The 239,228-nt window shown below is 37.4% G+C and overlaps 13 protein-coding genes, 3 non-coding genes and 2 pseudogenes across 19 annotated transcripts; 9 read left to right on the forward strand and 9 right to left on the reverse strand.

The window, feature by feature from the left end:
• Positions 1-1,158: 1,158 nt before the first annotated feature.
• LOC146159954 (transmembrane 9 superfamily member 3-like) lies at positions 1,159-12,754 on the forward strand. The gene is made up of 15 exons (XM_083384984.1): positions 1,159-2,004; positions 3,246-3,328; positions 4,725-4,840; positions 5,297-5,419; positions 5,916-6,076; positions 6,275-6,352; positions 6,725-6,856; positions 8,199-8,365; positions 8,989-9,083; positions 9,230-9,360; positions 10,048-10,256; positions 10,612-10,758; positions 11,471-11,554; positions 11,738-11,814; positions 12,108-12,754. Exons 1-15 carry the CDS (start codon positions 1,933-1,935, stop codon positions 12,173-12,175), a joined length of 1,743 nt encoding a protein of 580 aa, XP_083241110.1. The 5' UTR covers positions 1,159-1,932; the 3' UTR covers positions 12,176-12,754.
• A 387-nt stretch (positions 12,755-13,141) lies between these two features.
• LOC146159955 (protein phosphatase 1 regulatory subunit 12A-like) lies at positions 13,142-40,895 on the reverse strand. Of its 3 annotated transcripts, none has more exons than XM_083384983.1 (22): positions 40,590-40,895; positions 38,920-39,050; positions 36,607-36,725; positions 33,355-33,526; positions 32,779-32,923; positions 32,549-32,626; positions 32,326-32,381; positions 31,716-32,154; positions 31,494-31,608; positions 30,781-30,917; positions 30,555-30,640; positions 30,418-30,483; positions 29,883-29,966; positions 28,800-28,856; positions 28,315-28,451; positions 27,726-27,859; positions 27,189-27,405; positions 26,760-26,908; positions 23,214-23,270; positions 19,214-19,390; positions 17,764-17,958; positions 13,142-14,633 (listed from the first exon to the last, which is right to left on the reverse strand). In XM_083384983.1, the coding sequence occupies exons 1-22, from the start codon at positions 40,836-40,838 to the stop codon at positions 14,547-14,549; spliced, it is 3,087 nt and encodes a 1,028-aa protein (XP_083241109.1). In that variant the 5' UTR covers positions 40,839-40,895; the 3' UTR covers positions 13,142-14,546. The 3 variants fall into 3 exon arrangements, with proteins under 3 accessions (XP_083241109.1, XP_083241107.1, XP_083241108.1); XM_083384981.1 differs by lacking the exon at positions 13,142-14,633 and adding an exon at positions 15,717-16,866 and having other exon boundaries at positions 31,494-31,578; XM_083384982.1 differs by lacking the exons at positions 13,142-14,633; positions 29,883-29,966 and adding an exon at positions 15,717-16,866 and having other exon boundaries at positions 31,494-31,578.
• An 8,997-nt stretch (positions 40,896-49,892) lies between these two features.
• On the forward strand, positions 49,893-69,686 carry LOC146159956 (fatty acid synthase-like). Its single transcript, XM_083384307.1, is given in 35 exon segments — positions 49,893-50,074; positions 51,072-51,224; positions 51,313-51,486; positions 52,004-52,211; positions 52,758-52,891; positions 53,720-53,817; positions 54,269-54,476; positions 54,539-54,742; positions 54,807-55,013; positions 55,286-55,479; positions 55,571-55,760; positions 56,268-56,497; positions 56,565-56,768; positions 57,402-57,693; positions 60,651-60,842; positions 61,193-61,432; positions 61,513-61,684; positions 61,771-62,090; positions 62,161-62,304; positions 62,550-62,738; positions 62,796-62,962; positions 63,061-63,225; positions 63,941-64,053; positions 64,114-64,258; positions 64,347-64,524; positions 65,206-65,356; positions 65,468-65,766; positions 66,020-66,142; positions 66,264-66,420; positions 66,482-66,603; positions 66,636-66,773; positions 66,918-67,158; positions 67,223-67,484; positions 67,554-67,691; positions 68,509-69,686. Coding segments are annotated over 35 exon segments (6,516 nt in total). The 5' UTR covers positions 49,893-49,941; the 3' UTR covers positions 68,740-69,686.
• LOC146159957 (SCAN domain-containing protein 3 pseudogene) lies at positions 58,431-60,212 on the forward strand (annotated as a pseudogene).
• Positions 69,687-75,428: 5,742 nt separating the features above from the next.
• On the forward strand, positions 75,429-83,945 carry LOC146159958 (ras-like protein RAS2). Its single transcript, XM_083385729.1, has 7 exons — positions 75,429-75,698; positions 76,080-76,198; positions 76,635-76,722; positions 77,464-77,566; positions 77,916-78,027; positions 79,012-79,130; positions 79,761-83,945. Exons 2-7 carry the CDS (start codon positions 76,103-76,105, stop codon positions 79,834-79,836), a joined length of 594 nt encoding a protein of 197 aa, XP_083241855.1. The 5' UTR covers positions 75,429-75,698; positions 76,080-76,102; the 3' UTR covers positions 79,837-83,945.
• A 3,914-nt stretch (positions 83,946-87,859) lies between these two features.
• LOC146159959 (transmembrane protein 169-like) lies at positions 87,860-90,563 on the forward strand. Its single transcript, XM_083386136.1, has 4 exons — positions 87,860-88,057; positions 88,901-89,050; positions 89,419-89,653; positions 89,813-90,563. Exons 1-4 carry the CDS (start codon positions 87,874-87,876, stop codon positions 90,084-90,086), a joined length of 843 nt encoding a protein of 280 aa, XP_083242262.1. The 5' UTR covers positions 87,860-87,873; the 3' UTR covers positions 90,087-90,563.
• Positions 90,544-106,741, reverse strand: LOC146159960 (hepatocyte growth factor receptor-like). Its single transcript, XM_083386135.1, has 18 exons — positions 104,395-106,741; positions 104,117-104,265; positions 103,833-103,988; positions 101,741-101,860; positions 101,531-101,673; positions 101,139-101,263; positions 100,710-100,834; positions 100,230-100,370; positions 99,385-99,526; positions 97,660-97,792; positions 96,819-97,039; positions 95,477-95,646; positions 95,169-95,279; positions 94,550-94,672; positions 93,818-93,892; positions 93,126-93,318; positions 92,771-92,889; positions 90,544-91,568 (listed from the first exon to the last, which is right to left on the reverse strand). The coding sequence occupies exons 1-18, from the start codon at positions 106,722-106,724 to the stop codon at positions 91,396-91,398; spliced, it is 4,749 nt and encodes a 1,582-aa protein (XP_083242261.1). The 5' UTR covers positions 106,725-106,741; the 3' UTR covers positions 90,544-91,395.
• A 1,917-nt stretch (positions 106,742-108,658) lies between these two features.
• LOC146159961 (general transcription factor II-I repeat domain-containing protein 2-like) lies at positions 108,659-109,195 on the forward strand. Its single transcript, XM_083384895.1, has one exon. The coding sequence runs from the start codon at positions 108,659-108,661 to the stop codon at positions 109,193-109,195; it is 537 nt and encodes a 178-aa protein (XP_083241021.1).
• A 1,001-nt stretch (positions 109,196-110,196) lies between these two features.
• LOC146159962 (uncharacterized) lies at positions 110,197-110,958 on the forward strand. Its single transcript, XM_083384896.1, has one exon. It carries the CDS (start codon positions 110,197-110,199, stop codon positions 110,956-110,958), a length of 762 nt encoding a protein of 253 aa, XP_083241022.1.
• Positions 110,959-116,912: 5,954 nt separating this feature from the next.
• LOC146159963 (G1/S-specific cyclin-D2-like) lies at positions 116,913-140,130 on the reverse strand. The gene is made up of 6 exons (XM_083383402.1): positions 139,587-140,130; positions 138,880-139,017; positions 138,690-138,767; positions 136,484-136,646; positions 130,559-130,704; positions 116,913-120,009 (listed from the first exon to the last, which is right to left on the reverse strand). The coding sequence occupies exons 1-6, from the start codon at positions 139,788-139,790 to the stop codon at positions 119,782-119,784; spliced, it is 957 nt and encodes a 318-aa protein (XP_083239528.1). The 5' UTR covers positions 139,791-140,130; the 3' UTR covers positions 116,913-119,781.
• Positions 140,131-151,041: 10,911 nt separating this feature from the next.
• Positions 151,042-156,231, forward strand: LOC146159964 (proteasome subunit alpha type-1-like). Its single transcript, XM_083384626.1, has 7 exons — positions 151,042-151,170; positions 152,047-152,193; positions 153,191-153,383; positions 154,062-154,132; positions 154,866-154,995; positions 155,207-155,430; positions 155,993-156,231. Exons 1-7 carry the CDS (start codon positions 151,168-151,170, stop codon positions 156,074-156,076), a joined length of 852 nt encoding a protein of 283 aa, XP_083240752.1. The 5' UTR covers positions 151,042-151,167; the 3' UTR covers positions 156,077-156,231.
• Positions 156,232-156,912: 681 nt separating this feature from the next.
• Positions 156,913-161,709, reverse strand: LOC146159965 (V-type proton ATPase subunit C 2-like). Its single transcript, XM_083383998.1, has 10 exons — positions 161,400-161,709; positions 160,728-160,813; positions 160,322-160,508; positions 160,148-160,246; positions 159,650-159,718; positions 159,490-159,582; positions 159,129-159,222; positions 158,816-158,913; positions 158,301-158,427; positions 156,913-157,558 (listed from the first exon to the last, which is right to left on the reverse strand). The coding sequence occupies exons 1-10, from the start codon at positions 161,609-161,611 to the stop codon at positions 157,463-157,465; spliced, it is 1,161 nt and encodes a 386-aa protein (XP_083240124.1). The 5' UTR covers positions 161,612-161,709; the 3' UTR covers positions 156,913-157,462.
• A 2,575-nt stretch (positions 161,710-164,284) lies between these two features.
• Positions 164,285-165,082, reverse strand: LOC146159966 (uncharacterized; annotated as a pseudogene).
• A 1,170-nt stretch (positions 165,083-166,252) lies between these two features.
• Positions 166,253-181,590, reverse strand: LOC146159967 (EF-hand calcium-binding domain-containing protein 4B-like). The gene is made up of 14 exons (XM_083385427.1): positions 181,460-181,590; positions 178,232-178,343; positions 177,632-177,803; positions 176,946-177,095; positions 176,171-176,265; positions 175,284-175,447; positions 173,166-173,347; positions 172,423-172,480; positions 171,906-172,003; positions 170,508-170,938; positions 169,990-170,132; positions 168,249-168,431; positions 167,768-167,842; positions 166,253-167,246 (listed from the first exon to the last, which is right to left on the reverse strand). Exons 1-14 carry the CDS (start codon positions 181,586-181,588, stop codon positions 167,031-167,033), a joined length of 2,208 nt encoding a protein of 735 aa, XP_083241553.1. The 5' UTR covers positions 181,589-181,590; the 3' UTR covers positions 166,253-167,030.
• A 6,230-nt stretch (positions 181,591-187,820) lies between these two features.
• LOC146159968 (YTH domain-containing family protein 2-like) lies at positions 187,821-198,257 on the forward strand. Of its 2 annotated transcripts, none has more exons than XM_083383938.1 (6): positions 187,821-187,909; positions 187,984-188,091; positions 188,310-188,513; positions 188,641-189,416; positions 190,311-190,995; positions 197,354-198,257. In XM_083383938.1, exons 1-6 carry the CDS (start codon positions 187,886-187,888, stop codon positions 197,429-197,431), a joined length of 1,875 nt encoding a protein of 624 aa, XP_083240064.1. In that variant the 5' UTR covers positions 187,821-187,885; the 3' UTR covers positions 197,432-198,257. The 2 variants fall into 2 exon arrangements, with proteins under 2 accessions (XP_083240064.1, XP_083240065.1); XM_083383939.1 differs by having other exon boundaries at positions 187,890-187,909; positions 188,256-188,513.
• A 31,326-nt stretch (positions 198,258-229,583) lies between these two features.
• On the reverse strand, positions 229,584-229,655 carry Trnad-guc (transfer RNA aspartic acid (anticodon GUC)). Its single transcript has one exon. It is a non-coding gene; the product is annotated as a tRNA-Asp (tRNA).
• A 5,110-nt stretch (positions 229,656-234,765) lies between these two features.
• Positions 234,766-234,837, reverse strand: Trnad-guc (transfer RNA aspartic acid (anticodon GUC)). Its single transcript has one exon. It is a non-coding gene; the product is annotated as a tRNA-Asp (tRNA).
• A 2,201-nt stretch (positions 234,838-237,038) lies between these two features.
• Trnad-guc (transfer RNA aspartic acid (anticodon GUC)) lies at positions 237,039-237,110 on the reverse strand. The gene has a single exon. It is a non-coding gene; the product is annotated as a tRNA-Asp (tRNA).
• Positions 237,111-239,228: the final 2,118 nt, after the last annotated feature.

The raw sequence follows: 239,228 nt of genomic DNA on the forward strand, positions 1-239,228 counted from the left end.
TTGAATTGTTTATAAATAATATGTGTGTAATGCAACCTCTACTTCTAGTAACTGGCTGCAAATTTGGCAATGTATTTTTTTAATTTTAAAATGTCTTAAAAAGATTTATTATTCCCGATTTTCCGCAAACGGAGTACGACGTCTATATCTTCATACATGACTGAATCGGACAGTTTCAGCCTATCGTAGCTGGCGGCTATGAATATTGTTGCGGCTATCGGCAGAGAACGGGATGTTCGACTGTTCGTGTATTTTGTGACGTGGCGTCCTATAGTAGGCATGCAAATTAATGCGTAACCAATGCTTCAGCGCTTGTCGTGCTTCGTTTTAACGAAAAATCGTGATGCTTTTTAGCTTCGAAGTTAGTCTACTTTATATCGATGCAGGTTTATTGAAGAAATCATGTCAAGGCTAGCAAATGATTTTTTGTTATAAACTGTGATATAGTTCAAAATATTTTTTGTTACAACTTAGCGCTTAACTTTACATCTATGTTGTTTATTTATGAACTATAATTTACAAAAATCTATAAAAAAATGGTTAACGTGCCTGATATTATATTATTTAAACAAATGTGTTTGACTCATAAATGTGCTGCAACACTGAGTTCTTCTTATTAGATATTAGCATCTTTATTAGATTTTAGCATCTTACTCAACTAACATATTATGAGGAACCTCCCTAAAACTACAGTAACATTCAGTGGCGCTCTTTCACTATTGTACGTGAAAAGTTATGCAAAAAAAAAAAAAAATAATAATGCCGCATACCACAAGGCATATTGTTTGGGTTAGGGTGCAGGTTAGCGTTTGGTTGAGGGTGGGTCAAGTTATTATTAATAATAAACATAATATTACTTGACCTACCCTCACCCAAACGCTAACCCGCACCCTAACCCAAACAATATGTGTTGTGGTATGCGGCATTTGAAGAAAATTTTGTTTTTATTAATTTTTACGTACAATAGTGAAAGAGTGCCCATTCAGTTTAGTTCACATCCCTTCAAGTTTGCATCCCAATTAAGTTTGCAACAAATTATTAAAAAATCTATAGGTTCAATTTTTTTGGTTCGCCTTCAAATAACAATTTAATGCAGCAACATTGCTTTGCTACTATTCACAGTTTGTTAGCTGTGAGATTTTTAAACTTTGTCTGACATTATACAGACAATAATATATAATATGTGAATATAAGCTTTTATAGAAAAATGAAAAAGTATATTAAATTAATCTGTCCACAGTATTTATCTCAAATTGTTGCTTTATCCCTAAAGATCAGATTAACCCTAAAGGTTATTCGAGTATGTGCTGACACTCACTCGAAAAATAAAGGCAGAATGGTTATTTGCAGCCATAGCAAGATTTTTTAGTCTGGGCAAGTGTTGAAATTTTAATTCAATACCAACCTTGCAGTGTTTGCAGTTTGACTGATTTAGGCCTTAAACTTAAGTGGGATATTACTGCAAAGTATTTAAGATACTAACCTGCCCTTAAAATAAAAGAATTGCCACTGGTCTAGAAACCTACCACATTTGTGACCGGGGGTTAATGTTGCTAAATTATTTGGTTTAGGGTACTAGTTTGCGTTTTGGTTTGGATGGGTCAAGTATTAATATTTTATTTGTTCTCTCATTTTTATTTCTTACTTGTAATTTCTTTTTTGACAACTCTGCATTTAACTATAAAAAAGTGGTAGGATTGTAGACCAGCGCCAAAGATTTTTTCCTACAGACATAGGTGTTATTTAGGTGATTCAAAAAGGTATTGTTTTTTATTTATATTTTAGTTTTTAACCTGTTGGTAAGTAGGTATTTTATTTTTTTCTTTAGAAAAATTTCTAAATTGCTGATCCATGTGTGGTTTTTAGTTTGTGATGACAATTATCTGACGGATTATCCAAAAAAACGGAATTATATTCAAAAAACAATAAAACATGAAAACATCAATCGTGTTACTCTTAGCTAGCTTCATTGCTATTGTACACACAGATGAGGATAGTCATGTGGTGAGTTTATTTAGGCATGAACATGAATACTATAGTGGTGGCCAACCAATCAGAATCGGAACCGGCAATAATCCATAACTTAACCAAAGGAAATCAAAAACAAATTAGAAGTGCAACATAAATGTAAGAGCGGCATAATCTGTGTATAGAGCCGCATGCGGCTTGCAAGCAGCGTGTTGGCAACCCCTGGCATACAATTTGATCTTTTGCACAATTAGTCACATGAGAAACTGGTCATCAGTAAATATATGAAGCTACTCATGTTCACTTTGCAACTTTTAAAACCCTATCTAAAAATAATAAATGTGGCTTAGATTGGTTTGGCCTATCAGGCAGAACCCCGGTTGTAGCCACTCATAATGTGTATGTGTTCAGCTGTGAAAAGTTGATACACACCCCCAAAAATTGTAGTTATTAACAGTTTTTGACCGTGACTCATTAACTGCCATGCAAGTTTTATTTAAATAAATGCACAGGTGTAATTTAGCTTAACTTAATTTCAGTCCATCCATTTTAGGCTACATTAACATCTACCCTGCACAAATGCAAAGTTTCTGGTATTTAGCCTGAAAGATTTATAGACACATGTTTGTAGCTATGGCCAATCTAAAATTCTGTTTACAATTGACATATAACAAAACAGGATACATAACAATAGTACATTTTAATATTGGTGGTTAACCGAAACCGACATGCATTGTTTGGATTTTTGTGCAAGCCGTTTTAGAAAATACTCTACATGGCTTATAAGCGTTAACAAGTCAGGGTTGTCATTTTGCACTCGCCCTCTTACCAATGCGAGTGCAATTTGCTCCGGGCAAGTATTTTATAATTGATGCACTGAGCTTCACAGTGCAATTTCACTTAAATCATTGGAATCAACATTAATATACACTTGTATAGGAGTAACAAATTAGCACCTTTCTCCAGTTGTCAATTTGCATTAAATAGTACAACAAGGCCAACCTTCATGGTTTGCAGTTTGCTGCTGGTCTTTTGATCACTCCAATGTACTTTAATTAATCAAATAATATAAAAAATCTTTGATGCACAAGCACATTATATAGAGAAATTAAAAACTTACCTGTCTGTTTGACATCATAAAGGATACAAATTCACAATATAATAGTGCTACATTTTGTTCAACCGAAAACACTTTTTGTGTTTTGCATTGAAATGAAACCAAACATTTTGATGCAAATAGCAATTCTTTCAGTATGCCTTCATTTTTGTTTGTTTAGTATGAAGATGGTGAAGATGTAATGTTGTGGATGAACACTGTTGGGCCATATCACAACAGACAGGAGACCTATGAGTATTTTCGGTAAGGAGCCAAATATGTGTTTGATTTTTTTAAAATGTTTTAAGTTCCGTTTAAAACTGACATAATCGTGTTTCAACGTTTTAGTGTTGTATGTTTATTTTGTCCAGGCAGTGTGTTTAAAATATAGGCTTAACTGACACACTAACCATAGGCTCTTTTTTATAGTCAAACTCATGTGACAAGCTGGTGGGCTAATTGTAGTTTAAAATAATAAAAAAAACATCCTGTATCCTGGAAAAAACTATGCAGTTACTCTTGCTCCGTTTTCTACAAAAAGTCTCTTATTGCTGTTTTTCATTTAACATAATATTTTTAAGTTTATAATTGGTTAATGTTTCAAATTCATGGTTGCTACTTCAAAATATGTTTAACGTCACAACTTTCATGACATGAAATATGTAACTTATTTATTTATTTCCTATATTAGTTTACTTAAAATGTGTCATGTAGGGCGATTATTTTTTAAATGTCAAAAAAAGTCAAAGTTTCGTCAAAATTTATGCAATAGGTCCAAATTTGTCCAAATTATTTCAAGTCAAAATCGAATAAAAATGCACCTAAATCATTTACAAAAAAAACAAAAAAACTATAGTCAGCTATTGAAATTATTTTTAAAAATTCGTCATTCATTTTTTTTTTTTAATTCGTCATTCATTTTTATCAAAAAAATTTAGTTTTGATTTATATTCAACAACCTTTGAACTGTATTACATCATCGTTAGAGCAATATAAGGTATATGCAAGCTGAATTAACCACCTAGGTCCCATTAGGCTCAGCTCGAATTTATTTTTTGCATTATTGGCCTATATTTGTATATATCTGATTTGGACAAGTGTATTGAACAGTATTTGCTGTTTTTTTCACTTGTGATTTGCAGTTATCCCATTTCCAATTTCGATTACTTAGTCTTGTTAATTTTCTGCAATTCCTTTTAGGCTGTATTTAAACCATTTACGCCACATTTTTTTAATCTGTCATTTGTATATTTGTTTGTCTTTTTGAAATGAACTCAGTATTTACATAAGTTTTGCATTAACCTAAAAAAATAACTAATTATTGTGTTAGTCAGTAAAACATCTAAAATGTTTGGTTAACAACGCCAACACACTAATGCAGTACTTCAAACAACAATATGTTGTTTAAATCAGTTTATTTCTAACTGGTCAAAATTTTGTCAAAATAAATTGTTTTTAGGTCAAAAATTGTCAAAATTTCTCATTTTTTTGGTAAAAAAATAAGCGCCCTAGTCTATCCATGTATAAGTCAGTAGATAAATAATTGGACAGTGGTATCCTGTTGAGCCAATGGTCCAATTTTGTGATGTTAATGTTATTTCAGGAGGCATTGCTATGTTAGGTATTTACAATTGTCTCATAATCATCATTAAACTTACAGGTTGCCATTCTGTAAAGGAGAAAAGGTGTCAAAAATAGACAGACATCATGAAAATTTAGGAGACGCATTGCAGGGCGTTGAGCTCAAGCACAGTGGACTTGAGATTAAATTTAAAGGTTTGTAAACTTAGTTTTGTAACAATATAGCCTAGATTGAATTTAATAGTTTGTAAACTTAGTTTGTTTGTTTCGCCAGACTGTTATCAAACAAATATCACTGAATAATTGCAAAGAATTTCAATATTATTATTCTAACTTTATTTCATATATATATAAGAATAAGAGGTGGCAAACTGAATAAAAACACTAAACTGTAGGCATAAAATAATGTTATTTTTCTTTGTTTCCAGATTTTAGTTGTTGTATACTATGTATACTTTTCTTCCTTTTACACATATCTAACAAATTTTGCTAAGTGCCACCTACAGTTTCCTGCAGTAGATGTGCAATGTAAATAACTGTTAAAAACAGCAGGAAGCAGTGCACAAACTAATGAAATACTAATTTTACCTCATTATTGTTATGCACACTGTTTCAGCTTATGTCATTATTACATATTTTACTAATTTTCAGAAAATGTTGACGTAACTCAATACTGCACCATCGACTTGGGCCAAAAAGAGTTTGATTCATTTGTTTATGCAGTGAAGAACCATTATTGGTACCAAATGTACATGGATGATCTTCCTATTTGGGGTAACTAATGACATATTAACTGACAAGTTATAGATATATTACCTGACATTTTGACAAGTTATATACTTTAAATAACTCCCAGAATTTTGCTGCTACTTTTTTACGTTAGTAGTTGTTTAGGAATGTTGGTTAAAACAGGAAAATTTTATTTATAGATTTATATATATATATATATATATATATACCTTAACATGGTTTGTGTATATCTTACTATAAATTATTTTCTAAGTTTATATATATATAATATGGGCCGTAGTTTCAGTCTTTGGAATAGAATGCTGAGAGATTTTTTTAATAATGTATATGGTAAAAAAAATTGTGATTTTTGAAAATTCTTTTTACCATCTTTAATTAGGTCAAGAGATGTTGATTTAAGACGTTTTGATCTGAACTTTTGTCATATTCAGCTAATGTGGTCACATGCAATTCATTTTTAAGCTACATTACAGATTCGTGCATAATGTACCCATCTATAATTATATTTGGTATTATTTAGGTATTGTTGGTGAAGCAGATGAAAATGGCGAAGACTTCTACATTTGGACACATAAAAAGTTGGAAATTGGTTATAATGATAACCAGATTGTTGACATTAACTTAACCAGCGAATCAAAAGTTAAACTAGTGCCAAAGACCCAGATTGATCTTACATACCAGGTGCATTTTAAATTACTACATTCAGCATAATTTTGTGTCTAGGTAAGAATTTTGAAATGCCATTTTAACACAATACAAATTTGTAGGACTGAAGTAATCTGACTTTTTTCAATGAGCAATTGGCTCCAAAGTATTTCTTTAGGCTTGTCTGTATCAACTTTATATTTTTAACACCTAACTGTCAAATGTACATCACAGGTTATATGGAAAGAAACAGAAATAAAATTTGAAGATAGATATGAGAAATATCTGGATCCAAGTTTCTTTCAACATAGAGTAAGTATTTTTTTTTAATTTTAAATTTTAAATAATATATATATAATGCATTTTTATAATCATTAAGACACTCAGTGAGGTTATCGATAAGTTGTGTATAAACACTTTACAATGAAGTCTCAATGTATTAAATAGTTTAGGTCATCTTTAGTGCATTGCCTGGATACATGGGTTTAGGGCAGTGAATTATTAATTAATCATTGGATACGCTATGCCCATGTAAAGCATGCTTTAAGGTTTCCATTTGAGCCCTGCATGTTTTGTTGAATAAGATATTTGAAATTTTAGATAAAATAAATTGATTAACATGAGTGTGACAGTAACTGCTATAAATTTTTTACCTGGATAAATGAGTTTACATCCAATACATAGATTCACTGGTTTTCCATCTTCAACTCATTCATGATGGTCATCTTCCTGGTGGGTCTAGTGTCAATGATCCTCATGAGAACACTCAGGAAGGATTATGCCCGCTATAGTAAGGATGACGACCTGGATGATCTGGTGAGTGCATGCAAAACAGACTAAACTACACCATACTCATAATTCTCAACATTCACCCTGTAATGTACACCGAACTACACTAACATTAAAAAAGTGGGGATATGGTGATTATCAGTCTCTCACCAAATCAGCTTTCTAGAATGCCTAGTTTTTTTTATAGCAAATGCAGCTCGAAATCCTCAACCCCAAGTTGAGAACGACCAGGATCATCTGGTAATTGCATTCAAAACAGACTAAGTGCATGACACTTGTAATTATTGACATTCACCCTGTAAAGTACACCCAACTACGCTGACATGAAAAAAGTGGGGATTTGTTGATTGGCAGTCTCTAACTAAATCAGCTTTCTAGAATGCCTAGTTTTTGGTAGCAAATGCAGCTCGAAATCCTCAAACCCAAGTTGAGAACCACATTTTATACTTAAAAAAAAGGTGTTGGGTTCACACTTATTAACTGTTAGTTTTTTGCCTATGGCTATTGCTCCATCTTTCGTTCTTGCGCGCGCATAATGGCGCGACGCATCGCATAGGCACAATTGCTAATTAGGCGCGGTAGTGCGCGCCTTCCACGTAAAGAATGCAATTATCTTCTAGCTTTGAGGCCAATTTACTTCCTATATAAAGCTTGTGTTTTGCGGTGCATGGGGCAGTCATCACAAGCATCATTACTGAAGACACTATACACGCCAGACATCAAACTTTAAAAACCTGCACCGTTTCTATTCCGATTTTTGCTTTCTACAGTGCGAAAATTGTACGTTCGCTTTTGTCCTTGTAGACACTACTTTATGACGTTGTTATTCATCAACGGCAGACAGAAAATAGGAAATTCTCTAATTTGAAAATTCACGACCCCCGTTTTTGGATTTTTGGAACACTATCTTTTTTAAATTAAATTGGATTTGAGCTGCATATTTAGGTTCAGCCGACAACAACTTACGAGGCAGTAAGAAAAGGCAGCCACCCAGAAGTTATTCTTTCTTTATGTCTTTCTTATCCCCCTTTTTTGTATTTGTTAATGTCACAAAAAATGCGATTAGATTAATATTTTCCTTGGTTATTGCCTTTCTAAGATGACAATTGCTTTTATTGTGTTTATGGCCTAAAAAAAAAGTTTATACATTTGTTAGGTTAACACTGCATTTAACTTTTGGGGGGCAAAAAACAAAGAACTTTGCCGAATATGCTTGTCACCAGCAGACTGGCAGGACCCCTGAGTTCATTCTGCTAATCTGACCTTGCTTATCCAACATTACTAGGATTGCTTACCTGCTTAGCGCTATATAAAGAGTAGAGTTTTGTGTTTTACCATGATACATTGCTATAAATATTGTATTCTTAAGGAGCGAGATTTGGGAGATGAATATGGTTGGAAGCAAATTCACGGAGATGTCTTCAGACCCGTAGCAAATCCACTTCTCTTCTCTGCACTCATCGGATCGGGCTCTCATGTTCTGTCCACCGCCCTATCTGTTGTCTTAATCGTCATGATTGGAGATTTATATACAGTGTAAGAGTTCAGCTTACTAATTAAGTTAGGAGTCTGGAACCTATGGCTTGCAAGTCATATATGGCTCTTTTTGTGATGCCATATGGCTTTTTTAATGAAAAATTGTTTCTTGCAGAAAAATCTAAGCTATCATTTCTCAGCATGATTTTAAATATAACTGCATGCGGCTACGACCGCTTCCTTAACTTATTTCCTTTTTTGTTACACAAAGAAGCAAATTTTCGGAGCTTCGCGCGAATCCTATTTGTTGTTCAAGACTACAGGCCCGTTTAAAAGAATCTCTTAGTATCCAAATGGTTTTATTCTTTCAACGGAACTCCGTGATCAAATTTGTGCAAACTTAGCTAATTCATTTTTGGTGCATAGCATGTTCTGTCCTTTAAATGAGAACAAAAAAAATAATAACTGCTCAATTTACTATTTTGTGCCAACCTATAACTAGCTTTAAAAAAAGTATAATATGGCTCTTATCGAAAAACAACCAAGAACATTTGGCTTTTATGGCTACCTTAACGAAAAAGGTTCCCGACCCCTGAAAGCAGTAGTTAAGCAGTAAATGAAGATGGTCTTACTTTCCACTACTTTCGATGCTACAAACTTATCATACTTTATGTTTAATTTAGACGAGGAACTGTTGTTAGTACTGCAGTGTTTGCCTTTGCTGGTCTTTCGCCAGTTAACGGGTACATTGGAGGATCGTTATATGCAAGAATGGGAGGTGAGTTTCAACTTACAGAAAATTATGAATAGAAATTTATCAAATCGTATTACTAATTCAAACCTCAATAAACACATTATTGCATAGAACTAATTATGGTCAAATATCGTTTTGCAGTGTTTCTATTGTTTCTATTTTTATTGTAGGCAAATCATGGATTCGTGAAATGATTGTAAGCGCTCTACTAGTTCCTGGACTTGTATCTGGAACAGCTTTCTTTGTCAACTTTATTGCCATGTATTACCACGCCTCCAGGGCCATCCCGTTTGGAACAATGGCGAGTAGATCGTTTTATTTTGGTGTAAAGAACTGCTATTTAAATAAACAAATGTTATACTAATATTATTTCTGCGGTAAGGTTGTTGCGGGCTGTTGAATATTGCGAGACAATCGCTACAATTGCACATAAATTGAAACTCTACAAGAGTAAATCTTTGTACACATGCTGAAACTTTTTCTTGCTATGATTTATTTTTTCTTATTCCAACCATTATACTGATTAAAAAATACTATGATAAGTAAGTCTTTGGGTAGCGTCGTATCGTGCAATAATAAAACAATACAGGTGTATTACCAAGCGTAACAGCAATTATAATGACCAGGTGCAATTTTACCCAGGTTTGATTTAAACACATCGCAAAGTATGAGCAAAATTAAACTGAATTACTAGGGTAAAGGTTATTGCTTAACAAGTTAGTTTGCCTATATTCTTTCCAATTTTTGATTTGTTGTTTGGCTTACTGTCTTGTCTGGTAGTTTGGAGCATAATGGTTGGAGGTTGTAGTAAGAGATAATAATAATACCAAAGCTCATACAGAAGTAGATATCAATTTGAACGTTTCGAATAACTCTTTATTTTTAACATTTTGATGATACCTACCTCTGTATAGGCTTTGATATTCTTATTTGTCTGGCATTGCTTGTGTTAATAAACTCTAAACGTTTGTAACTTTGTCTTGTACAGATTGCCATGGTGTGCATTATACTTTTTGTCATCCTTCCCCTGACCCTCATCGGAACCATCATGGGGCGCAATATTTCCGGTACAGGGGCGCCCCCTTGTAGGGTCAATGCTGTTCCTCGACCCATTCCAAGCAAACGGTGGTTCATGGAACCGTCGATCATCGCATGTTTGGGTGGCGTCTTGCCGTTTGGCTCAATTTTCATCGAAATGTAATATGCTCTTTGAATTTAATAAAAATATTAAAGCCATTATATTCGATAAAATCGACATTTCGCTGTAACAAACGTTTCGGCAATACAATGATGATGGTATGAGGTATTGTCAAAACGTTTGTAACAGCGAAATGTGGATTTTATCGAATATAATGGCTTTAAAAGTTTTATTGAAATTACTAAAAAAAAACTCTTGTATTGTGTTCAAAAGTCTTTAAATTATCTTTGAATTGAAACTTGAAAAAAAAGAAATATCCAAGACAAGCATTTAATGAGTTAAATTAAAAAAATAACTCCCATTGATTTTCTATTTAGGATCATTGTTACTTAAGGCCGCCTATTTCTTTTTCAGGTATTTTATTTTCACCTCTTTCTGGGCCTACAAGATTTATTACGTGTATGGCTTCACGTTGTTGGTCCTTGTCATACTGGCGGTGGTCACCATCTGTGTAACAATTGTTTGCACGTACTTCCTTTTAAATGCCGAGGATTACAGATGGTAAATATAACAAGCACATTTTTACACAACAACATTATTCAAAGAATCAATACCACATTATAATTAAATATTATTAAAAATGAAAACCGTAAATAAATAAATGATCTGATAATGTAAGCTTTAAAAAGACATGATTTACATTTCCTCTTTTGCAAATTTTTTTATTTAAATTCAATAATTTAATTTGGTTTTTGACTTTGAGTAATTTACTTAAAAACAAAATCTTAATAACCTGTGATTTAACACTTGACCGGCATTTGTAAACTGTGCACTGCATCAAACTGTTTCATTTTAGTCTTCACTATCTATGAAAAAGATTAAACTAAGTACAGAACTTAGTAAACCGAAAATCAGTTTCATTCTATTTGAATAAGATACTAATGATGCTTTATAGCGAAATATATTTATCTTTTTATTACATACAAACACACTGATTTTCGGTTTACTAAGTTCTGCACTTAGTTTAATCTTTATCATTGATGTGCAACCAGAATCGTTTGTTTTCACCATTCGGATTCAGGCAGATTTTGTTATTCGAAAGAATACTTTGATTCTATCTATGAAAAGGGTTGTTTAGACCTTTTAAAGTAAACCACACCGTAAATGTTCTAATTTTTCTGCATTTTTTCCCTTAATCCTAGTTTTTGTTTGGTAATTATGTCGTGCAATAATAATAAAGCTTTATCATTGAGAACGATTTCGTACATTTCAGGCAATGGACAAGCTTCTTAGCGGCAAGTTCAACGGCGGCCTATGTCTACATTTACTCTTTCTATTATTACTTCTTTAAAACAAAGTAAGTGGTATTTTCTTTCTTGAGTTTTAAACACTTTATGCAAAAACAAAATCTTCGTAAATGGTTGGTTGTTTTAAATTGACATCTTATTGCATTTATAAAGTAAACTTGATTTTGAAATAACTGAAAATTTGCGATATCGCACGTAAAATGTCAGATGATAAGTAACACTCATTTTTTTAGGATGTATGGATTATTTCAAACAACGTATTACTTCGGCTATATGGCAGTTTTCAGTATTGGACTTGGATTAATGTGTGGTAAGTCAACACAACTTTAGAAATACACAAGAATGAATAAGAAAAGCTGATCGTGTTTTCTACTTCGTCACTTATGTCTGCTAATAACTACATTATATCCTAGGGCTACAGTATTTAAAAAATATCATTTACAAGTAAAAGTATAACACAAATCTCCTTAACTAATGTTCTTCGTTAGAGCTGTTGAGCATATTTTGTCATACGCAGGTTATTGCGCCAAAGACGTAAAAATTACTTTTAATTCCTGTGATAAATTGCAATTAAATTAATGTTGTCTTTAATGTCTTTTCAAGGCGCCCTCGGTTTTCTTGGAACAAGTGTATTCGTTCACAAAATCTACACGTACGTCAAAATTGACTGAAGGGTAGCTTTCGACAAATAATTCCTGCTCTTACAATCAACACACGACAACTAGCAGACTTTCTGAAGAAGCTACTTCCATACTGTAACAAGAAATGGATATTGTTCGATCGTTGAAAACAAATTATTATAATCCAGATGGAGATTTTATGTGCCTGTCTGTATAGCAACTGTATTCGTGCGTAGGTTTTATGACAAAAAATATTTATTTAATGCAACAATTTTCCGCTATGCGAATGAAGTCGTGTATCTACGTCTAGATGTGTCTTTTTTCCTTCTTCGTCAAACAGGAAAAGACGTCGAAGCTTTTAAATGAAACGGTGGACTAAGCGCTTATAATAGAGAAAAATTGCCAAGAGTTTCTCCTACATTATTAACCGATCACAAATTGCTTGACATTAATTTGCTTTTCTATGGCTTGGCCCATGTAGCTGATCGTTTAGTTGTATTTAGTCTGTTTTGTTTTCGCAAGGATTTCATTTCATTTTGATTTCTACAAGTCCATATTCGCTATTTTATATGTATCTTGAATAGCAGTTGACAAAGCTGTTGTCGTTCAAAATGGTTGTTGATTTGTGTTAAACATCAGATTAGCGTGATACTTAAAAAGGTCGAGCAGAACTACATCATCATGATACTCTTTAGTTAATGCAATACGATGTCTATCTCCTCGACCTTTTTGGCTTTTCCGTGCATAGTGTACCACCCAATTAGATTAGCTATTATACAAAAGTGCGTTGAAGAAGTATAAACAAGAACTGTTCTTTTCAGTTCTAACCGTAATTAGTTTTTATCTGTGGGCCATGTATAAAACTATTTTTATAATCTAGTTTTTTAATTTAAAAACTTGCAAAATTAGTAAATTGCTTGTGGGTCCATTTGTAATTTCGTCATTGTCCAACGGCATTTTTAGTAGCTCAGTCGGAACAAAAAACGTCTTGCAGGTGATTTTTGGTGCAAAAAGTATAAAAAAATTGGTATATTTAAATATAATTTTAATTCTTGTCCAAAGTCTGTCATGTTAATCAATAGAATAATGGGACTGCAGTAATATCTGAAATATTTTTCATAACAACGGCATCCATAATCAACTCGCCTACAATGCTGATGTCATCTGACCTTACTAAAACACAACAACATTTTTAAATCGATTTAAGTGTTCAGATTGATCATTATAACGACGAAGGTTGGCGAACCAAAACTTTTGAGATACAGTAAACGATTTGGGTAGAAAATATTTTCAGTGGCGAACAAAATCTTAGAGGAGGGACAGAAACACCAGGTTTTCAGCGCGAATCAAGAGAAAATCACGTGTTTTTGATCGGGTAACAGGCACAAGCCGGTGCTTTCCAAAAAACTCGTGCTGTTTTTCGCCATTGGAAACGGATAAAACGAAAAATAAACGCGAAACTTGAAATGAAAAATAATAACGCACAAGGCAAGAAAATTCGAGCATGTAAAAAGTTGTACTGCTGGACGACGTTAAAATAAACTGGACCGCGTTTTGACACCGCTTTTAAAGGATCGTTGCGCACTACAACCTTTCCTGTATCACTACATTCTTAAGTAAAACGGGAATCAAACCGTCGGGTGCTTCCGTAAAGGCCCACTTGAAAGCACCACTTATTTTGTGTAATACATGTTTATATAAGAAACACAATCATTATATATGTATACAGTACAATAGATGCTTTAAAGTGCGCTCTGAAGGGCAAACTAAAAAAAATCGTCGCTTACTCCGCATTGAATACTGTTTTATGTTTTTTTCGAAAAATAAACGCGCGTGTTCTCGCCCGTGTAAAATGCTACGGTAAAGTCATAGCGACGTCTTGATAACCGCGTGCAATTGTGCAAAAAAGGATCATTCGCTTACCGGCCATTGGTTAAGTGCAACAGGGCCGGGTTACGAGGGACAATCGTTCAACATGCATTCACATCCCAGACCACACTCGACATTGAATATTCGTTCAGACCCGAATCCCGAAAAGCAATTTCCAAGTAGGAGTTGAAAACTGAAACCTTACCAACGAAGCAAAAGGATCGAACCCTTGCACAAAATGTACTGCTTCTGCGCGTGCGATTTGCAAATTGGTCGTTGCTTTTCGGGATTCTTTAACCCGCAAGTTTCCACTTTGACACAATAAAACAAACACATGTATGTTTTGACGTCGCAACCAAACTTAATTATTTGGCGCCTTTTTCCCTTCAAAGTATCAATATCGTCCTCGAATCTTCCGAACAAACAGTCTCGAACAATCGGTGGGGCAGTATGGCGGCGGTGGCGGCGTGATGACGACATACTGTGCTAGGTGTCGGGTCAATCAACGTGTGGGCGCGATCATGATTAAAACTTGCCACAACGCTTCCAGCCATCACTTGGAGAGCTTGCTTATTACGCGGATGAGCGCACCGTTTTCGTCCTTGAGCCGCTGATTGTCGGACTTCAGATCGGAGAGCGCCTGAAAAAAGAGCGATAACAAGGTGTTAAAAGAAAGCCGTTAAAACAGTCGCCTTAGCGTTATTAATCCAAATTTGGCAGTGCGTTTTTTAGTTTCATTGATTTCTAAAGTTAGTGCTTTTCATCATTGTGCCAAGACATACTCGGACCGTATTAATTCTGTTCGAAATTAGTGGCAGCAAGTTCGCCCGCTGTTTGCAATTTCGGTCGTTGGTCGTTTCGATATTAGGGGGACGACAAACAGCAAATCACGGCAACGAAGAAGAAACGACAAGTCGTCATGCTGTTCGGCGTGTCCGGCCAAAGCAAATTATTGCCGGGGCAAATCACTGGTGCCGTTCGAACGCAAACAAATGAACGGGAAAAAACACAATTTATTCTTGTTGAAACATGCACTCAGCCTTCCCTTTAGCAGGAAAAGGCAAAAAATAAACGATTGTCATGCATAAAACATAACGCAGCGGAGGAACAAAGTAGCGACAGAAGTCTGGTTTAGAACACATAAATCACTGTGGTGCATGGGGCCAAAGCGGAGAGAGACAGGTATAGCAGGATTTAAGCCTGTTTAACGAGTCGGACGTCCACCTGGACGGTTGTTATTGGCGGGGCTTCGTGACGATCACATGTCAGAGAGCCGGTGAGGGATTCTATTATTCAGGTCACAACGAAAACATGCGGCAGATGATTGAAAAAAAAGGGCGCATGAGGCAAGGCGCGGCTGCGATCAATGTGCAAGCGGCGTTGGCGCTCTCAGCGCAAACAACTGAAAAAAAAACACAAACAACAAACAAACGAACACAAGATCGACGGCACGATAATGAAAAATGAGAAATCGCAGTTTCAAGGCAGACACGTGCCATTCCAATAACCTTGACCGCCTCGGCGGGCGTCGCTTTCACCTTTTCCTCTGATGGGAGGTAGTGGGCACCGTCGCGCAGGGTGACTGGCAATCTGGAAGCTGCTGGTTGATGGTTGGGTGGAAGAACGTGCGGAGAGTTGCTGGTGTGTGTGTGTAACAGAGCCGAGGCTACGGTGGTCGTCGGATGAGTGCAATCACAGTATGATGCTGGATTAGAGAGAGATGGCAAAACACAGGCAGAAGAAGAAGAATAACTAGTGCTGGTGTCGTTGCGACGCGGAAACAAAGAGGCGTCGGAAGTCAACGAGAAGTGGTGGTTTGGCAGAATCGACAACAGTGAGTGCTCGGGGCTAAAGCTAGCTAAATATGGTGACTAACGCCGCAATAAGAGGGTATGGTAAGAATACAAAAATTAGGAGGGATGCCAGTCACCGGACGTGCTGCGCTAAGGCTTCAGTCGGTATGTGTCCATCAGGTTGCCGACGCGCTTCGAGTTGGCAGAGGTCGGGAAGCTGACTGGCGAGCGCGAGCGGCTAATGGGCTCGTAGTTCCGGCTGCGGTAGCTGCTCAAGCCGGAAGATAAGTCCTCGCGGGTGGAGAAGCGCGACTGCTCGCCGATCTTTTTTCGCCCAAAGATCGGGCTGCTGCCGCTTTGGTGCGAGTTGGTGAGCTGGCTGCTGCGCGACCCGCCCATCGGGATCGTGTTGTATCGACTGGACAGCGAAGGCGAAGAAAGGGACGAGGAAATCTTTGAAGGACGGTCTCTCTCCTTGAGACTGCCCGCCATGCTGTAAGGTCGATCTGTGGTGTACGACGAGGTCCTGGCTTGCGACGACTGGCCGTATCGACTACCGCTGCTGGAGTAATCGCTTTTGTACGGCTTATCCTTGTAGGAGGAATATTCGCTCTTAGAAGGAATATTTCGCGTTGAGTAGTCGCTCTTTGTGGACGCGGAGCGCAGCGAGGACGAGTACTTGTCGGTGAAGGAAGAGCGCCGCTCCGACTCAGTAGCGGAAGAGACTGAAGAGGAACGCCGCTCCAGCTCAGCGGCTGAGGAGGACACTGAAGATGCTGTGTCTTCTTCTACGCTTTTCGCGGCACGAGACAACTTGCGGTCCGAGTCCGGATGCGAGTCGGAATCTTCGCTTTCTTCTGACACGGATGAGAAGAGCGGGTTGCGCCTGGACTTGATTTTGTCGGAGGATCGGCTGGAGAAGGCCTGCACCATGGTCCTGGAAGCGGAGGTAGAATCGGAACCGGAGCCGGCGCCGAGAGCGTCCGGGTACCCTAACTTATTGACCAGACGTGTGAGGGCCTGGTTCTCCTGCTTCAGTTCGAGGTTCTTCGCCTGCAAGCTCACCTCCTCGTCTTTGCTCTGATGATGGATTAGAGAGCGGCGCGTGAAACGGGGAAACAAAACACAACAACGGGAGCGGAGAGTGGGCGAGAGACGTGCAAGGGGGTACTGCTTGGAGCCCGTTAAACTGCGCTCTCTGTTTTTTTCGTTTGGCGCTTTCCGGGACCGAAATAGCTTTACGAGCCGCAGCGCCGCAGCCTTTCAACAAGCGCTTAATTAGAGTTAGCCGAGCGGAGGAACAACTTTGCAGCGATTTGTTGTTCTGTGACATGAGAGCTTTTATGTGAGCACGTCAATATTACTGAAAATTACGAATATTGGCGAAAAAAGATATTATCTATATGATATTTGAAGCGTGTACCATTTGGGTTTTAAATTAAACTTTACTCTGCTACGCTTTTCAATCGTCACAAATCTCCGACCTGGGAAAAGTTGTTAAAATGAACATTTAGAAAAGAACAACAATCTCGACTAACGGTCAAATAGGCCTGTAGTGAAATTTATAAAAAGCTTAACCGGAGATTTACGCTGCTTCCGGCTCACACGCTTGAGTGGATATTTTTTTCTGTATAGTTAATTATTGAGTATTTCTTGAAGCACATATATTAAAAAATATATACGCGCACTTTGGCGAAAAGTTACTTGTATATCGGATTTTTTACTTTTTTTTAATATTAAAATATAAAATTTACTATTTCAGTTAAAAATTAAGTTTAACCTGCCGCGGGTTTTACTTGCCAAAATCCAACAAGCTCTGCATAAAAACCGCCAAGCTTAAATTAAAAAATTCAGAACAATAAGAAAACAGCGACAATTTCAACAAAACAATTAGTTTAGATGCCCAGCGTCCCGGCGGTTTAATTCTGGCATAAAAAAGCTCGACCAAAGCTCTAAGCTGCCATCGGCGTTTCTCACCAGAAGCTCCTTCTCCATGTCGGCGAGTTTCCTCTCGAGCGCCTTCCTCTCTCTCCTCTCAGTCTCCTGCGCCTTGCGCTTGGCAACCGAGTCCTCCGCTCGCTCCAGGCGGCTCTCCAGCTCCGAGATGCGGCGTCGCGCCTCGCTCAGCTCCGTACCTAGGCTCTCGTTTTCGGCGCACTGCTCCTCGTACAACTGCGCGGCAAGGGAGAAAAAGGCTGAGTAAGGCGGTTTGTGCGAGAGAGGTTTTGGGGGTCGGTTGGAGGGCTGGAGGCGGACTTGGCTGCTAGATTTATTTTAGCTTTTTTAAATTAGATTAGAATTAAAATTAGATCACCGAAATTTTGAAAACCAGAATTTCAACAAGAGTTACATTTAATTTTTACTATCTTATTTTAAATTTTGGGTCGGTTGGAGAAGTGATAAGCTCTGGCTGGGCAATAAATAAGGCGTAACTTTATTTTTGCCAGAATGCCGGTCCGCTTATGAACTAGATTGCATTTCTAGAGTCCAGAATTTGTACTTTATTGTGATACTACTAACCACTTGTGCTCTCTTGAAAACCTACGTCCATCCGAAGCAATACCATATCGACGATGTTTTACTTAGAAAAGCTGAATTAAGGGGAAATCAGCAACGCGTTCTTAGGGAGCTTATCCACGATTCTTTTTTTTTTATTTCCAGATAAAAAACACTGCGTTAGATCGACGGCCCTGGTATATATTTCACAACATGCCACCCTAGCATCAGAAAAGTATCGATACTGCCACTTGTAATCTGACATCGGCCCCGAACCAACATTATCGGAAAACCCTATTTACAACAAAAAGCGTTTGGTTTTTTCCGAATTTAAAAAGGACCAATTTAATAATCTACAGAAGAACATTCATACAATGGCACGCATATCACAATACTTAAAGAGCCTTCCAGAGGGGCTAACTAAAATCTGTTGATCAAAGATGTCGCAATAGCAAGGCCAGGCTATATAAACTAGCATGCGTTAGGATTAAACTCACGACGTCCGGCAATACCGAGACAGTCACTTTATCAACAGAGCTCAACACTCAACAGGCTCAGAGGGAAGCGAATCAAGAAACAACCATACGCCAATGCTTGCTACATTCTGTTAAAAGTAACCTTACATTGAAAAGAATCCACAGTACCATATCAAGTTGAATGGCACTTCTATGCTTAGCTTATGTATTGATATTATACACTGGAAAATACTATTTTTATGGAGCTAACAACTAATTGCAAGTCAAACCGCTTTATTTGGCGTAATTTCTTTTTTTTTTTTTGAAGAAAACACGGGGGTATTTAACGGGAAAAAAGTTGAGGACCCAGCGCTTTTCGTGTTTAACTCCAGCGTAAAGCAATCGTCAATGGGGAGGCAGCGGTCCGTACATTAACACATGGTCGTGCGACTTTGAAAAGGGCAAATAACACCAACCTTCTTGTAGTTTTTGGCGTTTGTGGTCGGCTCCTCGGTAGAGTTGTTGACGGAGGATGAGAATCTGCCGGGCAGGTCGGAGTCGCTGCCTCTGAGGCCACCACTGCGGTGCCTGTTGTGTCGGTCGGGGAGGGACGAGGTCTCGTAGCGGGCCGAGGCAGTTCGCAGCCGATCGCTCTGCCGAAAGAAGAAAACGCGTATTGATGATGGCTAATGTGAACTTAGAAATAAGTGTGTGACCGATACGGCGTTTTTTTCGATTTGATTCAGTATATTGTTTTTAGGCGGATGGGGAATTTTTTAATACTGCAGGCAATGCTCTGATTCTGTACAATGACGATCGTTTTATTCACTAAAAATGTTTCTTACGGCTGGTGGCGATTTTTTTTTAATCGTACACATCTCTAGGACTGTACAGTGTTTGTAATTTGTAAGACATGTTTTAGAATTCTGAATATTATAAATCATTGTTTCTTAAACCTCAAGATATTTGAAATGGGCAATTGGGTATTAAATTTTCCAGTTTAAAATGTTATTGGATTAGATTGATATTTTCTTTGCATTCAATACGAATAACTGCGCCGAATCTAAAATATTGCCATTTTCCTTTGCTCTTTTCTAATGAGTCGTGTTAGACGATTAACGTTTCTTTTTTACATAAACATTGTTAACGTTTCGCTTCGTTACTAGCCTACTAGCATTATTTTCACCCTTTAGTGAAAAAAGTTTTCGGGATAATTACTTGCAAAGTTAAAAAAGGGAAACTTTTTCAAGATTAGTGGGCTGAATTTGTTTCGAAATTTCCCGGCTAACTAATTAGCTAATCCGCCCCTGTTAATAATCCTATATAAATTTTGAGTCAAGTTGAGTTTTTCGATACTTTGTTGGTACGCAACAAGATTATAGAACCTCGAGGTGGTACGCGGTGAAAAAAGGATTGAGAACCACTGCTTTAATGTCACGGAAAATGCGTTGTTTCCCATTTTCAACCCAGTAAACGGCCGCGCAATCGGTTCTACTAAACAACCGTGGACTCAAGCCTGGCAGAATTGCCGTTACAAATACGTTGAGTCACTTAGCACCAATGCGATGGGACAATCTTACAAGCGACGGTCTTGCTGGGGAAGCAGCGATGGCATCGGTATTTTGTCGAGTGCTCAACAAGCGGCTCGAGTACTTGGACGACATTTCGATCACCAGAACATTCTCACATAAGATCAAACAACATTGCCTTGTGCAAAGGCCAGCGCTGTATTTTTATACAACGCAATTCAAATTTCCTGTAAAGCGTACAGAAAAACACAGTTTTGCTCCATATCTCAAAACTCGAATTTTTATTAACCTCGAGTACAATAACGTAATATACCGGGACACCAAGCTAAACTGCTGCTACAAATACTGCAACTGCACAATTTACCGACTTACTGCAAATCAACTTAAAGTACAACTGGGATTTTGTTGAAAACTTGCAGTCTGCCACTAGCGGCACTCTCTGCTGTGCCAAACCATCGTTGACACTGTAACCAAATAAGGAAACGGCGCCGAACAAGTTGAAAAGTTTCAAATGAAACCAGCGAAGTAATCTAATAATATTTCTCAACCTACTTGCTGAACGAAATGGCCATGTGCTGCTAAAGTGATGATAAGCCTGAATTCTAAGCGCTGTCTACAATCTCTTTACCCGACGTGACTGTAAAGGAAGTGTAGGCAAAACGGCACTTGGCGTTTTACAACAGGCACTTTAGGTTCGCGCAAGGCCACTTGCTGCCACTCATAACCTGCTCAAATTAACCGGTCGCCGCATTGCGCCTCTTTAATTGCTATTCTCGAAACTGTCATAGCTCGGTGGCTGAACGGTTGCGCCGCGGCGTGTTGCCAGTTTCACACACAAACGCGACTTGGTAATTCGACGTTCAGCCCGCGGCAAGCCTGCCTTTGCTCGCTACGAGCCGATGCCGTGGAAGCCCTTGCACCGATATGCGATCTTGCACGGCAAATGACAGCTTATCGGCGGCCAGCGATGCCGACGCGCAGTCGCCTCACACGCATCCGCGGTTGCTTTCACTTTTCTCTTAAGATGTCAAGCGAAGCGCAATCCCACACATACACACACACACCACACGCTAACTTAGGCGCGCACCCCAAAGCCCTGCTTCTGTGACGAAGGGAGCGCGGAATGTTGATCAGAGACCGGCAAAGGGATGGGTTGGCATGTGTGTGCTATACTCTTCAGCACTCGTCGCTTGACATTAAGCCAACACAGCCCCCGAAATAAGGACGTAAGTTCTGTTTTGGACTAATGTACGTGGGGTGATAAGGAATAACCGTCTGTGACTGGCGCTAACTCGCTAAACCCTTTTTACCTCAAACGACAAACAGCGACTTTTTTTTTTATTTGGTCGATGGTTAGGTACTGTGATAAGGGAATAAAATAATTGGCTCAGCTTACTGGTTGTCTAGAGTCTAGACGCAATACATATTTTTTTTTTATAAAAAATGGCTGATTGCTGTATTTGGGTGTGCAAAACCAAACAGTCAAAAATAATCACAGGGAACAGCTGGCCAACTAAGCTATCATAAAAATTTGAATAAAAAAAGTTGGGTTTTGTGACCTTTCGAACAAACGTGATAAAATATTTAGAAGTTGCACGGATGGATCAACTGTTTATTCTTCTCAGTAGGTGGAGTGAATGTACTGAATTGATAAATTGCCCTCACGCTTTTTGTACATTCCTACAATTCAGGGGATATCGACCAGTTTTTTCGCGTGTCTTCCATCGTACCAGAGCTACACTGTAAAGCCAATTCCACGTTGTCAGCCAAGCGTTTCACAGGCGTTAAAAGCGTGGATGCAGCAGTGCTTTGTCTAAAAAAATAACCCTACAACTACACCTCACTGCTTGAGAAAACAAATCGCTAAAAGCAGCTAGTCTGTGCGACTGTTCAACAGCTAAACGTGTCGCTGTCACACCATAATTCGAGTTGGACGCCAGCTGAATTAACAAGTCTCGCTGACCGGCTCTGCTATTACGTGTTATGGCGCAAAGGCAGACGCTAATAGGTCACGAAGCAGCAGTCTCTCAAGTAACATACCGACAATCATCAGTCGCCTTGCTATATGGGCCTTGGCGTATATTATCAGCTCGTGACGTGAAATGACTCCCTAATAGAAGCAATAAGCTGCAAGTGGTTTTGAATATGCCTCTCTCGCGATGCCGGGATAATTGGAAGTCTATCATAGCAAACCGTATGCACTGATTAGGAAGCCTGTCTAGGCGTTTACATGTGAAGCATTAGAGGACCAATTTTCGACCTGAAGTTCGAATGACAAGCGAGACTTTGATGATATGCAAATCCATCTTCAACTGTTTGGTGTAAATAAAACTAGATCATTCCTTTTTTAAGCAAATAAAATTGTTTTATTACCAACACAATCTTTCTTGTTAGTTTATACTTTATACCAACACTTTTTTGTATGTTGAAAGCATTTTAAGTTCACTAGAGAACTACACAATGAGTTACTAGTTTCCTAAATATATAGAAAATTGTATATTTGAGGATTGAATTATCTTAAAGGGGAAATGTGATTAATGGAAACCTTGGTCATTATGGTCAACATGCAACATGTTCCCATTTTAGCAAACTACCTTGACTAAAAATAGTTTGAAAGTGAAATTCATTTTAACTTGGTCAAAGTTTGTATATTACTCGGTGAAGCACTATAAAGCAAGAATTTATTTGGCAAATTAATTTCTCGGTTTTAATTATACACAAAGATTTGCTGTTTGGATTTGAAAACATTAGCCAACAACCCAACATAAGCGTGAAAATCATTTCAAATTGCTGCTGCATGTTGTAATGGAGATATTTCACAATTTGCTTACAACCGAATGCAATTTTATAAACCATATGTTATGTATGTATATTTTTTGTCCCAAACCACTCTCAAACAACAAACTATATTTAAAACAATTTAAACACATTTCGGAAATAAACTTACATCAGCATTGGTGACTTCATTACTTATGACGTCATCTTCTTCATCACTGGGCGGATTCTAAACCAATTAACACAATGGTAAATAGGGTAACCAGGAATGCTTAAGGAAACAGTATATACAAAATACATGTATTATACATATATACAACATGACATTTTATGTATATGTAAAATAAACATTAGTCAAAATGAATAATCAACAGGTGAACCAAGTTTTCACTAAAGGGTAAAAATAATGGTAGTAAGCTAGTAAAAAGGGTACCGCACTTGGGATGAATAGACAATGAGTTTGCCCTGTTGACTGTGTCAACAAATAGAAGCACACCCTATCATACCAAGCGCCTCTGGTGAATGTAGATTGGGGAGAAGGCCTACACATGATGGCAGTGGTGCACCACACACGAAAACAAAACACTTTAAGAGTTATGTCGCTCATTTGAATAGCACAGGCACAACATGTTTTCTATTTGCAGTGAATTTCCTTCCTGTGGCTTGCGCGTTCAAATGACACCTATCACGTTTTAATGCAGTCATTATAAACAAACTGCATCCGTTACCTCACATCACAATGCAATAGCACTTGCTGGGGTAACATAAATAAAGTGAATCTGCTCTAATTGGAGGTAACTGCATAATTCTGTATAACAACAAAATAATGTTAAAAACTAACCTTTGCTGAAATACATAGGTTGCTAAAGTCGAGCTTTCGCTTTATTGTCTCAATTCTGCTAGGGCTAGCGTTGAGCGAGTCATTTTCAGATGGTTGTTCTAATGACTTTTTATAGTGGCTGTTCTGGTTTCGAGGAGAAAGGTTCAACACAAGTCTATTATCACCAAAGGCCATGCTGTCTTTAAAATAGTCAATTGTGGATGAATTAATATTCTGTATTGAGTTCTCAAGGCAGTGTTGATTAGTCAAAGCGCCCTGGAAAATTGGCATAGTCAATGTTGGGTTCAAATGAATGCTCTTAATTTCGTTATATTCAAGCTTGTCTTGCCTGCAGCTGCTAACGTTTTTGCTGTGACCAGAATTAACCAGGGATGAATAGGAGGTTACTCTGTCTATTGAGAAATCTGAGAGGACTTTTGAATTGTGAAGAACAGGAGATAATCCACAATGGCTATGTCGGCGCTTTGGGCTAACTGAAACACCGGTTGAACAAACTGGACTCTCACTTAATGACACTTTCTCTTTGGGACTATCGCCAAGGGAAGGACTAAAAATAGTGTTTCTGCCAAATAGTTGTCTTCTTAACTCAATTGGATGTAAGTCACCTTGCACAGACCTTCTTTTGTAGTATAGCGACTTTCGCCGTTTTGAATTTCTCAACATTACTCCACTCGGACTGGATTGACTTGCAATGAAACTCTTTACATTTTTAGTTACTGGACCTAGCTTTTGTAACCAAGCTAAATCATCTGTCAAAACTTCACTCGGGGCCAAATTGCTAGATTCTTCAGAATCTTCATCTATCAATTCCTTGAACGATTGGGAATCCTGCAATACAATGTTTTAAACTCATTCAGCGGTTTCATTCAATGGACAGAATTCAAAATGTAAAAGTATAACTGCTAAACTATCTAGCCAGCTTACCTCAAGTATTTCTTGCTATATTCATTTAGGGTGTTTACACCAGGGTTAGTAACAATCACATCCACTAGCCATAAAACGCAAATAAAACACATGTCCTTCTGTCATAAAACTATACTAAATCTGTGCATTGCTTAGTTGATGATTTGCTTGGCATTTTGTGAAAGATTAACAAACTACACATTCTTTTTACTGCCGAGGCTACCTTAAGTTTTGGTACCACCAAATAAAACTCATTAATGAAACATGCATTTTGAACTAGTATTATATTGGAAGTTATCTATACAATGAAAAGGCACATGTAATCAGGTAGAAACCATTTAGATGAAAAGTTTATCAGTGATCAACATGTTTATATAGGTGCAACCAGACAACATTTTTGTTATATACAAATGATTGCTTTGGCTGTAATACTTAGATAGGGGAACATACATTAAAACATGCTGAGCATCTAGGCCCAATTTAAATATAATATCCAATCTTTGCAATAAAAATTATTGAGAAGGTAAATAAGTGTTATTTGCCGTATTGACATTGTTAAACTGTGTGCAGTGTTTGGCTATTAGGTTATAAATCAAATAAACAAATATCAAGTATTTTGCGTTGGCAGTAAAAATGCTGTGTAGTTTGGTTTGAAAATCTTTCAGCACAGTTAAATAAAACACAAACGTTTACATGAAAGAAATGAATACAACACAATGGAGATTAGCTTCATTAAAACATGTTTAAAAGCTAGGAAAAGTGTCATGACACTTAACAATCACTTGAGTGAAATCAACAATTTGCTGGTGAAAATATTGTTTACAAGCAGTTATGGTGATTGGTTAGATTGTAAATATTAGGCATACTGAAAATGTGTTAATAAAACGTACAACATTACAAAGTAAAACGCAACATGCATGTTATCATTCAGCAATGCAAAACCAACAGTTAACACACAAGCAAATATGAATGATGAAAGGCCTTATAGCATCACTATTTATTAAGTAATAATATTTTAGCAGCATCAAACTGGGCTGATGGTTTGACAAACCACACAACGGGAGAGTGTTTAGAATTTCGTGGAACTCGATGGAACACTTTGAACACAAGCTTTTACGACCAACAGTTCCACAAACTATAAAGTGCAACAAAACAACCCAAACAACATGCGCATCTACAAGCTTGCTGCAGGAAAGGCCCATGGCTGTCGTCACCATTAATGCCATCATCCTTGCTGTTTTTTCGCGCCTGCTCCTTTTTCACTAGGCTGGTCTCCTCAGAAATGGGTTCACATATTTGTGAAGCGTCACTTTGATCGGTTGGCTTTCTAACATGCGACACATCTCTGTGTTTGATAGTCGACTGCGCTACAACATTTTCACTTTGCAAATTACCATAATCCAGAGCCGTTTCGGTACTGGTATGTGTTTCTAATTCCTGTAAATCGGACTCTTTAGGTTCGAGATTTTTTTCAGCAGTCGCCTGAACTGTTTTTCGTGATGAACTTTCGCCTGCTGCAAACATGGCCACCAAGCTAGGTGGCTGTTTTTTGCTGTCATTATCAGTATATATTAAATCCTTTTCACTTTCGCCAGTGTTATCTTGGATGGAACTCGGTTTAGCATCAATATGTGGATCAAGGGTTGTGGTTGCATCACGTTCCATTGGTGACCGCTTTAGTTTTTTATTAAGCCTGGCAACTAAGGCTTGGTGTTGCAGGTCGTCTTTATTATCAATAGAACGAAAAGGACTGTTTGAAGCCAAGACCGGTTTCTGTGGGATTCCAGGTTCAGAATTATCAGATGAAATGTTGAGAGATTTTTCAGCCATCGCCTTTTTTCTCTCACTTCTCAATCTAGCTAGTCTCTTTTCCAAATCCTCTCCATCGCCAGTTGCGTACCTACCCTTAGCCCTGCTACGACCTACCCCAGGATCATCGCTACCGTAACCAGGCTCTTCATTCTTTCCACTTACATCGGTTAAGGTCGAGTCGGGTTTTAGGCCAGGAAGTCCCGTCGATCTTCTTTCTTTGCGCTGTCTTCTACGTTGCTGTGCTGCCGACTTTTTGGCAGATGGAGACTGTCCGGCCGGCAATTGTTTTCCCTGTGCTTCATCGTCATTGTCTTAAATGCAAATATGAAACAGTGAACTAGACAAATATACGTTTATACTGTTAATTTAAAACTTTTTTTTTTTTTTTTAATTTTACCTCCTAACTGAATATCCCCAATCTAATATCATTATACTGTTTTGTTTTGCGTAAAATTAACAGAACACAAAGTGAAATTAAACACAAGGGCAAAAATTGAAATTGAAAATTATACAAAGTTTTAACTATCATCGTATTACTGAGTGCTGTAAAAAAATTTGCAATTAAATAATATTCAAGAAAAAAGTTATTACCCAAGTCCAAACTGTTATTTTCCAGGTCATCGTTGACTGTAATGCTGGGAACACTGGCGCTCGGAGGGTTTTTCACTCGTTGGTCGGAGGGTATATATCCCGAGGGGAGAGTGACAGCCGCGGGATGAGGCACCCCTGCCGTGGTCGAGGCTGAGTGCCCACTACCGAGATGATGCGGATCTTTATGTCGGCGATTCAGATTCAAAGGAACTGAATCCTGTAATATACGAGGCAACTTTAACATGGCTTATGCTGGGGAGGTGTTATCAGATGCTTGGCATACAACTTAAGCTTAAGTTGGTCTTTACTAAAAAATTGATTACACAAAGGTATTAATTGTAAACTATATTAAGGTTTTCCTGCAACAAACTCATCAATAGACACTGTTTATGATCATTTCTGTTTTCTACTATACAGCAGTAAACAGACTTATATATCTCCCAGATTAAACAACAGCTTATTTATACTCACTGACAATAAAAGAAGATTTGATTGGATTATCAAAAACAGATTAACATTAAAGGTAACAAAACTTACATTATGAGGTATTTTAAAGTTTTCAGTCGATCCGTCTTTTAAGTCGGCTGGTTTGTTTGCATTTACGCCACCACTAGATGACTCCCTTTCTTGCTTCATGTTTTCAATTTGACGCTTTGCCTCCTCGTATACATCTGTAAATTCACTTTATATAGTAATTTGACTTTACAAGATGCAAAAATTAGATAAAAAAACCCAAAGGTTGTGTGTTGGTTAAACAACGTAAAACTTGTTTTTTGTAAGTCGTAAACTATCAGTACTGTAAAACATATTCAATCCAATATCCAGTATTTGTGTTCTATTGAGTTTTAATCCAGACCACCAAAGCTTTATCAACACAAACAATGGCAAACAAAACTTTATGGTAAAATTTGGGAGCCTAATGGTTGGAGGTTGTAGTAAGACATAATAAAAATAAGCCGGTATCATTTTTTTGACTATGTTAAAAATGAATAAAGAGGTATTCGAAACGTTCAAAACGATACCTACTTTTGTATGGGCTTCGATATTCTTATTATGTATATGGTAAAACATTAAAAAATGACACCACATTTGCAAAAAGTGGGTCATATATGGAGAAAATCATTACCAAGAGTGACTCCCTGGGTGGACCTCCTGGACTGCCGCTCTCTGCGTGAACGAGCTTTTCTTTGTGCTTCTGCCTCTTCATCGCGCACCGGCTGCAAATGCGATCTTCTGCGATCCGGCTTGTCAGACTTTGCATCACTGAAAAACAATGCACGAATAAGTAAAAACGAAAAATCAAGGATTTAGGTAATATAAATTTCCTGTATTAGGTTAATGTTTGAAACACAATACACAGTATTTTTTAGTAATTTCAATAAAAATATTAAAGCCATGTTATTCGATAAAATCGACATTTCACAGTTTACAGGCATTTCAGCATGAGGTATTGCTGAGACGTCTGTAAACTGCCAAATGTTGATTTTATTGAATATTATGGCTTTAATATTTTTATTAAGGTTAATATTGATTCTGTAAAAGTTTTTTGGGGGCAGCTTCACTTATTGGTTACATATTTCTGAGGTTTACAGTTGTACATAATGTACATACCTGTTTGCAGCGTCGTCTGCAGTTTTTGAAGATGCCGCAGTGTTATCATTGTCATCACTGAAACCAAAATAGAAGCAAGAATTTTAGATTTTTTAGCTAACTGATTAGTACAACACTATAAATGAAAAGGTTAAATCGATCCACATCCAAAATTTGGCGTGTTTTTGCAAAGCACAGTGTTGGTATACGCTCCGTGCAGATACTGCTAAATATACATCTATTTAACATTTAGTATAAAACATAAGAACACAAAACAGAAACTAAATCCTCTATAAGTGCATTTACCTTTGAGTTTCTAAAATAATGTTATCCTTTAAATTTTTTTTGTGATTTAAATTTTGGTATACCAAGTAAAATTTGCAACTTTTTTTTTAACAAACCTTTAGTGTGTTATAAATCCTTAACAAAACCTTTAGTTTGTAATATATTAGCTAAATACTACAATGTAACAAACCAGAAACAATGCTGTTATAAACCATTGGCTGCCAATAACCATCTTCATTAAAGTATTTTATCTGGAATGTTTTAACTCAAGCAAAAACAAAAAAATTATGACTTTTTTATGTGATTTAAAATAGTATTTTCCTTACAGTGTTATCCTCATTATGTTTAAAAGGGTTATTAGATGTGTTAATTTCAAACTTCTAAACAGGAAATACATATCATATTAAATCGACATGTGCATATCAAACGACATTACCAATACCGTTAACAGCTAAATAAAAAGTTAGTACTGATATGTCCTACTCAAAGTATAGGATTGCACATTCAACTTCATATTATTGATTGTATAATACACACACACCCAACACACTCAATAAGAATAGCATTGCAACTGTATCACCTTCAGAAACATGCAGTGCAATTGTCTACAGAAAGGATGAGTCACTAACATATTTAGTCAAACAGGCTAGCCGTAAGGGTCCATGCTTTAATTGTTCATGTCGACTTTATAAACAACACTTTAACATATCATTTAAAACTAACAAAAATCATTGAGTCAACTCCAAAGGCTCAGCAAAACTGCAATCCACGGAAAAATGCTACTGGTTCAGTGGTCAATACAAAGGTTACTAAGTATACCTTGCAAAGGCACCTCTGTTAATCAAGAATGAAGTGGCAAAGTCATTGCTCGTTGTTCGACCAACCGCCTTTTTGTATGAGATGCTATTTTTTGAGGAACACAGTGAAAATCAGGATTTCAGTAATCCAATAAATCACAGAAATATGGGTAGCTTTAAATTAGTCGTGGCCAACATAACGTTGGATTGCACGCTTACAAGTGGTGCATTGTACCTCCGAGATAACACAAAAAAACATGTCTAAAAAATACAACAGAAATGAGGTAACATATTGCCAGAAGTAAGGTTTTCGGAGATTAGTTCTTATCTAAAACATATAACAATTGTTTTGTTGTACATCTGTAAAACACGTAAATAAAAACAAAAACAACGTGTGTCCGAAAAAAAATTTTCGGGCCACATAAAAAAGAAATGGCGAAAAACAAAAAAAAAATGGTGAAAACAAAAGGTTGGCCAACACTGCTTTAAAAAATTACAGTTTTAAAATGTTCTTATAGAAAATTGTAATTCAAATTTGATTAAATGATACTTGGTACCTTCTTCTGAAGGATGGAGTGACCCCAGAGTCTCCACTCCTGCTGTAGGAACTTGATCGTTGATAACTGTAAAAAAAATTGTCTTACTTACGCTAAACCTTTGCCTAAATTTGCTTTTGTAAGTTAGCCCCACTTACCCAAGATTTTCAGTGTCTTTTTCTTTGACTCGGCTGGCAGCCTTGGCATCCAAAATAGGGGCAACCCTTGCAGTTCGGATGTCAGTCTGAAATAAAAAAAAATTAACAGCTTTAAAGTTAAAATAAATTAAAATGGAAAACCTAACACCAATAGCCATCTTTTTTAAAGCTTATTTAATGGTTGGAACGTTTTTCCCTTTATATGGAATGAGGTAATTGTACAAACCTTTTTGTGAGTATAACTATCACTTGATTTTGAAGTAAGAGTGGTGGACTGCGATGTTTCACCTTGGTTTCTTGATCCTAGTCGACTACCACGATCAACTCGTTTCTTTTCATCGAAGCTACCTGTTTTTCTTAAACCTAAAAAAATCACACAAGATGCAGTCTACAAAACGCTGTACGACCATAACCAAATACTAAACAACAAACACCAAACAGAAATTGTGGAGTTTCGTATGTTAGTTCAAATGAGGTAACTTCCAAATGTCAATTACAAAAAAATTTTAACCCAATGTGATGTTAAAAATACTTTGGTTTGCGCTTTTGGCAGGTCTCAATAAAATATAAAATATTTTTAAATTGAAATTAGTTGAAAATAAAATTGTCTGCTGGTCTGCTAAGGGCATTAGGATTCAATTAAAAACTGTCCAGACAGAGTGCTCTAATTAGTAAAGGTGTCAATTGATACACCAAATCAATTATTTTCAGCTGTTGGCCGACCTTGTTTACACAACACTGTTACTTCAAGTAGAACATAACATGAGAAAAATCTTACAAAAGCTATGCCGAAAATATTGCTTTAAATTGGAATAACAATACAATAGAAATGCAAGTAGTATGCAATTTGAAACAAAAATTACCTGAAGAAAGATATATCTACATAATAATGTAATATAACGTAATATAATGTGTGAAAAACAAAAAAGGAGAACTTACCAGACCGCCATGTATCAGGAGCACCTTCTTTAATATCTGCATTTCTTTCTGTTGGTGTACTGGGAGTCTCTTGAACAGAAGATTTCTGAAACAGGTACACAAGCTGTTGGTAAGGCTCAGAACTTGGGAAACACCAGAAGTTAAAATAGTACTTCACACATATGAAATCAACATGTTGAATAGCTAGATCAAAACAGTATTAAACAGTAAAATCAAAATTACCTGTATAGGTTGGGTGGTTGCAATGGGTCTGCCAGTGACACTATTGGCACTCATAACAGATGGACGGATATCTTTCTGAGTAACAGAACTGGGAAAGTGCAGCGACGCTGGTCTCGTTTGGCGGCGGATGCCACTGTTGGAAACATTGCTTCCCGAAGCGCTGTGTGTTAACTGGTTTTCTGCAGAATGTCTTGTTTGAACGGTGTCGGAAGAAGAGGTTCTTGAGAGGTTAAGAGGTGGCCGACTGTGGTCTATATTGTTTCTGCTTTGAGTGTCCGATCTGCTCTTTGAATTTGTGACCTCGCTTGAGGATGTTGAGTCTTCTTCATCATCAGAAGAAGAGCTAATCTCTGTCGACTTAACGTTGCCCTTCAGCCGCGAGGAAGAGTCCCTGGCATCTTCAGAGTTCACTTGGTAGCTTCCTGTATCCAACTTTTTCCTAGGAAAATTAGAAGGATTATGTAACTAAATGACACACAAAAGTGCACAAAACGAAGTACAACCATAGAAAACAATAATAATAATCAGGTAACCTATATGTAGCTATGGCTTTCCAATACAATATTATTGGATATTAATCCGTGTGTGCATGATACAAATTTGGACTCACGTTTTGGTTGGAGAATGTGGAGGATCAATCAATGGAACATCTTTCGCATTTATTTTCTGTTGCAAGGCAAAACAAGGAGAGGTCATTTCAAACAGGTAATCATAAATTTTAAGTATATACCAAACAATTAGATTTTAATAACCCATATGCAAGCTAGGAATGTTGGTAAAATGAATCTTCAAAAGCAAAAAAAAAACTTCTATGAAATAATAATAAAACATACATTTTCTTCTTGTTGATGACGTAGGTCTACAAGATAATCAAGCATATCTTCGTCAGCGACATCTGAGGGTGTTTGTCCCTAAAAATAAAACAAAAAATAAGTCCAAGATCATTAAAAAATAAAACAAACAGAATTTAACATTGAGGGTATATTTTTTAATTTAACAATGATGGTACATGAAGCATATGTCAAATACATTCAAGTAGCAATAAAACAGGAAAAGAACTCACCAATTTGTTTCTGACTTTAAGATCAGCATTTTTATCTGACAGTAGTTTTGCAGCTTCTTGCTGAGCCCAATGGGATGCAGCGTGCATTGGAGTCCAACCATCATTGTCTTGCAAATTAGGGTTAACGCCAGCTTTAAGCAATATTCTATAAGAAAACATTGATCATTTAGGCAAAGTTCAAACAGTGGTGTCAGTATTTAAAAAATAACAATCTTTATGTTTCTTGCTACTACTTTCTATACAACAACATACATACGAAAAATCATACATTTGTCTATCAGCATTAACTGCTTACTCACTGGGAAATGATGCCTTTCATGAAACTATTATTCAATGGCTAAATAAACATTACGTAAGACCTTTCTATTGTAATTTGGTTAAGGTTCATAAAATGGTAAACTTGAAATTGAAAGGAAAGTTTCTAGTTAATAAACCAAAAACAAGCAAGGTTTGACTTTAAACCAATAACTGATATAATAATGAGTGCCAGTGGTAATATTTAACTAATCATTTCAGAGTAATTTTACAACATCTTCAAAACAATTTCATCACCATATATGAGTAGTTAAAACTCACCTAATGACATCGACATATCCCTTGGCAGCGGCCACATGGAGAGCCGTTGCACCAGACTTTAGGTGTCGATACAGTGGTGGTTTTTCACCGTTTAACAGGGCGTTGTAATACTGCTCGGCATCATTTGTCATCACTTCACGCTCCTGGTTGCGGGCTGCATCCAGGTCCAAACCTGAAAGATCAAAGCAAAAAAACATACTAACTGAATAGGAGTAGATAGCTGTAAAAATCTAAAACGATTAAGTCACACTATAAAATTGGTCTGAAACATACCATAGCCAACCATAGCAACCAAAAAAAGATATGTAACGAAAATAAATTTTCGGCCCATATAATTTATGAATTGGTAAATGGACGCTGACCACTGTGTTGTCAACAGAACACATAAAGATAAACTTTAGGCACTTACTATTTGTTATATAAGATGTTGGATCTAATGACATTGGGACATTGGTTTAAATGATTACACCAAAGTTAACGTTTAAGTAGTTAATAATTAATAAATACCACAAAAAAATTGTAAAATGACTGAAACAAATGGCATCAGCAAACTTCGCTAATTATATTATTAAATTCCTTCGGTCTTTAGTAACAGTGCAGTTCATTAGACGCTTATTTACTCATTTCACCTTTTGATCCATTTTTTGAGATTTATTAGCCCTAAAAGTGTTAAAAAATCAACATCCTGCCTTTAGAACTATTTGAGATTAAGGTTACTTTTTCACAGGCCACTAATCGTATGCTTGGTTTTTATCTTTGAAAGCCCACTAATTTAAAGGTTATTTCAGTTTGTTCCAGTTTATTTTCCTCTTTTCGTTTGGTCAGTTTATTAATTTGTAAAATAGTTGTTCATTTAAAAGAAACACACGGCTGGCACTGTCACGTCCCTACATTTGCTTAGCATATTTTACCAAACACCTGTTTCATGGACAAATTCTATATAAGCTATTGCCTGAAAACATGCGCAAGAGGGTAGGAGTCATAGTTTTCAAAAAAGTATATAATATACTTGGTTTCAGCAGTAACCCTAAAATACTCTCTGGTCAAAGCACTGTTGGACATTTAAAACATTTTAATCCACACAATCTGCATTTAACAAATTGTATATGTTATACATGAGACAGAAATTAATTTATTTGCATATACATCAAGGCTAAGATTCTCATATTTGCAAATTGCTAAAAAAATTAGTTTATCATCTTGTTTAACTTTATTAAGGTTAGTTTTACCGCATTTAAATCTAAATTATTTAACAATTATAATAAGAGAAAAGATAAACAAGTGCTTAGGTAGATTTTAGTAAGAGAAATAAGTTGAATACTTCCTCAAAACATTCTGTGTTATACCAAAATGCTAAACTGGTATAGTGCTAAACCAAGTGAATGATTTAGGTTGCTTTTAAATAATTGTGAAACTGCTAAATACAAACATCTAAACAAAGTTTAATTTTCAATTTCCTTTATGTGCCCGAAAGAACTTTTAAACTACACACATGTATTTTTACCAGGTTATACATAATACAATTTGGGTTATGCGGGCCAACAATTTTATTTTAGTTTATATACCTATATTAATTATTAAACTATTATTTTGCATATTAACTTGCTGTGATGCTCAATCCCAAATTTTTTTGAATAAAAAATCGGTACGTAGTTTGTTGTACAGGAAAAATCATATCCTGTTTTCATACTATCGGCCTACATTTACGAAACCGATATATCAGTAGAAGCCAAATATCGGCCGATATTATCGGTAAACCGATATATCTGTTTATCTCTAGCCAAAATGTTTAGAATAAATACGAATGGCGTTTCGAATTATGACGATGTTTGTGACACAACATGTAATTGCAAAAGTTGAAAAATAGTGTTTTTTTACTTAATAAGGCTTAGTGGGTATCAGTTGAATCTTGCAAGTATTATCTAAAAATTTGTTTGTGTAATTTATTTTGTGCATGCTAAACAAGATCAGTGATGTGGTATACTGCTGGTAAGTTATATTCATACGGGCCCTTGTCTAATGAAGTGTGTAAAAAATTGCAACCCAACAGTACAAAGCCTATTGTTGATCATATTCCGAAAAACGTATTAAAAATTTTATAACATTGAATAATACTCCAGCAACAAACAGCACAGTTTATAGTTTTGTTAGTAAAATATGCATAATATGCTAAACTAGATGAAAAACATGGCGCTGCCTAGGTAAAAAATAGAGTATTTGCCAGTTTAATTCTAACTGGTAAAGGACTAACATAGTTGGAACATTGATGTTAATTAATTGCACCTACAATAACCCCGATAATTTACAAGTTTACCTGAAATTTGTTTAGTTAAACAAAATAAAACAATCCGTCATGATGTGGGCTTTTTATCACTATCTATTGCACATTACGTTGTAACATGTTGAACTTCTAGCCTCGTCTTATAGCCCATGATTATAAAAAACGAATGTGGCAATCAACATATAACCAAAAAGTAATGTTACGGATAGCGAAAAATCTTCGTTAGAGGCATAAATAAATAACGCAAAAATATTTTGTCAAATAGCATAACATTTTACTTATGCCCAAACGTTTTCCGTAACCAAAGGTGCTGGTCGTGTTTGGCGCTAAGTATGTCGGAAATCGATAAATTTAATGCTTTCCCACAATCAGAGTAACACCTTAGAGCCTGTGTGAAAGCGGTATTTAAGGAATGGTGTGTTGAATTATTATAAGAAAAAGCAATTTTGTGTTTTGTGTCTAAAATAGTCCATTAAAAGAAAGGCTTGAACGAGCAAAAACAAATTTTATTAACTAATTTGCGTAGTACCAGACTTGTGTAAGCTTGCTGAAGCCGTAAGTTATAGCAGATAATCTAAAAAATATTGGGGTGTTTAATATCAAACTAAATTGCAATGTTGTGTTTTTGTTTAAATGGAACGACTAAACACACAATCTTGGCTAAACACGGCTAACATATTTTACGTAACGGAAACCAGTGTCATATACCGATTGGAAATCACTAAAAAACGTAAAACCTTAAGTTGTAGCAGCAATTGTTCAAATTGCGCGTAAATAAGGATAGTTGGCTTATAAATCCGTTAATTTTTTGTTATCTTTTACTTCTGACAGAATCATTGGATAAATAGCGAAACATATACTACTATTACACATTGAAACACATTTAGTTTGAACAATAATTACTTTGTTGGACACTAAATTGCTTTTTTTGCAGTTTAACATCTGTTAATATTATGTTTCTTGGTAAATACCTTGTGCTTTAATTTCTTGTTGCAAATAGTCAATCATGTCATCTTCCTCTGCAATATCCAATGGTACTTCCCCTTCACTGTTAACTGCAGCAACGTTGGCGCCATTTTTCACCAGAAAACTGAAATCATCATAATATTAGAATTAACAAACATATATCTTGTAAGTCATGTTACGAAAACAAAATCAAAACCAGTCTAAAAGATTTTATAGTTATAAGCATTCAAGTTTTATCAAGAGTCACAATGGAGGTTAATGTGTTATACTTTTATGTGTTAAAAGATAAACCGATAGTTTCCTTCCTATATATACATATATATAGGCATCGTTAAATTTGGCTGAAATTTATGGCCAAAATTTTACAATGAAAATAACAATTTTTCTTTTTTTGCAGGAAATGTTTTTGTTTCTATCATCCCAAGTTAACATTAAAAAAGAGTTTCATTAATATAGGTAGATAAATTAACATGTTATTTGAATTTAATTGTATTTTAACTCAAATTTTGACCTTATTACAGGTATATAAAAAAATGGTAACGGTATCGGTTGACAAAAAAGTAAAAAATAGGGTATGGATAACAATCTGAAAAAGTGATCACTTGTTCTCTATAGAAACACATATTATATAACCAATTTACTCAGCTGTTGATTGCAAACAATAACTAAGACTAGGATTTTTCTCATCTTGCAAGCAAAAATCAAATGTCTGTTAGCTTCTTTAAATTTTAAGTTTTTTTTTGTTCCAAAAAATCAAAAAAATTAAAAAAAAAGATTTAATAATTCCTGAGAAAAAATATTGAAGTTACCAAGTGTTTATGCATAAATGTAGGCCAAGCGTATATAAATCAGAAAAATTTAGGGACAAATAACACTTATATATTAAAGATGAACTTCAATCTTTACAAAAAGTTTAATGGTAGCAAGGTCACACAGCAGGCATCGTGTCAGCTATGACATAATTTCTAAAATGGAATGCTGTCACTTGTTGGAATGCACAGGCCTGATTCAATCTCTTGCCATATGTCAAAGTAAACATGACTGAGGCAGCTGTGGCTACTAGTACATTTGAACATTAAAAATGAAGCAAACAGAGTACACAAACAGTTTTAAAAGGCAAACAATTGTTTGTTTTATGCAAACAGTAAATATTGGTACTTAAAATTCTACTAGTATATAATATAAGTTAAGCTTACAAATCAACAAAGGCAGTCAGATAATTACTGCAGTAGCATTTAACCCATTTAAAAAAAAGGATTTCATGACTAGGAAGAACATACTTAAGTTATATACATGTGAAAAACTGAGTATATTGAACTTGGAATTAATGGAAACTAGATATATCTTTATACATTTTGCAAAACAATATAGCCCTAAAGGTAATAAACTTTACAAAAAGCAACAAGATTTTAGTGTTCGCTTTTTTCATCCAACAACTTCACTATTATTTATAGTAACAGAGCTATTATTAGCAGCTGAAAAGAAAAAAGTGACACCTACTTCATCATCAACTAACTTTGGCTTGCTAACTTTGCATGAAAGTGCTAACACCTTTAAGCGCCCTATTTTCTCGGACCGTGTAACATGGCCACGGGCCAATGCAGCATTTGCAAGACAAAATAATTTAACAACATGCCACTTGCTTTGCCAGGAAGCAACTGTTAAGCAAATATCATTTTGTGTTAAGGCTAAGCTTGTCAAACATACGTACATAAGAGAAACATTTACCCAGGAAAATGTTAACATATTTCGAATTTGATCCAACACTTCAACCAATACAGAATTAACTTTATAGTTGAATGTAACCAGTTAAGATTTTATGAATTGAGACAATTTAATCTGCTGTGACTGGCTTCTTGGTTCTTAAATGTTACTATATTTGAGTTGTTACATTATTTATTGTAAAAACACAATGACTCTTAAGTCTTGGGACTATATCAGAAATCTAATTAATTAAGACAGAAAGTTGTGAAAGGCAAATTTGATAATAAGCTTTATAGTAATATTCTAGTCATATATAATGTTACCCCACATTCCTATGGCCAAATTATGTTTCAGTGAATGGAATATATAGGTAATATTTTTTTAAAGCCTTGAAAGCAGTTCAATTGGCTATACTTAAGCCCCACATTAACAAATCTAAACAAGTGCCACAAAAATTACCTAATATTGGAATGAAACAAACAACTACAAAACATTGGACCAAACAATTATTTAGAATGACACTGAATAAGCCAGCCTAAAAAACCTATACTAACAATAGTGCTGACAGATTAGCAGAATTTACTGAGTTTACACTTAGTTGGCAGTTAACTCACCGAGCAATGTCCATGTATCCGCAAGATGCAGCAGCATGCAGTGGAGTCCAACCCTCATTGTCCTCTTGGTCAATATCAATGCGCTGCTTAACCAAGTATTCCACCACATCAATATTGCCATCAATGCAAGCCTAAAAACAACAATCAGCCTATGCTTAGTTTCAAATACAGCAATTTACAACTCTTTACAGTGTTTAAATATTTTCAAAACGATATAATTAAAAACTGGTTTTAACAGTTAAAATGAAATTTTTCTTTCATAAGAAAACACTAAAACCAAGTTTAATTGTTATTTTTCATTCCAAGTTAAATTTGCACTTTTGTTAAAATAGAATGAAAACACCCACAAATTAGCTTAGCCAAAATAATATTTATAACTAAATAAACCAAACGACATGAGAAAATAACCCGGTATTCAGATTTGAATAGATTAAGCAAACTGTACTCCATATAAAATATTGTTTATGATATATATTTTATAAAGGTATATACATTTCTACAGACTTTATTATTCGTTAAAGTGATTGGAAGGGAAGTAAAATATTGGATCTTTAGACTAAAATGTAACTCTGCCGTTTATATCAAGTACTTGAAACTAATACATTTTTGTTGTTTTATAGCAAATGGTTGCACCAAATTGTACATACGCTGCATAACGTATCACATTAGTATGGAAGTTGTATTGGCACTCCATAATGTTTTATAAAAAAATAGTAAAATTAGGCAGACTTTTATAAAAAGTATCAATGTGGAAACCACAAATTAGTCCAAAGATGGGCGCTGGTCTAGAATTCACCACGACTTACATTATATGGGTTAGGGTGGGTTATGCAATGCCAGATTGGAAACTTTTGATTTTACGCGGGGGAGACGATTTTGCAGCTTAAAATTGCGCGGCTGTAGTAACATTTTCGTCCAAATTTGCGCGGCAGTGATAACGTTATTTGTACAATTTGCACGGCTGAAAATGGAGTGCTATACTGAAAACCATTAGCGCGACGGAAGTTTTTCGCGTTTGAGCGATTTTTTCGCGGCTGATCGCGTTTAATGTTGATTTTTACATGAAATGCGCAGTTACGACCGCGGCTGAGCGGGGGATAAATCCCCTGCGCAGGCCTTACTTTCCAACCTGGATGCAATGTATATAATGAAAAAATGAATATAATAATACTCGACCCACCGACGCCCATTGCTAACTCGCACCCTTATTCAAATATTGTGCATTGATTTAATAACTGTGGTAGGATTGCAGACCAGCGCCCAAAATATGAAATTAACAAGAACAATATTTAGTGTCAACTTGGCGCTGTTTTTAAAAGTCCCAATTTTTTTACAGCAACAAAACTTATCAAATTGAAATTGCAAGGAATAAACATAAATAAAATAATAATAATAAAACTTGACAAATCCAAACTTGGACCGGAACACAAATAATGTTAGCAATATTAACGCTGCAACGAATGCAAAAATGTGGTAGTATTTAGACCAGTGATTTATGTTGGCTTTTCTACAAAAGTTTGCAAACAACAAAATAACTTTAGCATTCTTCACTGGTAATTAACTATTAAACATTGATATGCAGACTCAATTTATTCATGGATTTTTTGCAAATTTAAAATCAAAACCGTGGGATTTGCAGGAACCACAAAATGTGACACAAACATATTTACCTGATGTAATGCGGTTAATCCGTCGACATTTGCGAAATTTATATCCGCCCCTTTTTCCAATAGTTTTCCAACCTCGGACAAATCGCCGCTGGAACATGCCGCTAAAAACACCGCTCCGTCATTAAACTTGACCTTTGGCTTCCAATTGCTTAAAACAGCGGATTCTGAGTCTGTGGCCGAGTTGTCCCAACGCCTTAACTGTTCCTGCCTCTTTTCTTTGGCTGTCAAAGGACGGCCCGTATCATCCATTACGCAAAATTATGGAAAATATTAGCAGCAACAGCGAGACTCCAAACGTCATCAGAGTTGCCCACACCCTTGGTCTAAAATCAAAGGAAACTCCTACTGCCACCTACTGGCTGGAATGAAAGTTTTTCGCTATTTTTTCTCAGGTCACAAAAATTGTTTTTTTAATATTTAGGGTAAGTCATCTAAAATGAAAGTGAGGTTTAAATGTTTTCTTTTTGCATTTTCGTGCTTGTTTGCGTTATAATAGGATTTTACTTCGTTTTTTTCTTTTAAAAGCAACTTGCAATGAGATTAAATTTTCCAAGCAAGTTTTGGGAATTAACATATAGCTTTTACGATATTATTTTTGCACTAAATTTACAATATGATAGTTGGCTAACGTTTTCTCGTTTTAATTATTTAAACTGAAGAGGAAAGCTGGGGTCTGCCGTCAAAAAGTCGTTTAATAACTTTGTTTATACACCAGAAGAACGGTTTTTATCTATTGACTTGTTGTCTGAAAGAGCTATAGTTCTACATTTCTAGTTCTACAAAGAGCTAGTTCTGTAAATCGTTTACTAATCTAGATAAGCTGTAGTTAGCAAAAAAAATGAAATTTTATGGAACTTTAAATCGTTTGTATTAGAGATAAGACTAAACGAATATTGTTGTACAAAGCCTGTTTGGATTTGCGGTATAGTGGCATAATTACTAGGCTATTAAATGCTCATTTTGGGTCATAAGTTGGAAAAAAATTTACAACGGTTTTTAAGTATCAAATTACGAGGAATTTTAAGCGAGTGCCTTAAGCTTGCGGGCGCCTACAAGCGTTTGGGAATTTGTGCAATTGATTATTATCAACTTTTTAAATTAGTAAATTTATCTGATTAGGAGCTGTAACTCAATTAAAATATAACACAAAATATATATATAGCTAGTTGTATTAAGTGAAAAAATTAGGTTATATATAACCCGATTTCATAGTAAAACATTAAATGAAACCAATTAAAACCGTGCAAATGCATTGACTTAAGTCAGTGCTTCCCAACCAGTGGGTCGCGACCAATTGGTGGGTCGCGAAGCTATATAAGGTGGGTCGCGGAGCATTTCTAAAAGTTACAGTTTTCTATTAGATCAGGAAATTATTGCAATGTCATTACGTCACATTTATGTAGGCCTGACAATGTAACAAACGGGTAACAATCCAATATGCAAGCCCAAGTTTCGCATTAATAGTAATTGCATGTATGTGTAATGTATGCATTGTTGCTTTTCTCATTAATTTGTTTTTCATTCGTTTCGTCATATCTAATTGTGGGTCGTACAATAAAACTTGCATTGAATGTTGGTGGTCGCAAACTGAAGAAGGTTGGGAAGCACTGTTAATTAAGTGACTACAACATTGGTGTTGGCTATGACATTTATTTCTCTAAAGTCTAAATCGAATAATTTCCGTTTTCAAGCAGTTATAACACGAATTGCGTCATAATAAAATATAAATGCCTGCTGAATAAACTATAAATTATTACAGTCGCCGGTGACAATTTTCTTCAACGTAATAAAAACTACCAAACATGATTAACGTAAAAAGCATATATACTTGTTTCGAGAATGGCGCTTTTCTTAAAATTCGACTATACATTTTTTACCTTCTTGGAATGGAACCACATAGGCCTATAGCCAAACATATCGTGCTGGACTAAACAACCTACAAACAACTAAAAGATCATGTCTGGGGAGCCGAATCAATCCATAGGGTTGATTGCGTAGGTTCAAAACGGAACTTTTCAACAAAATAGACGTTGTCCGGTTCGACCCTAAAAGAAGAAGGAGCTTAAAATATGTATTACAGGCTGCTTAAAATATGTCACAACTGACTTATTGTAGTATAAGTTAGGAAAAAATCAACAAAAGAGAACAAAAGCACATATTTTACGGAAATTTGATAGGCCTATATCAAATAATGTTGTGACAGCTTGAACCGTTAAATGAACGAGCAACGTTTATAGTTTTGCGTAAAAACAACCTGTTTTATTCTTTATTTTGCCTCAAAGGCCACAAACGTGTTTCTTTTACCCAGATTAAGTTTCCTTTACTGATTTGGTTTCTTATAGCACATGGCTTAAGACGGGATAATTTAAACCTTTAAGGATTTTTAGCAAACAAATTGCATATCAATTCCATCGAAAATATAACATTGTTGATAAAGTTGCATATTGCAGCCTTTCCACCAGTGTTTTTGACAGTTACGGGTTAGAAACAAGCTGCTGTCCAAATACTGTGTTTGGCGAACATCATTATATAACATAACCACTGGTTGCCAAATTAACCGTATTTAAAAATAAAAACTAAAGAAATTTGATAATATTTGAATACTTGGATAAGATTCTTATGAGTGGTTTTAGTTTTATAAAAGTAAATATATACAACTACGTAGAAATGTAAACCACCTATTGCAAAGCTTTTGTTGTTCAATCTTACCCCACTGGCAAATTATTCAACAAACGAACTGGTGTTTTATGTTATGTTTTACAATCAAAATAAAATTAGGACTGCGTTGAGTAATTCCCTAGACCCGTAACGTGTGACCTGTTGCAGAACTTCTGTGAAATTAGTGTCACAGCAATCTGGAAAAGCGAAGGAATGCTTCTCGAAAATTCAATAAATTTGAATTTACCCCTGTGCCAAGTAATGACATTCCGTATCAGTTGATCAACGATGTTCATTATAATTGGATGTGCACTTCCACTGACGTTTCGAGACGAAAATAAAAATAGCAAAAAGATATAATGATGATGATTCGTACGTGACTGGACCCGAAGAGAACCCCACGCCTGTGGTAATCGCTGGTACTCCCGTGTTAGTGTTACGCAAATTCGATCACATCTGATAAGACGTGATGCAGTATATGTAAAACCGAATGAGTTCAGCGGTAACCAAGTGCGATTGCTCAAAAGCAGGAAACGTTTCTTCAAAGTATGACGTCATTACGGTGCGATATTGCAGAAGCGAATGGTGAAACAAAAAGGTTTAAGACGCTCTTTTTCAAGTGGCATTGGACCAGATTTTTTGCTACAGCAGCCCTAAGCGGCGCCTGGCAATATAAAATGCATCTAAAGTTTGTTAAAATGTGTGTTTACAAATTTGCAACCGTAGGCAATTCCAGAAAATATTTATGGCTAGTATATAGTGTGCGGTATTTGTTATTACCTTAGTGTGTGTAGATAAGGGATAAGGGTTTCGCAAAATTCATACCATTGTCTTGCCGTAAAGAATGAAAAATAGGTATAAAAATATCAAACGTTGATTTCACGCTTCACGCTAGATGCTAATACTTCTGAACCACAAAATATATCTGCAATAAAGGAACAACCTAAGCCAACCATTGCATTGAAAAAACTAAACTTCGTGAACGTAGTGGCGTAACTTGTTTACCTGCTTATATTTCTGTTTAATACGTCATCATCGACATGGTAATTCCAAGGTTGATTCACATTTTTCGGGTGCTTTTTACCTATAGCTACAAAATTTGTTGTTGATGTGAATGATTTTATAAAACAAAAACTTCTACTTATCCGAAAAGTAAGCACCGAACTGTGGAAAGACGAATAATTGAAGGAAATTCTGTGAAGTCGTAAAGATAACAAGTGTCCAGCAAAAATGACATGCGGCCACAATATAGGAAGTCGTATTTGCAGTTACCAAACGCGCGCTCACGACTTGAAAATAAAACAAGCCTTTGTAACTATCGTATTACTGCGCCGTTGAAATTTAAAGGAGGTTTGCATAGCAAGGTAGCAGCCCCAGGTGCGATCGCATTGAATTTGTGTCAAATTCCATTCAGCAGCTTGTTCGTAAAAAGTTTTTGCTACATTGTCACATCTAGAAAAGGTTTTCAATCGATTGTGAAATCAAACGAACACGTTGACAAATTATGCGAGTTGTCAAATAAGTTACCAAGTTGCAAAAGTGGTCTTACACAGTCCGACTGTGCGGAACTCAGCTAAATTTTGATAGGCCTAGAAAACCAAATATAATATTCATTCTGGCGTAAATTTAAAACGTTAAAATATGACCTGAACCATCTTTTCGAGAAGCAAATAGCTTTGGCGTCCGATTTCAGCGCTTAATTTTCAATACAGCAAGTTTGCAGCAGGCATTTTTTTTACGCTTGGCCCTTTTGTATTTTTGTTGTTATTCACAGCGGGTGACCTACTTAGCCTACTTATGAATAGGCTCAGGATATTTAGAGACAAACTTGTTTAATGCTTTTTGTCTACAGCTCAGTAGGTAGGTTAGTTCGAGGAATACAAAATGATGGATTCAGAGGGTTTTATTTATTTCGTATTTAATTCCTTAAGATTATATTTATTCAATTTAAGCAATATATGCTCGCTAGATCTTATTGTATCTGTATTGTAAAACAAAGGAGTAAACTGCTTTACGGTTTTACTACAGTCAACTAGCGAACAGCCGAACATGTGGTGTCCCGACAGGAGTAAACAATCTTTGTACACGATTAACATGGACAACCAGAAACGTAGGCCCCGTATCCTTATTTGCCTCGCAGTACAGATTTAGTCACTGCATTCAGGTTCACCAGTAGTTTGTACTAGTAAGACGGTCAACTCATCGGCAAACAAATACCCAAAGTCGCAAACAGTTAGCCCGTTTAGGTCACTTGGTCACTATTTTGTTATAGCTTACTATGGTGTTATCGAAATCCATGTTATTGCCTTCTGTTGCATGTCCCATTGTGCCTGCTGAGCGACCAGGCAGGCGTGAAATTCAACCAAGCGTCAAAAAGAAAGCCTGTAAAAAGGAATATCGAGAAATTGTAAGATGCTAGGAGTAGGACGAGTGGCGCCTTAGGACAATGAACGTCGATGTGGTGCAAGTGTTTTAGGTCATTTTTAATTACTAAAAAAATTATTTGACGAAAATTATTATAAATGAAGTCTAAGTTAAAGCAAAACGATAGTGGAAATGTTTGTTTAGTATTCAGGAAGTTAACACTGCCCGTAGCCCGTGGGTTACCTTTCCTGAATTTTAAGGTTTTAATTTATTTTAATTTGGTTAAAAAGGATACAGATATATTGTAGGCCTGACAAACGTTTGGTTAAAAGCTATTTTTAGGAGACCTATTTACGCAATAAACAGGGTCGTACACGTTCTTCCGAAATGTGAAAGGTTGTCTTTCGTTGAAGCACATTTATAAAAGAATGATCTCGTTTGCCCCTTTGTGCATTCACAAAATGTAAGTCTGGCAAACACCCGAGCACGTTTGTCCTTTCGGGAGGTTAGAGATACGTAGCAGCACGCAATCAGATCTGTCAGTTTAGGGTGACTAGGCGCTTTACTCATTTGGTCATTAAATGTGGTTAGTAAAAATAGCTTCCTTTTTTGAACCGCAATAAACCTTAATATTGGTTAGAATTGAATTGAAAGAGGCATGTTCGGTTGTCATGCGACAATGTACGGAATTTATTTATAGTTAAAATTTAATCTGAATACCTTTTGGTTAGTAGGATGAACCACCTGCGTCGTGCGTGTATATTAACACGATGCACTAGTTTAACAAGTCGCAGGGCTGCTTTAAGTATTCATTCGACGATAATCCAGGGAATAGCATGCGACGCACGCCAAAGTTATTTGAGCACGTAGAAGGACTAGAATGTAAAATCTTCGTCTTACTGGAAAAAAATAATGGATAATTAAATCTATAGCACTAGACCATTCAAAAGGTTTGTAGTAAGCTTAAAAAAATGGTTTCTTAAAAAGCTTTTAAACGATAGCGCTGTTACAATCATTGGATGTTATTGGTTTACGCCGAACTGCAGGAGCCCTACTTTACGGCCTGTCGGATGCAAGTGCTACACGAAGTGACTTTAAACTGTATTAATATAGGCTGTAAGTAAAAATATAAAATGCGTAAAACAATAAAAAGCGGCCAACGTCTAAAAAATGGCAGAAACTTAAATTGAAAAAGTCTCCAAATGTTATTCTATCTCTCCCAAAACCCGACCGCCTCATTTGCTGTTTGTATTCTTGGATCACCGTAACTTATGCCAGTGCTTCTCAACCTATGGGTCGCGACCCAAAATTGGGTCGCTGTTTGATTTGGTTGGGTCGCTGACTGCAGTAATTCACATGTTTATACTAATTGAGATTGTTTCTGAGCAAGATTTCTCAATTAGAAAAATTAAGGAACCAATACAAATAGTGTCTAATAATAGTTATTAAAATTCGAAATTCTTTATGCTAATGCCGATTTTGTTGTTCGCTTAACAAGAAGCTATTTTTTAGTTTGCTTACAAGAAAAAACAATTGGGTCGCCAAACCGTAGTCGTCATACTTACACTTATGGGTCGCCGCGAATAGAGGTTGAGAAACACTGACTTAGGGGGAAAATGGTTAAGTGCCAAATGTAACTAATTATTAGATGCCAACAGAAAACGTGATAAGATAAGAAATAAAGCGTGAAAGGTGAGCTGCAAAGGTGGAAAATCTATAAAAAAGAACACGCGTCGCGTACAAACGATAAAACAGACAAACAATAACGCTCAAACAAACAATGAAATATTCGGTGCAACAGTTATTTTATTGTTGGCATTTATGTGCTACGGCCAGACACGCAATTGCTGTTTTGCCGAATAAACCATTTAACGCTAAGCGCTGTTAATGTTCTAAAACCGCCAACGCCGTATTTATTTACGTATCAGGAGAAAAACGTGTGGCCGTTAGTCAGTTTCCACGCGGTGTTAGGCCTGCTATGTAAATATTGTTTGTTAGGACATATGTTAATTGACTTTGTTCGGGTGCGTCAATGCAACTTGTTTTCAATTTCACTCTCGTTTTCTTTCTTCTTATTGCTAATTTCAAGGTTGCGCTTATTGCTTATTTGTTATTGGGCGATTATTTTTAGGTTTATCACAACATTTGTCACTTTAAAAACGAAACTTTGCTGAAATCTAAATCTTGTCACCGGAACAAGTCCTTTGTGTGAACGGAAGTCACCTTTAAAGTTATGTAGTAAACGTAGCAAATTTCCCACGAAAAAAGCGTAAACTTTAATCTTTTCGACATCTCTAAATCGTCTAGTCTAGAGTTGTCACGCAAATGCCAAGCTTGGAATGTCAAACGAATTGACGATAGAACGCCTTTCAACCATGTAAATAAAAAATCATACAGCAGCCTGTATTTCTGCTGATACTGATCAGGAATTAAGGTCGACATTTATCTTGCGCGGATTAGCGTATGCTTTAAATCAGGGTAGCGTATACTTTCGATCAGGGGCGGATCCCAGGGGCCATAAAAAATGTATGTATGGCCTATTTTTAATAAGTAAATGCAACAAAAAAATATGTTACTATAGAATATTTTATCCCATTTTTATAAAATTGGTTTAGCCCAAAGTCGTACGTTCTACCGCAACATCGAAAATAAAAGTCCATGCAACTTGAACGATATATTTTGTATTGAAAGTGTAACACCTGACCAATAACAGACTTCAACCAATTAAACGAACTGTGTTGTTACAAGGTTATGCTTTTCATGACGCCACATCTTAAAATAACTGCTTATTTGTGAAATCCAGTTTAAAAAGTGAGACTAGCCAAATGATGAATTTATTTCACAAACGTGCCTGAAACGAGTTGAAAGTTTGCGTAAAAGTGATTTTTAGAAGTGTTGAACAACTAGAACTATTTTAGTTTTCCAAATTATAATTAGAGCTTTTAAGTTTTTCTAAATTAGATAGTTAAGAAAAAAATATGGAAAAACTTATTTTTTGAGAAAACTAGAATTCAAACTAACATCCGAACTTTGGTATAAGTCGTTTATGTTTGATTGTCACCTCAATTATAAATCCTTTATCTTGTAGGAAAACCCAATGCACGTTTATAATTAGCATGTTCCTGTAGATGTTTTTACCCTGTTTACACCGATTTGTTTAATATTTATAAAACGTTGTAGTTTTAATGAGACATTTCTCACTGGGAGATTAAGGTTATAATGGGATTAGCTTAAGGAAGGGAAATGGAAGCTATTTCCTTAAAATCTATGACGTAATTTTAAAACTAAATGTCACCAGTGACAAACAGTTCGTAAGTATGAAATCAAAACCAAAAAATATAAATTAAATCGTTTTAAAGAAAGGTAAAATCACATCACATTAACTGTACAGCAACCAGTAAATCTGCAAAATACCGAAATGTTCCATAAACTTGAGAAGCCTAGTGTCGATCAAACGTGAATGGTGCAACGCGGCATAGTTCACTAATGATTACTGCAGTACGTTTCGAAAGGCTGTTTTTTCTTACAGTGCTGTTAAATATCTACCAAAGGCGGGTACTCTATTTTTGGATGCTTTTATGCTATAAAAGTACGATAGATTCAATTTCATAAACTTTAAGAATTAAATCGTATGCTTCCAATATGGAGGAAATACAATTCTTCAAAACAACTGTTAGTTGCGAACAGCCCTCTAAACGCGGTGTATTTTTTTTTCATTCCAACACGAAAGACCTTTTGTCCGAGTACAACGCTCGTGGTTTTGTCTGCAATTTGGTTAAGGACAGGGAGCGGAGTTTTGGTACTTTTCAAATGATGTCATAAAGTTGGCACACAAATGCACAAAGGTTCGTTTAATTGCTGGTTTTAAATCAAATAACAACACACTTGTTTTCCCGGGATTTTGCTAAATTGTAAAAACACCAGACACGCCAGAAAAAGAAACACTTTGTATTTGCACCTTTCGAAACTTAAAAAGCCCCCTTTTAAAATAGTGTGATGACTAAATCGTTTTTTTCGTTTCGATCACGAGGCTATTTTTTACCCAGCGTCTTTTCTCCTTAAGTAACGCACCTGGTCGAAATATTACTCGAAATTTAAATATTCGCGACAAAACACAAGTGTGCATGTTTCGGAAAAGGTATATTTCTGAAAGGAACAGGAATAGGAAATTTTGTGTTTTTTAAGTCAGCCAACAAACTATCGCATACATATAAAATCGCTAACCAATACTTTTTAATTGGTAAAGCTTACTCGTTTTTATTGTGAACAGCATTGGTATTACTGTAATTGAAACTGAAATCAACACAAAATATAGGCTTACTAAGGAAATATGAGCCAAGACCAAATTGTTATCTCGGGAATATCGGGGAGATTCCCCGAATCGGCGAATGTGGACGAATTATGGGACAATCTAATGAAAGGTGTTGACATGGTAACTGAAGACGGACGAAGGTGGAAGCCAGGTGAATTACTATTGTTAAGCTAAAATAATAACAATTAACTTAAATTCATGTTAAATTGGCTAATTAGACCAAAAACCTTTAAATATTTTTTTTAACTTGATTTTATAGTGCCATATAAAAAACTAGAAAAAGAGCTTTTAATTTTAGAATTTAATGCAAGACTAAGGCAGGGTAAATATTTGTTAAAAAATAAAGTGTTGTGCGTCTTGGCCCATGGAAACCTTTTAATCTGTTGACGTCTGACTTGCCGCTTTAGGTTTAACTCGTCAAACAATGCCATTGCAAGGGTTAGCGGCGCCTTTTTGACACCGGGCTGTTTGGTCAGTGAGATGTAAGATTTGGGCAAACACAATCGACCACCCATTATCCTACCCGAACTGTTTACATTGTTTCCTTCTTACTTGTCAAGCCTTTTGAAAAATCTACGCTCTAAAACAGGGGTCAGTGAAAACCATCTTTCCCACGAGCTATTTTTCAAACTTGACACAAGATCATCATGCCTCATATTGGTTAACTATTTTACGCTTACGAAAAGGTCTTTCTATACCAAAAGGCCGTGTGCATGAAAACTGGTGGAACCTCTTCGTAGCAAGAAACTCTCAAAAATGAAAGTTTCTGCAACTTAATCTATATAATCTTTTCTCTGATCTATTCCGTCTTTTATGACAAACATATAAAAACAAGAGTAAAAGTAATATATACTTATTTTATGTTGTGTGTGCGCCATGCGCCGCGTCTTCTTGTAAATTAAACGTTTCCCCATTTAAACCAAACAAACGCATAGCGCGTTCCTACTTTTTTAGTATAAATTTCACTTGTTCAATTGCATAAAATATTTAGGTCCGATCCTGATCATGAGTGCTTAAAAGCCGCACGTTTCCATAACAAAATTGTTAGTGGAAATTTTTCACGGCCCGCTGAATGCTATGTTTGGTTTGGCCTGCGACTAGCAAAAGGTTGCCGACCCCTGCCCTAAAACGTTAATTTATATTCTAAGGTTTGTTGGAATTGCCAAAGCGTAACGGCAAACTGAAGGAGATCGACAAATTCGATGCGGATTTTTTCGAAATTCATCCCAAGCAAGCAAACAACATGGATCCAATGTTACGAATACTTCTCGAAGTTTCTTACGAAGCGATGCTTGATGCAGGTCCATGAATGACTGTTACGTTTCGCCAAACAAATTTCTAAAAACCACCGTGTATAAATTGAAATTCCATTGTACTTTTTAAACACAGGTATTAACCCTGATAAACTGCGAGGAAGTCGTACTGGTGTCTGGGTCGGGGTTAGTGGGTCGGAAACAGCTGAAACACTCGCGTCTGACGTTCAAAACATGGAAGGATATGTGATGACTGGTTGTTCACTTTCGATGTTTGCCAACAGAGTATCTTTCTTCAATGATTTTAAAGGTAGCCGCTTATCAGATGTATTGAGATGCTGCGTAACGCACAGTATACGCAACATTAGTATTTCTATTTGCACTTTTCTCTTTTGCCTGTGGATAGGCCTATATAAAAAAAAATCGTTCCACCATAATTAACACGAATTAAAAGTAAGCAAAAAAAAAAACTCTATCTACATTTAAGTTAATCCTAAACCTTTTTTCACCTGGCAGACCCCATTTGCTTTCTTCAAATAATGGCGGGCCCCAATAATATTCAAAACAAGAAATTTCTATAGACGTTTTCAATTTATTACATTGAAACTCAGTGAAAAGGATGTGCTTTATATCATGCCTTATAACATTTTATATAAAAGATGTTTCGCGGACCACTGACAATTTTTTTTGCGGATACAAGTTTAACGACTAGTGGTCTACATTTTTAAATCTCCCTTGTAATATTATATGAAAGGGCTTATCTTTAACCATTAAAAGGTGGTTATCTGCCTTGTTATGTTGTTGCAACCGTTCCATATCTGTATCAGGGCCGAGCATTGCGATTGATACGGCCTGCTCATCCAGTTTACTTGCTCTGCATCTTGCCTGTGAATCAATAAAGAGGGGAGAGTGCGATGCTGCGATTGTGGCAGGTGCTCATCTCGTGCTCAGGCCGCATACGTCGTTGCAGTTTAAAAAGCTCAAAATGCTGTCGCCGGATGGAGCTTGCAAGGCATTCGATGAAAGCGCTAACGGGTGAGTTACTTTGAGCCATTATAAAACGTTTGCTTTTTTGTTGGGAATAAATATTTGTGGGGCACATTGTGTTGATGTGTTGCCATACTTACTACAATGTTTCTTTGGATTGTACCTGCACTTATATAGTTCTAGTAATGCCATTTAAGCCATTATTAAACACCAGTTTTAAATGCCCTTGACAATGTTTAACGTTGCGAAACAGCAATGTTATGGTCTAATTTTTTGGGCAAATGAAGCAAAGTTAAATTTCTCATTTTTTGGCTTTGAAAATCGCAGTTTTAAAGAGTTTCCCACTTTTTTTTCTTTGCCTTGCATCCAAGCAATTTGTTTTTGTTTTTATATTGAGCGATTTTACTTTTGCTTTTCAAATTTGATGATTGCGATTATTTATCAAGGAAGGCGATAATACATTTGACTCTCATATTTACGAATTGTGATGGCATTCATTTAAAATTATTACAAAATATATGTTACACGAAGAAGCGTCAAGCAAAAAAAATCCTCCTTTTACTCATGTATGTTTTTTATCATAAAACATCACAGATACGTAAGGTCGGAAGCAGTGGCGGCCGTTTTTATTTGCAAATCGAAAAGTGCCAGGAGGTCCTATTGTGAAGTTGTTCATTCTAAAACTGGATCAGACGGACACAAGAAAGATGGAATAACTTTCCCGTCTGGTAGGCCAAACACTTTTTGTGCTTAGGTATAAAAAACACACTGTAATCAAGGTGAATTAAACGGCGCTGTAGGCTATAATTTATTTTAGAATAACTATTTAGATATGAATTTATTTGTTCTCAAGCTTAATTTCACGTTGATTTAACTCGAAATTGGTCATATCAATAGAAAGACTGTAGGATTAAATGCTATTCGAAATTAGCCACATACGGACTCGGTACAACCACATGATTCAATAAAACCATATAGGTAATAAATGATTATTGAAAAAGCCATAGAATGATTTGCATTTGTCATCTCAAGCTATATCGTTATAGTGAAAAATGTGGCGTCTATTTAACTTATTCTGCCCTTTGAATAAACATTCATACCGCAAATGTTTTCGTTTTAAAACGTAGATATCGCTTTAAATTTCTCTAAGACTTTAGTTTAATAGATTATCTGCCCTTTTCCTGTATGACCTAAGTGACAACTAAAAGGGGGAATGAAACCATTCAGAGATTACGCCAAAAAATTGGTCATAAACATGACGTCACAAAACAAGAAAGAAGCCTGTGTGTTCTCGGTCAAACAAGTTTAGTTATGTAACTGAAGTTTCAATGTTATGTTAATCGCCTTGAGGGTTAAACAAGTAAAAACAGATTAAAACATACAAGAACACTAAATGGGACACGCACAGATCTCTAGAAAAAATCATTTATATAGGTGAGGTTGGCGAAAAAAGTTTTTTGGTGAGTATGTGTTTCCCAAACTTCGGATCCATCCATATACATAATCCAGGCGAATTAAAAGACATATTTATTCTGAATTTTATTCTCGTATATTAGGTACTCAGCAAGCGAACTTGCTGCAAGAAACCTATGATGAATGTGGCGTCGACCCATCTAAAGTCGTATACGTGGAAGCACATGGCACTGGAACCAAGGTAGGGTTAAAATTATATTATGGTAAATATCGCAGAAAAAATACGCGATCGCGCTAATTCATAACTGTATTTAACAAACCTTCTGTTTTGAGATAATACCAAATTTGAAACTAAAATAAAGTCTCATTGAAGAAGTCGCTAAAAGCGGTTGTACAATTCAGCCATATTCCCTTTTTTCAACAATGCACTCAGTCTTTAATTTTTTGTCTTTAGCAGTCCTTCAAACTAGGCCACGTAGCCCAAGGGGTCCACAGTTTAGATTTAATAAACCCTGCTCTAGAGACTATATGGAACTTAGGCTTTTTGTTTACTCGATTCCATTTTTTTTAATTGGTCAGTTATAAAAAGCGCTTTTCCTCAATGCAGCCTATTTGTTTTTAGTTGCGTAACATTTGAAATGATCTGTATTTTATATGTTGAACTATATATAACACTAGATACATTTTTGTAGGTGGGGGATCCCCAAGAACTGGGCGCACTTGATCACGTGATGTGCGGAAATCGCACAACTCCTCTTTTGGTCGGTTCAATTAAATCTAACGTTGGCCACTGCGAACCTGCGAGTGGAATTTGTGGCGTCATCAAATGCGTCATGGCAATGAAGCTCGGAATTTTGCCAGCAAATTTGCATATCAAAAAGCTTAACAGTAAAATTGAAAGTGAGCGATAAATATACTTTTGCTCTGAATTGGTATTTTGTTAAAAAAAACGCTCTCTTCAGCTTTAATGAAAGGTCGCATAAAACCGGTGACAGCTCCGACCCCGCTCCCAAATGACCCAGTGATAGGGGTGAACTCTTTCGGATTCGGCGGAACAAATGTCCACGTGATACTGCGAGCCAATCAGAACTCAGCAGTCGAAACAAGTTACGCAGACGAGCCGACGATTTGTCTGCTTACTGCCAGAACAGAAGAAGGCATTAAACGTAGGATTGTTTAATGTACTGTTGGGACTTTAACAGGATACAATTTGTATTTTAATGTTAATAGAGAAAATCAATCAAGTTCGGATGACCACGCCGACTGTGGCAGCATTTATTAACGGCATGAGCGATATTTCAATCGATCGTCATCCTTACCGTGGTTTCGTCATTCACCCAACTGACGTGCCGGATGCTTTTTCTGATGACGTCAATAATGCTTTTGAATTCTACAATGAAGTTAAAACGAGACCACCGGTTTGGTTTGTGTGTCCAGGTAAAAAAACACTTTGATTAGGCTAAAACAAAACTTTGGGTTATCCTATAGAAACAACGCTCTTTTGCATGTCACTGTTTAATACACCCAAACATAATATACGTTGTTGTTTTTAATGTTTCTGTTACACCGAATCTGGATGTGACTAATATTTTTACGTATACCGCAGTCTGAAGATACGACATTGAATACATTCTTTGGCATACAATGTTTTATTGCCGACGATAACACGGATAAAATATAGCGGATTTAGATTTTACGTGTTCTTACAGGAATGGGATCCCAATGGATCGGAATGGGTAAAGATTTGCTGAAATTGCCGGTGTTCTCCAACGCCATTGACTCGTGTACAGAAGCCTTGCAGCAATATGGCGGGTTAGACGTAAAAAAACTATTACAAGGGGCCGATGAAAATACATTTAAAGACAATATCACTTTTGCGTTCGTCGGTATAGCTTCCATTCAGGTAGGTAAACATGACATATTCCAAAATAAAAGCTATTTTTTAAAACAAGGCTTAATATGTTGTCTTTAAAATTCCCAATGTTTTTCTTAAGATCGGCCTGATTGACTTGTTGACCTCGTTGGGGGTTACCGCCGAAGGGTTTGTTGGACATTCGGTGGGTGAGTTGGCATGCTCATACGCCGATCGCTGTCTGACACGTCATCAAACCATACAAGCCGCTTACGTCAGGGGAGAGTGCGTCAAAGCACAAACGCTTCCAGAAGGTGCCATGGCCGCCGTGGGTAAGTTTAGAGTTATTTCTAACAGACCATCAAAGGAAGGGTTTAGTACGCTTCAGACGTATAACTAATCACATGGAAAAGTGTTACGCTTTTGCAGGATTACGATATCCCGTTTTGTCGCAATCGATTTAATTTATAGTACAAAAATCAGAATCGTTGAATGTAATCTGTATAAATGTTTTAATTACTAAAAAAAATGGCCCATGTTCCAAGAACAATTTCGCCAAACTATTGCTGTTTGCACAAAGCACCTTTCAAAAGCTGTGAATAAGTAAAAAAAACACAAAAAATCCGAAAATGCCGCTAAATTGCATAAACAATTTGAGAAGCATCGTGTTTGAACCACCCAATACCTTAAATAAGGAGCGATATTGGTATTTTACCAGGATTTTCAGGATTTAAATATTTCACTTGATATATACAGTCGAGTTTAAATAATTAATTAGTAAGATATTTTTCGTTATTTTTTTGGCGATTTTTAAAAGGCGGTATCACGTGTTTCGTCAGGTCTAGGCTGGGATGAATTCTTGTTAAGGTGCCCTGCAAATGTGCAAGTGGCTTGTCACAACGCAACAGACAACGTCACCATCACTGGGCCAAGAGATGACGTCACTGATGTCGTGGCAACGTTGCGTGAGGAGGGCGTTTATGTAAGGATGGTTGACACTGGAGGAATAGCATTCCATTCGTCGCATATGGAACAAGTTTACCCGTCGTTCTTGGAAAAATTGAAAGTGGTGCGTTTGGTTTTTCAATGTTACACTTTATAGCAAACGGGTCTTATACAAATACAAATTATAACAGATCATACCTGAAGCCAAGCCGAGATCAAAAAAGTGGATTTCAACTTCGGCACCCCGGAAATGTTTCGACATGGCACATGTTCTCGAATGTTCCGCGGAATACCATGCGAACAACTTGCGCAGCCCGGTCTACTTCTGTGACGCAATTAAGCAAATTCCAAGCGATGCCGTTACGGTTGATATATCTCCTCATTGTATCTTGCAGGTAAGTTCAAGCTTACTATACTCCCCGTTTTAGCTGAAACAGTCTCAGTTATTAAGGCTTTATCCCGGCATCCAGGTTAGCCAATCAACATGTGAAGCTTTGGTATTTAGTCAGCCAGCATAGCCTTTCACTACACGAACATTTTACATGCTGTGCTTGATGTGTTTACCCGTGAAAAATATAGTTGCTACGCCAAGGTAGTGGGTAATAAAAAGGTTGTTGTATTCATCCAATAAAGTGGATTGATTGTGAGCACATGTTATGCTTCATATTTTTTTGTGCACTTAATTTTTTCGAAACTGCAAAAAACTACAAATCTTCGTAATGAAAAACTGCCTTAATTTGGCGCAAACTAACCAAATGTATTTTGCCGTAATTTTAATTTCACATTTGCGCATGTTTGAGTTAAAAAGAGAAAAATGAGTTTTGAAGTCACGTTTAGCGTATTTTTATGCTGTCATGTCTATATATATAACCGCCACTTTATCAGCTTACTGTGACTTCCTGGTTCAAATTAGAATTATTTGCCTAGGTTTAAGTTTTTATTCTCGTTTGAAGGATAGCCAACAATATATTTTGAATAAAATATAATACGTTTCTTTACGCGTTTTATGCTCAATTTACATATTTTAGCCTATTCTGAAACGCACGCTTCACCCAACAAACGAGCGTATTGTTCTGACCAATCGGAATGAAACAAATGGAATTGAAACCCTTATGAGCGGCATTGGAAAATTGCATTGTCTGGGAATCAATGTAAACGCCAACAACATTTACGGTCGTGATACTTTCCACGATTTACCACGTGACTTTACTTCCGGTCACGTGTCATGGGATCACAGCAAAATGTGGCACGTTCCATCGCCATCGCAATTTTTTTCGTCCTCTGTGAGTGGACTTCAAACTGATGCGGTGTTTAAGATTGGTGAGTGTTGTACCACAAATCGGCATTCTGCATTTGTGTTCCTGAAAACATAGTGTGATAATCGTCTAATTCGGATATTTCGAACTAGCTTACTTGTATATGTAATGCTATTAATGATGATTTTAATATGAATTTGTACCAGTGTTGTAAACAAGTCATTTTGAAATTGAAAAGTTTGAGTCAAGTCTTTTTGAAAAAATACCAAGTTAAAAATCATTAATTGCCCAAGTCAAGTCATGTCCTTGACATCAAAATAAAACGATAACTATTTAAATTACTAAACTTGTCCGTATATGAGCAACAATTAACAAACAAAATAACAAAAGAAAAAAATATACCACCCATGCTAATTGTTTTACGCGCCAAAATCTAGAGCAGTGGTTCCCAACCTGGGGGTCGCGACCCCCTTGGGGGTCGCAGAGCATTTCATAGGGGGTCGCGAAGCTATTGCTCATGCAACAACAAAAGTGAATGTAAGTTGGGCACGGTACCGGTCCGCTAGTAGTATGTGCCTTATTGTGTGTCACTCATCCAGTATGCGTCCACTGTGATGTAATAAATATGAATGTAGGTCCTACAGTAACGTTTATTACATCACAGTGAACGCATACTGTGTAGGACTAAGCGTTCAGTCACTGTAAATTGAAACTCTATTAACAAAGTAGCCTTGTATATTAGACAACAGAGATCAGTCAAGACTCGAGATTGCTAAAAAATAGTTAAGGGAGCATCGTTCGATGGAGAAAAAACGAAAATACATTGAAGAGTACATTAACCTCGGCTTTACTTCTTTATTGACCAATGGTGTTGAGAAGCCACAGTGTGTTCTCTGCAACGTTGTTCTTAGCGCAGAATCATTGAAACCATCAAAATTGAAACGCCATTTGGAAACCAAGCACCCTCAACATGCTAAAAAGGATGCAGCATTCTTTAAGCGCCATGAAGCTGGTCTCAAGCGGAAACGGCTTGATGCTACTGGAAACTTTCATCAGGTAAATGTGGCTGTACTTCAGGCGTCCTATGAAGTCGCACTGGAAATTGCCAAAGGAAAGAAACCTCACACTATTGGGGAAACACTTGTGAAGCCATGCTTGTTAAAAACAGTAAAGCTGGTTCTCGGGGATGCAAGTGCGGCGAAAGTTAAACAAGTCTCTCTTTCTAACAATACCACCAAGAGACGCGTATCGGATATGTCCAAAGATGTAACAGTGCAAGTGATACAGGAGATCAAGGCTTCTCCGATGTTTTCAATTCAGGTAGACGAGGCAACAGATGTTAGCTCATGTGCTCAGCTTCTCGTTTTTGTCAAGTATATCAATTCCGGTGACTTCAAAGAGGAATTTCTTTTCTGCAGTGAGCTGGAAACTACTACAAAAAGTGCAGATGCTATGAAGAAGATGACAACTTTTTTTGAATCTGCCCAACTTGATTGGACAAATGTTTGTGGAGTTTGTACCGATGGCGCCCCTTCTATGTTGGGATCGCAGTCTGGCTTTCAAACACAAGTTAAGGGGCTTGCACCTGAAGCAAAGGGAACGCACTGTTTCATCCATAGATATGCGCTTGCCAGCAAAACATTACCAGCTCAACTAAAAGATGTATTGAATTCTGTGGTGAAAATCGTAAATTTTATCAAAGCAGGAGGTCTCAGCTCACGTCAGTTCAACGAACTTTGCAAGGATATGAACTCAACACACGAAACGTTGCTTTTCCACACAGCTGTTCGTTGGCTCTCCAAAGAGAACGTTCTTAATCGCGTTTATGAGATGAAGGTTGAGATTCAGGCATTTTTAGAATTTAAAAATGAAAGGGAATTTTTGTCATACTTCAATGATGATAAGTGGATGAACTGCCTGGCTTATTTGGCGGACATATTTGAAAAATTGAACTGCCTAAATCTGAAACTTCAAGGGAAAGACACAAATATTATACAACTCAATGATAATGTCAAGGCATTTGTCTCAAAATTGAAAAACTGGCAGCGAAAAGTGCATATTGGGAACATTGCTATGTTTGACAGATTGTCCAGTGTTTCTTGCATCGAAGAAACGGGTGAAGAGTTCGAAGATTTAAAAAAATTGATTGTGGCACACCTGCAGACCATGGAGTCCGAGTTCCAACGTTACTTTCCAGAACTCCAAGAGCAAGAAGCTACACTTGTTCAAAATCCGTTTTCCGTTTCTTTGGATGCAAGTGGCATTCCTGATGAAATCCAAGATCAATATTTTGATCTTAAGAATGACTCATCTGCTCGAATTCGCTACCATGAAAAGTCACTCTCTCAATTTTGGTGTGAAATGTATAATTCATACCCACAAATTTCTAAGCTGGCTTTTCAAGTGTTACTGCCCTTCGCTACGACGTATCTATGCGAGAGTGGTTTTTCAGCTCTTCTACATATGAAAACGAAGGAAAGAAATAGAATGAATGTGGAAGACGACATGAGACTGGCTCTGTCTAGCACCCAACCTCGAATTTCACGGTTAGCTGCAGACCTACAAGGTCAACCATCGCATTGATTTGTCAATAAATGCAAGAAAAACATTTTTAGTGCTGCCTTTCTAATTATGCATTTAGGAAAGGATATAAGTGGGGGTCGCGGTATCTAAGAAAAATTTTAAAGGGGGTCACCAAGACAAAAAAGTTGGGAACCACTGATCTAGAGGAATAAATGTCAAACCAAGTAATTTGTCCGAAAGTATTAAGTCAAGTCAAGTCAAGTCATTTAACCGAAACGACTTAAGTCAAGTCAACTGTTTTAAAGACAGTGACTTGACTGCAATTAAATCTTGACTTAAGTCATTACAGCACCGATTTGTAACATCATACCCAAATATTTCTCGTGATAATAATCGTTATTGTGATACAAAACTAGTCTTGCAACTTCATTTCTGGCTGCTGTTTGAACATTCAACTTTTTTCTAACTGTTTAAACATTCACTAATTGTTTTGCATAGATACATCAGAGTTGTCAGAGGATCGTTACTTGAGAGGTCACGTAATTGACGGAAGGCCATTGCTTCCTGCAACAGCCCTCTTGAGACTTGCTTGGCAAACCTTCGCAAATTTTCTCGAAACTTCGGTGGACATTGTTGCTGTACAGTTCGATGATGTCACCATTCACGGCGCTACATTGTTGACAGATACAGGTAAAACGGTTGTACCAAACTATTAAAGTGGTTTCCTAAAGTGGGGTCCATGGGCTCATCAGGGTCGGTAAAAATGCTTTACAGGGGTTTAAAAGTTTTAATTCTAAACCCAACCACAATAAACGGATTAATGTAAGGTCCAAGGGAACCAATCGTTACAAATACATTTGACGTCTTTTAATTTATCATCTATCTTGATAATAACGTTTTTCCCTATTTAAGATAGTTTTAAAAGTGACCAGAAATCATAAAAATAGGAACAAATCCGTCACGTAAAATGCTTTAAAAAGTTTTGGAAACTACTGAGTGATATATTATGTTTGTTCTGTTGATTTGGGCTTTCCACATAGATGTGGATATCTTTGTTCAATTTGTTCCCCACCTTCACGATTTCACCATTTCCGTCGATGGTCGCCTTGTCGCATCCGGCAAAATAAGAAAACTTGACAACTACAAGCTTAACGGTGCCAAATCAGCACAAGACAGGGAAAAGCGAATGCTGGATAAAAAGGAAATTTACAAAAAGCTAAAGCTTTGCGGTTATCAATACGATAATGAATTTCAAGTCATTCATTCAGCCGATCAATCAGGTAAGTTATCAAGCAAACATACTTGTTGTAAATTTATCTGAGGTTCTGTAAAGCTTTACCCGTAACTGTATTTCTTGCAGGTACCTACGGTAAAGTGAAATGGAATGGAAACTACGTGACGTTTATGGATTCGCTTCTTCAGTTTATATTGATTCGAGATCATGGTCACTCCTTGCGTCTGCCTACCAGAATTAGGAGATTGAAAATTGTTCCGTTTGAAGACAACAACGAAAAACTTATTGATGTTGAACGGTATGATTAATCATCCAATCAATGTGTGTAGAACGGCTCTATTTTTAATAAAATTGTTGATGTATTTTGATATTTTGATGCAATAGGTCGTTTGATCGGATATCAGCCGGGGAAAATCTTGAAATCAACGAGGTTCACGTGACTAATGCACCTGCAAGAGGTCACCACCCGCAAACACAGATAAAAGTCAAAAAGTTTATTCCAAATAACTGCGAAGTTGAAGATCGTGATGTTGCCAAAATTTGCAACGTGGCCAAAACTTTTTTGAAAGAAAACAAATGCTTGCTAAAAAACGTGACCAATGAGGGTTTTGTTGCACAGAATATGCACGAAGGCAGTAAAACAGTTGTGGAGAGTCTTACTTCGTCAACGTTACTTAAATTACTCCAGGGCGTTTTTAATACTGGTAAGTTTGTAGAAAGCAATTGTTGTCTCTTTAAAAAAAATATTTTTAAATTTATTCATTTATTTATTAGAGGACCCAGTGACTTTCTTGCGGTCACTAAATTGTCTGCACAAAGAAGGTGTATTCATGTCAACTCTTGACATCGCCATTGAAAATCTAAATTACAACATAAAATTTGGAGAAATTTTAAACTCCAGCAATGAAAGTCCGACAAGTAAGCTAGCCTATTTTAGGCACTTTTGAAACTACACTTGATATCACTGTAAACCTGATAAACGTTAAAATTTATCGCGCTATCCGATTTTTTTCTTAATTGCGCTATCTGAAAATACTCTTTATGTTATACGTAATGTGGCTTTTGTATTGCAAGTTTTATATAAAGCTAAACTAAATTGAAATACCAAATTAGGATATATCATGCGAAGTAGTACAACTCCTATATATATAAAATCTACACAGCTATGGTGAAATCTATTTCGAAACATGCTGCAACGCTTCTCAACTGTGAGTTTACACATTACATTATCACGAAAACTCCTACTATGCTTGATGCCACCAATGTCATCTGGAATGCAGAAAATGAAGCCGAGATCCCTTCAACTATTAGGGAGTTAAACGTTGTATTTTGCAACAACTTATTCCACAGAGGTAAGTGCTTTTGTGAAACTAAGTTTTTTTGTTAACTTAAATGGTAACTTCTCGCAGGAATTTCTAAAGCCGCCAAGGTTCTAAAAAACCTTCGAGAACACATCGCGCTTGAATCATGGTTTTTCATACTTCATCAAACCTTTCAAGACAATCCTATTCGAAACATCCTTCAACAAATCTCATCGAATTCTGCGGCTTCAACCGTAAATGTCACGTTGCAACAGGTAACCTATCTTGTTACTTGAAATTGAAAAAGTGCTTCCTATTTCCTACTTACAAATATTTGGATATCTATTTAAATATCGTGCTGTTTTATTTTAAGGTAAAGAAGCTCTTTCGCGACGAAAACTTCGAATTAATTTCTCACAAAAGACAATCGGAAACAGGAAGTAACTTGATGCTATTTCGACACAAAGCAAAAGATGTTGGGAAAAACATTAGTTTTGAAATAAAGGAAAACAATTTTGAGTGGGTGCCGCAACTGAAGGTAAGCAGTTTCACAAATAAATCTATATAGGTTATTAAACAAAGTGCGAATTATTATCAATTAAGTGGCTTCCCACACTTTAGAACGCCTGTTGGAACATTGGTGCTGGCGAAATTGTAAAAATGTTTTAACAGGTCAGTTGTTGCCCTTGTTTAAGGGTTTTCAACCTATTTCATCCCGTGGACCCTTTTAATCGCTTTTCAAAATTCAATTTCCCCATAAGAAAAACATCACCTGCATTGCAAATAGATAAAGAGAGTGTATAACCTCTGTAAAATCCAAAACTTTTTAGCCACTATATTAGTACCAAAATATTAGTACGAAATGATATTTTGATATAAACAATATATGCAGTCGTTGTAAATAACAGAGAAAAATAAGGACACTTCTGTCAATCTTTTGTCTTGCTTGGGAAATTTACTTGAACTGTTCAGAATGTGAAGTGGGTTATGCTCATAACTTTCATCAAAATGTTTCACCTTTTGGGCAAAATAAAAATACCCGCCTTAATAGTTCTCTAAGCAAAAATGTGTTGAGCTATGGTACTATTTATGCTACTAATTTATTAAGTATTCGAAAAAGTTTTTTATTAGACTCCAACAATGTGTGGTACCCACCTTTCACTTGTGCACCGCTGCTTAATTATTAGACTGTAATTTTTATTTTCGTGATAATGGCGCTATAAAAGTCAAAGCTAGTCATTATGCTTTTTTAGGAATGTATGTCATCATATGCTGGCGACATATGGCTAATAGCGCGGCACAATTTGAACGGAGTTGCTGAGTTCACAAATGCTCTTCGGCGAGAAATGAAAACTGATCGTATAAGGTTGGTGTACACCTACTTTTACATTTTGTATAGTTTGTATAAACTCTCAGCCTCCATTAGGTGCATTGCGAATCTCAATCTTGACCCCAAATCACACTTCCCTGTACAATTTGACGAAGTAATGAAGCATCAATTGGCAGTGAACGTATATCAAGACGGGAAATGGGGAACATTGCAACATACAAAAGCGGACGAAAGTAACAAGGTTCAAATTATGTAAAGCATTAAACAACAAACATATTCCCAACATATAAAGTAGTAGTATTTTATAAACGACTGCATGACATAAACAGATTACATCGGAAAGTACTTACCTCCGCATCGCTAGCCCAGGCGACCTTACAACTTTGCAATGGACAACCTCACCCCAGTCAATTACGAATCCGTCACGCTATGACGTCAAATATAGCGGAATAAACTTTCGTGACGTAATGCTTGCTACCGGAAAACTTCCCCCCAAAGCCATTCCAGGTAAAACAATCGTAAAATGTGACTAAAACCAACTAAAATAACTTACAAACAAAAATCATTTCAATAAAAAAAAGTTTGCACAATCCTTGTTTTCCTAAATATGGTCTTACTTCTAAATTAGTATTTTGACTGTTTGACTTTAAGTTGGTAATGTAACTTCATTTTCCGGATTTGTACGTATAAACGTGCTGCTTGGTAGCCTATATGCAAATTGGATTCTATCGTCACCCCTAAATGTCGAATACTCGATCTACCTAAATAATTGCTTGAGTCTCAATGTCAACTTTTACGTGTTCTGCCACGTGCGTGTCAGTAAGAGAATCACACGTGCTTGTTTCGCATATTTGGAAATATTTTATTTATGTTTGTAAAACTATTTATTTCTTAAGGGTATTAGTTAACTCATTACACAAGATGCTAGAAAAATTCCTATGATCTGTAAAGCTAAAATAAATAGGCTGACTTTACTATAGTTACATTACGACGAATACTATAGTTGCGTTTTAGGTCATAACATGTTAAACTGTGCTCGAAGGCTCTTCTTGGCATGAACCTATTTTTAAGCGTTACAGAGTCATTTTGGTAGCCCAAATTAATTGGTGGAGGGGACAATACTAGAGTCTTATTGGGGTTAGCACAAGCGCCTGTGTTAGTATAATCTTTAATTCCTTTTCAACACAGGGTCAACTTGGAAGTTTAAAACGCTTCTTGGTCTCGAGTTCAGCGGAGTTAACAACCGTGGAGAAAGACGAGCAGGCATTGTTCCAGCCGAGGGATTTTCAACTCACGTGACACAAGACGAAATTTACACTTGGCGTATCCCACCCACGTGGTTAGTTTATTATCCCAAGCCCTTTTGAACGTCTAAGCAGTTCGCTGAGAGGGTCCATTCTACTTTTTGTAGAAATGCTGCGAAAACGTAAGAAGATATGTTTTATTTCAGGACCTTTGAGGAGGCTTCTACGGTACCTGTGGTGTACAGCACTGCCTACTATGCTTTGGTTGTGAGAGGAAACATCCAACCTGGGGAGAGCATACTCATTCACAGCGGATCGGGTGGAGTCGGACAGGCTTCCATTTCGGTCGCTTTGTCCCGAGGTTGCCGAGTGTTCACCACCGTATCGACCGAAGAAAAGAAACGATTCTTGATGGAGAGATTCCCTGCTTTGACCGACGACTGTTTCGCGAACTCGCGACAGGATTCCTTCGAGAAGACGATAATGACACAAACAAACGGAAAGGGTAAACATTACCACGTTAATAAGCAATGAAATTTAAGATGTTTTACGACGTTCGTTTACCACTCAATGTATATCAAATGAAAACGCAAATAATATTATGCTATCTCATGGACAATTTTAAGTTTTACGTTTACAAATATAATATAAAATGCTACGTGGTGGTAACTACTGCAATGGCGCTAAGTCATTGCGGAGACCAATTTTTGGCTTCAACTTCTGAATACAGTTTATTTTTATTACATCTTTCGTTTCAGGTGTCGACCTGCTTTTAAACAGCTTGTCTGGTGACCTATTACAAGCAAGCTTGCGATGTCTTGCAGAAAACGGACGTTTTTTGGAAATTGGAAAATTTGACATGTTTCATAACAGTAATATAAGTAAGTTTTCGTAGGTTGTTACTTTACAACAAACATGTATGTAAACTGATAGTAATCGTAAACTGTCCCTCGCGTACAACTTAGGTTTGGTTAGGTATTAATAACTTGTTGAAATTTGAAGGTATGGCTGTGTTTCTGAAAAATGTTGCATTTCATGGAATTTTGCTCGATGCACTCTTTCACGAAGCCTCAGCCACCTGGTTGAAAGTCTGGAAGCTGGTACAGGACGGCATAGAAAACGGCGAAGTTAGACCGTTGCCATACCAAGTCTTTCAGAGGTTTGAAGTTTTGTTGAAAATTGTCTTAATACAAAAGGATTTAAAAAAACTTGTTTTGCAGCAACAAAGTTGAAGAAGCATTTCGGTTTATGGCTCAAGGAAAACATATTGGAAAAGTGTTAGTTAATGTTTCTGGTGCAAAACCGGCAACCCCAAGGTAAAGGGTGAAACTACTTAAACAACGTGTGTCATATTTTTAGTGCTTATTTTGACAGTTTTGTTTGTTTTAAGAGTTCAGTTTGATCCAACTCTAGATTACGTCATCACTGGTGGTTTGGGAGGTTTTGGAATTGAATTGTGTGATTGGATGATCCAAAGAGGGGCATTAAAAATTTCTCTTACATCTAGATCCGGTACCTACAAATCAGCATTTTGTACATATTTTAAACTTTATAGATTGCTTTACTTATATTGACCAAAAGATAATTCATGCAAAACCAGAATAACCAATATTGAACTTTTATACTAAAACCAAAATATATATGTGCTTTAAACAGGAAAAACCACTGCTTATCACGAAAGCTATATTTCCTATTGGAAGCAGTTTGGCGCAGTAGTAAAAGTTTGTAAACTGGATGTCAGTAAACCGGAACAAGTTGAACCATTTTTGAACGACAATATTGGAGGAATATTCCATCTTGCCGTTGAGCTTAGAGATGCTATGTTTCAAAACCAAACCAAGGAGAATTTCCAGCTTTTGTACGAAACCAAATGCTGTGGAATTTTAAATCTGGACAGGTGGGTTGTCCGAAATTATACATTATTTATTATTTTTCCTACTTGTAATAATGTGTGTTTACAGGATTTCGCGAAAGCATTGTCCAAAACTTCAACACTTTGTTGCGTTTTCGAGTGCGGCCTCGATAAATGGAACAAAGGGTCAGACCAATTACATCCTCGCCAACTCAATAATGGAGCAAGTGTGCAGAGTGCGTCACCGAGAAGGTTTACCTGCTACCGCCATCCAGTGGGGAGCAGTGGGTGACGTCGGCGTGGCCATGGAAACTCAAGGTGACGTCATCATAGCTGGGTCGATTCCGCAGCGGATGAAATCTTGCCTACAAGTAAGGAAAGAAACTTACCTCATCACGATTCAGAGAGTGTGAATCTAAACTTTTCTTTTATTGTAACAGAAACTTGAATTCATGTTAAGTCAGCGAACTCACGCCGTTGTTGCAAGTTATATAAACGTTGTCAAAGAGCAAGCGGGTGTCGCTGTTCAGAAGAAAAAGTCATTACAACGGCTTGTCGCCGACATTATTGGAATCCAGGTGCCAAAAAAGTGTATTTGTTATTTTATCACGGCACATGTTAGTTTTATACTTAAACATGGTTTAATTAGGTGCACAGTAAAGCGCTTAAACAAACATTGAAAATATTGTTTAATTTGAAATTTCTGCTGGCTTGTTGATCTTCCGCTGGGAGATCTGAGGCAATTTACAGCAATCGCAAATGTGTTCAGATATATGTAGATACTGTTTTCGCTTTATCGACATAATTATTGTCAATGCTACCATAGTCATACCTTTTATTATAGAAACAATGAAACTTAAAATGTAAAACCCCGAGTAAAACACACGATCGGGCGTTTTTCAAGGAATATATATTTCGCCTACACTGGCATCGTAATATAAATCAACCCTGACGAAGGCGGCTTCCACAGGTTGCCGAAACGTTGGTCAAGAATTAAAATTACTAGAGGAGCTGTTTTGTAAATTATATTACTATGCCTGGTAGCAACAGTTGATATAGTGCGGCATCGTAAGTTCCTATAGGTAAAATACATTTACATAGCAAATTTTCACTCGGGTTTGGGGTTTTATTGTTTATATACGCGTCTGCGGGACCGTGATCAACAAGCAGAAACCTTCTGCTAATGGTTTTGGGTCTCATAAAAATATTCTTTTTTATTTTTCAAGTTTTTTTATTTATAAGAAAGATTATAAGCTATAAAAATAACACTGTTGTTCGCCACTCGGTTATTAACTTTTCGTACCAACATTAAAGTTAGGCGTCCAACGAATGCAGCATTTGTGATAGGTTTCAATTAACAAAGCTCGAACACCCAGCTTTGTTGGTTTGTTCCAGGATGAGAAAAAAGTTAGTCGATCAGCGACGCTTCTTCGGTTGGGAGCCGACTCCCTTATGACGACCGAAATAGCTCAATTACTGAACAAGGACTACGGCGTTAACGTCTCTACATCCGACGTTGGACAGCTGACTTTCTACAAGTTGGATTCCTACAAGAGTGGAAATAAGCCTCCGCCACCTCTGCGCAAGCTTCAGCGTCTTCGATCATCTTCGTCTTCTCAGCATTAGGTTTACAAGGCCGACTTAAAGTTTAACCTAGAGCGGGCACCCACCACCAGTCTATATCTTCACATTCCGAAAAAGAAGAAAAGAAAAACTGAATCGTGTGAAGCGAGTAAAAATGCATTCGCTTTTGTTTGACTGGTAAAGCATGTTTTGTTTATTTGTCTAAGATTTCACGACAATTGTAATAAACTCAGGGGTCGTAAATAATTCGCGCAAATAGCGAACATTTTCTAATATGTTTAAGTATTCACTGGTAGGGCACGTAGGCTAATACACCACGTCATATTAAAAAAACAAGTAATGAATGCCACACTCCTGTGAGACTTGAGGTTATGTACAGGCACAGGAATGCGTCATAAAGGTCACGCAACAATCCAATACAATACAGTTTCACATATAAATAAGTCTACAATAGGGGACATTTTTTACAAAAATATATCTTTTTTGGACCAATTTTCGATTTATTTTCGTTAAAGTTCAGATACTATTTCTTGCTTACAAAGTGTCGAGCGCCGATTTAAACACAATGCTACGCCCATTTGGTATATAGCTTTATCTGAACCACTTAGCTTTATTGTACCACTTAAGAGGATATTTGCTTTGCTGTGCTGTAATACAAATTTATAGGACAAGGTTGCGGCTTCCTGCTTTTGTCAGGCAAATTCGAAACCCCAACTATCTATTCTTAAAATTGTATTTCTACACCAAGCTTTCGATGTCCTATTTAGCCAACAATCATCTGCAATCTTGCAGTGTTTTATCGTGATGTTGCGTGCGTTTTTTCTTTTTCTAATTATGTAATGTAGTACGTGCGACGTGTGTTCAGATTTATTAACCCTGATAAACTAAACCAGAATAAGACTGTTCTTGGTGAAGAAATATAAAGCCATTTTTTTTTATAAAAAGCGCTTTTAAAAGAGCGTTCGTCATGTTCATATAAGAAAGGAATCATTTATTTATACAATGTCGTATATTTTTCAAGTGATAAGATTTCAGTTTTTAATAAAATGTTATATAAAGCACTGTTTTTTTGCCACAAAAATGTTATTCTGTATAATGTTTATGTTTGGATTATTACGTTACTTTCTTTTTAATATTTTTGATATAATTATTCAAAGTTTAGTGGAAGATAAGGGTGTAGTTGCAAAATGTTTCCTGCCGGAACAGTAAAATGTTTTCTAACCAAAACACATAAAACGTTTTAGAGGTAACGTTGCAAATGTACGTTATAACGGGACGTTGCAAAACAAGAAGCCTTACTGTAGTTATAGGAAATGGGAGGTTATTCATGGATGGCGTACACGTCAAATATTAGTATAAAACTCTTTGTATATGGCCGTATTTGTCCTAATTCTAAATAGAGAAATCAGGTGGCACTGTATAAAGACAAATTGTATTTGATTTTCGACAAGCTTTCGCACAACCGCGCTTCATCAGGTCAAAGTATAAATGAAAACAATTAAAATGCACGTAAAAGCACAGGCGCAAGTAAAAGGCAGTATAAAACTCAAAGAGATGGCGACAAAGGATTTGCGCTCAGCGAAAAGTCGTTTATTTGGTCTACCTTAATCATTGATTGTTTGAGAGCGTATAATCCATTCGACATTCAAAAATGATTCTCAAATTGCTGGATATGTTAGGAAAAATCATTTTTTTCGGCTAAAAACTTGTGAAGGCGATTGACTACACAGCTGTTTAGTTGCACGGAATCGAGGATTATATTTGTTGATTTTTTCAGAGGACATTCAGCTTTCAATGCAAGAAATGTTAACAATCCTTTTTTGTTTTTTAAATGCGCGGGGCTTTATAATAACTGCGTTAAAATGAACCAAAAGGAAAATTTGTTGACATTGACGAAAGTCGAATCCTCCGTTTGTCAACCCCACATGTTGTGGCTTAAAATGAATCGTACACATTAGATTTTTACTTATGCAAGCTTGTCGAATGTTTCTAGTTTTAGGCATTCAGCAGGTCAGAATATAACTCTACCAGTTTCTTAATTGTTGTTCTTCTATAGTCTGGCGAGCAACCGGATATACTGCATTATCATGCATTTAATACAGTTTTGTGTAATTTTACAGTGGGCCACAAGATAGTGACACTTTTCTGTCCGAGTCATGTAGAAAAAAATATTGTTTTCCACTGCCCTAAAGGTTGTCCTGCGTTATGCCTACAAAAAAAAACGTCAGTTTCGCGATGAACCGCAAAACGTTATGCATGAGTTGGCACACTGTGTGCTTCGTAGAAAATCTGTGGCCTAAAGCAGGGGTCGGCAACCTTTTTAGCACTGCGGACCGGTTTAAAACTGAAATTTTGTTGCGGACCAGCCTTAAAAAAACAACGAATATCCAGTAAAGCATTTTTTAATGCGAAATTTAGACTTGTTTTACCGCAAAGAGATATTTCCATCTAGGAATTACTGAACTTGGTGAAACTCATTGGCGGCATTTGATAAAACTTTTAGGCCTTCACGATGTTCTTAAATTACAGTTGAATATCATTATTATTCCTACTCTTACCAGCTTCTCAAAATAGGGATATTTAAAACCTATTTTTTAAAAAGTCATACTTTGTATTTCATATAATAATGTATTTCAGACCTGTTTTTTGACCAGGCCCTATGGCCTACACGACACTTTCTATAGTTACGTAATACAAAAACTTAAAAAAAATAATGGCAATATGAAAAACTACGAACCACAGATCGACACCTGAAAAGTATACAATAGGCATACAAGGATCCAGATTTTTTTATCATACCAATCAACCATGGAGTATATTTAAACGAAAGTTGTGTTTTAAATATAAAAATACATCTAATTGTAATTGACTTTTTTTCAGGTTTTTATGTAGGCCTACAGTTCGGATTTAAATAATTATTTAATATGGCAACCCTGCTACGGACCGGTAACAAACTCCTCGTGGACCGGCCCAGGTCCGCGGACTAGCGGTGGTTGCCGACCACTGGCCTAAAGTGTGTTTCTCTTTTATTGCGTTAAATGCGAGAGAAATTTTACGTCACTATTTGCAATTTACAATTGGTCAAGTAGTAAGTTGATTGTTAGCGCAGTCGCTAGCAATGCTTGGACAAAGGTTTTCAACCAGGGAGAAAAACAAAAATCGTCTTTTTATGTTTTTTTATCGCCACTGTTTGTATTTGATGCAAAAACTTATTTTTTGGTGCTAATTATTTTATAGGATAAGCGTCACTCGGGGCCATAAATATTTTTTAGGGATGACATTACGACGTACGTATGATGTGACGTCATAAAACTATTCATTTTAAATCATTTGTGATTTTTGAGCGAACTCATGCACAAATTGCAGCTCAATCCAGTTTAATCACGCAAGGCGCGAAAAAAATTGAGTTTGAATAGCGATTAAAGGAGCCACGCGATGTAAAAGGTTGGGAAACAGTGTGCCAGAAGGTGCTTTACTAACAACACAAAACAAAGAACAAAGTTGTAAATGCGCGGACAAAATGATTCACCTCGCTAAATTTGTTTGTAGCCTTATTGCATTTCGGTCGCCCTATTAGGCTGTGGTCACCTAAAAAGATTGAAAAAATATTTTCTTTTTAACATCTATCTTTAGTTCCAACCTGTCGTATTTATAATTTGTAGATTAAACACTGCTGACCGTTTATAGTACCGGGTAGCCTAAAATTAAATAGATGACTTTATCAAAATTTTATCAAATTTGGCTCGGTAAAGAAATCCTAAAGTCGAAATTCAGAAATCGCGAAATACCCTACTTTATAGTCTACAGTTAAAATAGGTAAATGTACAGTTTAAATGAGCCTTTGCCTCGTCGCCCTTACCCTGGATCTGCACTGTCCATACTGGAGTAGGCCTAAACTCTTTAAATATCTCACGACTTATTTGACAAAATTATAGTAACAACTAAAGTCGTCACATGGAGCAAAATGGAAACCGTCTTGTGTGCTTAATTCGTAACATCTTGTCCTTCTATATTAAAAATGTTTTCTCATATATGAAAACAGCAGGTTTCTTTTATAAAAAATGTATTCCCTTGGAATCCTGCGTCCACTTTGTCTGTTTTTTTGTTAAAAGGTTAATTTAGAAAACTACAAAAATATTATCAAGCACATTAACTGGAAATGATACAAGCTCGTATCGGAATGTTTTAATCAAGATGTCGATCTACTCGACCTTTTTGGCTTTGCCATTTATTATAAAGCTACATTACAGATCCGTGCATAGTGTAACCAATTATTAAGCTTACCGTCTTAAAATAGCCAGATTGTCAAATTGGGTATCCAACCAGCTCATCGGAACAGCGCTCTAGAAACGTGTTTGGATAATTCCTTTATTACTATGCGGCCCTGTCGAGTGTACAATGTACATGATTCTCGTTGGTTTGAACCAGTGTGAATTCGGACAATGTGTTGATACGCCCTTTGGCACTAGTTTGTTACGGATGGCTGGCGACAGACATCTGTAAAAACTGAGTACTTTGTCAAAGGTTGTGAAAGAAATTAGTGTTCGTTACATCGCAAATTGATCTCCAACAGTTTTGATGATACACGTGTAATACTTCGCATTTGTTGCCATAATTAGATTTCGCGAGCATAATCATGATTCATTGTAACATGTCGGACACCTGGTATGATGCGACGCTAAGCCTATAAGGATCGTACGATTACACATCGATTTGCAATTTTAATCAGTTGACGTCATGATAGTGTGTTTAAGCATTTATGCAAATATCAACTATGTTTAATTTGCTAGTCTGTGTTTTCCTTTATCAGAACGGTATTAGTGTTTAACAGAAAACATAATTTGAAAAACTAAATAGTCGAAGAAAAGTAATACTATATATAATGTGATGAATCTTATCAAAGTGGATTAAATTCTTTGTTTTTTAACCTGACAAAAACGTTTTCTGTTAACTTAAACATGCCCAAAGCCCTATTATGACGCTGTTCTAGAATCCTACCACTTTTTTACAGTACCTAATTAAACAAGTTGTCCAATAAATTTGCAATGAATAAATAACTATTTGAGAATAAATATAGTAATAATACTTGACCCACCTAAACCCCAACGCTAACTAACTTCATGTTTGGGTTTTGGGTGGTCACCCTAAGAACCGAAATAATGTTAATAATATAAATGTGTCGTTAAAAATGTAGGGAATTCTAGACCAACACCTCTATTCTTTTGTGATTTTTTAAAAATAATATTGCTCAAATAGTATGATTATATGCTTATTTAGGAATATTTTTGCGTTTCTCAGGTCAACATATTGCTGTTAAAAGTCATAAAATAATTTATAAATAAATATTTAAGGATTTGTCAGTTTTAAAGCTAGTTTTGACAAAACATTACCCTAGCAAGAAAATAAAGTATAGGATTTTTAAATTTTACTTTGTTGTAATGGTTTCTCGTTTGCTGAAAAAAGCTTGTCAGAAACCCTGCCAGTAACCTCATCTGGTGTAAAATATTGCCAAGTAAAATTATGTTAACATAATGTACTTACTGTAGAATAACTTAAATTATTTTTTATTCAATCCCTTTATCTGCACAAAAATCTTGTTTTTTTTTTATAAATAAGTTACTATTGCTACTAGTTAGATATTTTGGAAAATGTGTGCATCTTCAGCTGTTAAGTTTATGCAATGTGTTATCCGAAAACTTAGCATTCTTTGAAGAATGGTCCATGTACTTTAAGTTTGTCCATGTTTTTTTATTATTGACAATTTTACCAGTGCCATCAATAATGTTTGATTTATTTATAGCTTAATATAATTCAACAAAAACCTAATAATGCATAATAATCAAATTTATTTATTGATTTAAAATCTATCCCCTTTTTGTGAGAAATGACTAAACTAGTAAAATATATGTAAAATTTATTGACTATTGTCATATAATGATTGTTGTTTTTACAATGCTATGTTTATCACTATAAATTTCTCTATTTTATACCACTTAATTTAAATAAGTTTTAAACAACATATATTAATAGAAAAGCTTTGCATTTCATTTTCTCTATTTTATTCTTGTAAAAAGTAAGTACCTTGTGGTCATCTGATGTGTCATATGATTAGTCAACATTATAAACGTCATAAAATGGTGCAACATTTTACCGGCCTTTTCACCTTTTAAAAAAGTACTGGAAATGTCTATTTTATAAAACCACAAGACAAAGGGATTTAAAAAATTTACAAAACTACTGAAAGTTCAGACATTTGTAATTAATAAAGGCCATGTTTGTAGGCTGTTAACAAGTATTGTTAAATATTTTTCCAGTGATTGTTAGCATGTGCAATATAAAAAAACTAGTGAAATGTATCCCAATTAAACTAAATGTATGTAATCATTAAAAAAAGAATTCTTTTTTAACCAATTTTAATGTTTTTTCAACTTAATTAAATACCTTAGTACATTGTGAAAGATTACAATGTGACCAATATTCCATCACTCTGGGTGTATTAATAAAAGTACACACAAAATGTAATAAGTCAACCATAAACCCAAAGGCTATTTATTAAATTTAACTAAATTAGGTATATTTTAAATCATTAGGTAGTTGCCATATTTTTGGAATTTTGCTTTCTCTATTTGTTATACATATATTTATATATAAGAGATATATATATAGTTATTTATAATTTTGAACTGTAATTTATATTCAACATTGTTTTGATGTAAAACAGGTCATGTTAATAGTTGCTGTCGATATGTTGCTAATGCTGCCCAGTGAACTATTTGTATTTCAATGTATGCCTTGCGTTTAGTCATGGCAGAAGAGTAATACCTGCATTAGCATTCACTTGATGCATAGAGCACTCTGACAAAACAGGAAGCAAGCCGCATAAGAAAAAGGAGAACAGTTTTAGTGTTGGATTGAGTCAGTTGTACAATACACCAAACTGCTGCACTCGGATTTGTCTTTCTATACGAAGTCAGCTTTGCATACTTGTCTATTTCTGCCAGGTTGGTTTCGAGGTCACTTGTTGTATGTGCATTTTATTGTAAACAAATAACTAAGGTTAATAAATGTATGACATTTTTCAGTTAGATTTTGCGGTTAGGAAATCTTGATGAAAGAGTGTATATAAAAAACTTTTTCATCAAATTAGTGAAGTTATAGTTATGTATACATTTTGTTTCTAACTGTTAAAACTTGCCGTTAGGTATTGAGAGACAGTGTTTTAGCTCGTTTTTAATGCCAATCAAAGATTATGTGATGTTTGGCCTTAATAAATAATGTAATAACTTAGTGTTCTGTTAACAACAGTTTTTTTGTGCTACCAGTTTGTTTTTACTTTTAGTAATACATTGTTTCAAAATGTGAGCAATGCTGTTGTTTTTTAGGCTGTCGGTGGTTGCAGGTTACAATGGCTGCCCCACCTGCAGAACAAACCTCCTATAAGCTTGTAGTTGTTGGTGGTGGAGGTGTTGGTAAAAGTGCTTTAACGATTCAATTTATTCAGGTAACAGTCATTTTATTTTACTAGGAAAGTTTTTGTATTGATAACATTCGCTCAAATTATTGAGTGTTGTAGGAGTCAAGGTAGACACACTTGTGTTGTTGAATAAGATGTAAATTATTGTAATGTTTATCACTTTTCCTAATTGCCTGTTACTGTATCCGTATCTTCTGTTTTTATTTTAATTATATTTCTTACTAACACTATCAATTGTCCATCTCTTCAAATCATACAATCCTAGGAGAATCAAAACGATTCATTTAAATTAAGATTATTACCAGAACTAATAATGCTGCTTCTTGCATTACTGCAGTATTTTGTGTTTGAAAAGAAAGTTGTTTTAGATATATTATTTTTTAACTTTTGTGTATTTTGATCACAATATATTGACATAATTTCTGTAGACATAACCAACTGTGACACATTATCTTCTTTGCAGTCATACTTTGTCACGGATTATGACCCGACAATAGAGGATTCTTATCGAAAGCAATGTGTCATTGATGGCAAAGTTGGAAAACTTGACAGTAAGCCTAATATCATTCATTGATGCCTGTTTAATAAAACTATTACTAAATCATAATTTGGGTAACCGAACACGGTTACAAGTCTAACCTAATTTAACATTTACTTCCTTGTTGTGATGCCAGGAAAGAGTATGAAATACAATTTACTTTCTATTGCATGCTAGTGTGAACCACTGTTATGTGTTGATTCAATTTACATTACAATAATATACCCTTTTAAATTTTAAGTAGTCTTTGCTTAAAAGTAAATTCAAACTGTTAAATAAACTGCTCAAGTTTGTTATTTACAAAACGTTATGTAACAATATAACCATTTGCTTTAGATTCGGTAATCAAAATAGCTAAATGCTAAATTATACTGAATAGCTACCGTGCTTATTATAATTTTTGAAATGTTTTAAATTTGACCAGTGTGCATGACTAAACATATTTAAGTATGATATGGTAATTAACCAATTTGTTATATATTAGATATAATAAAAGTTTTCACTAAGTTTATCAGTGCCATTGGTGCCAACTTCAAAGATATATTTTAGATACTGTTTAAAAGAAAATGTGTGAAAATGAAGTATTTTTTCATATATAATTTTCTTCTTTTCTTAAAATTTAAATTTTTGTAGTTTCATAATGTAAAGCACCAACTGTGACAAAACTGACAAACACTTGAACACAACCAGTTTTTCTATAATGGCTTTTTCATAGGTTACTAGTAAACTAAGTTTTATTTTTATTTGTACCTAGTTCTTGATACAGCTGGTCAAGAAGAATTCAGTGCAATGCGTGAGCAGTATATGAGATCTGGAGAAGGATTTTTATTAGTATTTTCTGTTGCCGATAAATTAAGGTAAGGTGTTTTGTTTTACAAGAATCCTGAATGGAATTCTTTATGTTAGGTTTGTAAAGAGAACTTTATTCATATTCAACTGTTACATTCAACGTAATTCACATGGCTAAAATGCTCACATTTCTGCTAATTTTCACTAATTTCATATCATAAAACCTTTATGGTTTAAATAGAATTATCTTTGCAATCTTCATTATTTAAAGATTAATATCTGTTTACAAATAGCTTTTTAAATGCTAAATATATATTATACATATTTATGTGTGTGTTTTAATGCAGTAAATATTTTTAAATCATACTTTTAAATTGTATAATTGTGTAAAACAAAATATCCTGTTTGTCTTTTTAGTTTTAATGAAATTCACAATTTCCATCGTCAAATCCTAAGAGTGAAAGACAGAGATGAATTTCCTATGATATTGGTTGGCAACAAATGTGATCTTGACACCCCACCTCGATGTGTAAGCTACTTTTATTTAACAGTTTTTAACAGTGTTTTGGAAACTTGAATAAAATTGTTTTAGCAACAGGTTTAATCATACAATGCAAGCAGATAAAACTCTATTTTCTTAAAATTAGATTAAAGCCGAAGTGCATCACAATTTTTGTCATTCTTCAAGTTAGTTTTTAATGGTGACAGACCTCTTTAGTATTTTAGGGTATCATATGTGCACTTAAGTCAGTAAAATGTGCAATCAAGTATTTAAATATGTATGTGGAGTCCAACTTTGCAGTATTGGGGCCAATATTTTTTTAAAACTCTTTAAAATGCATGCTAGACCTTTAGGGGTAATTATCCATAGTTTGACAACCAGTATCTTAAAATTTGTTGATTGCTTTGACATATTTTTTTTGTACACAGGGCGCTAATGTTAGACCCTTTTATACAGGATCAATTAAAAAAAAAACTTTTTTCTACAATGAAGAACAAAATATGTGTATTTTGTCATTCTGTGCAAACTATTTCTAGCTTTAACGCGTTGCTTTTACCAAAGCACTCTATGACTTACGCCAAATCCAAATGTGTTAAGTCTTGTAGTGTAATCACATTTATAAGTTAGTGGTTAGTACTGTTCTCTACTTGTTCCAAAACAAAATTAGGCCACTAAAAGCAGATTTAGGGTCTCTGGTTGGATATTGTGCAAATCATTTTGAATGACCTATACAAAAACAAAGCCGTAAATTGCTTTGTTGCGTGGGACCTGGGCACTGGGTTAGATGCCAACAATAGGTTTATGTTGACATAGGGCAAATAGTGTCTTTGAGACTAGTTCAAATCTGCCCTTTTTTTATTTTGTGCAATATAAAAATGCTTGTATTCACTACACTATTTAGTGCTAAAACTTGTGATTTCTTTGTCAGTATAAATTTACAGAATCCTGTAGCTAAGACTTAAAAGCACTCAAGCCATTGGTATTGCTTACCTTATAAAATCTCCTTCAAAGGTTACCATGAGTGAAGCCAAAGCAATGGCCAAGGAGTTTGGTGTTCCCTACATTGAAACAAGTGCCAAATTAAAGATCAACGTTGATCAAGCTTTTTACGACCTTGTTCGGAGTATAAGGTTCGTTGATTTTTTGTTCAAACCACATTTAAAGTGATGTTTTGTGTATGTCATACCTAAACTATCACAGCTTTGTTTAAATTTTACACTGCTTGAGAATATATTGAAACTACTTTGTGAATAGCCCAATTATTAAATAAAAGACAGATGGTCAAAACTGTTTTTTTTTTTCTATAGGTTTACAGTTGTACCTATTGCAACATCAATTCTATGTGTATTGACTATACCAGTGTTTTTAGGGGATTTCACAATATGAAATACTGTCGTTCACCGCATGAAAACATAAAGTACTAGTAGTATAAACCGATCAAATGTTTAATTTAATGAAACTTAAATAAAAATTATTGAATCTTTCATGGTTTTTGGTTAATTGCTTTGCTGACCACTGTTTGTTACTATTTAAAAATGCATTAAATGCGAATCCAAATTCCATTAAACTTCTTATTACGAAAATGTTCAAGAATTGCTGCGTTATACAGTTAGTGGGTAATCAATTAAACGCATACATTTTAGTGTTTTTTTTTTTACTTTTTGTCACCTGGGAACAGTGTCTACCGTTTTGTGTAAATTTGGTGCATGGACTAACTGTCCCAGCAGACACACTTATATTGTTGCTGTTTAAATTCCCAGGGAATTCCAAAAGTACTCGGAACCCGCCAACCAAGAAGAATCGGGCGACTCGGGCAGCTGCTGTGTGGTGCTGTAGCCGCCCCTTTTAACCCCTGATCCCCACACCCCCACCCGCCCCACCGGCAACGGGTGAGACTGTGAGTAGAAAGGGACTCGCCGTGGCCTGCGGGGCCCGCGGCATTCGCCACATACGGCCAAGAAAGCGGCCCGTCACTGTGCTAACGCTTCTAACTCTTGACAAAAAAGTGATAGACCAAACCCGCGTTGTTCTTGTCGTTGTTATCCTTGTTGCTCGCATCGTTTTCGTTTTAAATTCCCTATGATAGGGCGACGATTTTCCGTGTTTGCGCGTTTTTACCGTTATTAATCTTATTATTCCATATTTTATCGCCGAACGAACGCTCGGTCGGCCAACTTTGGGCTGCTATCAATTGCGTCTGCCCTTCTGACCTCCCTGTTATTTCCATTTCCGGCGCCGCCAACAGAACCTTAAGATATATTAAACACAAGGTTTGGAAAAGTTCTCCGCATATTTCTTTTGGCTGAGCTACGAAAATAACGCCACCTTAACGGGTTACCGAATGACGTAATTTGTAGTTGTTACAATGGGTAGTGTTGCACTTGAAATATTTCGTTAATTTTTGTAATATAAAGCACTTGATACAGTGTACGTATGGCAAATTTCCCTTTTAAAAAAAAATTATAATTTAACCCATGTGTGTGAAAAAACAAGTTGATTCTCAACCCTATTCAAATCTCGTATGTTTGTTACTAGGCGTATCCCAAAGCGCAAAAACTCGACTTGGTTAACGGAATACAGAATACTCGTATCGCGTACTCTGATTAGACCATTTGCAGAGGGCCACATGATAGAGTTGATACCCATCACACCTACTCAATCTTATTTGGCTTGCAAACCCAAGCGCGCAACCATAACGATATCTAGGAAGCCAGTTTCGCACGCATATTTCACAGCGCTGCATCCTGCTTTGCAGTGGTTCGCCCGACCCGCTGTGGCAGCGCTGGTAAAAACGCATTTATCGATCACCCCAAAGCGCTCGCTCTGTCAGTCCGCCCGCAGCGCAACTTCTGAAACATGCACCCTCCTGTAGTTTATGTTTCAATCCGCCAGCGCCGCCGCCTCCCCTATGTTAACTTCGGACCAAGCGCCCGTTTGGCAGCGCTTTAATTGTTGGTCTCGTTTCCGCTTCTAGCATTTAAAACGCTACCGGGTCCAGCGGCGTGCTGCGGTGCGCCTTGTGAAGCGAGTTTCACGGCGGCCACTGACTTATAATCGCAGATTCGTTTGTAAGACCCCTTTACTAGCAGTTGAAACGCGGGGCTTTGTATCCGGCCGAAAGATCACGATTCAGCGGCGGCAACCGAACCACGCACTTTGTTAATCATTAACGAGACCGGCCGTACCGTTGGGCTCTTGTAAACAATACCCGTCGAAAACAAAACGCGCTCTCGACGGAAAAGTTCTTAATGTCAACCGTCGCCCGCCTAAACAGAACAGAGCACAGCGCGCAGAGCCTCAACAGCGCGCGGCCTGTTTACACGAATGGCGGGCATCCGGAATGGCGCGCACGTGTGTGACTGATACGCCGTTTCCCTGCGTCTGCTTTTGACCAAACGTGTACACCGCGCGGCCTACAAAGTGGATTGCAGTCGGTCCCAGGGCTCGAAATGATCTGTGCAAACTGCGAAATTTCGAGGCCTGTACGCTGACATGGAATTAGTCCCCTGTACAAACGACTCACGGGTGTTCCAAGGGCAGTAAACGTTTATACGCCTTGCTGAATCTTTTGTTTTTCTTTTTTGTCAGTTTTAACTAATCGCCGAGAGCTATCTGCTTTGTTAGTCGCAAAAAACTTTTTTTTAATTAAATCATGCTACGGTTGTTATTAGACGTAAAAATATAAAAAGCTCGATTCATAAGTAGGAAACGTTAAAGGAAACCTTAATTTAAGTCCGTCTACGCACGCAGAAAACCATATCTAACACCATTGCAAAAATTTAACACGAATCTTCGGCTATGTCTGTTTTCTAAACAGTCACATTTGGGCTTGCAGTCGATTGCTTCCGCGAAACAAAAAATAACTGGTGCCCTGCTATATTTTTGCTTCCTGTGAAAACCAGACAGACCTGACGCTATGTTATGACGTCTATCGCGGGGCCAGGTTTACCCGATTGTCACCGACGCTTCTAACAAAGACCATTACTTGTTTTAGTTTTTGTTTACTATAGACGCGCGTCGATTTTTAAAGTATGATCGTTTTGCGTTTACGTACCCGGAAAAATCACCCAACCCCCACTATTTGCGCGTATCGTTGTGTTTAATCACGTAAAAACAGCCGATCAACTGATCACGCATCTGTGCAAACTAATTTTACAAAGCCGGCGGTTTACCGGAACGAATGTAGACCTGTATTTTCCTTGTGCTGCACGAAAACCTGTGACTCGCCATATTCGGTGCAATGGCGCTTAAAGCAGACAGTTACGTTGCGCCCATGAAAAAACGATCCCCTCTCTTTGCGCCGCCTACCTGTGTGCCAAATCGCAAAAAACGGCATCTAAACTGGGTGGAAATAGTATCCTGGCTCTCTGTGTATTCAGAATTGGTCGTGGCGCATATTGCGGGCAGCTAATATGCACGATATACCTGTTAGCCCGGCCCTCAACTCGCATGGCACCGTCGCGTTTCTTATTCCACGTCTTTCATTTCTTATCAAATGTAATTTCATTTCTATCCTATGCATATCGTATTGTGGGATTCGTGCCTGTGTGTTCGTGTACCGTAGACGTGTCGCATGTCGGCCTGCACGATAGCACTGGAAATGACCTTTCGAAAACGTCGTCACGTCCAAGACCTAAATCGAAAATGCGTCGCAATGTGAAATGCCCGGCAACGATTTTTCGAAGATTTGCATTCAGCCCTCTGTCCTAGTTACCTAAACAGTTTAAAAGGGACTTTTTGCTCGCTAAGTACTTTAAATTTAAGTCTATTTTCATTCGAAGATGGGTTGTATTTGTTACCAGAATAACTTTTCATTTAAATGGTCGTCGTTGTCAATTGTGGCCTAACTTTGTTAGAAAATAAGTTATAACACATGCACCAACAGTTTTATGTCAACCTTCATTTATGTTTCTTTTGAATGTATTTTATTTCTGTGCCTAATCAAGTACCTTAGAAATGCATTTATCGCACAAGTGGCCATTAAGGAATTTCGCAACGGCCAATTTGTTTCTTTGCTTGTCAGATTGGGAATGCTTTTGTGCCGAAGTTATCCTTATATTGGCGTATGCTTTTGGTTATATATATATATTTTGGTTATATATATATATTGTCTTTCTGTACTTTTATGCGAACGGCTTTTGTAATCTGCGTTGTGTTTCCTGCAGTTGGCTATATATCCTTATTATATATGTCGAAATACCAAAAACACTTTCATTTCTCGAGCTTTAAAACATCAACGGCAACAACAGTCATTTACCACGTACTGTACAAACTCGCTGTTGGACAGCTTTATACGACCGACGGTCAAGCACTTATCGTGCGCCAAAAGAGAATCTGACAAACGGAAATTTCAGGCCCTGACACGATCTGGCTGCCGCGTTTCCGCCCTGACGTTTATTTTCGGCCGTCAGGGCGGCATGACCCACTGACTGCCGGCCCAAATAGCTTTATGTGTTTCGGCTACGTGAAAGTTTCGAAACGCCCCCGCGTATGCGCTTTGACGCCGCTCTCATACAGAAAGAGCGCGGTGGAAATACCTCTGCAGTGCAACTGCAGTCAACGAAAAAGCAACGGACGTCTATCGCTCGTGACAGGGTGTTTTCCATCAGTGCACGTTCTCTGGGTTACCTGTGACGTTTCTCAATTTTTGACTGTGTGGCCCGAAAAAATACCCGGGGGTCGTGACCTGGTTGGTGTCAATTGGGCAAAGGTGCGATCGCGTGCCGGTTTGGGTAATCACCAGGTGCTTGCTGTGGTCGCCCTATACCACTGCTGCTCATGCTAAGTGGACATTCACTTTTTGCTAGTATAAACGCCCTAATCACATTTCTCTACCCCGCCCGCCCCCTCTACATATTTTCTTCGTCATTCGTATTACTTTCGCGTTGGTCGTTGTCGTTTTTCGCGAATTTTAGACATATTGTAAGTGAAAGTGATAAAAAAAATTCACCATATAGAATGACGAAGCTGTGTGCGTGGTTCTGTTCGTTTGGTGTTGCCGTAGAAACCTCAATTTAGGAAGCAGGAAGTGTGGTATAGTTGAAATGTATTTTGTTGAAATTCAGTTGTACATCTTAACAACTAAGTTATACCAAAATTTCAGAAAATAAACTCACAATTCGCATGTTTTGGCGAGATTAGAAAGTCAAGTAACTCGGAAACAGATTTGGTAATTGTTCCCTTTTACAAACAGAATAATTGTTGTGCTTCAAAAAGGTAGTGTATTAAGACATGAATTCACATTGCACATCTTAAGATCTCCCAATCAACCATACCATACTGTTCCAGCTGAACGCAGCCCAACTTAGTCGTAAAAAGTAGCAAATATTATCCCCAAAGTTGGCAAATCGTAAACATATTTTCAGTTACTTATTTACACATGTGTAATTTTAATGTAAAGCATACAATCGCATGAAAGCAGAATTAACAACAAGCGCAACATGAAACCAATAAAATCATTGTAAAAAGTTAAATATTGGAGTAGAGCTCGCCCTCTCTCTTTTTATAAGCATAAATTAAGTTTCCATTCACCAGTAGTGTTTAGTCAAGATGATAACGGAACTATATTGCAGCTAAATATATATACTGATACTATATTAACTGACACTAAAAAATGATATAGGCCTACTGATACAAAAAAATGCTGATTGAGTCGCGAGATGCTCACAAAAGTCAAATTTGGAACGCGTTTAAAATTAGGTTTGCTAACCACAACCACTGGAATGTGATCTAATCCTAAACGTTTTCTGTAAGTCAGACGCACTTATATTACAAGTGCTAAATATGGCTTTAAAAAATCTAATTTTAACTAAACTTATCGCTTAAAAATGATTTTGGTGGCCAATAAGCAAAATACACGCCTATGTATGGTTAATAAAGGAAACAAATGAATCAAAGGACGCATCAGTGTTTTTAACCTTTTCAGTTCCAGGTATAGCGCTTATGCATTAAAACAAATTTACAAAACATGGAACAAAAGTTTGCAATAAAGCATTAGAATAAACAACACAACAACATTTTTTTCGCTTTCAGTTTTTCCGAATGCTATATCTGGGCCTGTTCGGATGCGCACAAATTGATATTCGAGCTGTGGCACGGAGCTGGAGCCGGAGTCATTGGGTGTGTGTTTGATGGCTCCGTAGCTGGAGCCGGAGCCAAGGATATGAGTTTTACTACTCCGGAGCTGGAGCCGGAGCCAAAGGATTGAGTTTTACGACACCGGAGCTGAAGCCGAAGCCATTTAATAATTGCCTGATGGCTCCGGAGCTGGAGCCGGAGCTAATGCTATTTTACGGTGGCTCCCCAGCCCTGGTTTAAATACATTCAAGGATATGCCAACTGAGCGGTCGCGCGAAAAAAAATATTCTATTATTTGGGTTAAATTGACAAAACGTCCAATTAGGCAGGATAGGACATGTGATGCCTTTAGCACACAATTAATAATGGTGAACTATTCGATCATTTGCATTTATCAAGATGATTTTGTCAATTTGTGAAGAGCATTGACCCACAGCTGTATCTGCACAGAAATCACGTAAAATTCATTTCGGTTTCATGTTCCCGAATTATTGTCAAACACTCAACTGCAGATTTAATTCTACGTGAGAAAAAACATACACCACAGGATGGATGATTGTTTAAAGCTAATCATATGCTACGTTACAAGTCAATGGGGACTTGATTTGTTTGCTTGCTTTTAGCTACGAGCATCAGCGAAAAAATGGCCACAGCGAAATGCCCAAACTGTTGTGGCAAAAATGAAGATATTTTAGTTTTATTTTAGAATGATGGAAGTGTTTGCGCAGTTTCTGGATGTAAATTTATGATAGTCGGTGGTACGAGAAAAGGTGCGCTACTTATAGTTCCACTCGACGTCGCAATTTTTCCTTTATGGCTTGAGGATGAACTTGGTTAGTCTATACTCTCAGCTATCTGGTGGAGGCGGAATCTCCTTTAATTTCGCATCGACGTCGAAGATGAAACCTTTAAAAAAACATTTTTCTTCCTTTAAAAAAACATAACGGCCGAAAAAGCCAAGTATACAAGCCCAGCAGTGAAACAAAATGAAATTTTTGGGGTAGCCAAGTGCAAGATATAATCACTGAGGCAAACAATTTGTTTATGTCTGGTTTCAGGGTAGCCGAGGTTTATCATAATAACGTTTGCGCTGAAATTACTTCACATTATTTTTATCGTTCTGTATATCTCCCGGATGTCAACGGCCTGATTTGCTCTCTTCGGGAATGAATCAGTGACAACCCTTAGTTTTTCACTTTGTTGTCAATCCTCCCTCCCTCCTAATAAACCAATCAAGATAAGATGAGATAGAGTGCTTTAACTCTTTGGAATTGGATAACCTTAAAAGTGATAAGCCTGTGAATATCTTCTTCATCCTTAAGCCACAAACGTTAACAGGAGTTTATTTTGGGCGTTTAATATTACCTGCGTAGCCTATAAGCAAAGCAATGAAAATCATCATTATATTGCCTGTAGGCTGAGCGGTCTTTCTCGCTCATAAAATGATCAAAACATGGCTACGCTCAGTGATAACTTCCGATCGGCTCTCAGATTTATGTGCAGTCCATTGTCACCCTGAAAGGATAAATATGGAAAAGATAGATCAAGTTGCTATGTTACGAGCCTCGCTGGTAGCAAGCGACGAATTGTATTTAAATTTTTGTGTCAATACTGATTGTTATAAATTTGATATACCGGTAGCCTACGTTTTATGTCATGTAATGTTTGATATAAAGTGGATTGATCTGTGTAACGGCTCCAGTGTTAAGGTATTAAATTATGCTTTGCCCACTCATCTTATTTTGGCTTTTTCTGCATCTATAAGCGTTCTCTTGAACCAAATTATCATACTAGTTCAACTTTAAAATATCCCTCCCTCTCGAAAAAAAAATCCGACTGGCTACGTCAATGGCTGAAGATACTGTTCGTTTGATGTAAAAACCGCCGATAGTGGCAGTCTCATCGTTAGTAATATTAGCGCATACTTGTTATACGCAATTTATTAACAATTTTGAGAATCTGAAACGATGTGAAACTTTATTTTGGTTGATATATAGACCTAAAATGACACTTCTAATTTTTTCCAAGATTGGCCCGTTCTGCCGAGTAGGAAAATACTAACAGAGGTTTTGTAAAAATATTTTTCCTCATAACAATGACTTGACTTCATGTCTGTTCACCTTTATAACTACATAACTCGTGTGTCCTGACTGTTTTTCCCTTAAGATTTTTTAATCCCTTCGGGGAAACAAGTTTTCCAAGTAAGTACTTTATGAGTGGTTACAAAAAATTCCCATTTTTGGTGAATACGTCATACATCAGGTAGATTTTGTTTTTCACCAAGCAATAATTATGATATTAACTATAAAAACTTAAGATAGTATTGCTTATCTCTCTGCAGTATATATTTAACTTCCTGGGTGGCAAGCTGCATGAAAATATTTCTTTTACCCTGTTAAAATTACAGTTTCGTTTCATAATTTATGATTGTGTTAAAAATCAAAGCCAACTTATAAAGAACAGTAGAACACCAACATTGCATATGGGCGCTGGTCTAGAATCCTACCACAGCGTTTAAACAATTATTAAATCAAGGCTCAATATTTGGGTTAGGGTGCGGGTTAGTGTTTGGGTATAGGTGGGTTAAAATTATTATATTTATTATTTAATAATATTGAACTTTTTAAAACCTACCCTAACCCAAGGGCTGTAACTCTCGCCCTAACCCAAATGTTTGTTGTTGTGGTAGGATTCTAGACCACCGCCCAACATTGTTACTTGTTACATAGATGTTATTATGTAGACCCCTTCAACTAACATGTTTATTTGTCTTAAAGCTTTGTTTTAGTGTGTAAAATGACATCTGATGCAGACCAGACGGGAAATGGAGACGAAGAAACACAGGAATATTTAAATGGAAGTGAACTTATAACAGTAAATGACGGGCAGTGGAAAGATTGGACGAGTACATGGAGAAAAGTTGGCACTGGTCAACGTCAGCATGCAAGACAAGTTACAATGACCGGCACCATTGTCAGAGGTGATTTTAGTTTAGGAATGGTTATCCACTGTGGAAAGTATGGCAAGTGCACCCGCCAGTTTTTTAACCTTTTAAAAGTTTACCCCGAAAAAAATCTAAACTGGACCTTAAATATAAAACGTTTGTGGAGTATACATTTACAGTGCAATGTATGCAATACAGAGCGCATAGGAAAAGTACAAAGTGCACTTTTTTACCTTTGTTGCACCCTGTCACCCGGATTTTTTCAGCTGTGCACCCATGTGATCTTGTTGAAATCTGCCATACTAATTAGGTCCCCTCCGGGAAATTCTCAGGATTTCCCGCGAATTAACGATCCAGAATCTTGGGAAATTTCTGTATAATCCCGGTTATTTGGCAACATAGCAAAACTTAAAAAAAGACATGTCGTTTTTGACTGATATAAAGAATAAAAATATTAATAAACCTAATATAGTCGTTGCCTGAATTACTTTATTTGCACTTATCAGCGGAAAAAAAGGCGCCTGCATGTGCCTTTTTTTAAATAAAAACAAATGAAGGTGTATCCTTTATTACGAGAAGGTCTTCTAAGATTGCAGAAGCAATACTACAGAACATAAATGAGCTTAATTAAATGTTTGAAGCTAATATAAAATAATTTTAAACATCATGATGACGTAATTAGGTATAATTTTTTCGTTGGGATTCCCAGGAAACAAGAGGAACCATATTTCCAGACTGGGTGCACCGAAATCCATTGTTGATTATACATTGATTTGGGTAGCGTTCGGATTAGCGTTTCTTTTCAGATATTGTAATAATTTTTTTAATTAGATGATTTTGCATCCATAGTGTTAAACTACAAAGTCTGCTCTTTTATAGGTAAAAAGAGAGGTCAGTCGGTGGATGTTGAACTTGACTTGACTGACCACGAACTAACTCAGATGACACTGTCGCGAGATCGATTACACTCAAGTGCCGATAACACCAGAGACACTTCTGAAGAAAGCAATTGCTGTGGCTTAACCTCTGGTAACAACACAAAAGTTTGTTAATTTACAAATTCTGGCATCTTTATAACAAATATAATATTTTTGCTATAAAGAATTTAAGCAGAGTTTAATCGAGTAAAGTATGTATGAGTTAATTTTGCCAGGCCGGCAATTGTAATTGATTGCAAGTACAGATGTCTTATTGTTGAGAGTATGCACACTTTAAATAGTCAACATTTATTTTAAATGGTACTAATAAGCTGACAATGTTTTTACTTTGTGGTCAATACTGTTGGCTATAAGTTGTACATGCCTGGGGATTTTTGATTTAACATTTTATTAAATAATTATAAAGGCCAAACAAAAGTTCAACCTCATAAATTTTACTATTTTTACCTGTTTCTCCAGGAATTCACATCATACTCTTGGGTATCATTTGCTTTCCATTTGTTTTTATTGGAGCACTGCTGGTGAATTTCTACTTTGGCACTTTGACTTGGCACAACATCTTCACCCACTTTTATGATGAGCGGACAATTTGCCATAGGATCACTCTTTGTCCCATTCTCGTTATATTTTTTCCTTTGCTAATCATGATTTTCACGCTATCTATTGCAATATATGCTGCATTCATTCACATCAGGTAAGTGATTAACATGATAGAGCACATGTGTAGACAGACAACATTTAGAAATCAATAATATTATTATGTGAGTTATCAAAAGGCTTTCACCTTCATACCGGCTATTGAAAGTTCTAATTGCAGAACATGGAAGTAAAAGTAAAATGTTTTGCTTTTTAGTTGGTCTTTTGATGACTGGAAGGCAGAAGTTGTAAGTTTTGAAAAGGGCTTTTACGGATGGTTGTGCAGCAAACTATCCTTGGAGTTTTGCTCGCCATACACTGTGGTAACGTTAACCGAACCAGACAGTCCAGTGTTTAGCAATGATGGACATATATCGCCAAGTGATGATAGTATTCCTGCATCACCCTCTATTCAACCTAATGCTTCTGTTCACAACACCAGGCCGCTGCCATCTAACATTACTGCAAGGAACAGTGAAAGTGCCATTTAAGTACAAGACAAGTTTCTAATTTAACGAGCTGCCTGAATATTTTTTACGTTTTTATGGTTTTTAACTTTTTTATTATGTCTATATGTATGTGTGTTGATTGCCTATCATCAAGTAAAATTAATTTTGTTTTATTAATTAAAATATGGCAGTTTTTTTTGAATAGTGAGTTTGCCTGAAGGTGATCATACAAAGTCAAATGTTTACCTATTTTCTATTGAAATTGTTTTCTTAATTGTTGCGTCTCTGCAGAAGTTACTTGTATGGTATTGACTCAGTGTTAATTACATTAGCATTAAAAATGCTTGTACTAAGAAACTATTGTGTATGTTTGAGCTGTGAAGTTCAGTTTGTTAAAAAAAAAGTTTGATTGGTTGCATTTTTTTGTTCTCTCCAGCGCCGTGCTTTTCCCCTTCTGTGCCATAATTTATCGTAAATAAAATATTGATATTGCCTTAAAATGAATAGTTACTTTTTAATATAGCAAGTGATCAACAATAAAACAATTATTGCATTAAGAGGTTGTTTAAATTACAGATTATTAATTTAAATTAAAATGTCGCAACACAAATGCAATAAACAAACAAATTATGTTAAGAATGGAGTGCGCTCTAAAGTAATAATATATCATCACATCAGACAGTACACTGAAAATATAAAATTCCAAAAATTTGGCAGTAAAAACAGTTCAGCAACACAAAAGTTCTCTTTTTGCGGTAACACATAATTTCCATGCTGATAATCTCACAAAATGTTGTCTGTTTGAAGAAAATTTACAAGCAAAAAAGTGAAATAATTACATCAATACTGCAAATAACTTTCTACCTCGATTTACAAATACATATTTTTCAGCACCTTGTCACAACACATGTACTGACACTGATCAAAAAACATTTGTTACTCTAAAGATATATTACAGATTCCATGTTTTTGAAAGCAACATAAATAGCACAGCGCTAGTAGTTGACGGTGGTTAGTGCATAAATTAATGCTGATTTGCCATAGTACCAAACAGTTGATGAAATATACAGCACAATAGTTTACTAAAGTCATGAAAAAATATAAATTGATGACATTAGAAAAGTTTAAACAAAAGAAAGCAGCGATTGTATAAAAAACCTGCTGCAAAGTGGAGGGAAATTTTCACACAAAAAATTAAAATTATTTAACCACAATCGACATGAAACAAAAAAAACTTTTCACTGACTGTACACAGAATGCTGCTCCCCTGATATAAAAACAACAATATGTGTTTTGTTTAGTCAGCATGCGAGTTAATCACCCAAATACCGTTTACATTGCCTATCCGGAATTACTTCTTAGCATACGATTGTCCGGTTGTATTGGTACGCATTGGCATGTATTTAGTCTGACGATCGTCTTCGCTGTCAAGCAGACTCTCAAGACTGGCCATTGGCGTGTAGTTTGGGTCCAGGCTACTGCTAGCCGCTGTTCTCTGCGATGTGGTATAAACATTGCTGGGCACTGTTATAAGGAAAACCGTTAGCTGAAAATGCATTTTTGTCATACGTGCGAGCTCTACTCCAACATTTAGATTTTTTATAAAGATTTTATCGGTTCCATGTTGCTGTCCTATCTATTTAAATTAAAATTACGCATGTGTAGATAAGTAACGAATGAAAAATTGTTCATGATTTGGCATATGCGAGTTTTCGCGCTCCTACTTTTAAATAGTTTCTAGTTTTTTTAAGATGGCACAGGGTTTTGGAACTATGACACCCTCTCAGCGAAATTTAAAAATAAAATTGCAATTTTTTTTCTGTATTCGCGTAAACCTTTTATTTTTCCCGTTCTGTTGACATTTTGTAGCACAATGTTTCTGTGAATGCCATTGCAGGTCTTTTTACCAATAAGAATATGCATATTTTTGAAAGAATAACGCCCTTTTTCAAAATATAAAAGTTAACCCCCGTCGATAAGCAATTTTTATACGTGTTTATATATGACAACACGCCTGGGGGCTCAAGACTTTCATGCGTGAAGTTATGTTTTTTCCAATATGGTCAACACATTTATGTGCCATCACGCCTTTCAAAACACGATTACCGCAATGTTTAATTTTCGCGCTTTAGGTGACATATTTACGTGCTTTCTATACAGCATTACACCTGTGTAGTAAATGCCCTCGCAACATGTTTGTCAAACCCAATGCGTTATGTCTCATAAATTACAGGTTAGCCTTTCAAAACAAAGAATGCAAATTTGTTCGCACTTCGCGTAATTAAGAATCAACTTTAGTATTTTCATGTGGTCTCATTATTATTTAATAAATGCGGAATTGTTTTGATATAATAAATTGTTTAATATCTTTAAGGGGCGGTAGAAAAAAGGTTAAGAACCAATACCAATGGTTTATACCTATAAGAATCCAAAATATTTTGACTGTACCTACTACCTTATTAACATGACAATCTAAAATACCTTAGTCTGGTTAACTATTGGCGTGCAAAATGAAGTTGTTTTTGTTAGTGTCAACTGTCAATTTAATATAAAAATCCTAAAGGACTTAAAAGTATCACTGGAAATCGCCATTCTAAATTTAAGGGGCCTACTGCAAGCATTAAAAGAGCTTTAATTTGAACCTTTAAATTACTAGCTTATTTTATTGTTCAGATATCACACATTGGCGTATGTTGGGTTACTTAAAGGCTAGGTAAACAGCATACCAGTTGACATATCTCCAGATTCGAAATATTCTGGGTTGTGAAGATTGTTTTGATTTCGATTATAACTTGCAACAGTTGCAGAATACTTTGGTGCCTTGCTTGTAGTTTCGTTACCATTTCTGAAACAGATTTTGACAGTGATGTTTTCTTGTATTAAACTGTATTTTTTTGTTATCCCAATCGTTAAATAATCATCCTTGCAGAATCGATATACACTACTTCTACAGTTAATTGTATAATAATTGCTCTTTAATTACGTACTGAACAGTGGGTGCACAGATAAAAAAACTTCAGAGATGATATATTTATTTTGAAATTTTTTCAAAAAATGTGACATATGCCGTAGAACACAAACCTTTGCAAAAGTGGCAGTTCATCATGTTTTTCAATGGATTGCTGTGGTAGTAAATATCCATCTTCATCAAGGCTTTCGGTTTGATTTAAATGAGGATGGTTGCGAAGTTTGGCGATAGGCGGTTTGGCACTCTTAGCTTTGTTGGTTGGATCTTTTCGAATGGATTGAGATGGAAGCAGGTATCCTTCTTCATCTACGTAAACCAAACCACCATTTTATCATAAATATATAATTCAAAATATTTTATGTTTCTTGGTGTGGGTATTGATTCCCTGTTGATGAGACATACAAGGCCTGAAACCATGTTCTGGACTTATAATGTTTAGGACACTGTGTTAAATTATTTTCAGTTGACGTAGTCCGGCAAACTTCTACCATTACAAATCTACTTAAGATTACATTTTATATTTAAAAAAATATCAAAATAACAAATGAAATTGTGAGTTGCATATATTGATTTTACTACCATCTAATTATTAAGATTGCTTGGCCCAGTGAAACAACCTTATACCATATTAGGTTTATTATGAGAAAAATAGACGAAAACAACTAAATTTGGGCTGAATGCAGTATGCAACAACTATTACATTCATGTAACGCTCAATAAACCTCTTTTTTCGTTAGTAATCAAATTTTATGCACAATATGAAGAGCTTAGCCCGGGATGTAATGTATATACAAAATAGACTGACCTGTTGCACTGTCCATGGAGTTGTGAATGGATTGATTAGATGAGTTATGGGCTGAAGAACGGTCGGCAACAGATGCTGCAAATTATAAATCATTTTCATTCAAAGATGGTACTTTGATAATCTTAAAGATTAGTCAATAATTAATTGACAGTGCAATCGTGAGCATGGCCTATCCAAAACTTATATTTGTCCTATTGTAGCTGGATTTTAAGAGGGACATTTTAGATAACAACACAGAAAAGAGTGTCTAAATATGATGCCAGAGGCACATCAACCCATCGAACCATTGTTCGCCTGGAAGTTCATTTAACTGTTTATTAATTCATGATGTAATTAATGCCTGAATTAGAAACCCCTGCTTTATGTTCATTACTGTATCACAAATTACTTTGAGGGTTACCATAAATTTTACATAGAAGCAGGTTTTTATCATTGGCTAGTGTTTAAGTTTAACAATTTACACAGTTGTCAAAAACTTGTACTATATGCCTACATCTACCCAAAATTTTCTGTTTTCACATATTTATAGATATAAAATTTCAAGGTAAAAATCGTTATTATGATAATTTGTGTATCACATATATTTCTCTATGTTACTGCTTAGAATGGTAACAAAGTATGGTGTTTTCGAATATTTTCCAAAAAAATATGTATTTCAATTAAAGGGTGTCTCTTGGTAGTTGGCATCTTATTATTGAATAATACTATTAAGGAGCAATCATTCGGGTTTACGTGGATAATGCAAGATGACATCCGGTGAGTTTTGATCGAAAGACATTCCCTTGTTTCTAGGAGGCGGAACTGGTGAGCTGGACTCTCCATTGAAACTTGCTTTCTGCACTGGGGTTAAAGGCCCTGGAAACATAACAATGTATTTAGGCTGACAAAGACATGCATAACACAAATAGATGGTGGCTTGTAAAAAACATGAGAAAATAGTTTTTAATAGTGAGAAAATATGGGTGTAATATTATTTAACATTAGGTGAATGTAGTAAACATGTATTTTAGGACAAAAAACAAACCAAGGCACCAGGAGAAATCTTACTGCAATTTCTAACCTGGGTGTAATGATATTCAACATTTATTTAATGCAGTAATGCATTTTAGGACAAAAACAAATCAAAGCACCCCTTTAAAAGAAGAAATGATCATGCAAACAATCCAATATTCATCTTCCTTCAAATAAATTATCAATAGTTTTGATTCTAACATACCAAACTAAAATAAACAACACTTAACTTTACAATTTAAATTTCTTACACGTACAAAAACACGAAACCGATAAGTTTTACTAGTTTTGAATAAAAAGATAGCTAGGCAGTTCATGCTTTTATTGTAAGCCCAGTTACCTGGAGTAAAAACTGCTGCAAACGAGCCACCAGTACTTCTGCTTTCCGACGAGCGAACCAGAGAGGGGTAGGGGTGCAAATCACTCACATTGACATAACTCACATCAATTGCTGTACACAAAGATGGATACAAAAGGGACATACAAACAACTGACATATCATTACAGTTATATTTACAAAAAAGCGAACATAAAGTTAAAGTTATGAGATGCAATGCCAACTACGAAACAAGAAGATGTAACAGACAATTTAGCCACATGCTTATTATATTCAATGCTAAAGATGGCAAAACTGAAAATAAAACATACAAGGATAATGGACACCATGGATGCTGCTGTGAATGACTTCGATTTCTTCAACCAGCTGCTTAAATTCCGGTCGAGAGTCTTCGTTTGGATGCCAGCAAGACATCATGATTTTGTAGAGAGCATTCGGACAATACTGAGGCTGCCGCAATCTGCGACCCTCTAACAGGTAACTGCACAATAAAGCATTTTTTAATAGGAATTTTTTATCGAATAGAGAAATTCTCATCTTTTGTTTGCAGTCTACTTAATTCAATGGACATGTATATGTGATAGATATATATTACCTACAGGCACTGTAGGCAGTTTATGAAATGTTTGTCTTTACGCACCAAAGAACAATATACACTGTAAGCCCAAGTTTGTTTACACTGGCTTATCACACACTGTCAATTTTACTGCCACGCAAATCTGATTTGGTTGAAACATTACAACTGCATAATATAGTCTTGGGTCGTAAACTAAGATACTTGCCAATGTCCCTAGGGCCCTTTGCCTTTCAAGAAGTATATTAATAAATAATAACCTTTGTTCTTGGGCGTTTTATGGTCCCTTAAGTGTAGTCACATTATGCTACAAGCATGCAGCATAATAAAACCAAATAAGCTTCCAAAGAAAATATTATTGGATGAAGTTAACCACTAGGCTCACCTATTATTATCCATACAAAGATATTTTATTATAGATTTTAAAATATCTGGCAGTGCTTTGAACTGTTTGGTTTGCTTTCTTAAACATTTTAACCTTTCAAACTTGAAAATGAGTAACCTATAAAAGGGAAGCTTATGAGATTTGGTTCATGAAATTGATTAAATAAACCATCTACAAAATAATGACTAATTTATTTACATTTTAAAGCAAATAATATAAATCAATCTGCCAAGATCAATTGTGGTATAAAGGGTCGTAACTGACTCTATGGTTGGTAGAATGGACAAAAAATTTTTGTCCCCTAGGTTTTTAACCATCGATGATGCTATTGTGGTGGCATTTTTAGTTTCTCAGTCTAAACAAAGAATATAATACCATTTGGTCAGAACAACTTGTGAGTGATTTTTACAATCTGAGAAGCATAGGCTGTGCTAAATAATATAAAAATTAGGACAAAATTATTTGCCATTCAAATTTTTAGGAAATAAATAGCGATTTAAATAAATTGATTGTGAATAATTAAATGTAATTGTACTTTAAATTTTGGTTTCAACATAATTCGGCAATAGAAATTATAATCTAATTTTAAAAAGCTAAAATAAATCTAGTTGTCTGCTCTAATATTCTGAGACCAATCACATATGTAACAACGAAATTAATTCTTCCAAGAACAAACAAATGTTCTTGTTCTTACTTTAAAACATTGAAGGCGTCCACATCAGGGTATGGAGTAACACCTCTGGTAACCAGCTCCCACATTAGGATGGCAAAAGACCAGACATCAGTCTTGGTAGTGAACTTTTGCTGTTGTAAGCTTTCAAGGGCCATCCATTTCACAGGCATGCGGCCACCATTTTCATGAGGCCTATAGTACTCCTTCTCATAAACATCTCTCGCCAGGCCAAAGTCCGCAACCTAAAAGGTTTGAACGATAACATATAACAACTTTAACTGAAATAAAATTTCATCATAAAATGCATACTTGGGTCTTGGGTACACTATGCACAGATGTGTAAAGCAGCTTGATAATGAATTGCAATGCCAAAAAGGTTGAATATATCGACACCATCTTGATTAGGACATTTTGTTACGAGCTTGTATCATCTTCAATTAAGGTGAAACATCTTAATCAAGATAATGGCAATCTACCGGACCTTTTTGGCTTTGCAATTCATTATCAAAATGCATATAAGATCTCGCCTTGTTGGGAATAAAAAGATTAAATCAATAAAAAACTTGCCAATGGCATTATAGCTATTAAAATGTCAACAAAATTGGCACCTAGGTGGTTTTAAACGGTCCTTGATGGCTTACATTTAGGACATTTAACTGGTAGTTAAGTGACAAAATATGCCTTATCTTTGACAGAAAATCGAAAGTTAATATAATTAAAAATTAGGCCAAATGAAACAAATCTAAAGTGGTATGAAAAAAAAACACAACATAAAAAACCTTACAAAAAATGAATATGAGGTACATAACAAAACATAGCCAAAACCGTTTTTAGGTTTTAAGAAAAAATAATAGTTACACACTTTTACAGTGTTTGTTTCATCTAACATGCAGTTTCTAGCTGCCAAGTCCCTGTGGACGAATCGTTGAGATGAAAGGTATTCCATGCCTTTGCATGCTTGTAATCCGAATCCAACCAAGTCTTTTACAGTTGGTCTGTACATTTAAAATTAGGATGTCTGAAAGCTAACAAAAATTTGAACAAACAAATAAAAACACACACAACATGCAAAATTTAAACTAAAAACATTATTACATGAGTTCCTACTTGGTAAGTATAAATAAAAGTTGAACTAAAGGAAAAATATGGTAACATGTAAATGGTGTAAATCAGGGGCGTGCAACCTGCGGCCAGCGGAACCAAAATATGTGGCCCGCGGGTGCTTTAGTTTTTGGCCCGCACAACTCAAATTTCAGGTGTTAAAATATTGAAACTTCCTGACTGTTTCCTAGTCTAGGTAGCCTTATATAGCATGTAAATTTTTAGTTTATTAGAATTAGAATAGAATGTGACCTGCTAACAAAATAAAACTACAAAATGTGTTTTGGATGCCATTGCGGAAAGTGTACAACTTTGTGTGAAAGTGAATTGCACTGAGCTCTGCGTGTTTTTTGTTCTTGAAATGCTTTCGAATAGCTACTTATGGCCATGTAAAGAAAGCATATTAAAAATGTCCGTTTAACCATGTTCGCTCATTTAAAATGTAATTGTTTTATATTCAATTTCAATGTTCATGTGAGTTGTAAAAAAAAGAAACAATTTCTCTCTGCGCAGCTAAAAAATGAGTTTTTTACCGCGAACATCTTGATCTAAATAAGTTTCCACAGCTGAGGAAATTTGTCGCTTTTAAGGTGGCATTGTTCGGTTCAACGTACGTGTGTAAGCAATTTTTTTGTCGTAGTCACTAACACAGTGGTAGGCCAACTGTGGACCGCGAGTTATATTTTAATAGCTTGGTGTTATCATGACTTTATTTTAACAATTGGTATGGCATATAATGTTTGAAATTGGCTCAGCTTGGAAAGACCCACGTGCCAAATGTGGCCTTGTGAGCCTGTAAAACTATATTTTTTGCCAACTTTAACTCTATGTAAACGCAAACTTTTCATAATTTTTATATTATAGCCTGAATGCGCCACTGTTTTCGTAGTGGTTTTACGTAGTGAGCCTTTAAGTAGCTCTGAAAAGACTACTTTGGGCCGCAACAAAAAGTTGGCCGACCACTGCACTAACAGGTAGACGACGAGATATGCAAGTGGCCCGTGGTCTAATCCGAATACACATATTTGGCCAGGCAGTATGAAAGGTTGCACGCCCCTGTTGTAAATAATAAATAAAATACATTAAAACATCTTACTCACAGTAAAACAGCATATCTTTTTATTAAAAAAAAATTAAAAGACAAACATAGTAAAAACATTTCTTTTAGATTTTACAAGATAAACTTAATGAATGAAGTACCTAATTTTTAAAGTGTTTATTTCCTTTAAAAGTTATCATGAAAGTAAATAAAATATGATGTGATTAAAACCAAATTCAAAGAATTTTATTACATGTATTACAAACAAAAGATTTTTTGTTTAAAAATTATTGTTGTTGAGAAGAGAAATAAAAAAATCATAACAATGAATGGCAAGGTATATCACATGTTCATAAGTTGTGTGTCATTAAATCAACAAAGCCTTTTTGTTAGAAAGCCTGTACAATCTGCCAGTCTGCTACATTTTGTGTGTTCACTCCCACTTACTCATTGGTTGGTTCCCTCACAAAATTAAGCAAATCGCCGTGCTTCATGTAAGGTAAAACAACCATTGGAGGCTCTTGTCCATCCATACAAATCCCAATAAGGGTAAGCACATTTGTGTGTCCAAACTGGCTCATCATTAGACCTAAATTATGCATAAATACATTTAAAAGCACAGAAATCCCTTCATTATTTACCATGTCCAGCAGATTGGCCTTAGCCAAACTTGTGAAGGTATAAATTTTAATTTTAATCTAAAATAAGGTTTTGCAGGTATTTTCTTAAAGCTGTTGAACTCTAGATGTAATTTTCATAAAACAGGCAATGGATTTTTATAAAATGCAATTTTTTATGAAACGCAATAAATACAACATTTAGATATCAGATATCCTTAGTTGATAAAACTTTCATTGTTATAGTTGCAGAAAACGATTTACACACAATGCAAACATTATTAGATGTAGTAGGAATACGCTTTCAGATGCTTCAGAAAAAAATGATTCATTAACATAGTTAAATAGGAAAAAAAATGGGAATTATCTTTTGCCTTATTTTGAAAAAAAGAGACACAGGTCGGATGATATATATTGGAGTGCCAGAGTAAACCAACATTACATATTATTATTGCTGGCCTGATATAAATATTGACTACTTCTTGTGTAACCAAAGAGCCAAAGGCACCATAAGATAAAAGCGATTTTTCAGCAAAGTTTAAAAAAGGCTTTATTCAGTAAAAGATGTTACTGTAGTGCATTATATTATTCCCTGGATGTTAGTGTAGTGTGCTATATGCCATGCAAGCACTGCCAAAATGAAAATTGTAAAAGTGTGTTATTCCCATTTCACACCTTCTCTGAGGAAATGTGCCACAGAATCCCTGTTTTCAATCCTTGACAACGTTTTTACAGCAACTTTTGTCTCAATAGGTGAACTGCCCTCATTCGATGCCTTGTATATTCCATGATAAACAGTGCCAAAATGTCCCTTTCCTGATAAAGACAAAAACTGTTTTGAAAACAAGAATTTTAAATTTACATTGTTATTTGTAAGTCAATGGAAAATTAAAGTATAGATATATATAAATATTAGGGTTGTTCAAAAAAACACTTTTTTGTCAAATATCAGTGGGGACCCCCTGGAATTGTTAGGTTGCGTCTAAAAACCCCACAAACCAAATCTGAGCACGTTTGGTTCAGTATTGACCGTGCTACGTCTATTTAAAAATTCAGGTTTGGGCTAAAATTAAAAAAAATATAAGGTGCAAACCTGTAACAATTACAACTTCCTATTGTCTACTATAATAGTACAATATGTTTGGCATGGCTAACCAATTATTTGATCTTTGTCCACCAGAAGTTTATCAGGTGATATCATGACAGCCTGCACCTCAATCAGCAACTCATCTGTAACTAGTGAAGCGGGTTGAAGTAAAAGATGTTGATCTGCGCCGCCACTGGACACAAAAAACTTGAATTACTTTATATCAACAAATTATACAGATACTTTCATTCAAATATTTAGTTGAATATAACCTTTAATAGCTACCGCAAAACAAATTTTACACTGACAAAACAGTTAAGTCTATCTGTTCAGAATGTGGAGCGGTAAATGTTTAGTTCAAAGTTATAAAAATGTTAACGAAGCTAAATAATTTTGGTTTTATTTTTAAGTGACAAAGCCTATAGTTAAACATATATACATATTAAACAAATTAAATCAACTGTTTCAATTTCTGTTTAGGTATAGACACAACTTACAATGCGCTGTAACGTGATTCTTCGTTGTTAGGGTCAGCATGAAACACCACTGTTGCATCTGTGGAAGGTTTTCGCTTATTTTTTTTGATGATGCACACCAAGGCAACAATAAATACAACAAGCACCTGAAAGTAGGAATATGTTTTTGTTGTTATTGTATGTAAATTTATGCAGTATTACAGGTTAACTTTGAGATTTTCTAAATGAAGAATCGAAATTTCAGCTCAATAGTAGACATTAATGCTTTACGGATGTGGTTTTATGTGGCGAGTTTTCCTCTGCTAACAAGTATAATATAACCCAAATTGAAGTTACTTCTATATTGTTAATATTTTAACCTAATAACTTAAGCTTGTTTCAACAACCAATTAAACACAGAAATATTTTATTACCACTGCTACTATTGGTGCTACAATGGCGGCAGTTGAAGTAGGCTCAGAAATATCAATGGATCCAAGTTCTTGAACAAACACTGTACCCAAAAACACTGTCACATTAAACACGGTTCCAAGGGCTTCAAGGTCATTAAACGGAACTGAAATATAATTTACAAGATTACAAATCAGTTTATAAAAAGCAAAATGGATAAAAGGAATACTTACTGTGGCAGTAAAGAACGTCGTTCGGAAACATTTTTTTTATGTCACAATCAGTGCAGGTGTATGAATTTCCGAGACGAACAACATAATCACTTTTGATACATCCTTGAGAAAGATCTGAACCTACAAAAAGAGGGATATAGTTTACAGCTCAATCCCACTTGTACTTTAGCAAACTTGTCTAATCATCTCTACACCACTGTACAGTACTATAGATTTCCCCATTTCAAATATCTACATCTTGGTACATATGACTTTGCTATATGAGTGTGCAAATTGCGAAGTAGGTTGACTCAACACTTACTAACCAGCATCGCTGTTAAGTTGAACAATAAATTTGTCCACTAAAAAGTGATTATGTGTTCAAAATACAGTTTCTTTTGAACCGATTTGTTCAAATATAAATAGCATAAATCTAAACATATATAGTCAAGCGGGGTAAAAAAAAACAATTTTAGCTAACTTTTGTTTTTCGCAACAGAAGTGTAATTTTTCATTCTTATTGAGCTGATGGGTCTACCTTCCCAATCACATAAAGAATTTTTAATTTTATTATGAAATAAAAAAATTATTTTACAAAATCTGTTTTTTTTTTTACCCTGATGAAAGGGCAAAGAAAAACAATGCCGGGGTAAAAAAAAAACAAGTGTACATTAGGACCATTTATAATAATTTAGCAGGTTTGACTTTATTTGAAGTAAATAGACCAAAAATGCTCTTTTAAAGCCACAACAACACACAAATTTCATGAACACCTTTATTGTAAAGAGAATTTAAGTAAAAAAAATTTTTTATGATTACATTATGGTACCTGAATTTGCACCTGTTTAAAATCTTTTTAGCAACTAATTTCTCCCTGGTAAACTAAAACTGTGCCATTCCACAGTTAGCACTGGTCATCAGTGGTATTTCTTGGCCCCAGAAGAAGTAAATTACCTCAACAACATGAGTTTTTAGATTTGTGGGCCAGTTCGAGGACAACCTGGAATTATTAGATTTTTCTTCTTTTTTTGGAAAAAAATTGCTAAGTTGGCTTTATTTTATCCTAATCATTACAAAAAACGTTCATATTTTCCCCCTATGTTATGGGACAAGTCTAAATTGCTCAAGTCTACCTCTGTGATCTGCACTTGTTTAGGTTCTGGGCCACTTGTTATATTTTATAAAAATAAGTTTTCTACTTTTTCTACTAAGGTAAATTTATAGAAGTTTAACATCTCAAGGTAATTACTTCCTACTGTTAAGGCAAATTTTGATCAATTAACCTGAAGAAAATAACTCTAGAAGTTTGAATTTATTCTATTTTGCCTGTTTGAGCATAATAATACCTTCATGTGGTATTGATTTGGATCGCGATACACTTAGTTAAAAATATCGGGTATCGCATCGGTATCAGAATAATTTTTTTTCAAGTCCCTATTCGTGACTGATTAATTTCATCAAATGTTTCACTTTCTCTGGCACTTATATTATTCATTCATTTTGGTGTATAGCTTTAAATTTTTATGAAGCTTTGGTATTGGACCATTGGTACATATTTGCTAGGCATATTTAGTTTACTTTTTAAACCTAAAAATTACAAAAAAAAATTATGGGGTAAAAAAAATTACATTGCGGGAATAAAAAACACTGTTTTTTTTACCCAGTTCCCATAGAATCGATCGGGGTAAAAAACAACAACAAAATATCTAAAAAAATAAAACAGCTAGGAAAATAAGGTATTTTTTGTTTAACAGATCTATGTTATGACACAACACAGAATAAAGGCCGTTGCCACAAACTTGGTTGTATACGAATTACACAAACGTTTCTAATGGTCTTACAAACCTTTTTAAGATACGTATTTAACAACTGTTGTTTAAAGGCATAACTTTACTCAGAGAACAAAATTTAGGATGCTTGAGGGGTAATTGGTTAGGCCAAGAAACTAATTTTTACCTTAAAAAAGAAATTATATATACATTAGGTGTGATGGCATTGTTTTTTTTACCCCAACTTTAGCAAAAATTTTTTTACCTCAAGTGACTATACATGTACATAAGTTTTGTTTGATTAAAAGTCTGGCTATACATTCACACAAGAAGTATTACCAAACCTGTAATATTTAAAGTAAAGTTTCCATTTCTTTTTGTCCAGCTGCTACCTTGCTGGACTTTATCAAGTTTGGGATTTGGCACTATTTTAAAGGGGATAATTTCTTTGATTCCATCCAAGACAAAATTGAGTTCACCAGAAGACTGCCTCACTGTCTCTTTAAATAAGAATTTTGTCAGTATATAAACATGATTTAAAGAATAGGCTACTTAAAAGCAGATAAATATATTTGTTTCCCAAAACAACATATTCACTTATAATGTGAAGTTGTGATTGATTACTGACCCATTGGTGGCACACTAAAAAATAAGGTATCCCCAGATATATCAGGAGTGCATTTGATTTTAAAGGCAAGATTCCCAATTGTTAGATTAACATAGGGATTAGATACAGAATTGAAGTTTCCACCGCTGACCCTTCTAGTTACTCCTCCACTGAAACACAAGGAAAACACCATCTATTTTATCGTGGTAGGTAACTTAAAACAAACAACAAATTATGGAAAAAATTTGTCAAAGAAGTTTGGTAACCATTGTCAAATTAAAAAAAATTTTTGCTCCTACCTTTTTATACATTTCACTTGACGTCTCCCGCTAAACCAGGGGTCTTCAAGGTAGTAAAATTTTGAGGATGCATTGAGGTGTGCACCATCAACAGAAATGACAACTTGTTCTTTTTCTGGATTGAGGTGAGTTTCCAATTCCAACGGAGATGTGGTACAATGGATTTTGTCACTAGAGATGGAAAATATCTTGCAAATAGAACCTGAAACATTAACAACAGCTTCGGAGCCAACATTCAAATTTTCACCCAAAACTGTAAGATTTGTTCCACCACTTTTCGGCCCGAATGTTGGAGAAAATGACCTTATTGAAGTTTGAACAAATGTGAAATTGGATTGGGATGTGTCAGTGCCATTTATGCTGTAAAGGTCGTTGAAGTATTGGGGCAACCTGGTCGGAGTAAATGAGTGAACAGATATTTGAAGAGGGGCAGATACAGGAGGATTTTTAAAATATTTAGAACTTTGGTTCACTGAAGTTGTTAAACATTCAAGATAACTGTAGCTGCTAATACCGACAGGAATGCAAGATGCAATATTACCAATCTTGATTATTTGAATTTGCCTTGCAGAACTAATTGTGTGACCAAGAGCGTCACCTTGTATCTTAATTAGAGTATTTCCTTGAAGTGGACCTGACTTTGGTGTGAAACCTGATATCTTAATTGGGCATGTTGTGTCTGACCAAACATCCTTGCAAGCTTCTCTGGCAGAACAGATGCGTGATGAATAACAAAATCCACAGTTAAGAAAGCGAATGTGCATGCACTCAGCACATGTTTTAGCTGCCCCGCATGCAGCAACTGTAGGAATCTTGTAGAAAGAACTTTCACCGATAGCAAAAATGGAGTCGTTGTTTTGGGAAACCTTCAGATTAGTTAGTGGTTTGTTTGTGACTTCCACTGAAGCCTCCTGTACTCCAGTAGGTTGGTATGAATTAAGATTGAATAATCGCAGTTGGCCGTCAAGGGTTCCGATTGCAGCAACTGTTGTGTCTTTGTAGATAAATGTTGTCAGTGAAATGAGCGTGGAAGAATTTTTTAAGTCCGTTTCTTCATTTTGAACTAAAATGTTTTCATAACAAGCTGGAATGTTTGCTTCAATATAATGATTTTTGTTCGTAGCAGTTGAACCTGGGCAACTTACAGCAGGCTGATCTGGGTTTGGTGCATCGCAATTCCTTCCTTTAGGAAATTGACCCTTCTGAAACAAAAATTCCAAACCAGGATCAAATTGCTTCTGATTATTACAGGTCTGTATTGCCATGTCGAATCGTGCTACAATATCCTTCATTGGAAATGCACACAAAACTGTTCCCTGTGATAGATCCAGTTGATCAGGAGTGTTATCCATAGGGGTGCCTGCCAGGACAAACAGCATCGCAGCTGTGTTGGTCACAGGTTTGTTTGAGTTGCATTTGTAAGTAGTGAATCTATTATTTACAACATATGAAAAGTGTGCGTCAATAGTAAGGTTGTATTTCTTTTTTGCCTTGCTCCGACATTGCAGAATTAGCTCAGTATAACTGTAAAATGCCTGATCGTTGTTGCAAACCCGTGCAAGTTTAATGTTGAGTTTCGAACTTGTCTTTACAGTTCTTCGTTGTCTAGTCAAAAAATATGTAAAACCACTGTACGTAAAAGCATAGATATAATCAATTTTGTAGGATTTCAAATAACTTTTGTGCACAGAAATTTCTGAAAAAATTTCCAAATCTGTACGATTAGTTACTAACTGGAAACCACCATTAAGCAACTTTTTTCTTGATAGCGATTGTTGCATGTTCACCGGTATGGTAGAATCCAAAGTGCGTGCAAAATAGAACACATTGTCTTCTGTTGGATCCGTTGACAAAATTCCAACTGTACTACCAGTCTGACTTACTATATAATCAGAGTTAATAGAGTTTTGGTTAAGTGTAGTAAATGATGTTATGTTTGAAGTTGAATGCATTCGACATATTCCGTTATTTAATGTACCACAAGCAATGAAATGTTGTCTGTTAGTATCAAACAGCAACAACTTAACTTGATTGTCCAAAGTAGTTTCTGTTGGCAATGTGTTGCTATTAGAAATGTTGCAGACACACTGAAGTCTGCTTTTATCATAACAAGATGTGCTAAGAAGTTTTAAGTCTTTAGTAAGGCTATACACTTTGTTATTTCCTCCAATAAAGATTTTTTCATTGGTGGGATCAATCACATAGGAAAAAATTGAAGATCTGCTACAATCAGAAAAAGTCTGTATTTGACTGTTGACTTGTGATAAACAGGGTGGAACGTACATCAGTATGACTGAAAACAAGATCCATACCAGAACATAAACAGACATTATGTAATACCAGTTTAACAAACATCTAAAAAAATATAAACATACATTTTTGTACTTCAACCGATAATGGATTTTTTGCTAGTACACCATAATCGGTTAATTCAACCTTTTAGCAAAAATATATTCATGGATGTGTAGGATTCGCACAGGTCAAAATAAACAAGATGACTAAAGTGTCAAGATTAATAGCGACACAATAAACTATAACTCACAACTGTACAGTACTTACTTTGCCAGTTAACAAAACAACATCAGACGTTACTTTACAGAAGTTAAGGGCAAATTAGGTTGCCTAACAACCATCCCAGGTTGGAAACTATAGCCTGCGCAGTTTCTTGCTCAGCCGCGGTCATAGCCACGCATTTCATGTAAAATTCGGTGAGTCGTGTGAAGTCACTCAAACGCACATAACTTATGTCGCGCTAACAGTTTTCAGTATAGTACTCCATTTTTAGCCATATAAATTTCACAAATAACATTATGACAGCCGCACAAATTTGGGCGGAAATGTTATTACAGCCGCGCAATTTCAAGCTGCAAAAATGCGTCCCTACGCAAAATTAAAGTTTCCAATATTCCAGAAGTAGTACACGGATACAGCCTTTACATAGGACACAGCCCGACGGGATCCACCCAGTCTGAATTCTGTTGCTGGTGAACTACCTATATATATTCCAAATTGGACACTTTGGCACAGAGGGGATTTTTATGCAACTTAAAATTGGGCGGCTGTAATACATTTATAAATAATATTGTGTGCACACCTGAATTAGCAAAATTTAAATTTCATATTAGATTTTTGGCCGTTCGGGTTTGGTCTGTTGAAAAACAATCGGGGGTGCACTTGTCACACAGGTAGAAGTTATAAGGCTTGCAAGATATAGGGGCACTGCTTTTTGGGTGCACATACCAATATTTGCAAATTTGTGTGCACACTTGAACTGGTAAAACTGGCACACCTAAATAAAACTGGTACACTTCCATTTTAATTTTTTCATAAGAGTCTTACTGCTGAGTGCTGATTAAGTTAGATTACTTTAAGTAATGTTAAACATGTTTTAACAATGTATTTTAAGATATTACACAATGAAATTTCGAGCTGCGTTATTTCCTTTGGTTACAGACTACACACGTCTGAAAATAATAATACGATTTTGCAGTAATATTAAATAACATGACCCACCCTCACCCAAACACTATTCGACACTCTAATCAAAATATTGTGCGTTGCTTTAATAATTGTTTCAACGCTGTGATAGAATTCTATACCAGCGCTATAATACGCAATTCTAACTTTTTTTTTTTTGGTTCAACTGACAACCGGGTCAAGTTTGCACCTAGCTGAAAACCTACCTTCACTTTAAAGCAGTGATTCTCAACCGCGGCTCTCACTAACTCATTGAAAAATTAATTACTTGTACCAGAATTGCCACGAAGTAAGTAAAACATATTAAGAATTATTGTCTCAGCAAGGATCCGGTGTACGAAGTACTAATCTTACCAGGGGACTACCTTGCTGTGTACAATCATTTTGTGGATTGTGACGTCATAATATATTTTGTCTTGATCGACAAGCTATGGCAATAAGAGATAGCTATTTTAGCAGTGTTAATTAGTTAGCCTAGCCTAGCGTTATGTCAGAGCAGCCTACTGAGAAAGCTCGCACTCTTCAGCAAGAAAATCGGACTTTCAAAAGGGATTAGGAAGAGAAACATTTTCAAATTGAATTAGATAACAAAGCTCATTGCCTTTTGTGTCCTGTGGTGAATAGTAGTGTAAAAGCTTTTAACGTTGAGAGGCACTACAAAAGTCATTCTGCAAAGTATGATGCCTACGAAGGTGAATCAAGGAAACAGAAGTTAGAATTACTAAAGTAAGCACGTAACAAGCAAACGAATATGTTTAAGTGTAATAGCGAACCTGAAGAAATAACCATGGCATCATATAAGGTTAGCCATTTACTAGCCCGCAACATGAAGCCATATTCAGATGGTGACATTATGAAGCAGGCTATTGTTATGTTTGCTGAAGAATGTTGTCCTACTAGCATTCAACTTAAAGCAAAGAAATTACAGCTTAGTAATGACACAGTAACTCAACGCGTTGAATGCATATCTAATGACCAGCATGAACAGTTTCTTAACCAGTCAAAAAAATTTGTTTACTACTCGGTGGCACTTGATACCTCAAAAGACTTCACCGATATAGAGCAACTAGCTGTGTTTTTCAGGGGAGTCATGGCAAACTTTAATATTTATGAGGAATACCTCACTTTGCGCTCCATTCATGGCACAACAAAAGGAATGGATATATTTCATGAATTTCAAGCTGCTCTTCAAGAAGCACATTTGGATCCAAAGTTGTTTTCAGTGGCAACTGATGGGTGTCCTTCTATGCTTGGTGCAAATCAAGGACTTCAAGGACTCATCAACAAATGGCGTGAAGAAGATAACCTAGCTCCCGTGACATAGCATCACTGCATTTTACACAAAGAAAGTCTCGCTGCTAAGTCTTTGAACATGCCTAGTGTAACAAACGTATGAACAACAACAGTAGATTGGATTGGAACAAATGCACTTAACCATCGTAAGTTTAAAAAGTTTCTCGCAGATATTGATGCTGATTATGGTGACGTTGTCATGTTCACTGCTGTAAGATGGTTAAGCCGAGCTAAATGCCTCAAGAGATTTTATGATCTACCAGAGATTAAACTGTTTGCCGAAGGGAAGAAAGACATCCCACAACTCGACAATGAACAATGGATAGCTGATTTTGCATTTATGGTTGATATCACTACCCACCTTTCATCCCTAAATCGCACCCTGCAAGGAAATATGAAGTTTTGTAATGATTTGTATGGCACAACATCTGCCTTCATTAAAAAGCTTTGCATTTGGAACACGCAACTTTAAAGTGGTGTTACAACGCATTTTCCTACTCTTTCAAATCATTTTCCTACTCTTTCAAACGAGACAGCGGATCACTTGATACGTATAACAGACCCATTAGCAACTTGATTGAGGAATTCGAACGTCGCATTAACGGAATGCATTCTTTTTTGCCTTTGATGAAAACATTTGCTACACGTACACCTATGGCAATAGAGGCAGCCACCGCTCCTGATAAGTTTCAGTTGGAGCTACTTGACATGCAGTCCGATGTCGAGCTGAAACAAGCATTTCAAAGTGAAGGTCTACTCGACTTTTGGGGTCGAGTCCCAGAGAAAAATATCCCAACTTAATAAGTAATGCCCTTAAGTATGCCTCTGTATTTGGTTCAACTTACGTATGTGTGGTAAATTTGTGCCATGTACCTTATTCTATGTTATGTATTACGCTGTGTTTATTTGTGACATGTTGTGTTGCAGGTAATGTTTAGTTTAAATTCAGTTCATAAAAACCTAGCAATCCCTAGGTCACCACAATTTTATGAACTGCTTTGTTAACATTGACCTTGTGCTTTACCAATCGCCATGGAGAGACTGATGAGGCCAGACCGTCTGGAACTTGATCCCAATGACCCAGAGGCCATTAAAATGTATAAACATTGGTGGCGTTCATTTGATGGTTTTATTCGAGCCATTGAGAAAACACAAAATAGCCATCGGAGTGGAACCAGCCAAGAAACAGGTGGTGTTATTACTTTATCATCAGAAGAAAAATTAGACCTCCTTGTCAATGGCATATCACATAAACTCTACTCCTATGTAGAATCCTGTGAAACCTTTCAATCTGCTAAAGAGACTCTTAACAAAGTTTTTCTGAAAGAAAATAACATCACAGTAGCTCGTCATTTATTGATGGTGAGAAAACAGAAACCGGATGAGAACCTAACTGATTTCATGTATGCTTTGCATGAGCTTTCTAAATCCTGTGATTTTCAGGATGTCGATGCAGATACTTATCGACAAGAAATGGTTCGCGACTCCTTTATTAGTGGCATGGTAGCCCCCGACATCCGACAAAGACTTCTTGAGAAAAATAAGGTTACCTGTAAAGAAGCCTTCGATCAAGCCTTGGTGTTAGAACGAGCAAGGAATGAGGCCGTGACCTTTATTAAGGAAACTACAAATGTGACCATTGCAGCCGCAGAGACTCCTGAGTCCACTGTTTTTGCAATAGCTAAGAAAGATTGTTTCTACTGTGGAGGTATGCAAATAGACCCACAGCGCGTCGGAGTTCAGCAAGTGTTTGAAGCCACTCTTGGACATGCCCGTGCCTCAAACACTTGCTGAACTCCGACGCGCTGTGGGTCTATTTGCATACTATGCCCGTTGGGTTCATCAGTTTTCAGATAAGGTTCGACCCCTTGTCAAAGCCATTCAGGAAAAGGCTCTCCCATTGGCTAAACCACAAGCTATGGCTTTTGCAGAGCTTAGAAAAAGTTTGGCTTCCGCCTGTCTGAAAAATATTGATCCTTATCAACCCTTTACTGTGGAGTGTGATGCCTCCCAATTTGCACTGGCCGCTACCCTGAACCAATGTGGTCGCCCTGTCGCTTTTTACTCCCAGACCTTTACAAAAAGCGAACTCAACTACCCTATCGTGGAGAAGGAGGCTACAGCTATTATGGAGGCTACGAGAAAATGGAGTCATTTCTTGCATGGTAACACCTTTACATTATTGACTGACCAGCGTGCTCTTTCTTATATGTTTGATCCTGTCCGCCCAGGTAAAATTAAAAATGCTAAGTTCCAGCTGTGGCGAGCTGAACTGGGGGCCTTTTCATATCGCGTTCACCACCGTCCTGGTAAACTAAACACTGCTCCGGATGCCCTTTCAAGAATTTCTTCTCTATGTTTCATGGGAAATGCTGGACTAGTCCAAATCCATAGGCAATTGGGGCACCCTGGGGTAACACGCCTACTTCATTTTATAAAAGCGCGCAACTTACCTTACTCTATTAATGAGGTTCGGCAAACATGTGCAGAATGTAAAGTTTGTGCCGAAGTAAAACCTCGTTTTCACCGCAAGTCTAATGAGTCTTTAATCAAAGCTTCTGCTCCATGGGAAAGAATTAGCATTGATTTTAAAGGACCTGTCAGGGGTAGAAGACATTACATTCTCTTTGTGGTGGATGAGTTTTCCCGTTTTCCTTTTGCAATTCCCTGTTCTGACATGACTACGAAAACCGTCATAGCTTCGCTAACTTCACTTTTTGCTCTTTTTGGTCTACCCTCTTTCGTCCACAGTGACCGGGGCACAGCCTTTGCTTCTGGTGAATTTAAAAAGTTTTTGACCGATAGAGGAGTGGTACCAAGTCGGACTACTCCCTATCATCCTACTGGTAACAGCCAATGTGAAAGAGTGAACCAAACCATATGGCGAACAGTTAAACTCCTTTTAAAGGACAGGGGTCTGGGAGAAGATAGATGGGAAGAAATCTTAGTGGAGGCCCTTCATTCCGTAAGATCTCTGCTTTGCACCTCAACAAACCAAACCCCTCATGAGCGTTTCTTAAACTTCGGACGAAGAACTATGCTGGGAAGATCATTACCATCATGGCTGCTCCAGCCTGGAAAAGTTTTGATGAGACGATTTGTGCGAAATAAAGGAGATCCCTTAGTTGATGAGGTAGACTTGCTGGAAGCCAATCAAAGTTTTGCACATATTCGGCTTCCAGGGGGGCGTGAATCGACAGTGTCTGTGCAGGATTTAGCTCCTTGCCCTGAAGACCATGAAGTCCCTCCACTGCCAGATGCAGAATCCTTTGGCGAGTCTCTTGAAAATGGAGTCCCAATTTCTACCAATTCGCCTCCCCATACTACTAGGCCATCTACAGGTACTACACCAGAATCTGCATTGGACAGATCATCGGTAGAAGATTTGGCTCATGGTACAGATGAGTTACCTCCTACTTCACCTTCTCCTTTTGCGTTTCCACCTGCTTCGCCTACTGGTTTGCAAGTGAGGCGTTCATCCAGAATTCATAAACCCCCTTCACGGTTTGGGGATTGGACTCATTAAAAATGAACCCTTAAAATTGTTTAAATGAAACAATGTTTTTTTGTTGGGTGTACAGTGTACTTTCATTATTTAGAGGGGAAAAATGTGGTAAATTTGTGCCATGTACCTTATTCTATGTTATGTATTACGCTGTGTTTATTTGTGACATGTTGTGTTGCAGGTAATGTTTAGTTTAAATTCAGTTCATAAAAACCTAGCAATCCCTAGGTCACCACGTTAGGGTTAGCATTTGGGTGAGGATGGGTCAAGTAATATTATGTTTATTATTAATAATAACTTGACCCACCCTTAACCAAACGCTAACCCTAACCCACACAATATGCGTTGTGGTATGCGGCATTTAAAGAAAGCTTTTTTTTTATTAATTTTCACGTACATAAGTGAAAGAGCGCCGCTTCTCCTTACTGCACCCTCTCCTATTATGCCTCGTTTTGACACACTTGTAAAAAATCAAAATCAGTGTCAAACTTCACATTAAACAAATTTGCATATTTTTTGTGCTGTTGTGACTTGTTGTTGCTTTCTTAAGTAATGTTTCTATTTAGAATTAGACAGTTGTTTTCCATGCGGCTCCTTGCACACCGTAGGTTCGAAATTTGGCTCTGGCCGTAAAAAAGGTTGAGAACCACTGGTCTAAAGTCTAAACTAAAAAAAAAATCCTGTTATGCGATTAGTCACAATCTGCGACCAGAGGTTAGTACAAATTCAGTTAGTAGCTTAATACTATTTTCATTAAGCAGAAGGTTCTTAATTGTGGTCATCTACTCTATTTCTCGTGCTTCTTTACAGTTTTTCTTTACTTTTTCGATAACAAATCCTTAAATCGCCTCACTTGTTCGCTGGGCGTCGGTCGCGCATGAGTGATCACCTGAAGCTAAAAATATATTTAATTGTACTTTGTGGAAATACAGTTGTTTTCCCTTATTTCGCTCCATAATCCTTTGTCTTAGAGTATTCGAAAGCGAGTTTACTTTCACAAACCAGAACACTTAGCTTTAATCCGGACAAAAATAAATGTCAGAGATCTTTTTACGCCAACGTAAAATACCCACACCCAAGGGCGGATTCAGGGGGAACAATTAATGTAAATCATCCGGCTAGCCACTTTTGTCTATAAACTGGGCACAGGCTATTTCTCATATTTTTGTGGCTATTTGTACTGCGCAAATATAGCCTACCAGTACCACTTTTTCTCGCTTGGTGCAAATCTTGTTCCCGCATCTATTCTATACGCAGTAAGCCTAGTAGGCCCTATGCTTTGCGTTTGGAGGATATCTTTAAGTTAAACCTCGATTGGAACCACCAAAATTAAAAGTTTCGCAAACTTTTTGGATCTGAATGCATTTTTTTGCACTTCACACGAATCCACTGTGTTAGGCCTATAGACCAGTGGTTCTCAACCGCGAGAGGCACAATTTTTAGAATGCCGCCTAAACAAAAATACTGAAGCCACCCCTGCGCTGCACATAGGCCTAACATACAGCGATGCCAAAACAACTTTCGAAGAAAGCTTGCCTTCTTTAGGAAGAAAATAGGACGTTTCATAATAAATGGGAAGAGAAACATTTTGCCTTCTTCGATGTGGTTTGTTGCAATAATTAAAATTTATTTTTAATAAACTAATTAATCTTTCTGCGGCTCTTTTCTGTTGAAATCTGGCTGAGATGCTTACAAAAGTTGAGAACAACTGCTATATAGACATTGTACCTGTTAAAGGCTTTCTTTTAACCAAGGGGTGGGGCATATAAATTTTCTACGATGTCGTCACCAACGTTATATTCTGACGTGATGTTAGGCATAGGATAAACCTTAGGGAGCTTGTTACCGGTGCAACTTTGGTCTAAACGTCTTTAAAATGCGTTCGAAAACAATTGCGTATAGGGGAAGGCGGGGCAAAACGGACCCCTTAAAGGATAAATGCTATATTACGAGTTTCACAAAATGTTTTTTGATGAATAGGGTATCAACTGAAAGGTCTTACTGAAAGTTACTCCTAAGCTAAAAAAAACAACTGAAATAAGCATACCTTCTGAATAAATTAACTTTTGTTGTCGATTTTTAAACGGGGCAAAACGGACCCCACTTATAAAATATCATTTATGTGCCTTGTTCTGTGGAAATGCCGGATCAAGGATTTGTGTTCAAGTGACGAGAAGAAATTTTCAGAGATATTGTCACAAGTTACGTCACAACGTGACGTAATAATTTAAGTAATGGTATACATGGTGCCTTTATTGCTTGAAAATATTTTACTAAAGTAAGCCAAAACATACAAAAAGCAAACAAAATAGCACTATACTAAGTACTGGTAGTCACTCTTTATAAGTCACTCTTTATAAGTGACATGGTTATAAATAGGCCGTACCGTACGTAAACTGCTTTATATTTATCTTAATGTATAATTTGTATACCAACTCATAAGTATTAAAACAAATAGCAATAGAGTTTTTTACAACAGATTGGTAAAATTTCTGATGGTTTGGCCTTCCTACAAAACTGATCTAAACATATAAAATAATGATCTATTATTTAATTTTATTCAATTTCCAAAATGTCTTACTGAAAGGCTAATCAAAAATACAAACAGTGCAGTTTTAGGCTAGAAATAACAGATTAACTTGTGATGGGCCCGTTTTGCCCCGCTTGGGGGTCCGTTTTGCCCCAACACTATCAATCGCATGAAAACCTGGTTTCTTTAAAATCGTTCAACTTAAAACGCCAACTGTTTCGGATTATTAAACACATCCTTACCTACAAATTATTTATCAAAAAAAGTAACTCCGTTTTACTTGAACTTTACTAATAAACGCATCATTTTACTGCGCTATCCTTATATCAATATCCACCAAACACATTTTCTCCCCTCCCTGGTTTGTGCGAAATCGAATCAGTCCGATTTTTGTCGACAAACGTTTTTTCGACGATGTCACCGTTCAGAAAACAAATATTGACGCTGGCGATTTTCGTTAACGAGAAAGGTGAGGGGTCCGTTTTGCCCCGGGGTTCATTTTGCCCCGCTTTTCCCTACATTTAATTTAAATTTACAAATAGTTTAATTTAGAATGATACCGTTAATTAAAATCGTGGGCACATTATCAATTTTTACACATTATTGGATATAAAAGCATATCTCAAGGTAATTTGGGCAATAGGTTGTGAGGACCATCGATCAATACCATGTCAAAAGTTTGTGCGAAATGAAAAAAAAAACATACAGTTAGTGCAGCAGAATGTGCAATACAAATTGTTTCTAAAAGTTCTCCAAATTTTATCGTTTATTTAGTTTGGGTTGGCTGAAATTGTAATTTGAAACGGGATATGTACTTTTAATAAATTTAGCAAAAAATATAGTTTTTCATTAGGGTTAGCCTCGGTTAGCAATGTTAAAATTGGGTTTATATAGCTTTGATGGAGATTACTCACGTTATCTGACTTAAGTCAATCTTAACCATAAAATTAGTTTCATTTTAGTCCTTAGGCCAAAGAGAGGTGAAATTAATTGAAAAAGTTACGTTAACAACTGACTCGGATTAAAGTTCAGAATATATGCAAATGACTTGACTTAATCATAAGTGTTTTAATCGATTTTATTTTATAAAAAGCAGTTAGTCACCTTAGTATTTGGACGTAAAAAATTAGACTGATAATTGCTTCGTTTTTGCTGTTTGCTATGTGAAATATGGCTTATATATGTTGGAATGAACGCTACACCAGGAAAGTTTAATCATAAATTCACCCGATCCGTCAGAAATTAGTGCAATTCTAAGCAAAAATATCTACGACATTAAGGACATCAAAAGGTCGAAAATGTGACCTTTAGAGATTGAGGACATCGTTTTTCATTAGAACATTAAATTTACGAATTACATGACCTACCAGAACACATACGCTAACCAGCACCCTAACCCAAATAATTACGCGTTGATTTAATAATTATATAAGCGCTTTGATCCGTAATACATCACTGTGTAACGCAAGAATGCTATCAACACTTGACGAAGCTATTTTCCCAGCAAATGTCTCACTTTCAAGACTTTGGTCGACCTGGTAACTACATCATTAAGCGAAATATTTCTGTGTTTGCTGTTTCTAAATTATTCCTAAAAGGTTGGTGTAATAAAACTATACTTAAAATACATCATTTCTTTCAACGTTCTTTCCACATTTTCTGACAAGGAATCCTTGAAGACAAAATAAGAACCAGTTATGACTTGAAATTTTATTGCGTCATATGTTACATATGATTGTGACGGGCGACTGTCGATTGTTGACCGTTTTAAAGCAATTGTGATGGGCTTTGCGAGAGAGATCAATTACTTTAGGTGTTTCGAAATGCAGGGGCCGATGTAAGGCGGGTTATTTACAAAGTGGGGGCGAAAAGCGGTTTGGGATGAGGGGGCGTTTTTTGTTCCGATTTTTTCGAGCACGACACAAGTAAAACGCTAACGACACATTTGTACATTTTCTACAGCGCAACGCGTAATAAACACGAAAATTTTGAATACGCGATGCGAACCGAACAGAGAAAATAAAAAAGCTTGATTTTATAAACAGATTGTTACACAAAAAGATTGTATGATGTTGGCAAAATTGTAAAATCGGAGAATTTTTCAAAACTTTATTTAAATCAGAAATGTTACAGAGTACAGAGGAAACAGTCACGGTCTTAATTATATTTCTCTCTGGGGTCAAACGGATTCGGTCGATTCCAAAGGCCATTTCACTTCTTAAAAATCAAACAAAAAGGCGGAGTTCGAAATGCGAAAAGACGATCACGAAGAGAAAAAAACAATGAGAGACGTTGACATGCATTGGCATTTTGGCTTTTCAACAGTAAATATATAGATAAATGGGTAGCAGCGTTTCGACTGAGGGGAGGCGCACAACATAATATTATAATAATAATAATCGTTCTGTAAAAACCTTGCTAACAGTTCGTAAATATATTATTGTCATTTACATAAAGGGGGCGTAAATGGGGGCGGGCACAGCAGGCAGAAGAAGCAGCAGCAGCATTTCGACGAGGCGATAGTAGAAGCGCATGTAGAACAAGTTATAAAAACACGACATCCTAGCAACGGCGGCGACTCTGGCAAAAGCAATCCTCCGCGGATTTGAAAACGACTCCCTCTGTGGGATTCTTCCGCACTAGGCAAACAAAAGGACCGAGGCGAACGCATCCGCATCGAAAAGCACAAACACGCACACACTCACGCGTACGTACGTACGAACTTATATACACATACACAAAACGCCCGCGTGCGTATAGCTGCGTGTTCGACAAGGCAAATACGTGTCCAAGGCGGCGGCCGCAGCATTTTACTGAGGCACTCTCCAAGGAACCTTTAAAACGTAAAATCTCGCTATGCTTTTGTTGTGTCGGCGAAATCTCGTCGAACCGCGAAAGTTCTGATATTTTGAACCTGCCCCCATAAATCGAAGGTGAGATAAGCGAATGGGTAAAATCGACGCACTAAGAGAAAATTAGGTTTAAAAACAGTCGACACGTGTGTTAAGACGACGGCAGCGGCAGCTTAATTTGGTGTTTATAAGGTTAATGCACCTATATATATATATTCTGTTGAGTTGAGGAAGTTAAGGCGGCGCTCAGTTTACGAGTCAAATAATTTCAAAAGAAACAATAAACACGACTTGGGTGAAAGAAGACCGAACAATTGTACGCATCAGCGAACACGCGATCGACGCGTGTCATCGATACTATATTTTATTCTTCTACTGACATAAAAAATATTGTTCTCGTTAGTTTTGGGGTTAGTCGTTAGAAAGCGAAAAAAATGCGACGTAACTTAAAGGTGATGTTAGGGGTTAGAATTGCACGTGAGTTATGCCAATTCATTAGCAGCCAGTATTAGTCCGTGCGAAAACTGGCACGTAACAACACAAAAAACAACGACAATAATAATCATAATAAAACGATAGGTCAGTCGCTTGAAAGATAAAAACTTTCCAAAAATATATTTGTCGGTTCCTAGCACAAGGACGTGATTCTGGCACCTTCCGAAACGCGGCTCAAAATAAAGTCGGCTGAACCTCGTTTGAAAACACGAACGTTACAAGCGGAAAAGTTTGTAGTGAATTGGTGTAATGGCAGCGGGTGTTTATGGCAGTCATACTGGTCAAAAGTTTTGGCAGCACTTGAAAAAAACAAACAGAAGGCAGCGTTTTGAGCGGAACAGGACAAAATACGTGTGCGTCTGTGTAGCTGTGAAGTATGTATCGAAAAAACGTCAAAGGCACGAAACACACAAAGGCCGATCAGTGTGAAAGAAATATAAGGCGGTTGTTGGCAGTGGCTTTCCGGCAGTTTGTTTTTTTGTTATTCTGGCAGTGTTTGTGTGGGTTAAGAGGGGCACGACGAGCGGCGAGCGGACGAAAAAGAACAACACGCACGAGACACCAGCAGCAAAGACAGAAGGATCATCCCGCGACACTTTCAACGTAAAAACTTAAAAGTTGGTCGAACACGGTTTGGCACTCGAGCCCGTTTGCAAAGAAGCAAACGAACGAACAACAACAGTAGACAGAGTAGAGTTATATTTTTTTTCTGTAGAAAGGCGAAGTAGAAAGCGGGCTACGAATTTAAAAAGGCTAAAAAAGGGTGTTCGAAGAAAATAAAACTAAAACATCCGGGTGTTTCCTTGGAAATGCGACGCGCGTGTAAAAATAGGTTGTTGCTCGAGCACCCGCGGCAAACTCAGAAGGGTGATTTACTAAAAACAACCCACAAGAAAAATGTTTGGCTTGGAGCTTCGCCATTTTCTCATCCGTTTAGCCGCAAGGTAGCGCGAGAGATCAGTTGCCGAGCGACACTGGCGGATCGCGGGCGACACCTCGCGGATAATGGAAAGATGAGCTCAGATGTTCGTCTCTATTGCGTCTTTTCGTTGGTTTTTCATTAAACACGGCAGAAGATGTATAATCCGACAATTGAAGAGAGGGTTAAAGGCAATAAAAACAGTGCAGGGAGCAGTAGTGGTGGCGGACCGGGAATCAGAGCGGAATTTTTTTTCGGCGTGCATCGGCTTTATCAGCGCGTGCGGAAAAGCGGCGAGACATCGGTTGGGGGTGAATCAGTAGACCATATCGACGTCGGTGGGGGTGTTGTCGACCTCTCTTCCGTCGCTACCGGCGGCGGACAGCAGCTCGGCGTCGTGTGCTGTCAGTTCCCCACCCACCACCCCACAATCCTGGGCCCCGTCGGCATGCTCAGTGCGCTTGCTGTTTGGGTGGTGGGAGCCGTTAAGCAGACTTGACCGTATTGCGCCCTCGACCTGTTCCAAGCACTGGCGAAGGATGTCCTGAAACGGAACACAAAACCTGGTTAGTCGGGTTATATACGTCGAAAAGATTTAGTTATTTTATGCTTGAGTTTTAAAAGTACAGCAGATAACTATCAACATAAGAGTCCAGTTAGATTCAAGTAGGTACACCTGAATAGCCTCAGGTCGTGATAATTAAGAATATGGTAAACAATTACCAAAGGTTCGGCTGAAGATCTGAACATTATCAATATCGCAAACATTAACCTTAATGCCACAATATTCTTAAATGTCGCCTTTATTGTTTTTTAACTCAGTATTTAAACTGTGCTTCAAATTTATGATTAAAAAGGTTTAGTTTTACAATTTGGGAAGAATTGAAATTGGCTATTAGTTTGTTATATTCTACCATAAAGGCAAAATTGTAAAAAAAATGATATAAAGTTAGTATCGCTGTTATGGCCCTATTCTACACGAAACAGTTCGACTTCTGGCCAATTCGAAGACGTGTTTTGTGGGCGTTTGTTTTTCTTTGGGTTTTTTACCGACTTTTTTCCGAAAGCCGCGCGCGGCGTTTCCCAGAACTGACGAAGGACTAAACGCGCACCTACAGTGTGTACGGATCTCGTTGGGCGTTTTAGTAAAGTAGAGTGTTATCCATCTACAACAAGTGTAGGGGCCACACGTCTCCACGCTAAACCTTTATTTTTTTTAAAAGGTTTGAAGTCGTGCAACGCTTAAAAAGTCGGCGACTTTGTGTTGCGAAAAGCTAGGTATTTCAGCTCGGTTTGTTTTGGGAGAAAAATACCGACGGCCGTCGACAAAGAAAAGTGAACTCGGGCAAACCAGAAGAGGGGGCACAGCACACAAACGCATACGATCGGCCCCCGCTAAAGCCACAAAATGTCAGCTTTGTGTGGATTCCGAGCGTGAAATGGGGTTTACACAAGGCCAGGAATAAATCGAAAGCGTTGAAAGCTGTCGACGCTAAGATATGCGGCGGCACCGCCCTCGACAAAAATATTCGTTTAGTAAAAAAAGCTAAATTTGCAGATCGACAAGCAACAACTTGGTGCGCGGGCGGTCCTATAGATTCCAAATAGCAAGCATACATAAGGCCATTTCTGCGAATAGCGGCAAAGAAAGAGTCGTCGTATTTTTGTCAATAGTTATGTAAAAAAAAAACTGGACATACTAACGGTAGAATTAATAAGCTAAGTTTTTAGAATAATTGGTGTATAGGCGAAGTTAGATTGTCTCAATCTGTAAGGGTATTCCTGCCAAATTCGAATTGCGACCAAACAAATAAAACAATCGAGTTGAAACGCCCTCAACATAAATTGGCGTGGAAAAAATAGCAATGGTCGCAGAAAGGCTAAACACGTTTGTTGATGACTTTCGGTTTGCGGAAACCTAGAATGTATTTCCGCAAACGCGGAAAAAAACGGCAGTCGTTAATTACTACCCAGAAAATAAAACAATATTCCCGAGCAAATAGAAAAGCGTACAACGATTACGAGAAAATGCCCTTTTTCGTTTTCTCACACAAAGGCCGATGGCTTCAAAACAATGTGGCGTTGCATTGAAACCAGCTACACACTCAGGCAGCTGGTGGGTGGCGCGCGTAAAGCCATTGCGCTCCAAAACGACACGTCAGCTGACGGATGGCGCGAAAAATGCATCCTTCCTTGCGGCTGACAGGATCGACTTGCATTAAACCGCGCATTGTTTGCAAACAAGTGCCGTGCCTGTCCGCGTTTTGGCGCGAACGGCTGCAAATTGTCGATGCGCGAGGGTGCCGCTGTTTCACTGTGACAGTGCTTTTTAACCTTTAAAACTGGGGGTTCTTAAACTTTTTAAACCACGAAACCCTTAACATTTTTAGCTAGGCGAGAAGTTAAAAAAATGACGTCATAAATTGACGCCACAATTCAAATAGACTTTAGAAATCTGCTGATTTCGGTCCAAAAAAAGTGAAATAGAGTCTAAGAACAGTCAGTGCAAAACCATTTTCCTTTTTATTAAACTTTTTTTATTTAAAAAATGAATTATTTCTTAAATAAACACTAATATTTCATTTCGGCCTTCACGGACCCCCAAGGGGTTCATGGACCCGTTTAAGAATCCCTGCTTTAAAAGAAGCATTCGCGCGAAATTTTTTATTTTTTTTTTTTTTTTTTTTTACGCACGAAACAAGCACAGTATGCAACCTTTAGGTTTTCCCTATTTGTAAAAAAAATTAAGGGTTGTTGTATTAAAACCGTGAGCCTACAATTTTTTTCATCCGAACAAGTGCGTACCATCCAACGGGTTGAAATGTTCTGCACTGTGAAAGGTTACACTCGCAGGGCTGTAGCGTTTTGCTTTGTCAATATTAGGGCGCGTTTAATGCAACGGAGAAATAAAAGCAATGTCACTGTCTCTCACTTTGAGAAGTCGCTGATTTTAGTTAGGTCAGCAAATTGAAACGGAAACCAAATGACGACTGAAATTCACTACTTTTCGTTCACTTTCTTAACCCATTTAAAACTTCCGTATTGTCGTTGAAGGGTGATCCAAAATAAATACCAGGGTTTCTTAACTTAGTGAGAGTTGACACATTAATAGGCTAGTATATTCGATTGACAACTGGGTTTATTAACATATTTAAAGTTTTACGTTGCTGTAAACCGCTCATCTCTGTATTTGGGCAAGAAGCTTTTACGATTGGGCTTCGTTTACCTACTTGGAAGCACAAAACGCTAATTATTCGTCGAACAAACAGCGCAGAGCAAACGTCGACACTTTATCGACGAAAAAAAAGTGCTTCATCGTTTAGGCGGCGAGCAAATTCTGAAAGCGCTAACACAAAAGACCGTATACAACGTCCGGAATTTTAAGACCGGGCCCGCTTTGTTTAGCAGCTTTCAAGGCATTGTTTAGGGCCCGCGAGAGCGAATTCCCTCGGCGCTTTCTTCCCTGCAAGGCCCGGCCCCGTTCTAAACCGCGCTCCCCGGGCAGCAGCGAAGAGACAAAAACGGCGCGGCAAAAGTAAGAGCGCGCGGAAACGCTTTTCGCCCGACATTCTCACCGTCAAGTTTAGCCGCAGCCTCGCAGGCATGTGGGCGAGCGAAGGTGGAAGTTGACACAATGCCTCCCGCGCTTACCTCGCCGAGAGAGGCGATCGTCGAAGGCAAACAGCGATTTTATACGTGTTCGATGACAGGAAAAATGCTGCGTGTCAACACATGAAAGACAAGCGAGCGTGATCGCGACGGAAGGGGAGGAGGAGATCTCACGAAATCATACAAACGGGGCGATTTGGTGAAGCGCAGTACATCTATTCTCTACATATCCACGGTTTGTCACCGACCCCCAAAATGTAAAAATCGTCGTTTTTAAGCGATAAATGCTGTCCTACTTGTAAAATAGAATTCACATAAAAGCTGCAGTTTTTACAACATATTTAAGAATTCCGTTTTCGTCAACGTGCAGACAAATTCTATTTCAAAAAGTCAAATAAGTTTTAACAAGCAAACTACGGAAGCAATTTCACACATTTATGCCAATCAACTGCAAAGGTGTATTTATGCAGTGGCAGCAGTAGCCCTAGCAGCAACCACAGTAGCCAGCAAACGAGCGAGCGAGAGCGCATGGCAACTTGGGTCGACACAGCACTTTGGCGATATAAAGCACAGCACTCGATACGAGTGCTTCCTCTCGGGCGTGTGTGTTCAAAGGGGTCGCGTTTGTTCGCCGGCCGCCACTCGACGTGCCTGGGCCGCTCTTCACGCCGAGCGCTCGGCATGCCTGTGGCTTGGAGAGGCGGACGGGCGGCTTGCACATGCGCGGCACGAACGGCGATTAGTGTCGCGACGCGGCGAGCGGGACGTGTTCTGTGGCTGCTGCTGCTGGCCTCAGCTGGGGCAAGTTTGAAGCTGTCAGGAGCGTCGGCTGAGCACCTCGCCATCGTGATTGATATTCGCCCTCGTCGCGCCGTTTGATGTTGAGGACCGCGTATGCGCGCGCCAACATTCCGCAATTAGTCGTCCTGGGGCAAGACTTTTACTCCCCACCTCGTGTGACACTGAAATCGCCGCGAGAAATGTCCGAGCGCCACTCGACCGGCCGCCGACAGATGACGACTTAATCCGAACTGTTTCGAGCGCTTCACGCGCAGTTGACCGATCGGCGTTGCTGGTGGCAGTGGCCGGTCTTAAGTTCGTGCGCTAAACGCTGACGGTTTAACACGCCGTAACGGACCTCCGCTGTTGCGCTGCTAAGAATACAAGGGCGGCATAAGACAATAAATAAGACGGGAGCGAGCGAGCGGGTTCCCACGGCCCTCGGGGCGGCTCGAGACATCAAAAGTAGAGTTCATCGCGATTTTTATGCCGTCCATCGCGCGAGACATTGGCCTTTTCTCCGTGGCGGAGACGGAGACGGCCTATTAGAGGCGACACGCCGAGCCGCTCTGCAAGGGAGACGACCTTGACGCGGGCCCGGGCGCTTTGAAGATGCGACTAGGCCGGATCCCAGCTGCCATAAATTGAGATCGAATTCGCGCGCGTTTAAAGACGAGGCAGCAGCGACAACTACGGCGCATTTTCGGGTACGCTACGCTGCGGGCCAGGCCACGGCGCCGACAGGCCTTGCGCCGTTTTGCTTTTCGGGACGCGGCGATTTCGCGGCCGGTCGGACAGCTGCCACCGACGTTGTACCGCTTTTTTCTCTCTCTCTGGAGCGAAGACGACGAGATTAACGCGATATAATACGGTCGTAAAAAAATACCGCGCGCTGCGAAAACAATGGACGGACAACCGGAGGCTCCGGCTGCCGGTATATGCCAACTGTACAGACGACAGTGCTTTGACATCTCCGGCGTTTGAACTGTCAATTTCAGCCTTCCACCGACGGCACACAGGATACGCCGCAGCAAGCGACTTTACCGCGAAAGGATCTCGCACAACGCATAATCCAACCTGTACTTAATCGGACGCATTAGATTTCCACGAGTAGGTGCCGTGCCGGATCGTTACATCATCGCAAAACAGACAACCGCAACAAGCAAAAAGTAAGCGGAACAGAAAAGCAACGCCGCTGCCGCCGCCGAGGAATGTTCGGCGGAATAACTTTCCCACGCCGGCAACAGCAACAAGCGTCGGGGTCGGCCGGCATTCCACGGGCCTTTTCACTCCCAACAGGTTGTGGAAATGAGTAGCTAGGCAACTGCCTGTGCTGCCTCGTCGAGATTGGCACGAGCTAATGGCCCGCGCCCTTCAGCAGACCAGAATGGCCTACATACATGGCCGCTTTAATGCAGTCGGCCTTCTTTTTTGTCTCGATTTTCTAACGTGCAGTTTACGGTTTTTTTTTTCGTAATTTTCCGTAAATTGTTTTTATTTCTGTTGGCGGTTAGTTTACATCACATATAATTAAATAAAGGTTTACTTTGAGGAAAACATTATTGAAAGTAAAGCGCACGTCTGCCTCAAAGTAATCGGTTATCTTTGTTTGTCCAGTTGTTATTCTGATTTTGTAACCGGCTTGGAAGAGCTCATTCAGTGATTCTCAACCTTCAATAGCTTACGAAATAAATAGATCTTCGGTCCCCCGACTGGAAATTTCGTTTGGAGTGTTTTACTGAAATATCACCATAAATGAAACAGGAATAAATTTAAAACATGTAGGAAAATGTCATCTCATATAATTGTCTCTAATCGTACACAAATAGTTGTATCAAGAAGCTTACCAATTAAGCAAAAATCAGATTCTTAAAAATTCTCAAATACCTATTGGCACCCTTGAGCATCAGCAATGGCACGCCAGGGCGCTGTGGCATCCCAGTTTAGAACCACTGGGCTAATGCAACAAGTAAACCGTGCGATTAACGGACAATCGCAAAAGTTCACTTGCCACGTCTCAGCGCATAGCAGCGGCAAAAACAACCTACAGTCCGCCCCCGCTTTTTCCGCGTGTGGGCCCCGGCTCACCCTTCGTGACTTTCTAACCGTAAAGCGTTAACCCGTCGGGGGTAGGCAAGCGGGGTCTTGCATGACCGCGCGCCATCCTGTTGTGATTGGTCGGCCTCGAAAAGGGTCCGATGTTAAACCAAACAAGCGAATCGAGCCCGAAAAGCCGTTGATTGCATGCTGGTATAAAAATAGGCCACCGGTGATTATTACCTGTATGGAAGGCCGAATTGCGCGTTTAACATGGCAAAGCATAGGGATGCTGCAAGGCGTCAGGTTACGCAAGCAAGCGGCCCATATCTGGCTTGTTTTAGGCACCGCTGTCTAAACAGGCCGGCCCTGGTCGACTGCAGGTGCGTAGGATTTGTCAAGAAGCCCGTCTCGGTTCCCACGAGAAAATGAACTTGAGGAATCCCGAGCTAAGGGGCGCCGTAGCGCGCACTTATTTCCAACGGAGGCGATTATTAAGGTATTTGCACGATTAGTGAGATCACAGAACTGGGGACAGGGTTGGGGTTTTCTTTTATCTTCGGAGTCTTGTTGATGCCGTCAAAAATAAACAGTATATTGAGACGAAAGAGGTTGCTGTTTAGTATGAAAGGCTAAAACAATCATCTTTTGTAATCTTGTGAAACTTATCTTTTGTAATCTCGTAAAAAAATCACAAACGTTCGACGATTTACTTTCGGATTGGGTGCAGGCCGGTTCACGATGACCTCATACCGTCGAATATCCGCTTCGGCTTCGGTTAGACGCGGTGAGAGTGGCTTTCGCGTGTGCGCCGATCGCCGCTCGACCGGCGCAAATGGCGGCACGCGATTGGTCGAGACGCGATGACGTAGCCGCTTGCGCACGTCGGGCCGAAAAAGAAGTGCCTGGCTTCTCGCCCACGCACTCTGTTATTAGGTGTCGCCGGAATGCGAAACGGACAGCCCTCAACTTACCCGGCACCTGACTGAATCGAAGCGAAAAGCCAGCAGAAAAATATCACTGCACACATTCTCGCCCGATTTTTCGCCCATCGTCGTTCAAGCGATTTCGCCAGTGTGCGTGTGTTTTTTCGGCTTTTCCCCCCCGGTTTGGTACACGCTGAAATCGACGCCGCAAAAATGGCGGCGTAATTGCGGATCGACGCTTTTCGGTCATTACGTCATTGGAATGGCGCTCTGCTCTTCAGCCTTCTCACTCTTGCTCGAGAGAGAGATAGGAAAGAGCCAGAGCGGTCGGCTGACGGCTTTCGCGACCGCGCCGCTTGGATTGAATGGGCCGGGCAACGCTTTATGCCTTTTGTACCGGTCGGTCCGTCGCAGGCCCCCCGATTGTTGCGGCAAGAAAATTCCGCGACGTAATTGCGAGAGTTTTTGAAAGCGAAGGATTACTGTAAGCAGCTAATGGAGGGCACCGGCCCGGTTCCCAAGCCGGCATAAAGCGCAATACGTTTACCCCGTGTGTCAATTGGACAATGCCATGCGCCGCAACGCCGGCTCTGTAGGCCGCATAAGTGAGCCTCGGGTAACGACGGGGTTTATTTTTTAACGACGTGAAATGATGACACAATATTCGTTGTTGTAAAGCGAATTCCTGAAGATTATCTCAAAGAGACCAACACCCAACAACCTTCAGCTGGCCTAAGTTTCTTTACTGTTTACACTGGATTAAACGCGACGAGCTTGACATTTTAAGTGCCACATTTGCACCTAAGTTAAAGTATATGGAGAGGTAAAAAAGCAGACCAATCTTAGCAAGGATTAATTAAAACATTCAAAGCCATATTTAAAAATGGGCATAACTTTTAGAGCTGGTTAATTGCAACGGCTTGACTTCGCAAGCAAACCGGAAAGTTGTCCAGATTTATTTAGCTTCTAAGTGAATACACGCCTGGCTTTGTGGGTGTATGAATGACGAAATAACGGCAAGAATGCAGATTAGAGCTCGCGAGACGAACTGCAGTTGGTGGCGCATAGCTCGACATTTTATGCCAAATTTTATCGCTTTTACGATTCCGGACCTCCGCACGTCGATTTTTTCGCCCAAAGAGCGTTGAGGAGAATTTTGCGCCGGCAAAAAAAGGGAAGACTGTGTTTGTTGATAACTAACACGGCAAAGAGTTTGCCGAACGGCCGGCGCCAATATTTGCCGAAGCCGGGCGAGAAACGAGCGCGCCGGCAAAAGATTAATTCATCTCCCTTTCTTCGCCGTTCCAGTGAAAGGCGGGTGCGTTCTGCTGTTTGCCTCAATATAACGCGAATTCCTGGACCTTTAGAGGAGCAATAACTCGGGCCGCGTTTGAAGGTCTAGCCGCGGGTGGGAGGTTAGGTGGGCCGGGCGTGTATGCAGAGGGTGGGCGGGTGCCGGTGACATTACCACCTGCCGTCGCTGCCAACTGTCAAATAGATTTCGCGCTCGCCAACACGAAGTTTTCCCGTTCAATCCACACTGATTCGCAGCAGCGCTCTTGTTTCGGCCAATTTCGGTCGCTCCCACATCCGATGCTGCCTCAATTTTTGGTCACGTGGAGGCGGTCGTGCGCGACAGAGCTACGTCACGCCGCTGTGCGTATGATTATGTGTAATAGAGGCGAACCTGGAGAGCAAAAACCCGTAACGACCCGGCAGGGGTAAAAAACGGCCCACGCAAAACCTACAGAGAAATGTTTTTTAGCGTGTAAGAAAAATGGGCGCTCCATCGATTTGGTACGTAGAATGTAAAAAAAAAACGATCTACAAATAATAAATGCAATATTACTTGATCAAACACACCCTAACCGAAATAATGTGCGTTGCGGTATGCTGTATTTGTAGACCGTCTTTTTTTTGAGTTACTTTTAGGTACCAAATAGAAAGACCCCGAAAAATGGCTGAGCTAAATAGCTAAGGCGTTTAACAAGGAAACAACAAAGGCGCTAGATCTAAGGGCAGAGCGGCGATCGGTATCAACGCCCGCGCATAGCCGCGCTCCGCATTTCTAATTCGATACTGTGAATTGCGCGACCTTAACCACGAGTGCACGAGGCAAAAACGCCGGGAATGTTAAAGACCTCGGTGGAGAGGAAAGATTGCGAATCGACGAGACGACCGCCCAAGGCTGCTGGTGTTGTGGGCGGCGGCGCGTTGTTCGGTAAGTCGACTGGATCTTTCTTTGCTTTTCTTGGTAAATCGAGCGGGCGATTTACCTTTGTCGAACCCTAATTGACAGCCTGCATAAGCTAGGTCCCCGGATCAGGGTCGAATCCGGGATTTGCGCCCAGGGTAAACACTTGGTCCAAGTTAATAAATTCCTCTCGCGCGCAAACTTTAACCGGGCGCCGCGCGGCATGTCGCGTTCAGTTTGCTGAAGATAACTCTTCGCCGACGTTTAATGGCGTCCCCTGACCGCACCGACAGCCTAATTAGCATACAACGATCACGCTGGAAAAATGAAGGCTGTGAGCCATTTGTTTTGTGGTGCGCCCCTTCCCTCCTGTTTGTTGCCTTTTTTTATATAAGTAAAATGACTGTGGTAGTCGCTATGGTGTTTTAGTGCTGAGCGAACAGGGCTCCTTTGAAGCGTCGCGTCGCGTGACCGTACAACTGCCAAGACGGAAGGAAACGCGCCCTTGGGATTCGTCATATAATGCGGTAAAAAAGAAGGAAAACGCGGGAGCGACTCGCTCGGGTGTAAATTGTTTTAGGACGGTTGAGATCGCGGTGACCTGATGTGACCCGAACGCCACACGATCTCTGTTCAAACAAGGCGCGATATATTTCAGGCCAATGCACCACAGGGCCCAGGGTAAGCGACCTATTTTCCCTTTTTCTGTGTAAGATGCAGCCTTTGATACCATGTGGGGAGCGCCTATTGATTGATCTGACCTATTTACCGCATTTGCGCTCGAGCGCTCTGCTTCTTTCGTCGCGACGACGACGACATGTCTATTTTTTTCTTTGTGTGCACTTTTCAACTCTTCTGCGCGCTCGGGCCGTTAAGTTAAGTGTGGGCGTGGGTCAATACGCCGCTTAAAGCTGTTTATCGCAGCAAAAGTAAAAACGCGACATATAGGCAATAGCGAAGCAATTGTCGCCGGCCAAAGCCTTTCACCGGCCTCAATTAAATCGGATGTTGGCGCGCGACAAACGGGAAAGGTGTCCCGCGGCAAAGTCGGACTCGTTTCATCCCCTCGTCCGTCAAAAGAAAAGCGACGAAACTTGATCGTGTCGCTAAACCGTCTAAATGAGGCCTCGATCGCCAGAAGTCCAATCCCGTTTTTTAAAAGCGCGCGACGAACAAAAGGCCAAATCGGCGTAATTGTGAAAAGTGCTTGGCCGCGCTAATTGCGTGGCGCGTTTAAAGAAGACATTCGATACGACTTGGTTGGCGAGCGCTCCCCATCCAATCACCGTTCTTCAAACTCCGACAAAGCGTCAAAAGCCTTTGTCGGGACCTGGGGGGTTAGGCCTCAACAACACACTCGACGAGGGCGCGGAAAAAAATTCCGTCGGACTCCTCTGATGGCGCTCTGAGAGCTTAGCAAACACGCAGCACAGTTTGGGTAAAAGTAAAGGGGCACACACAACAGGTCTTATGTGCGACGCGTCGTGTGTAAACTTGCGCACGCCAAAAACGACCAACGTAGAACTCTCAGCAACCAGCCGACTTACCGAGTCCACGTGGATGACGTCTTGGAGCTTTTCCAGGAGCCGATGACGCGAGAGCGGAAGGCCGGAAGTGACGTGCAGGCCGGAAATCGCCGCTCCCACGCTGCCAGCAGCGATCATCGACGGGGTGTAGACGGAGAACTTGTGATCTGCGAAGAAAAGGGCCCAATTACGCCAAAGAAAAGAAAACATATTCACTAAACCAGTGTTTGGCAACTTTTTTAGGCTTGCGGCACTCTACAGAAATTATAAATAGTTCGCGGCACCCTTTCTCGCATTTTTGCTGAGTGGTTAACTGTAACAATACAATAAACGAGATTAATACAGCACACTAACAAGGTTGAAAAAAAAATTTGGCACTTTATCGTACACAAAAAAGTTGCATCAAGAAGCTTACCAATAGTGCAAAAATTGGAATCCCTAAAGAATTTGAAATATCTCTCGGCACGCTGGAGCATCAAAAATGGCACCTAGAGTGCCGCAGCACCCCGGTTGAGAATCACTGCACTAAATGTTCAGGAGCGCAGCTTTGCAAGTCACATTCCTGCACAAGCCTTGCTCGATTTGAAAGCAGTACTTTTGCATATTACACATGATTGGGAAGCATAAAAACACTGAAGATTCCACATCGCCAAATTAACAAGGCTCAGAACCGCGCGACTAGAGAGAATACATTGAGAGTGCCTTTTATCACGAGACACCAAGACGACCTCAAAGCGGCTTTTAAGGGACCACGCCACTTCCTCTACGCCAGATTTTGACCTCTTTGCAATGCCGACATACCGCCAGCATAAAACTGGAAAATTAAATAGCAATATTTTTAGGAGTTTAGTATGGCGCTATAGACTAAGCTTTCACGATTTGAGAACCTTTTTTTCGAAATGTTAAATTGCGGTGTTGAGCGGTGATTCGTGACTAAAAGGCAATCGGTGTTTTTTGGACTCTGTCATACGAATCGAAAACGGTAAGCTTGTTAGTGGCGAACACTGTGCTATACGTAACAGGTTGTTAACATAATATGGCGTCAGATACTTGCTAGCGACCAGACGCCCATCGTATTTTACGAGTAAACTGTTATGGTGGGTTTAATGGCGACTGTGCGGCCAGTGTGCCAACCCCGATCCAGTTATTTGAACTGCATACGTTCAATAGAGGGTTGGCAAAGTTCGTAACCCCGGATAATAACAATCGAGACCTCCCAGAAAAAGGCGACAGAAACAGCAGCAGCAGCCCTTCCTGGGCGCACTTTTAGAGAAAATAAACACGCGCAGATATAGCGCGGAATGTGGTGCCACGGCGTCCGTGCGCCGACGTTGGCCTTCCGCTTTGCACCCGGCGCTCAAAGGGCCCGGGCTCCTATCGCAACCAGATCACCAGCCGAGTGTTTGGCATTCGCTGAAGCTATTCGCGTCATGCGACCCAGGCCCGGGCTAATGTGGAAAACCTTGGCCCAAAAAAAAGACACAACGACGACGACGACGATTATTAGCTGCCGGGCGCGCTAAAGGTGACGCAACTAAAAAGCACACGCCGCCGGCTAACTGAGCGCTAGCAGTCATCACAATGGCACTTTGACGGGCGGAGCCAAGTATGCGAACAATTTATTTGGCGCCTTTGCCGATGGAGAGCAGCGTATATTTTTGAGGCAGGTGCCACTTGCTCGCGATAACGACCTCGTAATATTCCAACGCATGTCGGTCAAAGATAAAAACCTGAAAAATAGTGGATACAATGGTGACTGGCATCAATAAAATGTCGACGGTGCTGGGATCAAAACGCAGCCAAATGCTGTTAACAGTAAACTTGGAGCATTTTATTCCTGGTATTTTTGCGGCGAACTCGAACAAAGTTCGACGTTTGCTGCTAATGTTCCCGCTACCCACTCAGGTACATAAGAATGTGCACACCATAGGCGCCCACGCAGTTTACCAGCAGAGATTTGGCTTGCACGGCGAGCGGAAAAGGCCGTTTCGTCGGTAATTTAGATAGGATTTGGCAAAACAAACATGAGCGGTACCGCACAGGGCGGAGCGTCGCAAAAATGGCAACAACAGACCCGGCCTTTACTCGGGCGTCCACTTTTCACACAAACAGAAAAGCGACGTGCGATGACAGGCGGAGGGGTTCGCTTTTCCTAGATGGACGCTGTCTTAAAAACGACAATCACCTCGAATCTTTCAAGCGACGACCGAACGCCGAATTTTTTACTGCAAACTGCTGAAAAGACGCGTGTATATTTATCGTGTAGCAAGCGTGGCGTTCATGGAAGTGCTCCGCGCGACCGCACAGCCGACCCGACACAGTGTTGAACTCTCGCGCGTCTATAGAGAGTCTCTGCAATCTGGAGGGATTGCGTTGATCCGCGATAAAGGCGCACAAGGCGAAAGATCAAGTACGGATAGCGGATAGCACCGCCACCATAGACAACAATCCGCCGCGGCTGACATTTTAGCGCCGCGCGATTTGACAAGCGTCCAGGTAAAGGGCGCCCGGGCGATCTTAAGCCCGGGCGATTTCGGGCAGCGTTACATAATGGGGAGCTTTGCGCGAGATGTTTGACAGCTAAAACGGCAGGGACGCGTCAAACCCACGCACAGCTCGCTGGAGGACAACAAAAGACGTGCACACGCCCACCTTTGCATGGAACGCGCGCATGGGCGCGTTGAGCAAGAGGGCAATCTGAGCGTTGAGCAAGAGGGCAATTTGCGCTGCTCCAATACTCTATAAAGGCACCAAATGACGTGCCACCTTTGGATGGGACGCGCGCATTGGTGATCCTGATACAGCAAGAGGACAGCAATTTGCGATGCTCCAAACTCTATAAAGAAAAAATGATGTGCCACCTTTGAATGGAACGCGCGCAAAGGCGACCCTGATACAGGCGTTGAGCAAGGGGGCAATTTGCGCTGCTCCAGACTCTTTAAAGGCACCAAATGACGCCACCTTTGGACAGGACGCGCGCATTGGCGATCGTGATACAGCAAGAGGACAGCGATTTGCGCTTCTCCAGACGCGACAATAAAGAGTGATCTACCGTTTGGGAAGTAGCGGTCGGGCTCTTCCAGTCTACCGATCACCACCGGTCGACGAAAGTAATCGAAACGGTTTCGGATTACGTCGCTGTCGCTATGCTTCTTCCGCTTCGGTCGCCGCGAAGCCGTGGACAAATTGACAGGCGACGGATGCGTCGACGGAGCGTGATGCGACGCGTCCGTTTCGTCACGGGACGCCGGCGGAGCGCGACAAACATCGGCGAGGTTGACAGAACGCCAAAAGGCCCTAATCGGTGCAAGCTATGTGGCGCGTATAGGAAGCGAGTCGCTGTGTTTCAGCCAGTTTACATGGACGGCTCGGCGTGGGGTTTATTTTATTTCATAATCTTAAAAACACAGAGAGCATTTAGAAAGGCAAATAAAATCAGTAGACAGTTAGGTTTAAGCAAAACTTTAGACCTAGCCATATAGAGCCTTTGCCTTGTCGATTTAAGCTACTACGACTCAAATTTAGGCCAGATAGAGGGGACCAATAAATAAGAGACCACACTATGGAAGTTTAAATCACTTGTGTCTTTGCATGAGTAAACTACAACGAGCTTCATCGAGCTCTTAAACGCGGCATTATAATCTAAACATCAGTCGAGAGAGGAAAATACGATCCCTGGGCAAAATCTAACACGGAGTTTGTTTGTGTTAGACTGCGTGTGAAGAACAACCAACTGAAACTGCAGACCGAAACCTTAATGCACGGGAGAGACGCCGCCTATGATTTTTTGATGATGGGCGATGGAAATTCCGAAAGCACGGCTTCTGGCAGGGCGCTGCACAGAAAAAGAAAGAGAGGCCTTCCACAGCACAGCAGAACACTGCAGCGCGCTGCACATGGGCGTGTGCGTCATGGAAATCCAGGAAAGCACGAGCCACTTTGATGGGGATCGAATTTCAGCGCGCCACGGAATTGTTCCAGTCTCAACATATGCGATGTTGAGCGCCTATAATATGATTAGATCCAGAGTCGGTGAAAAGCGCAAGACAGGATGTTCCACCATCGCGACTTCCTACCTCACTTCACACAATTTCAACCGAAACGTAAATAGGACTTTTTGCACAAGAACTGTCACAGGGGTGTGGAAGCCGACGCGCGCAGTGGGTGGGAAGCACAGTCGCACGCAATGCACGCTAATGTCAATTCATTTCGGATATTTTCGAAGGAAGACACGTCCAATTCAACTTATATGAACACAACTCGAACGATTAGCATTGGCAGTGGAATCATCAGTGACGCATGTCGATCTAGTGTCTGATCAACGCGCATCCGTTCTTCGCACTATATATACATGCCCAAGCTGCAGACATAACAAACCTCTCACTGCAGCTTTTTTAAACTAAACACCGCAGGCTTGCAGCCTTCAACGCCTGCTTTTATATGTGCAAAAATAAATAAACCAACGAGACTGTCCACCTTTTATTTATTGAATAAAATTTAGAAGTATAGGAGTCTCACTAAACGCGAATTCTCCTTTCTCTCGTTAATTCCAACCCGTTTTAACCCACTTGGGCCCAGTTTAATTTGTTCTAGGGATTACGTAAAGTAGAACTTTTCAAGACTGTCCACAACCAAGAGTTTCAAAAAAATACCCCTCACATTTATTAATTAAAACTATCCGTCAAATGCAATAGTTCAGTCGAATAACAAAGAAAAAAAACTCAAACATAAACGTTCGAATAAAACTATTTTGTTCTACATTAAAATAAGCTCTTCAATGCATTAGAAACCTCCAAAAATCTCGTAACGAACGCATTTGGTTTGCGTTGCGCCTGGTTTGGGACCAATGACCTATCGAAACCGTTTTGTGATAGAGATCTGTGCAAGTAGCTGATCGCGGACTTTCATGCTGCTTGAGGAAACGATACTTACAGGTTTTGTGTTTTGACGAAAAAAATCGAACAAATGCCGGAAAAAATAGGGCAGAAAATTTGAAGCGATTACGCTGGGGACCTGATTCCTTCGGGCAAGTCAAAGTCTCGCCAGATGGGATTCCAGCGGCGCGGCGGCAAAAATATATTGGTAAGTCTTGTATTGTTATGTCGTGTTGGCAAACCGATCCCTTCGTGCATGCGGGCGCGGTTGCGAATTTACCGCGAAAAAAGGATATCCCGTAATACGAGACATCTATGCCAGGCCGCACGCACGCCCGCACGGCAGAGGGACCGTACGCGGCGCGGCAGAAAAGCGCCACAAACTGAAACAACGACGACGCAACAAGAACTTGCTGCCGTCCCAGATTTGGGCCCCTCGAGCGACTGTCTTTGCCCTGACCCACTTTGAAACGCGCTGTAACATGCATGAACAAGTGGCGCGCGAAACAGCGTCGAATTAAACAAAAACGACAGGGGCTAATAGGCATCACTAGAAACGGAAATTCGGGCAGCTTCGCTCGACAGAGTATCTCATTTTTAAATTGGTGTCGTTTCAATGTTTGGAGCACGACGTGTAGCTTAAAAATAAAAGTTGCCAGTTTCTGCTTACATCGTATTTTGCACATTACAATTGTGTCCGCAAAATATGAAAATAGTCCCAAATAAATTTCCGAAACGGATTGGCTGACAAAATTAATTACCTTTACAATTTACTTGGTCTTTCGTTTTAAATAAAAGCAAATATCTCTACAGCATGGGTGAAGGTTTAGGCATTATTAAGAACGCATGGATTTAGCTTCTATTTTACAAAAGCGTGTTTTTTAGGTCAATTTTTTAGTGAGAGAACACAAGTGGGAGACTACAAGTGCAACGCAAAAGCGTTTTTCCAGTACTCTGCCATTACTTACAAAACTAGGCAAGTTACTGCACAAATGTCGGTATCCGTACCAACACGCAACCAATTTACACAGTTAAGATAGCCAAAGCAGGCAAAATTATATTTTTAACTCACCGGTGCAGCAGAGGTGGATGAAGGTGTTGGCGTGTTTCCTTGCGATCATGGCGATCTCCGGACTGCTGATGTTGACGTGGTGCAGGATGTGCTCGACAAAGTCGACTGCGGTTACGGCGAGAAGGTCCCACTTCAACTTCATCAGCAGTAGAAGCTCAAAGTCCTGCGGGCGACCACAAGAAGAGGCAGTTGTCAGGAGGAGGACAACTTTGTTTTCTGCGCCGCGTCGTTTTTAACTGGTTCGCGGAACGGCCGTAAAAAAGTAAGCGCGGCGAAAACACGACGTTCGGTGTTATTAAACAAGTGTGACGCGCGGACTGTAGGGTGCAGTGCTGCTAGAAAAGCGAAAGGGTGCGCGTTTTTATCGGGGGAAACCAAAGTGCAGGCGCTTCTGCGGGCGCATTGGTTAAGTTCCGCGGATTCCAGTCATTCTCACGCACAGCAGGGGGCGGGGGCACGTTTTCTCGGCTTACCCGGCGAACCATTGTCCTGCGCCCGCCATTGCAACACTCTCAAGGTAAGGTTTCGCTTTGCAAACTTGAGGCTGGATTTAGGGGTACTCTGGGGGGCGGCGGCGAATGCCCCTATCGATCATCGTCGCCACTGGCACGATTTGTACCCAATCGGGCAACGCATGGAAGAGCTGGGCGAGCATATATGTGACACGGCGAATCGGCGGCAGGGTTTATTTTTAGCGGGATTGATGGGGCAGGGGGCTTCACAGCGAAATCATTAACGCAACACGCACTCTAATCGTTGTCGGTATTACCGAATTACCATAATAGCCCGACTCCGGTTTCTCTATCGCGCGCCCATGAACACTGAACAGAGGCGTCTGCTCGTGTTGTTCGCGCCGCGTCGGGTTTTCGACGAGAGTTGGTGCTCGACCATTATCGATCAGCGTTGCAAGATCAAAGGGCGGACGGACGAGCATCGCTGATTGTTGTCGACAATGCGACGCCGCGGCATCGCGTCGCAAAAAAAATGGCCGGCCACCACAAGGACGAAACAGGGCCAGCGAAAAAACTCGAGCCAGAAATGGGGCCAGTTTAAAAAACTGGGCTAGTGAGTGAGATCGAATCGAATAAGCCTCTTTGAAACGCTTTGTTTGAAGCGCCAGACTATTGATAAACAAGCGCCTTGTCTGGGAGAAGACAAAATCGGGTGCGCTTCATTCTCAGTCGTGCAAAGTAAAACGTGAACGCAAGTTTTCTTTGAAGCAATCTGTCAAGGCGATACAAGCAACAGAAACTTACGAAATCCGGCATTTTAACTGTTCGTAACTAACAACGTACAGCTAAAAAAACGTGTCCGCTCCAAACTTGTCGTGTTGTCGTGTTTCTCCCCCCGGGGGTTGGCGTGATGTCACTAAAGTCGGAGGCAGATGGCAGCCAGGAAATTGCAAAAGAACGACTGCGGCATATTGTCGAAGGGCGTGCAAGAAAGAAAAACTTTACAGCGCAACGCTCTTGCAGCGGGCGGCGGCATCTGCCAGACGGCGCGGTGTCGAGAGAAGGGCAAACTAATCAAACACCGGCGATGAAATCCGATCTGATAACTTCGGTGGTCTTTTAGAAGCGCGTATCCAGGCGAATGCATGCCCGTTCGCGGCGAACAGGGGGAAAACGGAAGAGAAACACGACTTTTGCGGCTGATGAAAGAGCTACAGTTGTGCGAGTCGACTGAGATCAGCGATGTGTAAAGGCGGTCGGCTGCAAGGGTTGGGGTTTTCGGGCGCTTTATGACGAACAAACGAGGCGAAATTAAGTCGGAACGCCACCGGATTACCCGCATCGTAATGGCGGAACGGCAGGATGTTAAGTATCGCGAATAGTGACGTCAAGCGTGGACCTCCCGTGCGAGCGCCCGAAACAGTTCTCCCGCGATTAGGAATGGCACGTCGGGCGATTGAAAAATATCCAGCCGTGACACGTATAAAAGCTGCACTGTGAGAGCTCCTTTCAGAACGTGTTTCGCGAGCTATTTCAGTCGGTGACGTCAAGGAAAAAAGTGCCCGAGGAATGTGTGCGCGCGCCGTTCCACAGAACCAACCAACTGCTGCTGGTAACTGGCGCGAGAAGCCTAGGCGGTTGGACTAGATTCACGCGTAATTTTGAGGGATTTCGGATAAAAAAGGGTACAGGGGTTCACTTAAATAGCTACTTAGCGTCAACGAATGTCACTTTTCACAATAGCAAGCGCTCACCAGCAATTCTTCCTGCTTAACGGAGTGATCGGTGTAAATTACCAGCTTTTCAGTCGTCAGCGGGAGGGTTTCCTTTACCTAAAAACAACAACAGGGTCTTCTATTTACATTCATGTAATGTTGGTTGCATTTAAACGTACATTTGCTCCGGCAGAAAAAACACACATAAAAATAATTAATCATAAATTACCTTTGAGGCGACAAGCATACAGGCGGAGCCTAACGATTGCAACTGGGTCCTTCTGATTGGTTGCACGCTGAGGAAGCGATCGAGGTAGTTCATCGACAAAGGAAAAACATCTTCTTCGCAACGCTGCTCTTCGCAAACCTGAGAGAATAAAAAGTTACACGCTGAAGGTTACGGCGAACTGAACAAGACAGATAGACAGAGAGTGCAGCGCCACCGCGTGACGGAAACACAGAGCACGTGTTTGGGCGACACACTGTCTGCAAGTTTTCGATCAAAACCACTAGATGTGGTTGTTATATTCAAAAGTCGTATTTTAATGAAAAGTTTATGGGATGCTGCTCTCCGCGTAAAGGCCGTTTATTTAACCATCTACGCATTACAAATAAAAGCTACTAAAAAATGGTTTAAATGCATTTTTAATTATATTAAACTTGGAAGCCGTTGTTGTATTTCGCTTATCCACTGCACTTCGAGATAACTTGCGAAACAAACCGCCGCTTAATCAGATATTTTAGATGCCAGAGCAGTGTGCAGCAGACCACAAACCGGAAACTTGGGCCAGTTACTTATTAACTGGAGCATGAGATTAATGGGACTGTCAGCTAAGCGGGGTGCTGCCAACGCTCGTCTTGTATGTGTTCTGCAAACGGAGACCAGTTTACTTTTAAACAGTTAATTTAGGAGAGATTTACGGTCCGTGGGCATACCTGCATCATCCAAGTTGCCACGATCTTTCGCATGTATGGTAGTACGTCTTCTTGCACGCAATCGAAGTACGTGGTTGCAACCAAATACCTTTCCTCGAGTTTGAGTAGATTTCCCAAGACACGGCGGTCTTCTAAAAGGGCCGGGTCTTTGCGTGCGCGAATTACGCGCTCGCCAACGCAAGTCTCTGGGCACCCTAGGCTCATGTTGCTTCTTGTTCAGTGAAAAGGGTTACAGTAGGTTGCCTTCTTGCCAAACTGCGGAATTCCTGGTGATCGGACGAGAAAACTTGCTAATGAACTGCTTCCTGGTGTAATTTGCGTAAGACGGGTTGCCCAACTTTATAATAACTTACGCGCTGCCATCACTCCCACTCGCTATTGGCGCTGGGAAAGACCAAACACAAGACAGACCGACTCCTGTCTGATTCCAAACTTGCTTGTAAATGTGTTTGACAAGGTTTGCTATGATGTCATAATCTTGATAAGAACTGGTGAAGAATGAAAGCGATGCCGATTATTATTAGTTTAGTATACAGTAGGTTTACCGGCAATCACCTGAATAAAACAAAACCACATTTTGAAACAACTCTTCTTGCGAAGTACAATTTACCAAACAAAAAATAGGTATAAAAACAAAATACATAAAGTTATGCCATGCGAAGGGAAGAAATTGGTTTCTTCAGAAAAAAGCAGACTTTTTCTCTACCACGTGGCTGTCTACAACAAAGAAATTTGCTCGTGGCACCAAAGCACCGCTATACTAGAACGGTTTAAACAATTTATGTGGAAATTTACACTTAAACATTTCCTAACTAAACTATCGACAACATAATAATAAATCTGAATAGCCTAGTACGTGTCGCGACGCATGTCAATACCGATATGTATTGTATGTCGCGCACTAATATCGCTCAAAAGCGATATAAAATATATAGCGAAACACCAAAGTATAGGTTAAGCGACTGCTGCTGATTAAGTAAAGTGACCAGAAGAACTAAACAAACCAAAAGACTAATGACCATTTAATTGTAATTGGCTGGCAAAGGATTAACAGGTAAACTTGTTTGACTGCGTGTAGCTCCAGGCTTGCGTTTTTCACTTCGCGTTCCATTCAACGTAATCTGACTGTGCAAACAACGGGACCCTTACCTTGCAGTTACCAACTCGATCAGCATTTGCTCATAATTGTGTAGAAATAATATTGCCTATTTTGTAGAATTGCGACAATGGAAAAGAAAAACGATTTTCTTCTTGACCTAAATAAACGTTTCAACTAAGAAATAAACAAAATGTTCTATAATTTTTACGAATCACAACAAAACATCTTATCTAGTACTCCGTATGTTGAACTGTATATCTTTAAATGCTCAATTCAAACGCTTATTAGCTGTTTAATTTCGAATTTTTTAAGCCGCCGATATTGTCTTTTACACCGCAGAATCTCCAATAGACTGTGGGCCATCGACCAACAGCGAGAAGGCTTGACTGCGATCAGCTGATTTGTCCTTTTTCTTTTCCATCGCACATCGTCACGTTCTCTCGTTTTTCTCAGCCCAACCACAAGCATTTGTAATATCATGATTTTTCTGAATGGATGCCAACAATTACTAGTTGGTATCCATAGATAAATCAATACAGCACAGAATTTTCATCGGCCGTTGAAATAACAAAGTTTCCAAAGATACACACATACCAACACACACACACACACACACCGACATGGTTTTGCACCCACAAATCAACCCACATTTTTTAAGCAAATCAGCTATTTTGTTACACAAATGCTTAATGTCACGCGAATACTAAATTTCTGCTTAACGCTATTAGCGAACAAAAAAAAACAAATAACAGAATAACACAAAGGATACTAAGGTAGGAATTTAGTTAGGTCAGTCTATTTTGTATTGTTTCTACAAATTGTCAATTTTTTAAAGCTATCTTGCTCGATTATAAATTACATAAATCGGAATATGTAAACTCATACACTCAGCTACCAAAATAAATCAAATTGTGATCAAAAAGTTAAACTATAGAAGGATCGCTTCGTTAGACATTAAACCAGTTACAACCAACGTGAGGCAAATGCGCCACCATTAGGCCATGCGCAACTTTGATTTGCAGTATTACAACAAAGGTGGTTTGTGTTTATTACACTAAGCCAGTGGTTCTCAACCTGTGGTACGCGTACCACTAGTGGTACGCGAAGTCATTTTTGGTGGTACGCCATACGCTGTATGTTTTTAAGCAAAATTACAGTTTTATCAAAAGGTTAAGCATTTATTTTATTGTAATAAGCTATACATTCATCATAATGATTGTATAGTTAAATATTTTATGCTTCTTTAACGATAGGAACTATTATCTTTCTGGAACATCTATGCAAATTTATTTTATGACATCATAGCAAAAGAACAAAGAATCGCAAAACTTGACCAGTATCTTGCAAGTTAAAAAAGGGAAACTTTTTTGAGAGTAGAGGGCCGCATTTGTTTTCAAATTTCCGGCCTAACTATAATTAGCTAATCCACTCCTTTTAATAATCCTATATAGCCTACATTTTGAGTAAAGTTGATTTTTTCGACAATTTGTTGGTACGCAACAAGATCATAGAAGCTTGAGGTGGTACGCAGTGAAAAAAAGGTTGAGAACCACTGCACTAAGCCTTCATGCAAATTTGCTATACTACTGTCTTTCAGTATTCTATAGTACGGTTTCAAACCATATTTATTTACCGTTATTGTTTTAATACTGCTCTATTATCAGGCGCCACGTCTTTGAAGGTTGTTTGAAGACCGAATTAATGACCTTTAAAGCTTCCTTTGTGTGATTTGCAGTAAAATTGTAATTATGTAGGAATTTCATTTTACTGAGGGCATCAGATGTAGCGTAATAAAAGTGGTGTATGGCAGAAAATTTGATTGGAATCTTTGCAGGACTTAGGTTGGTATGTGGACAATTTAGGCAGAATACCATCGTTGGTGAGCAATATGTAGTTTATTATTATCAATATTCTTCTTACGTGAAATAAATTCAAATAAAACAAACGGGAATTCAATTAACTTGACCAGCATAACGTGTTTAATACTATCGTTTGCTATATTTTTTCGCAAATCGAAAAAGAAAACACTGGCTGCAGGTTTTCTACTGACAAACTCATATAGAGCCACCATGATTTTTATTTTCTAAGGGTTTTATTTTCTTAGGTAGGCCTACGTCAGGAAACGATGTTTCAACCCGGACCGGAATGCTAAATATAACAATAACTGAACGCGGGGCCGCCAGAACGGCGACAGTATATTCAGGCGTCATCATGCTTGTTGCCAAGTTAAGGGAACAAGGCTGTATCACGTGAGACAAATAGTTTGTCTATCTCGAGCAAACACAACTTCGCCGTCGCAACAACTGTTAAGGTGGCTCACCTTTTGCGAAGGCCTTTTTGGCGGTTGTTACCTCTACAGGTTGCTGATGCTGCTGCTGCTGCTACAAGGTGCATATCTGCCAAAGGGCCGGTGCCGATGTCTTGGTGGGTTTCCGCGCTGTACGAATCGGCGAGGCAATTGTGGAAAGCGCCGGACAATCGTCGGTGAATACATTTTCAGTACGTCAGCGCGTTCCCAAAATAACGCGGGCCGAGTGCCCGGGAGCGTGGATTGCAATGTGGCGAACCGACAAAGACAGTTTGTTCCCTGTTTTCTGTTTACACCCTAGTCTCACCCGTTTAGAACATAGCCAAAATCAACATGCCGCAAGTTTTAAAGTTAAACCCGCTGCATTTTTATGAACGTAAATTCAGTATTAAGTTCCAAAGCATGGTAGGAAACTCATGTTTTGAAAAACTTGTGGACCTATTTGAATTATTTAAAGTTAATCAGAGCGATTAAACAGTTAAGTTAGGTAGGCTATTTATACCGTTAGCGATGCCGTTTAACAGCTTACAAAATTGAAAATAATTCTGTTAAAAGAAAAAGAATAAAGTATGTGTATTTCAACCTAGTTTAAATATGCTTTTTTTACCAAAACACACCATTTATCAAATTTAAGGTGGCGCATAAAAGTCAAATAGTCGTATATAATTTTCATAACTTGAAAACGGCATCCTGTTTTAGTTCACATTTTAATGTTTAGTTGGGTGGATGTGATTTTTCCTATCCTCATTGCAATCAATCACGTCAAGTGTTCCGCCACACCATAGTTTCGAGTTTTTCCTACTTCCATGTCTGCATGTTTAATAGCAAGCATGTCCTATAGGCCTATTGCACGATTTGGGATGTTAAAACAACACATATATCTACCGTAGTTTTACCAAAATATTTTCCAGTGCGACCAATGTCGTATCAATAGTATGGCATTTTATGCCAATTTGGTCCAAGTTCTTTGAAAACATTGGCTAAACCAGATGTTGTTTGCCAACAAAAACAAAGCGCAGAGCCACACATTTCCCAGCCGAATTGCGCGGAAACGAAGAGGCAAGAGAAGCTTCTGGGCTGACAGGCGGCGAGCGAATCGGCCAGCGTTCACCGGCCGGCAATTGCAATCCTGTTCTGGAGTTGCAAAGGTCAGGCTCCCAATTTCTGAATGAAAACTTCGTGTGAATTACATCAAGCTTCGCAGCCCGCGCCGCCCAACCGGGATTTGTGAATGGGAAAAGCGGCCGCGAGCACTCGGTGCTGTTTCCCTTGTTTGGGCGTCGGCGTTTCCTTTTGCAGCGAGGCCGCGCGCCCTTGCCGTGAACTTGGAACGTTGATTTGAGTGCTTCTAGCGACAGCATGTCGAGGAAACGTGGAACTGTTGCCGAATTGTTGCTGGATTCGGTGGTAACGCGTGTAGACTATACACGCAGTACAATGAATCGGTTATACATCTAAGTTCATTTACTACTTGTGCGCGGATGATTTATTCTTGTTGGCGTATGGCGCGATGTATTGGCTTACCAACTAATCACAAGCGTATTTTCGTACAAACTGTTTGGCAAAACTTTGCAGGAAGTAGACAAACTTTTGCAGGAATCTTCCCCGTCTAACTTTACACCCGGGGTCGTCGGTGTTCATAAGAGGGCATGGACCTTTAGCTGCACGCCACCCCCACGCGGATGCCCGCCTTCCAGATTTGTGAATGACCCGCGAGGACGCGTTATTTACGGGCAAATGTCAGCAGGAAACCTTCGACGAATGGGCGGAGGGAAGGATGGACCAGTGAATAGATGATGACGACACGCTTCGGTATGCCGACTGCAAAACGAGCTTTTCGGGCAGAATGCAGAGCACAACCCAACAAAGGCGTTGCACAAAAGCGTCACTTTGCATTGCTCGAAAGCAAACCGTTTTGTTTAAATTTGAAACATGATTTTGTGTGTAGCTAATCGCAGGACGTATTTCGGTGATAAATGACAAAAAATCTACAAGCACGCTGCTGTTCGCAGTGATGTCATGCTAAATCAGCGGCCAAAGCACTTGCTCAAGCTGGTGAATTTTACACAACAACAGTGTTAACGATTTACCTTTTTTTTGAAACGATTTACCTTTTTTTTGGACAAACACCTTGATTTGGGTGATTTTAGGCCACGTTGAGAAATAAGTGTTTTAATGTAATACATTTTGGGTTAAAATTCAGTTATTTACTACTTTTTTTAGCGTATTATAACAGTTTAGTTGTTATGGTTTTGTTTGTTTGTAATATGATAAAATGCTTAAATGAAATAAGATTAGGCTAACTATTTTATTGTTTCACAACATTTATTAGTAATTCTAATGGCTAATTGACTTTGAATTGACTGCATGAGGGCGTGAGGGGCCTTGTTATTTCTTAAAATTAAATTAAGTTTTTTTGCGATTTCACTCGACTGGTATATCTAATCAACACAACTTGTTTAACACTCTCCAAAACGCCGTGATTTTGAGCGAATCATCTGAAAAACTTGGGCTGAGATTGTTAAAGAAGATAAGGAGAACGTGTGGTCAGTCGCGGTCAAGTCAAATCTCTGCACAAAATCGTATATCCAGGGGTGGCCAACCTGCGGCTCTTCACCCAGTTATAAGCGGCTCTTACGTTCATGTTGTATTTATAATTTGTTTTCGATTTCCTTTGGTTAAGTTATGGATTATTGTCGGCTTCGATTTCGAATCAGACTGTTTGTCGAAGGCCATTGTATTTTCAGTTTTAAAACAAGATAAAACAGTTTTAAAGCAAGATAAACGCAAAAAATATGCCCAAATAATATTGATATACGACAATATATCTAAATGTGTATTTTTTCATTCAACGCGTCGCGTTCATTCTAAATTAAAATTTTGTCTATTTAACGAAATAAATGCACTTTTTTTAGCGCTTCGCGCGATCGCTTTGTGGGGTTCGTAAAAATGGAGTGATAGGCCATTCATTCCGTTCCATGTGTGTATGGTTTGGCTCTTTACGGTTAACCAAGTAACAAATGCGGCTCTTGGTATTTCATTGGTTGGCCACCCCTGATATACCAATTGAGCCTAGCTTGCCTCCGAGAAACAAGAACTACAACGTCAAAACATACATGAACCATTATTTAAACATGTATGCTGTGAACCCGATTGTCCATTAAGTCACTTGTTCGCTACGCCAATTAACTATGTTTTTTAGCAGGGGTGGATCAATTAAATTTTGTTAGGGTGGGGGTATAAAGTTACGTCATAACGCGACCTCCTAAATCGAGTAATTTTATTAAGCCTTTTGTTCTCGAGTGATTGGGCTTATAAAATAGTTTAACACATTGTTCTATCTAATAGAATTTATCAATGTTGCACTGAATATGTGAATAATGGAAATCACCTTGACCCTTGCAAGATAAATGTCGACCTTAATTCCTGATCCGTAACAGCAAACTACTTTAGCAAAGCTAGCAATTCAGGTCAGACACAATAAACAGATCTTAAAAGATATATATATATTTCGCCAACCAAGGCATCGTCAGTATATCTGAATAAAAACAAACGCAACAGTAATAAGTCAGAAACATTAATAATTGAATAAAACAAAGTGAAATAACTAAAATATAAAACACTTTTAAATTGCACGTGCTTATTGTTTCTGTTCAGGGTTTGCACACATTGGCTGTCACTACAAATTCATAGTTTTTTATATTTTAGTTATTTTACTTTGTTTAATTTAATTATTAATGTTTCTGACTTATTCGTATACTGTTGCGTTTGTTTTAATTCATATATACTGACGATGCCTTGATTGGCGAAATATATATATCTTTTAAGATCTGTTTATTGTGTCTGACCTGAATTGCTAGCTTTGCTAGAGTATTTTGCTGTGTAGAATTTATCAAGTTAATTTTTGCCAGTAAAGTGTGAGGGCAATGACTTCAAAGCTGCTTTATTAAATATAAACGGGGAAAAAAGATTGCGCGAAGGACATAAATCAAACAATACGTTTATTTTTTTGTGATAAAAGTTTTAGAGATGTTATTCACGATACAATATACATATATGAAAACTTTATAAATTCGTGCAAACGAAAATAAATTAGTTGACTAAATTATATTGGCAGAAATTACATTTTATAGAAAGTCGCCACAAATAATTTGCGTTAATTAAAAAAAGAAAATACTTCCCTAAAGCGGACTGATTTTTATCGTTTATCTAATTTAGGTTGACAGAAATTGTTATTTGAATAGCGCTCGTTATATTTTCGATGTTTTGTTTCAAACCTACAGGTGGAAACATATCACCAACGTTGAAAATATTTCACAAAATTGGCCAAGCACGATTTTTTTGCATTTACAATTTTTACATAGTTGAAGTTGACAAACATATAATTTGAGGTGGGGTTTAATAGTCTGTTATTGTATCCTATACCCTGGTCTAGCTGTGTTCACGAAGCCTACAGTTGGTATATATAATAAAAAACAAAGTTTAACCCCGATTTTGCTTTTCTCATTTTTTACCGTTTTAGGCCTTGGTAATCCCATATCAGGAGCCTGAGAGAAATTCGATTGTTGCTTTACTCATCAATTCAGATAACCTTTGGCGCCCTTAACCGCAATTAACTAATTGAGAAATGTTCTGTGTTCAAGTCCGCTGACTCCAGACTAAAGCATCATGGGAGGAGGTGTTTTGTTAATTACTGAAAAGCGTTTGTTAATCTTACATTGATTGTTTAATTGTTAGAAAATTCTTTGGGTAAAGTTTTTTTAGAAAAATATTTTACATAATAAGTTATGAATAAAACAAACACCCACTGCTTTCTCCGAAGCTGACAATTTATAGATATTAAACATCTAGTCAAGATTGTTCACGTACAACATTAGCAAAAAATAGTTTCCCACTGGCCCATAGACCATGTGTGGCATATTTATGGATTCGTATTTTTTATCTGGGAATTTAGATTTTTAAACATGGATAGGGCATCCCTTCAAGCAAAGCAGGGCATGGTAATTATCGCTCGGTAATAATACATAACTAAAGAAAACCAGACACAATATATCGGCGTGTTTTAATTAATGGTTAATTCGCCGAGAGGTAATGGCTAATGACTCAACTGTGAATACGAAGTAGTCATTGCTAGAAACGTTCTTAAATTTCTCCGTCGGAAACATTTCTAATTTTTTTTTACGATGTGTCAATGTCCCAGTGCTGCAGGAAAGAGTTAAGGTCAAACTTTGTGCAGCAAATTTAATGTAAGATGATTTTCAAACCACATACCTATAATCATATCGTGGTTCAATTGAATACAAACAGTTTGATGTTAGGGCTGCCATATTTTCAGCACCCAAAAAAAACATTTTTTGCCTGCAAGTAGAATTGTTACATATAACGGAGTGTTGCTCTTCCAGCAGTATATATAATAGATCGACCTTTCGACGGGCTATACAGCACGTCTTTGTCTAGAATTGTTACGTTTAAGACAAACGTGCCGTATCCACAAGTATTGCATTCAGCTTCAACATTAATACGTCCTTTTCTGAAACATGGACACTTCTGGTGTAGCTCATCAGTAAACAGAGTTCCCTCTTCGGCTTTATAATTTATAGCTTATTTTGTTTTATGGTTATCTAAATTTAAAGAATAATAAAGAAAAATGAAAGCATCTGTTGAGAACCACCTGTATGCGATAGAGCAGTGGTTCTTAACCTTTGTTCAGCCGCGCCCCTTTGGTAAGTTTCTTGCGCCCCCCACGAAACGCCTTGGGCCTCCCACGAAACGCAATTCAGCATTTTCAATAAATTATCACTGAGACAACAAGAAGTAGTGAGATTCTTTGTCGGTCACGCGCGGGAAAAAAATTGAGTTCAATTGGTTGAATTAGCGCTAAACTGTAAATTCAGGAGGCTTTTCTCATTGAGCACACAACAAATTGCTTGTGCACGAGCTGATTTTGACAAACGTGAAAAATACTTTTATCCTATATTTATAATTTTTTATAAAAAAAATAATTTTATAAAATTATCAAATGTCGTTGTGATAGGCTGTAGTCATACGAAAGGTGGAGAAAACCACTTTTGAAAAGCGCGACGAAAATATTGTTTACCTACCGGTATAGTTAAAAGTGGCAAAATGTTTATAGTTTAAAAATATGTCCCATTTAAGATTTGCAGTTTAAAGAACGAGTGTTTAACATATATTGAAACGACGACCCTCGAGTATATCGTGAATAAACGCAATTATATCGTTTAATTTGCCAAAACTTTCATTTATGAATTTTCGTAGTTAAAGTACGGTAGGTCAAAATTAGTATTTGACTGTCTTTATTTTTCTTACAGCCGCCAGTGGATATTTTTAAAGATGACGTCAGAAAGTTAAGTCATAACGTGACGCCCTCAAACAACTATCTTAGGAAAACATACTCTAGCGAGCTCGTGCGAAAATGTGCAACTGAATCCAGGCTAATCGCGCAAAGCGGGAAAAAATGCGTTTATTGTGTTTAAATTGGCAAACCTTTAATTTAAAACAAAATGGGCTTAGGTACATAAAACGAATCGCATATTTGCTAAAAATACCTTCACATGTCCTAAATTAACAGAAATTGCACTTACAGATTTGGTTATTTTAGCGGCGCAACATTCTATAATATACAGGGCGCCCTGGATATGAGCGGATTTATTTAAAATGGATAAAACATAAGAATTAAGGCAGATAGAAGTTCGCGTGAAGCGCAATAAAATGGTAGGCATATTAGGCCTACTTGATTAGGCGAAGTTGGCAAAAAATATAGTGTTTGGGGTGCATGGCCAGGTGCTCTCCTGGGTTCACCCTTGCTCACATAATGCTGTTTACCAATTTGATGACCAGCAATGGTAGACAAGTGTCTGCATGGCCTGTAACAAAAAAACCCTGCCTAATTTTGGACGAGTTTCAAAATTCCTTTTTTACCATTAAATAAACACAAGTTTGTATCAACATACGGCCGCCAACACATAGTGTAAGACACGTGTGGCCGCAGGTTGTGCACCCCTAATGTAACGCAACTTATATTCTTTCCGAAACGAAACAGTTTTGAAAATAAATTTAGTCGAATCGGAGCTGACCCGAAAAAGCGGTTTGACTTCCTAGGTCCTATATTTATTCATTTAGGTACTCACTGTTGATTCACAGCGCATGACTGTGCTATGACGAATTTTTGAGAAATTTTATGTGTGATATTTTTTTTATATTCCTTTTCTGAATCTCTAACTATAAACAAACCAGTTCCCTTTTCTTTCTTTCTTTTCTTCCATTCTGAGTGCCATCACTGTATTGCAGGGGTTCCCAACCTTTTTTACACCGTGGCCCCCTTTGAAAATTTTGAGAAATCAATGGCCCCCCTATTTTCCCAACCTTTTTAAAAAAATCAAGGAACGTCATTTCAATTGAAAAACTGGTTTAGATAGTAACCGGCAATTAGAATGATAAAATAATATAACTACAACACACAGTAAACATGATAGTACACTAATTAGTTGTTAGCCTACATATTCCGTTAATGTGATGGTTGGGCTCGTTTTTGCTCTGACAATGTCTAAATTGCTGGTTTACTGGTGGAAAGAGCCAGCAGCATATTATATTGAATATCCAAGACACTACGCTGCTTGGTCTTCAGAAGTAACGTTGTTGAAAACCCACATTCACAATGATAGGTTGATGGCAAAGGAAACAGCAATGACATGACAAATTTCATTGAGCTGGGTACAAATCGCTTAGTTTGCCCAAAATGTGTTCAAACTATCTTTCTCAAAGCGAACTGGATAAATAAAAACTCTTTGGGCCACAGGTTGGGAACCCCTGCTGTAATGGATAAAATTAGTGTAAAAGCATACACTGACCCGGATTAGGCATTACCGGCAAAATGCTTGGTAATGTTGTTGAATTGAATGTGAAACAAGAAAAGTTGTTAAATGGGATATAAAATTTCGTTATTTATGGTATTACAATAGACAATAAAATAAGTTGGCTTAGATGTTTCAATAAGCGTTTTAAATCTGAAAATTGCCGGTAGTTAATTATTTAACATAACGTTTGTGCCTTACTTTTAAAAAATCTATGTTTCTTCTTTATACGTATCTTTTACAAAAAAGTAACTTATCTTTTTTTTGTAGATTTTTAGGTTACAGAATACAATAATTGTAAGAATGGTAAGTTTTGTTTATTTGATACTTTTCAAATCAATTTATGACAAGGGGCTATTTACCCAGACACCAAAGTAATAAAAATATTAGGGAATATATTATTGAAAACAATGCATACCGGGTACGTCAGGAAATTGAATTTAATAAAACCACCACCTATAAGCCAGTCTGCATTCTGTGTCAGGTGCACATCCAAAATTGTTTTAAAAAAACTTGTTTACACATGATTCGGTAAAATTGCACCTTAAATAAGCCTGTTAACTTAAAACATTTTGACTTGCACGCCGCTTCATACCTTGTTAAGTTATTTCAGGTGTCCACATCCCTAATTGCACACCTGCACGACTAAAAATGTGGCTCTACATACTAAGATCTTTGTGCAACCTGGCACTAATCCAACTGCTAACCCCAACTTACCATCACTCATAGGCCATTGTAGAAAGTATGGCAAGTGTACCTGCATTTTATAACCATTTTAAAGTGCACACTCAAAAAAATGTAAACTGCATCCCCAATATGTGAAATGCTTGTGCACTTTTATTTATCACATCAGCATATGTTTACATGTAATGTAGGCATTACAGGAGTGCATTGGAAAATCATAAAGTGCACCCTGAGATTTGAAATTTTGTTGCACCTGGTCAGCTGGATTTTTTCCGCTGTGCACCCGCTAGATCTTGTCTAGACTTGCTATGCTTTCCAGAGTAATGGGTTCATGTGAGCAATCCAGAAAAATAGGCATTTTTTATTTTAGTATTGTTTTGGCCATATCGGTTGTTATTAGGTTGGCCAAATTTTCTGGGAGAATTTTCTGGGAAGTAAACTATTAAAGTCCAACCTGTAGCAATTCAAAACTACATGCAGTATGTTTGTGTTGCGCAGTTTCGAAACCAATATGACAACGATGTTACGGTGTGGAGTCCACAGGGTAGAATACATCAAATTGAATATGCGATGGAAGCTGTGAAACAAGGCTCGGCAACTGTTGGACTCAAGTCAAAAACACATGCGGTACTTGTTGCTCTAAAGGTGATTCTGATATATCTTTAAATGTTTGCAATCCAAATATATATTTGCTTATTGTTTAATTGTTTTACCTTTCCATATATCCTTTGTTGTTGGGATTTTATTAACGCAATCTGGGAAACTTTTAAACAAAAAATGTATAATGTTTACAACTTTACTGAAATTGGTTGTTGTTATCAGACCTACTGGACTAAATTTGTGACAAATTATGTTAAACTCCAAACACTAAGGGCAAATCGTTGCATGAATGGCTAATGGTACAATCTTGCGCATTAAACAGAATTAAAAATTGGTAAAATGTCCAATCCCCTTTTTTGTTGTTTGATAAACAATTAAGGCCAGCCATATGAGAACTGTATATACCCTGCAAAATCCGTTCTAATTATTCAAAAAAAAATTGTTTCTGTAAATTCACTGATGATGTGCTGTTATTTTGGCGAGTGTTCTTTCGTCAAGACGAGTCCTGATTTTTAGCCTGCCGTAAATTTTTTTTGGGTTTTTTAGGCTGCCGTAAAAAAAATTGTAAATTTTAATTCAATCCCAACCCTGTGCAGTATGCAGCTCAATATTGTAATATTTAAAATAGGTTCATCTGGCTGTTGGCTTAGTGTGTTAGTCCCTGACGAAGGCTTGCCAGTTAGTAAGCCGAAACGTTGGTTAAAGAAATATTGCCTGAGGAACCTATTTTAAATATACTATGCCTGGTAGCAACAGCATATTTATCAAAATTGTAACTTGGCTGTAATAAAATTACTTTACAAATCTCAATGACTGGAATACAGTTATTTTTAAATATGTGAGCCAGTAAATGAAGTAGCTTCCCAAAAAACAAAAGAGCAGCTAAAATTGCATGGTTGAGTGACTTGGTGGCTCAATGCATTTTGTAATTTTATCTGAAATGCTTGGTTAAGGTAGCAGCTAAGTGTGCAACTGCTAAAACTTTCCAACCTTGAACCAATCTACAGCCCATTAACAAAGTATCTCAAACTATTATGTTTAGAGAGCTCAATCGGACCTCATTGCTCACCAAAAGAAAATAGAACGTATTGCTCCTCATATAGCAATTTCAATATCTGGCCTTACATCGGATGCGCGTTCACTTGGAAATTTCATGAGGAGAGAATGCATGCACCAAGAGTTCATGTTTGATAGAAAACTGCCAGTTACAAGACTGGTGGGAACCGTTGGAAATAGTAAGTGACCAGGGACACTTTGCAATTAATTGCGTTGAGAAGAACCTATAATACCTTTTTACTGTTGTAAAGTTTGTTTTCTAACTTTGTTGTTTACAAAGCTTTCTTACCAAACAAAATTCTAAGCCAGGGATGTCCAACCTGCGACCCAACTGAATTTTTTCTGAGGCGCACTCGTCAATTTCACTCCAAGTAGTATTTTGAACTTTGAATCTTATCCTAATTAAAATGTACCAGTCAGCTTTCAGGGGCATATTAATAGTATAGTATGGGTAAAACAATGTATATATAACTAAAAAGGTCTGTTTACACTACTAGTTATGTTTCTTAAACTTAATTTAATAGGTTGTGCGGCCCATTAAAATATTTGAAGTTGCAATGCGGCCCTTTGCAGAAAAGGTTGGACGTCCCTGTTCTAAGCTATTTACCTGCATTATTTAGGAGCAAACACAGTTGACAAAGTAGTTTATAATTATTCTATATTTTTTTAATGCTTTTAGTACAATTTAAATTCCTTTTTGTTTTGCACGTTGTGATGGATGACATTGGAAATAAGCAAAATTATTACATCTGCAAACATTATTCCTTTATGTTTTTAATCAAAAAATTGCTTTTATACTAGCAAACTTAGTTATATTGTTTTTGCATATGAATTCTAAAATTCATATTTTTTATCAGAAACTCAAATTCCTACTCAGCGTTATGGTCGGCGGCCATTCGGCGTTGGAATACTAGTTGCTGGCTTTGATGTAAGTTTGCAATTTTCAGTAAATTAAAAAAGTTTAAGGTACCGTTTAACAAACAAGCACTGTATCTACAATTGTTATTTTTGAATAAAAGAAAAAATAAGGCGTATTTAGACAAAAATTAAAAAAAAAGGTTAGCTTACTAGGCATCTTTTATAATATAAATAAAGGGATTTTTATTAATTCCCCACTAAATGTGACAGATGCATCTTCTTTCTGTGACTTGTACTTTAAATAAATTTATTTTTTTACTTATAAAACATCGTGAGCACTTGAGCAGTAATTTAAAGTAGAGTTTATTTGGCGCTTAGAAAAAAAAAACACCAAAAGAATGTCATCCATTTACTTATTATTTCGTAAAACGACAAATTGCTGTTAGCCTAAAGCCTAAATTGCAAATCAGCAATGAAGTTCAATTTGTTACATCATTAAAAGTCTTCAGAAGGCTTGCCCAGAAACCACAATTGTTCATTTTAATGTTCTGCATTTGTAGCACTGTAATAACGTGCAAGAATTTTTCCATAATACGAATCCGTGAATAGTTAAAAATTGAAATCTTTACCCAGTTTGTTTTTACCCCTTAGTTGCACTAAAAACCCTTATAAGCTCAGTAATTTTTGCTAGCTGGTCCAAAGGCACTTATGTACTTTTATTTTCTACTAAGGCCAAAATGCATATATACTAAAAAAAACTGATTTATACATCATGAAGAAGAAATTTGTGTTGTTTCTTGCAGGAAAAGGGACCACATATATTTCAAACTTGCCCATCTGCTAATTATTACAATTGCAAAGCTATGGCAATTGGATCAAGATCGCAAAGTGCAAGAACTTACCTAGAGAGACATCTTGAAAAATTCAAAGAATGTAAATAATATAAATGTTAAACAAAACTTATACTAAAAAACAGATTGTGTTTTAACACTTACAAAGCTCGGTTTCTGGGCATTCCTAATTTTTTGGTTTGTATTGAAATTGAATAATAGGTACACAAATTTCCAATGATTAGCAGTAAATTTCCACATCTGTTAACAGAGTTTATGTAAGCATTGCTCACATTGTTGAATGAAATGTTTAGGTAATGCTGAAGAACTTGTTAGACACGGTCTGACAGCATTAAGGGAGACTTTGCCGGCGGAGCAAGATCTTAATGTCAAGAACTGTTCAGTGGCCATCGTTGGGCAAAACCAAAATGTGGTCATTTATGAAGATGAATTGGTTGCACCATTTTTGGAGAACTTGGAGGAAAAAGAAGGTCGCATGACAACACAGCCTACAGGCCAAGCAGAATCTGGTCAAGTAGTAAGTTGCAACAATAACTTTTGCACTGTCTATCTAAACTCGCAACTTAAGGGCATGAATTACGCATTTGGCGTCCCAATTGGTGGGCAATATTTTGAGCATTTGTTTACTTCTGAGAACAACACTTTTCACCTTCCGCAGATTAACAAATTAAAATCAAATTTTATCTGTTCATGAAAAATGTGGTGAATCTGTATAATTAATGGAACTTGATGTAAATGGAACAGTATTATTTGAAAAAAATCCATAATAGCATAAGTGACTGTATTTAACAATAAACATAAACTGGGTGTTGGGTAATCAACGGTATATTTTGATATATATATACCGGTTAATTTTTGCCATGTTTGCCAACTCAACTAAAATTGACAACACAATTTGTGTTGAACAGAAATTATAACTTTTAAATATTAAAACTGATGAATACATTATTTAGGATAATAACCGTCACTGTTTAAAAAAAAAAGAAGGTTAAAAAAAGTTGTACAACCGGTTGTAAGATTTAAGACCGCAAAATCGCCAGCATTTAACAACGGACCTAACTGTATCACTTTTTTCTAAGGGTGAGTTGGGAGGCCTTGTACCTCCAATCAGTGGGCAGCCGCGCGATCCCCAAGCCGATGAGGAACAAGCAATGGACATGTAAAAAAAGACACCACTCATTTCGGCCACTGATTTTGCTGCAAGTTCATTCCTTCGCAACGCGTGTTCAGTGCGGGTTTATACGGACGCCGGATATCAACTAAGTTCACTTCTCCTTTTTGTTGTTTGCGTTCGTCAAATAAAGTAAGCTGCTTAGCATCCCCGTGTTTTGCATGAGATCGTTATCGAAAAAAAAAATGTTTTAGAGAGGCAGAACGCGTTAAGTACGGTTATAACGCTAGGGTTATATTGCGGCGTAATTACTCTTTGCGGCAACATTTTTTTTTATTCGTTTGTATTTTAAGGCAACTAAAAAAACAGCTTCATAAAAAAGAGATCGTTATAGACCAGCGGTTCCCAAACTAGGGTCCGCGGACCAAATGGGGTCCCAGAGGGCCCGCAATAAGAATTAGGCTTTAGCGAATGTTTTTAAACACTATCTGTCATTAGTATTAGTCTTTATTTATACTTTCATATTCCATAATATAGCGTGTTTTATCATGTATCTTGTGACATTATAAAACATCTATTATGCTGTACTACCTGCTATCAGCGAATCGTCCGCATTAGTTAGAAAGTTGTTACATCAGATAAGAGAATGGTGACTGCCCTAGTGTACTAGTAGAAACATGGGTCAACTGACCCTTGAATTTTTATAGGGCCGTGAAATATCAAAATAGTTGCAACCGGTCCACTAGGCAAAATTTCTAGAAAAGTTTGGGAACCGCTGTTATCAACGCTGTACGAACTCCTGACCAATTTGGACTACGGCTTCAACTATCCAAACTAAATGCTTGTTATTTGTATCGCTTCCTGGCCCAAACACGCCTAACCAAAAATTCAATATATAACTTACATATATTTTACAAATTAAACGACTGGAGATTCATAAGACTGAGACGAATGTTGCAGTAAATAATAAAAATAAAGCACTATTGTTTTGTCTTCACATGATACTCGCAACTTTTGCAACACACCAAAAACTAAAACGATTTTTCGGGAGATGGCTGCCAACAATACAATTCGGCGCTTTTCCCGTTTTTTGGTAGGCATGTGTAACACTATGCTTTAAATTTAAACAAAAGCTGCCAGTCAGCCAGAATTTTATTGATTCTAAAAGTAAGACTTTTAACATAATAACATTTATTAAATATCTGGTACAAAACAAAACTTCCCTGTGTTATGCACATTTTTAGACTTTTATACCTTGAAAGTCGAACCAATTTTTTTTTTGCCAAAAAAAATTAAACTTGGACAATGTGTATTGGATAGGAATGATTCCCTGGCCCGCAGCAATAAAATATTTCCGTGACAATGTTAAGACGAAACAGAAGTATTTGTAGAACAACACAACAATAAAATATTGCACGAAGCACAAACCAAGGGAAAACTAAAAGGCGCGAGTTTCAAAGTCCAGAAAAACTTTGTAAAATACGTAAGGGTAATATTCTTGCATTCCCAAGGAGAGTCCAGGAACCGTTTCTTCCTAAAAACGAATATGCCATAGGTAATTGAACTATAAACCAGGTCAGTTCAAGTATAAATGATGCGGTAAATAACACTACGACTAATGCACAAGGCTTCATATAACAATAGGATTTTTCTATAAATACAAAAACGCAAAAATATTTTATAAAAAAGGTGTTTTTTATAATAACGCATTAAAAGCAATGGTTTAAATTTGACGTGTTAAAATGTGCAACAATTAGGGATGTTCAAAGTAGAATTTATAATCCAAATTGGATTCGTATCCAAATTTGCTGTTTATATCGGGTAATTGAAACCGATATAATTTATTCGTTTTACCGCAGATGGTGGAGCCTGATCGGCCATAAGCGAGTGGCAAGTTTCTATGCAGACTTCGCAATTTTATTAAATGCGATAAGTTGCAAAAGTAACATTCCGTTGTAAAATGTTCTGGTCTCGGACGAAATGCGCTACGGGTTGACTCAAGGTCAAATTATTGCCAATATTTAGCGAGGGTACACTGGAAGATATTTTTTTAATTTTAATATACATATGCCAACAAAGTGTTTTGCGATTAATTGCTGTAATTACAGTGAATAATATGATTACTCCCCCCTATAAAATAAGGTAATTAATTAATAAAAAATACTAGGATTAGATACTCTAGAATCCCCCTGGATTCTACTTTGAACATAGCAACAACTCTATTTTTGTGTTTTTTGTCAACAACTCTATTTTTGTGTGAACTGTTATAAGCTTACTTCAGCAGCAGTCAGACCAGTGCTATCCAAATCGGCGAACAAAGAGTTGAGAAGCTCACGCAAACGTTTTCTATTTTTCTTTTGTGGTTCCAAAACAACGGCTTGGAAGTTTACCGGAAGGCCATACCTTTTATACGAACAAGTAACAAATAGTATTGGCATTATATTTATTAAAAAAGCTAAAAACTATACCAAAATATGGGTGTTTAGGTAATCTCAGTGTTATCATAATGATTTAGGGGATGCAATTACACCAGAACCCCTCAGAATTCGAGCAAACTTTCTGTACCAATCTTCTAACCAAAATACTGCTTTTAAAAGTGCTTGAAGGGATTAAATCACATCCATTATTATCAGCTGGCCCATTTTGGGGCTAAATCGTTTCACTTCAAATGTTTAAGGTGTAAACACACCCATATGTTAGTAACAAAAGTTGTCTAATTAGGGAAAACAATAACCTAGGTGGGTAACACATGCACAACTATATGACTTAATGGCATTGGTAAAATATTTACCTGAGAACTGACTCAACGAAAACACGAAGTGCTTTGATGTGAAGCCAGGCAATGTAGACTTCACTGAAGTTTACTTTCAACCACCTCAAAAGTGGACCCTAAAAATAATGTATATGAAATGTTCGAGATGTGGCTGTTGCAAATAACAAAATTATTGTATTAAACCGAAAATAAACTCCTTTAACAAGAAAACAAAAGTTATATTTTTATCATCTAATTTTCACGAGCATTAACTATTTCTGTTGAAAAATAGCACAAAAAATTAGGGTGGTTGTGCATTTCGAATCTGAGTATTTTTTACAAATAAATTTACCAGCATCTTTTTCTTGTCTGATGCAAGTTTGCTTAATTGGTCTTTGTCAGTTGACATAAGCTGCTCACTGTAGTGAAATTCTCGTACAAAGAACCTGCATATCGAAAACCATGACAAAATATTGGTTAAAAGAACATGTTTTTCAAGTATATTATTGACACACAAATGGTACAATAACTTTACCAAATAATTTGAAACAGAATTTCATTTATGCTTACAAACAAGGTGTATAGGACTGTATAATTGAAAAAAATATAGAACTATATTTAATTTGGATTGATCCAAACATGGGAATATAAACCCATTTTGCTGCACTGCAAATGTCAGGTGGACAGGAAATTTACCACTTTGTATTACATACTTGTATCTGCTGCAATTATATTTGAACTCCTCGTACACCTTCTTAAAGATGGTTACGGCAAACAATCCATATTCATCGTCTTCCATAATAAGCCTAAAGGAATGTAAAACGGAGAATAGCTATAGTACACCTAATGATAGGCACAATATTCAATCCATACCTTGACGATCTTGGTGCAACAAACTCCGTCAAGTTTTCATAATGGTCCTTCCAGTCATTGTATAGACCCCTAAATAAAATGATAATAAGATATGTATATGTATAATCAGTGCTAATCACACAATTTAACTAATCCATACATATACTAAACCTTGGACAGGCTTATGCAAGCCAACCAAAATGACAAAGAAGGAATTTGAATACTAGTTTTCTCTTCAAAATTATTATACAATACATATAAGTTTGAAACCAATTATAAATAAAAAGTTTTTCTAAGGAAACAGCAAAACCTTGACACTCAAACTCCATGTTTCAAGTCTATTAGAATTGGTTTGTTTTTACAGGATGAAAAAAAGAAAAATGCATTAAATCGCATTATTTATGACACATTAAGTAGGTATTATTGAGGGGTGAAAAATGAACTTGAAATTGGATTCACATTTATAGACAAAAGCATAACTAGAAACACATGCAAGGCTTAAATGTGAGAAATACATACGTCGGTACTGCCACTATCACTGTTTGCAAATATTCTGAATCCAAAATGAAATCATCCCTCTTGACAATTTGAGTGAGATTTCTCAACAACAAACTTCCGCTGTAAATAAAAAAAAAAAATTAGGTAAGTTTACATCAGCAAAAATACTAAAGCAAAAAGGAATGTTGAATTTACGTTGCTTTTCTCTCCATATTCTGCAAGTTTGACTTGAGGTTGTTGTATGCCTGGGACTTAGTTCTTAAGTCACTGTCAACTTGTGTAACAACCTTCGATATAATTTCGGAAAGGCTTTTGATTGGTTGCTTTACTGGGTACTTTGCCATGTTCCATTGAAAGTGATGCAAATAGTTGACAAGTGTTCCTTTAAAGGTAAGCACATGAGTGGCAAAAGCATTTATAAGCTATAAACATGTTTATAAGCTACAACTTTATACATATAAAGCTTCGACCTTTTTTGTGGTTTGATAAAATCAATAGGTTAACACTGGGTTTAAAATATGCTTCACTTTTAGTTACATATTAAAGTGCCTGAAGAATGTCATGCAGGCTACTATAGACAAATTTGTGCTGAAGAGCCTACCTTCGCCTGCTCTTAGGTTACTCGACAGTTTGTCTTTCTGGTCTTCCAGAATATCCCCCATGTAGGAAGCAACTTTTCGGCACACTCTTAAGGAAAATAAAAGTATTTTGTATAACAAGATAATTTATTCATTTATATATAAAACAATTATTACAAGGATTACTGAAAGTAGTGTCAGGATAGTTTTTTAAAGAGTGTGATTTTCTAGTTATTAAATAGAGATAAATTTTTCTAAAAATGCAAAACTCAATTTTGTATGGAAATTTAACATCATCAGAAAAGTGGATACAGCATATATTTAATAAAATTTCACTTTTCAGTGTTTTAATTTAATATAAAAAATCCTTTAATTGGCTAAATTCTTACCAGGTTGGAAAGTAAGGCCTGCGCGGGGAATTTATCCCCCGCGCAATTTCCCGCTCAGCCGCGGTCACAGCCACGCATTTTATATAAAGTCAACGTTAAATGCGGTCAGCCGCGAAGAATCGCTGAAACTTTCGTCGCGCTAATGGTTTTCAGTATAATACTCCAATTTCAGCCGTCCAAATTTTACGAATAACGTTATTACAGCCGCGCAAATTTGGGCAGAAATGTTACTACAGCCGCGCAATTTCAAGCTGTAAAATCGTCTCCCCCGCGCAAAATACAAACTTTCCAATCTGGAATTCTTACCCTTCACAAAATGTATCCAATTTGCCCAAGTCATCAGTGAGGCCAATAAGGGAATCCAGCGTTCCAACTTTCAATTCTGGTATGGTGTACTTGTAGCAATGAGAGAGACCACCTTGTCCTCCTGGACCTGACACAGCTTTTTGAAGACGGTCGAAAGTTTGCTGGGGTGTTTTGTCCCCTGGGGCGCTCACAATCCAATATTCACTTGCCATACTACTTGAGATTTTGAATCCAATCGGTAAATCTATAGCATAAATATTTTAGGAAATTTGTCAGGTAAAATTTAATTGTTTTTCATTTAGAATACTAAATAAAATTGAACTTATAACTTTCATCCTAGTGGTGTCTGGTACATTGGTCGGCGCTCTTTCACTATTGTACGTGAAAAGTTATGCAAAAAAAAAAAAATAATAATACCGCATACCACAACGCATATTTTTTGGGTTAGCGTTTAGGTGAGGGTGGGTCAAGTAATATTATGTTTATTGATAATAATAACTTGACCCACCCTCAACCAAACGCTAACCTGCACCCTAACCCAAACAATATGCGTTGTGGTATGCGGCATTTGAAGAAAAAAATTTTTTTATTAATTTTTACGTACAATAGTGAAAGAGCGCCCATTGGTCAAATTGCACTGGTGAATAATAACATGGATAAAATGTTAAGCATGTTATGTATTTTTTCGCAATTACTTTACTTAGCATAGGACTAGCATACAAAATTATTTTAATAAAAGGTTGACATTGTTCCTAAACTAAACAACATGAAAACTCAACAGTATTCAAAACAATATTCATGTTTTGCTTGGCAACTAACACTACAGATGTTCTAGAAAAAAAAAGTTTCCTATTGTGGTGCTGACAACAAGCAGTTCTATTTCAAAATTAATGTAAACGCATATTTGAGTATCTTTTTTCTCAAAAAACGTCTAAATAATAAATGTAAACTAACTACTTCACGTAGTTGTTGTATTATTTGCAAGGGTACTTTACCAATACAATATTCAGTAGTAATCCGGACCAACAGCATTTAAAGCATTTATACGAACTTAGTTTATTTTCAAACTATAGAACTATGTACATATACTTTTGCAAAATCACTAATAGTGGCTAAACAACATGGATTTTACACAATAAAAAAGGACATTTAACGACCTATGAAGCGTGAAAATATATAAAATATATGTTTTAACATTCTCTAGCACAGGAATTAAGCATAAGCCTTGTGATTAGTGTCAAAGAGCAAATTATACGACTCATTGGTTCCAACTAGAAATAAAAAAAAGGGGAAATAAAGCGCGTAAATAATTACTCAGAATTTTGGGTTTCTCGACTAGAATTTCCCAAATATAAAATCTTACAAAAGAGGCCATTGCTATCTTGGTGCAGAATCCTACCACCGATTTGACTTGTCGAACAAACGAAAAAAAAACTTGGCATTGATTGTTATTTATGGGTGGGGGCTAAGAATAAGCTAGCGGCATGTAGGCCTACGTTGTCCCAATTTCCGAAATACTGGCTAGCCATTAAGCGGTATGAACGATGCCAAAAAAACGATTTATTAATTTCTTGTTCGATTTTGTTCATTGCTATTCGTGAGGTGTACGAAGTTATTAATGTTAAAAATGCCCTATAAAAAGGTTAAAAGAGCACTGTTCTCGAAATTTTCCTCTAAGTTTACCAAGCAAGGTTTGGGTGGGGTTAACATTTTCCCTCGTTGCATGAAACACTAGTGTTACAGAAACACAATGAACAAGAAGAAAACGTTTAAACGGTCGCATGAGCGTCATGACCATTCCTGGGAAACGCCGAATGTTCGCACCATGAATGACTCATCACAAACTGCGCAAATTTTAAAGAAATGAAAATATTCCTCTTTGATATCACCAAACTGGTAAAATAAAATCTGGAAGGCCTAAAAAAGCGACATGGCGATTAACAATCGTGTCCGAACTGAACGTGGTTTGTCTATCAAACAACGTAACAAAACTGTGATCAATCAAAAGAAGTTGTTTGTGCATTATGCCACGTTCGGGTCAAAAGTTTAATTTTATATTTTGCGTAAAAATAGAAAGGAAATTATTATGTAAAGATCTTCGGAAATGTTTACAAAACCGTTGTTCAAAAATAATTGAAACAAATACTTTTGTACTGCAGTGTTTAAAAAGTATTTTAAAATGATTTTGATTGGCACAACGATTACTTGCCCTCAAAACAATTGTGGGCAACTAATTGGTTCAAACCCTAAATTTATAATGTGTTTAGGCCTCGATCTTTTTTCCTCAAAGATTACTTAAAGGGCGTTTTTAACTCTTTCTTATGCAAACCTATTCTAGTTAAATGCGTATGCATAAATTAAAATAAAACATATATCCCTTTGTTTGTTTAGGTTGATAGTTTGGTGTTTTTTAAATTAGATCTTTTTCGATAATTTATACAACCCTATTTTTTAGTTGTGAGTGTGACTTGGATTATTTAAGTTAGATTCGTTAACGTTGTGCTCAAAACTAGGGAATTTTAGCTCGACAAAACTCAACATGACATAGGTTTACGAGCGATTTTAAGAAAGCCACGTAATTTATTAATTACTGGAATGATTGTTTAAATTTGGTATTAATGTTTTATATATAAGTTTCAATAAATATGCTGTTGCTACCAGGCATAGTATATTTAAAACAGGTTCCTCTGGCAATATATATTATTTTCTACCAACGTTTCGGCTTGCTATCCGGCAAGCCTTCGTCAGGGACTGACACACAAGGCCAACAAGACACAAAGTAAAATCACAATAAGAAAAAAGGAGATAAAAAAGTGCGAGACGCGTTCAAAATTCACAGCGATAAAACAACGTTCAAAATTTAAAGCGATAAGACAACGCGAAATTTAGTGGTTATCTTTTAGCACCTGTCGGTACGGCGCTGGAAACAAAACGTCCGTTTTGATGTTCATCGTATCCGGCGTTCGGTGTATCTGCCAGGATTCGCGAAACAGGCGTTTTCGGTAGTCGCTCTCTCTTGCAAGAACAGTGCCCCCATCGAAATTAATGTCGTATTGACGACTGCAAGCGTGCTGCGCCAAGGCTGACTTCTTGGCGTCGTTGTTGTTCACATCGCGAATATGTTCTTTCCTGCGTGTGTTGAACGACCTTCATGTTTCGCCAATGTACATCATCGGGCAATCGCCGCATGGAATTGTATAGATGACGCCCTTCGTGTTGTTGACGTCTATTGGGTCTTTAGGATGCGACAGCAAGTGGCGTAACGTTGTAATAGGTTTTACACCAACTGCGATGCCGAAGTCCCGTAACATGCGCCGCAGGACGTCCGTCAGGCCTGGAATATAAGGTAAGGTAACGTACCCTTCCCATTTGGTATCAGTAGGTGAGTTTGTCGCACGCTGTTGTCTCAGTAAGGACGGTGGATACCCATTGAGACGCAAGGACTCGCGAACCCGTCGAAGCTCCTCCTCTAACACGCCCGGTTCCGAGGTTAACCGCCTGGCCTGATCGAACAGCGCCGTTACCACTCCCCGCTTCTGGTATACAGGATGGTGAGACGCGAAGTTCAGGTACCTCCGTATGCTCGTTGGTTTATGGTAAACCCGAGATTGTAGGTGGCCATCGCTGGTTCTCATCACCTGTACATCTAAAAATGGAAGTTTCCCATTAACCTGCTCCTCCATAGTAAAGCTGAAAATAATATATATTGCTAGAGGAACCTGTTTTAAATATATAAGTTTCAATTTTGGTGGTTTTTGACAGAATGTGTAATGTGCAAAGTTATTCAAAAAAGAAAAAACTGTTCGCCCGTTGGTTAGGGTTAAATATGTATGTGTTTTAGATGTTGTTTGATGTTACTAAACGTAAAAATTATTTTTTATTTTTTCATGAAAATCAATGCATCCTGCAAACAGACGTTCATCAGACGTAAACACTTATTACTAAATACCAGTGTTGTAAACAGGTCATTTAAAAATGACTTAAGTCCAGGTCAAGTCATTTGTTAAATACCTTAAGTCCAAGTCAAGTATTTTTTTAAAACAGCAAGTTAAGTCCCAGTCCAAGTCACCAGTTTTCCAAGTCAAGTCATAATCAGAGCATGTCAAACCACTAATAGAATAACAACACGACAAACTATTAAAATTGGTAATCTGTTCAGATTATGAGCAACAATTTAACAAAAAATAACGAAAAAACAAAATGTAGCAATCTAATCGTTGTAAGTGCAAAACTTGCGATAAATGTCTCAATTTTGTAATAAAATGTTAAATAAAAACATTTAATTTCAACCCAAGTCATTTGTCTAAAAAACTTAATTCAAGTTATTTTTATCAAAACCACCAAAGTCAAGTCAAGTCATTAAAAAATACTTAAGTGCACTGAAGCCAAGTCATTGACACAAGTCATTACAACACTGCTACATACAATTTTATTACAGTAAAAGAATACTAGTAAACATAGCGTTCGGTATTTACATTTAAAAGTGAAACTTTCTGATAAACTGCAACAAAAGGGATATTTTGCATACTCTGTCAACACTTTCATACAAACATACTGTAATAAGCTTTTACCGCTATAGCCATTTGCTTTGACACGATTTAGGTTGTTACACACTACTCTTTTGATATATGTGAACATCTCGCCGTCCAGGGAACAAACCATGACAAGTATATTCAGAGGAGTTCGTAGTGGCCGATGTATCACATGGCTGAGTCACTAAAAAGGAGAAAACTTTCTTCAGTTAAGTATTCTATAAAAATCTCTGGGATTTGCCTATGGGTAGAAATCAACATTCATATAATACATCAACAATCATATAATGCAAGATTGCACATTTATTGAAGAAACGAGCGATGTTGCAGTTGGAATTATACAGCAGCAACCTATATAAAGCACAGTGCAACTACAAAATAAATGTTAGTGCAAATGTCACACAAATTCAATAAGTACGCTTTTGCATCATCCAAAGGAATAAACTGTTGTAACATTCATATTGCGCTGAAACAACTTATACCATCTACAGTGATATCGATGACATTTGTAAGTTGATATTTTAGCCTTAAATTATTACATTTTATTTACATCCTTTAATATGCTACCAACCTACAACTATTGCTCTCTTATGCATCTATTGCTCTGTTAAAATACAGCAGATGTTCACCGCAATAGATATGAATGGCCATCTATGTTCTTATTGTTTACAATTAGAACATATTTATTTTTTATAAAAGAAATGTAAAATATTTTAAGCCGCATTTAAGTCTGTCACCAAAACTGCTATCACACCGCAACACAAATTTTTTTAAATAGTAATGGCGTAAAGTAGGAGAAAGGGGACACCTCGTAGGAAAAAACATCTACCAAAATGGGTCGCGAAACCAAAATAGGGCATAAATTAAACAAGTATAGGTTTATCAAAACAATATTTGTTCATGATAAAAGACTATTTTGAATTTATTCCACCAAGGGGCATTGCAGAACCTTAAAATAACGACACCGCTTTGATATGAAAATAGGGAGGTGTCACACCATTCGTCTTAAAATGCGTGAGCAGTGGCTTCACACAGCTATCGTCGCCGCCTGAGCGCCACGTTTAAAAGATGAAACAAACAAACAGCAGGAATCGTTCAATTATCTTGATCCGCCGCAGCAGGCGTTTTTGCGCGGTGTCAACTCGTCACTTTCGGCGAGCGAAAGCACGCTCTCTCGCTGCTCGTCTTCCAGTTTGGTAAGCTCGCAGGCAAAGCTGGTCATGCTGTCGTTGATGCGCTCACCCGACTTGGCGCTGGTCTCCGAGAACTTGGCGCCGTACTCTTCGGCGAGCTTGACCCCCTCGTTGGGCATCACCTGGCGTCGAAAACACAGCAAATTAAACGAGGGTCGGCGGTTTGCAGTGCCTATAGCCAAGCTTCGGACTGCCTTCAGTTTTGTAGGTTTTTTAAAAGTGATTTACCCCTGGTGCAAATGTAAAAAAAACGTGTAAGGGCGGTTTAGAATCTCACCCTTTACCCCATGGCTAAACACAAAACAAGCTGGATAGTTGTTGAAACAGTATTTTGAATACACTGTTAGCTTTATCTTCGTTCTTAAATTTTCGATGGGAGATGGCTGTTGCCTATTTGTTGCTCCTGCTTTAAAAATTCGAGCCACAATGCTTTCATTTTGCAGGTTATACCCAGTTGTACTACTCTGTAAACAAATTTGGTTTTCAGGATATGTTTCGAATATTTAAAGCGTCCGCGAAGGTTACGTATTCTTGATATTAAAAAATATTTCAAATATACTTGAGTTAGCTTGAGACCCTTAGGTGATTGGTCAACATTACCTTCATCAGGTGTAAATAGTTTACAACTAGTATTTTGTCTCACCTGTCGAGCCTTTTCTGTGGCTATATCGCACTTGTTTCCAAGTAAAAGGATCACTGCGGTCGGATCGGCACCTTCCTAAACAAGCGTTTGTAACGGTAATTACTATTGCAAATTTTTCGAAATCATTACGTTGTTACGTTGTCATTACGTTGTTATTACTAAATTGGCTACATTTAATGTTGTGTTAATAATGAACAAGTTGTTATGCGAAACGGTAACAAAACGCTACCTATTTCTAAACGGGCATTAATATTGTTTTTCTAGCAGTAATACTATTTTGACATTACACGATATTTTAACATTACACGAAAAGAAAAATGAAAAACCCATAAAAACTTCTCAAGCCAACAGTTCCCTTCAAAAATAAATGAGGCTTTAAATCCTTAAAACGCAGAATTTTTAGTATTTACAGATCCGTTCATAACGACAAATCTTTACCGCTAATTTTATTGCTCCTAGTGCTCCCATATTTTCAGCTTACCTGAACGCTTTGCATCCAGTTCCTCACGGCCAGGAAGCTCTTTTCGTTTGTGACGTCATACATGACGATGATTCCATCCGCCTTGCGGAAATACTGCCGCGTGATGCTCCGGTACCGTTCCTGGCCTGCTGTGTCCCACAGCTGCATGGCTATCGACTGGTCGTTGACGTTGACTGTTTTTACCTGGCGTGGTTGACAAAGGGAAATTATAAATAATATAAAATGTGTTCGAAAAGACGCGTTTCACTTAACACAGCGATGATTTAGTCCAGGGTTTCCCAAACTGTGGTCCGCGGACCACTGGTGGTCCGCGACGACTGCACAGGTGGTCCGTGACGATATGACAAGAAATTAAAAAGTTACACATATGTGTTGTACAGCAGGGGTTGGCAACCTACGGCCCGTGGGCCGGATCCGGCCCACGAATGTAATTTATCCTTTGACAAACTAGACACGAGTCCATTTCTCATACTTTTTGACTATTTTAACTATGTAAGTGCGAAAAATTTTCGTGCTTTGCGTTAACGATCTTTATACACCAGGTTTGTTTACATTTTGATGCTGTCATTTGAACTAAATTAGCTCTTCTTTCGCTGTAGAAGACTGACTGCCAAAGTGCGTCGCGTACAAACGGAAAACGTGTTCCAAAATATTGGACATACATTTTTTATTTTTGAAATGTAATAAAAACTGGCAAGAAATTTTAAAGAAATGCCGGTATATCCCCCAAAAAAAATCGCGCTCGCCTCGCTCGCCTCGCTCGCCAGGTGCGCCCGGACTTAAATACAGTATGTTAACAAACACTAAACTAGATTAACCATTAAGGTTATCGCGTTTTCCCAAAGTGGTTTTATTAAACTTTTCAATATGAATAACGACGTGTGAACTCGAATTTTGAACCTAACAAACGCTTTTTGTCTCGCTTTGCGCCAACACTTCCTTAAAAGTAACTAAACACGTAAGTGCAAAAACATATCCGAAGCCCGCCTGATTAACAGTTGTTCTAACATTTTAATAACATAATTCTTAGTTAACATTTTGTGCGGCCCACAGAGACCTTTCTGAGTTTGGTTTTAGCCCGCGACTAGAAAAAGTTTGCCGAACCCTGTTGTACGGTATGTGTACTCTTTCAAAAATAATTAAATTGTCGCAGTTATTCACAACTTATTGGTTTCGAAAGCTTTTGCTATCCAGTATCGTAAATCTTACTTGTTGCGCTTTGAATTTATGATGAATTAATGATTTAAGCAGAGGGAAGCAATCTCATCCGTCCCATTATGTTGTCAGTTTTGTAAATATATAAAATTTGGTTTTATTTATTTTTTGCTTCGTATTGCGGTCCGCGAAAAAACAGATTCACAAATAGTGGTCCGTGGTCCAAAAAAGTTTGGGAAACCCTGATTTAGTCAACACTGCACACAAACAGATTTAACCAAGTTCAAATAGAAAAATCGATATACCTTATTTTAACAAGCTAATGATGTTCACTAACTCAAGTTCATAAGCATTTTAGCGATGCTGAAGCCAAGAAAAAAATCAACGTCTAAAATTAGTTTTATAACAACCCAGTGTACTATATAAACATCTACTGTGCTATCAAAAAACTAACAAAACAAACAAGTAACATTCAGGAAATGCCAATAAGCCAAAAAACAATTAAAATAAACCTAACTTTTAAATATTCATGTTGGTAAACGTCAAACGGCCTTGTGATACAACTCGATAAAGTAAGGTGGGTCACCTGATAGTCGACGCCGATCGTGGAAGATATTTGGTCGGAGAATTTTCCATTGACGAACTGTTGGATAAAACTCGTTTTGCCGACTCCGCTGTTCCCAACAAAAACGATTTTATAAACGCGGTCCGGTTCGTAGCTTACTGTATCTGAAAGCAAATAAAAAAGAGTTTGGATTAACAAAATGAACGTAATTCAAAAGGTGTGATACGTGATAAACAAGTGTACAAGGTAATATGTTGGTCTATAATGATTAATTGTAAAAGACAGTAAATGTAAAATGATACTTCATCTGTTTAATTTGACAACTGTTCTATTTTATGTCAAAAAAGGTAAGATTTTTCACGCTCACTTTGGATTAAAAGCTTTATTCCCAAAGTAGATATTAGGCGTGATATTCCTGGCGTCCTGACGTTCTTGATGCACTATTTTATTGGTTCTTAAGAGTATAAAAATAACTTAAATCATGCTGTGTCCCATTAATATCGACTGTCTTTGTCGCACAACAAAGGTTTTGCACTTACACTGGTTCGTAACACCGTGCAATCCGTCTACGGCCGTTTTTGACTCTCCCTCGTCGCTAGACGAATGCGCCGGCGAGTGCGGATTCTTGGAGAGTTTTCGGTAAAAGCGAGCGCGCGCCTTACGCTCCTGTTCCAGCCTCCGTTTGGAGTTTGCTGATGGAGAAGTCCTCCTCTTTTCGGGCAAATCCGCGGTACCGTTGCCGCCGCTTGCTCTCCTGGCGGGCGACATCTCACCCTTTCTCCTCCGGCTCGATTTCTTCCTCGCTCCCTTTCTCTTTTCTCCGCTCGCGGCGGAGGAGGCTTGTGAGTCGGCGGTGGTGGAGGAGCTTAGTTGATCCTCCACGTCGTTTCCTCCGCTCTGGACCTTGTCGCCCACCGAGTCCTCTTGGCTCTCGTCCAGGATCGCGCTTTGCATAAGTTCGGACACTGCACTGCGGAGATGTAACGTATCAAGTATGAGACAACCGTATACCAAAAGAGCAAGGAAGCTGTAAGAATAAAACATTTGCTAAAAAGGAAAAATTGGACCACTAAATCAGTGGTGATGAGAATACACAATTACTGCAAACAACACTAGCAAGAGGAAAACGCAAACATGGGCGCCCCTACGGGGGCCCTTTGGAATTTTAAAAGGCGATTATTAGTATTGTTTATAGGTGTCAATTTTGGGTTAAATTATGTGTATATATTTCATCTTGACTGTGGGCTTCTCTAAACACAAAACACCTGTCGGCGATTTGCAATTTGTCCACGTTTGTCATAGACTTTGTTAATATGTGGCTGTACGTTTTACAAGTTTGTATATCTCAAAATCTATTTGCGTATGTATATCTGTAAATCTATACACTTTTGTATAACTGTGATCTAACCAAAGTCGTACCGACTATTCGACTAACGCTAACGCCGTACATATCAACAAAGTGTGAGCTACCAGATTTATAAGCATAAGCATGCCTTGTATATGGCACGTCCGGTTGAAAGGAAGTGATTTCAACAAAACGAAAAAGTTAGTCTAACACAACTTGTGTAACGTTTGACATTTCCTAGCCAGAACAACAGAAGTCTGCAACCGACAGTTTGGTTTCTGTGGCATTACATGTCTTATAGTGGAAAAATTATGCATAAAAGTATATTAGTTTAATAGAATGAAGAGGTGGCATTTTTCCACTTTAGAGTTTTTACGAAAAATAGTTTACATCTAACCTTCCTTAAATTTAGTTTATACATTATAGGCATAAATATAGGTTTGTGTTGCGACAGCCCGCGTTTCATCAGACAACATTTTACGATTATTAAGTAATAGGACACTATTCGCCGACCAACAGAGTAAACGGTAAAATATGGTGACGGAATGAACAGTTTGCAATAAGAGCAGCCAAGCAGTAAACCATCTCTTACTTTGAGTTTTCGGGAAAATACTTTCCAACGTTAGAACCGCGAGTAAACAGTTGCTTTGGGGTAGACGTCTGCTGCGTTGGTGTGACGTCATGACGATGCTGTGAGAAACACTAGTTGTTTTCATATTAGCCGAAAAGAGAAACAGTTTGTCAATACAGAGAGGTGTAGAAATGTGACAAAGAACAGCATTAATGCATTTTTTTTATTTGCGTTTAAGATTTACCGAAAAAGACATAAATTCGAAATATACCCGGCTTTAATTTAAATACAAAAACGAGTATAAAATACTTCACTCGGAACAAACATTGAGCGTGTCAGGGCTCCTTTATTTTAAAATGCTAACTTCTGTTTGTAGATATTTGTTTTACCAAAAGTTAAGCAATTTGCAACAAGATAATCCCCATAATAAATTTACGGCACATATAATTACACAGCAAAGTAGACAATTTATCAACTTAAAATTTATTCTTGAACCAAAATAAAAAATAAATCATTAAATTGGGGCAAATTTACTAACCATACTGCGTTCCATCAACGCTTCATCTTTATCGTCACGAAGCTTTCTGTTCACGCTTCTGTAAAATACGGTTTCACACCTCTCAAAATTTAGGTCCATAATATGTATTGCTAAGTAATTGTACGTGCTTATATCGGCTACTGCAAAAGCGGAGTCAATCAAACGAACGCTAACGGTCAATTAAATTGATCACTTTCAGAAACTGTGGTTTGTCATGTTTTTTCTTTGAAATAAATCAATAGTACTTCGCATCATTCAAAATCACGTGATTGAAAATGTGGTGTGACTTTATAGAATTTAATGTCAGTAAAGTGATAAACAGTTAAAGTTGTGGTCCCCGCAAACAAGTGTGTCACTTAACAAACTATATTATTATTATTATTATTATTATTAAAATCTTTAATAAGGCCAGCCTTTTGAAGACTGTTTTATCAGTGTTATTAGTCGTTTTTACAAAATGGTCAGCAAAAGCAACATCCTAATATTTTGACGTCTGCTGCGCTATTGCTCTAAAGCCCTAAAGCGACTTTTAAATATGTGTTGGTAACGCCATTTATTATTGCATTGTGCGGTTTTAATGGTTTACAGATATATATGTCACTTTCGAATAGATTTGAGTTCCACCGGACGTTTCACTGTGTTTATGTCCGTAATAACGAAAACATGATACCACAGGGGGCGCGTATACCAAATGCTCAATCCCGTAAAATCAATTGCTTGGTCCTCAGAGTATCTCGTCGAACCTGAGGATGTCCAGCTGTTTAAGCAAGCTCTTCTTCTCGAGATCCAACTTTCTCGCCTCCTCCTCGGCCACTTTCGATTCCTCTTGGCTCTCCCGCTGATGCTTGATGGTTGCCATGTGAACGCGCGTGGACTCGAGGTCACGTTGTGCCAGCTCAAGGTCCTCCATCAGACTCTGGTTGAGCTGGGAACGCATAATTTTTATTCGAAAACAAATCTTAATGGCATTATCTCGGTATGCCTTGTTTGATATTTAACCCACTCGGTTACTCGCTGCGGTATAACTTAATACAGTGTTTCCCAATCAATGGGTCGCGACCCACAATTGGGTTTCTGTTTGATTAGGTTGGGTCGCGTGGCTGAAGTAGTTTTATATGGTTGGATTAATTGAGATTACTTCTCAGCAAAATTGGTTTTAAAATTCACAAAAATTGCGGAAGTAATACGACGGCTTTATCCGTATTTATTGAAATTGACTTTAATATTGCTACTGTCCTGTTTTTTCTTTGTTAACTTTAGGCTTATGAAAAGTCAAAGCTTCGCTGTCGCCGCGAAAAAAGTTAAAAAACACTGACTTAATGTGTTTAACAAAGTAGAATCGATTTAATAATTCGTGTTGTACGGTAATGTCGGATCGGTGATATCCGATAACATGTTGTATTATCGGTAGTCATACGATATATAGGGTGGTATCAGGAATAGCATGGTGATATCCGATACCAAATTAATTTTAACAATTCAGCTATGTATGGTCTGCGACTTAACGAATATTTTCCACTTTAAAAGGTTATCTTTAAAAAGTAGCAAGAAATGGCAACTTAATTAAACAACTAGAAACAATGACGTTTGCACGTTTAGTTTTAATTATAGTTTTGCTTATTTTTAGACCATAGTTATAATGACATTAGGTGTCAGATCGGGAGTATACTTTGCCTAAATGTCAGGTATCGGCATCGGCATAAACTACGTTACAGATATCCTGATTTATAAGACATAAGTCGATTTGTGAAGCATGGGCATATGGAGATCAAAGATAATGCAACAAATCCAGTTTATTTGACGCATTCTATAGGCTGTAGGGCGCAACGGCGCAGACGGTTAACGGTGTTTGATGCATAATAGCCTTGACAAAAACTATAGATTGCTTGGGAAATTAGGTTGGAAACAAAAATGTGTAAACTGAAACGTTCAACAAGCTTAACCTATTATTGACATGGATTTTGCGATCAACCTGTACAAGTATAAAACATATAAAAGCTGTTTGACTCTGTGAATCTGATATCACTTCGCCTACAATATAACGTAGTGAATCAAGCACTTCAAAACATATGTTAAGACATTTTAAACAAATATGGGTCTCGTCCATAAGAGTCCTTTCCTATAGGTTATCGTTACCAAATATAGCTACAGAGATACCATTTCTTGCATGAACTATGTTCCATCGACTGCGCTGTAATGTATAATCAATTATCCACCTTGTTGACTGCAAATTGCCTTCCCATATCATCCGAACATATGCTATATATCTTAATACCCTACGGAATACTTTCCTAATCAGTAATTCAATAAAATACTGTAAATACATTTAGTATATAAGATAGAACGGGAGTATACATTGGGACAAACATAAAACACCTATTTCAATCAGAAAATAATTAATTAAAGCTACCAGGCATTCTTTTATTTTACGTCGTACATAGATAATGTTGCAACGTTACTTTTAATGTATTAGTTGCGCCTGACCAATTTTAAAAGATATCATTGTAACCAGCATTCAGTAAATTGATATTATTCATCGAAATACAAGATAAACAAGACAGCTGTTAAAATGTGACATGTACTCTTGCATAGGTGCAATTGTATCAAAAGTATGTCTAACAATTTTCAAAAGTGTTTCACTACTCCTCAACAAAAATACTGCAAAAATGTTTCCTTCTAACTCACGTTGATCTTAATTAAAACGCAGAGCCTACGCACAGTTAGGCCAACGTTCGCCTGAATCAAACATCATCGAAACTCAAAGGGCTTTTACGAAAAGTGCCGCTGATTGTTAAGCCTCAACACTGCTAACAAAAGCGTGGACAGCACTGAAAGAGTTACGCCCTTCCCCTTCCGCTTACCTGCAGCAGCTGCGAGTTTTCGCTTTTCACTTCCTTTTCGCCGCAGCTCAGGTTGGCGATCTGCGTTTCGAGCGTGCGTTGTCGGTCGGCGACTTCCTGTAGCTGGTGCTCCTTGTCCTGCAGCTTGCTTTGCAGGGCACTGGACAGCGCTCGCTCGCGTTGCACTGCGTCGAAAATCGATCGATATACCCCGGTTAGAAATGCCTTCTTTTCGCCGTCGCCGCAGTTGTAAAGCAACGGGGACCGGCGGTCGATAAATCTTAGCTTTATTATCTTGCCGTGGGAATATCGCGGCGTTCTGTGCTCAGCTGTGCGCGACCAAACGCACAGGGCTCGAAAATAGGGCGGGGACGCCGGGAATTTCGAACACTGCTTGGCAGACTTAGACAAATATGTGCTTGTTCAATCGAAACAATAGATTAGGCTTAAACTCGAGCTTTTCAGTTTAATAAGATTATAATTAGCAAGGTGCCGAAGTCGCAAAATTTTCCATAAACTAAGAATTACACTGAAACTCGAACTAGAACTATATCTATTAAAGTTTAGTTCAATTTTCAGTCCACCCAGAATTAGACACACTCGCGAATTAATCAAATATAAATATAAGTAGCAATAATGTACGGTACTGCTTTGATGTTTCAGGTCGCACAATTTTGTTAAAAACTCGCTCTGAATAAAATATCGAAAACGCTTCGACGAAAGAATGGCAAAATAGGAAATTAAATACAACAAAATTAACCGCACAAAACCTAAATAGTTTGGAAGAAGAACTGCTTTTAGCTGTCAAATCGAAAATTTAGAGATGTATATTTGTCTAAGCCTACTTCCGACCAAATTAAGCGGACAGCCGAATTAACAGTAACGCTTTAAAAGGGTCGTATTGGTACCTTCGTCGCTTACGGTCTTGGTCCGTTCCTCGCTGATTTGCTTCTCCATCTCCTCGTACAGTTGCCGGACTTCGTCCTCGTGTGACATTGCTCGCCTGCAAATAAAGTGCAGACTAAAGACGACGTTTAAACGCGATCGTTGCCCACCAAACTGCCTGAGCGGCCAGTGAGACGACATGGCACTTTTTCAATCTCAGCCTTCTCACATGTCAGTTTTCGCACTATACCGCGACGATTGTATTTCAGGCAGCGCACGACTAAACGAAGCCAGGTTGTGCGTCACGGCAAACTAACGTCAATAGGGTCTCTAAACCTTGACTTTCACTTGTTTGGTTGTAGCGTATGAAAGTTGCCTATATTAGGTTACATTGTATATAATACCACTGGAACTGAATTACAAGTATAGTTCGAAATGTCACACGGAACGTTATTCTATTAGATTTGCGCCTATATAATGCCCTTTTATAAGGAAATGAAAACACGACTTAAAAACCTGGAGGCAAATCAAACATTTTATGCCACTCAATTGGATATAATTAGTTATACCTGATTGATTGTCTCAGAATAAGTTGCAGAATAACCGGTTTTAAGTAGGATTAAGAAATATGAAAATTGTTAAATAATACACTTTAAAATATCGTTATTGGCGTTGTAGACTTGAATAAGCAAGGGCTTCAAAAATCTAGATAATTTCGCTTTTCTTTAGCGTCAATCAAGGTATTCTGTACAGCTGCACTCTCGCGACTGTCAAGTACGTTTTGTTAAGTCGACTCACTCTTTCAGCATTCGCTCTAGCGCCGACTTCTCGCTCTTGGCCGTTGTCATTTCGTGCACGACAAGGTGAATGAAGTCCTCGACGGTGGTGGACATGTCGTCACCGTCCCGCAATCGATGGCACAGGTCCAGTATAGCTCTTTCGTTTCCCCTGTGAACAACGTGGCGGCGTGACCCTAATGCTCGCTCAAAACAACGGGTCTTTACTGCTTGCTTGCTGGGGAAGCAGTCTGCCATATGCAGGCCGAAGACCCGTTGTAATGCAGCACGACTCCAGGAAAAGGCGCAAAGAGGATGTAGATGTTACACGTGACCAGCTGTGGGATTGGAACGCGGCCCTAGAGCCCTGCCTTTGTTTATTACACTTACGCAACAAAATGGAAAGACGAACGAGAAATAAAAAATAGCACCTATCAGGAAGCGACAGGTTGGGCTAAAGACCAGCCCACTTCACTTGAATTTTTTTGCAAAGATTTTCAGAAGCACTTTAAAGCAGACTACTCAAAATGTTTTATCGACTTTATCATAAAAACAAACACAGAAAGCGTCGGTAATCTCTTTGCATACTTACAACGATATATAACGAACCGTGCACATAACAATAAATCAATTCAACAAATCATTGCCAACACAAGTTCCAAACAGGAGAGTTACAGGAGCCCTGCCTTTTGTTCAGCCATGTCTTACTTTTCCAGCGAATGCGCTGACACCAGACGACTGATGACGTCACGCAGGTGCGTATCGGACGCTTCATGAGGTTCATCGTTGACAAAACCGGCGCTGTAGATGTCGCTGCCGTCCACCTCGTCGCTCACGTTTGCTGATGAGTCGCCTGGATAGTTTAGCCCACAAAATCCACCTGAATATATAACAAAAAATCTTTGCTGGTGAAACAGCAAGGTTAGACAGAATCAGGATTGGTTTAACTTTCAGAAGATAACAGATATGAACGTATACTTTGGTATACCGTAACGCAGAACTTAAACAAACTTTTCCATCAGCGATCCTTTTTAATGTAATAAAATTATTTTCGAACCTTTCACAGTAATTAAAACAACATTTGGATTTGTATACTTCTCTTTGAATGTATTGTAACGCAGCTCAGTAATTTAGTTGATATGGACGGGTCGTGAGTTCGAATCTAACCAGAGGCTATCCATATCCTTAGGTTGCCTATACACGAAGTTTTTATTAATAGGTCTGATTTTAGGTAAGTACACAGAAGCCCCGATGCCTTTGGGAATAAAAATAAAGACAGTGGGAAATATGAAAAGAATATCAACAAACCAAAGCCTTGGCAGAATTCGTCGAATGTAAGGTATCCGTTTCCGTCATTGTCAAGGTTGTCAAACACGACTAGTAGTTCGTCGTCGGTCAGTGGTAATTCTCCATGTAAACGCTGATGAAACAAAGTTGTATTAAGTAAGGCGTTTTAGTATAATAATGCACGAAAATAATAATTTCGTGCATGTTGGTTGAAGATATACTTTAAAGTTCAGATTTTTGCGAAGTTACACATGTTGGTTTTACTTTTACAACTCTGTTTATCGAGTTGTTTTATTTCCGACTGTTTATTTTTGCCGACGGTAAATATTTAAAATAATAGTGTTATCATTTAACGCAATCCTTGTAAAATTTGATGTTTTATGATGTCATCCCTGAAAAAAAATGTCATGGAACATCCTGACCTATAAACAAAACTCCCGGTTTCTAGCCTGCTTAAAAGATTCATTAAGGTTCGATGCCTTTCATTTACATTAGTTATATTTCAATGTTCAAACCGAATTGCTAAAGAGCGCATATTATAAAATCAAACGAACGAGAAAGCGAACAAGCTACAGAAATAAAAATAATCCTCAGCGTTAGAGTTTAAATATATATGTTTATTATTATTTTAAACCAAGATGTTGTAAAAGAAGGCTTAAATTAGAAGTAAAATATTTTTATTCGCTATTTCTCGTTGCAGACAAGAGGGAGATGGCTTATTTCGCACGCAATGGCAAGTTGTATATAAAAAGACCTATGTGTACTGCTGTGTAAACATGACTTTTTCTACGATTTAACTTTATTAGAATGGTTTCTCATTAAACAGAACACTTTTTCGACAAACGAAGGTAGACTATTGAACTTCATTCAAGCTATAGTCACAAATCTAAATATAGCATTAGCTCAATTAAGAGGTAGATATTTCTTGTTCTTTGTCCTTGAGGCCTTGGATATACAACGAAATCAGTCAGTTACAAATTGTTTCGTTGTATAGGCCAATTACTCTTAGTTACAATAACGCTAAATGACATTGGCGTTCCTATAATAATGGGTTGTCTCTCTAAGCGCCCCTCGATTCATTCGATTGCGTGTAAATGAGAAATAAAGGCGTCGATTTTACTAATTTGTTTGTTTTACAAGAAACTAAATGTACACCTGATTAAACATGACATAATATATTGCGTAAACCAGTGGTCGGCAAATTGTGGGCCGCAGAGACAATTTTAGTGGGCCGCGAGTTACTTTTGAATAGTTGAGTGTTATCATATAGACGGCGTGATTGCCATACATTCATTGCACTTTATTTTAAAAGCTCGAGTGGCTTAGAATTTTTTATTGTCTCAGCGTGGTTCAGACCGACGTGCCAAATGTGGTCCCGAGAGCCCGTTGAACTATATTATTTAGCAAATTTTAGCTATGTAAACGCAAAATTTTCCGCGCTTCGCGGATATATTCTTTGTTTTATGTTCTACATTATGGCGTGGCAGTGTTTTCATAGTGGTTTTACGTAGTGGGCCAAGAATTAGATGATGTCAAATTTTTTGTCAGCAGACCTCCCACATAAACGTTATCTGCTTTGTATGCAGATCGTAAAATTGTATCACGATTATTTCATTTTTCCGGCTTGCCGTTTCAAAATAAGCTCTGTAGGCGAAAATAGATAACCAGTTCGACCAACTGCATGGTGAGAAGTACAAAATCTCCTTTAACGCTATAGACGCACAAAAATCCTGTATTGAAAGTTGGTTTGCCTATATGCGCAAGGTATTTTTAATCATCTTATAAAACAAGGACAAAATCAAAGGAAAACTGAGACTTTTAACATCACAGTGTTTCGGTTGACCTCACAATGTTTCGGTTGACGTTCTGTGTTTATGTTGTATTGCATATTTTATTGTTATATTAGGAAAAGAGACAATCAGAATAAAAAACAATTTAAAATGAGAGATCCGTTTCAAGTTGCCGCCACACTGGCCAATTGGCATTTGTCCCTCTAATGTCGCGCTGCCCAAGGCACATGCCGCAAAGGCCTTATTAAGTAACACGGGCCTGCTCGTTGTACGACGCTAGCTTGTTATTAGTTCAGATATACGTCAAGTATGACAAAAAAATGAAAATTGTTTTAATCATACACCACCCCGTACTCTCTTCCTATACTGCAGTGATTCTAAATCTTTGTTAGACAACGTCACAGCGTTTGGGTGAACCAGGGGTTCCGAAAAACTCATTGAAACAAATTACATGTTTTGCTTTTGCAAATTTCATGTTAATAGAACGTTGCGAAATGACCACACCACACAATTAATTTCAATTGCAATGCTAAGAGGACATGGCCGAGAAGGGAGTATGTTATGTCTCACAAATATTGAAACATTTGCACCACCGACCAAAACCACAAATCGTTTACTACCTGTGTCAAAAAATGATTTTAATCTTTAAATGAAAAACACACAAAAAAATGTTTGGCGCCGTTGTATACATGCCGATCTATATGTTTGAAAAAAATTAAACATTGCATTTTTTTAGTGGCCATATAATTGTCAGAACCTCGTCTCTATTCGTAACGTTAGAGGGGACAGTTCATGGGTGCTGGCACACAGCCTACAAACAGACTGTTTTACGACAACATTGGAATGTGTGATTCGGAATCTTTTTATAGAACATTTTTTGTTGGCGTTATCCAGGCCAATATACACTTGATATGCGAGTTCCAGCGTTGTCGTGAATATGGGTACATTATATTTTTTATTCCGATAGCAATACCCGATATTTAGGACAAAAAGTTTCGCGATCCGATTCTATACCGAGTGAAAAAAACATTATTATGGTCAAAGAAGAAAAATAGGTGCAAATGGCCCTAACGTTTAAAGGCCTTTGTGCCAAGTTATTAGTCCAAGTATTTTGCGTTGAGAAGTTTAATTACCTTGATTTAAACCAATCATACTTAGATAAATCTATCTTTAAAGATTTATTTGCTGTTTCGGTTTGTAAATTATACCTAAGATTTTTATGTTAATTTGGTATCGGATCGGCACCAATACCACCTTGGTATCAGTTGAGTACCAATAAGCATCGGGTATTTTCCATTTGGGTCGGTATCCTCCCAGTTCGATCCAATAATATCGGATGTGTAATTCCTCGGCCATGAATTGATAGGGTCTATATCTGGGGTAACTTTCAAACCCGAGCTTTGCTTAAAAGCTCTTCTGGTCAGGCTTAAAGCTTAACCGTAAACACATCAAGACTTACTTGCATGTCCAACCGGTTGATGAAGCCCTTTCCCTCCTTGTCGCAAACCGCGAAAAGTTCCCCCGCCTTTTGCGCCACCATTTCTTGCAGTTCACCGCTCGAGGCATTCGCGCTTTCCTGTGACGTCATCACGTCCATAACAGCTTCTTTTTTCGCGGATCGATTTCCCACTTGCAAACGTGAGAAGAAGACGCGGCGTTCGCGCGACGCATCACATTGCTCGCGTAGTTCGTTTACGGTCACTTAAAAGTTCTAAAGCAGATAAATGACACAAGAACACGGTAGACATTGCACAGTGCAACTATTGAGCGGTGCTTTTAAACCAAAAGCGCCTCAGGGCACACGCACAGTTCGCCAATACCTAATTTGCTGTCCTTTCACTTTATTTACGTTATGTTTCCTAATGCATAGGTGCAGTCAAGTCGGTGTATCAGAAGACGCGATCGGATTTATTGCTGTGCACCACAAACACCCCTTTTGAAGGTTTCGCTACAAACCGAATCTATTCTGCACCTATACTTTTAATCGAAGCATGTTAAATTGTTTGTAAAAAAAATCCTTCTGTTTGTGTCTGAATAGTTTCACTACCACTCCGCGGTGTTAATTGATATTGTCTTATTATTCGTGCCAGTTAAGCTGCCTCCGCAGTTATGTACGTGCGCGAACTCAAAACCTTAAATTGCTAGACAAGGTGTGAACCAATCTCGGCGCTACCCGTTCTGTTTCGCCGCACAATAGTCTACAAAGCAAGTATCCGACTCACGCTACGCCTAATTGCACTTGACTTCCAATTTTACTGTTAATCTGCTTAGGTATATAACTGGGTTCACAACAAATCGCTATTCCCGAGAAAGTGTTAAGTTGGATAAGTCTCATTTCATAAGATATTTAAATTAAATTCTGATATAAACAGCTTTCCATAAAAGATTACGAAAAATCAGCTGTATAAAAAAATAATGATTCTCTTACATGCCGTTCCACTGTAATTGTATGAGCCGAAAATTTATTTTCGAGTATAGCTTATATCTTGTTTTTTCATATATTCTGATTCCATTGTGCTGACTAAAATAACCAACGCGTACGAACTGGGCCAAATGCTATACAGGCTGAAAATATAGAAGAGCACAACATGCGAATAACGCCACTATAACATTGAGCAAATATCGTATCCGGGTTAAACCGACGTTGACGTCGTTCAAGTGTCTTAGCGCTCAACTTCATGAAGGTTCTCTAGCTATAGGAAAATCAGTGACAGTAACACCTTTAAAACGACTCCTAAATTATATTTTGTTAGGTCATTTTCTATATTTTAGGACTTTTCCGAAACAAGGGCAATGGCCTACAAAAGCACGGTACGTCGGTACGTGGCCAACATAAGTTGTACTGAACAATTCTACTACTCGCACACTTGAGTTTACTTTACGGGCGTACAAGTAAGGACTGGGCGACTTCGCTATGTCAACAACAGAGACTGAGCTGAGATGATGCAAGGCCGATGTTTGCACGGTGAACGGCTATTTGACCAGGCACAAAACATTTTTAAAGTAGCAGGGACTAACGATAACTTACTCGCGACTTGCCACCGTTACACAACCTTAAAATGTGGGTATGAAACCACATTTGTGTGTAGGTTACGTTAGCGTCCACCAGAGACAAAACAATTCAGTTATTATAACAAAGGAATCTATGAATACAAATTGGACATATAGACTCATTCCGACGTCGGCTAACAGTTGATTTGTAGCAAAACTGAAAAAAGATATATATAGCATGGGACGTTTAGCGAGTCATAAGACGTATCTCTGTGGTCAAAGGGCATATTTATCAAATTTTACATTGGGCGCCTTAGGTAAGCCGATTAGTTGGTGGTGAAATTCGTCTAATTTATAAAAATTAAACAACAGGTACGATTTCTGAAGGTTAAAAAAAACAAACATATTGGGTCATTTTTTGAATATTATTTTTAATGTTATTTATATATGTTTACATTGTAAAATAAATAAATATGGCCATATATAGTTTAATTTCAGGCGGGTCAAAATTATCAACGTCAAGCAGAAATTAGTTTGAAAATCGCTTAATTTCCCTATAACCGTGCTAACTAGTTAAATTTAAAAATAACACTTTTAACAGAATTACTGAAGCACAAAGGGGTGATTTCTGTGTTTTTCAAATAAAATAAGTTACACACATATACTGTAACAGAGAAATGATCGATTGTTTAAAAATCACTTGACAACGATATACGTATTTAGCAAATAAAACCCAAGGATTCTTCTGAACAAAAGTATATAATAAGTATACGTCATATCTTTTGTCGAGATTAGTCTGCAGGTCGGTATGTTCGCAAGTCGCAAGAAACCAACATGAGCAGTGGAAAAGGTTTTTCGCGTGCCCTGGCGAGATTCTCGCTTCCTAAATATAATAAAGATAGAGCTTTATCTCAGACAGAGAGTAAAACTGAAATTTTGATAGTATGTGTGACGTATTTAGCCATGTGTGACGCCTTATCAGCCAATATTTTTCCATTTGAACATAACATCTGGTTGTATATTAAAACTGTTTTAACACAAAAGCCAGTTGACTGACTTGGTGCGCTTTCCCACAGAGCGTATCCTTGAGCTTAATGTATTACTCTTATCGTATAGGGATGTATTAAGGTAACTTTTCACCGCCGGGACCACAAGAGTAGTCTGGAGAAGTTTTTGTAATTACAAGTTAAGGTGACATATTGTTAATCTGGTAAAAATATAGTATTAACCTGGGAAAGTGTAACCGTAGCATTGACTTCAACAAACTTACACGAATACGTCAAAGCATAATTATGTTTATGTGTGGCCACTGGCCATAGATTAGGGGTTACTAATCTTTTTTCAGCGCGGACCCCTAAAATATTTTTTTGCCTCGCGTGGACCACAGAAGGCAAAAAATTCAAATATGACGTCACAAATTGACGTCCCAGTACAAATAAACTTCATAAATCTGCTGATTTCGGTTCAAAAACGTGAAAGTGAAATGGAGTCAAAATACATTCGGTGCAAAACCGTTTTATTTTCAATCAAACTGTTTTTTTTTTTAAATTGATTACTTCCTAAATATACTCTAATATTTCAAGTACGTCTTTATGGACCCCCTTAAACTAGTTCACGGACCCCCAAGGGGTCCATGGACCCCAGTTTAAGTACCCCTGACATAGATGGTTTCTTAGATTTTGTTTAACCACATAATATATCGAGTTTGTTGCAACGGTAACTATACTTTTATCACCGGGACAACGACAGTAGTCTAAGGATATTTTATCATCCAAGTTTACGGCGAAATAGTGTTAAACTAGGAAATACCCGCCAGTATATCACCTGGGATTTTTGAATCATCGGTTAAAACATATGACTTTCGCAAACTCAACTACACGGGGATCGTACAACCAAGTAGCCTATGTAAGAATGAGGCTAAAGCTCGCGAAAGTCACAAGTAATTGTCGTAGACCTTTTTGCTTAGAAATGCACTAATTTCTAACGGATCGGGTGAAACGACGCATGCGGTCACATCGCAACGCCTATAGGCGTTGGTCACACTACCGCGTGTTGGTAAGCCCTGGAGCCTAAATCATACTAGATACCCATATTTTTGCATTAGGATAGTGTTAGCACAAATATTCTTGTCTGTAAAATAACCAAAGCCCTTAGAAAACTCACACAACTTTTGAAAAGGTACGATTGTTAAAAGTTTCGTTCTAAAATATTTTAAAAAATATTTTAGCTTGACTTTTTGAAAAAAAACCTGCATATTTATAGAAGAGATTGCGCTACTTGGAATTTATAATTGACAAAATACAGATAAGACTGCTTTGAGGCTAGCTCATTACCATGTGTCGGCCATTGTTACGTTTATTAGGAAACGTAGTTAATCCAAAATATATTCAATATTTAGTTCCGTTTAATATTTTTCATACAATAATTATTTGTGCTATTTGTCGTTAGCTATCTTTTCAAAGCGAATAATTTCGAGCAATTTTTACATGATTTATGGGCGTTTTCTAAGTGATTGGCGTTTACAGTAACAAGCGTCAGCTCCAGTACAGGGTGATATTTTATGTGTGTCTTGCTATAACTCGTCATCCTAAAAATGATTTTACACAATAACTCATTTCGGGTGAAACACCGGGATTTCATAGGGCGCTGGCCTAGAATCCTACCACAGTTATGAAATCAATGCACAATATTTTGGTTAGGGTGCGAGTTCGCTTTTGGGTGTTGGTGGGCCAAGTATCATTATATTCTTTGTTTAATATTTATACTTGACCCACCCTAACTTAAATGCTAACCCGCACCCTAGCCCAAATAATATGCGTTGTGGTAGGATTGTAGACCAGCGCCGACTTATGTAACATTCTATTTAAAAGGGTAACACTAATTTACGGAATGATGAATGGTCGGAACGTTCACATTATTATTATTAAATATAATAACACTTGACCCACCTTCACCCTAACTCAAATATTGTGCGTTGGTTTAATAATTGTTTTAACGGGTTAACACTTAAATTAGTGAGCGTTCCTACCATTCATTATTCCATAAATTAGTATTACCCATTTAAAACAATATGCAAAGAAGTTTACAGAGAACCTTTGGACACATCAGCTAGTTGTTTGTTTCAAAATAAGGGGCTCTTTCAATTTAGCACGTAAAAAGCAAAAAAACACAAAACCAGGTAGCGTCTACAAATTATGATTTACGCACAATATTTGGGTTTGTTTTAGCGTTTGGATGTTGGTGGCTCAAGTATTATTATTAATAATAATGCTTGATCCACCCAAACGCCAACCTGCAACCAAATAATATGTGTTGTGGTAGGATTCTTATAAGCATAATTTGTAGCAGTACCTTTTTTTTTTGCCACTTTCTATGTATCAAAAAGAAAGAGCCCCCAAAATAAATCCACTACATAGGTAGCACATGACACTTTTTTGAGGTTTGCAATCAAGGTTTTATGCTCAACTGAAGTCTGGAATCTAGTACAAATTCAACCTTTTTCTGGAATTTAGGTTTGCAAGTTACTAATTCAATTGTGCACACAAATTGCTTTCAAAAAATGTCTGGTGTGCACCTGCAACAAAATCTAAACTGGCAAACATGATAGACTATTACAGGGGTGTGCAACCTTTCATACTTCCGGGCCAAATATGTTTATTCGGATTAGACCATGGCCCACTTGCATAGCCTATATCCCGTCGATTACCTGATAATGACTTCAACAACAAAAAAAAAAACGTTATGTTTTTAAAGAATTTAAATCACTTTAATGAGAGCTTTGAATCTGGCTTGCTTTCCCAACCACCCTATCCAGGTTCTCAGCTGTGGAAACTTATTTAGATTGAGATGTTTGCGGTAAAACAACTGCTTTTTAGCTGTGCAGGGAGAAGTTTCTTTTTTTTACAACTCACATGAACATTGAAATAGATTAAAAAACAATCGCATTTCAAATGAACGAACAAGATCAAATGGCCATTTTGTATTATGCTTTTGCTATATGGACCACAAGTAGCTATTCAAAAGCATTTCAAGAACAAAAAACTTACAGTGCTCAGGGCAATCCACACAGTCAACTTACATACAACTTGTACACTTTCCGCAACAGCATCCAAAACACATTTTTGTATTTTGTTAGCATTGTAGTTTTATTTTGTTTCACATTACTTTCGTCTTCTGCTTCCGTCAACCATCGAATTTTACTATAAATTTTGACTCAAAATTGAGAATAAACTATGAATTAACTGTTATCAGATACTGCAGCGATAATTCCATGGTTGTTTCAAAATAATAGCACAACAAAAGGATATTGTTGAAGGCGATTTTAATCGTGGAGAAATTATAATTTGCTTTACTGTTAAAATGATTGTTGGCGGTAATTTTAGGTAAATCGCTTCGAACCTCATATGTGGTTATTCTAATGATCTAAAAATTTGCCTGCTATATAAGGTGACCTAGACTTAGAAATAGTCAGGAAGTTTCAACATTTTAACAGTTATCTGAATGTTTTGTGGTGCGGACCAAAAACCAAACCACACCGCGGGTAACATATTTTGGTTCTGCGGGCCGCAGGTTGAACGCTCCTGGACTATTACATACACAGTTATAAATGTTTTAGTGGACTCATATATGGCTAAATTTTCATTTGAAGCTACTTTTTTTATTACTGTTAGTTTGTTTCATTATGTTCATGTTTTTTTTGCAAGTTGGATTATTTATATTTCTTTATGTTTGATGCTTAAATTGCATAGATGGTGAAAGTTTTATTTTGAATACACTTTAGCAAAACCTTATTTAACCTTTTACTTAGTGTTTGTTTGTTTATTTTTTTCAGGTATGGTAGGCTATAATCGTATTGCGATCAGCCTATAAGACATATTTCTGTATTTAAAAAGGTATGACAAGTACAGCTTTTGATCAGGTTGGTGCCATTGTCCTTGGATTTATGTCATTCAAATCGAATATTAAAAAAGTAAACATTTATGACCTTTATAGCATAAAATAGGCAGACAAAGAATGCAGAACGGATTAGATCAAAAAGCTCAAAATGCTAGAGGAGATGAATTTGACTCTACTTATATTCAACATTCAAACATGAACCAGGTAAGATGTTAAACGATGAATTAAATTGTCCCACAAAGGGGTAGTGATTTTGCACAGCAAGCAGTAATTCTAATTTTTAGTAATTGTTATAATGTGAGTTTTTTAAGTAGAATCTGTGGTATGCACACAAAGTTTTGCTAATGACATTATGCCCTTTACAACAGAAAATGCAAAGCAAACTCTACATATCTACTTGCAAAATGTATATTTGGATTTAGGCATATGGAATGGCACCAACTACTGACTCGTACATGCCAAGTTATTATGGGCAAATGGCATTTCCCTACATGGGAGGTTCTGAATGGTCGACTGGCACAGACTCGATGCCTTATTTATCTCAGTATGGAGGAGATGCCCAGCAGGCTGGTTTTATCCCCGATGCTGTTTTCAATCACCCTCCAAATCAACTTGGCAGTACACCTGTAAGCAAGGCTTATGCATATATTACATATATACCATGGCTGATAATTCTTTCGATTTAATTCTAAAATAGCAAAACAGACATTTAAATTACTCTACCCTAAAAAAAATGTTAAAGTTTTTTTTCAGGCGTACTACAACCAGCCATACAATTTTTTCCCGACTGGAAGTGACTTTAGTGCTTGGGCCACTCCAAGTGCGCCCCATGGTACTGGAATTCCAGAAACCAGTGGGGGAACTGGTTTCGGACAGCCAAGCGCGGCTTCTGCACCGTACAACGGGGACTACTACCAATCTCTGATGCCCGCAACTCCTCATGACTACTTGGGAGGTGGCGAAGGTTTGCAATCTGGGACCAATAACATGGTTGGCCATGGTGCTCCTGGGCCTGTAATACCCAATACAAGTGGTGTTGTTCCCGCACACGACAGTATTAGCAAAATGCCTGTTGGTACGTCAAGTAGCATTAAAATTGTCGAGCAAGGCATTCAAAGCATGGTTTTAGGGATGCATGGTGAGCCAGTGAAGCAGCAAATTGTGCAGCAGACTGTATCAATGCCAATGCCTGGTGGCATAACGCCAAATGCAGTGATGGCTGCTCAGGTTGGACAGGCTGCAAGTGCAAACAATGCAAGCAGCCCTGTAATGTCCCGGTCAAATGCACCAAAACCAGTTTCGTGGGCAGCGATTGCCTCTAAACCAGCGAAACCTCAGCCAAAGCCAAAGGTAAAGTCAGTAGTTGGTTCTGGCTTACCTCCTCCAATCAAGCATAACATGGACATTGGTACTTGGGACAACTCACAACCCCCTCCTCCAAAAGGCCCGGCAAGAGGTCCAATGCCTGGACAACCACTAACCATGCCGCAAAGATGGTCTGCTCCAAGGCAATCGGGGCTTGTTCAAGGGTTTGTTTTTACATTTAATAACACATATTTTTATTTTACAATTACAGCTAAATATGCTATTACCTGTAAATGTATCAGTAGTGTTTGTAAACAATGAAATCATAAATATAGCTTAGATGTATTAAACTATTTATATCAGTAGCAGTACTAGCTATAATGAGGTTGGATCTAGTTTGTTGAATTGGTAGGAACGTATAATGTTACCTGGGAGTGGCCCACTCTTAACTCTGTTTGCGGTAATAATATACACTAAAAGTATTTATTACCAACATCACAAAAATGTCTTCAGGTGGATCTTAACTTTCTAAGATATTCACAAATTCTTTAAAACACTTTTAAAGTGACTATCATTTTAAACAAATTATTTTTGCAAAGTATGCAATTTACATAAAAATGTATATCTTTTACCAATTTTTTTTTTATTTAAATTCCAAATGCAGTTTTTAATAAAGGAACCATTAATATTAGTTTTTATTGACTACCCTTAAGTGAAGGTGGTGTGCAATTTTTTTGTAGGATGGTTTTGAAGCTAGTTTTTTGGCCTGTAAGGTTTTACCTTTAAGTAGTTCTGTATGTCATAGCTCAAAAGTTTTGTTTACCTCTAAACTTTGTATCATAATTTTTAAACATATGTATAATAGTACAATACCACGCAAAAGTAGATATACTTTTATTTTTTGTCCATTCACTACACTTAAACTTACCATCTGTATGGGATTTGTTAGTTAAAAGAAAATGTCTTTAAAGAAAATCTTTCAATGGGATGCGAAACTTTGTTGTGCATTTTTTCAGTAAAGCTATATATTGTTATAAATTTTATACTTCTACAAGTATTGCCATATTTTTAATGTTTAAAAGTTAACTAACTAATCCTGTATAATACAATATTTTTAGAAATGTTCCTGAAATTAACCAAGGTAACCAGAATCAACAACACCCCATGGTGGCGAATCACCAGAACGATGCTGCATCAAAGTCCCAAGATCTGGATGAAAGTGTCAATAGGGTTTTGGAAAAGTTAAAAGCCGAAAACGATTATAACCCAAAGCGTTTGACTCTTGATGTGCGTAATGCTCGATTTTTTGTAATCAAGTCTTACTCAGAAGACGATATACATCGTTCAATCAAGTACAACATTTGGTGTTCTACTGAGCATGGAAATAAAAGGTTGGACGCTGCCTATCGAGCCCAACAGGGACGGGGCCCCGTCATATTCCTGTATTCCGTCAATGGCTCTGGTCATTTTTGTGGTGTTGCTGAAATGACAAGTAACATTGACTACAGCAAACGAGCGGGCGTCTGGTCGCAAGACAAGTGGAAGGGAAAGTTCCAAGTCCGGTGGATTTATGCCAAAGATGTTCCTAACAACATGCTGCGGCATATTCGTCTGGAGAACAATGAAAACAAGCCGGTAACCAACTCAAGGGACACTCAAGAAGTCCCGGCCGAGAAAGGCCGGCAAGTGCTGAAAATAATCAGCAACTATAAGCACACCACGAGTATTTTTGACGACTTCGCTCATTACGAACGCCGTGAACAGGAGGAAGAACTTTTAAGGGCAAAGCGCACCGATCACAATGTAAGTTTTTGTTCATTATTTACCACCTCAATAAACTTTTATTGAGGTCTGAATCTTGCTCCGACTCTAGAGCATGTATATCTCTCATAACTAAATATGGTGGATAGTCAAAAATCCACATGGAGATGTCATATAATTCATCCATCTACAAAACATGGTTGCAAAACATTCCTCTATATTCTATTCCACCTTTACCATTTACAGTTTGCAGTCTTGTCGGTTTCAAAATTTGGTAATGCCCATGTTCATGTTGGACTCGTGACTCAGTAGTCTGATATGAACTATGCCATCCTACAAGTTACATTTTGCGCAACAACCCTTAAACTAATCTCTCCATAAATGATTTGGGCATGGATTTGTCTTTTTAGTTGGAGATATAATTTTGTTTTATGTAACTTAAATTAAATCTATTGTTTCATCACTTCTACATGTTGGGTCATTCCATTGCTACTGGTACAGTGGTGGCACCCTATGTCATAGATTTTTTAAAAATTTTATATGTATAATCTCCCTGCAATTCTATGAAAAGTGATACCAATTTTATCGAAATTGGTCAAGTACTTTTTGAGATATCAGCGACTGAAAAATGGCCCTTTTTAGACTTTTTCGCGCTCATGCGTAAAATTTAACTGCAAATTTTGTTTGACCTATTATGAAAGTGTTTTAAATGGTAACTAAAAAATTCCAATGCATATCAGTTCTTCAAAGTAAGCAGATTCTAAGAAGATATATTGTTGTTTGTTTTTGTATCACTACAGGCCACCAAGTGGCTAGTTTCACACATGACTATTTGTGATCAGTCATGCATGACAAAACTTTGATTGGTTATAGCGAAAAATACTCTACTTCGATTTTTCTGCAACTTAGCTTAAATGAAAGGTAATTTTGTTGGCTTTCTACCCTCCAAATATGAAGTGGGATATTTGAGTAGAAATTACAAAATTTCATTGCTTTGTAATAGATTGCGAAAAAGCTTTATGACGCACTATTATAATGTATAACTATGAAATGTGATTGTCTGGTGATTCCAGGAAGTCAAAAAAACTTATAGAAATCTGCTGGTACAGCAATGCACACTAGAAGCCAATACATAGACCAATAATTTTAATCAATGTATGGCAAAATTGCTATTAATTGTAATGTTTTGCGACTGAAAACTTTATGCACGGTCAGCGCACAATACTACTTATACTAACACAGAGGAGGATTCTATACGATGACAAAGAGAAAGATATTATACAATGTTAAGTACAAGTATATATGTATATTGGAAGACATCTCATATTCAAGTAACAGACTACCAAGAGCTTAAATCTTTAGCAATGTTATTGCAAAGCACTGCCCCTCATTCAGTTACACCAGAGGCAGGAACCTTTTTAACTAAGGGAGCCATAATAGTCAAATATTCTTTTGTGTTTTCATGAGAGCCACAAACATCTAGCTTTATGTTGGCAAAAACTAGTAAATTGTGCAAGGCCATTTATTTTGTTCTCATTTAAAGGACAGAACATAATGTGCATTAAATTTAATTAGTTAGGTTTGCACAAATTTGATTACGGAGTTCGGTTAAAAGAATTGGGCTTTTCGAATATAAAGAGATTCGCTAGAAGAAGGAAAAAAATTTGCTACTATGAGTAATAAAAAGAAAATATAGAGTTAGGAAAGCGGTTGTGGCCGCTTGCAATTTTATTCAGATCATGCTGAGAAATGATAGCTTACATTTATCTGCAAGCAAGATTCTTTTATCAAAAGAGCCATATGGCCTTACCAAAAGAACCATACATAACTCACTGGCCTCAAAGGCAAGACCAATATTTTTTCCATTGGACCATGTTTTGTGCCAGATTGCATGTCATGTTTTGTTAACATCAAGAGGACATACCAAATCTCCAAGTCTGATGGAAGCCTGTTTTTTGAAAAGTGGTGTGACTGGTCTCACACTCTTTGTCATCGTATAGAATCCTCCTCTGTTAGTATAAGTAGTATTGTGCGCTGATTGTGCATAAAGTTTTCAATCGCAAATCATTAAAATTATTGGCAATTTTCGCCATACATTGATTGAAATTATTGGTCTATGTATTGGCTTCTAGTGTGCATTACTGTTCCAGCAGACTTCTATAAGTTTTTTGACTTCCTGGAATCACCAGACAATCACATTTCATAATTATACATTATAATAGTGCGTCATAAAGCTTTTTCGCCAATCTATTACAAAGCAATAAAATTTTGTAATTTCTACTCAAATATCCCACTTCATATTTGGAGGGTAGAAAGCCAACAAAATTACCTTTCATTTAAGCTAAGTTGCAGAAAAATCGAAGTAGAGTATTTTTTTCGCTATAACCGATCAAAGTTTTGTCATGCATGACTGCTCACAAATAATCATGTGTGAAACTAGCCACTTGGTGGCCTGTAGTGATACAAAAACAAACAACAATATGTCTTTTTAGAATCTGCTTACTTCGGAGAACTGATATGCATTGGAATTTTTAAGTTACCATTTAAAACACCTTCGTAATTGGTCAAACAAAATTTTCAGTTAAATTTTATGCATGAGCGATCACGAAAAAGCCTAAAAAGAGCCAATTTTCAGTCGCTGATATCTCAAAAAGTACTTGACCAATTTCGGTAAAATTGGTATCACTTTTCATAGAATTGCAGGGAGATTCTACAAATAAAATTTAAAAAAAATCTATGACGTATGGTGCCACCACTGTACCAGTAGCAATGGAATGACCCTGTTGGTAAACCAAACCAGCATGTCCGAATTATGACATAGCACCAAGACAACTGCAAGATCTATTTTTCCAGGATAATTGATTAAGTAAGCTAAGTTGCTTTTACCATGAAGTTTAAAAAAAAAGCTGTCTATTATGAAATTTTAAGAGCACACAATAAGACTTGCAAGGATAAACAATATCTAAAGCAGAATAATCCATAATGCCAAAGTATTGACAGTTGATACCAATGACCTAATAAAGCCGAATACACCACACCAAGTTCATTCAAATCAAGAAACTGACTATATATATACCTTACAGGCAAAATATATATATTTCTGTAAAATTTTAAGAAATTATTTTATGTTTTATCTGTTTTTTATAAACAGTCAAAAAAAAAAAAAAAAAAATCATACACCACACTAGAATGCGATCTAAATCGTCTGAATAAGCCCAAAATGGCCAAAATAGCCTTTGAACTGTAGGTAGAGGGTATGGAATGTACTATTAGTCCTATTTTGGTCTTATTCCGAACTGACTGGTGTTTTATTCTGACATTGATGTTGTTCTTATCGTGCATCATGGAAGTTCACTGACAGACAGCCTTTAAGTCATTTCTTTGGTATGAGAGTAAATCGCCACTATATGTTGTCCTTTATCATTTTGGAGCTCCTATTTGCAATTTGTTACTACAAATTACACAACGCATTGTTTCAATGGTAATACAGAAATAAATCGGTTTCGCATATATATTGTTACACTTTGATGAATTTTTGTACTAATATAAAAAAAATCACCATGGAATTTTAAAAGTTCTGCACCTATGTAAACGTCTTTCTGACAACACGGTCATGTTTAAAACTAAAATATGTATATTTGTTGCTATCAAATTAGTGGCGCTATTATTTTATTGATGTGTGACAAGTAACGTTTAATGCAGGGGTGGGCAACCTTTTTAACACAAGGGCCAGTTAGTAAATGTAATGCTCACAGGAGGGCCGCACATTAAATAAACACTAATTCATATTTTCAGCGTTTACTAGAAAAACTGATGAGCTATTGGGCTGCAACTACGGCAGTTTTGTTAGTGCTGTCTATTTGTGGATTCTGAAATAACTTTTCCTACAATTCCAATCATGCCTTTCTCGTATGGAATGGCTAAGTACAATTTAATTAACAGCTTTAATTCCAAACCAGTTGTTAAACATAACATCTCAGTTACACCTTGATTGTACTAGACAAAGTGTAATTGTTGCAAACCAATTCTTTATCATAACAACCGACACAAGTAAAACTTTATGAATGAAGTTTGTTTTGTAATAGATGCTTCCCATTCAAGTTCAACTGAATTAGTGTAGCCTATGGGTTACATTGCACTTCAAACAGGAAACTGATAGAGCAAAATTCCCAACATGGTGCACACTCTAGCCTTTTTAGGGAAAAATAGCTAGAATAAGGTGAAGGGCTGCACAAAAATGGAAAAGGGCTGCACGTTGCACCCCCCTGGTTCAATGAGACTCCAGCCGTAAGACCGAAAAGAATTACATTAACATTGGAATAAAACACTGTTTGAAATAAAGAACAAGATAGGACTAATACTGAATAGTCATAATAACGTCTAAATCAGTATAAGTCCTAAATCCGTCATCTGAATAAGACCTGAATGGCCATAGTTAGGCCTATACAACTTTTTACCTAACCCCAAACCCAACCCTCAAGTACATCACTAACTCCCCTAATCATTTTCCTAACCCCACTAACCCCAAACAATCCGGTGCCGAAACAGCGACACCCTAATGTCGCCCGTCAAACTAGAGCGTCCAAACATCGCACCCAAAACAGCTGATGCCAAACTGATGGCTTGATCGTCCCGTACCCCCTACCAGCAGTTTTAGGTGTAACTCTGGCCATTTATGACTTATTCCAAAGAATATAGATCTTATTCTGACATTTACTAGTACTACGTATTTGGCCTTACTAGGTCGTTGGTCTTAATATTATGGTATTATAGATATTCTGCTTTAGATATTATTGCTTTAATATACGTTTTCTAATGGTTCCTGTTAAATGCACACAGCAGGAGGAAAATTATTGCTCAAATAGTTTACCATACAACCTGGTGCAACTGCAACAACCTATTGACCAAATGCATTTCTTGTCTTGAAAGGCACTATGCATTAACAGTCCATTTAACAATCAAGGCGTCTGGTTCTAACACAAAATATTTTTTTTTTTGCTAAGCATCTGATTAATTTAATATTGTTTCCGAGAAGTTGTTTTATTGTGAAAATGACATAAATAAAATTGCTTGATAGATGGTTTAGAGCAGTAGTGTTAAAGAAATCCTTGATGCCCAAAACACTGCCATACCATAATGTAAATCATTCTGCATAATGAAAATACGTATCAAATTTTTTTGTATTTACATATAATTGAAGTTAGCAAAAAATATAGTTTGACAGGCTCTGAGGACCACATTTGACACATGGGTCTGAACCACGCCAAGACAATATAAAGATCCTTAGAGACACAATTTTTTAAAATAAAGTGTAAAATTGAATGTACGGCTATCATACTGTCCACAACTACATGATAACACTAGGCACTAAACTATCCAAAAGTACCTCGCAGTCGCAGCCCACTCAAAATGACTCTCCACCCACATTTGGGCTGCGGCTTACAGTTTGCCAAACACTGGTTTCAAAGGGACTTGTTAAATGAGTAAATGCTAGCTGCATAATGTGATTCACAGGGAACGTTTTTTCATGTTTTTTTTAAGTTGAGTGATAAGGGTTATTATAGTGAGCCATTTAGAACTATGTATACGTAACTTAATGAAAAAAGTTTGGTAAATACTTAAAAAAACACAAATGACCTCTAGGCGACTGTTATCTTGTTTCGGGTGAGTGGTATTTGATAGACTGACTAGTGCAAATTTTGTGTTAAATGTCAAACCTAAAGTGTCCGGTTGTGAAATATTGCTATGCATATTACTATCAGTTATAAACAGTACAATAAGACAGTTTACTACACAGTAATGCCACTGTGATGCCTGTGAATAACAACCTGTATATATTTTTATGTATGCGGGCACAGGGATTTTTTTAATTTGAAAATAGGTTTAATTAGCCTATATTCAGGAAAAAGGCAAGATGTGAAAATAAATCCAGTTGGGTTTGTTTGGTTTAAAATTAGGGTCAGCATGGTATCATCCATGATCTCACTAAAATGGAAAGGTGTGACCATCATACTTCAGGGAAACACAACGTTTAATCGTTAATCTAGTTTATGTTGTAATTGTAATAGGACCATTAGACTATTGATATATTTAAAAGGCATAATGGACTAGTATGGAGCAAAATAAAGTGCACTGAAATATAACCAGTTGGCAAAACCTTTAATTGCTCATAGTTCCAGTACATCGCCTTTAGGCTGAAAAGATTTCCTCAAAATGTAAACATAATATGCATAAACAAGATTTATGCAAAATATTTTTACTTTTACAGAGTTAAAATAGACAGGCCTCATGCCCATTTTTTATATATATATTGATACATCATACATTGACTTTACATGTAACAGGTTTTGATTCTTTTAGCTGTGCTACTATTCCTAAAATTGTGTGCTGTAATTTGTAGAAAAGTCGAGAATCCAACAAAAGAGGTGATAAATCTTCAAAACATGAACAAAGCCAACAGCAACAAGAACAGCTGTGATGGAGTTATCTAAATGATTATATGTAAAGTGTGAGAATCACTGATTCATACTATTCTAATTATTTTGTGGGCTTTTTTAATTGATTACCATCCAAAGTTTATTGTGTGTCCATTGTCCTTTGTTCACCTCTGAGCCTATTTACATAATATACGTATGTGAAATTGTTTCATAAATGGGATTCAGTAAATACAAAATACTCGTGCTGACTGATAAAACCTGTAGATTTACTACTCTATATTAATTTTGTAAGCACGTAGCCAGGAAATTCATCCGGTAGTCAACTGAACCGTTGTGTTGACTCTAATTACTTATCATGAATGTAGCGATTAAGTTCCTCGTTTACCATATTATAGATGCTTGTTTGACCTGCAGTTTTTTTAGGACACACGTTTGGCCAATAAGGTGCTTTTTAGCAAATCGCTACTGAACGCCGTCCGATACTTGCGTCAGATCGTGGTATTCCTGTAGATTTTTATACGTAGTAGTAAACTTGAATCTGTACACAGCCTTCTACTTTACTTAATAATATTATAAACAATACGCATACTAGCTACATCGCTCGAATATTGTGAACATATGTTAGCCAATTTTATTTTGTAGAATAAGGCAATTTAGTCTTTAACTTATTTTCCTTCCTAATTTTTGTCGGTGTGAATATACTTTGTTCAACTTTACTGTTAACTGTACATTGTCAACTGTCTTATCGCCTACGGCAGCCCTTTCTTTCTACGGGTTTGCTCTTAAAACCAAACGTCTGACTGCTTGTGGGTTGAAGGCATATACCCTAAAACAATTCTCCTACTAAAATAAATGGTTTATATTGTAGTATAAAATTTTCTGTTTAAAGGCCCCAAAAAGGTGGAAGTGTGACTGTAAAAGATAGAAGACTATGGTAATTGACCAATTGGTTGGTTATCTAAAATTGGAAATTTTAACAACTCCAACTTTTTAGCAAAGCACCTTCATGTTTGCGAAGGGGCTAATGTTCTATTGCCTACTAAACTGGTAAAGTAGTTTGGCCACGTTTAAATTTTCTAAAGCAAACCAAATATGGCCTGTGGTAAAACTCTACCGTTCAAACTAGGGTAGTCCTATCTACTTTACAAGGTAAGTTTTCGAAAAATATTACATTAAAATTTAAAGGTAAATAGGTTTCCTAGCACAAAAGCCAATCGGCCCCCAATATACCAGAAAACCACACTTTGCTTGCATTTATTGATAAATGCAGGATAATTTTCAATTTGAGCAACAAGCCTGTGTTACCCAACTTTCGACTGAAACGCAGTTTGACGTGATCAAGCAATTAAAAACTTGTCTTCGCCGAAAATAGTTTTATATTCGTTGGCCTACAACTGGGAATCACGTCTTCGTTCAAAATGGAAGAAAATTGATAATATGTCTTGGTCTCGAGAATATTTCTACAAGATGAATAATATTCGTAGCTTATATCTATAAACCGTATTGGAAAACAGGTAAAAATCGCAGAACTGTAACCTAAATAGAGGTTTCCATATTTGCGTCGAAAAGAGGTTTAATAAGCGTAAAAACATATCCAAAACGGTTTTAAAACGTATATTCGTAAAGGAAGTAAAAAGGCTTTTGCTTAACGTTTACAAAACGTTATGAAATCGAACTCTTAAAAACGTTTAAATTTAAACGACGTACAAAACGTTCTTTCATAAATTATAAAAACACGTGTAGCGTCTTTCTCACGCCTTTCGGGATTAAACCAGATATATTAATGCTGCTGTCCATTACGCAGCACACGCTAGGCAGAATACCAATGCGCACCACGGATTATGTAACTTACATTGAACGATGTAACAGACGACACGAGATGGTAACCAGCACATAATAAAACACTATAGGCCTACTCCAGTTTATTTTAAACATCTTAACGAAGAAATGAAAAAACATGTATGCCTACATCACACTAAATCACGAAAATGCATTGGCGTTACAATTCTTCGTCCAGAGCGACTTCGCGTTTCATATGGCCTATCAGAATTTGGGGATGAAGCATCCACGTCGACCAATGGTAGTAGCCTACATGCGGAACATCCTCTGATTCACTTTCGTCATTGACATGAGGGCTGCTGAATCGGTTAAAAATAACCCAAGTCCGCCTCTGGCCAAAAAAATAAATCGCGCCCGACTCCGGTAAAATGTGCGATTTCGTCGAGTCGCGGTTCCGGCCTTGACTCTACAGCCTGTATTCCGCTAATTTTCGTAACTAAAATAACGTGGATATTCAGCAATCCACTTATATGGGTGTCATATAATTCATTCACTCCCATTACCTGGTTGGGAAATTTCACCTTTACAATTTCCAGTTGGCGGCCATGTAGCGGCTTGGGGATTTCATAAATGTTTATTGGGACGATGGTTAAGTACCTATGACTAGGGCTACCATATTTTCAGTAGCCTACCCAAAAAGAGGAAATATTTTTGCTGCCAAGTAAGGGATACACCGTCGTTAGATTTATAGCTATAATATAGGCCTAATGGTGCTTCACTGTATGAAATGCCATAGTGGCTTCGGCAGCTTCAACTTCATCCCCTGACTTTAGAAAAATAGTGGGTCACTTTAGATCAGTGTTTCTTAACCTTTTTTCAGTCGCACCCCCTTTTTGGTAATTTTCCTATGCCTTGCACCCCCCGACGAAAAGCAATTTGGCATTTTTTAATCAAATATCAGTGAGGCAACATAAAAACAGTGAAGCGTATAGTTGGTCGCACGAAGCGTGAAAAAAAAAGTTTTATTTGGTTGATTTGGCTAAACTGTAGGCCTATTTCAGGAGGCTTTTCGCATTGTGAATACAACAAATTGCTCGGGCCCGACACTGTTAATTTTGACCAACGTGTTGTGAGGGCATTTGCTCTACAGTTGTAAGGCTGATGTCGAAAATTTCTGTGATGAGCGCGTTTTTGTTGTTTCAGTGTTAAAGTTGGCCAAAAACAGAGTTTGTACAGCTGTAGCAGTGGTGCCCAACCCAAAAACCATTAAAATCACTGCAAAAAAATTAAATATTGAAGTAGAGCTCGCGCCCCCTAAAAATTGCTTGGCGCGCCCCTGTTAAGAACCGCTGCCTTAGATAAAGATGAGGCTTCATTTTTACCTCTAATAGCCGGCTTATGCTTCGTGGTTTTAGATGGTCATCGAGGCTAACACTACCTTTGTTTGCCACAAAATAAACGTGCCATATCCACAAGTAATGCATTCAGCTACGAAAGAATACGTCCTTTTCTGAAACAAGGATACTTCTGGCGTGACCCATCGGTAAACAGAGTTTTTTCCTCTTCGGCATTACAATTTATAGCTTATTTTGTTTTTTGGTTGTCTAAATTAAAGATTATAAAGAAAAATGAAAGCATCTAATGACATACCTGTATGCTATAGATCATAGACTATACAAGCTTCTGTAAGAAATAAGAACATCGCCTACAATCAGGGGAGGCTGTAGCGCACGACTATTTACCGACTAAGAGATTTTGTGTTTATTGTGCAATTTACGCTGTAACGGCTTATGCCCCACATTTATTGTTTACTCGCACCAAAGTGTAAATGCTAAATGTGCTGTTCCGCGATTATCTCGGCGGTCAGCAGTTCGATTGTCTATGGCTACTTAAGGCCGCTATCCGCTTGTAAACAGACTTCTTCTCAGTTATCGTCTTGCTGTTCGCAACTTTGATGTTGCAAGTAGCATCTGCTATATGCTAACTTGTCCGCCTTCTATAGTTTAACTGGTTGTTCGCTTATCAGATAATACAATTCTAATAACCTAAACGTCTTGTGGTTGGTTAACGAGTTATACGCACGCAACCTTCAAGCAACCTTGAAACGAGAGTCAGAAGCTTCAACTACTAAACTCGTGCCCCACAAGGCTGTGCCTCACCTGCCAACATCTGGCAAAGCAAAACGTATATTAAAGAGATGTTTATCACAGAATATATATTATTTGCTAAAGTACAGTACACATTGCATGTTTTTGGGTGTTTTAATTTGAATGGATTCCTGTAGTCCTCCCGCAAATTTTACACTTCAGTACCTAAAGCGTTATTGTTTCCAATTTCTGTTGCGTTATTCATATCAAGCGTTCAAAATCGTTGAAATATGCGAAGAGAGGCAGTGCCGAGCTGTGCCTCTCTTCAGATCAATCAAGTTCTATGTACTGCATTATGCGTGCTTTTTTCTTTCCCAATTCTCTCGGAAAACATGATAAACAATTTAGCTAGGATTTGAGACAAGCCTCAAATGTGACGTCCCAGCTTCTCTCTTCAGATCACAAAAGTTCTATGTACTGCATTATGCGTGCTTTTTTCTTTCCCAATTCTCTCGGAAAACATGATAAACGATTTAGCTAGGATTTGAGGCATGCTTCAAATGTGCCGTCCCAGCTACGAAACATTTCTACATTGACTTCTTACAGTGTAAAGGATTGTTTTTTTATTATAAAATTTAACTAAAATGGAGGAAAATTTACACTTTCAATCAATCTAAAGTTAGAGTCATAAATAAAGGCAAATCTGTTTCCCATTAAAAAGGTTTGCATCAGACGACTGGACAAAAAAATAACACGCAACTTTCAAAGAGATTGGTAAAAAAAGGAGTGGATGTGACTGTCATAGGCTCAGCCAGGGGGCCACAGAGGCCATGACCCCCTTAAAATTTATAAACATTGTGTACTCTTAATAATATTTGTTTTGCAGTACCATAAAAGTCGATCACAGGCATGCTAGAACTTCAATTGTCATGCACTGTTACGTCATAAACGATTTAGTTATTATTAAATTCGCTATAGGCTACTTATTGATGTAGTTTTACTTTTTAGTCATTTTGTTTTTGCTCTCTGAATGATATTTTAGTATTGCGCTAAAACTTAGTAAGTTGCTGCTCGAAACGGTTTGCTAGCGTATTTATTTGTGTTCGATACGCAGTTCATACAATGGCAAAAGCTAAACAACAAAAGTTTAAACTTTTTACCCAGACCCCACCTCCCTAAATTTTGGCTGGCTACGCTACCGGTGGCTGTGCTGTAAAAAATCGCCTTTTATAATTTCCCTGTTTCTTGTTTTCATTTTTGTAATAAACGTGAAAGCATGCCGCTAATTTTTGTCTTTATTAGTACGATACCGTTTTTGTGATTGTTGAACAAAAGCGTGGCTTGAAAAAATTAGTGCCTCACCATCTAGGAACGTCACCGCACGTCACTGCCTACAATACAGTAACACTGATGATAGGCTAGGACTACAAAACTCAAACCTTGCTTTATTAATGAGCCTTTTTACATGTGAAGTTCGGTTGCAATTTTTCTGGCACAATGTTTGCAAATAACAATCAAGAAGAAAGGGCTGGCGGGCGATTTGTTGGAAAACCGTTAAACCAGCAATTCAGCATGTTTAATGACTACAGTAATTTTTCGAAAATAAATTCCACATCTTGCCTAAAAGTCTTGTCGAAAATACAAGCAAATAATTCGAAATACGAAAAAAGAGGACATTTGGGCATTTTTGAGCGTCCTCGGAGGACTATTAACTTTTCTTGAAAAAATGGGACAAATCCTCCCAAAAGAGGACATATGATAGGCCTACCTATGGCTCCCTATGTCTGATTCCCGTCTCAAGGTTACAACGTCAACCCAAGACTACTTTTTCACCAGTCCAATTTGTTAGCATTTAGAAAAGGCGGACGTTCGAGGCGCGCCCTAGATTAGACTGATTAGACCCTTAAAGGCATGTGCATGTCGGACTCGGGTAGTTTTACGAGTTCTTACTCGAGTCCTGAGTCGGACTTCAACAAAACAAACCAACTCCTCGAGTCCGACTCGGACTCCGCAACCCTGATTGACATACTTGGTCGATTGGCAGAAATGATCGATTTCTTTTATTTCCACCCCCTCCTCTTTCGAAAACCTTTCTAGGTTTCGGATCAAAATTGGTAGAAAGCTCGTTGGTTTTGGGCTGCTTCACCAACTTTTATTCCATAGGAAATTGCCTTTCTTTTCTCGTCAGTGCATAGTTTTTCTTTCAGCTTGTTGCTCCAGTCCCTGTGAAACTTACCTTCCGCTAAGGCCCTCTCTCTCATTTCGGCTCTGGCTTTTTGTCTCCGGCCTTTTTGTTTTAGCACAGGCCCTCTCTTTCTTTTCGGCTCTGGCTTTTTTGGTCTCCGGCCTTTGTTTAGCTCAGCTCTTTTTAATTTTGGCTGCGACTCATGGTCTTGGGCATACTCTCAACCTCAGATCCAGTGTTGTAAACAAATCGTAATAAATGTCCAAGTTGCAAATCAAGTCATTTAAAAACAAAAAAAAAAAATCACCGCAAAAATGTTTACAATATAAAACTATGTGAAGTTGAACTACAAATCAATGGTTATTTGAGTTAATCCATGTATATAAAAATTGCAGGACAATTATCAAAATTAGTAAAGTTATTTCAATTCAAGTAACAAGCCCATTTTACCCAAACGTTCGGCTAGAAAGCATTTTGACGTGAAATAAGCAATCAACTACTTTAACGAAAACAATTTTTAGGAAATACCAAAGTCCAAGTAAAGTCGATTTGAAACACAAAAAATCCCAAAATCAAGTCATTAATCAGCGTTGAAGAAAACATGGCGGTTAAAAATATAATTGACCTATTTAAATAATTAAACGCAATAAATATTGATTATATTTTCGAGTGACAAACATCTTGAAACAAGCATTAAGGAGACAAAATAATTTTCTTTTTATGTTTTATCGCTTTTATCTTTACTTGATTTTTACACTGATGATGGCATGAGTTATTGCTGAAACGTCTGTAAATTGCGTAATATCGATTTAATCGAATATTATGACTTTGATATTTTTATTGAAATTATCAAAAGAATTACATGTAAAGATGAGGTAATTATTAAACATATCAACAAATATATTTAAGTACATTTAGGTTCATGTCAAGTCGTTCTTTTTGAAGTTTCAAGTCACTTTCAAGTCTAAAAATCGAGTAAACCAAATCAATATTTGCTATATTAAAGCTAAATGTTTCGATCAAGTACTGTTTATTTAAAAAAACACCGACTTTAGTCAAGGGATTTTCTTTTGTATTTGCAACACTGAACAAGCAGTCATTTACCAATTGCTCGGGGTATTTGGCACGCGACTTTTTTTGCTTAGAACATCATGGTTCTGGCTTATTGGCTCGGGACTCTTTATTTCTGCTCAGGTCATATTGGCTCTGGCTTATTGGCTCGGAACATTTCTTTATGCTCAGGCCATTTAGGCTCTGGCTCATAGGCTCGGGACTCTTCATTTTTCCTCAGGCCCATTTGGCTCTGGCTCATTGGCTCGGGACTCTTCATTTTTGCTCAGGCCATTATGGCTCTGGCTCATTGGCTCGGGACCCATTATGTTTGCTTGGTCATTACGACCCCGAAATCATTGGCTCAGGTCCTATTGTAATATCACCCTCCTGTCTGTATGACCCGAATAACAAATAGAAATGGAAATATTGAAACAAATTGAAAGTAGTACGACATACCGCGATACAACGAAATCAGACTGAAAAATGTTACCATTTCAGGAAACATATGACACAAGAAAAATGTTCAGATAAGGTACAACATGTTTTCCAACAATACAGACAAGTGTGTGAGCCTTGGGCTAATTGTGTTTTAAGCACAGGCCGAAAATGTTCATAAAAAGTACAACATGTTTTCCAACGATACAGACAAGTGTGTTGGCCTTTGGCTAATTGTTTTTCAAGCACAGGCCGAAAATGTTCATTGAAAGTACAACATGTTTTCAACAATGCAGACAAGTGTGAGCGCCTTAGGCTAATTGTGCTTTAAGCACAGACCATCTCTTACTTCGGCTCTGGCTTTTTGGTGGCCGGCCATTTCAATTCAAGCACAGGCCCTCTCTCTCACTTCGGCTCTGGCTTTTAGTCTCCGGCCTTTTTATTTTAGCACAGGCCCTCTCTCTCATTTTGGCTCTGGCTTTTGGTCTCCGGCTTCTTTTATTTTAGCACAGGCCCTCTCTCTCACTTCGGCTCTGGCTTTTGGTCTCCGGCCTTTTTATTTTAGCACAGGCCCTCTCTCTCATTTCGGCTCTGGCTTTTTGTCTCCGGCCTTTTTATTTTAGCACAGGCCCTCTCTCTCATTTTGGCTCTGGCTTATGGTCTCCGGCCTTTTTTTATTTTAGCACAGGCCCTCTCTCTCATTTCGGCTCTGGCTTTTTGTCTCCGGCCTTTTTACTTTAGCACAGGCCCTCTCTCTCATTTCGGCTCTGGCTTTTTTTATTTTAGCACAGGCCCTCTCTCTCATTTCGGCTCTGGCGTTTTGTCTCCGGCCTGTTTTATTTTAGCACAGGCCCTCTCTCTCATTTCGGCTCTGGCTTTTTGTCTCCGGCCTTTTTGTTTTAGCACAGGCCCTCTCTTTCATTTCGGCTCTGGCTTTTTTGGTCTCCGGCCTTTTTTTTTTTTAGCTCAGCTCTTTTAATTTTTGCTGCGGCTCATAGTATTGGGCCTATTCTCATTTACCCTCAGATCCAGTGTTGTAAACAAATCGTAATAAATGTCCAGGTTTCAAATCAAGTCATATCAAAATAAAACAAAAAATTACCGTAAAAATGTTTACAATATGAAACTATGTGAAGCCAAACTACAAATCAATGGTTATTTGAGTTATCCCATGTATATAAAAATTGCAGGCCAAATATCAAAGTTATTTCAATTCAAGTAACAAGCCCATTTTACCCAAACGTTCGGCTAGAAAGCATTTTGACGTGAAATAAGCAATCAACTATAATGAAAACAATTTTTAGGAAATACCAAAGTCCAAGTAAAGTCGATTTTAAACACAAACAAGCCCAAAATCAAGTCATTAATCAGCGTTGAAGAAAACATTGCGGTTAAAAATATAATTGACCTATTTAAATAATTAAAATCAATAAATATTGATTATATTTTCGAGTGACAAACATCTTGAAACAAGCATTAAGGAAAAAAAAAATTTCCTTTCAACAAATATATTTCAAGTACATTTATGTTCATGTCAAGTCGTTCTTTTTGAAGTTTTAAGTCTAAAAATCGAGTAAACCAAATCAATATTTGCTATATTGAAGCTAAATCTTTCGATTAAGTACTGTTTATTTAAAAAAACACTGACTTTAGTCAAGCGATTTTCTTTTGTATTTACAACACTAGACAAGTAGTCATTTCCCAATTGCTCGGGGTATTTGGCACGCGACTTTTTTTGCTCAGAACATCATGGTTCTGGCTTATTGGCTCGGGACTTTTCTTTTTGCTCAGACATTTTGGCTCTGGCTTATTGGCTCGGGACTTTTCTTTTTGCTCAGGCCATTTAGGCTCTGGCTCATTGGCTCGGGACTTTTATATTTTGGCTCAGGCCAATTAGGCTCCGGCTCATTGGCTCGGGACTCTTCATTTTTGCTCAGGCCATTTTGGCTCTGCCTTATTGGCTCGGGACTCTTTTTATTTGTGCTCAGGCCCATTTGGCTCTGGCTTATTGGCTCGGGACTCTTTTTAATTTTGCTCAGGCCCATTTGGCTCTAGCTTATTACCTCGGGACTCTTTTCATTTTTGCTCAGGCCATTATGGCTCTGGCTCATTGGCTCGGGACCCATTATGTTTGCTTGGCCATTACGACCCCGAAATCATTGGCTCAGTACCTATTGTAATATCACCCTTCTGTCTGTGTGACCCGAATAACAAATAGAAATGGAAATATTGAAACAAATTGAAAGTAGTACGACACACCGCGATACAACGAAATCAGACTGAAAAATGTTACCATTTCAGGAAACATATGACACAAGAAAAATATTCAGAAAAAGTACAACATGTTTTCCAACAATTCAGACAAGTATGTGAGCCTTTGGTTAATTGTGTTTTAAGCACAGGCCGAAAATGCTCATAAGAAGTACAACATGTTTTCCAACGATACAGACAAGTGTGTGAGCCTTCGGCTAATTGTGTTTTAAGCACAGGCCGAAAATGTTCATAAAAAGTACAACATGTTTTCGACAATACAGACAAGTGTGTGAGGGTGTGCCTTAGGCTAATTGTGTTTTAAGCACAGGCCATCTCTTACTTCGGCTCTGGCTTTTTGGTGTCCGGCCTTTTTTATTTTTGCACAGGTCCTCTCTCTCATTTCGGCTCTGGCTTTTTGTCTCCGGCCTTTTTAGTTTAGCACAGGCCCTCTCTCTCATTTCGGCTCTGGCGTTTTGTCTCCGGCCTTTTTTATTTTAGCACAGGCCCTCTCTCTTATTTCGGCTCTGGCTTTTTGTCTCCGGCCTTTTTGTTTTAGCACAGGCCCTCTCTTTCATTTCGGCTCTGGCTTTTTTGGTCTCCGGCCTTTTTTTTAGCTCAGCTCTTTTAATTTTTGCTGCGGCTCATAGTATTAGGCCTATTCTCATTTACCCTCAGATCCAGTGTTGTAAACAAATCGTAATGAATGTCCAGGTTTCAAATCAAGTCATATAAAAATAAAACAAAAAATCACCGTAAAAATGTTTACAATATAAAACTATGTGAAGCCAAACTACAAATCAATGGTTATTTGAGTTATCCCATATATATAAAAATTGCAGGCCAACTATCAAAGTTATTTCAATTCAAGTAACAAGCCCATTTTAACCAAACGTTCGGCTAGAAAGCATTTTGACGTGAAATAAGCAATCAACTACTTTAACGAAAACAATTTTTAGGAAATACCAAAGTCCAAGTAAAGTCGATTTGAAACACAAACAAGCCCAAAATCAAGTCATTAATCAGCGTTGAAGAAAACATTGCGGTTAAAAATATAATTGACCTATTTAAATAATTAAACGCAATAAATATTGATTATATTTTCGAGTGACAAACATCTTGAAACAAGCATTAAGGAAACAAAAAAATTTTCCTTTTGTTTTATCGCTTTTATCTTTACGGGATTTTTACACTGATGATGGCATGAGTTATTGCTGAAATGTCTGTAAATTGCGTAATATCGATTTAATCGAATATGATGACTTTGATATTTTTATTGAAATTATCAAAATAATTACATGTAAAGATGAGGTAATTATTAACCATTTCAACAAATATATTTCAAGTACATTTAGGTTCATGTCAAGTCGTTCTTTTTGAAGTTTCAAGTCTAAAAATCGAGTAAACCAAATCAATATTTGCTATATTAAAGCTAAATGTTTCGATCAAGTACTGTTTATTTTAAAAAACACTGACTTTAGTCAAGAAATTTTCTTTTGTATTTACAACACTGGACAAGCGGTCATTTGCCAATTGCTCGGGGTATTTGGCACGCGACTTTTTTTGCTCAGAACATCATAGTTCTGGCTTATTGGCTCGGGACTTTTCTTTATGCTCAGGCCATTTAGGCTCTGGCTCATTGGCTCGGGAATTTCATATTTTGGCTCAGGCCATATAGGCTCTGGCTCATAGGCTCGGGACTCTTCATTTTAGCTCAGGCCATTTTGGCTCTGGCTTATTGGCTCGGGACTCTTTTTATTTTTGCTCAGGCCATTTTGGCTCTGGCTTATTACCTCGGGACTCTTCATTTTTGCTCAGGCCATTTTGGCTCTGGCTTATTGGCTCGGGACCCATTATGTTTGCTTGGCCATTGCGACCCCAAAATCATTGGCTCAGATCCTATTGTAATATCACCCTCCTGCCTGTGTGACCCGAATAACAAATAGAAATGGAAATATTGAAACAAATTGAAAGTAGTACGACATACCGCGATACAACGAAATCAGACTGAAAAATGTTACCATTTCAGGAAAAATATGACACAAGAAAAATGTTCAGACATGTTTTCCAACAATACAGACAAGTGTGTGAGCCTTTGGCTAATTAAGTTTTAAGCACAGGCCGAAAATGTTCATAAAAAGTACAACACGTTTTCCAACAATACAGAAAAATGTTTAAGCGTCTTTTTTCCGAACATCATAGCTCTGGCTTATTGGCTCGGAACTTTTCTTTTTGCTTAATCCATTTAGGGTCTGGTTCAATGGTTCAGGACTTTTATATTTTTGCTCAGGCAATTATGGCTCTGTCTCATTGGCTCGGGACCCGTGTTTGCTTGGTCATTACGATCCCGAAATCATTGACTCAGGACCTATAGTGTAATATCACCCTTCTGTCTGGTTGACCCGAATGACAAATAAAATGGAAATATTTTATCAAACTGAAAGTATTACGACACATCGTAATACAACAAAACCAAACTCCAAAATGTAAAACCATTTAAGAAAACAGGACAGAAGAATAATTTCAGAAAAAATAGAACATGTTTTATATTGGTAACTTTGTGCTACCGTTTTTTTATGTATGGCAGGCCCTCCCAATCTTTGGCTCTGGCTTTTCATATGTTATCTCCTTACAAAAGTATTTTGAATAATATTTGTAATTTAAGTATGTCGTCCTGTATAAAGACAAGATATCTTGTAATTTATTTAGAAACGTTTCACGATTTATAATGAAATCAAAAACATGGAATTGTGCTATATAAAATTTACCTGATTCCTAGGAAATTTGGGTAAAAATAATTTTCGATTTACTTGTGATACCTAAAAAGTAAATGAAGAACTTTTTGGTTGTGGGTGTATATTTAATTTACAACAGTATTTCGGACGAAAACACCTTGCTGCATGCTGCATTAAGTGAATTAACTGGCTTTAGAAAACATTTTGTATAGTACTGCATATATATATAATCATCCATGGATTGTTCATAGTAGCAAAATTTAACCATACACCTAAACCAAACGTTTTGTCCTACTTTGATTTGTTTTTTCCACAAAAGAAGGAAATATGTAGAAGGTTTAGTTATTTAGCTTAGCCTTAGGCAGTATAAACTGTTTCAGTACTTCGACAACAAATTGTGTTACAATATAAATCCAACAAAAAATAGGCATTGCAAATTATAAAGCACTTTTAAACTCCGCTCGCCTTATGCAACTACATTTTCAGAAGAACGCGAGACTTCAATAGGAAATAGTCATAATTACGGATAAATTAATTGTCAATATAACAAATATCTTGAAATAATGGTTCTTAAAATTTTAGTATGTGTAGAAAGAAAAGAAAAAAAATAGCACTTCGGTACATGCCATTCCATTTCAATCATCATAACAATCACCCCTACTGCAAGACGAGACAATATATAGGTAAATGTCATAGGATAGTACTGTAAGTTATCTAAACAGGAGTTTAATTGACAGTGTGCAGTTAAGCTTCGTATGCGAGCCTGCATGTTTTTTATATGAATGTATATTGTCTGAAATTACAATAGTTCTGCGAAACACCTTAAGAATTTCTGGAGGTACACAGTTTGAGAAATACGGATTTAGATAAAGGTAAAGGGCTTTATGTAAGGGCGTATCCAGAAATCCAAAGAGGGTCCCGAATTTTTAACTTAGGGAATTCACTGTTTTCCGTCTGACGTTAATGGCGTCATAAAAAGTGACAGGTATGACGTAATAAAATAGCGATTGTAATGACGAACACGTTCGTCGTCGACACTCTTCACAGGCGCTAGTTGCGAAATCGCTTAGTGTGCAAATTTCAGGCGAAAAATGAAAACAAGTTCGCGAAATTTATGTGATTGACTTTGCTAGAACCATGTACGGGACTACGCTAAATTACAAGCACGTCTTTCACACCTGCAATTCTAAACGAAGATTGTTTTCCAGGGTGTTATGCGATTAGCGCAACATCTTCGCCAAGCTGTGAGCCAAGTTAGCTGAAATACAAGCACGTCTTACACCAACAATATTAGCGCGGACAGCGAGAAACACCAGCACCGCCTAACTCGACGTTTTGAGCGAGAAAGAAATCGAAGACCGCTTGATTTATTGCTGTTAATTGTCGAACACGCGCTTGCAGCCAACCCGAATGAATGAAAGGCGAAAAAGAAAAAATATCCTGCGTTTTCGATTGACCAAATAAGAAAAGAAAAACAGCGTTTGCATTTCATTTTGGTTTCGCATTAGCTTAAGACGCGTGACCCAATAACATTAAAAACATTGCCGCTTCCGACGATGAGTTAAACCTCGACGAAAACGAACAAAAAACGATAATATCACCTACCAAAAGGAGGATCCGAAAAAAATGACAAAAAAAAATTAGTTTCAAATTTATATTACATAAAAGCGTTAAACACATGTTGTGCAATTACTTTTTTGAGCTTAAAACTGGAATCGAGACCTTCTGGTAACAAGCAAATTGCCTCAAATTCTTCGGGTTTCTTAGTTTTGTCTCTAATTTAAATACTATGTTCGCCTAATGAATGTATAAACTGCGGCATGTTCAAGCGATAACAAAGGCAAGGAAAAACACGGTTAACCAAGAGTTGCGATAAGGGTGCAAATTTTTTTTTGACATTTGGCATCACCGCAGGGCGATGCCAGAGTATTATATGTGGCTACACTTGTCTCCCTTTCTTATTCTATTTCGGAAAACTTTTTCAATAGATAAGCTGTTTTTAAGCGAACTCATGTGCAAACATGCAGATCAAAACCCGTTTAAATTCGCGAAGCATGAAAAAATTCATGTATTTGGTTAAATTGGTAGGAATTTTAAAGTGGCATTTAGCCGCATAACAGATTCGTATAATTGCTCGATATAATGGTATTCATAGTCCAATTTAGTGGAAATCGAACATACTTTTGCTGCCAAGCGTTCCATAAATTGTAAAATTGAAACAAAAATTATTGTCGTAAGAACAATTTTACATTTAATAAAAAGGTTTGCCAAGGTTCTGAGTCGCACAGTCAAACATACCATATTATGCATCGACCTTTTATGCTATTAAGATTTGATTAACAGAGAGACAGGAACGAAGCAAATCCCAAACAAAGTTTTCCTAGGCGCGAACTTTTTTTTAGAATGTTAGAACAAAATTAATGCCCGCCAACTGTAGGGTTGGATGTAGGGGGTTGAAAGAATAAATTAGATTAAGTGTGTGTGGAAATAACTAATTTTTTGGTAAAATGAGTTTTCGAAAAATTGCATTCATTTTTTTGGAACCAATTTCTTGGTTTTATGGTTGATTGTTCGGCCGGCATAGTCGCCAGCATTCAGCTATACTGCTGTCCTCTATAATAAGAAAGGAAGAGCCGATTATACGAAGGTTTACGAGTTTGCAAAGTCTGTCTACTAACGAAACCTTTACAAAAGTCAGCTCTTTAAAATTTGACGAATGAAACAATTAGTTAACGTGGTGGCGTGATATTTACGCAAACTTCGCACAGCTCTATTTTACCGTAAAACTTCTTTGCAACAATGGTGGTCACCGGATAGTGTCTCATCGAAGAAGATATAAGAATCAAATCAAAATGGGAAGCGTATCCAATTCCGCCATTTATATCGGTTAATTGAAAGTGATAGCGTATAAGTGTACTGTACATACACGAGTGGGAAGTTCTAGATAAAGGCTTGTCGCTGCGGCGACACTTTTACGGTGCTTGCTTTGAATGTATAGTTAGCCTTTTAGTGTAGTGTCAGCGTTTTTTCGGGCGACCAATTACGTTTCGCGATAATCTTCGCCTAATAGTTAAGCGTCAATATAATTAGGTGTCTCGAAAAGCTAAATAGTTCTACCAATAATATATTTATGCACCTGTCAGGAACGACCACAGCATTTTTTACGAAACACTCCAGATATTTGACATCTCAAACTTTGAAACTTTTTGAAGGTATACAGATGTAATTCAGACAAAAAGCAGCACATGTGCATGTTGTGTCGGATCAAATTGGGTTGATCCGATTTAATCGACAGCTGATTTTTAAACTGATTTGTGCCCCGAGTCGAGTTTTAATGGCCCATTGATACAAACAAACAAACAATTTGTGCAGTTACGGGATCATGCAATGCCTAGCCCTAGAGGGATTACAAACAATGTTCTTCCGAAAAAGTCGAAGAGCTAGAATATTTTTTGACAGTCGATCAATGTTTGGCAACTGGTTTAAATTTTTCCCTGCAGTCACGAAAAGTACTTAAATGGCCAATAGACACTTGGGTTAACATCCATACCAGTAAACAATTGGGTATTGATTTTGTTACAAGTATAGGTTTGAACTGTTCAGCATTATCGTTTAGATGTAGTGCTACAATCGTCAATGCTCCACAGTTGACACATACGTTAACAACCCTTAAACATACCACGCAGAGCTAATGTAGTTACAACAAGATTATATTTATGTACCTGTCAGGAACTATCTTCGCGTAACATTACTGCAATTCGAACATCGTGTGTCGCACTTGTTCCACATCTACATGAAATACATTTCACTGACGAATTTATCATGTTTCCGGTTATTATAAACCAGGGGTCGGCAACCTTTTTCCAATCGCGGGCCAAACCAAACTTAAAAAGGTCTCTGCGGGCCGCACAAAATGATAACTAAGAATTGTGTTATTAACATATTAGAACAACTGTGAATCAGGCGGGCCTGGGATATTTTTTGCACTTAAAAACGTGATTAATTACATTTGCAGAGGCAGTAAATTGTTGACGCAAAGCGAATGAAAAGTGTAATAAAACTACTTTGAGGGAACGCGATAACATTTAAAGTTAATCTAGCTCAGTGTTTGTTAACTGTTTAAAGTCAAGACGCACCTGGCGAGCGTAGCGAGCGCGATTTTTATTTTGGTATACCGGTATTTCTTCTAAATTTAAGTTTTTATTACAATGCCGAAAGTAAAAAAACGTCTACCACGGCGCAACGGTAAAGAATTGCTGATCTATAGCTGAAAAGGCAGCATCAAAACGTAAACAAACCGGAGGTATAATGAACATTCGCGCGAAGCGCGAAAATTTTTCGCAGTTAAAATAGTCAAAAAGTATTTAAAATAGACTCGTGTCTAATTTGTCAAAGAGACGGCGGGCCGGATGAATTACTTCGGCGGGCCGATCCGGCCCGCGGGCCGTAGGTTGCCGACCCCTGTTATAAACGCTTGTTATAAAAATCAGACATAAACTTTTATGCGAAAAGGTGTATTTTTAAACGATATAGTAATAAGACATGTGGGAAACATCCATAGCAGTAAACAATTGTTTTTGTTACAAGTATACATGCATTGTTCAGCATTATCTGTGAGATATAGTTCGCCAATCGTTCAATACGCCACTGTTGACCCATACGTCATATGTTAGATTTGTAGATATCACGCAGAGCTAAATATTATACCACGATTATATTTACGTTACGTACCTGTCAGGGACGACCAGAGCATGTGGTTTGGGTTGAACGTCAGAATACAACCAACGTGGTGTAACATTGCTGCAATTCGAACATCGTGTGTTGCACATGTCCCACATCTACATGAAATACATTTTAGTAAAGAATTTTAGCAAATTTCCTGTTATAATAAACGCTTGTATGAAAAAAAGCAGACATAAAGCTTGTAGTAAATAGGTATAGTTTTAAACGGCATAATCCCGCAAAACAAAAAAATTCAACCATAAGCTGAAAAAAAAACATGATAAGGAATTTCAATACCACCGCTATTCTAATTTTTGCAACCTTTATTTTTGAGAGTGAACTACCAAAAGTAGATAAGGCGCTGTTTATCTGAAAATATGCTTTCAAATCGTATACGAAAAAAGTGACTTAAAACAATTAGCATTTACTAACATCAATAAAGAAATGTAACATGTATATTTCTATATATATTAAGTTGGCAATATGTAAGGCCCTGCGGGTCGGATCAGTTTGTAAACAGCTTTCGGGGCTTTTTTGATTTGTGTGCACCCAATGCGTCAACTCCTCCTTGTAAATTAAAATGTTTGCAAGTTTAAACCAAACAAACGCTATTTATCGCGTATACTTGGGTATTGCTTTTGTTAGTAGGAAGTGTTGCCGCATTTTGTTGCGAATTTGCGCAAATTTTTGAGACCTGGGCAGTTTTTTCACGAAAGTGTGGAGGCAAAAAAATATATAAAGTTGTTTTTTTAGTAAAATTCGTCTCCAGTCCTCTTCTGAAACCTATATAATCGCTATTTTGCAAGAATTATTAAATATAATACCTTAACTCAAGTACTACATTTTTTATTTTACTGAATGAACTGACAGCAGTTTAAACATACAATTGTTTTTACATTTTACACCAAAGTGGAAACGGAGAATAACCATACGCTAGAAACCCACAAAATATCATTGTATAATCTTCGGAGTTGTTGCGAAAAATAACTGAAGCTAAAAATACAAAGCACCAATGTCCGGTTTAATTTTCCAAATACTATTAAAATCCCTTTGCTATCTGTTAGCTCAGGGTGGTTCAAACCCAGGCCCGCGGGCCATTATTGTAATACATAAGTTGAGGGTTTAATCAAAGAAATTAACAGGTTTACTATCGCCCATCATGTTTTAATCCAGGGGTGGTAAGAACGCTTAATCTTGGTATGTGTTAGACCGGTTAGAGGTCGCAGTACGTCGTATATGGAACTTTATAAAAAGGGTGTTTTGCCAACTTGTAGCTGTAGGTTACATTTGCGTTTTGTTTTACGTCTTGGACCAGTAAACATAACATAAAAAGTACGACCCTATATAATTTTTTTTGCCACTTTAAGGTAAATGAACGATGAAATAGATAGCGCTTGGGGAAAGTATTGTTTTACAGGATTTTAGTGTGACTAAAGGTTAACGCCCTGGACCTTTCCATTGTGCGATTCTAGCCAAATAAATCTAGTTAAAAAACATTCTACGCTTATAAATGCAGTATTCTGTTGTCAAATACGCTATTTTTTCACCATTTTGCCAGCAGTCTCATTATCGCATTACTTTTTAACGATGCTTTTTTTGGTTATCTTTAAACGTTTCATGCCCCGACCTTACGAAAATCGTTGATCGCTCCTAGCACGCATGTCGCATATATAGCCTACTTTATGTGGCCCACCAAGTATATCAAAAAAATATTGTGGCCCGCGATGCTGTCAACCTTGGACCACCCTGTATTAGATTGCAATGGAGTACAATTTTCAGGACTTTGTGAGTGTGTGCGTGTTATATTCAAACAAATATAAATCGTTTTTATTGCATATGCGTCCCCAAATTGGCGCATAAAAAGACAGAAAAGTTTTTATGTATAATGAGACGCGGGTTGGACCCGGTTGCTGGTTTTTGGTCAGTTGTAAACAGGTTGCGGGCAGTTTATTTCAGTGTGGCACAGGCGTAAAACGCCAGAAATCTGACATCTTATCCTTGTAAAAAAATATATTGAAGGCATACAGATGTAATTCAGAAAAGATGCAGCAATACAAATCAAGCATGCATTTAAAAAAAACTGCGAGAGCTGATTTTTGCAAGGACTGAAATCGTTTCGTTTTATTTATGTCAGACCTAACTTGGTTTTCGCCGAATTAATCGACGGCTGACTTTTTAAACTGATTTCCTGCCCCGAATCGAGTTTTATGGCCCATTGATTCAAACAATTTGTGCACTTACTCTTACTTGATCACGCAATGCCCTGCGCTATAACCAAAAATGTTCTCCCGAAAAAGTCGAAGAGTGACAAAGTTTTTTGACAGTCGATCAGTGCTTGGCAACCGTTTTAACTCGCTGCGGACCTATAAGGTTTGAAAATTTTTAGCACAGGCACGAAAAAAATAATAAAATGGACAATAGATACGTGGATAAACAATTAAACATCCATAGCAGTAAATAAAAGGGTACTTTGTTACAAGTTGGCATGCATTTTCCAGTATTTATTCTGTATTAGACATAGTGCTCCAATCGTTCAACGCGCCACGAGTGACACATGTACATCACATGTTAGCAACCCTAGAGTATACCACGCAAGAGCCAAATAGTTATATCAAGGAAAGACCAGAACATGCGGTTTAGGTTGAAGGTTAGACTACAGCCAACGTCGCATAACATTGCTGCAATTGGAACATCGTGTGCCGTACTTGTTCCATATCTGCATAAAATACGTTTTATTAAATATTTTTTTTTAGTGTCTCCGGTTGTTATAAAATAAACGCTTATGAGAAAAAAAACATACACAAGGCTTTTATGCAAAAAAGGTGTATTTTTAGACGGTATAGTTTTGTAAAACAAAACTCGTGTTACGCAGAACAAGAAAAAAATCGATTAGGTTTAAAAAAAAAACATTAAAAGAAGGTTTTGAATACAGCCGCTATTCTAATTTTTGCTCGTGTTGCAACACGCAATACCATGTTTTATGAGAATGAAATAACAATATTACATAATGACGCAGGAATTATTTTATCGTTTGTGTGTGCGTTATTTTTTCTATATTTAAGCGTTTGTACTTCTGTTGTTATTTTTAATCTTCCTTTTTTATTTAGTAACCATCGCTTTTCCACTTTAGCACCTCGCCTTCACGTTTATACTTCTTATCTCGTTTTCCGTACTCTTATCTCGTTTTGGCACCTATTAGTTACTTTAGGAACTGACACCATTTTGTGGTTATTTGTGGAACCAGGGCGAAAAATAAGGAGTCAAGTTACGGGGAAGCCAGAACAAGATGCGAGACTATTGCAATTTACGTTTTTGTCATTTTTTAGGGCTAGGCCGATTTTATTAATTTCGTCTTATGTTGGTTTATTTACTTTGCGTCTATATTAATTCAGTTCAAAGGCACTTCATGTAGCGCTTGGCATCCGACAGGCCGTTACGTAGGGTTCCTGTAAATAATGGCGCTGTTTGACTTAAACAATTCGCATTTTCTAATTTATAACGGTTGATCGGTGCCAGAGTTAATCTATACCACTGCTTTGCAACCGTTTTTTACCCACGGCTTACAAGGTTTTCCCTTTGTCCAGCAAAACCCCGAAAAAAGTACCTCAATCGCCAATAGAAACGCGGGTAAACATATCGTCACGCTTATAACCAAATTGCCTAAGTCATTTTTTTATGATTTTTAGAGTTTTTGCCTAAGTCACTCCTTGTGGCCATTCCCCACCCATAGACCCCACCCATAGAAAAAAAGTCATTTTTTGCAAAAACGCATGGAAAATTACCTAAAAAAGGCCTAAGCACATTTTCTATGGAAGGGGATGGTAACAAGGAGAGTCTGAATCAAAACTTTAAAAATCAGTAAAAATGACTGAGGCAATTTGGTTATGAGCGTGACGATATATACCAGTAAACAATTGATTTTATTATTTTGGATAGAAGTTGGCATGCAGTTTTCAAAATTGTGTCTTATATTCAGTGCGCCGATCGTTTAACGTCCCACTGTTGACACATACGTTAGCTACCCTTTTCAGTTATACCAAGACTATATTGATGTACCTGTCAGGAACGACCAACGCATGCTGTTGCAATTCGAACATACGTGCGAACTTTTTCCATATCTTTTTTTTTTCATATCTGTAATTTTCATTACGCTAAACAAGAAAAAGGGCATTTAGGTTGAAAAAACGTTTGAAGAAATCAGAGCCGGTATGCTATTTTGCTTATGATTTAACACGCAATAAAATTTGTTCGATTACAAAATCGTATACTTTATAAGAGTCAAAAAACAATATTTAGAGCTCTCTCTCTCTAGAGAGAAGCTGTTTGTCTGACGAGATGCTGTCAAACGTCGTTAACTAACGCGAAAAATTATTGAGACATGAAACAATTTGCTTTTACTTAATATGTATGTTTAGGCCTAATAATTAATTATCTCTTAGCTATAGTGCTACACTCGTTAAAAGCGCTACTCTAAGCACATACGCCAGATGTAAAAAAAACCTTAAATATAAAACGTATAGCTAATTTATACGAAGATTGTAATCATGTACCTTTCAGGAATGATGAGAGCATGCGGTTTGGGTAAACGCCAGAATAATCAACGTCGCGTAACATTGCTCCAATTCGAACGTCGTGTGCAGCACTAGTTCCATATCTGCCTCAAAAACAATTTAGTGAAGAACTTATCACGTTTCAGGTTATTACAAATGTTAGTTATAAAAACAGACAAACCAAACATCCTTTATAGTAAACAATTGGTTATTGTATTTGTTACGCATGTATTTTCCAGCATTATTTCTCAGATAGTGCGTCAATCGTTCAATGCGCCACTGTTAAAACATTCGTCATATATTAGCTACCATTGTATATATCACGTAGAGCTAAATATAACAAGGTTATATTTACGTATACCTTTTAAAAAACGACCAGAACAAGTACTTTGGTTAGTTGAACGTCAGAAAACCACTAATGTTGTCTAACATTACTGCAATTCGAACATCGTGTACACGCTTGCTCCATATCTGCCGGAAATACATCTTATTGAAGAATAAACTATGTTTCTTATATTTTGGTCATGATGTTAAACGTTCAGTCCCACACGCAACAAAATATCTTCGAACGTAGCGCAAAAAGTTTGAAAAACTTATTTTTTTTTAGGGTGAACTACCAATAAGAAATATGAAGCGGTTAGAGGCGAAAGACACCACTTATCTGACATCTCATAATTATAAACGTTGAACACGCATGAAAAAGCAAATCGCAAGAACTGCTAAAAAAAGTTTTGTACAATTTGTGTCGGACCAAATTGGATTTTCGCGATTTAATCGACGGCAGACTATTTAAGCGGATTTGTGCCCTTTATCAGCTTTTTATGGCCTATTGATGCAAACAAACAATTTGTTCAGTTACTGGATTTTTCGGCAGAATTTTATCAATGCTCGGCAACCGTTTTTACTCGCAGAGGACCTATATAATGTTTGACAATTGACAGTAGACACGTGGGTGAACAACTAAACATCCATAGCAGTAAACAATGGGTCTGTTTTTGTTACAAATTTGTATGTATTTTCAGGATTATGTCTCAGAGATAATGCTCCAATCGTTTAATGCGCCACTGTTGACAGTTCATACGCTGTATGTTAGACACCTTAGAATATACCACGCAGAGCTAAATACCTCTATTATATTTATGTACCTGTCGGGAACGACCAGAGCATGCACTTTGGTTGAACGTTAGAGTTTATCACGTTTTCGGGTATTAAAATACTTGTTAGAAACACGTTGTAGCGCAAAAAAGTTTTAAAAATCCCATATGAGAGTGAAGTATCAATACTATACATATAGTGCGCTGTGAGTCTAAAACGATGCTTTCAAATGTAATAAACCACGTAAGAAATAAATAAGATTTAAAGCAAACATTTACTTGAATTGTCATATTTAGGTTTTATGCCGTTGCTGCATAGCTGTATACATTATTGATTGGCTAATAGCCTGTTGAATGATGTTTTAAATAAACATAACATTAAACAGGGGGTTTAGAACAAAAATAGTTATTCGTTTATTTTAACTTGGATTGTTGCATACGGTTTAAACGACAGTCTTGGTGAAAGTTTTATTGTTGTTAATTTTATGACTATATCACACTTGAAAAAAGCTCTAGTAAAAACAGACTGCGGAAAAAAGCACACGGCGGCACACTGGTGAAGCAGTGGAACCCTCATTTATCCGACGGTAAATTTTGAGGTGCTGTTTTTTAAGTAGAACAAGAAAGGGCTGATTGTGTACATCACCAATAGGGCCAAATCTAGCGACCACCACTTTGTTTGTTTGGAACTCTCCAAGTCGTGCGGGTTGAAATGATGTGTCCAATTCAAAACACCTGACTGAAAGTCACACACGTATAACAAAAAGTAAACTAAATGTCCTTTGTTTGTGACTAAACTAAATTTTCCTTTCGTTTGTGACTTGTTATCATTCGCCCAGCATTTTAAAGCGGTGCAAACATTATAAACAACATTGCTTTTTATTAAATTGCCACAATAATTTCTAGCATAGGCTAAACACGCGGCATAAAACTTTAATGACATTTACATGCAATTTTGATTAAGAGCTTTGATTTAGATTGTACTGTGCGCGCTCCCTTTTTTAGTTCAGAATGATGAACGATAATCCTTACAAACAGGTGAAGTTTTTCCTTGCTATAGAGACCGTTTGCCTTAGCACAGGCGTAGGTAATTTTTTTAGCACGCAGCAGGTGAGAAATACGACATGTCGTGGAGGGTAAAAAAAGTGAGCCAGGTAAAAAGGGACTTTAAATTCACATCATATGAGTGTGGCTACTTTATAAAATTATCAGTAGCATTGTTTTTGAACAGTTTAGAAGAGTCCGAATAGGTGAGAATTCCATAGCCTACAATTGTTCTTTATTAAACTTACACTTCTTTATTAAACCTACCAGAGAGCGATTTGGCACTGCGATTATATATATGTTTTGAATATCATACCAGTCGATTAAATTTCTCTTTCGCACGGGCTGTATCTTTATAAGGTAATACTAATATTCTTACTGTGTGAAAGAATTTGTTCAGCGCATTTTAAACATAATTAATAAACAGCTTAGGCCTGACCAGCGCTTGTACTTTTTTTACAATAGGCTACATTTTGCATGTTTTCAACTTACGATTTTTCTTTTATTAAGAACCTTTGCTTCAGTGTGGCGACTTTCGTGAACCGATAATTACCTGTCTAGTAGACCATAATTTTAATAACACATCGTTCATGACTTACGTATAATAAAAATAAATTAGGGTAGTTATGGTTCAAAAATAAAACGAACACAATTAAAATAATCTCATATCAGCACGCAAATTTGTACCAGACTAAATTTTGGCTATTCTCAAATTTGTAAGACTTAACGTGGCACGGGTCTAGTAGAATAATATTTTACCCACCCAAAGCCAAACGCTAACTTGCACACAAACCCAAATATTGTTAGCAATAGAAACTTCCGGACGAAAATGGACGCTTGTCTAGAATCCTACCACAACGCACATTATTTGGGTTAGGGTGCGAGTAAGCGTTTGGGTTAGGGTGGTTCAAGTATTATTGTTAAACAATTATATAATTCTACTTGGACCAACTCACATTTAAACGCTAACTGGCACCCTAACCCAAATAATGTGGATTGATTTATTAACTGTGGTGGAACTCCAGACCAGCACCCGAAAATATGCTAGCATTCTAGACTAGTTCTAAACCAGCGCCAAGGACGTTTGGTTTAGCATTAAGTTATTACGTTTAGTGTAAACCTTTGCCTAAATGATTTACAATAACGAGTACATCGATTGAGATTTTAATTCAACATATCCAGGATTTACTAACAAGTTGACTTAAAACACTGAAAATTTTGCTCCTGAGCAAAGTCTAAAATTCTGGTGAGGCCATTTTGGTAAGTCCAAACGTTTTGCAACTATTTTGTAAAACGCTCTTTGACTTACAGTTGGGGACAACTAAAACTTGTTTGCCAAATGATAAGACTAACTAAACATATTTCATAATAAACAATTGAAAAAATAACTTACTACCTTGCTGACACAACCTCTGGCGAAAAGAATCAACATTGTGAAAATCTAAACTTTATATGCTAAAAGGTATGTCTCCGCTGTCATTAAAATCTGAGAAATGTACCTCAAATATATGAAAATATTGCTAATATTATATACAATATTAAAATAATTATTAAGATAAACTAATTTAAATGTTTTTTTGTTGTAATATGCTCAAATTACAAACCATTTTGGCGGATGAATGTCTACCTATTTGACTCGATTTAATTTTAGGCAATGCAGCTTTTATTACGTAACAATACGAATTGTCACTGTATTTATTCCATTTTGGCCTACTAGTTTGTCGTTCAGCCATTGATTCTTGGTATTTGGTTACGCCCGACCCATTAATTTTTGGCAAAACAAATTAAAATCTAGTTCAAAATGACAGCTGGGCTACCTAATTATTTTATCCGAATTATTTTATCAATAACAATTCAATTTTACGAAGCTTACCCAATATTGTCAATTTGTAACATTTACTTTGAAAATAGCTAAGCAACTAAAAATGTATCAGAAAAATACATGGTAACATAAGTTTTTCTGAATGTCAAAGCCTAAAAGCAAGAATAGTGTCGTGTGATGTCATTGTAAACAGGGCTGAGAAGTCGGGTAAAAAGCAACCCGAGCCTGATTTTCGAGTTTTAGCTGCCCCAAACTCTACAGCTTGTGTTCGACGCCATTTATGCAATAAAAATAGGATGGATAAACAGCAATTAACTGAGAGCGGTGTCATATAACTCACCCACCCACCATACGTGGTTTGGATAATATTTCAGTGTGCTGGAAAATATTTAACTGTAATAATTAATTGCAAAGTTAAACATGCGGAGTTCAAATTGTCTCCCACGTTCTGCGCAAATGTAACCGTCACAGTTTTAGGTTTGTACAGCGACAATTTCGTGAATTTTTCGCATTGATGTTTTTTAACATTATTGACAGCTGCTATTGCTAATTAACTGCCACTTTATCTGAATATCTAGTATAAGCTAGGCCGGCTTGCATGTGCAAAACTAAGAAATTCATCATTACAAATAACTTGTGTCAAACACACATGCACCTTAAATTTTCAATTTGTTGCATCTAAGTCGCATATTACGTTTGAAAATCAAAATTCTGTCTTAACAGGATGAATTTGCTGATTTTTAACACTATATTCTTTGGGTTTTTTTAATCAAGAAACAATTTTCGGAGCCTAACGTTCAAATTACACTCGTTACATTTGCCTTATCCATTCTGGTTCTTATGAATGCTGCTAAAACGTTAGCATGTATTTATACAATGTAAAACAGAGCCCTTTAACGGGTGCGCAATGAAATATTGTCAGGTGCGCTGGTGGCAAATCGAAAAAAATATAAAACATACATTTTTATCACTTTGTACTTTTTTTCTATCGACTTGTAATAAGAAGTTGTACGAAATTCAAGGGTAATACTATAGTATACCAAAACAATTCCCACTCGCTTTGCTTGTCAGGTGCGTTTTGTGATCTCTTTAAGTTTAAGATAAAAGCTTAAGAAACGCAACTAAACTTACTGCACATTCCTTAAATGTACTTAAGATAAAACAGTTTAAAAGGCTGTTATTGCGGCCGGTTGACGTAATCAATGCTTGTCATGCGGCCCTCAGCAAGATAAGCCGTCCCCATGTTTTTTCAATGCATTTAAACTATAGGGTTTTAGTTGTATATTTGTGCACTAAATCGAACCTATTTCTTGCACCATTGCATATAAACCTGCAAATACGATGTAAAAGGGAGGCGGTTTAAATGTAATGTGATCAAGAAAGAGGCTGATCAACTGCTTTTCCATCTTTGTAGTCATTTGTAAAGAAGGTATCCACCATTTCCTTCATTTTTAGAAAACACAAGTTAATCCTGTATGCTTTACGTTGAAATTGCAACTAAACAGTTAACTAAACGTGAAATATGTTTCATTACTTTGTGATTTGTACGGTTTTGAGCTACTAATTTTTAATTGTTTCTTGTTCCCTCATCATTTGTATTTGCTATTTTTTACGACCAATTTAGGTTATGTTAAGTCGGAACAATCTAATACAGTTGACGAAGACCTTTTGCTTAAGGTTAGGACACCAGCCCGTATCCTACCACAAGATATTTTTTTAACAACTTTTCTGCAAAAACTTTGCAAGATTTGAGCGAATATTTTGTTTTGTATTTTTTCCTGTTTTGTAAGACATTTTTAGTTTAAAGTTTGGTATACCATTGCATGTTGTCTGTTTAACAAAATAACCGTATTGTCGAAAGCATAACCAAACTATGTAAAATATAATTTTCGTTAACTTGTATAAACGATAAATTTTTACAAGATGACAATTGATTTTGTATAAAACCTTTTGAAACACGACAAACGCCATATATGGGCTTCGTGCTAATTGTTACCTTTTCCATTAATAGCAGTACAGCTGTGGAGTCAATGGCTCTCACTCGAAATTAGCTTTAAAGGCCAAAAAAATTTTGGCTTTGAAGGCCAAAAGATTGGGTACGCAATGTTCAATTTTTATGTGTGCCCAATGCAATTTTAACCTAACAAACGCATTTTTTCCCGTTCAAGCGATAAAAAATTAACGTTTTTACTATTTTCATGGTGTCGCGCTGAGATATAGTCGACAAATACCTAATTAATTTGGATATTAGACTCATATAATACCTAATGGGGAGCGCACAAAACGTTTCTTGGGCCATATACATTCATCAAAAGTTAACAAGATTTTACAATAAGTTTGACAAAAAAACTTTACACTGATACAAAAGCATTGCCAGCCCTGACTATATTGTTTATTTTTATTGTTCATCATATGTGTTTGTATAAAAGTTGCTAAATAATATTATTCTGTAAAACAAACTTCTTAACTGCGTTTTTTTTAATCCAGTATTACAAATCTTATATTGGGAAAAAATTCAACATATGTTAGATTCGATAAATTGCAAATCTGAGTGCAGCACCTTAGTAATCACGCCATACAAAATGAATTCTAATTTAAATCATGTGGTGATATACTATCTTTCGAAACTGTGCTTTTGTGCAAATATGTGTATCGCGACCTATTGCTTAGCTATTTGTATGTTTGACGTTTACGTTTTTTGTATTATCGTGAAATACGTTGGACTGTTGGTCTACTGCTCTACTCTATGTTACTTTGCACCAGGAAATAAAACCGAACGTGAACCGGAACGTTAAGAACTGTTTTGGCCAATTTTATCGGTAACCGAACCTGAAATTTTTTTGTAAGATTTTAAGGATCCCAGCCGGAACTGAACCGAATATTCTGAAAGAAACCAAACTTAATCGAACCCAAACCTGTCAAAGAAGCGGTTAACCCAGCATGACGTCACAAACTGTACTTTACAGAGTCAAGTTATGCCTTGTTCAAAATTTTCTGAAATAAATGAATATTCATTAAATTGATTGTTTCCAATCTGGGCGTCATGACCACCAAGGGTATCGCAAAAGGTTGTCAGACCAGGACCTAGCCAGCACACAAAATTTCCGAAGGAATTTCAACGGCAAAATAAACATATTTGTCTTAAATTAAAATAAAAACTACCACAACGATAAAAATGGTTTATATTTAGAAAATTAAGAAATATATATTAAACATTAAAAAAATTTTAATATTCACCAATCTAGCCAAAGATCAAAACTAATGGACTTGTCTTATACAAATAGGAATCGTGGACATTCAACCGCCTAAGACCGGTTTTGCGACACAAATCTATTTAACGTCATTTAAGTACAATATAAAATTCTGTGCAACAAAATTTTCCCCACCTAAACAATTAGGAGAAATATGAGTTTATATAAAAAATCAATTCCTATTGTTTTGTTTAAGTTACTTTTACCGCAGTCAGTTTTCCATTTTTACGTCATAAGCACACAATACACTTTTCTCCTTTGGGGTGAAACGTCGTTGAAGCACATCAACTTAAAAAACGTAACTTCAGTTCTAAGGCATTTAAAGTATTTCTCATAATGGCGCGGCGCATCGCTGACTCATCGCTGACACACACTGACTTTATTAGGCGCGGTAGTTAGCGTGCCTAACACATTGAAAATCGCCTTTTGAACCAATTAGCACCTTCCTGTATACTATAGTTCAGGGGTCGGCAACCTTTATTACTCAATGTGCCAGTTTATGAATACTTTCAAAATATCAATAGCTCGCGTGCCAAGCATTTTTCTATATTTAGTTTTGCACTGGCAACTAAGGCTACAGTTTCTGCCTTATCAGTTTCGAAATTTGTCGTGCGCATGCGCACACGTCGGATTATAGTCCAGAATCGGACTCTGCAGCCCTGTGATCTGACATTTAATTTACTTATCTTTTTTGGAATATACTTCAATGTTTTTCAGCCGATACCTACAAATGTTAGCTATAAGTTTCGCTTTCAAAAACACACGTGCTTGATTTTATTGTAAAACAGTGGTTCTCAACCTTTTTAGCATACGGACCGGTAAAACTTCAAAACAAATTTTGCGGGACGGTGGACCTTAAAAAATTAAAATCAACCCAAAATGCAGTAACGACAAAAGTATGCAACTTAAAAGCAAATAACGGAAACCAATGTTATGAGCATTTTGCTGCAGTATTTTTGATATCAAACGTGTTTTCCGTGGTTCGTTTGAAGTTTTTCACATGCAACTGGTCTTAAACTTCAAGACTTAAACGAGTTGTAGCCTAATTTTAAACAGTTTGGCACAACACTTGCAGCATTGTGACGTACAATACAGTCCAAAGTAGACCATTAACTCTATGTTACGTCACAATGCTGCAAATTACGGAACTCATGAAGTTCTAAATTTAATGGACAAGCAGCCTTTAACGTTTTGCATTTTGCAAGTAAGATATAAAATTGTAATATATTTGACGGACCGGCAGGAAAGTTGACGCGGATCGGCGGTTGAGAACCACTGATGTAGAATGCCCCTGCAACGCAGTGAACGTTACGCCACTTTTGGGGCATTGTGACGTAATACGAACGGTTAGTCGTAAACAGCAAGTTTAACGCGCACAAAAAATAATGTTAAACACAACAGTTAGAGCACATATTCGTGACACGAACAGGAAATGTGATCAACCATTCAGTTAACGCTAGTGTTAGTGATGTTATACTAATGTTAATAATGTGGTAGTGAAGTAATGGTTTTACTTTCATGAGCGCTGAAACAATTGGCGTGCCATGAAAAATCATCTTGCGTACCAGGAGTTGCCCACCCCTGCTATAGTTAGTATTTGTCGATACATGGTGGAGTCGGCACCAGCACCTATACGAAGTCACTTTTATACTACTGAAAAAATTTAAGTTCAAACTTTAGTATGTTTCATAAATGACATATTATTTTCGAAATCTCAATTTTCGTTTTACAGAAGTCCTGCACTGTTTCTTGCACATTTATTACTTTGTACTATACGCGATAATTGTATGTCGCTATCGTAAACGAAATCGCAATAAGTAAAAAACAAGTGCTAAGTATTTCCAAAACTTGCTTTTCAAAAGTTTTCAAAGTATCCACGTCTTCAACATCTGGTGAGGGTGTCCCGAATGCACCGTAGTCTAAAGTTCATCGCACGATATCCGGACGCTCGCCTGCGACTCCTAGTGTTCCCGAACAGAAATCCAAGAAGTGCCTGTGACACCCTAAGTCCTATTGCACAGCACGTTGTGTTAAGCTCCTCTTTGGACCATCTGAGATTGAAACATAAAAATACTTGATATACTGATTAAAGAGGTAATACAGATTGTGATTAGTACATCAAAGGGACAGCCGTTCTGCAAGCGGGTGGTCAATGAATTTGAAAAAACAACACTGATAAGGTTAACAGAAAATTTCAGCAGCGCTTCATTAGACAGTTCTCCTTTTTTCTTTGTAATCATCAAAATCAGCTTTGCTGCCTATATAAATATGGAATCAACTACTTGGTTTATACTTCGTATGACACAATTATAAAAGTGAGTTCAATTTATCGCAACACGACTTTAGTAATAAAATGTCACCCAATGCTGTTGAGAACTGCAATGCAATCGGACTCCTGAGCATGAGTTTCTGTGAAACGCTTCACGTGTCTCCAAAGATTGAAAGATTTCATACAGCGAAACTAAGACGTAGAATGAAGAGACAATCAACCAACAGTAAACCCACTTTCATTAACAAATCTGCAACGACCAGTACAACGAGGAAGCGAGCTCGAAGCGAAGAAAATGAACATGTAAACGATCGTTTGCAATGCCAACCAGAATGCCTTTTCAAAGACTATCGACAGCAAGCGAAACGTTTTAGACACGTGTCAGATATCACTGCTTGCAAAAATCCTTCTTACGCTCACCAAACAACTACAGTGCCAATTGGAAGAAGAATAAGTTTCAGTAAAATATCTGATGTTGGTCCATCTTTCCCGAACCTGTCATGCTCTTCGTTGGTTACCAGTGTTCAGCGAGGTCAACATGGTCGGCGTTGTCAGCAAAACTTGCGCACGTGTGCTGTTGCATAAAATGTTGCATCATTTTATTATTTTCATTTTCTATAGTAAGTATATGTTTGTTCCAACCTTTTGTATTAAAAAAAATATTATTCAGCTTTTCTTTATTGTTTTGTCTTTATATATGCGCACGTATTTATCTGTTATGTTTCAGTTTTCAAATGTTATTCATGTAATTTCATGGTTCCAAATATACAGCAAATTTCGTGTATTTCATTCATGTTTCAACTACCAACTTCCAATCAGTTATATCTAGAATTATGTTAAGGTTTACAATTTGAGCGGAATCGAACTAACATAAGAGTAGAAAAAGCAAATGAATAACTTCAGCCTTTGAAAAAGATCTCCCCGTCGGGGAATCGAACCCCGGTCTCCCGCGTGACAGGCGGGGATACTGACCACTATACTAACGAGGAAGACGTGACAGGGTAGCATACCTATATTTGCTGCTGTTATTTCGCGTTTTGAATAATAAGAAAGAAAAAAAAGCTTCTAAGATTTGGAATGTCACATTTACAAATTAATATATCATATCAACTCTATCCATGTTTTTGTTAACAATTGTATGGTTTACTAATCGAACCGTGTTTCCTATACATCTCAGGTGATAGAAATATTCAACATTAAACGTAAGACCACTTGCAAACAAATTAAATTGCATTTGAACTTTATGACTTGTGTGTCTTTCAAAAAGAACAAGTATTGGTGATTTCAAAATAATAGCTAAACACATTTTTGTTGAATACTGTAAACCATAAACCATCAGTGATAATTGGAATTATTATATTAATTGGCTCGTCATTATACGTGTATATTTATCAACAAGCTTTAGATATCTCTAGTTTAACTAAGTGAAGGTTTATATTCAGTTGAGTTCTTATTCAAGGTACTGAAAAACTTATTTTGTGTATTTGTCTTTATTGCATCGTTTGCTTTGATGAGATTGAAACCGAAAATTAATGATATAATAATTAAAGAGGTAATACAGATTGTGATTAGTACATCAAAGGGACAGCCGTTCTGCAAGCGGGTGGTCAATGAATTTGAAAAAACAACACTGATAAGGTTAACAGAAAATTTCAGCAGCGCTTCATTAGACAGTTCTCCTTTTTTGTTTGTAATTATCAAAATCAGCTTTGCTGCCTATGTAAATATGGAATCAACTACTTGGTTTATACTTCGTTTGACACAATTATAAAAGTGAGTTCAATTTATCGCAACACGACTTTAGTAATAAAATGTCACCCAATGCTGTTGAGAACTGCAATGCAATCGGACTCCTGAGCATGAGTTTCTGTGAAACGCTTCACGTGTCTCCAAAGATTGAAAGATTTCATACAGCGAAACCAAGACGTAGAATGAAGAGACAATCAACCAACAGTAAACCCACTTTCATTAACAAATCTGCAACGACCAGTACAACGAGGAAGCGAGGTTGAAGCGAAGAAAATGAACATGTAAACGATCGTTTGCAATGCCAACCAGAATGCCTTTTCAAAGACTATCGACAGCAAGCGAAACGTTTTAGACACGTGTCAGATATCACTGCTTGCAAAAATCCTTCTTACGCTCACCAAACAACTACAGTGCCAATTGGAAGAAGAATAAGTTTCAGTAAAATATCTGATGTTGGTCCATCTTTCCCGAACCTGTCATGCTCTTCGTTGGTTACCAGTGTTCAGCGAGGTCAACATGGTCGGCGTTGTCAGCAAAACTTGCGCACGTGTGCTGTTGCATAAAATGTTGCATCATTTTATTATTTTCATTTTCTATAGTAAGTATATGTTTGTTCGAACCTTTTGTATTAAAAAAAATATTATTCAGCTTTTCTTTATTGTTTTGTCTTTATATATGCGCACGTATTTATCTGTTATGTTTCAGTTTTCAAATGTTATTCATGTAATTTCATGGTTCCAAATATACAGCAAATTTCGTGTATTTCATTCATGTTTCAACTACCAACTTCCAATCAGTTATATCTAGAATTATGTTAAGGTTTACAATTTGAGCGGAATCGAAATAACATAAGAGTAGAAAAAGCAAATGAATAACTTCAGCCTTTGAAAAAGATCTCCCCGTCGGGGAATCGAATCCCTGTCTCCCGCGTGACAGGCGGGGATACTGACCACTATACTAACGAGGAAGACGTGACAGGGTAGCATACCTATATTTGCTGCTGTTATTTCGCGTTTTGAATAATAAGAAAGAAAAAAAAGCTTCTAAGATTTGGAATGTCACATTTACAAATTAATATATCATATCAACTCTATCCATGTTTTTGTTAACAATTGTATGGTTTACTAATCGAACCGTGTTTCCTATACATCTCAGGTGATAGAAATATTCAACATTAAACGTAAGACCACTTGCAAACAAATTAAATTGCATTTGAACTTTATGACTTGTGTGTCTTTCAAAAAGAACAAGTATTGGTGATTTCAAAATAATAGCTAAACACATTTTTGTTGAATACTGTAAACCATAAACCATCATTGATAATTGGAATTATTATATTAATTGGCTCGTCATTATACGTGTATATTTATCAACAAGCTTTAGATATCTCTAGTTTAACTAAGTGAAGGTTTATATTCAGTTGAGTTCTTATTCAAGGTACTGAAAAACTCATTTTGTGTATTTGTCTTTATTGCATCGTTTGCTTTGATGAGATTGAAACCGAAAATTAATGATATACTAATTAAAGAGGTAATACAGATTGTGATTAGTACATCAAAGGGACAGCCGTTCTGCAAGCGGGTGGTCAATGAATTTGAAAAAACAACACTGATAAGGTTAACAGAAAATTTCAGCAGCGCTTCATTAGACAGTTCTCCTTTTTTCTTTGTAATTATCAAAATCAGCTTTGCTGCCTATGTCAATATGGAATCAACTACTTGGTTTATACTTCGTTTGACACAATTATAAAAGTGAGTTCAATTTATCGCAACACGACTTTAGTAATAAAATGTCACCCAATGCTGTTGAGAACTGCAATGCAATCGGACTCCTGAGCATGAGTTTCTGTGAAACGCTTCACGTGTCTCCAAAGATTGAAAGATTTCATACAGCAAAACCAAGACGTAGAATGAAGAGACAATCAACCAACAGTAAACCCACTTGCATTAACAAATCTGCAACGACTAGTACAACGAGGAAGCGAGGTCGAAGCGAAGAAAATGAACATGTAAACGATCGTTTGCAATGCCAACCAGAATGCCTTTTCAAAGACTATCGACAGCAAGCGAAACGTTTTAGACACGTGTCAGATATCACTGCTTGCAAAAATCCTTCTTACGCTCACCAAACAACTACAGTGCCAATTGGAAGAAGAATCAATTTCAGTAAAATATCTGATGTTGGTCCATCTTTCCCGAACCTGTCATGCTCTTCGGTGGTTACCAGTGTTCAGCGAGGTCAACATGGTTGGCGTTGTCAGCAAAACTTGCGCACGTGTGCTGTTGCATAAAATGTTGCATCATTTTATTATTTTCATTTTCTATATTAAGTATATGTTTGTTCCAATCTTTTGTATTAACAAAATATTATTCAGCTTTTCTTTATTGTTTTGTCTTTATATATGCGCACGTATTTATCTGTTATGTTTCAGTTTTCAAATGTTATTCATGTAATTTCATGGTTCCAAATATACAGCAAAGTTCGTGTATTTCATTCATGTTTCAACTACCAACTTCCAATCAGTTATATCTAGAATTATGTTAAGTTTTACAATTTGAGCGGAATCGAAACAACATAAGAGTAGACAAAGCAAATGAATAACTTCAGCCTTTGAAAAAGATCTCCCCGTCGGGGAATCGAATCCCGGTCTCCCGCGTGACAGGCGGGGATACTGACCACTATACTAACGAGGAAGACGTGACAGGGTAGCATACCTATATTTGCTGGTGTTATTTCGCGTTTTGAATAATAAGAAAGAAAAAAAAAAGCTTCTGAGATTTGGAATGTCATGTTTACAAATTAATATATCATATCAACTCTATCCATATTTTTGTTAACAATTGTATGGTTTACTAATCGAACCGTGTTTCCTATACATCTCAGATGATAGAAATATTCAACATTAAACGTAATACAACTTTCAAACAAATTAAATTGCATTTAAACTTTATTGGTTTGTGTGTCTTTCAAAAAGAACAAGAATTGGTGATTTCAAAAAAATAGCTAAACACATTTTTGTTGAATACTGTAAACCATAAACCATCAGTGATAATTGGAAATATTATTTTAATTGGCTCGTCATTATACGTGTATATTTATCAACAAGCTTTAGATATCTCTAGTTTAACTAAGTGAAGGTTTATATTCAGTTGAGTTCTTATTCAAGGTACTGAAAAACTTATTTTGTGTATTTGTCTTTAGTGCATCGTTTGCTTTGATGAGATTGAAACCGAAAATTAATGATATATTAATTAAAGAGGTAATACAGATTGTGATTAGTACATCAAAGGGACAGCCGTTCTGCAAGCGGGTGGTCAATGAATTTGAAAAAACAACACTGATAAGGTTAAAGAAAATTTCAGCAGCGCTTCATTAGACAGTTCTCCTTTTTTCTTTGTAATTATCAAAATCAGCTTTGCTGCCTATATAAATATGGAATCAACTACTTGGTTTATACTTTGTTTGACAAAATTATAAAAGTGAGTTCAATTTATCGCAACACGACTTTAGTAATAAAATGTCACCCAATGCTGTTGAGAACTGCAATGCAATCGGACTCCTGAGCATGAGTTTCTGTGAAACGCTTCACGTGTCTCCAAAGATTGAAAGATTTCATACAGCGAAACCAAGACGTAGAATGAAGAGACAATCAACCAACAGTAAACCCACTTGCATTAACAAATCTGCAACGACCAGTACAACGAGGTAGCGAGGTCGAAGCGAAGAAAATGAACATGTAAACGATCGTTTGCAATGCCAACCAGAATGCCTTTTCAAAGACTATCGACAGCAAGCGAAACGTTTTAGACACGTGTCAGATATCACTGCTTGCAAAAATCCTTCTTACGCTCACCAAACAACTACAGTGCCAATTGGAAGAAGAATCAATTTCAGTAAAATATCTGATGTTGGTCCATCTTTCCCGAACCTGTCATGCTCTTCGTTGGTTACCAGTGTTCTGCGAGGTCAACATGGTCGGCGTTGTCAGCAAAACTTGCGCACGTGTGCTGTTGCATAAAATGTTGCATCATTTTATTATTTTCATTTTCTATATTAAGTATATGTTTGTTCCAATCTTCTGTATTGAAAAAAATATTATTCAGCTTTTCTTTATTGTTTTGTCTTTATATATGCGCACGTATTTATCTGTTATGTTTCAGTTTTCAAATGTTATTCATGTAATTTCATGGTTCCAAATATACAGCAAAGTTCGTGTATTTCATTCATGTTTCAACTACCAACTTCCAATCAGTTATATCTAGAATTATGTTAAGTTTTACAATTTGAGCGGAATCGAATTAACATAAGAGTAGAAAAAGCAAATGAATAACTTCAGCCTTTGAAAAAGATCTCCCCGTCGGGGAATCGAACCCCGGTCTCCCGCGTGACAGGCGGGGATACTGACCACTATACTAACGAGGAAGACGTGACAGGGTAGCATACCTATATTTGCTGGTGTTATTTCGCGTTTTGAATAATAAGAAAGAAAAAAAAAGCTTCTGTGATTTGGAATGTCACATTTACAAATTAATATATCATATCAACTCTATCCATATTTTTGTTAACAATTGTATGGTTTACTAATCGAACCGTGTTTCCTATACATCTCAGATGATAGAAATATTCAACATTAAACGTAAGACCACTTGCAAACAAATTAAATTGCATTTGAACTTTATTGATTTGTGTGTCTTTCAAAAAGAACAAGAATTGGTGATTTCAAAATAATAGCTAAACACATTTTTGTTGAATACTGTAAAGTTGTAAAACCATCAGTGATAATTGGAAATATTATTTTAATTGGCTCGTCATTATACGTGTATATTTATCAACAAGCTTTAGATATCTCTAGTTTAACTAAGTGAAGATTTATATTCAGTTGAGTACTTATTCAAGGTACTGAAAACTTATTTTGTATATTTGTCTTTAGTGCATCGTTTGCTTTGATGAGATTGAAACCGAAAAATACTTGATAAACTGATTAAAGAGGTAATACAGATTGTGATTAGTACATCAAAGGGACAGCCGTTCTGCAAGCGGGTGGTCAATGTATTTGAAAAAACAACACTGATAAGGTTAACAGAAAATTTCAGCAGCGCTTCATTAGACAGTTCTCCTTTTTTCTTTGTAATTATCAAAATCAGCTTTGCTGCCTATATAAATATGGAATCAACTACTTGGTTTATACTTCGTTTGACACAATTATAAAAGTGAGTTCAATTTATCGCAACACGACTTTAGTAATAAAATGTCACCCAATGCTGTTGAGAACTGCAATGCAATCGGACTCCTGAGCATGAGTTTCTGTGAAACGCTTCACGTGTCTCCAAAGATTGAAAGATTTCATACAGCGAAACCAAGACGTAGAATGAAGAGACAATCAACCAACAGTAAACCCACTTTCATTAACAAATCTGCAACGACCAGTACAACGAGGAAGCGATGTCGAAGCGAAGAAAATGAACATGTAAACGATCGTTTGCAATGCCAACCAGAATGCCTTTTCAAAGACTATCGACAGCAAGCGAAACGTTTTAGACACGTGTCAGATATCACTGCTTGCAAAAATCCTTCTTACGCTCACCAAACAACTACAGTGCCAATTGGAAGAAGAATCAATTTCAGTAAAATATCTGATGTTGGTCCATCTTTCCCGAACCTGTCATGCTCTTCGTTGGTTACCAGTGTTCTGCGAGGTCAACATGGTCGGCGTTGTCAGCAAAACTTGCGCACGTGTGCTGTTGCATAAAATGTTGCATCATTTTATTATTTTCATTTTCTATATTAAGTATATGTTTGTTCCAACCTTTTGTATTAAAAAAAATATTATTCAGCTTTTCTTTATTGTTTTGTCTTTATATATGCGCACGTATTTATCTGTTATGTTTCAGTTTTCAAATGTTATTCATGTAATTTCATGGTTCCAAATATACAGCAAAGTTCGTGTATTTCATTCATGTTTCAACTACCAACTTCCAATCAGTTATATCCAGGGCTGGGGAGCCACCGTAAAATAGCATTAGCTCCGGCTCCAGCTCCGGAGCCATCAGGCAATTATTAAATGGCTCCGGCTCCAGATCCGGAGTCGTAAAACTCAATCCTTTGGCTCCGGCTCCAGCTCCGGAGTAGAAAAACTCATATCCTTTGGCTCCGGCTCCAGCTCCGGTGCCATCAAACACACACCCAATGACTCCGGCTCCAGCTCCGGGGCCACCAGTCACTTATTCAATGCCAAGTTTTAAAAATTGCTTTTGGCTAACTAACGTTGGAGATGGAACAAAATATAATTTCTTAGCTTTAGCACCACAAATTTTTAGCACCAGAAAAATGGCTCCAGCTCCAAAAAAATAATAAAAAGGACTCCGGCTTCGGCTCCAGCTCCACAAAAATAATAAAAATGGCTCCGGCTCCGGCTCCAGCTCCACAAAAATAATAATAATGGCTCCGGCTCCGGCTCTGGCTCCAGAGAAAATGCTTAGCTCCGGGCTCCGGGCTCCAGCTCCGGCTCCGGCTCCCCAGCCCTGGTTATATCTAGAATTATGTTAAGGTTTACAATTTGAGCGGAATCGAAATAACATAAGAGTAGAAAAAGCAAATGAATAACTTCAGCCTTTGAAAAAGATCTCCCCGTCGGGGAATCGAACCCCGGTCTCCCGCGTGACAGGCGGGGATAATGACCACTATACTAGCGAGGAAGACGTGACGTGGTAGCATACCTATATTGGCTGGTGTTATTTCGCGTTTTGAATAATAAAAAAGAAAAAAAAAGCTTCTGAGATTTGGAATGTCACATTTACAAATTAATATATCATATCAACTCTATCCATATTTTTGTTAACAATTGTATGGTTTACTAATCGAACCGTGTTTCCTATACATCTCAGATGATAGAAATATTCAACATTAAACGTAAGACCACTTGCAAACAAATTAAATTGCATTTGAACTTTATTGATTTGTGTGTCTTTCAAAAAGAACAAGAATTTGTGATTTCAAAATAATAGCTAAACACATTTTTGTTGAATACTGTAAAGTTGTAAAACCATCAGTGATAATTGGAAATATTATTTTAATTGGCTCGTCATTATACGTGTATATTTATCAACAAGCTTTAGATATCTCTAGTTTAACTAAGTGAAGATTTATATTCAGTTGAGTACTTATTCAAGGTACTGAAAACTTATTTTGTATATTTGTCTTTAGTGCATCGTTTGCTTTGATGAGATTGAAACCGAAAAATACTTGATAAACTGATTAAAGAGGTAATACAGATTGTGATTAGTACATCAAAGGGACAGCCGTTCTGCAAGCGGGTGGTCAATGAATTTGAAAAAACAACACTGATAAGGTTAACAGAAAATTTCAGCAGCGCTTCATTAGACAGTTCTCCTTTTTTCTTTGTAATTATCAAAATCAGCTTTGCTGCCTATATAAATACGGAATCAACTACTTGGCTTATACTTCGTTTGACACAATTATAAAAGCGAGTTCAATTTATCGCAAGACGACTTTAGTAATAAAATGTCACCCAATGCTGTTGAGAACTGCAACGCAATCGGACTCCTGAGCATGAGTTTCTGTGAAACGCTTCACGTGTCTCCAAAGATTGAAATATTTCATACAGCGAAACCATGACGTAGAATGAAGAGACAATCAACCAACAGTAAACCCACTTGCATTAACAAATCTGCAACGACTAGTACAACAAGGAAACGAGCTCGAAGCGAAGAAAATGAACATGTAAACGATCGTTTGCAATGCCAACCAGAATGCCTTTTCAAAGACTATCGACAGCAAGCGAAACGTTTTAGACACGTGTCAGATATCACTGCTTGCAAAAATTCTTCTTACGCTCACCAAACAACTACAGTGCCAATTGGAAGAAGAATCAATTTCAGTAAAATATCTGATGTTGGTCCATCTTTCCCGAACCTGTCATGCTCTTCGTTGGTTACCAGTGTTCTGCGAGGTCAACATGGTCGGCGTTGTCAGCAAAACTTGCGCACGTGTGCTGTTGCATAAAATGTTGCATCATTTTATTATTTTCATTTTCTATATTAAGTATATGTTTGTTCCAACCTTTTGTATTAAAAAAAATATTATTCAGCTTTTCTTTATTGTTTTGTCTTTATATATGCGCACGTATTTATCTGTTATGTTTCAGTTTTCAAATGTTATTCATGTAATTTCATGGTTCCAAATATACAGCAAAGTTCGTGTATTTCATTCATGTTTCAACTACCAACTTCCAATCAGTTATATCCAGGGCTGGGGAGCCACCGTAAAATAGCATTAGCTCCGGCTCCAGCTCCGGAGCCATCAGGCAATTATTAAATGGCTCCGGCTCCAGATCCGGAGTCGTAAAACTCAATCCTTTGGCTCCGGCTCCAGCTCCGGAGTAGAAAAACTCATATCCTTTGGCTCCGGCTCCAGCTCCGGTGCCATCAAACACACACCCAATGACTCCGGCTCCAGCTCCGGGGCCACCAGTCACTTATTCAATGCCAAGTTTTAAAAATTGCTTTTGGCTAACTAACGTTGGAGATGGAACAAAATATAATTTCTTAGCTTTAGCACCACAAATTTTTAGCACCAGAAAAATGGCTCCAGCTCCAAAAAAATAATAAAAAGGACTCCGGCTTCGGCTCCAGCTCCACAAAAATAATAAAAATGGCTCCGGCTCCGGCTCCAAAAAAATAATAAAAATGGCTCCGGCTCCGGCTCCAGCTCCACAAAAATAATAATAATGGCTCCGGCTCCGGCTCTGGCTCCAGAGAAAATGCTTAGCTCCGGGCTCCGGGCTCCAGCTCCGG

Source organism: Ascidiella aspersa, chromosome 3 (genome assembly GCF_963924565.1).
Source record: "Ascidiella aspersa chromosome 3, kaAscAspe10.2, whole genome shotgun sequence".
Taxonomy (NCBI): domain Eukaryota; kingdom Metazoa; phylum Chordata; class Ascidiacea; order Phlebobranchia; family Ascidiidae; genus Ascidiella; species Ascidiella aspersa.

Coding starts and splice junctions, on each gene's coding strand:
- LOC146159954 (XM_083384984.1), top strand. CDS start 1,933: ATGAAAACATCAATCGTGTTACTCTTAGCTAGCTTCATTGCTATTGTA. Junction 3,329..4,724: donor GAGACCTATGAGTATTTTCG/GTAAGGAGCCAA, acceptor TTAAACTTACAG/GTTGCCATTCTGTAAAGGAG. Junction 10,759..11,470: donor AATGCCGAGGATTACAGATG/GTAAATATAACA, acceptor CGTACATTTCAG/GCAATGGACAAGCTTCTTAG.
- LOC146159955 (XM_083384981.1), bottom strand. CDS start 40,838: ATGGATGATACGGGCCGTCCTTTGACAGCCAAAGAAAAGAGGCAGGAA. Junction 39,051..40,589: donor GATTAACCGCATTACATCAG/GTAAATATGTTT, acceptor TGTTGTTTTTAG/GCTTGCATTGATGGCAATAT. Junction 28,857..29,882: donor AACAGAGGTGCCTTTGCAAG/GTATACTTAGTA, acceptor TTTTGGTTTCAG/TGATGACAATGATAACACTG.
- LOC146159958 (XM_083385729.1), top strand. CDS start 76,103: ATGGCTGCCCCACCTGCAGAACAAACCTCCTATAAGCTTGTAGTTGTT. Junction 76,199..76,634: donor TAACGATTCAATTTATTCAG/GTAACAGTCATT, acceptor TCTTCTTTGCAG/TCATACTTTGTCACGGATTA. Junction 78,028..79,011: donor TTGACACCCCACCTCGATGT/GTAAGCTACTTT, acceptor TCTCCTTCAAAG/GTTACCATGAGTGAAGCCAA.
- LOC146159959 (XM_083386136.1), top strand. CDS start 87,874: ATGACATCTGATGCAGACCAGACGGGAAATGGAGACGAAGAAACACAG. Junction 88,058..88,900: donor GACCGGCACCATTGTCAGAG/GTGATTTTAGTT, acceptor GCTCTTTTATAG/GTAAAAAGAGAGGTCAGTCG. Junction 89,654..89,812: donor GCTGCATTCATTCACATCAG/GTAAGTGATTAA, acceptor TTTGCTTTTTAG/TTGGTCTTTTGATGACTGGA.
- LOC146159960 (XM_083386135.1), bottom strand. CDS start 106,724: ATGTCTGTTTATGTTCTGGTATGGATCTTGTTTTCAGTCATACTGATG. Junction 101,264..101,530: donor TAGCACCAATAGTAGCAGTG/GTAATAAAATAT, acceptor TCCTACTTTCAG/GTGCTTGTTGTATTTATTGT. Junction 95,647..96,818: donor GACGCCTTCAATGTTTTAAA/GTAAGAACAAGA, acceptor TTTATTGTGCAG/TTACCTGTTAGAGGGTCGCA.
- LOC146159961 (XM_083384895.1), top strand. CDS start 108,659: ATGGCATCATATAAGGTTAGCCATTTACTAGCCCGCAACATGAAGCCA.
- LOC146159962 (XM_083384896.1), top strand. CDS start 110,197: ATGGAGAGACTGATGAGGCCAGACCGTCTGGAACTTGATCCCAATGAC.
- LOC146159963 (XM_083383402.1), bottom strand. CDS start 139,790: ATGAGCCTAGGGTGCCCAGAGACTTGCGTTGGCGAGCGCGTAATTCGC. Junction 139,018..139,586: donor TGGCAACTTGGATGATGCAG/GTATGCCCACGG, acceptor TTATTCTCTCAG/GTTTGCGAAGAGCAGCGTTG. Junction 130,705..136,483: donor CATCCACCTCTGCTGCACCG/GTGAGTTAAAAA, acceptor TTTTCTTCGCAG/ATCACAAGTTCTCCGTCTAC.
- LOC146159964 (XM_083384626.1), top strand. Junction 153,384..154,061: donor GGTGGGAACCGTTGGAAATA/GTAAGTGACCAG, acceptor ATTTTTTATCAG/AAACTCAAATTCCTACTCAG. Junction 154,996..155,206: donor TCTTGAAAAATTCAAAGAAT/GTAAATAATATA, acceptor TGAAATGTTTAG/GTAATGCTGAAGAACTTGTT.
- LOC146159965 (XM_083383998.1), bottom strand. CDS start 161,611: ATGGCAAGTGAATATTGGATTGTGAGCGCCCCAGGGGACAAAACACCC. Junction 159,719..160,147: donor GTGATAGTGGCAGTACCGAC/GTATGTATTTCT, acceptor CATTTTATTTAG/GGGTCTATACAATGACTGGA. Junction 158,428..158,815: donor TTCGTTGAGTCAGTTCTCAG/GTAAATATTTTA, acceptor TTCGTATAAAAG/GTATGGCCTTCCGGTAAACT.
- LOC146159967 (XM_083385427.1), bottom strand. CDS start 181,588: ATGACGTCACAGGAAAGCGCGAATGCCTCGAGCGGTGAACTGCAAGAA. Junction 177,096..177,631: donor TCAGCGCATTCGCTGGAAAA/GTAAGACATGGC, acceptor CGTTGTTCACAG/GGGAAACGAAAGAGCTATAC. Junction 168,432..169,989: donor CGATCGGCGTCGACTATCAG/GTGACCCACCTT, acceptor CAACCACGCCAG/GTAAAAACAGTCAACGTCAA.
- LOC146159968 (XM_083383938.1), top strand. CDS start 187,886: ATGACAAGTACAGCTTTTGATCAG. Junction 188,092..188,309: donor AACATTCAAACATGAACCAG/GTAAGATGTTAA, acceptor ATTTGGATTTAG/GCATATGGAATGGCACCAAC. Junction 188,514..188,640: donor ATCAACTTGGCAGTACACCT/GTAAGCAAGGCT, acceptor GTTTTTTTTCAG/GCGTACTACAACCAGCCATA.